This window comes from Nesoenas mayeri, assembly GCF_963082525.1.
Source record: "Nesoenas mayeri genome assembly, chromosome: 1".
NCBI classification, from domain to species: domain Eukaryota; kingdom Metazoa; phylum Chordata; class Aves; order Columbiformes; family Columbidae; genus Nesoenas; species Nesoenas mayeri.
The window spans coordinates 145,046,531-145,319,125 of record NC_137541.1 but is presented as its reverse complement, the minus strand read 5'-3'; the positions used below and the strand labels follow the sequence as shown (position 1 = coordinate 145,319,125).

The window sequence follows — 272,595 nt, the reverse complement described above, 5'->3', positions numbered from 1 at the left end:
CAGTTGGGGGAGAAAGTATGTAGATTGCCCTCTAACAACCGGAATTGTGCTGAAGAGCTTCAGCCATCAAATGTCATCAGAATGTGCTGTGGGAGGAAATAAGAGCTGAATAATGAGCTCCTGGTGTAAGTCTAAAAACAAGGCGGAGTAGTGTGTACTCGTCAGTCTTCACAATGCTGAAATGACCTTTCTGTGAGAAGATATTTTCTTGTGTTACTGCTAAAGCACTGATGCGCAAGTCCCAGATTTTCTCAAGTTGTGTTTGACATTTGCTTGAGAGTGGAGAAATAGAGACGACTCTAAGTCCTGTCTGGAAGTGTTTCTGCTCACTCATCCCCTTCAGTGGAGCCGAGCTGATGGGAGCAGTTAAAATTATTAGCAATTCCCTGCTTGTTCAGGGTGATGTGAACCGTGGCTGTTACTTCAAGATCTCTTCTGAAATCTTTAGTGATTTCCCCAGACACACGCTTTCTAAAGGAGCCGTGAACCACAGTTTGAGCTATCAAATTTAGAAGTTTTTAGAGTGTTTGCTGTGCAGGGACCTGACTGCAGGGTAAACTAAGCTTAGAGTGATCCTCGTGCAAAAACTCAGTAAAACTGCATGCTTGAGCCTTGGGGTGAGAAAAATGGTTCTAACTTAAATATAAAGTGATTGGGGAATATCTTGATGCAATCACATCTAATACCTGTAATTCAGACTGTTCCAGACAGTCAAGGGAGGAAAACCAACCCAAACCTCAACTGGCCAGTACAGAAGCCTTCTGAAAGAGCTTTGGTGCTTCAGCAGAGATCTGTGAGTGGACATCTACTACTGTAGTTACCTGCCTAATAGTTGAGGGGGATTCTCTAGTTCCTTCCACTTAACAGAAGAATCTTTTTTTCTTCCTCCAGTAAATAATTCTTCTGTGCTTAGTGTTCTTTAGTCATAGATACAGCTAATATGATCTTGGATTTAAATACACCATGATGAAAAAGTGCATGAGCTGGCGCCTCTTCTTGTTGGTCGCCTGTTGTGTGTGCTCCTGCAATCCGGCGGTGCCCGTGCCCGTCTATCAGCACCGAGAACTGGCTTTTGCAGGTCACCTTCCCTGCCACGGCTCGGCTATGGTATAAGGGGAAGGAGTAGTTGTGAAGTATGAGAAGAGGGTAGAACCAGGCTGTATTTCAGTTGATGGATGAATTGGCAAGAAACGTTTAATATGCAAATGTAAACAGCATGGAGACAAGGATTCATCTGCTTTGGGGGAGGAGAACTGCGGTGTTGAAACAAATTATGGTTTCCTTTTGTTTTCTTGCTTGCTTGTTTTTAAGGACTATAGAAAAGAGACTTGATATTACTGCGCTGAAGAGTGGGTGCAATGCAGGGAAGAGAGGCTCTGTCATGAATATACATTTGGTGGAAGAAGTATTTTAAACAGCTTAGGAACCGCAGATTTGCTGGAAGACTGAAGGATTTCTCCAGCTTGACTCTAATAGAGGTGCTTTTGGACCCTTCTGGAGTTGTAAGACTATTTGTACAGCATTAGCTTCTGTGTGTGACCAGCCAGCTGACCAAGGGAGGTGTTTTGTGAATGTATAGTAACGGACAACCACGGAATTAAAAAAATCACCAAATCATTCTGAACCATGAGGCTGCTTTGGATATTTGCAGTGGCAGTACACACAAGCACTGAAGCATAAACAGCTTTAAATGTCATCCTGCACATGAAATGAAGCTGGTTACAGCATCAGCAAAGAACTATGATTAATGTATGGTAGGGTATGTCATGACCGTGCCAGTCACAGTGAGGGTGATGGAGGAGAAGGTGGCTCCTGTCCTGTCCCAGGGCTGGGTAAATGAACCACAAATACTCCCTTGGAGACAATGTGAGCTTTTGACAGGCTCCAAGAGGTACAGGACACTACTCGTTTACTTACCAACAGTGTGAAAATAACCATGTTCGCTTGGTGAGGGACCAATCCATGCCTGAGCCTGCGCTTGATCCTCGGGCTGGGAAACCTGGACAGAAGAACTTGCTGGTACATCTGCCAGGCCAAAATCTGCCATCAGCTGAGCAGCAAAGAGAAAGCGCTGGGAGCTCGCAAAGGCTTAAAGAAAAAAGCACACACTGGCAGCTGTGCTGATTGACTTCTCCATTTTGCAAAGCTGCGCTACGACCCTGTTGCTTTATCTCTGCCTGTAGGAGATCAGAGAGATCTGTAGAAAACAGATTGTGAGGATGGATGTTGCTATTGTGAGGGCTAGACCTGCAGGCAAAGCTGCCTGTCAAGATGGGACAGACATGACCACAGCTCAAGGTAGAGCATGTGAGAAAGGATACAGTGCAGGGACTGAAACTCAGTTTCATAGAAGGGAAAACAAACAAACAAACAAAAACAAAAAACAAGCCCCAAACCACAACAACAATAGAAACAAGAAACAAACCTTGGGATAAGCAAGATGTGCATTTGACTGGAAGAAGACTGGGGACTTGATGACTCATGTGTGAGGCCAACTAGGGTTCTGGCTCATGAGAGATCATGAGGACACTGGAAGCCATGAAAATAATTTCCATGAGGTGTATCTGCACCTAGTTATTGCTTTAGTTTGTAGCGGCTCTCTTTTTTGGGGGGAACAGCCTGCAAGGCTCACAAAAAGAGATGCAAATCCCTATTTTTCCCAGGGAATACCTCTGAAAATGTGTATGTCCTGTACCAGAAAGGCACACGGCGTCCTCCTGTGAGGAGAAAGATGGCCAGCATTAGATTTTATAGACTGGTCCATGTGCTTTGGAGAGCGGGGCCCATCTTGCTTCCAGAAGCTGTTTGAGGATAATGCTCTTCAAACTGGTGGGGGTTCTCTTATGGATGAGATTATATCTGCTAAAGCAAAGCTAAAAGAGAGCAATTGGGGAAATATGTCGTGATTATTCATAAAGGCCAATTAAAAAATGTTTTCAGTGGCTTAACTCTCTTTTAGTGAGTGTGGTTGTTGGATCCACGCTTTGTTTTGGTTCAGATGGTATCTACAGCAGTGTGAATCACTTGAACTCAAGCTCTGAGCTTTTGAAATACCACGTTTTCTTTAGGGAAAGAGAAAAATAGAGCTGGAATTTAAATTCAGCTGATTTAAATAAGCAGTTTAAAAATGCCTGCTTAAAAACTCTGGTGTATTTTAACTTCACAACTTCTTAAAGTGAAGAAAAAACAGCTTTTGGACAGGCTGTTTCAACAAATATGCAGGTCCTTAAACTGCTTTGAAACCTTATGATGTTGCCAAATGTAGACTTTGGAGTTGGCAGGGTGGGATAGGAAGGTTAGCAGAAGGAAATGTGTGCTGTTCTTGAAGTGTATTTTTTGGGGTTTTACAGACGAAAAAAAGTATTTTGAAGACTTTTAGGTACTGCTTTGGCCCAATGAAATACAAACCTGGTACGACTGAGCACCACAACAGTCTTTGGCATCACACCCAGCTTTCTCAAACCTACAAGGGGCCATGGTCTAGGAAAACCTTAATCTTCCTTCTCTGGGGGCAAGGGATGCTGGCGGCATTTTGCCTGCTGGTGTGCTACTGACAAAAAATAATATTACTAAAAGACTGTTTTTCCCACATCCAGCAGTGTAACACACTGAAATAATAGAATAATAGAATAGTTTGGGTTGGAAGGGACCTTCAAAGGCCATCTAGTCCAAACTCCTGCAATGATCAGGGACATCTGCAACCAGATCAGGTTGCTCAGAGCCCCGTCCAGCCTGGCCTGGAATGTCTCCAGGGATGGGGCATCTCCCACCTCTCTGGGCAACCTGGGCCAGTGTTTCACCACCCTTACTGTAAAAAATTTATTCTTCATGTCTGACCTGAATGTCCCCTCCTTTAGTTTAAAACCATCACCCCTTGTCCTGTCATAACAGGCCCTGCTAAAAAGTCTGTCCCCATCTTTCTTACAGGCCCCTTTTAAGCACTGAAAGGCCGCAATAAGGTCTCCCTGGCGCCTCCTCTTCTCCAGGCTGAACAGCCCCAGCTCTCTCAGCCTGTCCTCACAGCAGAGCTGTTCCAGCCCTCTGGTCATTTTTGTGGCCTCCTCTGGCCCCTCTCCAACAGGTCCGTGTCTTTCCTGTACTGTGGGCTCCAGAGCTGGACACAGGACTCCAGGTGGGGTCTCACCAGAGCAGAGCAGCGCAGCGGGGCAGAATCACCTCCCTCGACCTGCTGGCCACGCTCCTTTTGGTGCAGCCCAGGATACAGTTGGTTTTCTGGGCTCCAAGTGCAAATTGCTGGCTCATGTCCAGCTTTTCATCCACCAGCATCCAAAAGTCCTTCTTGACAGGGCTGCTCTCAATCCCTTCATCCCTCAGCCTGCATTGATACTGGGGGTTGCAGGACTTTGCACTTGGCGTTCTTGAACCTCATGAGGTTCACATGGGCCCACTTTTTGAGCTTGTCCAGGTCCCTCTGAATGGCATCCCTTCCCTTAGGTGTGTCAGCTGCACCACTCAGCTTGGTGTCATCCACAAATAAGCCCCGTTCACTCACCTGAGAGCTGAGTTGCAGGAAACACAGTGACATCTCTTAGTCAGCACTATTATTAGGGTACAACAGGTAGAAAGCTGGCCTTGGGATACTTCTTGAGGCTGCTTCGAGCCCTCTCCCTGTGCTGTGATTTTCACTCGTTCATGACATGCAAAGCAGTGAAACATGGGCTGGCATTGCTGGTAGGCAATGGAGCCGAGGGCACACCATGGCTGCCCTGTCCCATCCCAGCTGCACAGGGCTCGAGCTGGAGGATTCAAAGCTACTTTTCTCTTTTATTTGTCTTTATCAATGCATGGGCAGTGGTGTGGCCCCTATTGCAGCTGTAATTCTGCAGACACAAGGAGCCCAGTATATATTTCTGATCTGTATGGTAACCAGTAGTTACCCCAGTATAAGGAAATAAGGGACTTTTACCACTGTACTGTGGTATATGAGGTAAGTTATTAGATATACGTACATACATACGCATATAAATACATATATGTGTATGGTACGTACATTATAATATACCGTGAGTGTACCATATCCTATTAATATAGGCAATGGTGGCCTTATTTTGCAACCAGTGATGGTACAGCAGCTTGGAAAACAGGGAAAGAGAAGAGCAGATCTTTTCCTTTTCACTGTACATTGGCTTCGTTCCAATAGCTTGCCGTCTTTATTAATAGATTTTATTAAAAGCCTAATCCTTTGGTCCACTCAGCTAGAGGCTGAGAAGCCCTTAATGCATCATCCCAAAGGGAAACCTTCAGCAGAAACCGAGAAAGCAAACTCAACAGTCCAACTGGATATTTTAAGAGTCAAAACCATGTTTTCCCTCCCAGGAGAGCTTCTGCAACACCTACAACAAGGCACACACAGAGCTGTCCTTGGCCATCACGGGGAGGTGGAAAGGCCTCCTCCAGCAGCGGCCAGGCTCCTCGCTGGCAGGGCGAGGGGCTTGCGGGTGGGGAGGCATGACCTGGCATCACCCCAAAAACAGTGGCAGACATGGGTTTGGGCTCCCCAACCTCAGGCGTGAGCCCGAGGAGCGATGCCCACTCGGGACGTGCGCAGCAGCCGTGCTGCCCTGCAAAGGCTTGGGCAAGGGAAAAGCAGCTGCACCGCCACCACAGCTGTAGCTGCTCCTCATTAACCTTAAAAATTACGCTATAAGGAACAAGCAGTTAGTCAAAAAGACGATAAATTAAAAGCGTATCATCTTCAGATGTACATTGTATTTTTTTCCAGTCCGAATATTGCAACAGCTATGTCATGTTTGGTAAGGCGCAAGGAAGGTACGCAGATGTTTTGATGGTGTCCAGCGAATTGTGAACCCTGTAGAATAACACCGGCTTTTCTAAGAGTGAAAGCATCATGTCTCAGAAGGAGAGCACAGAGCAAGCAGGTATTTGTAAAGGTAGGCAGCGGAAAGGAAGAAGCACAGGCTTGGGGCTGGCCAGCAGCCAAGAACTACAAAAGGAAATAATTCAGTAAATTTGCAAGGGTAGAAGAGGGGAATTAAGGCATAAAAACTATGGCCATATCCTGTAATGTCTCCCAAATGAAGGACAAATCAGTGATGCCACAGAAGCAACTGAAATCAAGCTGAAGGTATTTATGGAAAACCCTGTGCCCTGGAAGTTTGTAAGTGATATAATTCCATCCTGAAAAATTACAGGTAACAAATCAGTTTCCAATGGCTCCCACACCCCATCCTTGCACATATTCACCGCCAAGCCGGTGCTCGACCAGAGAAGCAGTCCAGATAAACCTTTTTGATCTTTTGAATGGAATCTATGAGTGCTCTTCTTTTCCTCCATTTTTCCTAGATAGGCGCATCACCACGGTGTGTCATTTTTTCCTAAATGGCAAACTATAGTTGCTTTTCAGCTAGCTTGTAGAAGGGGGAGTATTTTATCTGAGTCATCAGAGCCATCTGTTTTACACAAATATTTTAGTGAATGATCTCTCTTACAGTTGGGCAATTTCTTTATTCTCCTGTTTAAGGATCAATTACATGAAGAAAAAGGTGGGGTGGCCTCTCACTGGCTCGCTAACCCTCCCTCTTGCTGGAATTAAACTGGGAGCCTCACCCAGCTTCAGCACCACCAAATATTAAAATGGTCTATGGAGAGATTATCAAGATGGCTTAGAACTAAGGTTTAAAGTTTAAAAATAAACACTTTGGGCTTCCTGGGCAGTTGCAAACAACTTCTCTTCAGTTCCCTGCAGATTGCTCAGGACATAGGAACACCATGTGGAGGTGGAGGTTCCTCAAAACATTGACCTGTGCCTGACCTGTGGCACTCGGACATCGTTGAAGGTTCATAACCAACTTTTCCTTGGTACAGCAAGTTCTTCCCCTCCTTGCAAGGGGTTTGGACAGCTTCAGCCTCAACTCCTTCCCTTGGTTCCTGCTATTGATGGCGTTCACTTCACCTTCTCCTTTCTGATCACAGTATCACAGTATGTTTGGGATTGGAAGGGACCTCAAAAGATCATCTAGTCCAATCCCCCTGCTGGAGCAGGAACGCCTGGGTGAGGTTGCTCAGGAACATGTCCAGGTGGGTTTTGAATGTCTCCAGAGAAGGAGACTCCACAACCCCCCTGGGCAGCCTGTTCCAGTGCTCTGTCATCCGTACTGATCCTCCATCAAACCCCCAGTGAATACGCAGCATCTCCCCAGGCTTGCAGTGATTTAAACTGATTGTGATGAAAGTCTGTTCAGCCAGGTGGGAAGGACACTTCCCCTACCAGTGCTCTGGGTGGTTTACCTTCAGTGGCTGGTTATAAAAAAGTAAAAAAACTAAAGGAAAAGCTGGGCAAAGAGAAGCCATTGTAGTCACTCTCAGAGCTGAACATTTTGGGGAGCAGGAGTCAACTGCAGGGACAGAGCCAGGGCCCCAGGGTGAACCTCTGCAATAAGATACACCCGCACATGGGACAGCAGCTCGGTGCCACAAGGCCTGGCACCATGGAGAAACTTGGTTTGGGTAGTCTTGAACTTATTTCAGCTTGTGTTTTGCTCTAAGAGCAGATTGCCTGCCGGGTGCCTAATGTGCTTTTAGCTTTAGCTTTGCTTTGTGCAAGGAAATGATAGCAAGGGTTTGTCAGACCTTCACCACCCAAGTGATCATCGTGTAACTAAACCTGCAGAAAATTTTTAAAAAATTAAAAAAAAGGAGACTGCTCAACAAGACTGTTTAAAATGTGCAAATAATAGCCTCAAATGGGCTCTGGACCAAGGAGGAAAAAATCCAGCTCTTTATGTCCTTCTCCTGGCAGTGAAACAGGGACACAGAGCCCATGCCATATCTACACATGAAAAGGGTAAAATAATACTGGAGAAAGATATTGCAAAGTCTGTGCACATGATGTGCCAGAAATTAGCATTAATTAGACAATTAGGATTATGAATTTCAGTAACATGGCAACTGAATTAATAGAACCTGTTGGGTTTTATTTAGATTAGACTGGCAAGGCTTTGTTAGCCAATGAATATATTCATTGCCCCATGTAGCAGATGTGGTTCCTCAGCCCGTGTAAATCTCATTAAAGTTGTGTAGTGTAGCAAAGCAGCAGAAGAGCTTTCCATCAGAGTATTCACAGCATGTTTTTATGACCAGGCCTAGGAGAAAAATCATGGGGCCAAGCGCATTGGCCAGCGAGCAGGGAAGAGCAAGGAGCAGTGTCTTTCATATCCTTCTGTTAAGTGAGTTGACCAGATTAGTCCTGATCTACATGATGATGAACCTTGCCAGGCCCAACACCCAGAAAATGGGAACACGTGGTGGGGCTGGGGGCTGGCAGGAGAGGTGGTGGCCTATGGTGGAGCTGGGCATTCACGCCCATTGCAACTCATCAGTCCCAGCCTTTGAGGGCATAAACCTTCCGGCAGGGTCACTCAGCTCCCACAGAGGATTTTCCTCTTTTCCTTTTTTTGCCCCCAAGCAGACATCCCAGCTGTGCTGCAGGGGGATCTCCCTCTCCCTTCAACTTTAATCTTCAAATCATCTTCACGACTGGTGCTTTTCCAGGGTCGCTGAACCCAGCCCCGATGATTTTGGCAGGGGAAGAAAGCACGTTGGAAATGGGTGGCAGAAGTGGCTGTGTGCCCTGGGGGGAGCAGCAACAGTGGGGCATCTGCTGACTGCAAGCCTTGGTGTGCCTGTGCTCTGCATGCTTATTTAAGGAAAATATTAAAGTTGGGACTCTTTTCAAACACATTAGAGGGATAAGCATGCCTCATTCCCATTAAAATCAACAGGAACTAGACATCCAGCCAGTTGGGGGAAAAAGAAAAGAAAAAAGACATTAAGCACCTGGCTCAAGCTCTAGTGATGAATCAACCATATTCCAGCCCCCAAAGGATGAATCAAGTATACCGATAATCCAGACAACTAAAATTTGCCTTAAAGTTCATGTGTTATGAACACACCACTTTCTTCAGTAACAGGTAAAACAAATGAATAATTATATTACACATAAATACATCTGAATATTTTCCATTATCCTTTAAAGGATTTAGTTTTAAAAAGATTTTTGCTAGCTGTCACTCAATTATACAAATAATCCAGAGATTTAGAAACCAAAACAGGGGAGCCAGGCCAGGCCAATTTCTCGTGTAGCAAAACTCCACTGACTGCAAGCACATTTAGGGCATGGCAGCAAAAGCATCCCTCCCAGGAACATAAAGGAATGAGAAAACACCAGGGAAAACTAAATCTCCTCCAACAGATGCCTGGTGTGCTGCTTTCCTGATGGGTGGCTGCAGCTTTGACATCAAACCCGCTCCCACTGTTATCACAGAATCTCAGAATCACAGAATCACAGAATGTTAGGGATTGGAAGGGACCTCAAAAGATGATCTAGTCCAATCCTCCTGCTGGAGCAGGAACACCTGGATGAGGTTACACAAGAAGGTGTCCAGATGGGTTTTGAATGTCTCCAGAGGAGACTCCACAACCCCCCTGGGCAGCCTGTTCCAGTGCTCTGTCACCCTCACTGAGAAGAAGTTCCTCCTCAAATTTAAATGGAACCTCCTGTGTTCCAGTTTGTACCCATTGCCCCTTGTCCTACCACTGGTTGTCACCGAGAAGAGCCTGGCTTCATCCTTGTGACACTCACCCTTCATATATTTATAAACATTAATGAGGCCACCCCTCAGTCTCCTCTTCTCCAAGCTAAAGAGACCCAGCTCCCTCAGCCTTTCCTCATAAGGGAGACGCTCCCTTAAGATGCTCCACTCCCTTATCAGTGCCTATTGAAAAGACCAATGGTTAATGAAGCGACCAGCAACACGCTGATGGACAACGAAACGTGTGGGCAATAAACATGGGCTATTGGCAGAGGTCTGGGGTTCTGTAGCTCTGCTTTCACAGGGAGAGCTCCAGAATCCCTGTCAAAGTGATTTAGGGGCTCCGGATGGAAGGCAGCACCGCCCTGCATGCCCTGTGCAAATTGCAGATCAAAGGCAACCATCTCTGGGGTAGACGATGGCAAACATGGTGTGGTGCAAAACTGGCTTGTGAGCAACACAGAAACCAGAAAAGGTGACCGGAGAGATGAGCAGTGCTCTTGCTGCTCTGCTGTGATATAGTTTTAACCAGGGCTGCTGAGATGCCAGTGTACAGTGCAGCAGTTCCTCATCTTGAATTCAGATGAGAAGTGATGGGAGGCTGCTTGTTTGCTAAAATGCCCAAACTCCAGGTTAGGAGGGACAAACAGAGAAGCTACCAAGGTTTGGTGGCCTGACAAATCAAACAACTCATGGGAAGGAGCTGAAAAGAGACAACGTTTCTATGAAACAATGCATCTGGTAAAAATGCTCCATAGAGATGCTAAAGATAACTTGATCCATGCACTGGAGCTGGCTAGAGGGGATGCCACGATCCACCCAGAGATGGTCCCATCTGCCCTTCTCCAATCCCTTCTTGGCGTGGCCCTCACGGGAGGGGATGCTTTCAGCTCTGCAGTCATTGCTCCAACATGTCGGGTACACCGCCTGCCCAGAGGCACAGCCTCAGCCACCCCCAAACCTCCATACATCCTACTGTGGTGGGTGCCAGCTGTCCACAACCACAGGTTGGGAATGTGCTTTAAATGATATAAAGGGTGAGTGCCATGAGGCCGGAGCCAGGCTCTTCTCAGTGGCAAACAATGATAGGACAAGGGGTAATTGGATCAAGCTGGAACACAAGAGGTTCCACTTAAATTTGAGGAGGAACTTCTTCTTAGTAAGGGTGACAGACACTGGAACAGGCTGCCCAGGGGGGTTGTGGAGTCTCCTACTCTGGAGACATTCAAAACCCACCTGGACATGTTCCTGTGCGACCTCACCTAGGTGTTCCTGCTCCAGCAGGGGGATTGGACTGGATGATCTTTTGAGGTCCCTTCCAATCCCAAACATACTGTGATACTGTGATAACATCCATGTCACAGGCACTGGGGTTCGGCATCCCTTTGGCCAGGCTAACCTGTGGTCCTGCTGGCCATGGCCAGGCAGCCGTGCCCAAAGCTCTCTCAGCAGCTGCAGACTTTCTCCATTCGGGCACTAGACCATGCACCACCAGCTGCAACACTCCACAGTGTACCACCACCAACAGAGAGACGCACACCGTGAGGACAGGTGATAGGGCTTTTCAGTTCGCTTTGAATCCTGTGTCTTGCAGGCTGTGCTCTCCTTGCAGCTCTCCCAAAACCAACCCCTGAAAGAAATGGCACTGTAATGGAGTTACCTTCACCTCTTCATTTTAGCGCTACAAATGATTAATGCCAAGGAGGCGAACTGTAGGAAGAAATAGGGCTTGTGTCCTCTGAAGGAAGAGGCCATGCTGGACATTTCCACCCATTGAGCTGTTCCCTGCCGGGAAGGGCACTGGGTGCTCCCAGATCCCATCTGGAGCAGCAGCAGCCTTGGCAAAAACGCAGCCTGCCCGGCTCCAGGGGAAAAGCCTGCCAGCTATTTGTGGGTTTTTTGAGAGAGGTGGAGGCAGGAAGCCCTGAGATGAAGCTCCTTAGATGGAGACCCACTAGTGCTGAGAGAAGGCATGAAATCCCTTATGGCTCTGGATGAGGAGGCTGGGAAAGGAGGGAGCACATCCACAAGTGGTAGATGGGATCGCTGCTGGGAGCTGGGGCAGCAATACCAGGCTCTGTGTGTGTGTACACATGTGTGTATGTGCACAGTTCATGGGGAGGGTTGGCTTGTAGCTGCCTGCCACGAAAAATGCAAACACTAAAGACCAAGCCTCTGCACTTGCCATTCTCTGGAGAGGAGCAGTTACTGAGACCAGGGGTAATTCGGACTCTGCTCTGAGCAGCTGCACTTCCTTTGACTACATCCTAAAAAAATAACCAGCCCTGTGTCAACCAAGGTCTGCCACTGACAGCTGAAGCTTTATTACCAATATTGAAAATGGCTTCGGTGGGTTACTGTGGGCCTCTCTTTGCTTTGCTTCCCAGCCCACAGCTCTTTTGGAAAGCTCATTTTGGGAGAATCCTCTTCCGACACCTCCCTTTGCCTCCGGCCCTGGTGACACCCCTTTTTCTGAGCTCTTTGCTGCCTCTTGGGGCTGCACAGCCCTACAGTGATGCGCCTGTGCCACAGGGAAAACCGGCCTTTCAGGTGTCTAGCGGCAACTCTTCCTAACCATTGCTTTGCAGAGAAGGAATTAAGTGTTTGTCATCATGAGCTACTCAGAAACAGATTATTTTTCGCACAGTTTCCAGCCCAAGCAACTCAGCTTACATAGATCTACTTCTTTCCTTATTCCCTCTGCAATATGGGGAAAATAAAGGATATAATCAGAGGCCCAAGTGCCATGTTTGCTTCCTCGTGCTCCACACCTTGTGTTTGCCTTATGTTCCTCTTCATCACATGTTCTAGGAGTTGAATCTCACCTAACAGCTAAAAGCAGCAAGTTTGCAGAGCCCCCCACCCCTCTTGCTGCTCATAACTGCTGAAGACTCGGAGAAAACTCCTCTTTCCAGGCTGGTACAATTAGAGATTTCCCTTCCAAATGGCTGGCTGGCACTGAGAATATTTGTGTTTGGTTTCCTCTTCCCTGATTCTATTTGATTAAAAAAAGAATTTCTGAAAGTTTCCTGGCAAATTTCCGTTCCCGAGTGTCCAAGGTATTTTAAATCTTACGGTGTGCCATCAGGAGAGAAGCAGACTAGATACTAACCATGTATAGCACAGAAAGTTCAAGGAAGTTTAAGGAGTGAGATATACCACTGAAAAAAAATCCATTTCTATTTAGCTAGGGAGAAATTAAAACCAGGCAAGGTGGAGCACTTTGATTAAGATTTTATTGTGCTGCTACTTAGGATTCCTCTCCATGCCTTTGATATCAGGCTTTTAATTAAAGACCTAGATCCTTAAGACAAGCAATTAAGTGCCAGCCCAAGCGTGCCCTCAAATCTATCTAAATGAACAATAGGAAGCTGATGAGATGCAGTAAGGGGGAGGAGGAGGTGGATGATTTCTGCCCCAAGCGGCTTGCAGTGCCTTGCTTTACATTGTTTTTTAATTTAATTTTTAAACCGGTGGTTATCAGCACTGCTCAGCGACCCACAGCCAAAGCTTCCCTTTGGTTATCAGACGGTGAGGAAGTCATTTGCTTCTCACAGGACAAGTCCAACACACGATATCACTATCACCCCAGGCGCATGGGCTGCCCTGTCCTGCTCTTGCAGTCAGCCTGCCCCAAAAGTCCCAGGGGTGCCAGGGTGGCATAGGGAGGCTGGTAGATGCCCCATTTCTGGAGACATTCCAGGCCAGGCTGGACAGGGCTCTGAGCAACCTGATCTAGTTGCAGATGTCCCTGCTCATTGCAGGGGATTGGACTAGGTGAGCTTTGAAGGTCCCTTCCAAACTATTCTATGATGCCCACACAGCTGAGCCCCAGGGCTTGGAGGCTGAAACAGTGTCCATTTTTTGCCCTAAACCGGTTGGTTTCATTAAAGATACTTCCCCATAATCCTGCCAGACACCTGTCCTGAGACCACTGAGCCCATCACCAACACTACTCCCAAACCCACCGATTACATTCTGATGCACTCCGATTTCACCCAAAACAAGCATGTCTGCACAGACTTTTGTCAGACTTCAAATCAGCTTGAAAGCGCTCCTTAGTTCACAGGGGTGCAAGTCCTTCATTTTGGTGAGCGGGTTTGAAGCGTTCACCAAATGGTGAACCACTTAAATCACAGAAGTGCGTCAATCTGTGGCTGAACACCCGGAGTTTGCCAAACCACAGCTTCTGGAGGAGCCTGGAGTGCACCCAAGCCTTCCCTCCACAGACCTGGGAGCATCCCCTGCCCTGGGGTTTCCTCTGAGGACATAAGGCCCGACACAAACACCAGACTCATTTTATTTGTACAAATGTTCCCTGTGACTGCCAGGTGGATTAGTCGGGAGAGGAAGACATTAACCTCCCAAATCATCTGCAGCAACCCATATTTTCTTCTATCTATTTCATGTGAGCAAAAAGCCCCTGTCAGATCCAATTTGTGCTATGGAAAAAAAAAAAAATAGAAATCCCATTAATCATAAATATGCCATAATAAGCAATTTGAAAGAGGAAAAAACAAACAGACACATGCATATAAATTATGCTTCATAACTGTGGTTTTTATTCCAGCACTCACTAGTCGCTGAATATATTATAGATGTTGTGGGCTGTTGTACCCACTCAGAGCCACCAGCTTTGCTGCTGCCTACATTACCAACTGATTTCTCCGGGTGGGATGTGCAAGCAGGGCCAAGTCTTGGCACAGGCACCTGAGGATGTAAGAGCCACGTTTTAGGTCCAAGGGAGAACCACCACTGCTTAGAAAGGGGAACCCACTTTTATTCCTGTTTCTCCCCCCGATGCAGCAACCACAGCGAGAGGAAGCCAGGCATTTCCCAGAGGTGAGTCTCTGTTGATGTCAAAACAAATGAAATAATCCTCCACGTACCTTTATTAACACAAAAAAAAGCACTTTTTTTTTTCCCAGGAAGAGGTGCGCTGATGGTAGAGGGCTGAACTGAAGGTGCTGTTCAAGGGCTCGTGTTGTATTCCTGCTTCTAAATGAGGAAAGGGCTGCTCAAAAATGAGCAGAATTTTTTTGTGTCTTGCTGCGCCCTTTGATTATGACTGTATAAAAAAAGTCTCCCCATCACCCCTTCATCCTCAGCAGCCATAGGGCACCCCTCACTATGGGTTTGGCTGCCTCGTGTCCTTGGGTGATGGCACGGGCATCTTTGGGGCCCTTTTTTACCCCCACCCAGGGTGCTCTGTCTGTCCTTGAAGGGCAGTAGCTCCTTGCCCCATGGTGTGCACATGGGCCCCTTCACAGCCTCCTGGCTGGGCATGGGGGTTGAGGGGGGTGCAGCAGCCTGTGTCTGTCCCCCCAAAAAACACCCTACCTTGTGGTGCAGGGACCAGGGCGGTGCTCAGGCATAAGGACTAAGGCTTTTTGGCTGTCCCTCCTCGCATAGGTGCATGCAGGATGCACACCTGCGCCCACACAAAAACTAGCAAAATAGGTGAATGTCAGTACTGAAGCAAAAGAAGCCCCTTTGACTTATGAATGAGGGTTATTTTTTTCCCTGCTTGTTGGGAAGCTTTGCTGCACAGGCAGCGCCACCATTTCAACCTTTGCTTTGGGGTGGAATGGGGGAAAATAAACAGCAGAAAATCATGTTGACAGACAAAAAGGCTGAGTTTTTTAGCAGCTTCATCTCCCCGGACACCAAAGCTGTTTATTTGTTAGGAGATTTAGCAGGAAGCAGCTTTGCCCTCTCGCAGCCCGAGCTGCGGCAGAGAAGCAGGGCCGCACACCCACCCCTGGCTCCTGGGCAAGGACCAGCTCTGCCAGGTGAAGGACCTGGTTGCAGCCCCCCCTGCTGCCCCAAGGCTGCCCCCCGTGCTGAGAGGAGAGCAAAGCGGGGGTGACGCTGTGTGTCCCCTCGGCGGGGGTGACAGATGAACTCTGAGCAGTGATGGCTGAGGAAGGAAGGCGGGGAGAGGACACACTCCTGCAAATGCAGCACCTGGCATGTTCCCACTAGTTGCTTTAGGGAGCGAAATTTTTGAGACACGGCAAAAAACGCCACAGGTGTCAGGAGGGAGAGGAATTGCCATGCAGAACTTGACTCCCCCTTAAAAACAAACCAAAGCAAAGCAATAAAAACCCAAACAAGCGGACCAGGTGAGTTTGAGATGTGCAGGAGCACGCTCCTGGGAGCAGCGTTTCGGCAGACACTGCCCGCGTGTGCAGCTGCTGAGCATGAAGTGATGCACCACCTCATGTGCAGCAAAGCACTGGGTGTCCCTGTCATGGCCACGGACCTGAGCCTGCCCATCTCTGTACCTCGAGGTGTGGAGGGGTTTCTGTTAGATGGAGATTTGTAGTTGAACCAGCCAGGCTCAAAGGAATTTCAAGGCCAACTTAGAAAGCTGAAAACAGGACCTGCCGTGGGAGAGAGGCAGTTCTACAATAACACGGCCTCAACATGACATAAATCAATGGACCTACCAGCAGTGAGACTCCAGTGCATGGACAGCTCATGAACATACATGATATCCATTCAGTGAATGCATGCTTGGAGCATGGACACGTGATCAGAGAATAGCTGCATATATAAGGAGGCTTGTTTCTGTAATAAATGGCTCTAGCGTGATTCACATTGAATCAGAGTGCAGAGTCCTTTATTCGCTCCAACATCGAGGTAAAAACCCGGCATCGCCAGGGCAGCAGGCTGCTGAGAGCCAGAGCTGCCAGTGCCAGTGATGGCACCTGCCACTGCCACCGCTGTCTGTGCTGGAGAAGTACAAAAGGGTCATTGTGTGGGACTGGAAGACACGCAGTAATTCACCTGGTGTCCGCACGCTCTCCTCATGTCCTGAGGAAGCAAGGCTATGACTGCTCCCAGCTGCAGCTCCTTCTTTTCCACCAGGAAACACCATGGTTTTTGTCCTGGGCGTTTGCCTGGGCCCTGCCTTGCCCAAAAGCTGCATGGGTGAGGTGCCCACCCCACGCTGCAGAGATGTCCTCCTGCCAGGGAGCAGCCGCCGCGCTGCCGTCCGGCCTCTGCCGGCACTGGCTCCCCCTCAATGGACAATTAAGAAGCACACTGCTTGGCTTCAAAACATACAATATACTTTATTGCCTGCTAGATAATCAAAGTGAGGAGTAAACACCATAGCTGGAAAAAGCAGAAAAGGACCAGGAGAAGGAAAAGAATATCCAGTCACCAAACAAGTTATCAGGCAATAAACCATACACAATATAAATAATCTGTTTCCCAAACAACTAAATCTTTATTTTGCTAATGGTCATCATATGGTTAATTATCAGTAGTAAAATCTCTGGATTTCCTTTTCTACACAGCATTAGTAGTAAGAAATATATAAGGGACTCTGCAGAAAGCAATACAAAGGAGTTATATACACAGGCACCTTCTGTGGAGCAAGAACAGAACCTCATCTAATAAGGAAGGGCTATCTACAAACCAGGAGACCATGGTAATACAATATTAGCTCAGACTTAGTTTAGCTGCAGCCTTTCCACAAGGTAGGCTAGCCAACTTACGTATACATATATATTTTAATATAGATATATATAGATTTATTATTTTTAAAAATAATGTGAACTACCTGTAGTTCCTAGACTAATTTTAAAGAGGCAGTGTACCTTTCCAAAGCTTCATTTCAGGAAGTATATTAAAAATGGTATATAAAAGACTAGCAGACCCAAGCTCGCATATCAATTTCCAATATCTTCCCTCCAATTTTTTTCTAACGCTATAGCTGCCGTGTGCACTGACAGCAATGCCTTTAGTCATCTGGATTGCTATTTATGTTGCTGTAATTGCTACCACTAAGTTTACTGGATTATAGTGTTAGTAATCGTTGATTATAAATAGCAATAATGCTGCAGTACACTGTCAAAGCCTGGCCGCGTTATGAAGATCTAGTCTGTATGTGCATGCAGAGTTTTGTTGTTTAATCTAAAAGAATATTTCTCAGTCAAAGTGCTTCCCCTGCCAACCCCCTTGTGTTGTTCAAGCCATGTCGCAAGGGCTCCTCTCTCTAAGGGAGATGCGATGCCTCTCGCCCCACACCAAATTCTCAGCAGTCCTCCACGCAGCATCCATCCTCCATTTGCTTTTATTTTTAGGGCCTAACCATTCCCCCTCCCACAGCCAGTGTCCTGAGGGCTACTAAACATGACTTATTAAAATTAAAACTGACTATTTGAGGAAATGCTTTTAACACATTTTGGTCCAGATCTCCCGCTGGGCGATTTTGGCCCCGCGCTCCCCGTGGCAGGCAGGCAGGCAGGCAGCAGAGCACAGAGACAAGCCCAAGCCACCAAGCAGGGGACAGGGAAGGGAGAGACATTTGCTGGGGACACCGAAAAGACCCAGCAAGACCAAGGGGGACATCTGTGCCACCCGTTTCCCATCTGCTCCCTGTTTGTGTCTTGGGGTCCACTTGCAAAGGCGAAACGGGAGCATGCATGTGCAGACGGGCAGCAGCTCTTCCAATGGGATTTTCTACCAAAAACGGGGATCGAAGGAGAAGGCCACTTTCGTAAGAGATGTCACTTTGCTCTCAGCCCAACCCTCCCCAGGCTTTGCTGCTCACAAGGTGCTACATCACTTTTGTTCAGGATGCAGACGTCAACACATTCCTTGCTATCAGGGTTTCTAGAAGCCCCTTCCCAAATCAGCGATCGCACCCTGATACGCAGTCACCCTATTTCAGGTACCACCCCAGCGGTGAGAAGCCGGGTTTGCATGTGGTCAGTGGCTCAGACCCAGGAAAGACCTGAAACACAGCAGAGCAAGCACAGGGTCTCCCACCCAGGCAGAAAACCCGCTGGAGGGAGATGGCTGGCGGGGCGGGAGGGATGTTTTCAGGCTTTGGCTTTGCTTTCACACGTGCCCAGGTATCCCCTGCGGCCTGCGAGGTTTCTTTGCAACCTGCCAAGCCAGGATCAGGCCCGTGGGACCCCACATGGGACCCCCAGCCTGGCACAGGCCACCGGGCAGAAACAACCTCCAGTACAAGCACCCACATCTGACCCAAAGCGTACAACGCACCTTCAACAGAAGCCGTCTTTGGAGTACAGCAGAAAATGCACGTCAAGAAACGAGCGGCAACAAAAGAACTTGTTTCCCATAACAAGCCTGGCATTTTGAGAGGGCAGCTTAAAACTGGGTACGTTTAAAGGACGTCCTGAAGGAGCAGGATGCATTTGTGGTATCACAGAGTGAAGGATGGACTCTATTTAAAAGCATACCTGTCATTAGCACTTTGCCAGGCAAACGCTGAAATCATTATCCTCTGCATCTTTGCTTACAAAACAGTAAAGCTAGAAAATTCCTGACCGATATTTCATGACTTCAGAAGCAATCATAGCTATCCAAGCAGCAGGTATCCTTCTCTACCTCATCCAGGTGCCCATCTGGAGCAGGCGGGTAAGTACTGTAAGAAGAAAAGCATACACAAAAGCTGGAAGCTAACCTGACTAATGTAAATTGTTCTGCATATATTGGGAAGGCCACCGTGTATGGATGCTGTTTAAAACTCAGTCACCTCAGTACCCACATCACCACAGAGTTTTACTTCATCTTATTTATGTATCTGGACCTTCTTTGACCCTTGGTGTTACGCAGAAGGACATGCAGGCACAGCAGAAGGGAAATGCTCATTTTTTGTGTGTTTTGGCAAGAATCTTGTGCCTGCAAGGGCTGCAGGATTAGTGCTATTTTTCAGTTCTGTTAGTAATTCCTGTTCAGCTCTACTGGATCAAAGCACAGGCTGATACTCAACAGCACGGAAAATATGAGGAGCACCTCACTATTCTGGGAATGAAAAAAAAAACCCACAAACTTCAAGAGAAGAGCTCTTACATTGGATATAAAATCAACTAAAGATTCATCTTTACTGGCTGCTCTTGTGTTTTTTTGACTCCTGAGGAAAAGGGCGTCATTTGGAAGTCATGCTCCGGTGGTTCTGCTGCAAAGTGCAGCCTTTTTCTGTTGCTTTTGACTCCACCACAACCTATTTTTGCTTATGCTGGGTAGGGTTGCTAGGGCAGAGCAAAGGTGAGGAAATCAGGGAGAGCATGAGGGATTAAGAGTTTATCAGAACGGGAGAGAAACTGTGAAACACAGAGAAAAACACTTTTACTTCTCCAGGCATCTCTGAAAATTATATTGATCACGAAAGCTGGGAACTGCTGAACATACTAATTTGCAACTGAAGTGCAATTTGATAGGCATCCACTGTATTTCTTGGTTTGTGTGTGAAACCAGGAGCCAAAACCTCCTAGCACTAGGCCATCCTTGCCAGGGTGATAACTGGGTTTGTGGAAAATCAGTTCCCACGCTTTGTTTCCCCTTTTATAAAAGTGCCATTTCCTCCACTTACACGGTAGTTGAAGAAATAGCGTTTTCTGAACTGCTCTGTTGCACTCACTTCCTTTTTAGCCATTAAAAGCTTTTTCTCTCCACACTCTGAGATTGCCAGCTACTGCAGGAGGTTGGTTGTGGAGATACTGCCCTTAAAACATCAGTCTCTGGTTGGTACACAGTTGCTCTCGGTTTCATCAAAAGCTCTTTCTGGAAATAAACAGCCTTGGGTCTCTCAACCATCCATGCTCCTCACAATACCCATGCCCATAACCAGGCCAGGTGTCCCCTCAAGCAAGCACCCGTAGGAGACCAGTGTTTCTGGGATCTCTGCTTCATGCCTTGCCTAGGGTATCACTTATTTCAGCTCTTCAATACAGCACCCAGCCCCTGCTTTTCTCTGTGGCACCTCCCTGGTGTCAGTGCCTGGCTCTGTACCACCACGTGGGCTGGTGCTCAGCAGCACACCAGCACTCTGTGCAGCCCTCGGGGGTGACACTGGCCCCTGCCACGGATGGCAAGGGGTTGCCATGTGCTGCAGAAGGTGCTAATGCCGCTCGCCGCAGGAGCCAGGGGACTTTGCTGCAGCCTCCACCACCTCTGAGCTGTGTGGGGCTGCACAGAAGAAGAGCAGAGCTGGTGGGACGTGGGAGTAGGTCCCAGCTGCATGCTGGCACGGCTGGGGTGACCTTTGCCTGGTGCCTGGACCATTAGTGCGGAAGAGGTTTGCCAACCTGTTCCTGTAAGCCTGCAACTTCTGCTAAGCTCAGCAAAACCCTGTCCTGGTGCCAGGCACAGCAGCCAGAGCACAGGCAAGGAGCTCCTCAAGGCAGGCAGAAAATGAAGGCAACTGCACCCCTTGCTTGAGGGATGTGCTCTCCCTTTTCCTTCCCCATTGGATGCCTGTTCTCTGTAATGGGTATTCTGCATGGGGAAAGGTACGGTCTGTCCCTCCAAGACTCCTCGGCTAACCCTGACATTGCCCTGGGTACATCAGCGCACCTCCTCAAGGGAGTACACCGCTTTTGCTAACACACTGGACTTGCTCCATTAGTCTTCTAACTGTTTCAAAATTACTCCACTAGTCCCGGTTTTGGAGCTGCAGAGAGTATCACAGCTACAGCTGCAGGTCACCTGTCCCAAAGCGGAGACCCAGGGATGTCCTGTCCAACACCATAATGGGCAGCTTTTCCCACATCTCCTGGGCAGAGGCTGGACTGGACACCAGGAGGGGACCTCGCCAGCAGCATCCCACCAGAGGACAGCCAGGAAAACGCCACTTCCAAGGCCAGAAGCTGCTGAGAGAGGACGGCGGCAGAGCGAGGGCAGGCTCCAGTGCCTGCCGGCTCCACAGCCGCTCGGCGTGGCTGTCACAAGCACTGCCTAATGAAATGGATGCTGTTCTTTGCCTTCCTCCTCGCAATATGGCTTTAATGATGGACTCATAGTGTCTGAAAAGAGTATCGAGGAAAAAGCTGTTAGAACTCTGTAAAAAAAATTAAAGGCAACTGCTAGATAGAAAACACAGCGCGAGGAGAAAGGTCTGTTGGAACCTTTCTGGTATGGCTATTAACAATCAACCCGACACACCATTCGAAGGAAGAGATTTTCAAAGGCATGGAGGAGTCCTGTGGCTATCAATGAAAGTGGGCTGGCGCTCCTTGATCCTTATTTCTAAGGCTCCTGATCATTATTTCTAAGGTTGCATTTATAGAAACAGCTAAAATGCTTCTCTTACTAACACCTTTTGAGGACACTGTCTTTTTCTCCTATACCCTAAAATTTTGTACTTAAGACACTGGGGGAATAAACCACCCTCAAAAGGTAAAGATAGTCAAGCACTGGAAAAAACAGCGTGGGGAAATGGTTTGGTCTCCACTGTTAAAGGCTTTTAAGGACAGGTTCAACAGCCACCCGTCAGGTATGTGATATAGTATAGCTTAACCTGCCTTAGGGCAGAGGAACTCTCTAGCTGACGTCTCCAACTCCCTTTTGACACTGTGACTCTGTGCCAAGTAAATACTGCCAAGACTTCATCCTGCCACGACCCGGGATGTGTTTAATATCCTGACTGGCCGCTTAGTTTTCCTCCTTGGCTTGCTGTTTGTCCAGGAACACACACAAACTCTTCAGACATCCCATGAAGAGTCAGCTTACATCTTCCTCACAAACCGCAAAAAGCCTGTCTACTTTTACAGTCCCCTGAAAAAAAATGGAGGAGCAGCAAACCAAGAAGAACACAGAGAAATGTTCGCCCTAACATTTCAAAAGCTGCCACAGAAAGCTTTCTGTCACCTTGAAAAATGTTGACCAAATGTTGGCAAGTTGATAATGAGCAAGAAAACCCCACACTGATAAGAATCACTGACACTTTCGAATATTCTTCTGTCGGTTCTAGCTGATAGCTTATACATGCTGGGCATTCAAAGAAAAAAAGGAAAAAAGGCTAAGCTAGGAGCTGAGGACATTTAACAGGCACTCCCAAACATCAATATGAAACATCATTAGGACATAGCGACAGTACTGCGAAGATGATCTGCGACACTGCATTGAATGTAGTATGATTGCCCAAAGCTGATCTCACACACCCAGCTCCTATCAGCTGCCTTACGGTGCACAATTAGCGTGACAACAGGAATAGCAATCAGCTTAGAAAGAACCGAAGGAAGCAAATAAACAGCAGCAGTGGCAGGACTGGTCTGCCCTGCTCACCTACGGATGGCCACAGGAATCCATCTGCTTAGCATTTCTGCAGTGCACAGTTATTTCAGCAGCTTGCTAACCTGCTCTCACATAGACATGCAAGTGGAAAATGCACAAGTTGATGCTGGCCTTTCCTATAGGTTTGTCTGTGTTGTGATATTCCCAATTTATAAATTCCATGTGGGTTAAAAAAGACCATCTAGTGACACATTCAATTATGGAAGTCAGTGGCATCCCTCCTGAATTCATGGTTCATGGCAATATGAGGATAAATATGTCTTTGTATCAGCAACAACTCTGTGTGCACAGGGCTGTGAAACAACCACCACCACAGTATTTCAAGGAGATGGCTGCAGATTACAATGACAAGTATCTGGTGCTGCTACAGCCAGCGTGAAATCTTCGACCGTAACAACTCAACATCACAGGGAACTGCTCACCCGACACGAGCTCTGTCACACAAAGTGCCGAGGACAGCTTTGCAACAGGAGGAGGTAAAAGATACAGAAACTAAAAGCAACCTTTTACTGTTTGACAAGACATATGGAGCAACAGCCCTTAAACTTTGCGAGGTGAATCCCACAGGTGCAGCTCCTACTGCAGCTCTCTGCAGCAGGTGGCAAGGGGTGCTTTTGCACCCACCAATCTAAACTACCATCTTTGTATACGGTCAGTAATTAATAAATTAGCCCTCAATATCAGCTGTAACATTGAACTCCGATTCCTTTCTCAAGCTAGCACAAACCAGACCAGGAGTTTACTCAGACTTTCTAAAGCAAAATGCCAACTTCTCCTATGCTATCTGGGTAACTCATGAAGTTTTGGATGTTTTAACTTAGAATAAGAACTGGCATAAATTACATTGATAAGGTACTTTTTGTTTTTCTGTGCATCAGTTGAATTTCCTTGTATGAAAGGAATTTCTTGCTGATTATCTTCCCTGTTCAATAACTATACCTGATGTCTTTAAAGTACTTGAAAAGTACCTACATTGAGAATATACACTGTTGACTTTGTTGGTTGAATACATTCAGCCTTTTTTTTCCTGCTATATCCCCCTCCCACCCATTTGGATGCAGTGGGGCTGCTCCCTCGACCTCCCCAGCACCCGAGGAGCTCCACAGTGAAACCAATGATGCTTCATGTCTATGTGGTCCTGATCCCCACGTGTACCTGTTGGCTCAGGCAAGGTAACTGGAAAAGCCCCATATTACGTTTATTTGTTCTGAAGGTTTCTTCATTAATTGCGGAGAAAGAAAACCTAATTGTCTGCAGACTTCTTGTCTACTCCAAGAAAGAAATTTAGAAACATTGCAAGAGTTTTACTTCGCAAGTTAAGGGTTAGTATGAGCTAACGCAAACGTTGCAGGTCTAACATGCGGTGTGCTGAAGTGGGTTTTGGTTTGCTGCTTAAAAAAACGCTTGCAGCTTCAAGGTACATTAGTTGCTATAACAAGCCATGCACTAAAAAATGAACCATGCCAAATTCTCATAAAGTGTAAAACTACTCTCAACAGTAAACTGTTAAGAGAAGGAAATAATTTATCCTGTTTCAAAAGCCTGCCAGATTCCCAGCTCTTGGGCTTTCCTACAGAGAGCCAGGGTGTGAGAAGGGCCCGGGCAGCCCAGCTGTGCGGCTGCACCGCGCTGCTGGAGGATCCCACCCCCCTGTGCCCATCTTTCTGCAGATGCTGTGTTTGATGCACAGCCACAGCTGGGGAGAAGTGTTGTTAACATATCACTAATTAAAAAAATGTGGGTTTTTCAGAGCTGTGCAGTAGCTTGGGAACGTGTGGGACATGGCCCATCCTACCAACAATCAGTGAGATGTTTTGCTACTGATGTCAGTCAAATTTTTAGCTGTGTGAGCAAAGAAAGGAGAGGAAAGGCAAGATGGCTAAAAAGGTGAGAAATCTGTAAGCGAAGCTTGACATTAGCAACATGAACGTAATCATATAGCAAAGAGATTTGTCTCTATCAAATTAAAAGCATTTTCAATCGGACAGCAGATTTGACAAAAGTGACAAAACCCAACCACTTCTTATTTTTGAACGGCTTTTATGCCGCTTATGCCCCTTCTACCTCGGCAGCAACGCATTTCCAATGGCTGAGGTTTTTAGGACGGTGGTTTGATGCCAAAGGCAGCTGCACATTCCAGACATGCCGCCACATCCTCCTGCAAGCACCGCCAAGTGTGATGGGCTGCTGCAGCCAAGGGGGGCCCCTCTAGGTCTGAGGCAACGTATGGCATCTAAAAAATGACATCCACCATTTTCTGTTTATTCGAGGATTGTTAAACTAACTGTACTTGTGGTTTTATTAATCAGAAGTAGGAAAACGTTAGTCATTGTGCAAAGCACATGGAGTATTTTCTGAATGGACTAAAAGCCCAGAAATTTGTATTTTGTTATTAAAGATGCTTTTAAACCCTTGCTGGTAACCCTTGGCTGTCAATTATACAATTGCTTTGCCAAGGTGGAATACCCCTAGGTTTTTTGAACTGTAGATTAATAGAGTCTGTGTACATGAAACTACTGCTTTTATATGAACATTCTTATGTATTATGGTGTTTTCATGGTTCTCACACATGAAACATGTATCCTACATACAACACTCAAAAATTAATTATTTTTAAAATGCATCTGTTTGAAAATGCTAAAATAAGGACCAAGGCCTACAGCTAATCTGGAGATTATTGTTCTTCTAACCACCCGGTGACTAAGGTATGTCAGGCATATTTTTCCATCAGTAAGAAATAAATATTCTTTCCCCTCACTCATTTATAAATAACCAAGTGCACAGTGCACACTGCATGAGTGGTGCAGCTGTCAGGGCTTGTGGCAGCAAACATCGTATACTCCAGGCAGCTTCTGTATAAAAGCCTGAATGGATCCTGTCATTACGTATGTATGGATGCCGCTGAGTAAAATTCTGCTTCACTTTTTATAATTACTTTTTATGAACATCCTCTGTTTCTGCTGTTCACAGAGCCTGCTCCAAGCTCCGCTTGCCCCCGGTGCCACCGCACAGCCGCAGCCCGGCCTCCCCTGCAGCCAGGACCTGACTCGGCAACCCTGGGGGTGCTTGGGATCCGCTGGGCACCACTTTCCCACCTTAAATCTGCAGTGGGGCCGCTGCACCTATCAGTGCACGACACTACTGCACCAAATATCACTGCACTACAGCTGCGATTGATCTAGGAACCTGTGACCATCTTCATTCCCAGCTGCAAGTTAAAACTGCTGAGTTTCGTCAAGGCAGCGAACAGCATGGGCTCCAGTCAAGCAACAATGGAGCCTCCCGCCGCAATGACCCTCAAACTCCCTCTTGGCAAGAGCCCACAGCGTCGATGACAAAAGGTTGGAGTTAGTGCATCAAATCAGTTTGAAATACAGCTGCCCTGACGGTGAAACCATAGGCTCTTTTGATCTTACCCTCATGCAAGTCAGCACAATTGACACTGTGAACCTGTGCTGCCAGCTGCCTGGCTCCTGGCTCTGCAATCACACCTCTTGCATGTCACACGTCTAATGAGATCTAGCATCTGCATATGGCATCCTTCAGCAACCCTTTGCTAAGAGATTCCCTTGTTCATATGCATTTCTGCATGAGAATTAAGTACTTATCTTCACTTCAAAAGATACCAGAGCTGAATTAACTATATCCTAAATAAACTATACTAGTTAATAGTAACGATGTTTTCAAAAAAAAAAAGTACCAAGACTAAACAGTCACATAGTGAATGCTTCCAAACATTCCTTTCCAGGATAACACTATGCCCTGTGCCAGCCAAGCACAATATATTTTCCAGAAACACAGCAGGAAGAATTTTCTTAAGCACCAATTAAAATGATTGATGAACACTCAGTATTATTTATGACATACATACATAGAAGCACTTAGCAACACTCATGCCACGTGCCAAATACATCTGTCATCAAGAAGCGAATGGGATGGTTTAGAACCGCATCACACCTCAAGCAGCTCACATATTACTTCTGTCTGAAAAACTATCGCTACAGTCACTGGAGCAAAACACAGCATCCACTCCAAGCCACAGACTAGAACTGCAATAGAACTGCAATTACTTTTTCTTTTTTTTAGACTGGCTGGCAAACCTTGCTTTTGAAATTGGAACCTCTTGAAGGTTGATGGAAAGATGGAAATAGTCCATCTGCTGTGATGGTAATTTCCCTGTCACCTTACTTCCATTAGAAAACACTGCTCTCCAAAATAAAAGGAAACCCAGTTTTGTTGCCACAACCTGTCAATCTCTGCACACAATTTACACGGCTGCTCTAACTGGAGACACATTACATCCCTCACTTCCAAGCTATTGCCTAATAAAACCTGGAAGCTCAAGAAGGTCTGACTTCTCTGTCGAGTTTCCAGCTACGTTTATTTTATTTTGTTGTATGAAATTGGATCTGAGCAGCTATGGGCAAAAAGAGATCCCAGCTACATGGATGAGTTGTGGCATTGGAATACTTTGCTGTCCTGAAGGGAGGCTTGTGGGGAAAGAGCCTTCCTCAGTCAGAGCCCCCTGACAAACACCACAACTGGGAGTCCCAGTAGGGTTCACCCATGGGCAAGAATGAGTGTTTGACTGAGCCAGAAAGGACCAAACCAGATGGAACATCTCAGCCAGTATTACTAGACACCAACATAAAAACCAGATCTTCAAGTACTACACAGATTCGGGCTTCCAAATCCTCCCTAACTCCTGAAAGACAACAAGATGATTTAATAAACCACAGTGATAAGACAGCAGCATTTAGAGGGCCCCAATTAGAACAGAAATCCCATTGCGGTAAATGTTTTGAGGTTGGTATCTGAGATAATAGACCTTGAAGCTTTTGGCAACATGCTGCTGAGTTCTAAGACCGCCAGCAGCAATACCATTTTAAGAATATCACTTGTAAAAACATCCAGGAATCAAGATCCTTCATACTTGGCAAGCCTGAAAATAAATAACTTTAGGTGTCGACTGGGTATTCAAGGAACCCACCCAGACCTTGGAAGGAAAGGAATTGATGCTCAAATTGATCTGACTGGGGCCTGATGGTCTGCCATGACTGGGAAGCTTTTGGTGGGCCACATATACTTATGACGTTCTCCAAATACTTCTTTTGGATGAGAAGGACATCTCCTGAGAGCTCAATTTATTTCTCTTTTTTTTTTTTTTTCTCCTTAAACTGGATGTTGCTTGGTGGCAACACCGTCCTTCTCTTGAGTGTGCAAACTGTAATAAACGCACCTGATACTCTGAATGTTACTTCTTTATAGCCAAGCACTAAGGTAACAAAAGTAATAAACAAAATGCTACAGAGTAAAGTATTGGGTGTTTGCATTGAAAAATTACACTTTGGTGCTAAGCCTAACACTTGAACTCAAGTGGTTTGATTTTTGGGCCTATTTCAACTAGTTTCTCCTGTTTTATGGGCTGACCAATAGGTTGAAGTGCTGCTCTGTATGGAATAAACTTTTTGTATCGCTTTGTATAGGCTGGATTTTCAACTGGAGTTTCAGCTGGAGCTGAGACAGCTACATCTTGTGCTAGCTTAATTCTACTGAAGATGTCATGTTACCTTCTCCTGTCAGAAAGTAACTAATGAAGCCTAGCTGAAACCTAGAGTACACATTAAATACAACTATTAGAGCTCAATTTCTTACTGTTTCTGTGCCAAGAACAGTCCACAAAAAAAGCTGACAATGAAGAGATGGTAGGCGTTACATCTGACAGGTTTTATTTCTGAAAACAAAACAAAATAGAACTTTGCAGCAGATATAGGAATGCATCTCATATTTTGTTATAAAGTGCTAGTGTCCTACTGAAGAATCAACACCTTCACCAGCTATAGCGTAGTTATGTGTCTCATTTAATATTATGCTGTAGGAAAAGAAAAAAAGTGTTTGAAAGCAGGGTTAGCTACACGTTAAAAAACCCTCGGATGAACAATGAGAAGAATCCAACAAAAGATATCAAGGGGAGAAATGGCAGTGTTTGAGGAGAATGAAGCCTTTCTGCCCTGTGTTCTTCCAAAAGTATTATTGGAAATTTATCTTACCTGACAGTGAAAAGAGTGTCAGTGTAATGCCATGCAGCTGCAAGAAGCAACGTAACAAACCAGATCTAGATGCACCCAGAGTTAGCTGGATTCAGCAGGTGTTTTGTTGAAAGAACAAAATGAGAGCAGGTGAAAAAAGATGGGAATCCGAGGAACGCAGATGACTGTTTTAAGGTGATTTGGTAATCAAAAAAACAGAATAGTGACTTCAGTGTTCCTGACTGGGCATATTTTACTGAGGGAATTACGTACTTTGTAAGAAGATTTCATCCAGCTTTTTATGCTCATTGAATCAGAGCTTTTATCCCCCCGCCTCAGGTATGACCTTTACATGGCCTTTAATGCCGAAGCTCTTCCAGTCCTGGTGTTTCTTTGCAGACATACTGATGCATACTCAGTAACGGCAGTCCAAGATTGTGTACATTTCTTCTTCCCTGAGTAAATGGCACATAGTTTAAAAATAAATAAACCTGAAGGCTGCTTTTGACCTTCTGCTGCTTTTGATTCAGAGACAGGAGTTCTGCTCCCATGTGAAAAACTGGTGTCTACTGGCTTCATGAAGCCTGTACTTGGGTCTTCTGGGATCAGAAAAGTACATTGCAATCAAGGAGGCTTCAGGCATCCAAGGACAGGAAAATACAAGATCCCCAGCAGTTTAATTTTCAAGCCTCAAGAGGGTAAGGTAATTGGGCAGAACACAGTCCTGGTTTAAATAAGTTTCCAAAGTAGTGGGGACATTTAAACATCGATGACAATGGCTACTTATTTCTAAAAGATAATCAATTTCTGAGTAAGTTCTCTTAGTGTCCAAAGACCGAAAACATGGCAAGGGCTTCTTCACGTGAGATGACTTCTCTTATACTTGGATGGACTATAGATAAGCTTCCCAATTGTGCAACGAAGAGAAAACCCAGAAACACAAAGCGGATACGTGGAAAGCTCAGGAGAAAAGGCCAACTCTTCTGACACGGCCCAACTGCACTGAGTCCTGGCTCTCTCTGGCCCACAATCTCCAGCTTTATGACGATACAAATCCATCGAATTCTGGGGCACTTGCATGGGTCTACGGATCTTTCCAACAATGTCAACAGCGCTGAACCAGACTCAAAAGTTTTTATTTATTTATTTTTAATGGAAGCTCCTCTTCTCTTATAGATGTGCGTAAACAAGAACAAATGGGCAGAAGTTATTTGCAAAATATGTGACATCTTTGTAGTCAATGTGCAGAAGTTGAATGGATGATCTGACAGGAAACCACAGTTCACAGTTCTGAGGATTTGTCTCTGGGGTTTTGGCATCTTCCATTTTCAGGTGGAAAACAAGCTTGTTTCTTTTAAGTATTAAAAAGCCAATGAATTCATACTGTAGCTAAAAACAAATTCTGCAAATACTGCTAACTCAGCCATATGTTAAAGTAAACAATCATTTGATAGTAAAACAGGTGAAGTATCAAAGAAGCTCTGTTTGAATAGTATTTATTTGCAATCATTAGGTTTAAATGGGAAACTGTTTACAGGCACACACTAGATAACCAAAATAGAATGAACATAAAGAAATCTATTTGAAGGTCCTTTTCAAATATTTCAAATATTTTATTAAATATTTTATTCAGTTTCATTATCACAGTTTAATGTACTTTAGCATGTTATACACATGACTTAACATGTGCACTTAAAAATATCAAATTAGAGGTTTTTGAAGAAAGTATGACATTCTGTAAATGTGCTTACTGACTTTTAACTACACACATCTAAGAAGGCAGTAGCTCTGTTATACCAATGACGGAGATGAACTATTGTAAGGCATGTTTACACCAAGCTTTGGAGAGAATAAAGACAAATACTGGGTCAAAATTCAGTGGACTTATATGTGAGAACAAAAGCTGAAGGACTGGGCCCTAGCAAGAAAGATGATAGCAAATCAGTTGTGTTGAAACTGTCAACAGATACTGGTTATTAAAAGCAAGCACTGCTGAGAAAGAAGGTTTTCGTAGCATCCAGGTCAGCAGGATCTGTGGGGTTTTTTTTCAGATGTGATTTTTGAAAATCACACCGTATGGTGTAATATGAAGGAAAGAGACTGAAATCTAGCAAGAAAGTTGGAAAACTATCGTCTAAGAAACCTCAAGTTGTTTTATGACCTAACACAGGAACACTTTTGTACAGAGAACATGCTGCAAGTCACTGCCCTCCGATGTGTATATGGGTATCTATGCATACATGCAGACACATGCACATATACGCCTCTCTCATTTTTGTCACCTTCAAGGCCCCAACCACTGACTGAAGTGTGTGGGAGAACATAAGGTTTCAGTTGCAGGGGTGAAAAGATTAGACCATTACATTGGGAAGCCTAGTTAGTTAGTTAGCCTGTACAGTTGTGGTTCTTTCCAGTAGAGTACAGTGTGGGTCTGCTGGAATATGCTAACAGTTAAGATCCAGAAACTACAATACAATTCTTTGTAAGAACTCAATAGATGTCAAGCTACTTGCAGTAATTTTTTAAACTGCAGGTCAATGAAGGTCCTAGGCCACAATGACTTGCCCCCCACCAGGAACATCACTCAAGCCCAAGCTTAACTCCAAGCGCGTAGTGGTCTGTAACCAGGGCTCCTGCACTCTCACAGCGCAAACCACAACGCTGCCCCGTAAGTACAAATGGTTTTCAGCTTAAGTTTGGGTGTGTTGCTGAGGGGAGAACTTGTGTCAAGTCTTCCTAGATTTCTGCCGTAGAAGAACCAGTGAGGGAACATAAAATACACATCCATCTCATAACCTTCTTCAAAGCTGTCAATTCAGTAGAAAATTCTGAGTATATAAATGACTATAATAGTACTTAGGTGAGAGCATAAACCTCACTGTGCCTTTTAATTGAGGAATTCAGGGGAGGAGGCAAGTAACTCACAGACTGAACTGAACTCATTCACGGTGTTCAGTGTCCTGAAGTGCCTCAGCATCCTGGCAGCTGTAGGTGACAGTTCCACAATATGTACAAGGTCAGGAGAATGCCACAAGTATTACAAAACATGGCAAAGATACCTAGGAGCTCTACAGTCATCAAATAAGCACGGCAAACAAACGGCACCTAATGGATAATGTATGGTATACAACACACAAGTTGCACAGTTACGTTTCCTTGAGAAATCAAGATTGCAAACATAAACTCCAGAACAAGTTTCAAGAGCAGCATTTGGCTTCCTGCCTCACCTCTGGCAACACCTGAAGTCCACCCACCACCCCACGAGAGCTGCATTTTCTGCTGTTTCAAAAACCGATCTCCCCGAACTAACCAGAGCTACCGGTCCCATGTCTTGCAGCCCATATGACTACGGCAGAGGTTAAAAAACAACACGCTCCAGCAACAGAGTTTGGCTACCACTGTATATTCAGCCTTTACGTTGTCTGCACTATATAAACGTTGCTCTTGGAAAGTAAAGCACACAAGGATATACAAATGGGATCAATGGCTGAAAAGATTACACAATCATGCCTGAAAGCAAATGGAAGTTAATGAAAGTAGTCTTTTAGGAGAGGTAGCCATATTAGACTCAGCATTCAAAAAAAAGGGAGTGCACTCAAAGGGTCAACACACATTGTAGTCTCTTGTAGACCCATCATGTTTTTGTTTTTCCTACTTTTTTTTCAGCATGTACACACCCAGGCGCACACACACACACACATATATACACACATCTATTCTGCTAATTCCCCTTGGTTGCCATAACTTTGCCACACTGAGAACAAAGGCCAGCTTTCCTTTCAACCTCTCTTTGTTGTCCCACTGTTGCCTTCAGTCTGTTCAGGATCTGTACAGTAGCTAAACAGGCAGTGGAAATTAAAATTGCTTCAATTTAATATCCTGTTCCAAAAGATAGCATCCAAACTATAAGGCATTCCCTTGTTACAATGCGAGCTACTACTCTCTTGGGTTTCTACTTGATACAAACTGCAGAGAGCTCTTCAGCCTTGTGCTCCAAAAGCAGCTCTCACCCAAACAATAAAGACCAAAGCTGGAATTCAAACACCGCAATTTCACACGCTTCTACCCGTCCCCTGTTCCTGTGCCCCCTTCCAACAACGCTTATCACTTTAATTTCAAAAGTCATGCACCAATGCTATAAAATAGAAACCCAAACTACCAAGAAGTCTCTTGCTCATGACTTTGGGATATTGTATTAGTATAAAAGAGCATTCAGTCATCTTAAATAAATATATTCTATTCTGAAATCACAGCACATTCAAGGGGTAGTTACTGCCATAAGCAGAGCATTAAGTAATCTCCATAGATGTTTTTAGAACCATAGAATCATTTAGGTTGTGAAAGACCTTTAAGATCATCGAGTTTTGATTGATTTGTTCTAATATCTGGAAAATAACCTACTGTGGGGATAAGAATCTGCATCTCAAATGTTCTGCAGAACATTTTTCCCATATTTGTATACAGTACTAGAACAATTAAGAAGACATTACAGTAATTTTCTCCCAGCTGCTTAGATTTGTAGCGTCGGCTACGATAATGTATTTTGTATACCCCAAAACTACATATGAAATATCAAAGATCACTAAATAAATAAAAGCCAAGGAAAACTGGGACAGTACTGCATTTTGCACTTGAGACAAGATTCCCCCCTCCCATGGATAAGTCACAGAGTACGACTACGGTAAATGCTGATCTTTTTTTTAAAAGAAAGATTTATACACAGGTTCAGATCCAGAAAATAATGTGAAATGCATAAATATTGATAGCTTTAGCTAAGTTAAAATGGGTTCAGTAAAGTATGATACAACATATTCAGAATAAACAAAGCAGAAAAGCATCATATTTTGGTTTGCTTGAGATATACATAAGGTGCAACAATTTCTTCTCTAGAGGCATTTGTGGACAATGTGTTAACGGTAACAGTGTTTGCTGGTATACTGAAGTACACACAATAGCAATAAGATTTTCCAAAACAAAAGCAGCTGAAATTAATAAAACTTAAACCAAAACAAACAAGGAAAAAATCCAACCCAAATACAGTAAGATATTGGTCTGAAATTTTTGTTGTGCTAACAGACTTTGTTACCTGAAAATACTGATACCCCTTCTAGTAGATTCAGGGAAAATTCTAGCTACTGAAATCAAGACATCACTCAGAGAACCAACAAAGGCAAATGCCTAGTGAACTATAAAGCTTTGCAGGATTTCTGCTACTCTCAGTGCCTAATCGCTTAAAAATTAAGCATATCTACAAAAAGGTTTATAAGTATCTGAAAACAGTCATATCCAGTAAACTGACCCAACCCTACCCCCTCTCTAAGGGAAAGTCAAGGAAAAGCAGATCAAGTAAGATATTAATTCATATAGAAAAAAGTAATTTTCTGTTTCTTTTAAAAAAGGTACCATTAATATACAGAAATATCTTCAGGAACAATATTGAAATTTAAATCGAGGAAGGATGGGGTACTTTGACAAAAATATATCTACTCTAAAGGTTTCTAGAGAAATAAGTTAGTACCATTGTCAACGTGAACGGCCTGCACTGTAAGATATTTGGATTTCAGCTAATTATAAAGTGGTCCAAAACTCCAACAGCCACCTTACTGTGACCCAACAGCTTTAAGTCTTTTAAGTTTCTCCTGTCTTGTTAAAATAACTTATAAAACTTTAATAAAATCTTATTAAAAATACCGCCATAGGCTGCAATGGCATTCCAGGGGCTCTTAGTCATGTATTCACCTGAATTTTTAAAAAGCCTTTTCACTGACTCATTGGCTCATAAATTTTGTTGTTCTTTTGTTGTTGTTCCCTTCTTCCAACACATGCAATCTTGATGGTGCTGTTTCAGTGACACTTCCCCATCTCCCTGCCTTTCGTTAGACTTTCAATCCGCTGTTACAACTCGTCGTGTGGTGTGTTGTATGTTGTTTCCCGACACTGAACCAGAGACTTTCACTTAACTACAACAATGAAAGGCTAAACCTCGCAAGCATTAATAGAGTTACTGTCCATATGGCTATTACATCAAATTAGTTACAAAATAACCCCAAAACACATTATCAATTCAGTCAAGTATAAATAAGAATGCCTGATAGAATGATGTAAACTCGCATCATTTAAAGACTTAATTCAAAGAACTTCAAACTCAATCTAATACTATCAAAAATTCAGCCGGTATGACGAAGACTAATAGAAAATTATTGCTGGAGTCCAATTTGGTAAATTGTTGTGCTACAATGCAAAAAGTAGGGAAACATCTTGTGCTATAGAAGAAGTACCCTGTTGAATTTGTAGCTTTAGATCAATTACTAGTGATCATTTTGCATCTGTTGGTAGGAATCAATGCTTGGTTGTACAATAGTGTAAGTCAAGATAGCGAAGGTAACGGGCCAAGTGATGCACTCGGCCTGCTTTTGGGATGTATTTATGAGAGCAAAACAAAAATTCAACGTAAGCAAAGACAGAAACTGGCAGATGGATCTGTTTGGTAGTCTGAATTCAGTCAAACGTTACTCTTGGTTGTAATTTATCAGTATACAACTTGCTGATTTACCAACACAAACTATAATTGGCCTTTTATGGAAACTCTGAAGCCGATTTGGACTGTGCATAGTAACTACAACAATGCCAGTGTCTGTAGAATGTAAAAGGTATGTGTATCAGTGTACATGTATATCGAGAAGTCACGGTTTCAGGTTTCTCAGAACGGTGAAATAATACTAAGGTCACTTTTGAAAAACACATTTGCAGTACTTTTTGTTTACAGGAAAGTTTCAACACGTCGCTCAGATATCTATGCAAAAATAAAGGAACCCTCCAAGGCATAAAAGACAAGTCAATTATCTGTAGTATTTTCTTTTCCATACACCACTCCTTTTTCTAATGCACATCATCCTGGTTATTCAAAGCTAAATTAAAAAGAAACAAACCCAAAAATAGCCTGTCAGAATTTTTGCCAGTAAACTCTACCACTCTGGTGGCAAATATAAAAGTGCAGAACATCTGGACCACATGGCTGCCCAAACACCGCTAACAATGGTACATCTGTCCAGGCTGCCTTGAGTTCTCTGGAACAGGTTTTAAATTCATTCTACAATATAAACGTAGGCATAACCTATTAATATAAACCATCTTAGAACTTAAATCTTCATGTACAAAAATGACTAAGAATATCTAATAATAACTAGTGCAGTGCGTCAGTGTTTTTGTTGTTGTTGTAGGTTTTTTTTTTTCATTTAGAATAACTAGGTATTATACGAAACTAGTTGCCGTACTCTCTGGTTGGTAAAAGAGATGCTGTGTGAGCTAACAGTAAAGGCAGCCATTTTCACACCAACCACCTATTTACTGTTTAAAAGTCTTCAATAGAAAGCAAGCTCTAGGATCATTCCATTTCTGTTCATTAATAGACAATTAATATCTCCCTCCTACATACTGGGTTCCGATTTGAGGACCTGGCCCAAGTTGCTAACGTCTGGCTTCCAGTGAATTCTGGGCCACTCAGAGCAATAAGCACTTGCTTGCAGTCTATAAGTTTCCATCATATGGACTGACTAGCTTCCCTTGGTAAAGACAAGGCTAGGATATTAGGTAAAGCACAATGTTTTACAATAAAGTGGAGCTTCACTGGTCAGCGCAGGAAATAAGCACTGGAGCCTGAGACATTTCATTTGGCTGTCCGTCATGTGGGAGAGGTGTGGCCCTCTGACTTCTGCAAAAGAAGAAAAGAAAAGCCACCCGTCATTATTTTGAGCACAGGAGGTGCTCTTATCAGACCAGAAATTATAGAAAGCGGTACGTGATATGGTTTAATATCCGACATTACAGCTCTGTAACTCCTTGCTGATACAGATGCCCACACACCGCTGTGACACACTCCTTTTAGTAGTATTCCCGCAACAGTAACACAGCATCCTGAGGATAACTCGCAACACCACGCAAAGTCTGGCAAAATCAAGTAGTGATGGTTATTTGACCACACAAAACAAAATGCAGAGCTCAAGAGTAAGCTAAGAGTGCACAAGTGGCCCCACTCATTTTGTCAGGGAGCAGCTCCAGCTCTCGGAAGCAGAGAGTACAGCTCGTGTGTGGCAAAGGAAGGTAAATGCACAGAGGCACATATCACGTTAATGCGAGTCAATAGCAAGCTTTTAAGCAATATGGAAATATACTCAGCAGCAGAGTTGCGCTTTGGGATTACTCCAAGCTTCATGACTTAACACTTCATCAGCCTTAACACAACATCTCTTTCATTACTACAGCAGTGTTAATTTACAAACGATCCCCTGGCACAGGGGATCATAAAAATAAACTGCGCCAGAATTATGTGCTGGAAATCAACATCAATCATTGTAGCAGATGGACTCAGGAGAGGTCCTTTGCAGCTTGCCTTTTAAAATACATACACAAACCACGTCACTGCCTGTTATCTAATCTCACAAGTCAGGTTCTATTTTTGTTACAGTATGTGTCATTCGCAGCAATTAAAATCTGGAGCCCACTTCTTATTTACACAAGGGCCATTTTACCTCCCCCTGGCACAGCTAAGAACCCAGCAGAAACGGGGGTACCAATATGCACTTTGCACAACCAGTGTGCAAGGAAGCGGCCTTGGCGCAAAACGCAGCTCAGGCTCACACCATTTAACTGGGGCATGCACAAGGTAAACAAAGCTAAACAGAAGCCTCCGGATGAAAACTATGCTGCCACTTCCAGACAAGCTCTAACTACCGTTAAAAAGGAGTTTGGCTTCCGTGGCCCAAGGCTCTGTGAAATCATTTAATAATTTAATTCAAACGCTGAAGAAACACAACAAGCAAACCTCTAATGCCGTTCTTCACATTTCTGGCTATTTGCAAATGAAGAAGTGAGTTGCAAAAGGTAACAAAGAGTCAACAGACTAGAAAATAGAGAAGCATCTAGCCCAACAGATTTAGGTTTCTGTTTTGACTTCCATTTGCCAAGTCTGTGAGAGACATGGTGAAGTTTCTACTGGGAAAGAGTCCTCCCGTGTTGTAATTTTCCCCCAGGGTGATTACAGGCTGGAATTTGCAGCAGTTGCTGGACATTTGTGGTGTTTTTCAGGCCCCATGGAAGGTGCTGCATTGTTCCAGCCACATGATGACATGACAGAAGGTGGCAGTAATAAAGAAAGATCCAAATAGAATGTCATGTAGAACATGAGCTCACTTCAGCAGGGACCAGAGGAGGACAAGAACTCTTAGAGGGACAAAGAGGGAAAAACCACAGCAAAGCAAATCCTGTTGCTTTTGTTCAATTCTGGTCAGTGTTAATGGAAATCAATGAAACCACAAGGGTCTGAATGAGAGCAGAGCTTAGCACAGCACTTTTCCAAGTCTCACTTTGTGGCTTCTGACCACAGAAGACGACAGAAATTAGTTTAGACTTTTGCAGTCTTGATAGCAGACGCTGGTTTTGCAATGCCAGGAGGAAAGGCCAGGCTGACTGCAGCGTGAAAACACTTCTCACCCAAAACAATGTTGCTTAAGCAAGACAAGAGCTTCTACAGAGAAGAGCTAGCAGGCTGGGTTCAGCTGACTTTGTTTCTTGCAGGGCCTCTGAGCTTCTGAAAAGCCTGTCAATGTTTGATGTGCAGCCTGAGCACACAGGACTGGGTTGGCGGACAGGGACCATGAGATCAGCAGTAAATCGAGGTTTTAAATTGTTTAATCAGCCACTGCCTTGTGGAGTTTCTTAGGCAGCCAGAAACCTGTCAAACGCCATTTACAGAGGCTGTGATGGTTTCAAACTGGCCCAGCACTTCCTCACTGATGTTCCACTGCAGGAAAGGATGGGTTTTCATCTCCAATAAGCTACAGCGTCAAAGAACAACACTAGATAATTAGAAGCCCAGGAGGACATGCTGCCATTGGTTTCCTCCCTCATGCAGGATCTGCCCACACAGAACTGATCCAACAGCCCTAAGTAGCCTGCACATTCTCCACCTTATCTGTGTGGATGGTCTGCCCAGTAACTGGGAGGACCAACCCAAACTAACATGGCTTTCTGTCACCAAGAGTTCTGCCCCATGCCATTCTAAGATGCTTTGCCTCTTTACAAGAGTAAAAATAACAAGTTAGCTTCCTTCAGCCATGTTCAGCATAAAAACTTCAGCTGAAGTTATATGAAATTCCACAGCCTTAGGCCGCTGAAAAAATAGAAATCAGCATGCAATAGCTATTTAAATCTGATATTATCTTGCAAATAGCATATGATAATTAGAACTTCTCAACTGTTAGGATCTCAAGGAGCCTATGAACCTGTTTATATAAAAAAAATCTGGCAGGCATCTTACCAGGGAGAACCATTTAACTGACTACTGAAATACATTACATTGTCATTTAGGTGAAGACTTAACACTACTAAGCAAGTGGTGTAAAACATACGTTCATAGAAAGCTCTGGAAGAGGAAGCACAGAGGAAGCCAAATTAAACAGTCTGCCATTCACATGCTTTCTGAACAAGCTGGCAGCCATATACTATTCACTAAGACAACAAGGGAAAAAGAAAACCATACCTGTGTACGTTTTCCATGGCTGCTACTTCTGCCAGAGCAGCTAAGCTAAAAAATGCAGACACCGCTGGCATATCTGATGTAATACTATGACTTTCTTCCGTCTCTGCATTTCTGGAGCATTCACTGTTACAATCTGTTTCTGCACTCGATGTTTTCTGAAGAGTACTTTGTGGCAGCTCTTTTGGCTTCTCCTCTGCAATAAAAGAAAGTTATGCTTGCAAATCTAACCCTTAAAGTCACAGCAGCCCGTCGAAAAACTGACTAGTCTGGTCTTAACAGAATCTTTACCCTGAGGACTTGGATTTTGCAAGTGCAATGCAATTCATGTTGCAACCTCTTCTGACCCAAGCTATTGGCAGAAGCACAGCACTAAGGTTTATGAAGCAGTTTACTGATTTTGCGTTCAACTGAGTTTGATCTTTTAGGTCAGGCAAAAGAGCTTTTGTGTATGTTTAAGACACAGAAGTCCTGAAAGATTATCTTAACTGCAGAGGACTCCTGCAAGGACTGTGGCATTGACTGTCATATTATGGAATTAATTTTTACATCCTATCACTAGGTGCAGTGTAATTTCTTTGCTGGACTCAAAACAAATTATGAAAGGTAACTGTTTCCTACTTCTCTATATATCAGCTGTCAGTTCACAGTATGAAATATCCAGGGAGAGAAGAGAGATTTGGACATTCAAACAAAAGAAGTTGGCCATTATGGACTCAGAGATTTCCCAGTTGATTGATACCTGTATTTTGAAGAATGACCTTTCTAAGCAGGTAGGAAAACAAGCTAACTGAATCGTACTTCCCTGATCAGCTGCTCATACTTCCAAACCTTCTACAACGATTCGATTTTAATAAAATTTAAACTCCAATTTCCTTACCCAGTGTCCCTCCTGCTGGTGACACTCGACCATCTGCTGTTCGGACAAGATGTGTGATCTTAGTTTTCCTTGCTTTCCTTTTCTGGCTGCCAACTAAAGGCTCATGCATCATTGCTGGCTCTGGAGTGTTTAGGGCAGATATAGAAATTTTATTCTTCCAGGCAGACTCACTGGAAATTCTGTCTTCTGAGAATATGGCTGAAAGAGGAAAAATATGCAGTTTTACATGTAGAATAATACAGCTACTAGCTATGCTCATTTACCATTTTGCATCTAGCTGCATAAAGCCTTCCCTCACAGGTACTCAGAGCATAACCTATGGCAAGATATCATCCAAATGCTGCAGATGTTTGCAGGGGAATAGTAGCATCAGCTCTTAAAAAATATCTTGGAAGGTTCACGTTTCTAATATTTGCAAAGAAAACTGTGAGATGGGCAGCAGCACTTCAGCGGGAGGAGGGTATCAAACAGTCTGTATAAAACACACTGCAACGGAAGATGCCAGCAAGTAACTAAGAGACAAAATGTATTTAAGGAACAATAATGGTCCTCACATAAGCTTATCTTAGCTCACAGACAGAAGCAGAATTCAGGAATTCCTGACTAACCCCCAGTCTACCTCTGCAGTCATTCTACATCGCCTCCTCCAAGCAGAGGGAAATACTGCCTTTTAAAAAACAACAAACCTAACAAACATCCGAAAGGCAACAAATACAAAAGCAGAGCTGGATCACAGTTAAAGACAAGAACGCTAAAAAAAAACCAGCCAAGGCATGGGATAAAATGCCATGATGGAAATACTGCCTACATAAAGTCAAAATGAGAAAGGAACAGTTTGAATCGTTCTCAGCAGTACCAGTGCAGGCATTTCGAAGTGGCCTCCTGCGCTGAACTGGAACATAATAACACATTTTTACTGAACTAAAGTCTCTTTAATCTTGTTCATGAAGGAACTGGTCAGACAGCAATCACAAAATGTATTTAAGCTTCCAAAGTCTGAGATGAGTGCGCAGTCATCAACCATTTGTTTGATTTAATAAACCATGCTGCTGATACCACAGTGGATCAATCTGTGGCATCTTTTTTCCTCCTGTGATACAAGTATTATGAATCCTACTCCATCTGCGATCACTGTTAAGCTAGGGTTAGAAAGAGCCTACAGGTAGCAAAGGGAATGTCTATATCACTTCTTACAGCTGTCTTGTCTAACCTGTTTTGAAATTGAGAGCACTCATGGTGTCTGCACCAAATCCTTGGGGTTTTTTCTCCCAGTGCATGGTATCCTGAGTCATTTTATATTTTTTCCTAATGCCTGCACCTCATCTCCCTTGACGCATTTCCAGTCCACTATTTTCTTTACTTCCCGTCAGGTTATACCCCATTTCTTGGCAACAGTCCTTTATGTACTTAGCAGCTGTTTCTGTGTCAATAGCTATCATTCTCTTCCCTACTACTTCTTTCAATCTTTCTTCTCGTTTTAAAGTTCTGGTTAAGATCCACTTGTTCACTTTCTGGGTGGTAGGACCAACAAAGTTACACACACAAAACTCAAGCCAGAGTGCAAACAACTGCTCTTTCAGAAGGGCCAAGCACTGAACAAAACCAGCCTCCTGCACTGAGACTGGCTGTGTCAGGCAGGAGCACTTGACCTCTGCACAGTAGCCTAGCAGTCTGCATGGACTTTGCCCTCTTTCACTTCAGTGTGTATTTACTGTTTATTTATTGTTTGCTTTGTAGATTTAATGAGCTGCCTATACAAAGATACGGCTAATAGAAGTTCTATCTTTTGCTAGTTTCTTTAACTGTTAACTGTGCAATGATGCGGACTGGGTGAAGAGAACATCTGTAATGCATTTTATCTTGTTAGCTGTTGCCCTTTGCTCTTTTAAGTGGGAAAGGACCTTTTAATGTTTTATGGTGTAAGAACACAATCAGATCTAGTACAGACGTGTAAAAATATTTGGAAATGTTCCAAACGTTAATTCGTTTGCGTCCTTAATGCACCTTCGTATCTTCTTCTGCAAAACATTTTCGAACTTGTACATGTTATTTATTTTGGAAAAAAGCACACAGCTTCAGCTAGCTTTCCTCAGTGTTTAGCTAAAGCTGCTAACCTTTCCATAGCAGCGCTATGCTGGAAAACTTATTTTTTTGTAAAGAGACCAAGACAAATCACAAGAAAAGATCTGTCCCATAACAGTGCCGTTAAGTAGGAGCGCCAATGAATGTAAATGTGACTCTCAAGTCACGCGACTGGGCTAATATTGAGATGTTCAGATAACTGCGCTGAGACCAAAATCTCAATTGGAATGTATCATTAAATGGGCAGCTTTCTCTCTAGATTTCTTATTTGGGAATTCATAGGCGTTGATTTTATATTAATGCAATGGTTTGGTTGTAGTTCAACACTGTTAATTCTGATTTGGGGATTTGCTCTAATTAGGTAGTACTTCAACAGTGCAGTTTAATTCCAGTTTGAGTTTATAATGGCTTTAATCTTAGTAATACAAGTCACTTCTGTTTTTACATTTAAGAAAAATATTAAGACATGATTTCAAACAAAAAACATCGTATTGAAAGAAACCTGATTTGGTGTGTTTTTAATTAGATGCATTGTATATTACAAGCCATGTCAGGTCATTAGAAATTAACCTGATTGGTCAAGACAGTAGACAGACCCCTTTTACATTTGTTTTCTTTCTCATACAATATCCATCAAAAAGCTCAAGAAATTCAAGATGAGAAAAAACCTTGAAAGGTAAAATAAAAAGAGGTGATAGTCATTAAAGACATAAGGAGTATATGGTCTTGGTGTGTTTGACTAAGAGATGGTAGAAGGTGCCTCAGAAACTCAGGATGTAGCAAGTACATTCCCTCTTCATATTTTAAAGTTTTTAAATCCTTGAAATGAGACTTGAGAGTCCTCTACTTCTTTATCCTTTTCTAGCTCTAAAAGTAAGCTCTTTATCACTTCATCATAACATTGCTGCCATACAGTTTTGAAGGACGGATTAAAGGTGAACAACGAGTATTTTCTGGTATGTGCACTGAAGGGAAGAGCTGCTTTTTTCTTCTCTAACAGTCTCAGTGAACACTGGGATAACAAATCTTCTCATTTACTTCTTTACAGATTATTTTTAAGCAGACACAGAACATAACTTGAAAGAAATCGCACAAAGACTTCACTCGGAAGACCCTTTGCACTGAACTCCAGAGGAGAAAGGGGTCTGTGCTTCAATGACCACATAGCTTGGCTAAGTGCTTAACAGGGGTCCTCCTGCAAGAGGAACAGCACCTCATGGCTTCAACTGACAAAGGTATATCCGATGCTGATCAACATACTGATCCTCCAAACCAGGACTTGGTTTTGCTGTGCAGAAAGGACAAGGCTGAACAAGTTTAATTCCCTCTATTTTTCTTTAATCCATTTCACATCCCTTCTCTTTCCACACAGGCCTGTGTTCAAGAGCTGCCCCAAGTAGAGCTCCGCTAATTTTCAGGAGAACCCTGGCTAGAAATGCAATGAGGTTCTGCAGCTATTGTGCAGCCCTGCAAACACGTATTTACATAGTTAGCTTTCCGCATGACAGCAGCACATGCAGAACCACCAGGCTATTTTTGCAAGCAGACCTGAGCACATGATAGGAAGATGTGGGCCTTTTGGCATGCTTATACCACACTGACAAAAATGACTTTGAGAGAAAAAACATCCAGAGCCAGATTTGTTATAAGTTAGCATGGACAGCTTACCCTATTCTGCAGTCATGCAGACTACATGCAGTCTTATTTTGCCCATCTTTGTGAACAAGAAAAATGAAGTTGATCAAACTGATTCAACACACCACACAAGACAAGCTTTTCAGACTGCACCCCAGAAAGACAGACATATTTCAAAGAATTTCTTCAGTGATGCCTGTCTGTTATGAGAGAGAGCTGCAGGAGTTTAAACACATTTGGTGGAGAATGAATGCTCTGTGGGTCTAAGTACACTGCCATCAGGAAGGAAAGGTGGGTTGTAATGCTTTAATGGTCTTTATGAAGTTAAAAAGGGGAAGACTGGCAGAGCAGAGCAAAGCTTCAAGTCACCAGTGCCTGGAGAACCACTTCACCAAGGAAGAGATGCCAAGCACACTCTGACCTATACCCAGTGGAAATTCCAGCTCTTCTGACAATGGGATGCTGCTGCAACACTGTTTCCTGAGGCCAGGCACCACAGAGAGCTGCGGCACGGACTGGGGACTATGAAGCAGAGAGGCACTAGCTGATAAAGCAGCAGATGGTCAAGCCAGATGTGTGGATGGAACAGCTGCCTGGATGGGCAGCTCTGCTGTATGATCTTGTGCTGACCCAGTCCTCTTCCAGCCCAGATGGATGTCAAAGGCACAGAGCTGCTGGCCCCCTCTGGGCTGCAGCCCTGTACAACATGGCTTTCTCAGCAGAAAAAACAAACCAAACCAAACCAAAAGGTCATTCTGTTAATTTCCTGCACTTTGTTTGTGTATTTTTTTGGTGTTTTTTTTTTTTTTTTTTTTTTTTTTGTCCTCAAACATATTTGCTAAGGCTGTACAGACTGATGTGCATGTGGGAGAGCTGATGGAGGATCAGCAGAAGGCAGTGAGCTCTACAGGCTATGGGAGACAAGGCTCCCTCACATATTGTCTAGTGTTGCAGCTGGTACATAGGTTCATCTCCTTCCTTCCTGGTGTGAAGGCCAGCATTGCATCTGCTTGTTACACAACACATGCAAGAGCCCTCAGCACAGCTCACTACATGTACCTGCAAAGACTCATCAGTTGTGATTTACCCCTTGTTATTTAAAATATTGCTTTCCATCAGAAAGCCTTGATGGTGTTGCAGAAAATAAATCTCTCAGCTGACTGGTGTTCAACCTTCCCAAAGAGGGATGTGTCCCACTGTACTTCTGTCAGCCTTCCTAAGGAAGTGACACATCTCTTAACATATTCAGTTGCATTACTGTGTGTTTTCTGCCAGGAGAAGCAAGGGTTGTGGCATGTCCAACTGAGATTTTACTGGGCTGCATCCATCCCCGCAAACAACTGCAAACTTGTAATACGGTGATTTGTGCTGGTGATGCTGTGTAAGATATAGTCACATGGAGTCAAAATTCACTCAGATACTCAAATCAGAGACAGACTCAGACAACATGACCCAATCACATAAAAATTTACCCTTACTGCACTTTTCTTCATTCAAAACATGGATGCACACAGGCACACACACTTTTCAAGACTACAAAACATGAAACCAGCATGACCTCTGCTGACAGTAACCCTTCCAGCTATAAGAATATTCAAGCTCCTTCCTCCAGCAAAATTAACTCCATTATAACCAAACCCACACATTATTGACTTGTGACTCACCACAAGCATAGACTAACCACAAAAAGGAGTTGAAATTTTCATTTAGTATTTAATTCACTAAATTCTTGTACATGCAAATTGCAATGAAGATGCTGGGATTCCCAGCTTGAAAGCTGTAGAATATGGGACAGTGGAGTCCTATTTTAGAGCCCTGCTGCCCAGGAACTCCTGAAAGGGTGAAGTTACGTAGGCAGCACATGCTGGCGAGGCTCCACACTGCCTGCCAAGGCCATAACCCACACTGCACTTTGCTGATCAACACTTCACTTTCTGTGTCACTACATGGTACACTTAAGAGTAGGCAAGACCACAGATATTTTCCCCTTTGTAACTCTGAGAAAATGCAGTTCCCCACCTATATATATATATTTTTTTTTTCCATCTTTCCTTTGAGGATGTCTACGTGGGCTGCGCGGTAAGTTCCCCATATCTTTGGCTTCAGTCTTGGGAGGAACTTCACAAACTGGCCCTACTCCAGCAAATGCACAGACGCATCTTTAATGTTTAGACACGATGACATTATTCACATGCTTAACTTCCAAGGACATGCCTCTCTGTTGTGCTGGAATGAGGCCAGGGTACTCAACACTTGCCAGGTTTGAATCTTTGATCATAGTGCACACACTTTATATCAAAACAGGCTGGTTTCCTTTACTGAAATGGAGGTTTTGACATTTTGTTTAGTCACATTTTAGGTCTGCTGATTTTAAGATATTTATATTTTTTACTCTATGATGTATTAAAAGCTTTCTGTTTCTTTTCCCACAGGAGAATTTAAACACCATTTTTCTTCCTAATTTGTCAATGTGGTCTATTAATAATTCAGGAACAAAAATCTGAATGGCACCCAATAAAAGCTATGTTAATGTATGATGCCTTTTTCACACCATCATGGAAGTAAGATAGTTACTTCTCACAGGCGACTCTCACCACATGTTTGTTGTATAAATACAATGAAACAGAGCAAGTAATTTCAAAATATTTGCACCACTGAATGCAGCAGAGCTGGCAGAGCCTATGAGGGAAAATAGTGCACACGCACCACAGAGGACATAAAACAAAGCATCAGGAAAGGAGAGGAAATGACATGGTCAAGCCTTAGGGAAAGATGTTAAGGACAAAGGTAGCTGTGGGAACTGGAGATGGGGATAGTAATTTTATTATCTTAGAAACAGATATGGATGGGAAAAAAAAAAAAAAAAGAGAAAGAAATTAACGGAGCTACCCACGTACGCCGAACCAGAGAGGCTCTTTTGTACCACAGGGTTGATGTGTGAGCGAACTCAACTGTGGAAGGGCTGAGGAACAACCTGGATGTGACTTGGTTAGTGTGGGCAACATGACTACAGAAGGAAAAAAAAGAGGCCCAGGGAAGCAGTCTGAGCTGTAAACCCGTGCATATTGTACACTTGAAAATGCCCCTCAGAGGAGTATGTGTGTATGCAGGACCACAACACTGTCACAAGACTGGAAAATTACCAGCAGGACAGCAGGCAAAGCAAGCCCAGGACAAAACTTAAAGAAATGTCCAATTTATCTTCAGTCTGAGGAAAACAGAAAGCTGGTTAAGATTTCTACCGAGGGAGGGTTCGTTTAGGTTAGTATTTTTGAGATCTAGAGCAGAAACAAGCTCCGATATACTGACAAGCTTCAGTCTGCAACGTTCTAGACAGTGAGAGGAGATAGGGAGACAGATAAATGCTCTGGCAAAGGGATAAATAATATGGTCTGACATAGAAGGGAGGGAGATAAGAGCAACCCAAGGACTAAAGAGCTATGAGAGATAATGAGTTCAGGGCCAACTGCAGAATCGCCCTTGCTTTGTCAGCTCTGCTGCACTGTGTCTGGAGCAGGAAAACTGCAATTAAGGGAGATGCCAATTAAAAACAAAACAGCATCATGCTGGAGTAAGGTAATATGATCAACTGGAGCCAGGAGCTTATACAATCAAAGCAGACAGGGAAATAAGGGACCAAGGCAATCAAAGACTAGACAGCCAAGTAGCCTCTGTCTAGAAACATTTCCCCGAGACTGAATTGAGAGAGAAGGCAGCCCAAAACCTTAACTATGTAATGCACTAGTACCTGTGTCCGGAACATTAAGCTTCTGCTTTCTGTGCTTACATTTGGTGACAATTTTGTAGAAAAAGTTCTTTTTCTTAGACTGGCATGAACCTACAGACAACATTAATAATACATACTTTTAATTAGCAGTTTTAAAAAGATAACAATAGTCACAGTATGTACTATACAACCTCCTCTAATACAGAATGCCATTTAATGGGGAAGCACAAAACCCAACCTTCTGCCAGAATGGACTCTGGAGGCTTTCCACAGGCTGTACTTCAACCCATCAGCTCCCAATGCTTAAGTGCATACAAAGCATTTCAGAGACTGATGACATTAGGAAAGCTTAGTCATAAAAATCAGACAAGGGTTTTGCTTGTGTGTTTAAAGATACGCTCTCTTCTTGATGTGTACAGAGTTTGGCTGGAAAGAAGTAAGCCTGGATGGTGCTGCGTTTTAGACTGGTGCCCTAAAGAGTGCTGGTAACACACCAATGTTGTAGCTACTGCTGAACAGTGTCCACAGAACATCAGGATATCACTTTCTCACTCTGCCACCCCTGTCAGTAAACAAAGGGTGTGCACAAGGTTGAGAGGGGACATAATTGAGACAGCTGACCCACACTGACCAAGAGGTATTTCATACCATATAATGTCAGGCTCAGCAATAAAACGTGAGGGAGAGTTTTTTCCAAAGTAGTCATTTCTCAGGAACTTGTTGGACATCAGTTCGTTGGTGCTGGCTTTTGCATCACTTGTCCGTCCCCACTCCACCTTTGTCTATGAAACTGTCTTTATCTTGACCCATGAGGTTTTTTTCTTGCTTTTTGCCCTTCCATTTCTCTCCCCCATCCCACTGGTGGAGAGCGAGCAAGCAACAGGGTGGGGACTTACCTATGAGCCAGGGCAAAGCCACCACAGGGTACAAGACTTACCGTTGACTTTGATTACCAGAAATGAGCTTATACTAAAAGCAGAAGTAAAGGCCCCCAGGAGAGAAAAATGAGGATATGCCCAGCACATGGCATAATTCCTACTTTGATAGCAGAGTCATTACTAACAGTAGTCAGAAGACATCTTACCAGATCACAAATTATGCTACTAGCAGAGGTCATCAAGAAGCTATCCTTTGTCTCACTAATGGAGTAAAAAGTGATACAACAGAAACACAGACATAGCAGACCTCTGTGAAAAGCCAAATTACAGTCACTCTCATACACATACCAGTTGGCTAGTAACAGACTACCTGGTGGTTCTCTGAAAACGGCAACATCCCATCCTACCTTTAGATTAAGGCTTAAGGCAATGAACTGCCAAACACAGGATACATGGCACGTTCAGGCATGAAAGCCACAGCTTTTCTTTTAGTAGAGATTAACTAAACTAAACCAATATGGAGAAGGCAAAACACAGCCTGGACCGGAGAGGACATCTGCATGCAGGAATGGCTGAACGAGGGGGCACTCCTGAGATCAAGTGCTGGCTTTAGACAGGATAGAGTTAGTATATCCCATCTCAGGCTCTCACTAGCAGGTGCCCCCCGGGCACAGTTCAGGCACACTCACTCATGCAGGAGTTTACAGAAGGCCTGGCTGGGCTACACCTGTTTTCGGGGACAGCAGGCAAGTACTCCCAGACTTTGAACAAACGTCATGTGTCAACAGTTAATCCAGGGAAAATCCATGACTGAAAAAAATAACTAACCTAAAAGACTTGCTGTCAGGCAGTGGACCCGGCATGTGACTTCCTACAGAAAGCTGAAAAAAGCTTTTAATGTTAGTTTACTTGCCATTGTTATCCAGCCATCTGCAAGTAAAAAGTAAGTCCTTTTCTCCTGCTCATCGTTCCCTATTGGAAATATTTTACATGGTTCTTCCTTCCCTCAGCAGTTGTCACAGGATTTAACCACCTGCTAATCCCTGCCTTGTCCATTGTGCTCCCTGAGGGTGGCAGGGATTTCCTCCAGGAAAAAATCCCTATGGCCAAGGGCAGCTGCTTGGGGAAGCAGCAGGTAAGAAAATGAACCCGTCATACATAATGAATCATAACTGTATTTCTTCCGTATTTCTGGGCACATGCCCCCTTTGCTCTCAAAAAGCTCCCTATGCTAAAGGGCCTCATCAAACAGAGAATACTTCAACATGCTCTTAAGAAAACCAGGACAAACAGATTTGTCTGCTGATTTCTGTATCTCTCAGGAAGAAGATGCTGTATTTTTAGGTTGTGATCTTTGGAACTTTATGGCATGCAATCTTCAGGCATCTGAATACTTCGAACTGAGCCAAAAAAACCCCCGAGCTAAGACCGAGAGGAATGCCACAAAGAAGCATCCATTTTAAGCTGATGCTTTATTTCTAGTCCTAGAGGCCACAGACAAAAAAAAAAATTGTAGACAATCCTTTTCCCAAATAAAAGTCTACTACACATTCCTCTCCTTGCCTTCCCAAAATGAAAGCTTTAGTGAAGTGTTTAGTGTGTAAGTGAGCATTTCTTCACAGCACAAGGCAGAAATAATGACTATGCCTGTTGCTCATTTTTTCATACAAGCGGATTAATGACTCACTGCAGACTGCTGACTTCTGTGCGGTGGGATGTTTTGGCACATATGCCATTGGAAAGAAGAAAAAAAAGGAAATCACTCATAGCTCCAGCAAATGTCGGAGCAGGCCATCTGCACTGATTTACCATAGCTGCATTTTTCAGCCATTTTGTGACATTATTATTGTATATGCACACTCCCCATTCAAAATGCTCGAGGTAGAATTTGCAGAAGTGTTATGGCTTGTTCAATCCTGCTTCCACATTAATTTCAGTGAGAGCGGAATTCGGACAATTTAGAAAACTCTGGGGAAAAACTGCCTCTCATTTAAGAAAGTTCAAATTTTGCCTTACAAATGTGGATTTGAAACAGCTTTCATATTACAAGGTTCTTCAGGTGTTTTTATGTGAAAAGAACTGGCCAAAGTGAGGACTGACCTGACAAGCACAATTGAAGGAGTCAGTGGGCACTGACCCACTCATCTTCTGCTTAGGAAAGTAGGAAAACATCCTGACAATCCTGGTTGTTTGGGTTAGGTAGCAGATCAGGCCTCTGGTAGGTATAGGTTAATTGCATTTGACAGAAAATCAATCTGGCACCATTTACTCCAGAATAAAACATATTAAAGCATACAGACCTAGTTATAGGGGCAGAGAGGGCAGAACACCACCCCAAAAGCAAGAAACATTTCTCCATTTTTATTCACCTAACATCCTGGTGAAGTTTTAGTGTGCAGCACTCCAACCGATTTTCCAGATTTTAAATGTAATTTAGTAGGCACTGATCTGTACACTGCAAAAATTATGTATCTGAGAGCTGAAAATGCCTGGGAGGTTTATGATCCTGCACATGCTCATTCAAAAAAGCAATGAATGATTTTAAAAAGTGCTTACTATACCTATTCCCAGTGATTATTATCTGTTGTTTGGAAACATCCAGAGGCCCCAACCATGACTAGTCACTCTTGGTGCTGGACATCTAATTACCTTACAGACAGAGACAACCCCAAGGAAAAGCAAAGCAGCAGAAACTCCACAGAACATGGTAATGCAGAGCACAGCTAAATTAAGGTTTCCTACATCCCTACATCCCAGCACAGTCACACCTGTAAGACCCTTCACAGTTCATGCTCATCACACTGAAACGATGTCACCTTTGTTTAATTCTGATGGTGTAAAAAACCCCTTGTTAATTCAAAAAGCCCAGAACCATTCCAAACCAAGCTCCATCATTTTGCACAATATATGATTTTCATTTCCTGCAATACTTGCAGGACCCTATTACGCAGACCTGTGTGCTTAACACCTTTGGAAGTCAGTGTTCTCTAACCATCAGTTAGCTTGTCACAGTTCACAGGCAAGCCAACAGCATGATGAGGCTGAATGGTCTCAGTACACCAGAATTAAACTGAGGATTCAGATTAATGAATATCTGGCTCAGCTGGAACAGTTTCCCCACTAAGCTAGTAAGCTCACTTGGACACAATTTGGTTCAGATCGTTTCAAATCCACAACTTGAATCCTAATTTTAAGCATCCTAACGAAATAAAAAAAAAAATAAAAATTAATATTGACCCACTGCCATGGAATATTTACTTTTTAGTGATCTTTTCCAAAAGAGAGATGGTTTGTCGGAAAGTTTTTCAGCTACTTCTTTAGAGCTGAACTTCACTCTCCAGGGAGCTGGAATGACTGACACAAGCTGACAGCTTGTCCAGCTAACTTGAGTGAATTCAGCATTCGTTGAAATTAGGAGCAGATATCACTAGCACCATCTGGATTTAGTTCAGGGCTGCGGTTAGATGTTCACTACAGAAACAGCAGCGTCAACTATCAGATATTCCTGCCCTGGGGCTGCTTGTTGCAACCCCACAGCTCAGTTGGTGGAAAAGTTCATGTGACTGTTCACCATCTGCTTCAGCGCAAAGTCAGCTGGCTGAGTTTAAAGAGCCCTTACTGCCTGCCAGAGGCAAGTGCTCCATGGGCGCCTCTGCAGGGCTGTGCCAAAACTACTTGTATCAGGCTCGTAACCTGCCGCCTGCAGCTACGTGTCTCACCTTCCCTCGAGTCATGGCCAAATATATTCCAAAGCTTTTTAAGTGATGCAAACAAGTATAAAAAAATTAAGCTCTCGAGTATGATTCTATGAACCTAGCCAAAAGCAGAACACAGTTCTGGGATACCTGACCTGAGGTAGGATTCTAGCGTGCCATTCCCACACAACGTAGGACCTGCAAAATTTTTAGACATACAGACACTTGTACACATATAAATACTGCAGGGAGAAATCCAAGGAGCTGCTATTACAGCTTCAACTGCCAAATCACAGTAGATGAGGAGATCTTGTTCCCAACATATGTTGTTTAATTAACTGCTGCATTATCATCCTGTAAAGCAATTCATTCATGCTCATTCAAGAAGTTCTGCCAAATACATACCATGAAAAAATGAAAAGCATTTGAAGTCAGAACTCACTTGGTATTAGCACAAGTCTAATTTTGCAAAAGTGACTGTTCCACATCTAATTATATAAAGACAAAAATCAATACCAAAATTGGCATGCACTAGAAAAGAACAGCTGCTCAATCCTGCATACTGTAACGCGATTATTTGTGAAGCATTCAAAATGCATAGATCTAATCCAGGGTCACCTGGCTAAAATAGGTTTTCAGATCTAATACAGCTGTCAGTCAGTGGAACTACCATAGCAGCAGCAAAGGAAAACAGCTTCACATTGTGAACTGTGTATAATGAGGATTCTTTTGAGCCTCCTTTTGTCTTGTAAAATTACTGTCACATCATTCCTTCATTTTGTGATGCTTCTGTACTGTATGTATGCATCAGTGTTCCTGTCACAGTCTAACACTAGTTTTCCCTACCATATTCTCACTTCTCTACTGCATCTGTGTCACGGGTTGTCTGTATATAAAGCAGCCAAATGTGTCAAGAGTTTCTTCCTCCAAAAGCCTCAGCAAAGGAGCTGCGTACAGAAATGGTTTTCCTGTTCACTGACCTTTTTTTATCATGTCAGGATATTTCTGCTCCAAACTTACAACAGAGAATGAAAATCTTGATGAAAAAATACCCAAATTTTTAATTCAGACATCTCTGGTGTCTTATGTTTTAATTTATAGAGCCTAAAGTTACAGTGAAATGCAAACTGGCCCAAAACTACCTTTTGAAAAATGTCAAAACGTAACCTGTCAATGATCTGCCATTTTTTCCTCATTTTTCCTGGGAAAACTTGTCTAATTCACTTACCTCACAAATATTCATGTTTTTGATAAATTTGATTGCTATGAGGAACATATTTCATGTACAAACACTAACCAGTTCTACTCAGCATGAATATCAGGAGTCAAGAGCACAGCCTGAAAACTAACCCAGGTGAGAACCAACTGATTTCAGTTCTAGAAAAATGTTTTCTTTGATATCACACTTTTCACATATAACAGTAAAGAACACAAATCCCAGAACTTGTTATAGCATTGCTGCTGCTTAAGAATGTACTGCACGTGGTAATTTACCTTTGTTGGATTTTGGTTGTTCAGATGACCCGCTTCCAACCTTTCTCTTCTTCCGTGGCACAGCTGAATTTTTCCTGTCAAAGGTAATAGGACTGTATTGAGGAAGGCTGTTGAATTTCTTTTCAAATTCTTCTTCCAATTTTGCTAAGCTAAAGGGGAAACAAAACCGATCAAATTAAATGTAACTCTGTTTCTGTAGAAAAAAATATATTGTTTAGGAGCATGCGTGCATATATACATACCCGTTTACATAGAGGGGGGGAAAGTGCACACACACTGTACCCATCAAACTAGTATATGTTAATCCAACTCAGAATCAGAATGTACACTCCAGCTTCTGCAACTCAGTACAAACTGACTACACTAGTTGCATATATTAAAACTAGAAAAAAAATAAATCAATGTCACATTGGTGACATTTAGCTCTGTTTGCTGCACAGATTTGTACAGGAGATTTGTCTGTTCTGTGAGGGGAATGAAAAAAGACAATAAAACCAATAAAGTAACTTCACATAAAGGCCCTTACATCAGAATGAAAACAACAATTCAAACCAGAAGAAAAATGTCAAACTACTCAATCTTCTGGGGATATTCTAAAACATGATGCTTTGCGGTGGGAGTGGGCTTTGTATTTGGTCTGGGTGATTATTTCTCCCCTCATATGCTATTTGCAACTAGCTCATGCCTTCATGAAACCGAACATCCCTCATACTTCAGCCCAACCTGAATGACTAACCACACTACCTACAACTCAAGAAATCCAAAGACATGGTATTGTTGTTCCTAATAAGCAGCTGAAAACAAACCACTTGAACAGGCTGGTACAGCATAGTATTTCTTGCTGTAACGGCTATGTTGGATTGCTAAGAACTCTGTTCCAGTAAATTTCTGCAGCCGGAAAGGAGCAAAGAAAGGAACTGTATTTTAATAAAAGGCAGTGCACACGTCTAGGCAGATTATAAATAGCACCGTCAATGACATGGCCACAGCGACATTTTCTACTCTTTTTTAATTCTGTTTGCTATGGAAAACTTGAACTTGACGAAAGTTGGCATCAATGTTGGCAGGATGGCCCTTACCCACTGCACGCTTGGAAGCATCACAAAAAACATGGCATTTTGCTCTCTGAAGCAGCACTTAAAACAAATTGTATTCTGAAAGCTTTGGTACACAGAGTGATACTTCATTTTATGTTTGTAATCACTGCTTCTTTCAGTAAGCAATCTTCCATCTTAAAATATAGCCTTGGCTCTTGGCAGACCGCGTGCATGGTGGGGCTTCTTTGTTTGGCTGGGTTTTTTGTGTGTGTGTGTGTGTGCATGTTTGTTTTTAAATCACAAAGACATCTGACATGAGCGGTGCTCAGTACTGCTACCTCTCTCTTCCACATGGATGTTCCCTGACAAGCACAAAACAAGCTGATTTTCTGCTTGGACAACTGTCACATATTTCCATTCCTCTGCCCCAGCTCCTCTTGTTGCAACCTGCCTTGTCTCCTGCCCCTAGGGCACAGGAGGGGCTGACGCTCTCATTAGGTAGGCCCAACCCTGAAAGCAGCCAAGCCGCCATCTTGGCTGCCAATTTATAGCTCGTGTGACATGGAGGCAGTGGAGACTGCTGCTATCCCTATGTCACCAATTAATTATTTAAAAAAAATATAAAAATCACAGTGCTATGAATTTTCAGAGTATCTCACAGGCCTGGTTAGACAGGTCTTCATGCCGTTGGGCCTAGTTCTGCCAGGAGCAGGCTGCGCATGGACAAAGCCCACCTGACAGGGACTGTGGGGGACATGTGGGTGACTGGTGATGGAGGAGGTCAGAGGACATGGGGAGAAAGGTGTAATTCCAAAGGGGTCAGGACCCTCCCTGCTACACACACAGAAAAAGGCTGAAAGGTGATGCTGAAGGGAGCAGAAAGTGTTAAGAGAGGAGCAGGCACAGGTAAAACCAGGTCTTCAAGTAGCCAGAAGATCAGGTAGTGCAGTGGACAGGGTAATGGATACTTTCTCCAGCATTTACACTCCACACATTAACGACTCTGCCTTTACAGAGCTCACTAAATAGTATTAGTTAATGGCATGACTGAATTCAGAAGCAAGATTGGCAAATATGTATTTTCCCCATGCAGCCAGCTAATGATGGTAGAACAGTATTTGTCAAATTAATTATTTACACAGTTCTCCTAGCTACTTTGAATAAATCATTTGTAAGTTTTTTTTTTTTTTGGCACCATTAGGTGCAAAAAGTTTTCAAACTTTCAATTTAAATTTAAAAAATACTTACAGAACTTATAAACAATGCACTACAAGAAGTGTTCCATTTTTTTTTAACTATTCCAAGCAAACAATACTTGGAGATTTTAATCAATTTCATATCATTGCTGTAAACTGAGCTGCAGCTAAATTTCACATAGACTAGGTTATACAAAAAGACCACCACACAAAAAACCATTTTACAATTTAAAATACAAAATGTGGAAAATCTACTCCTTTTTATTCATTTTCACCTTCTGAATTCAGTTAATTGGAAGTCTTCAGGAATTTGCAAGTGAGTATGAATGGCTAAGGAGACTTAATAATTATGCCTGCAGTTCAATAAATCTGTAATACTCTGAGAAAAATTGTTACTCATATACTAGAAAAGTAATTCTGTGTGGCCTTGCTAAATTTTAATGAGTTTGTAATCATCATTCTTCTATTTAATTTCCTCATACTATACATGAACAGTTTAAGCATCTTGTCTCTACAATAGAAAAAATGATATCTTTATCGTAATTATTTGCCAGTCTTAGAACATTCTTTACTTTTCCTCTGCAAGCAATCTCTCCAAGCAGGTAAAGATATCTACTCTTTCTAGTCTAATTATGTTTATGATGATTGAGCACTTACACAGAAATCTACATACTGCTTGCAAAGTGCTCTGAAAATGTAAGTAACCCTCTTCACCACCTCTTGAGCCAGTAAATATTGCATGTTTTTTTCAGAAGTGAGTAAATAATGTATTTGTTTACAGTAGTGTAAAGCAGGAAATATCTCAAAGGAATTACACTGGTATATAAACAACAGGTATCTTCTAGAGCATGACTGAGCTCAGTGGGGTTTGCAATTTTCAGGCATCTTGTGTGATTTTGATTATTTGGGTGTTGAATGTAGTTAATTTAGGTGCAATGAGGAGGACTCACTCTTAAGTTATCAGGCTGATCTAACTAAAACTTTGAACAGTGTTAAGCTGCAACTTACCCAAAACCAAACTCTTCCTTTGGCTTAGTCCTTTTCAGTTTTTTGTTCCCACTTGTCCCACTTTGGGAAAAAGCCCAGTTTTCTTCATTCCAGCATCCTTCATGATCTGAGGAGTTTCCTTTTCCTGAGCTTCTTTTTCCTGGGATGAAGGCAGAAAATTGTTTCTCATCTTTAGAAAAATGTGCCAAAACAAACTGGGCTCAGAAGGAACTTGTGTGCTTATTCAGTACTGCAACCTGTGATGCTTGACCTTCTTGAGGTCATTACAAAACATTTTTTTATTTATTGTAACCTGGATAATGATGATATTGGCAAATACTTCCTCTCCCCCACCCCTGACTTCTTTCATACTATCTGTGAAATCAGGATCTTTCGAGGTATAAAGGAAGAGAAAGAGATTAGTAGATTTAAAGTAATAACTTCACTAAATTACAAACTTCTTTTTCTTTTCTGCCTGATCTAATTACACGTATAGATCTACTAACTGGAAAAATACATTTCAAGACATGTCACTAAAAGCTTCCAGAAATGATGTCATATTTACCCTTCCACGAGGTAAAAGGTTCTTGCTCACCACCTACAGCAAACCTAACAGCCAAAGCAAAAGCACAACACATTTGCCTCTTGTAGGGACTGAGAACTATGCTCACAAACACAACAGTTGCTTATACAGAAACAAGCTAATTGTTCAGGGTAACAGAAGTCCTGCATACATCTATCAGCAGGCTGACAAATTAACCAACAAAGCCTTTGGTCAAAAAGCTGAATCTCAGATCATGAGAGACAAAGAGGGAGAGGTTAAGGGTTTGTGAGGTAAGTAGGAACACAGATGGCAGGACTCCAAAAGATCTGCCCTGGACATGAAGCCCATCCCTTCCACCCGGCCCCAGCATCTTGGGTGACCAGATACAGCTTTCCCATTGCAAGCTCCTGCTTAAACACAGACTTCTGCTTTTCCTCCCACTCCAGGAAGGCTTTTGTGGTTCATGCTGTAAATGAAACACTCAGAGCCACCCACCTCTGTCCACGTTAGCGCGCAGAGATGTGAGCATGCCCTCTGACACCAGAGTTTTATAAAGAGCACCTTTGCAAGATCTCTCTGATTTCCTGGAGCCACAGGTTTCTATCTTTTTAACACAGTCACTGTCCTCAGTTTTGACCTGTTCTGGTAAGCTTTGGGGTACCACCTCCTCTGTTGGGGTCAGTGGTTCCACTTTAATGTTATCAGAAGCCTCGCACGGTACTTCCTTGCTGGCTGCAATACTAAGGAAATCGGGAGGCTTTGATTCTTTGGTGGTCTCTGCGGGTTTCTCCTTCGATGTTTTCTTCTCTTTCGATTTCACTTTTTTCTTTGGTGATTTTGTATCCAACACGCTTCCCTTCACATTTGAGACAGGGCGGGTTTTTTTGCGAGGAGTTTCCAAGAGTCTCTCGGCACCCCAGTCCCCTTTTGCAACAGCTTCAATTGTATACATTACGCTTTCAATGTCCGACTCAGAGGACTGCCTCTTTTTACAAGGTTTCTTGGGGGTGGATTTTTCATTTGTGTGCCGGTCCAACTTATTTTTTTTCTTTTTCTTCTTTATCTTTTCTGGCTTTAGCCCGAGGATATTCATGTCACCCACTGAAAGCTCTGGAGAACAGCACATGTGATCTTTTGTGCTATCATTTCTCTCAAAAGGACTGTTCCCCATTGCAAGACTAGTAAAATCTCTGCATTTTGTAGGTTCTGATTCCTCAGCTTTTGTCTCATCCCAGTTTTGCATTTTCTCTATCTCTGATTGTTCTACTTGTCCTTTACAGGAGTCTTTTATTATTGTTTTCTCCAGTTCTTCTACTTCCATTTCCTCTGGAGCTTCATCTCCCACATCTTGTGGTGCTTCCGCTTTTGTTTTCCCAGGTTCTTTCACTTTCACTCCTTCTGAAGCAAGGCACATCTAAAACGAGTTTAAAAGTAGTACCATGAAACAAACACCAACTGATAACATTACTTACCTATGTTAACAGGAGCATTACACAGGGAAACCCTCTAGCATCTTAGCTCAGGTAACCAAATTATGCTGAAGGCCAGCATGCTGAAGCCCTATCAAAACTGATGCGACATGACAATGGCTACGTGCTAGAGGAAGGCTGGTGGGTTCTACTGCTCTAATAGAAAAATGCTCCGAGTTATCTCAGTAGTGTTTCCATGATCCCTGCAGTGCCTTTTATATAACCTGGAAACCCACTGCTAGGTTGATTTTCAGAACACCCTAAATGCAACGGAACAATACAGCGTCTCTATTGCCACACACAAGTTACTTAAAATCTCACATCTGCACCCCCTTCAACTCCCAGTTGTCCCTATATACAATTCTTTCCTCTGTCTCCCAAATGACTCTGGATGAGAAGGGGGAAAAGATGTTAACTGAAATTCAGCAACTGAGATCTTCTTTTACCTGAATGTGCAAAATAATTTGGAAGGTAGTCAAAAAGCCTTCCAAATCTTTCTTCTCATGTCACAGACTTATTTTGCAAAGAACTGAAAAGCAGCAGTGGTTGCCATGGTGATCTCCTCTTGGTGATAACATTAATGGAAACCAAACCCCTCACACTGTCTGAGGAACAGCAATATTCAAAAGAAGAGCTGTAAATAGTCCCTAAAATTGCCATGTTCCTGCAGCACTGACTCGGGAGATCCTCTTGGTTTTGGATCACCTGTAAGCTCCGCTGACACTGCTACAGAGGGCAGTCCTTCACAGCATCAAGCAGCTGCCATAGGGAAGACATGCTTGCTTTTTCTTACTCTCCCTCTCAAAGCCCCCAAGCTGAACTCCCAATGCTATTAATGCCTTTTTTTTTTTTTTGGTTTCTCAAATCAGCAAGATATTTTTTCCTTGCAGACTAAAAATAACTCTTACACCAAAATATATATGAGCACAATACCAACAAAAGAACACTTTGCAGTAAGTTTCCAATATTCATGCTGCATGGGGTAGATCAAGCTCGGTTGAGCACTGGAAACATCGGAACTCTGGCAGCACAGTGTCTATTAGGAAGCAGCTTAAATTATGCAGAGGAGAACCTCACACCTATGCTGAGGTGGATTCTCAGTACCAAGGTACTTCTGTGACTCTTTTTTCTGTACTGCAATGTAAACACAGCCTATGATTTTCAAAAGCTAAAGACCAGTTTTTAAAATGCAACTCATTGGACAGTAATATTTCATCACTTCAACACACACACACGCTCCTTGCTAATGGATTTGTTCTTTATACTCTTGGTTCTTCTACAGTAGCCAATAGCACAGAGGGCTACGGATACAGCTACAAAAAAGTGACTTCTGTTTTGTGAGCTCTAAATAAACTTGCAATTCACAGTCTTTAAGATTGGAAAAGTACCTTTTTTTAAGAAAAAAAAAAAAAGCTTAGAAACAAACGAAACACAACATTTCAATAAGAGGCCATTCATTTTAACTGTTCCCAGAAGAAAGATCTACTGAGAGTACCATAGCAGAGTTTCTATAGAAGTTATTGACCTGTTTATTCCTCACTTCAAAAAACACTACAGATGAAAAGCAAAAATAAATGCAAGCAACTAATGACTTTAAAAAGAAATTTGTAATGGCAATGCCCTAACCTGAGTAACAGACTAATCCAGCCGTCTATATCAACCCCTTGCGTCTCCAGCCAAACCAGTCAAATCCCCAAAACCTAAAACAAGGAACTGAAACTACTTCAATGCTGACTGGAAAGTCCCTTTGCCATCAGGGACTGGTACTTCTCAACTGCAGCACAGACTCTTAGAAACCTCCAAGCTGATGGCTGGTCTGGGTAAATCTTGATTTTTGGCACCCAAGCCGTGATAATTTATGCTTCTATAAGCAACAGTGTAATTATAACTGCAGCACTGTTCTGCCTTCCAGACTTCAGCAATCAACATCATTAACTTCTCCGCCCCACTGCACCTGTGGTAATTAGTCACCAGTGTTTTAATATTACCTCTGCCAGCTGAAATAATGCTGATGTTCCACACTGTTTTGTTAAATCAGAAGAACCTGAATGTGATGTACTTGAAGAAATCTAAAGAAAAAACAGAGAAAAAAGAAAAACATTCTTTTATCCGCACAATTCTTTTATGTTTACCACACAACTTTTGAACAGATTGTTTCTTCCCTCTCTCAAAATTCATTCATAAGGTCATATTTTAAAAAAGAAGTGCATGCTGTTGTAAGTAACACCATGTTCCACGATTGCTCCAGTGGATAATACCACTGGACAATAAACGATATTTGCAGACTTGGGGATCTTCTTGCCAGGATTCCTTTTGAAGAGTTGCATGAACTGAAGCCCATGCTTTCTCACACATGAACAGACTCCAGTTGCTCAGCACCAGCCTACACCAGCGTGCAACCCAGTGCTGACGGTGTTTTTGAAGGCTTAAGTTAGACATTTAATAGCAAAATAATTTCATTATCCCAGCTTAAGAAGGTTACTCCTGTCAGGCTATGGCACCACCTGTTGGTGTCCTACAGGATTCATATAAAAGAGATGCTATGAAACCAAAGCAAAGTAGGAGCCCTCAAGCCTTTGGTAACCTTTACTACTCCCCTCAGAGTAGAGGAGGCTGTCTGGCAAGCAGGTAGATTATTATTCTCCAGAACATTTCTCCTGTATGAGGCTGGGATCCTCTTCAATACTTTAGAGTGTTTTGTATCAGTTTTGAGCTTGCTGCAAAGAAATTATCTTCTTCTAAACAAATTAACATCAGTCTCAGGGTTGGCCATTCGTATGAAGACGAAAATGTTTTATTTTTAAGCTATTTTAAGGACATATCCTGTAATGTCTGATCAGGCTTGTATGTTTCTTATACTTGCTTCCTTAGAAAGAGGTGGAGGTCTATAGACTGGGCACCTAAACTGTTTACAAACTTTTAGCTCCCCCTATCCCCCCAAACTCAGTTTTCATTGCTCTCCACCAATATGGGCCCAAAAACTTGATTTTGCAGAAATCAACCCATCATTGCCACAAAGGAAATAAACAAAAAACGTGTTCACAGTGCTAACTCTTATGTGTCCTGGAGGCTGCAGCTCCTCACAGCATCTCCCAAGCTCTGACCATTACAGCTCAAGTCTCCAACTGCCGCTTATGGCCAAGCCTTGTTAGAGCTGTTAGCTCCCCATGGCAGAAGTGGCCTCCTTGCCTTCTGGAGGTGACATGTGCCCCCCAATCTCCCCCCCCACTGCCTCCCTTTACTCTCATGCCTCCCCACCCATGGCTAAAGACAAAAAACCATGCATTTAGGCCTAGCAAGAGGCTCCGCAAGCTGATCAGCATCAGCCTCCCAGGCTTCAGGCTGCACAGAGGCTGCTCCGATCGTTTTTAGAAACTTAGAAATTCTCAGAATATTTCAGAAAATAATTTAACCCACTTCTGCATTTTATCACCATCTGTGAAATACCAACAAGGAAGGCATAGGGAAGGCAGCTGGGGGTGGGAAGAGATGATAAAATTGGTTAATCCACACAGCAGAGAGATGAAGGAGGAGGAGAGCAGCGTGTTGTGCTGAAGCAGACAGGCTTCCACGCACCAGAACCCTGCCACGCCAGCAGCTTGCAAACAGCTGCCCAGTCCCCTCCAGTGCACAGCATCTGCAGTGTGGAGTCGCAGCGGTGTGGCACAGCTGCCTGCCAAATGAACCTGCAAGCCTCAGACACCACTGAGGTAACAACGGACACAATTCGGGATGCTCTGAAGCAGGTCCTGAACTGCTAAGAACTTCAATTGAATCTCTCACATTTTATTTATCCGATTTATCTCCAAAAAAAGGGAAAAAAAAGAAATAAATATCAATAGCACTAATGTCCTACAAGAGGCAGAGACAAGGAGGATGTGCTCAGCACAACTGCCATGCTTTTCTCAGTATGAATCAGAGCCTTTAACATTTATTCTGTCTATTAAATTAGGCTTGTAGGAATCCATCTGAGCAATCACTGAGAGAGCTCATGGAAAACTGTCCAACATACAAACGTGAGGCTGTCAGGCTTAGCTTCGCTTCAGCTTTTTCTGCCAACTGCAGTACAAACTCTGCACTCCTGTGGACAAGCACCTGTCCTTCCCCCAAATTAGGGCTTCACAGTCAGGCTGCGTTCAAGCAACAGCCTTGCTCCAGACCAGCATGACTATAAGCTGGCTGCTGTCCTGTATGAGGACATTCAAAATCTTCGGTGTCCTTGACTAAACGTTACCAGCCTTTCTGCCGCTTTAGAGTTGCAACAGGCAAACGCCCTTATGGTCATAGTTAGGTGTCCTTGCACAGAACAGTGTGGGTTGCAAGGGACCTTCTAAGGTCATCTACTCCAACACCCCTGCAGTGAGCAGGGACATCTTCAACTATAGGTACTGCACAGGTACGGCTAACAATATAGTACATATCCACAAACTCTACTATGGCCAGAGACTGCCTGTAGGGTAAGGCAGGTTTCTCTCCACTCAGTAGAAAAGTTCCTATGAAGTCAGATAATAGCATTACTATCCATGGAACAGGATGTGAAACAAATTGGATGCACTGGAATAAAAGTATCTTTTTTTCCCCTGAGAGGGATTAACCTCACCAGCAAGAAAATATGGCTGGAGGCCAGTAGATGGGATCCACAGAATCATTTTCCTCACTGAAACGGGACATGATTTTGAGGGAAAAAAAAAAAAAAAGTGTATGCAGAAGGTGCTAGCATCCTTCCTTATTTGCCCGGAATACAGCATGTGTCTTCATCTTTCAGTCATCAAGAAGAACAGTATTTGCACACCAAGCATCAAAGGCTTTTGAGTGACTCCTGTATATCAAAGAGAAGACCTCTACAAGGTTATATTTAAGACTCACAGAAAATTTCTATGACTATTGGGAAACTTGACCTGGTACTATTGATTAGGGCTGACAGCTGCCCATTTCAGAACTTAATACACAGCTTCAACTTCCAGCTCTTCCTAGAGATTCCTGATGATCTCAACGTCTACTTTCCTCTTCTTATTCTTGGTCCTCAAGTCAGCAATGTACCTTCCAGTCCTTACAACCAAAGCTTTACTTTTTCAATCCTGGTATCCAGCTCCTCATTAAGAAGAATGCCGTTGTCTCTTGTCTTTGCTGTTGTCCTGAGCATTGTTTTTATTACAGTTATAAAGCTGATTTTTTAAAGAAACGATGCACATTAATGAGAAAAGAAAAAAAAAAGGAAAAGCTAGGTCCCTGGGGCCACTGCCACTGCCTAATTCTCTTGCTATTCCATTATTTACTCATTTATGCTTCTGGAAATACTAAATTTGATACCAGAGCAAACCTTACACAACTCATACTTTCTGAGGGAAAAGACAGATACACACATATTCCCACTGTGGCGCTAATGGGTATAACTTCATTTCTGCCAACTGGAAGAGTCCCGACTTCCCACAGTGCTTTACTGGCTCAGGACTTGACAACTGCGAAGTATTTTATGAGATCTAGGTTTTAAATGAGCTGAGGAGAAAAATATACCAGTAGCACACACGAAAGATCGAAAGGAAGGGAGAAAAAGAACAAAAAATTTAAGGTTAGTCAAATCAGGTTTTTTTGCATCTTCCTGGCAGAAGGCTCCACTTCATATAGACATTCCCATCCAGGAAGCAGTTAATGGGCACTTAGAATTCACCAGGATGCAAGTAAATACAGAATTTCTTCCTTAGATAAGGCTCATAGATTCTCGTCTATGTTTGTATTGTCCACAGCTAATATTCTATCATGCCATGTGTGTTTTATGTGACTAAATGAACAAGACATAGCAGTTGCTTAAAAACAGGAACTGTGGTGATCAAGGTTAAATAAAATTTTCCCAGAAAGCCTGAGCAATATTTCCCATTTGGTTATATACAGAAGCAGACCATTTGTCCTCACAGACACTGCTTGTTTCACTTTCATCAGTCAGAATAAAGAAATAAAGCCTTACCTTCATCTAGCCTTCTAAACAGGTGTTGGTGTACCAGCACCAGCACCTTGAAAAGCCCTAACATTAGGGGCAAGATCACACATGTTTCCATGGCATCTGCCTCATCACAAACATCACACTTATAACAATAAACGTTAGATGCAAATATTATCAGCTTAGCCTTTCTCTTTCTATTTAATGTCTCTCTCTTGAGCTAGATTATTTGAAAAGTTTATTTTTCAGTTGTCAAGGAGATTCATTACAACCACCCCTCCAATCCAGAACACCCATTTTACTGCAAAGTTATTTAAAATATGATGAATGTGCATTAGCAATAATTTTTAATATTAAACTAAAATAATTCAAAATCCTGGTTTTGCTTTGAGACAGTTCAGTGAACCTGCTCAGGACCCCAGGGGAATAAGGGATCTGGTACACTGCATTTTGCAGGAAGAAGGCCTCAGCTTTCTATCTTTCTACCATAATAAATTCTCAGCTCTTAATGATGTACTACAACCACAAATAGGCCATTCTTATGTAGAAGTTTAACTTGGGGATCACTAGGATCAAGTTGTTGTATTTTATTACAATGCCAGTCAGCATTTTAGCTACTCTATTACATACTAGTTTGCATAAGAAGCATGTGCCATGGTACCACTTTCTCATTTCCCTCCTAGAATAGGCATTTCACTTCAACACAGATATTTAATAATTTCTGTATACAGGCAAACAGCAAATGTATTTGTCTGTTTTACATTATAGCTTTACCTGGGAAGATTACAGCTTTACTTAAGGGAAGGCTGGCAGAGAAGATACTGACTAGCTCTCACACTCCCAATTTCAAGGCATTTTGACCAAAAGTTTTTGATTCAACCCTTCTGTTCAGCATAAACAGAAAGGGTTGCCTGCAAGCCCACTCAAAGTGAGTATGTAGGAGGGACAAAAATCATTCTCAAGCATGCATTTTTCTGAAATGATAGTAACCTGGGGGAATAGCAAAGAAAATTTCACCTTGTTGCATACTGCATGTGATTGTTGCTTTAATTAAAACACCTAGAGAAAAACTTCAGAAAAGCAGCTGAAAGTGAATAGTTTGTGGGTTTTGGCTTCGTTTTGTTTTTGAGATGGGTAAACTAGCAATTTTATCACTTCCAATCTCAGGAAGCATTTTCTTTGTTTAATAACAGATGAGAGTTTAGCTCAGTAAATCTAAGAGGTGATTGCGTTTCTACTCTGTGAAGCAGTCATCACCATCTGCTTGCATTTGCCAAACACGCATCCAAGTAAGACCAAGAGAGCAAGGGGTCCCATCTGCTCTGCTTCCCTCGCATGGCAAGGAGGATGACAGCACCAGCACGTGTGAGCAGACGGCTTGCCAACAGCCACCGTGCTACGGAACACAGCCCACTGCGCTGAAAACACTGGCCTAGATAATGGCTTTCCAGAAAAGGTGTACACGAGAAGGACAAAAGTTGGGCCAAGAACTTCCAAGATCAGAGCGGAATGAGAATGCCAAGAGCGTAACTTGGCAACACTCCAAATTTCTTAAAAAAAACAACTTACGAGGACATCACACCATCTTTGAAGACCTCCAAAGCACTTGCCTGCGCACCCGCAGGATCCAACCAAGTCTCACTCCTGGGATATTCATTATCTGTTGCGGCAAGGCACCGGGCAGGCCTCACTAGCCACATACTCAGCAGCTTTAATTTGAAGACTACAGCACTTGGGGCAGACAGACAGATGAAAGGCTAACCGAGGCTGTAAAGTAGAAAAACTCCCATGCTACGTCTACATATAACGAGCTGTTTCTGAGTGACAGGGGACTTGTACTCCTGGGGTAAAGGTGCCCATTTTAAATGACAAGTCTACTCAATGGGATTGCTGTCTTCACAAAGAGGCACTCTTACTCACCCTGCCACACAGGCGGCAAAGAGAAAGGGAACATATGAAGAACACCCAGCCAGAACCAAAACTGAGCTGGGATGTCTGCCAAAAGTCTCCGGGCACATCAGACCACAGCACACTTCACATTTCTTCACAGGTCTGCTTGGCTACTGGCTAAATAACTACTTTCTCTCCCCCTCTCTTTTCTTTTGTACATTGCTGACAGCAGCCTACTGCAAATTGCTTACCATAATTCAGCTTACTAAATGCAATAATGGGCTCATATAGACAGGACCCAGTAAGAGGTGGCACAGTAAAGAACGGGATTTTTGCCAAACTTGACAAAGACACCCTGTGCAAATTGAAAGCCCTTATATTTGAAAGAGCACCAGCAGCTTTAATAGCTGAGGGAGAAAGCTTAAAGAGGTTCTGTAGTCGGCTCAACACTTTCCTCTGGAACAACTGAAACGAAATCAGGCTGCAATCTTAGAATAATGCCATTTTAATCACTGCCATTAAGGTTTCACAACAATAGTGTAACACAGGAGGAATAACCATGGCCAACAAGATTTTCTTTTCCAGATTTCTATTCCTTATTTCTAGACATTGAAAAAAATATAAAAAGAAAATACAACCCCCTCCAACTGCACACACATTTCAATATTTTCACAAGAAAATGAGATTAACTTTGACTTTAAAACTGTCCTCTCCAGTTTCTAATTAACTTTCTAAGCACCTCTACCTATCATTTGATGATTCATACATGCGCTCCATTGTGCCAAATGAGTTGGCTTGGCATACTGGTATGCAACTCAATGCACTCTCACGTCTCTATGACAGTTTTCAGGTTTGTTATTTTGTTGTTTGTTCAATTAGGGAGGACATAATTTCAGGATCTGTGAAAGCCTGAAAGCATGGCTAAGTCAGGTGCTACATGACAATTTGAAAATGCTGTACTAAAGACAGTTCAGATCCGCAGATATCTAAAATTACTGTTCAATTAAAATGTAAGATGGCTAAGATTTTTGAAACTAAGTTAACAGATTCACTTGTGCAATATTTTGCAATAAAATTAACAAGAAATGTTCTCCAGCCTGTATCTTTTACTTGGTTTAAAAGGTTGCCTTCAGCACACAGCTTTATCCTGCTCAATTCCACTAAGTTTTTCAAAATAACTTTCCAAATTAACTCTTACCTTTAAAAAAAGGTGGCACATAAAAAAACATATTAATTATTATAGATATTTACTGTATCTTTTATAGGGATGTCTGTAGTCAGGCACCTGGATTAGTAAATTGTTTTTTCTTAACTGAGCCTCCTAAGAAAGACATCAAGAAATACATCCTAATCAAGCTAAAACCACAAAGTACACAATTAGTTCAACATTTAACAGAAAGAAGCATGTATGCTGTATGTAGTCACACCTCTGTAAGCACAAATAATAACAAATAGGCTCCTTCACAACAGCACCAGCTTCAATCTGTCTTTTCAGACACACCCTGAATATACCTGTAGCACCACTGATTCTGCAAGCAGTACGAGACTCCCCCAAATGGGCAAGAAGAGTATATATGTGGAAAGTCAATTCACAGAGGCACATTAAACACATGGGAGGAATACTTAAAAGTGATTTTCGGTTCAATATATGGAAGAAGGAGGATAGTTTACATACTGATGGGTAATTTCTAGGCTTATAAGTCACCACCTAACGATGTTGTTACATATCCTTGTAGCTGTTGAGATAAGCTTCCTTTGACCTGCAATATTATTTTTCAAAGGACTCCTGCCTCCAAGAGAGTTGTCATTTTACACTGATGCAGCCTCTTCCATAGGCAGTGCACAGTGTCATTTCAGAATGTATTTTATTTTCTGTTTTCCTAGATGTAAATTAAAAGGCCATTTGGAAAATATGCCTGCAGTGGTCCTTTGGTATGGCAGGCCAGGTAACATTCACAAGCTCAGTAACTTTTGTGTACACTACAGCTGGTAGAACTGGCCAACATCTCACCCAATTGATGTTTATTCCCCCCGCTATATTGTATTTCACAGTTCAGTGAAAGACCTGAGACAGCAGAACCGTGGTGCTGACAGGGCGCAAACTGCTATTTAGCAAAGAAGGTAAGCGCGGACACGGACATGATGCCTGCAGGTACTCTAAGATATCAAATCTATCCTAGACAGTAAGGTAACTGCATTTTATACTGTCTAACCTGTGTCAATTTTTGTTCCAAACAAAATCAGGCATCTCTGATTAATGTCAGACCTTGGTACAACTACCAGTTTTGCCACTGACACATATACCACCGTGCACTGTTTCAGTGCAGCTTTGCTATAGGCTGTTTAACATCCTTGAGAAGTAAAACTAGCTAATATGGATTTCTAATTACTGATCGTCAGTGAGCTACTTCTAAGCTGCATGAATGAGCGGTGCAGATGATCTTGTTTCCTGGCACCCACTGAAGTTCTTCTCTGGACGGTAAGGAAAAGCCAGGTGTCACAAACCCTTAGCAAGAGCTTATCTTGCAGCCCACAGCAGACTCCTGCCTGCTCCCATACGGCTCTAGCACTGCCCTGCTTGGGCACTGTAAAATGAACTGAAACATTTAAGTGAGCTGGTATTTGTCTTGCTCTTTGAAAGACTTAGCAGTGAAATTCAAGACACAGTTATCAAGAGGAACTATACGAATTATGACATTGCTCAACTGACAGTATAAGTATGCAAAAGCATCTTAGAAATACTGGAAGATGGATGATGAATTATTACCATACAAGTATGATAAGTGACACTGGAATTAACCAATTTTAAGAAGATTTAAGTACTGCTCTTCATTGTTGGCATGCCAGGCATTTCCTCTTCCTCACAAGTGAGAAGGTTAAGAGCCTAATTACAGGTTATGTACTTCACTGTGGCCATCACCTTTAATCAGAAATAAAGGATCAGTGCTTTATTTCTAATACATTTTGAAAGCCTCAGATCTTATGTTAGAACTCAAGGTCTCATGAGTTGATGTTAAAGAGAAAAAAAAAACAAATCACATTTTCTGTGTGCTAGGATTTCAATGCATCTGTTCCATAAGTGATGACATTTAGGGAGAAGGATGAAGGTACACATAGCAATGAGTATTAAAGACACAGGAGTCAGATTAACAGCTGGTGTGAAAAGCAGCTGGTAACAAAGCCCCTGCTATGACAAAGTTTCTTTCCACTTGCACTTACTCAAACACCACCCAGTGTCCTGTATAATCAATATTTATACAGCTAAAATTTTATATGTCACTTGATTGCAATTATTTCAAAAGCTGGAAAGATATAAACAAGGACCAGGATTCTCTGCAACCTGTCATGTTAGTTATGCCAATGAAATTCACACGAACCTGGATGAAATAGTATATACTTCTAAAAAGCACAGAATACCACAGCTGCCCTTCTAGCAATAACTGGAAATATGTTGACAAAAATGTTGTGCATTGCAAAACTAAAGCATAGTTGCTTAGAGCTATTTGGTGGTTACAGAATAGAAGAATATTATGGAAATTCCAGAACTACAGTTGTCAATGACTAAAGAAGCCACAATAGATAAAGGACATAGTGTAACATCCAAATATACACGTTAAAACTTTAGTTAGGAAGATTGTAGTTTAAAAGTAAGTGCAGGAACAACATATCTCTAAATTACTGTTTAAACCACTGCTCCATTATTGCTCTAGGGTTTCCAGCATGTTCCTGAACACACTCCCACTCTGAGCTATTTACCTGATAAATGATCCAGTATCATAAATCCAAAAAGAAGGAAGAAATAAAAGCATGAATTTTATGATTTTTTTTTTAAATTTCCTTTTTCAGGTGAATATCAGATGCTTCTCAAAAGGAAGACACCGGGGAAGACAACCCTTTTAAAAGAAACTCACCTCTGCAAACTGAAACAATGATGACTTCTGACAGGTTTCCATAGAATTAGTTGCATCAGATTGACAAGTACTCGAGGAAACCTGAAACAAGAAGCGTGCAGAGTAAGACCTCAAAGGCGCTGCTTTGAAGCCAAGAACAACAGTGAGCAAAACAAACTACCAGGCGGCAGTAACAAGAAGCAGCATTTAGGAGAAAATGGGCACTCTGATGTTTCAGCCCTGGACAGGTTAAATCAAATTTATGGGTGAAAACATAGTTTAGCTCCCATTTTAATGCATTTGAAAATCACCTAAGAAGAAGATGACCCCCAAAATACCTGGGATTTTTTTTTCTCTTTTATCATTCCAAACTTTGCAAGAGAGTTTTATGCAACAGAATACCAAACTGATCATATTGGGCTACACACACAATTATCTCGTATTGGTGATGCTATCAACACTGCTATATCTATAATTTGTACTGCATTTCTGAATAAGGAAATTACTTAGAAGCTAAAACAAAAAAATTTGAAGACACTAAAGGTTGCTAAGTGACAGAAAAAACTTATTAGAAAAACAAGCCCCAACTACCTGACAGCATAAAAATAAGTAGTTACAGGTACCACAAGCTTAAAATTATTCAAGTAATGTACCTAAACATCCATTTAGGGATGCTTACGAAAAACAGTGCAAGAAAGTGTTGTAACTTCTGGAATCAAAATACAAAGAAATGACTGTTCAGAAACAACAGCCTTATCTGAATTAACACAAAGCTTATCCATACTACTCTTATTAGCCAGAAATGTATTAATCAAGCATCATTCTGTAAAGGAATTGTATCAGCTAAGATACATTCATTTAATGTCACACTTGAGTGTAAAAAGATTTACATGCATAATTCCTAGAAGCATAAGGTACTGTTATTATAAAATAAAGTATGTAACATGGCTTATAGGAAACAGAAGGAGGCTTTGTAGAATTTTTAGGAAAAATGACAGGATGGATTTTTTTTTTCCTTAACCATTTTAAATTTTTCATGAAATTTCAGTTTATTTAAAACATTTTGATGCAAATGTGTTTTTTCTCTTATTCATTACCAAGACAAGTATGTTAATAGCATTTATTAGTGAATGCACACATGAGATTTAGCTAGCAACTGCATCTGTTGCCAGCAAGAACAGAGCACCACAGAATAAGCAGGCCTACAGCACATGCAGTTTGTACTGCTGTTCCTGCTGCTGCTGCTTATCCAAGATGCTTAAGTGCTGCAATAGCAGCAGTGGCATTTTGTTTCAGGAATCTGCTACCCATACTCCCCCAAAAACACTAAATCCAAGCGTAAGAACCAACAGGCCAAGGGGAACTATACCACAAGACAACTTGCTTACATATACAGTCAAACTTGTTTCTTCCCTGCCATAAAACCATGTAGTAACAGTGCCTCCTCTGATCTATGATTCCATTATATTTATTAAACACCAAGCAGGATGTTTTAATTGGTGTACTATGGGAGCACACCAATCTGAAGGGTTACAAAGAAAGAATTTGTAATGCCTGTCTTTTGCTTTCTCAGTGGTCTGTGTTACTGTTTTCACAGATATAGCGTTTATTACTGCTTTTCTCATGTATCTGTATGATCTATTTAAGATGTCTGTGCCTCAGCCGTGGTATGGATTGCACCAGGGATGCATACAAAACTTGCTGCTGTTGAGTGACTTGTCTCTGAAGATCTGAGTCTCTGCATTGGTGTGAATTACATAAGGATGCTGCTTGCATGTTTGAACACTTATTTGGTTATCTCATGTCACTTCACTGGTGGGATTCTCCCAGGAATAACCAAATTTGGGCTTTGGCTTCCCATACAACTTACATTTTCTGCAGTTAGACCAGCTGCCTTATGTAGCTTAATTTGTCATGTCTATTGAAGCAGCTTGTTTGCAGGTGAAGCCTATTCATTGCACTGTTCGAAAGGGCACTATTTTGCTCAGGAGAAGTGACATGAAGGAGGAAGCTGCAGCACAAGCTAGCTCTGGTTTGGGAGCCATTGCCCTGTGGCACACCAGGAGCACCATGGTGGAGCAGAGGAGCCCTCAAGAGGATTGGTAAAACACTGGCTCAGGTTGCCCAGAGAGGTGGGAGATGCCCCATCCCTGGAGACATTCCAGGCCAGGCTGGACGGGGCTCTGAGCAACCTGATCTAGTTGGAGATGTCCTGCTCTTTGCAGGGGGACTGGACTAGGTGAGCTTTCAAGGTCCCTTCCAACCCAAACTATTCCATGATTCTATGATTCTAATAGCAGTGCCATAAGGTGTTTGCTACCTGGGCAGGCACAGAGAGGGAGAACAAGCCTTCTCACTGCCTCCGAGGCCAAGTTCACCTTGCAGTACAGGAACCACAAGCCCTGGAAGGTGTGAAGCCCAGTTTCCCACAGCTTTGTATGTAAAGGACAGATTGCTGGTGCCCAGTAACTCAGAAATTATTTTGTAGTTAGAACTATGCTCTTCCTATCAACTTCCATTATTTTTAAAAAGTTAATGCTCTTGCCTTAGCTTGACAGAAGCACTAATTTGAGCTTTTTTCTTCTACCCTGCTGCTCCCCACACACTCCTGACTTGTGGGAAACTTATTATCTCCAGGACTTCTAATCTCTGCCAGGCTGAACCTGATCAAAGCGTTAGAGAAATTTCCAGAGGGAAGGGATACACAGATAGTGCCACTGCATATGTTTCATTTCCTGATGCAAGCAAACATCCTCAACATCTCATTTCTTCCCTTTTGCTCTTTCCAGTTTGTCCTCAGCTACACTGAGAGACTTTTCACTTCTGATTTACACCCTGAGCAATACCACTCTGTGCAATCCCGGCATTGCATGCAAGGTGACATTTTGATCTTGAAGAGAAGCAATCCACAAGTATAACGCCTCCATAACCTCCCTTTCCCTTCAGGTTACTGTAACCTGCTCTAAAAGGGTTCTCGCAAAACAAAGGCGAAGGACAGCCCCTGCTCACCTTTAACGCTGTTCTGATATGCCGGGTAGTGGCAAGGGGGAAAACCGGTAGGAGAGCCAGGTTTTGGGCTACATGACAAATCCCGGGATTTCTGGGCAGTAACCTACAGAAAGGCCACTAGGTGCTGCTGTAGGGCAAGCAAAGGGCCTGACAGGCGAGGGAGGAAGGTTCGGGCAAGCATGTAGTGCTCCTCACCCATCCTTATGAGCCTTTCTGCTCGAAGACCTGCTGTGAGAACCAGGCTTTGCGTAGCACAACAACAGCAGCTGGAGCAGACTCTTGGGGCATTTCTGCTCGGGTGTTCAACAAGGTATTCTCATATAAACACCACAGTCTGACATAACTGATGAAAAAGACCCAGAAGTCAGGTGGAAACTCACTGCATATCCAAATCCTTTGCTTACTGCTGCTAAGGTCTGTAGTTCTCCTGCCTATCTGCTTAGTAACTCCAACCACTGCTCGGAGATCAGTCATGTACCGACACTGAATTCTGTTATCAGAAGAAAAACCCTATAGTATTTTGAAAAAAACTACAAAAATAGGAACATAACTAGCAACATACAGATATGGCAACTGAAACCTCAAAGCAATTTTGTAAATATTGCTGTGATGCCTCTTTGCATCCTTCCGCTGACATGTGTTGACTGTTACCTGACATCCAGGCTTCTGACAGCTTGAAGGTTAAACACCTGACTTGAAGAGTCCCTATACATCCATTTAAAATACACTTGACAGAAAAATCAGCAGACACTAAATGCATTTATGTGGGATTAGCAGACCTGTAAGTATAATTTCCCTCATTTTCTTCTGAGTTCTGAGCAAACTATGCCAGTGCTGCCCCTCCTTTCTATTAACAATGTTTAAGACGATAATAGTATCTAAGGCCTATGCTTAAAAGGCCACCCAAGTCTGTATAGTCATACAAATGCACAAGCAGCCAAACTGCATGTTGACAGGTAATCTTACGTCTGGCAGTCCCTCAGTTTAAGAACCATATATATGCAGGTGTATCTTACATGCACACACACACACATAAACTTTAATGATAATGAAGATGTGATATCATTTAGAGCTCGTGGTACGGGAAAGAAGAGAGTTCCTTACCTCTTGTGCAGTCAGGGCATGTTCCCCTGCTAGAAGCAGCATACTCAGGCCTCCCATTTGTGTAGGATCTGTTAAAACAGTAAAACCAAGTCTTAAGTTTATTCATTTGCTTGTTTAAAGAACCTACCATTTGGGGCATTAAACCCCCAGAAGACTACTTGTCACAGACACTCTAAGCAAGCTGCCATAAAAGGCAGTTCAAGAGAATCACAAATAACCATTTCTGTACCCTCTGGGAGAGGCTTTCAAAGCTGTTTGAAGGATTTAATTGGATTTGTATGCTTAACACCTCATTGCATGGATTTACAATTTTACTGCCAAAGGTTTTATGTACTACAGAGATGGATATCTTTAAAACAGCAACTGTAATGATCTCATACATAAATATACACAAAGATCCTCTAATACTGCACACATTTATAACTCAATGAATGCTCCTATCAAGGGAGTGGTTCTCTTCCTTAGCCACTGAACAAGTAAAAGGATAGAACAAAGTGACTTGATCAAGCTCTGAAGCAAAATTTCTATTTTCATTTAGCTCTAACTTAGAGCTGCATTTACTGGTGAAAACTGCCAGCCTGACAGCTCTGAAGCATGAAGCGCTTAATACTCTGTGCCAGAACAGCGCAGGCACTGGCCAGGCAAGCTGCCTGCCTACTTGTTGCCCTGCCAATACAATACATAATTGAGGAAAATAAAGTGGAGATATAAATGTTCTTTCTCCAAGTATTTGATGCTGACAGCTTCTTGCCTCCAGTCTTCCTGCATCTCTGGAGCTCAGAAAATGGCAACAAGAAGTGAAAGCAATGAAATGAACACTGCTGCTGCATTACTCCTGGAGTGGCTTTTCCACTCAGAACAGTGGTCGCTCTTCATTATTATGAAGACTAATTGTCTGGTTTTCTGGGAGTGCCTTGGAAGCCATGCAGAGGCCTGACTTAGAGTGTCAAATAGAGAGAGGGAGATGGTCTGTGGCCCAGATGTCTCATGCAACAGCCACAACGTGAGAGAAAGGAAAGCTTTATCCTTACTGTATTGCTGAGACAACTTCAGTAACGATGAGACACCACAGATGCGTAACTTTCCCCAGGTTTCACTAAGCATGCATCGACATCTTCCCACTTCCTTTCACTAAACTATACAAAAGCTCTCTCTACCACAATAAATTACAAGTGCCTGGGACCATTCTCTAGAATAGAGGCCAACTGGCACAATTAACTCTTGTCTGTTTGGATGCATTTTTTAATGCAAAATTTGGATGCTGAATAGCTGCATCCACAATGCCCACTAGGAAATCCCCTGGCCCATTCCCACTCATGGGCGGTGCTGAGAAATTCATTGAGCTTTTCAGCTGATATGGGCCAAACCTGTACCTGTAAACTTCCAAACAATTTAGTGCTATAGATGATCTAAGTCCAGTTCATGAGAATACTCACTGCTGCTGTTCAATTCGATACCACAGATGTTGCCAAAAGTTCTCACACTGACATTGACAGTTTAAGATTTTTCAATACTCTCTTAAAACATCAGTAAATGAAAGCAGAGGAAAGCCAAGTGAATAAACCAGGCTCATCCACTATATCTCAAGGATACAGCCTGAACAGCACATGGCTTCAAACCCAGTGTTCAACTGAAATTATTTTTTTTCCTTTATGATAACAAACAGGTAGAAGCTATGTGGAGTTTTTGTATCTTTTTTTTTTTAATTTTGACTTTTATTAAAAGAGGGACCAAAGAGATAAAGTTTCTACAAAGAGTCAAGGCACTATCAAAAGTGTAAGATCTAGTAACAAGAAATAGTTGAAGAAATGGAGACAGGAAAAGGGAAGGGCCAGCAAGTACCTAAGCACAATTTGTAAGCGAACCTATGCTGCCAGTGCAGAACTTTTTGCCATGAAAATACCTGATCAGGAATAGTTCAGTCCCTCAAACAAGAGGACATCAGAGCAATTAAGAAGTGACAAGTAAACATGTATGTTGAAAGATAATTCCTTAGCAGGAAGGAGAGATGGGAAGAGATCTCCAGGTCCATCATAAACTTACTGAGTTCCATATAAAATAGCAAAGGCTTGGCTAGTTGCCTTCTACTTTCTTTATGCCCATTGGAAAGGGCTGTTGCAGAACCCAAATCTAAGCATTAAGAGTTTTCTTCTAGTTTTCAGCTTAAATATATTCAGGGCCACATGGTACACATTTTTTCTGATGCCTGCATCTTTAAGATTAAATAACTGTTCTCCCTAAATGGTGCTTCCCCTCTTCAGTTTTTAGAGGAGGCACTCTCCTCTTCTTCCACTTGCTTTCCTAGCCTGAGCAAATCAAGACCTCCTGATGTCATCACTCATGTCCATTTCCCAGTCCCAGGATCCCTGTAGCTCCCCTCTCCAGTTATGCCAGGTGGAGCTGATCTCTCTTGTAGATGAAGGATGGGCAGGGCAACCACACCAGATGAGCTGAGCTCTGTCCAGTGGTGGTAACTCTGCTCTGCAGCTCCTGGAAACACTTTGCCTGACACGCTGCTGGGCTGGACCTTCTTGTGCCCAGGTCACACTGCTGGCTCCCAGCTGCTCTCTTGGGCTTCACTTCAGTTACCTGTGCGTCTTCTTCCCCCTCCTCAGTTTTGGCCAGCTGAAGAACACTCAGCTTATGGCTCTAAAATACTTCCCCGTTTCCTAAACGTCTCCTTGGTGCCCTTCAAATAAGTAGCTTATCATAACAGGACAGGGATAGGGCTGTTTTTCCCCAAGTAAGTAAATACTTAAACTGTTTATTGAAGTATAAAAATTAAGAGGAAGGGAAAAAAACTGAAAGCTAAGTGGAAAGTGCAAGTTTAATTAGGTGTTTAACAACTTGAATCCTTATGCTGCAGCTGTAGCAGAGGGCTGGCGGTTACATGTCTGATCATGGTAAAACCAAAAATCCTTCTACTATGGTTTCAAATTACAAAATAACTTACTCTAAGGGAATACAAAATGTACATATGCAAACACTGCCATATGTTTGTAGTGCCTTCTCAGCACAACATTTCTCTTATGGTACTAAGAACTAAAAATTCTTAATTTTTCATACAAGTTAAGTGCTATTTTAAAGCATTTTATAGTTAAATCAACAGTAGTGAGAAAATAGCAGAATGACTTGCAGAATGGGAGGCAATTCATGACTTTCTCAGTAACTTTTAACACTGATGAAACTTAAAACCACCTCACTATTTGGGAACAACACATTTGTTAGTATTGGTCTGGTTAGAAATTCCACAGGCTGGCTTGTTCATCATTGCAATTTTTCAGTCAGAGGAAAGAAAGAACTGAGGAAGAACTAGGCAGAAAGAAGGCCAGCAGATACCAACTTCAATTAACTTTTACCTGGGTGCAGAATTAAGCTTCTTTCTAAAAACAACAACAACAACAACAACACACACACACACACACACACACACACAAATGAAACCAACCAACGAACCAAAAAACAAACCAAAAAACCACAACCAAAACAACCCAACCAACCCCCAAACCAACCAACTAAAAACAAAACAACAAAACAAGCAAACAAAACAAAAAAGAAAAAAAAACCAACAACCCAAAATTGCATCTCTATCAGGATACTGCCTACTCTAGCAAGTGTCTTTTTTCCACCCTTTGTTTCACTAAAAAGCTTTTGGAATCCCTGTCCTAAGGAAGCTATCTGCCTTGAAAGTGCAAGACAGTCAGTGGCATTTCAAAGGTAAAAGCATTTCTGAGGTGGTTCAGCTACATTTTAGTTCATCAGCTAGTATACAGCGTGGATTTTGAAAGAGGTTGTGCTGGACAGAAGAGTCAGAGTTGAACTGCCCTATCACATGTAGCCAAGGAGGAAAGAACACGGCAAAACATATTTACCACAAAATGGTATATAGTTATAGCTGACAAAACAGTAACCCATTTGGTATGGCAGACTTGTCATGACTTGGATGCTGCTAACATCTCTGTCAGAAGCTGTCGTTATTTTATGAGCTATTCCTATAAATAAGAAACAGCCAGCCTTCATTGGCACGAGGACTGGAGTGAGACCTCTGTGAATTAGTACGCTCATTGACTCAGTCTGCAGTAAAGAAAAAAAAATTAAATCACACCTAGCACCTAAGGGCCTTCTTCAGAAATGAATGGCTTTATAGATAAAACAATGGATTAGATTAGTTTCTAATTAATTCTTAAGTTCTCTGTCCTCTGCTCTGACAGGTGTTGATTCAAGATGTCTCTGTACTGAAACTCTACATTTCGATAGCCCAGCAGGAGTGGTGGGGGATGGCAGACAGCTAGACCAAGACTCACTACTTGTTCTGTGTGTTATAGAATCACAGAATGTTAGGGGTTTGAAGGGACCTCAAAAGATCATCTAGTCCAATCCCCCTGCCGCAGCAGGAACACCCAGATGAGGTTACACAGGAAGGTGTTCAGGCAGGTTTTGAATGTCTACAGAGGAGACTCCACAACTTCCCTGGGCAACCTGCTCCAGTGTTCTGTTACCCTTACTGAGCAGAAGCTTATTCTCATATTTAAGTGGAACCTCCTGTGTTCCAGTTTGTACCCATTGCGCCTTGTCCTATCATTGGTTGTCACTGAGAAGAGCCTGGCTCCATCCTCCTGACACTCACCCTTTACATATTTATAAACATTAATAAGGTCACCCCTCAGTCTCCTCCAAGCTAAAGAGACGCAGCTCCCTCAGCCTTTCCTCATAAGGGAGATGCTCCACTCCCTTAAGTCAATAAACCTTTAAGGAACATAAAAGTTACTCCCTTGATGGAAAAAGCAGAACAGAATGAAGGGGTTTGTGATTTTTAGAACTGGTGTCCCATATATCATGGTTATGTAGCACAAAAAACTTTTATTTTGATCACATTTCATAGATATTCCATAACCAGAAGGAATTTAGTTATAGGAATTTTCATAACATTATACTGGCAAAAGGTATACATGCCTTTTTATCCCTTTATATCCTTTTACATTTGTTCCGTGAAACCATTTTCCACTCTCCAGCTCATGACATCTCTAAGTAGAGAAGTCCTATCTGCCACACACTTGTCATAAATGATATAAACAAATACGATAAAGTTTCAAATGAATTTCAAATGTATTTATAAAGTTAGAAACTTTAAACAACAACAACAACAACAAAAGGAAGAAAGAGTGGTGGGGAAAAACTACTTTATCCCTTGACTGTTAGGTTCTTAAGCTGCCAGTATTTAATGTCTCTGTATTTCAGGGTCATGATCACAACAGTTCTGCTTTCTGTGGATATCAGCAAGAGATTATCTGCCTTTCACCAGTTTAGGCGCTCCACCTACACTTATTCACAGATTTTTATTTATTTTTTTTTTTAATGGTTAGACAGAATCCGCTCCCCAAGGTATAATGGGCAAAACAGCATACTTTAAGTCAAATTAAAGTACTCTTCATTTAAATACAAAAAGTTAGCTCCAGCAGTACATTCCTCCACAAGAACATTAGCACCTCCAACTTCATAGAGATTCGTATATTAGTTTTGTAACAGCAAATTATTAAACACAGTACAACACTCAGTGAAACAGAAAACAAATTGACACAATCACCATTTTCCTTTTTGACTAGAAAATTAAAGTCTCTAACAGCAGATAAGCTAGAATTAAAAATCAACCAAATTTGGAGCCCAAATGGGTTATGATGCCCCGTATCTGGACTCTTGAAAGCAATCATGCACCAAGGAAATTTTAAGAAAGACGGTTTAACAAGAGTCTTGGCAACCTAATTTGGGACATGAAAATTATTTGCACCATAGTACCATGTGCAGTAAATAAAACTGCTACTGCAGTTCAATTTCAAGGCCACGTCCTCAAACAAAATGAGGATATTGCATCTGAGTAACACAAATGAAAATCTCACCTGCCATCGCGAAGTTAAGCTGTGGCATTTCTTCACTTTTTGTTACTCTTCTTGGGCTTGGCAAATCTTTTGCGGAGTCTGATGCAAAGGCCCATAGCTTTTTCCTGTTTGTGACGGTGGATGACTGGGTTTTCACAGGTTTGTTTGTTGTGGGGCACCACTTGTACCCTGGATTTGCTTTCATAAATGCATCCTTGTACTAGAAAAGAAAAGGAAGATTACCAGTCATGCCAGTCATGACATTACACTATCCACAGGGCAGCAGAGTGCACTGAGTGCAAGAGGATTTCATACAGTAAATAATCCTTAAATATCTTGATTTTTTAACAGTTTAATTACATGCTTAGAATCTGATCACTAACACAATCTATTAAGAAGAAATATTAAGACAAGCAGAACTGTATTTTAAAAAGTGGGCTTTCTCTTTCCTTTCCTGAGGTTTATCAACCAGAGCAGGCTGAAGTTCCAATCCTGTAAACTGCTCCCCAGTGCCTGTATGCTCACTCTCTGGGAAACAAAGACATTCATTTGAATTCTTCTGCAGGTACAATGTTTCTTTACTTTCTAGCTTGAATGAAATGAAAAGATGCATTTAGCAATAAATGCAGCATGATGCTCCTTACTTGCACTCATTTTTATCTACTAGTTCTGTATTTTAGAATATTTGAGCGTATGCTTTCCCAAGCCAGCCACGGAAAATAAACCACTATCAGTATCATCTCATTTTCAGTAACTTCCAATACACCATCCCACCGTACCTGTGAAAATGTACCATGCTGCATGGCTGCATAAAATAAATTTAGGGCCATTTAAAACTTTCTTTGGCCTTGAGCACACAGCACACATCTCAGTTGTTTGCTATATTCTTAATATGAGGCAGCAAAAGGAACTAAGCCAGACTATGCATGATTGGTGTGGGGAAAAGGTCTGGATCCTACACAGTTTGGGGGGTAGGGGAAGGATGGGGACCCATTTTATTCACAAAATGCAACAGTGAAGTTTTCGAAGTATCTTGCTGACCAGACCAAAAAAAAGATTTTGGAATGTTAACAGCAATAAAAAGAGCACATTTCAGTATCTTAAATGTGCTGCTCCGCAAGATAGAGAACGGGCGAACCAGAGAGACATGCCACGCATTCCCGCTGCAAATGTTTGCTCAACAACTGATAGGGGGTAGAGCCCTGGCTGCTGTGGGAGCCTCCCCAGTAAGTACCAGCGTTGAGCGCAGGGAGAAGGAACCCAATACCTCCTCATGCCCTTGGTAGCTCTCGATGGCAGCAAACAACCAAAAGAGGTTTTACCCTGAAGTATGTGGTAGGGCAGCTGCAGGAAGTTTCTTTTGCAATTACACATGTTCCCACCCACCCAGCTGTCATCAGTCCTGGTTATGGTACAGAGAGGCACCCGTGTTTCATGCACATGCCTGCACAGAACCACACACAGAGGGGAAAAAATATCCCTTGGGTATCAAATATAGAAATAGGACTGAAAACCTTGTCCTCTGATAGAGTCACTGCAGCGTTCTCCCAGATTACTAAACGGCATGCCTCATGGCAGCATCACCATTGCATGTGCATCGCTTACTTTCATTTCCATGTTAATCCATTGGCTGGTGCTTGCTACCTCCAGACTATAGCAAGGATAAAAACAATTCAGTTTACAAGAATCATAGTACTGTGTGAACCTGCTGTGTGAAGTCCTATATTTATAGAAATAGCTATAAATAATAAAAATCCGCAGGGACTGCTGACCCACATACAAACTGTATTTTCTGAACAGAGTGTATGTATTACATCTGCAAACTAAGGACTGCAACACCTCTCTTTTCCCTTTCCCTCAGTTTGGTTTGGGAGTTCAGTACATCACAAAAATAGCCTGGCAGAGGGAAGGAAAGGGGGTAAGGGAAGAGGTGGAAAGGAAATACAGAGAGCAGCAGCTTTGCTTTCCATTGTTAAAGTCACAGCCCACTCACAAATCACATTTCCAGCCTGCAGAGAGGAAAGCACAGAATTGCTCGCAATGAGGTGCATAAGCTCTTCATATCAGCACTGCTGCTTGGAGTAATTGAATTATTCTAAGGAGTAATTTAACAAGCTGACAGGCTGCCCATCAAATGAGAGCCAGGATACATGCCATTTGCAAAATGAGGCAGCAATAAGCTTTTAATCAGTTTCCAACAAGAGCAATTCAAGTGAGCTGGTGTATTAAGGGATTTTTCCCTCTGCAATGCCAAGAAGTGAACATTAACTGCATTCTCCAAATAGAAGGGAGGAAACAGACAGGACACCTCATTAGTCCCTTTCAGAGTTTCAACACTCAAATGAAAAAGGAACTGTAAAAAGTTAAACAGTAGCCAAGAAGTAGTTTTATAAAATACATACAGAAGCCTGATCTAAATCTCAGAAGGACGTCCAGTATTGATTTTTGTTGACTATTAGACCAAGGCCTAAAATAAAACGATAAGTTCTGCTTGCCAGGTCATGAGAAGATAACTTAAATGAACTATACAGTAACAAGAAAATGCCAAAGGCACTAGTGGAGCTTACTGTTTTTCTACATTTGATGAACTGTGCAGTAAACCAACTTAACACAGCCAGTCTAAGGATATCTCTAAAGTCACTTAAAGAAAAAAAAAGGTAAGTCCTTAATCTGAAATGCAAAGACACCACCTTGGTTCCCACACATGAGTGGCAGGGATGGCGTGGCAGGGTTATGTCCTGAAGTTCCAGGTAAGACTGAAAAAGCACGGGAAATGTTTGTGGCATCAGTCTGATGTACCATTTCTGTTTTGTGAAAGCCTGGGGAAGGATGCGTTACGCAGTGGGACTGGTGCCACTTTAGAGCTGAAGTTAAAAAAGGTACTGTGCTTCGGTGCAACTCCGTAAGTTGCTTTCATCACCAAATAAAAACAGACTTGCTTTCTCCAGTGTGGTGGGAACAGGAGCTCACAAGTGGATTCCAGCTGCACCTCAAGGTAGCAGTTAGCACGTGCTTAACTTTAAAATGTATGCTTAAATCCCACCAACTGGCTAATAAAGGTCACATGCATCCCAGAGATCTAACACCACCAAAAAATCCCCAGAAAATAACTACACTCCATTTTTCACTCCTGAGGGATGCGGGGTTCACATTACACATTATGGCCCCTACGTCACCCAGTGAATTTGTCAGACTACAGCCAGGAAGCAGAATGTTCGTCCCCTCCTACCCCGTGGCAGCTGCCAAGGCAGCGGCACAGCCAGGGCAGCAGCTCCCAGCCAGGCTGAGGGACCCGCGAAACCCCCAGCTGAAGCATCCAACTCTGACACGGAATCGCAACAGCCTGGATTTATCAGACTGCTCCCTAATAGAAACAATCCCGACTGCCTGGATCTTGCTGACACAAAGACGTATTTAAAAACTAAGCGTTTTCTAGTAAAGGAAGCAGGGCTTGAACAACAATAATCTCACTGGATAACTTCCAAGGCAGCTGAACATTCCCAGTAAGCCCTGTAAGAGTTAAGAGAACACTACCTCTATTATCACAGTAACTAAAAATACTAGAGTGTATTTAGGAGTGACCAGAATTCATTTTCCTCTCAGTGAAGGGAAATGCTAACAAACGGCAGGAATACCTGTGGTTCCACTTGCGAGTATTTATCAGCTACTTGGCCTAAATCCTCTAGGATGAAACTTTGAAAGTTAAGTTGATCTACAAAGCCTGTAGAATATGAATAGAAAGCCTGCTCCTGAAGAAAATGCCAGCAGAAGCTGACAGGGAGCTCTGCAAGCACAGTGTGAGGTCTCTGGGGCACGTGTTGTTACAAGAGACCATAAAGCAGAGAACTGAAAATAGAGAGATCATGGGAACAGTTTTTCTAGGAAATTAAGGCACCCCAAGGTACAGACAGGTACATAAAGGATTTTCCAAAAGCACCTCAACAAACCATTATCCTCTCAGTGGGAATCACAGATAGATGTCCAATCCAATATAAAACTTCTCATAATTCTACTTGGCAAAACATTTGGGTGCCTCACTATCTCCCAAAATCCAAGATCTTGCATATAGCTAGATACATGTAAGTAAATATGCCAATGCCTTGATTTGCACGATGCTGAGATACTATCAGTCGCTGATACTAAGCAGGCGAGAAACAGAAAGCTGCTTGCTTGAAGCTTGACCTGAGCCAACTGGCTTTGTTAACTCTGGATTTAAGAACTAAAAACATTCTCGAGGCTGTAAAACAACAGGGGTTGTAGCCACTACAGTAAATATCACTTCTGTCAGGCCCATTCATATCTCTGGAAGAGGGATTCAGATGCTCAGGGTACACAAGATACATTGTGGGGGTAGCAGATATGACACAGGGTCCTTTGGGAGATGTGTGTCCTGCCCGGGCAGCAGCCAGAGGCTATGTGGTGAGAACTGGAAGTCGAAGGGCACTGAAAAGCTACATCAAAGTAACAGAAGCTCATCCACTATATTTTAAACCTCAATGAGCTTATACATATCGGCAGTCAAACAGAAGGTTATTGGTATAAAGGTAATTTTATGTCCTTCCAAAGGCATTCACCTTCTCGACTTTTAAATGAGCTCTCCTTAGCAAAAATACCAATAAGTGGTTTGCACTAGAGCTGACATTAACATCTTTTTGACAGTCTCAGCAGTAAGCCTAACTACAAACCTGATGGTTACAACCACCAATCCATACATGCAGAACAGGCCCGTTGGTGAAGCAGCCTCAAATGTATTCAACAGCACATTATAGCTGCTAATTATCGTTGTAACATACAACTGTTAAAAGAATAAAAATTATTACGATCTCTTCTACACATTCTTGGAACGAGTTGTAATGAGGTAAACTACTGAGATTTATTGTTTTGCTTTGACACTGAACATGCAATTTGTTCTTCGTGCCAAGAAAAATAAAAAAATCACTACAGGAACAATGGCTTCCACAACAATATGATTAATAAGTTTCAGATCTTTCACTTCATACAGAAGTTTTGCAATTATTTTCCTTCTTAATGAATGAGTTTCCTTCATAAAGGAAAAAGGCCATGAAAAACAGTCACATCAGGTTTGTTTCTTCCAAAAATTATTTCTTCATTTTCATCTTTCCTTCCTCTGTATCTGTAACTGGACCTCCTAAATGCCCTCCTCCCACGTTTCAAGAAGCATCACTAATTTGTAAGTGGGAATGCGGAACAAATCAGGAATGGTTGGACAAAGCTGAGACTCAAGTATTTCAACACTGTGCCACAGATGCGGAACTACAGAGGTACTACAGACCCTCCTTCAAGGAGGACCTGCCATGCAGAACACTTTGTTTTTCCTGTGGCCCCTTCCATGCTCACACAAACTACTGAACAGCCAGACCTTATATACATGTGATAACAGCAGCAGTAAACTTTGGCTGACAGGGCAGGTTATGGATAATAGTTTCTGCCATCATTTCACAGCTACCTGTACTTCTTGTAGTGCCACAGCATTACTCAACAAATGGGAGAGATGTTCTTCCTCTATTATTTTTTCTGAGATTGAATTCAATGGCTACCCACAATGGACATCACACAGGTAATTAGAAGGATCTGTTGTGGGATGACGTTATCAGCCTAAGTAACCAGCTGTGTTTGTCTCACTCTGCTACTGATACCTGCAGCCTTCTTGGGGCCAGCTTAACAAGTAAGCTATTTCTTTAAAAGTGCCATTAACATTTTAAGTTGACGTAAAGATACTTTGTGAAATACAGGGATAATTATCTTTTCTTTGCTCCCAGTTAAAGGACTCTGACTACGTACTGTTCTCTGATTCGGGTACTAAACTCTGCCTCACCAAAAGTTGCTCTATCAAAAACTGCTTAACAATACACAGGGAGAGTACTTCATGAAACACTACTAATTTCTAAATTCTTTGGCATCGGAGGTAAAACGGGACTACATTTGTTGACTGTGCTTTTGGTTTGGTCCACCTCTATTATAATAGCAACCTGTATTATCAATAGAGAATGCGCAGCTTGATCTAAGTATCACCAGTCAGCTGACACCGAACTGTATGTAACTGTTTTCAATGGCCACTATTCACACACTATCTACATGTTAATGCTTGTACTGCAGGAATTATCAGGTGATATCTATCACAACCTGCATATATTTGTACTAATGACTACTAGAGCCAGGCTAGTTTGTTTACATAGACCAATTTCTTTTCATGCTGGTCCGGAGGACCAAGGCAATCAAAGCAAAACCAGCTGCTGCTCCAGGCATCATAATTGCACTGGGGAAGCCGAGAAACTCAGGGAAGCGAAAGACCCAACAGAAAAAGTTTTGCAGTACAAAGACAAATATGTGATGAATTCCCTTTACATCCACGATTTAGACAGAACATACCTCCTTGGCCATGTCAGTGTACTTCTGCTTTTCTTTTGGATCTAGAACCGCCCACCAATCTGCCAGGATTTTGGTTGCGCCACGATTATCGAGGCGAGGGTGTTCTTTTCGTACGAGAGAACGATGGCGTTTGCAGAACAAGAGAAATGCATTCATTGGTCGGCGAGCTCGTTGCTCTGAGGACTCGTCATCTTCGGTATCATCTGCATCCTGCTCTAAACCATCAGCACCAAGGAGCGGCACCTAGCAAAGCCGAAGAGGTGTAAACTCAGTTATCCACACTCCTCACAGAGACTGAGAATCTGTGTACAAATGAGGGAGACACACATGGATACACACAGCTGTCTCCAAAGGCCATCCGTTCCATCCAGAAGACCTGGAACTCTACATCAAACCTCCTCACCTGAGGGTTCCAAGGTTCATTCATGCCCTCTACAAGTCTTGATCTGAACTTGCAAAGGGAGCAGATGTTTAAGCTGAGGACTGTTCTTTAGTAACAGTCCTAACGCATCTGGAGGGAGGAGATCCTTCCTACTCTCTTCTTACAAGCTAGAAGTCATCTCGGTGGGATGAGGTAAGTAGAGCTACCTTGGACCTCAGTTACTTGTGTCTGCAACTACAGAGTGTGTGGGAAGGACAGTGAACAGGTAACAGTTGTTCCCCCATCTCCGTCTGTTCATCACCCAGCCTGTGCGTGGTGCTGCAGTGCAGCCACTGCACAACTGCCCAGTCAGAGCCAGAGGACAAATCTCAACAGAATACACTGCCAAAATATGCCCTCTCCACTCACGGACCAGCCTGTCATTCCTGCAAGGGATGCACCACAGAAGACTAGTTCTGACTGGATGAAACTTATTACTGTAAGAGACAGAAAACCACCTCCTACCTAACCACAAAGCAGCTGTTTTACGCCACATTGCAGCAAGTGACCCATAAGGTCAATAGAAAGCACTGCCAGAGCATCAGGCTCCTCCTTTTTGCTCCTTATCCTTGTCAAGGTCACTCTTCCTTATCAGTGTGTGACTCAAGGCAGCCTCCTCAGCACTGACCTCTCCCTTCCTGCCTGAGAAAAGCATAAGGGAGAAGCAGATATGAACAGTATCCAGATGATGGAAATGTCACATCTCCAAAACCCATCACCTTTCATTGCAGCGTCTTGTTACACAGGATGAACCTAACTGTACATTTGTGAGGTGCCACATTGTGGGGTCCTTCCAAAAAAAAGGGTAAAGCCAGCATCATCGACCAATTTCAAAATAACAAGCAAACAAGAGATTATTTCACCTGTGCTCTCAGTATTCTGGGGGATAAGTTTAATTTCACATGCAAAGACAGTAAAAATTGTTGACAGCTTTTTCTCTTGTAATCTTTGTATTCTTTTAAGCATTAGAAAAAGAAAGAAAAGTATTAGCTTGGCATGTCCTCAAAGCCAGTAGAAGCAGCTATTACCACAAGCTAACTTAATGTCTAAAATTAACAATTGAAGAAACCCATGTCAAAAACCCACCTTAGCAATCAAGACCAAGATTTGTAACATGTTATCAAAACAACCTTGTCAAAACTCTTACAGTCTAACTCTAAAAACCAGAGTCTTGTCCGAGATTTTAAAAACATGGTTGACAGCTTACTTTTTTTGTGTTATTTTTGTGCTATTTACCTTTGTAGCCTTACGGGCATAGAATCACTTCTTTTAATTGGCTGTGTTTGTTCACAAAAGAGAACAGCAAGAAGCAAATAAAACAAAAACACAGTCAGGGAGAATCTGACCACCATTAACCTTTTACAGTCAAATAATCCCATGAAGTCTACCTTATCAATATCTTCCTCCTCCTCTTCTTCCTCTTCCTCTTCAGAGAAGTCAAGGAGTTTCTTGGCAAGTAGGGGATGCCACTGAAGACACTTTCTTTTTGGTCGCTTCCCAGTTCCTTCTCCTTCTGTCGAATGATCCTTATTCCTACTACTGCCTTTCATTACTGTGACCTGTCATGCAAAAATAGTTGTAAGTTCACAACAAACCCTGAAGTATAAGAGACCATCATACAGATGCTTAAACCAGTGACAAATACATGGGGCACTAATGCAAGACTCTCAGAAGTTTTTTTTGGCAAGGTAATAGGGTTTTTTTCCAAATATCAACAACAGCATTGAGTATCTTTTTTCAATCTTAACACTTCCACCTAATTCTCAGATTAACTAACAATATACAATTTAAGAGCATGAAGCAAGGACATCAGCCAGTGCAGCTCTCAAATGTGCTCTGTCTGAAGGACAGCAGAGAAGCCCTCACACTTCGCTGGTCAAGTGAGTGAGAGACTCCACAGCTCTTCCATGCTTGTGTCCGCTGTAGTTTTTCATATTTTGCCACTGAAAAATGCCAGGATATCTCTCTTTTTAGCAGTGGAGCGTATCTCCAGGCACTCATCTGTTCATCATGTACTTACATATAGCAGTGACACTATGAGCTAGGATTTCCCAAGTGCTCTTAAAAGGTGCAATTATGAAATCCAACTCCTTGCTTAAGAGAAATTTTAATAAATCCATTTGAAGCAAACAAACAGAAGTAGTTAACCTGACACTTCAAGTACAAGAGCCCCCACACAGCAAACAAAACAAACCATCTGCTGAACCAAGCAATTGCAGGAAATACTTACACATCTGTCTTGCAAGTGTGTGTGTGTCCTCATCTAAAACTACCTCAGAACTACCTCTCTCTCAGTAAAAATACATGCTAACTATCAATGTAAGGGATGGCTTAAAGATCTGCTACCCAAGTAAGGGGCAAATAAATATAAAAACAATAAATAAAACCAGCACATCACATCGAGGTACCAAAGTGCAGAGGAAGCAAGCACTGCTGGCACACAGTCTGGTGCCTTTTAGCCTTCTGTTTACACTGTGTAATGCCAATGGATAATCCTGACAGGAGCATGGCCGCCTTGCCAAGAAAACAACACAAACATAAAAACAAACAAACTAGAGAGCGGTTAGCCAGCTAGATCTTTATAAAGCCAAGAAAAATCGCAGAAGTCTCACAAGGACTTCTCACCAGCAGGATGAAGAAGCTGGTCTAAGTCCTGGTCCTGCAGGTGAAGCCAGCAGCAGCTCTGGTGTTGACTCATGAGGAAGGCATGAAAAAGTGGTCAAGCCTCGTGATTGCAAGGCCACACTGCATTTTAGGATGCTGCTTTCTAGGAGACATCTGCTAGAGCACTAATGTTCCAGCCTACAGCAGCAGAAGTGAAAGGTGTGACATTTATACCAGTTGTCCAAGTCCTGGTGCCACCATCAGAGTGAATGCCTCACCAGAACCAGCTCACAGATCAGCTACAGCCCGTACAACTGCGGCCATGTCCCTAAGTATCCCATCCATTTAGCAATCACTAATTCTGCTTTTGGCTGATCTCTTCCATGTGTGTTTCTTGTTGGTTAACTCACTGGCAGTTTGGAAATATGCCCTTGTTTGCACCAGAAATGTGTGGTTAGCTCAGCTGCTTTCCCTGCAGACTCTAACAGTGTGGAAAGCTGAAGGACCTTCAGATGCTGCTTGCTGGAGGAAACAACTCGACCCTGAAGGAAGCAGGCTCAGAAATATTTACATACATTTTTAAATGGCATTTTCCTGGATGTATATTTGATTTTGTTAGTCTCTTCCCACTCATCAACAGTACCTGGCCCCCACGAGCTGAGGGATGGCTTGTAACTTCGTAGCAGCTTGCCATTAAGCTCCACACTTTGCTGTCCCCATCACACCCCTTCTACCTGGAGCATATTTAAACTTTGATTTCATGGCACCCACTCCTCTGTTAATTTTCTGTAACCAACTCCTCTCTTTTCAGTGAGTGATAAATGGCACATCATCACACACCATTTCAGCTAAATCTCTGTCCGTGACTTGCAAAGTGCATCCATATATACAGAAACAAACAGGTTTGGCTTTAAAAGACTATTAATGAAGTATGGGAAATCAAGCCACAGGCCAGTATCACAAAATGCAAGTCTGACATTGTGTGCCACCGTGACGTCTGCCATGTACCACACTGCACCGTGCTCCCTATCTGTCCCTCTTCCTAAAGTGCTGAACCACCATTTGCTTTTGTTTGGGGTATTTTCAGACACAAATCAACAAAGTAGCTGAGTTCTTGTTCGAGCAGAAACTCCAGCTCCCGTGGGCAGCAGAGATTTGTTCAGTCTCGGAGCTTGCTAAATGACAGACATCTGCCTACTACTGTAGCCATGGAAGTATGTGGCCTGTTTTGGGGCAAGATAAATGCACTAAAAGTATGATGGGGAGTCAGCTACTTCAGCCTATACCACTGACTTATCTAGGCAAGCTAATTTTATGGCTTCTGCCTATAGTCAGTCCCAAGTAAGATAAGCATTAGTGGTAGCCTTCTAGCTCATTAGTGTGAAAATAAATTAACATTTGAAGGATACTCCACAATCCTCCCTTACAAAGCTCAGCTGAAGTCTCAGTGTTATTTCAACAACAGCATCCCCTTCAGCTGGCACCTCTCTGCCTGCTGCCTTTCAAAAGATGAGCAAGAGAGAACTTCACAGGAGTTCAGTGATCCCATGGTGTACTTTACACGTGTTCTCCATCCCCTGAGTACCTGCCTATGCTCTATGCTGAGCTTGGTAAGGCAGCACAGACCCTAAGCACCGGTCACCTTGCAAACCCCAAAGGGGGTCTCAGTACGTTATGTCTCTTTACTACCACACAGCTCACAAATAACTTTTGTTCTCCATGCATGAAGGGAAGGTATGAGTGCACATTAGTGCTGAAACAGAAACATATACTCAGCTCCAGGAATTCAAGAGATGCTCATTACGTTGTCTTCTTAAATTGTGAACCGTCTCACTCTAGTCCTCACCCTGAAGCAACAGTTCTAGTATAAAGAGTCTTTTTAGCAAGATTGTTTGTTACCTTACCAGCTCAACAAGAATTTAGGAGATTCAAGACATCAGAATACGTCAGATTCTGGCTGTTACACAGGCACCTTTTGCTACAGAAAGACACACAGTCGCTCTTCCCTTCCACTTGGGAGTGAATCTCTGCAACAGCCAACTACAGAAATCCTCCTGATTTAACCACACTGATGGATGGCCTCAGGCCACAGACTGACTTCAAACTTTACTTTTCCAGCATAACCTGGAAGCCTCCTGCTCCTTATGTCAAGCTGCATACTCTATCTGTACCCTCTCTTCTTTCCTACAAAATAGGGAGTCATTCATAACATGGACAGAAAAAAGATTTCTGCTCTTATTTTTTAATACTTTGGTCTTTCCAAATCCTTTTTCCCCATTTTGTCTTATTCAAATTCTCATAAGTTTTGTCCTACATTTCAGAGACTTTTTCGGTGCTCGCTTTTTGCTGATGCCTCTCTCAGTCAAATGTAGTATTGGCATAATGAAAAATGTTCTAATTCTCTATTACATCATATGGGACTTTTCCTCTTAAAAATGGATGCTGATATAGTGTTTTGAACTTATTTTCCTTTGGATCGCTTAATCCTCCATATTACCACACCATGCTTCATGGGCATTTCTCTTGTAATTGTTGATATATTCATATAAAATTCTATAATTATGAGAGAAGCTGACCCATTAAAAAAATCCAGTCAATTAAACAATCCCATAGAAAAGCACAGAACAAGTCACAGGTGGTCTTTGTAGGCTTTGGGGCTTAAGAATACAGAAGATACACAGCACCCAAAGTGCAAAGTTTGCAATAACTGGAATTTGTGAACCCCATCACAAAAAAAGTTATTTCTTCCACGGTATCAGTAAAAATATGCTGTGTCTTTTTTAAGGCAGATATAATGCCTTTTACAAGTTAACAAGAGGAAAAACACAGCTACCTAACAAGATTTTACAAGACATTTCTCGGCTTAAGGATGACAAAAAAGTGACAGACACCAGGGAGAAAGTAGGAATACTTCAACAAGACAAGACAAAAGTATGGACAGCTTTGCTTAAAAAAAGCCACATATGCTTTATAACATCACCAGAGGATACCTGTCATAGCTGACATTCACAATCTGCTGACAGCAAGAGATACCTTCAGGGTGATGTTCTACACCTACCTTCAGTGCAGATACAGATCAAATATTACAGAGATATTAAACCAGTAATTAACTTTTCTTATTATTTTGTGTGTGTGCTGGCTGTATTATTTCCTTTCTGGTCCTGGAAACATTAATCAAAGAATGAGAGCTTTCTTGGAGGTCTTATAAATATGTATACTTAATATGGCTTCAAAGAAAAAAAAATGATTTGCTAAGAAAACAGATGGGAGTGGGGGGAGCTGAGGAGAAGAATTATTGTTTAGCTTTTTATGACATATATTTCTATTTCAATTACACAACTGTAGGCAAGCTTTTGTTAAGTGCTCATTAACAACAAGTGTTTGATTACCTTCATTAAGTTTTGTTTTCCTCCTGTCTTCCTCTGCTATTTACAAAACCTGACACAGACAGGCGATCAACTTCCACAGTCCTAATTTTGGAACTATCTCACCCCACGGCTGATGTGCCACCAAGAATGCCGCTACTGCTTGTGCTGAACAAGCTGCATTCACCAGGTGTTCCCCAAACACCACAGTCCTTAAAAAGGTGTTTAGAAGTAACGAAGCCCTGTAAGGCACGTGTTGTAATACAGGCTACAAAGAAACCCACGACCTGCAAAAGCAGAACCCCAGAGATGTGAACTGTGACTATGGTGTAGTCCCTGTCCTCCAAAGAAGAATGGCTGAACTTTAGCAATGCTCATCTTATTTCTGTGAGGACAGTGGATATAAATTTCTGTTTTCTTGTCCCCTTAAAACCACATTTCCTGGAGCCCAGCTGGGCCCTCAGCTGCCTCCATGCCCATTACTGGTGCAAAGGAGCAAAGGGAAAATTTCAAGTGGATTTTCTGCATTTCTGCTCTGTTTTACACTATCTAAATTCTCTACTACTTCATAAAAACAAATACCCAACAGGGAACAGAGGACCAAACTATGACACTAATGGCTTGGTGTTTTGGGGGCTCCCAAGTCAGTGAACTGAGCTGTTTCAACAAAGAAGCCGGAGACTGGGAAATGAGTTCATGTTCTCAGGGGTCTAGGGGGCTGAACATGTATTTGAATTTTCAAATATAAGCAAAAAGAGATTGCTGGCAGTAAAATATACCTACGCAAATACAAAAGGTTTTCTAAACATTTTTTTAAGCTCTGGAATAACTGAACCAGAATACTTCTACAATGCAGGACAAAATCTAGTTGACACTAATTACTGACCAGTCAGTGAATATATTCTTTATTGTTTCACAGTGGAAAGCCATTAATGAGCTTTCTAACTTCCAGAGATGTGGTGGTTTAATGGGGGACATGCTGAGACTCGATGAGTCCTATTTACTAGCAGAGGTTTGGGATAGACTGTCACCACATGGAACTCTTAGCAACACAGCAACAAGTCTTGCTCTCCTAATGGCATGCTCTTCCAACTTCATAAATTATTTTAAACCATTCCTTACTCTTTCTTAAGCTCAGATCTGAGTTGCTTGGTTTATTCTCTAATAGATAACATTAAACCTCAAGATCATCACAAGAATGTCAACAGGATGTTTTTGAGTTATTTTTAAGTGAATCTTTCATGCCTACCAAAGAGAAATAAATGCAACATATAATAAAAGTCGATAGATTTCGAACTTCAGTTATACTCTTTCTCTGCTCATTCACAAATGCACAAAAATTAAGATGTGCTTTGAGATTTTTTAATGCAAATAAATCAACTTGGTTTTCTCTACTACATAAAGAATTTATGTTGAACAACTGTACTCTACTGTTAGCATGATATCAGAATGCGCTCAATTTAAAAAAAAATAAAGGGTGAGAAAATGAATTTGTTACTAGTGTTCACTTGCCTTTTTATGTGCCTATCATTTAGTTTTGCCTTTGGTTAATACTGTCGTAGTTAATTCTTCAGACCTCTTGATCAGAATGGTTGTAAGGGCACTTCAAGTGCTCGCCCTCTCCAAATCCGCTTTTAAAATGGAAACCACAGACTGCAAGTGCACAAGAAAACCTCACACTGAATAAGAAAACATCACATATATAATGCAGAGAAAAAAACTTCTCTTCTGTGCTAGGAATACTCTGCCCAGATGTGCCTGTGTCATCATTTCAGGCAACTGTGTTTTAAAAGGTACTTAAATGAACATAAATCCTTCAGTGAGACCTGAGCATAACATAAGCAATAAAGCTTGCAAAGTCATGAGGAGATACACAATCTACTGCAAAGAGTTTTAATGATGGCTGAGTTTAAAGAATTATTTCTCATTTTTCTTTCTAGTATTTTTTTTTCTCTTCATTTATAGAAGACAACATGAAGAAATATAATAATATTTTACTTTGTAGGGAGTTCTTTAGGAGTATCCTCATTAAAATAAGTGAAACACAGGCAGACCCTGCCTGCTACAAAACTGCCCTCAGAAGACATACTTAGGAACCAGATCCTATTGCTACACCCCATGAATAAACTGATTAAGAAATTAAAAAGACAAAACTTAGCATAGACCTTGACCCCTGAGTTTTCTTTAAGCCCTTGCCAGAGAACAACACAGCTGAGTGGATCTTCCTCGGCTAAGTGAGTATTTCAACCTATTGAAATTAGCTATGGTACTGGAAAACCAAGTTAAGAGCGTATCATGGTTAGGCTGCCAGCAAGTGCCTGTTGCCAGAAGGGAAACTACTTGTTTACTAGGAAAAAAAAACAAACAAAAAACCCACAAAAAACAAACCAACAAACAACAAAACAAAAAAACCCACCAACCACAAACAAACAACAAAAAACCCCAAACCTAAACCAATAAAACAACACCAACAGTAAAAAGACAGGGAGAGATGAAGATGAAGAAAAATGGCAAATAAAAATAAAGGAAAAGCTCAGTGGAACCAGCATAGTTAAGTTTGACAAGGACAAAATAACGGGCTTTGAATACATAACAGACGTCAGCAAATGATCAATTTTGCACATCCACAATGTGGGGCACAAGTGGGTGGCATCTGCTGACAGGAAGGGAAACAGGGAGGTCAAGTCCTGGGGGTTGGCCCCTGGCAGCAGCAGTGCAGGAGCAGCACAAGGGACGTTAATGTCAGACTGGGGGATAGCGGGGTGTCATCCAGCACCCGTGGACCCCCGGGGGCTGCAGCATGCAGGGCAACCACACTGCTGAACAAACGGACCAAGCTGTCATGTGTCATTCCCATCACCCCATATACTAAACATAACAAAAATCTAATTATGAAAACTAAGTGGTGCATGATATTTCAAATGTAACAAAAATGCAAAGTATTTTAAAACATACTCAAAATGCACAGAATGCAAGTAGGATGGCTGGATAGGAGTTAGGACAATCTTTATAAAAATGACACCCCCCTAGTTCTCTAAAGTCTTTCATTATGTTGTTATTGTTTTTTTGATTGCTGTTTGTTTGTTTCTCCCCTCCTGCATTTGTATGTTTGTTCTCCAGTCTGAATGCCAGGCAACAGCCACTTGTTAGGTAAAACCAAATCAGTGCATTTATCTTTAAATTTATCAGTGCTGGAAGGTACCAACTTGTGGGAATCATCTCCCAGATCTGCAAAAACAACCTTTATTAAGTGAGAAACTGTTTAAGACATGGTCACACTTTTATTTTCTACTATGCTTTACCCTAAATAAACCTACTTCCTGGGAAAACTCAGGACTTCAAATACTAATTTTAAATTTTTAAAAAAAACCAAAGTGACAAACACTGTTCAAACGGACTTGCTGAGGTGGGGTGCAGCAGGCTCAGCTGTATTTTGCACCAAGCTTTTAATGAAACCGGTGGATGAAACGACAAACCCACGACTCCACAGGAAACATTTGCTCTTTTCTGGCCACAGTGTTTCTGTTCGGCAGAAACATACCGCTTACACGCCAAAACGAAGAGCAACGCCACTCAAAACCAACGCACGGCCAGAAACGCAACACCTACGAACATGAACTCCAGAAGGAGGAGGGGGTACGGGAGACACGCCTGCCCGAACGGCACAGCCATTTGGGAGGGGGACGTGTCAAGGAAAACGAGGAGGCGCCAGAAATGCGAAAACCACCCAGCGCCTACAGCGACCCGTGCTGGGGCTGTGACAGAACAGCCGGTAACCGCATCACGGCACTGGTACCGGCGCAGGATAAGGGGGGCTGGGAAAGAGCATCTGGGGGGCTGAAAAAGAGCATTTATGGGGGGCTGGATCCCGCAGCTGTGCTGTGCCCAGGCAGCCAGGGAGGGGTGTGGGTGGGCAGGGCCTGGGTGCAGCCTGGGGCAGGGCGACCTCCCATCCGGCTGCCCGCGGGCAGGCAGCACTGCTGGGGTACAGCGAGGGGTACGGGTTTGCCCCTGTGGCTGCTGCTGGGGCGCAGGGGGGGACACAGGTCCCACCAGCCGGGCAGGCACCGCTCCCACCGCGCCGACCCTGCGGGCAAGGGACCGGGCACGTCGGCTCTCTTAGGGCTCCAACCCTCCGGTCACACCGTGTCACCAACCCAGTGTTCTGGGAAGGGGGAAACAGCAGTAAGTACCTGCGGCGGGGAAGAGGAGAAGCCACGCAGGCATCCGGCAGCTCTGCGGAGCGATGCCCTGGGCAGGAGACAGATCTCCGCGGGCACAGGGCAAAGCCGCCGAGGTGCTCGGGGCTCTCCCGGCGCCGGCAGCCGGCGAGCTGGGGTCTGGGGGAGAGGGAGGACGCGGAGCAGCAGCCGAGCGCAGGCAGCAGGTGAAGGGGTTGGAGGTGTTTGCTTCCAAACCGGCCGCTGCCCCGGGGTTCTAAACCGCCCGGGGAGCGGGGGGGCGGCCAGGGCAGGCGGGGAGGGGTAGGGAAGCTCGCACCTAAAGCTCATCCTTTAAAAAGCAAACTTTAAAAAAAAACCCCAAACAAATAAAAACCCACAAAAGCCAACAAACAGAATCCAAACCCAACCAAAACAAAAACTCAAAACCAAACCAAAACAACCCCCCCACACACACACACAACAAGAAGCAGGATGCACCATGGAAATGAACCACCAGCCAGTCCACCCACACAACTCGTGTGCAATTGTCTCTGTGAAGCGGCTCGCCTGGTGCCGTGGAGGGGAAAGCTGCTGGGCTCCCCTGTGCCACTGGGCACGCGTCATCGATGGAAGAGTTCGCCTTATAGAAGTATGTCTGTGGGTGGAAATCACGAACATCTTAATTCAAATGTATTAATGCCTCCAAACAGGAGCCTCCACAGAAGGAAGCAATTTAAACAGTCTGAAGTAGTCAGCCATAGACCTTTTGTATTAACATTATTTTTTCAGATGGGGTGGCTTTCTTTCAGAGTCAGTTGAAAAAAAGCAGCTGTCTGAAGACTCAGATCTTAACCAAAACAGCCCTTTTTTGGCCTTGAATTTAAGTTAGAGCAGGACATTTGCTACTGCAGGACTAATTTCAGCCTTCAGTAGCTGCAGAAACAACAGAACAAGAAACCCCAGGTCACAGCTACACTTATTTCATCAGAACATTAAGGACGCTCCAGTGACACTCCCCTAGCCAAAACTTCCTTTGCAAATGCAAAGGAGCCATGCATTGGGAAACAGCGCCAGGCTTCCCACATATGTAGGTGAGGTGGGTCACCCAGGGGATGGAGACACTGGGACACTTGCACAACTAAACCTGGCCCTACTCCTGGCACTGAAGGAGACAGGACCCATCCAGTCAGAAGTTTTAGCATCCTTTTGCTCCAAAGCAGCATTTCTTTTTGCTCCTCCATCTGCTGCCACAACAGGAGAGCGAACCAACAAACGCAGCAAGGTGAGCGAAATAAATGCCTGAAATTCAAAACACAGAGGAGGCAGAGCCCAACCTACTTCACAAGGCTTCCTCCCACGGAGACGGGGATAATAACAATGCGCTACAAAAGGTTTCTGCTGACGCCAGAGCAATTTATCAATAGCTCACTTTTCCTCCAGGAACACAGAGTAGACTCTGAAATGCAACCACCTCTCAGACAGGAGACGAGTGCTTGTCTGCAGGGCATCATAGACCATAGCAACAGCACAATCCAAAAAACCACCAACTTCTAGCAAGCTAAAGCAGGGCACAAATTTTGATAGAGAGAATAGTTGTCTGACAGCAATGACAACAAGGCTGCAGAACTGAGAGAGCATTCACATACATACCCTGAAAAATTCTGCTCCTGTGTGACTGGGACTACTGGAGCCTGCATGAAGAGCAGCTTTTCTATAAAGACCGCTGTCATTCCTGTGTTCTGCAGTTATTTTAATATTGCTCTAAGATGAAAATTTTTGTGATTCGTTAACTGGATCACCAGGGGTTCCCCTCTAGCTTTTTCAAGTCACAAAATGGTTGATCTCAGTGTAAAAGGCCTCAGGGCCAGTGAGAACCCAGGTAACATGGCCACAGGAAATACTTAATGAATTTCAGGGTGTGGGTACACCCATCAGCTCATTCCCACCAGGGCACCTGCAGTTCAGCAATAGCTTCCTTCCTGAAAGGCCTATCTGGTGAGAACTCACACAGAAATTTTACGTCAAAAAGAGGGATGGCCTGCAGTTCTGCTCACAGCCTTCTGAGGATGAGACCTTCTAAATGGAAAAACAAAACCAACAACACCCCGAGACAAAACAAAAACAAACAAATACAACCCACTAAAAACCCCAATGTTTTTCGACTTGCTGCTCCCAAAGCTTCATATTTATCTTTGATTAATAGGCATACAAACTGCAGTAGGGTCCCGTCACGGCAAGCAGCACAAGCCAAGCGCTTCTGCGCAGCTCGGAGCAACACAAAAGAGGAGCCGTTCCTGCAGCAGACAGCGCAGGGGCAGCGCGCCTGAATGGGAAAATTGTTCAGCTCTCCTTTTCACCTCTTGTTGATTGTGCCTGAGCGTCTTCTGCAAAACTGGGACAATGCGGCTGTGTCCATCGCTACTGTAACCCATTCTAAGGTTTACCATGTGCGTAACGAAGCTTTCATAATAAAATTCAGTCGTAATTACTAGCAGTGTCAGGGGAACCATATACAGCTGTGTGAGCAAATGAAAGAATTAGTCCCCTAATACATATTTAATAGGCCATAAAATATCCTTGCACAAGCAAGTATTATAGTTTGTCCACTTTCACTCTCTTCAACTTAAGTACAATAGGCTGAGACAGCTGTCCGAACAACCCCTTGCAAACAGCTACTACCCACTGCTCCTACGGACGAAGAATCAAATTGATGGCTACAGACAGCATTTACTCAGCTTTGCCCATCTTCAATATTATTAGCTTGGAAATCATATTTATGCAGCTCTCATACATCTCAGAAACAACAATAAAGAGTCTACATGAAAATTTCAAGTAAAACAGGCTTGTGCAATGTTCACTGACAGAAACAGCACAAGATTGACCTGATAAATTCCTAGCTGCTATCATATTTTCTGCAGAATCAAATTGCCACAATCTCCTTCCATCCTTTCCCCCTACCAAGAGATAAAGTGGGTAAAACAAAAAATTACTGAAAAATGAACACCTGGAGTCTCTTCCCTGCCTGAATCCTCTCCTACCAGACTCTGAGTTCATTTCCAAGCTACCGAACTGAAGTAATATCAAATATTGAACCAGCGACACCTTGTCAAAATGTTGTATCTCAAGTCTGACATAAGCCAAGAAAGTAAACAGAATGCCAGGACAGAGCAGAATTTTGTTAAAAAGCTGGATATAAATAAGTGGAAAACAAATAAATTTGCACACAATTATCCATTATACATGTATTTCTCTCCTTTCTAAAGGTAGCATTTTAAGCATCAGGAACAAGCTTTTAATGCAGACTAGATTCCTTAGTGCAGTGGTTTATTCTGATCACAGAAGGAGATACGACTAAAGGAACTTTGACTGTATTTTTGGAAACACAACCATCTCTCAGAACTATGTAGATCCACACAAAATCTTTTGGGGCCTATCAACATTTGTAATAATTTTGAAAGTAGGTGTACTATCTTAATACACAATTTTCAAGTGCCATCTAGTGGTTATTTTCATTTTTATTTCAATTTGGTATTTAAAAATAAATATCCCCACTTTTTAAATGTAAAAAAAAAAAAAGTTTGTTATTTCTATCACTCACTGTTATTTTATTATGTGACGCTTGGTCCTGCAGTGGTAAGTAGATGTTTAAATCAAGTCTAAGTTTAAGCATTCTGACAGACTCAATTGGTCCAGAAAACAGCTGATTTCAGGACTAAGGAATTAAAAGGGAAAAACCCCAACTTATCCATCTAATCCACAGAAACAAAAAACAAGGTATAATTGTCAGTTCATTATTTAGATCTTTTTCAGTACCACTCTAATGATTTATCATGAGAAAATTCTGACATGTTGAAGACTCTGAGTAATTAGGGCCTCAACTAAACGTATGAGAAAATCCTGGAAAATAAAGCATGTCCTAAGCATTCCTCACACCAGATAAAGCCAAAAATCCACAGTGGCATATCAAGAGGATTCTGTTTTACAATCAACCCAAACTGTGATCTTACACAGGCCCAAAACTTTGGTACTCATTATGTCTGCTGACTTATTAGCCTCACACTGTGAAAAATTAATTCAGGTCTTCTGTCTCCCACCTCAAATATCCTCTTATTCACCACATATAGGGAATTAGGCTGACTAGGTAGCCCAAAAAATAGCTAAATGTGGACATGCAATAGAGTGTACCCAAGAAAGCATTAAACTTGTGGTGCACGCCATGCGGACAACCTGTACAGAACACACAGAGCACAGCAAATCCTGAAATCAGCATGCATGCAAAGACACCTATTTGCTTGTATCTTCATCTGGAAATCCCCAGACACAAATATAGAAGTCAGTGTCAGGTAGCCAACCAACCAATGAAAATACCTAGGCTTCTTTACAATGGACCCCTGAGACCCTAAAAGGAAGATGCTATTGCACTTCTGTAACATAATTTGATAGAGCAACAGTAATATATTAATACATATAATTTTGTGTCTATCTCTGTAGAGAAAGTATTAGAACACAGAGTTTGAGACAGACCCTTTAAAGTTAAAAACATACTGTTACCAAATACCATCTTCTGTTATTTCTTTACTGAAAGACTTGTTAGCTACCTTGCTGTGGCAGAATCAAATTCACTGAATAAAAGCTTAGCTGCTCTTCAGTCTGTCTTGATTCCAGATTTCAAAGAACTTCAATAAAAAGTGATTTTTCCAGTTCAGAGGAAAAAAAAAAAAAAAAAGAAAAAAAAGAGCCTGAGAGAGATGAAATCTTGAAAAAAAGAAAAAAGGTCAGAAACAAACTAACAAATTCATGGTCAAACTGGAAAGAGAGCTGCTAAACCTGACTGCAGCCCCTGCTCCCTTCTGCCCTTCCGTCTGGAAGACACAAGATGAAGAAACTGAATAGAAAACTTCTACATTCAGCAATCTTTCTGTGTGCCAGTTACATGGGTAATTACAGAGACGTCATTAAACATCAGAACTGAGATGATGAAGAGCATACGCACGTACCACCTGCTGGTGTACGGTGCTGCCTGAGTGCTCAGGGCCCCTGCCCACCCACCCACCCCCATGCGGGTGGTCGTGGCAGTGTGGACTTTGCTGGGCAACCCCAATGGGCTCATGCTGACAAAACACTCAGTGGACAGTCCTGTGAGCATTTTGCTTTAGACTTGAGCACTGTTGCCCTTTTGTAATGCATACAAACCCTTAAACACACTGTGGAATACACACAGCACAATAATCCATGTACAGGTCCTGGAAAATTTATAGGATAGTCCAGCTACCTCTAGGTGATTAGGTCAAAAGCAATGCAAAGATTTGTAGGTGTAGGAAATCACAAAGCTGCCCCTGAATACAAGAACAGGGCATACAAAAGGCCAGAAAGAGTAATAAAATTTCATAGTGCACATATTAAATAAAAAAAAAAGGAATAAACTATGCTACTTAAAAAACCCTCAGAAGGAAGAGTACGTCTAGCCTCAAAAAGGCAGCCTCAGCTACTCAGCACATTAAACTCCCCTTTAAACACCTATCAAAATAATAAAATTATTTCAAGTCCCACAGTTACATTCTCATTGCCTAAATTGTTGTACTTCACTATTTAATTCATCTATTAAATAAAAATGTGCATTTAATTTGGAAGGCACAAGAGTTTTGGTCTACACAGCTGCTAGTCCTTTTTAGGACAAGACTGTTTTGTGTATTCTCTCAGGTGTGTGCCCACATGCCAGAATGATGTGAAACAAGTGAGCAAAGAACTTCCCCCAGGATGCTGTGCAACACCAAGCATAAGTTTGCTGCTTTTTCGCAGGTGATATGTAGATGTAGGCGAAACATAAGCTAAAATTCTGCATGGTCCTAAACTACTTCATTTGATGGAAGAAGTCTAAAGGTCATACTCATACAGCTTAAGCAAATTAAGAAGAAAAAAAAGACTATTTTTACTGTCTTTCATACAATAATTTTCAAAAATAGTTTAATTGAGAGTTAGATTAATACTAGTACAAATTAGAAAATCCTGTATAGTGGTAAACAATATTCACAAAGATCAGAAGTGTGTAACTTAACACACCCATACTTAAAATGGTTGGCATTTCACTGTAGCATTAGAGCCACATCTCCTGAAGCTCAACAGATGTTGGGCACAAATGACTTCAAATTCCTGGAAGCAAGGAAATCTGTTCTTTGCCAGGGAGGTAGCGTTATGCTGTAAGACATAGATTTCAGTGTTTTTCCCTAGAAATGTCTCTCCTCAAATAAGCTTCAAACTAAACCATCATAAGTAAGCAGGGCTGCGGACAATGCTCCCATTCAAACCATATGCACGCTCACTAATGTTGCAAAAATGCATCACCACCTCGAGTTCTGCTGAACATAACAGTCTCTTTTAAGGAGAAAGAGACTTGGCTTATTTTTCATTCATGGAAAGACAATCACATGATTCAGCAATGTCCACTTCAAAGCTAGATCTAAAGCTAGGAATCTGACATGAGCTGCATGCAAAGGATTTAAGGCAAATTTTTTTGCATTGTTGCCCTTAAGAGTAGACAATTATTAATTTTCACGCACTAACAAACCACTATTTCAAGAAAAGGGAAATACTAAAGACTGCATTCATAGTACCTGGAGGTCTCCAGTCCTGCCCAAGGCAGGCCCAGCTTCACAGCTGGATCATGCTGCTCAGGAGCCCACACAGGGACAGCACATCCACCACCACTTTTGGCACCTGCTCCACCACCCTCATAATGGAGGATACTTTTCCTTATGCTTAAACAGGATTTCCCCTGCTGCAGCTTGTGACCACTGCCTCTTGCCTGGCCTTTCACTGTGCATCTCTAATGAGTCTAGCTCCATCTTCTTCATACTTGTATAGATAGTTGAAGTCAACTGGAGCCTCCCTCAGCCTTCTCAGCTGACACACAACCCGCTTTCACAGCCTTTCCTGGTAAGACATGCTGCAAATCCAAATGCCTTGGTGGTCCCTCGACTGTGGTCACTCCAGTTCTTTGGTCTCCTTTGTATGGGCATTCACAGTCACAGAAGCGCAGAGCAGGAAAACCCCTTCTCTCAGTCTGCTATGTTCTTGCTCACACAGCCCAGCCTGCACCTTGCTTTTGTGGCTTCAAGGTCATGCTGTTGAGTCCTATTCAATTTACTGCCCATTTGGATCCCCAGGTCTTCTCTGCAAAGCTGTCTTCTGCTGCTCTTTTCGTTGAACTTCACAGAGTTCTTGTTAGTCCACTCCAGCTTTCTGAAGTCACCTTGAATGACAGCTCTGTCCTCTGGCATATACACTACGTCCACCAATTTGGTGTCAACTTTGACTTGCTGAGGCTGCACTCCAACCCAGCCTTTGTAATACTAACGAAAATATTAAACTACATTTGCACCAGTATCAGCCCCCAAAGAATATCACCAGTAAATCTCTGCCAGTTCATTGCTGAACCACTGGTTCAGACAGTTTTTCCACACACTCTATAACCCATCCAACCATCCATCCAGTCTGTATCCAGTTTGACTCCAGGAATGCTAAGTGTCAAAAATCCTGGTACCATCGAAGTAAGCAAGGCCCTCTGATCGTCCCTTGCCCACAAGACATTGTCTCCATCACTTCATCTCACTGATCAGGCGCAATTTGCCCATTTAAAAATCCATGCCTGGCTGTTCCCAGTCACCTTCTTGTCCTTTGTGTGCCTGGAAGTGGCTTCCACAAGGACCAGCGCCACAATCCTGGCAGGGACTGAGCTGAGGTGAGCCAGCCTGCTATCTCCCAGATGTTTCTTTGTGCCTTAGAACACTATTAAACACCTCAGGGTCTGATTTCTTCCTCTTGCATGACCCAAGAGAATGAAGACAGTTTCATTTGACCTGTAGCAGCCTGAGATTACAACCATGTTACCATATTCGCCTGCAATTCTAAAAGCAGAAGAGCTGGAAATTCCAGTAGCTGGAGAACAGGTAGCACAGCTTGTTCGGCTCAGCCCTTCCTGTAATTTTTCAGAAAGCTGCCCAATACTACGAATCCAAGTTTGCAAACACCTTTCCCCCACTCAAAAAAAAAAACCAAAAAAACCCCCAAACCAAACTCATTAGATTTAAACATAGAAGGGTATTTTAATTGTGTCTGGAAAAGCTGAGTCCAATTTAATCCAAGCTTTCCTTCAGACTTTATTTTTAAAAAAGGTTGTTTTTCTGTAGGGAGAAGAGCATGAAGTTACCATGATTTGGAGGAAAGCCCTACCAAAAAAAATCTCAAGAGAGGGAGCAACAGAGAAAAAGCAAGCAAGTAAGCTTCCTGGTCAAGTAATGTGTGTAATTTAAGAATTAACAGTGCCCAGCACTCTTACCTTACTCTTACTACTTCTGAACAAATTCTTTCTAAAATCCAGATGTTTACCATCCCCAGAGATCTGCTGTGGGCAACCCAGTTTAGAAATCTGTTGCTCTGCACTCAAGGGCCTAAACATAAGCAAGTCTTTCCTGAAAGTTGAAGTCCCTGATGAGCTGGTAAGCAACTGGACAGACAAACATACAAATTGTTGATCAAAAGCTTACCAGAAACAGTGAAAATGCCCAAGGACATCAGTAAGTGTGGACAAGGCTTTCCAATCCACATTTCAAAAATAACTTGTATACTTGCCACGGTTTGGAGTTTGGTAGGACACAGGTGAAAGGTCTTTTGAATATTCTAGGATTGCTGTGGGATGCATTAATTTGGCAGCAATCTCTGTGATCCATGGGTCTGTCACAAGCCTTAAGTGGTGACACAGGATCTCATTGCAAGAGAATGAAGTCAGCCCACTGATGAATCAAACAAAATCAGCTGAGACAGTTCCTTCTACGAGTAGTCCAGGTTTACACTCCAGGTTTACTCAGGAAGCACAGAAAGGGGTTTTATTTTCTTTTTAAAAGATTTAAGTGGAGGGGCATTCTGAAACACAAAAAAAGCCTCTCAAACCTGGCTGTGGATCCTTGCTTATTAAAGCCCAGGCTCTTACAAAGCCCTCTCAGAATGGGTGGATTTCATGCGTATGTGACTGCAAACACATACCATTCATCATGCAGTAACTCAGAAACCTCCATCTTTGACATACTGAGTGGACCTTTGTCTTTATCTTCTGATGCCCATTCACAATGCGATACAACCATTTAATAAATCACAGTCTTAAAAAAACCCAAAACCTCAGTTAAAAAGCTCTTAACATACCAGCCAACAAGCAACAACTTACTTAGTCTCTCATCACTCTCAAAAAATTATCCCCATGTGTACCCAAAATTTTCTAAAGCTGGGAAACAGATGGCTTTCTCTTGAACACTTTGGGTATCAATAATGACAGGCTACTGTGGACAAGAAAATACTCATTAGGCAGCTTACTGTTCCTTGTTCTCCCGTACACAGTACATCCTACAACCTATGCTATGTTCATTGTCTATGACCTGAGTTCCTTCACTGATTAAAACTGTGACATGATGGTAAGGGAAAGATGCAGACTTAACTGTGGATGTGCCAGGTTATTTCATCAGTCCTACCTTCTTCATGTTACTATATGAACTCAGTAGGGGGACTCCTTTGCTTCAGTGGACTCCAAGGACTTTTTTCCGCGTCAACAGTAAGAGAGTCCTGAATTCCTGCTCCTTGGAAAACACCACAGCATCCTCATGAAGTTATGCTGCAGACAGCTTAAAAATTTCCTCCTGACTGGAAAGATTTTCTCTGGAATGTGAGAAGTGGAAGATGAACTAACACCTCTGTGCTTCAATGTCTTTCCTGCTTTTCTGTTTTCACTGCGTCAGATTAAATAACTCATCTTAGTCTTAAAAGACTAAAACTGGATTGTGAAAACTGGCTTTTGCTAACTCTTTCTGACACTGGCATTAAATACTCCAGTTTGCCTTATATCACGGTTAAATTATGACAAGTCAAACATTTGGCTGAAGCTTAGGAAGAGCAAATGAGTTCTCCTCATTGTAAATATTCTCAGTACAAGGGCAAAGTCACCTCAGATGAAAAAGTATGCCACTTCCAAAGTCAATTATCTTTAATTCATATTTGCACTGCACAGAGATAGCATGAAAAAAATCCAAGAATGTGAAGGCTAAGTACTCGGTACTCATTTACATGTTGAATATTTTCTTGTAAAGAAGGACAACTCAAGACCACCCACAGCAGCAATAACAACTTGCAGTAACAACACAACCAGCCAGAAAGCTGATTTAAAGAAAAAAGGCAAAGGAAAAAAAAATGTAGGAAAACATTTGACGTAGGCACTTCTAATGAACACTGAGGTCTGGAAGGAGAGCACTAACACATAAAACACAGGTTCCCTCTGCTGCCAAGTCCCATGGCCCGGGATTCAGCTCTTTGTGCTCATTATGAATATAAAAAGCGTGGAAAACAGCTGCCTTTTCATTTGGGGTTTTGTTGTTGTCAGCTATTCTTTTTTAATAAAGCCTTTTACACCACAATAATGTGAAGTAAAGTTGTAAACTGGAAGAGCTGCAGTCAAAAACTGTGGTGCCACAAGCAGAGGATCTCAGCCTGCACTGTTTCATTATATCTTCTTTTGGCAAGGTTTTCTGGAGAACCACAAAGCACCAGAGGCCCATAAGAACTGAAAGGAGAAGTCCTTTTAGTAATATAGATTATTTTAACTTTGGGTTCTCATTTTCCTTCCATTAGCACCTATTTAAAACTCACGTTTCTTAACCAAGACTCAAAGAAGAAGTGGCTTCATGAAAAAATCTCCAACAGTCTGGCTCCAGCTGGGTGGTGAAAACTGCTTCTGTAGTTCTCCACTGGAAAAAACAAAACAATAAACCTCCAGCCAACATAAAAAAAGCCATTTCACAAGTAAGCCACACCTCAAACAAGATTGGATAGCTAAGATTACAGGTAGGCATTATAGGTTTTATCTTCATATCTTTATGACCACAGAGAAACAAAGAGAGGAATATTGTTTTTCCCAGTTCTTTTGATCACTACTGAGGATATTTGCTGATCGTTTAATGCACGAAAAATTGAGTTTTTATGAATGCCTAAAAAGTTTTTTAATGAGCTTTATAAAAATGTATTATTATGCCTATGCAGGGATTTCTAGATGGAAATACAGATACATATTTAGGCAAGATATATCTGCCTCTAACTATGTATACATGTTAGGTCATAAACTGAAGGTTTTACTCTGCCACCGGCTAAGGAGAAACTGCAGCTGTGCCTGCGGATAAGTCAAAATATAGTTTACTGAAATGAAACTATCAATACAAAACTATTCCTGTAAAAAGAACAACAGCATATGGAAGCCCCTTCCTCTAGGCTTAAGGACTAGATCTCTTAGAGTGGAGGAGAATTTCCTGTTTTCTCTGTTGAATGGCACAGCAATGACATGAAGCTTTGCCATCTTAACAACCATTTGCTGAGCAGTCAATTATCAATGTCAGAGTAATTGTAAATGATACAATAAAGTCATAGTTTGTGGAATATTTCCTATTTACTCTCATTTTGGTTTACTTGAGTATGGTAAATCTGCCTTTAGTTTTTCTCCTCCAAAGCCAAGTAAACTCTCCCTTCTGTTTGCATCAGGAACCAAAGCAGGTTTTAACTACAGGGCAGAAAAGTAGCAGCCACCCTCCACTTTTTCACCTTCCTGCAGGGAACTCACTTGTTGCCGCAGGAAAATTATTTGCCCATCAACCCTCCCCCAAACTTTGCCTTCCTGTGTAACCTCACCTAGGTGTTCCTGCTCTGGCAGGGGGATTGGACTAGATGATCTTTCGAGGTCCCTTCCAATCCCTAACATTCTGTGATTCTGTGATTTCACCCATCCCCTACAACCGAGAGGAGCAGAAGCTGAAAGGACAGGACACCAACCGTCCTCTGCCAATGAGAGAAGAAGTAATGAACACCCCACACTGCACCCAAACAACAACCAACAAGTCTTCCTTGCTCCTGCTGTGTCCTTATGAACACAGCTTTATTTGAAAACGGCCAGGTCAATGCAGAATTCACCACCTCAGAGCGTTTCTTCAATCACACTACCTCCTGGCCAGTGAGCGGCTTTAGCCACCTGCATTGCTGCCTGTAGCCTCTGTAGGGCAACACGCTGTGTTAGACATACCAGGGAGCTGAGCAGCACTTCAGGCCCTTCTCGAGGGACGTGAGGGGCCGCAGGAAGGTCAACATGGGTGCCCTTCCCATGTCCAAGGATGACACCTGGCCCAAAACCACTAGGAGAGATGTTGCTATTTAAGTGTTTCCTCTATAGCTGATAAAAGAGTATGTGTGTGGAGAGGGGGGATGGATTTATTAGACAGCACACCTTGGAGATCATATTTTTTTGTAATAAAAGCTGCCACCACTTATTGTTGTGCAAGTAACAGTACACTAAATATGTTAAGTGTCTGCTAGTACTCAGAGGATGTCTCCTGAAGTACCAACATTATGTTAGGTCTTTGTCTTACAGAGAATTGTAGACTTGAATGTACTCTGTTCAGCTTCAAAAACTTCTTCAGAAAGCAGTATAATGCCCATCTCTTTTTAATAAAAAGACTGTACATTTAAGTAATTAATTTTTTTTCCTTGACATTCATGAAAAGAGAACAATATTCTTACACACAAAACTATAAACAAGCAATGCCTGCAAAAACCACCGCACACAAAATAAACCAACCTCACAAAGACATCTCTCTGGAGAAGAGATAAAGGATCCAAACAAATAAAAAGTCCTAAAGTCTCGATTATGTTATCAGAGAAACCCCATAAAAATATACAAGGTTACACCAAGTTTAGACTCAGAAGTAATTTAAATCAGCATTCAGGAGAGATGGGAATACAGACAGACCATTACTGAACTACTGACACGTTTGTATTCAAAGAGTTTTCTTATTCAGACAATTTCAGATGGTGCCTTCAGTGCTGCATGGAAAAGCAGCTTTTACAATTCAGATATCAACCCACAATATCTGCACCTGGCTGTGGAAATGAAATCCTACAAAACAGAAAGATCCAAAAGGAGTGAAAAGCTTATATGATGCCTGAAGAGCTCTCCTGAACTGCTCTATCACATTATTCTGGAGCGTCTCTTCAACATACAGAGTCCCCAGCAAAGCCAAAGACAAATAAGATAGGATAAAGAAGATAAGTGCATTGAGGTTTATAATTTCATATTTTGTAGACTCTACAATATAACTGATCATCCTGGATGCATTATTATTGCCTTGAATAGGTATTTAGTGAAGAAAAACTGACTTCTGCTGATTTTTTAACTCCTGCCTGATAAAGTTCAAATGCAGTTTTTATTGCTTTGCACAATAAAATCATATGGGAATGCAGACGGTGTTTTTAAATTGTCTGACCAGAGAAAGTAAACAATAAGTAAATAGTCAGAAATCAAACTTTTCATTCTGTTTTATTATATATATATATAGCGAAATAATGTCTAAATTGAAACAGTTGAGATACAGTTTAACATGTACAACTTTTGGATTTTGTGGCTCTATCAAGCTTGTTTATTTTGCTAGTATACACATATTTACAAGAATTGGGAAAGGGAATTTTTACCCTCATGAAGAGAGAGAGAGATATACTCTTCTGAATTATTGTTTTATGACATGAATACCTAGCTAGATCCATCTCAGAAGACCATTTATGCTGCAGCCTGCTAGAGCTCAGTGACAAGACACACTGTATGCAAGCTCTACATCAAATTAGAGGCCAGTTACATCACTCAGTGAGTGTTCAGTATTTGACATTTTACTTTCTCCAGGTTCCACATAATGTTTCATAGGCCATTACAGAAATTCAAATTATCAAACAGACTTCTAAAATTTCCTACTTGTTTAAGCTGTGGAAGTTCCTTTACATATACAAGAATAAGCCCTTACTTACATAGGAACTCGCATTAGTAAATTTAAACCAACTCTGATGATTCCAGTCCTTATTTCAGTCTAAGAGTTGTTTATTCTCAGCTTAGGCTGGTTCCTCAACAGCACGAAGCTCAGAGGATGCCAGGGGAATAAAGCTGTTCCAAACACTGGAATTTACATCCATGACACGCACATTGTGTCACAAACCCCAGACTGATTTCTGATGAAAGAAGCCACAAAGCTGAAGTACCACAAGATGAGTCATTTAGAGAGTTCACCACTTTGATTTAGATTAAACGGATTTATGAGCTTAGAAACAGTACTAAGTTACTGCAATTTGAGTAGCTGAGCTGTGTAGCTGATCATACACGTGCACTTTAGCCTACATCAAAAGCCAGCTAGGTCAAGCAGATTTTTTGGCTTAAGAAAGTCAAATGATAGGAAATTTGAATGGAGGATGAAATATGAAAGGATATTTGTAGAGTCTACCTACTTTACCTCACCACTCGGACAAGAGAATTCCAGTGGAAGCAGACAGTTACCAAACTTTCTGCTGAAACACATCCTTGACCAGGTCTGCAAGGTCCATCCCACCAAAGCAACAGGCTGGTGTTCATACCACAACACCCACCATGTACCCACGCTCCAGAGACCACTGTGACCATACAGAATTCTCCATGTGTAGGGGGGGAAAAAAACCCCAAAACCAACATGCACAGTGTGTCCTACCACAGATCTGGCCACGCACCCAACATGTAATGGCCACCACTTAATGCATCTCTGACGATACAAGGGGGACACAGCAGCAGCCAGCAAGCGACTGCAGTAGGCTGGCACCACTATAGTAATGGAAAGCTATCCTACTACAGCCAAATTTTAAGACACAGGTTTTTTAAGAGACAGGTTTGCAGATGAGTGGCATTACCTAATCCATGACTGAACGTGCTGTTAAAAGGCTCAGACACAGAATCAGTTGCTGGCCAGATACTGGTCATCCAGCTCACCATAACTCAACCAAGCTGCTGTCCAGAGTCAAAAGCAAACAAGGATGGTCTGAAGCTTGACATGTGCCCTACACTCCTCAACTTCTGCACAAAGGAAACAGCACAACACTGGAGGCTAAATTTAAGACAATATTAAATAATAATAAATAAATAAATGTAAGTTGGAAGAAAATGGGGAAGCAGGCATCTTCCTGAACAGTGAGATAGTATCAGATGCCACAACTAACCACCACACTGATGAGTCTTGTTACCTGTTTTAAGTCACAGGTCACAACCTCAGCAAGGTCCCCTTCTCCAGCTGACTACACCGTTTCACAGTACATAAACGATCTGCCCCATGTTATGGATGAACTCCTTGTGCCCCTTAAGCTTTACAAACTGTTACCTCTGGCTTGACAGGAGTAAAATTTACTCACCTTCCCATCACAATTCCTGGATGAATGGTAACTACTGCTAAAACCAACACTAACTAGAATAAAAAAATAAAGTATTCACCTAATCTCTAGCAAATATATTATTCCCAGCAAAGTTGTTATAGTTTGGAAGCACTGCAGGCCAGAGGTGCCTGCCCAAGCCTGGGGACAACATGTGCTCCAGAGTCCCCCAGACTCAGGTGGCCACTGTCTCCACGGGAAACAGAAGCACCACAGAGACGCAAGTAACCATACATGGAATGGCCACTCCAGGACGCTGCTTACCTGTGTGCTTAGCATGGAAACAATTAATGTGTTAAATACTCTCTACTTTTGATGGGATAAAGTATGGGAAATGTCACCGAGCCAGCGAGAGCTGCAAGCCAACCCGCAGGTGTGTCCCTACAGCCCACAACCTTCAGCCTCACAGCAGCGGCTCAGTCCCATCTACCAGCTCACTAAGAGCTGCTGATCTGACAAACATCATCCCCTATGACAAAGCCTTTTTGGAGTGAGCTGTACAATACCAAAACTTTCAATGTTTCACATATGCTCTTTTCCAAACACTCAAGCAACATAACCCTTGGCTAACAACCTCACAGCTCAGAGTATCTGACACTTGTGTGTCTGATACAGAAAGCTATACAAATAGTAACCAACCTCTGAACTGGAAAAGGCTCACAAAGAAGCTAAAGATATGAGAACTATCCCAGCTAATCACATTATATGTTATGATCCTGGGCATATTTCAGGTTTACACAAACCAGAAAACATAATTCCTCCCAATCTGTCAGTGGCTTATCCACATGGACCTTCTCTGAAAATCAAACAAGAGGGTGATACAAGTGTGGAAAGTGTCCTTCACCATCACCTCCCAATGGATCCCAAGTTTTGCCTGGTAACTCCTAAGAGACTCTTAATTTTATGAGACTGAGGGAAAACAAACCAAACCAAACAACTAAACTCAAAACCAAACACACAAACAAAAAACAAAACAAAACCCACTAGAAAACAAAACAACAAAAAAAACCCCACAACACAGAAGCATCCACACATCCGCCAGAATTACAGCAGGTTGTTGCTGGCTGAAGAGGGAGACAGGGAGATAGGACTGAAGATAATGGGTTTATCCTGAGTTTCAAAATACATTTTCCTTCTTTCTTCACAGGTTTCCCTTTGAGGGGAACAGGGAGAGTGATAAAAGGGCTGATCTGATGATACCCAATTGATAACCAATTTCAAAAGGAAAAACGTAACTTTCATAGGTTAATTCCGCTTACACCCCCAAATCAAGTCACGCAACAGAATTTCCAGTTAAGACAAAGCTTGGCATAAGGCATAATGATTCCTAACATTATCCATATGAGCAGAAGTTACTTTCACTTGAATGTTTATGTATCTTGGACAAGTTTGTAAACATGGCTGTGAAAAGACAGTTGAAAAAATAGTGGTATATCTTTACATGTGCTCCTGGGCTCTTTCAGACTACTCTGAACTACTGGAGATCAACCTCATTTTTTTAAGCCAACATATGAGACCTGCTCCCAGAGACACAATGCAACGGAAAGGGGTGGTTGATAGTGCATGTGTTTGCCTGTGAACTGGACACAGCAGAGCCACATAATTGCTATAAATGCTGGTACTGTTATGGAACAACTTCTGAGAGCAAACAGCAAGAGCTCCCCAGTTTCCCATGGGGGAACACATTAACCATGAAACGAGTACCTGCACACTGGCAATGAAGTTAGTGAGAGACCAGGGAGATGCCTGTGCATGAACACCTGAAGCATGGAAAGACAGGTCCTGAAGAAGTATCAGTCCCTGTAATTTCAACACACTTAGCATGTTCATTTTCTTGTCCTCCCCAGTGTAAAATATCTCTATAATCTTGTACAGTACCTGATATTTATTTAGTACCACATATACATTACTGTCCAGTGAAAAGCTTCTGGGAACTGTAAACAGATAACTGTCAACCAGAATAAGGCCAATTTTAATTCCATTTAACCAATTTATTTTAAGTCTCCAAGTGTTCCCAAAAAGGCAACCCTCACAAGCAGCTGTAGATCATCAGCATAATCTATAGTCTAACACATTTTGCACTGAAAAAATGTTTACCTAGAGTATGAAAAATTTAGTGCAAATGAAAGTTTATCATTTGATGATACCAGAATACCTGAATGTAATGATATTGTTCGTTCTCCTGAGCAGTCCTGATTCACCCAAGTTTCATAATTACCTAGAAATATTTCGGAAAACTAGAAAAAGAAATTAGCAAAATATTAAAGTCAAGTCTTCAGTAAGGAGGGGAGAAACACACATCCAGCTTCTTATAGCTACACAGAGGACAGTCAGAGCGAGGCAAGAGAACACAACCACGTGAAAAGCAAGAGCTGAGCGGTCCAGGGAACCACAAAACAGAGGAAAAAAAAAAGAGGAAAACAGGAGGGCAGAGGTAGAAAGGATGACAAGAAGGATCCAGAAAAGACAAGCTGAAATACAAGTGTCAATTTCGTCTTCAAAAGCCTTTGTAACTTCAAGTGTTTACTCAAATGATGGTGTCTTCATGATATATCTCGCAACAGACAATCTCTTCAACAAACATCTTCTGAACACTGCCGTGGCAGCTCCTATCAGCCAAGCACAACACAGCCGTCTAGCATCACCTTCAAGTATCATAATTTTGATCTAAGTATGCTCTACCTGCCATTGTTCAGGCAACTGGTAACACGCTTATAAGTGAGAGGAGGTGGGAAAATAGCTGCCATTTGCATATATTATTCTTAACAGTTACTCATCTCACATTTTAGCCTTTATCAATGAGCCACACAAATTTAGTGTCCATTCACCCAAGCTGCGGGAATTACTCAGCTGAGAAACAAAGACAGAAAACAGAGGATGTTAAACGAGTTCTTTGTACTAAAATGAAGAAATCCTACCGCACTTGAAATCTTATGTGCCAACAATGTGCATGTCCTTTGCTTGGGCTTTGTCACACATTGCAACCCACAACAGGTCTTTGCCAAACCAAGAGGTGCGCTTGCGGCACTGCTCTTTCCCCAGGGCCCGTGCTGCAGGATGTTCACATCTTTGCACTAGAACAGCTGAAAATGGAAATGCACCGATAGAGTGTGAGCTCAGGGAAAAAGAGAGGTAAGAAAAGGCCTTTTTGGTGCTGTTGCTCTCATCTATCAAGATACTTGTACTATTAATAAGGTAAGTAGAAGATGCATGTCTTATGGAGAGAACGTCGTAAGACCAGAGGAGATTCCAGGTAAACGGGACTGAGTCGACAACTGTATGATTTCAAATAGAAGTCATTACGAACTCTATAGTTTGGTATCTAACTCTGAAGCTTCAAGGACTCACACTTGGGAGATTTTTTTCTTAACAGAATCATTAGGAGTTACTTTAAAGTCTGGAATTTTAAAGTCAAGAACTTAAATGAACATAATTTTAAGAGCTGAACCTTTAAAACAGTCATGAGATACCACGAAACCCATGAAAGGAGGAGCTGTTAATAGCAACATCCCTTTGAAGACTATTTTTGTGAATTCCTGTGTATGAAAAGGAATTTTATCACAAATAGCTAATAATCTCCTCCACCCGGCATTCTTATGCCAAGTAGCAGCACACTTAATGTCTCTATCAACTAATCAAACTGCTAACACCATTGCTAAATAAACCTCTTACTAAAATATAGGTACATCCCAGATGTTCTCTTGCTGTTTTTGAAATCAGAGATAACAAGCAATAAAACAGTTATGTTTATGATCCACAAGACAATGTTGAGTAAATTATTTCTGTTACTGTATTTTATTAACATACCTGCCACTGGAGGATAAAAAAGGAAGGTGCAGCCAACACAAGGAAGTGGGCATGGAATTCTAAGGCTGGGAGAACGTTGCTTTTTATTAATCTCAATGTCATTTAAAAGAAAAATACTAAAGCCATTAATTGTAAGGTATTTCCTACGTTGAATCTTAAAAACAAGAAGTCTGGTTTTATTCTCTGTTGGTACTATGCCACCTCCTATACCAGGGTAAAATGCTTCCTACCTGCATGGTAGACCAGTCTTCAAACTTCATACTGGGAAAAGAATTAGAGATCTAATGCCATAATGGTGATTTTGGCTCCAAATATAATTTCTATCTGCAATATTCTTGTGTTGGTTCACTGAAAGGGGAATTTAGTGGACCCAGTAGACGTTCAGCACAAAACATATGCAAATGCACAATTTCTATGAGGTAATGTACACACAAAGTGCGAGATGGAAGGGAATAAAGCTTGCCTACTGATCTCGTCAATGTTATTTCAAATAAATCAGAGCAAGCAAATTTCAGAGTACTGCAGCAATTCAGAAAACGCAGCAACAATGAAATCCTTAATGAAGTTTCTTTAAAATTTAAACAGTAATTTTTCTATTTGCTTTATTAAAAAAAGAATGCATCAAAAATGTTTCTTTTCATTAGGCAACTATTTCTACTTCTTTGGATCTAATTAACTATTACTTTGCAGCTACTGATTTATTCAGAGAAGTACAAGTCTGCCCTCTAGTGACTACAATAGCCAAATTAAGTCCCACAAAAGAAATATCTTCCCCCTGCCCCAGCCTTTAAGCTTTAAACATTTGAATCCTGACATGTTCCGTCAGTAAGATAAGGTGGGACAGACAAAAAAAAGCATGTAAGAAATGCATGTAAAACATGTAAAGATAAGTTTATTATTTGTTCTCATCAAGAAAAAAACTAAGCAAGTCCGATTGGTTTTTTTCTTTGGTACCAGGGAACCCACATGGTTTGCTAGAGGAAGGCGAGGAAGGCAACAAACAAAAAACTGAATCTTACAAGAAGGTGTTGGGCTGCATGGAATGCCTAACACATGCAAACTGCTCTAAGCAAGAGAGAGACAGTAAAAGACACAAAATCAAACAAGCAGAAAACCCCAAACATACACACAAAACCCACAAAAAAACCCTGATCAACCTGCAAGTGGGATTTGCTCTTTTTTTAGAATCCAAAAGGAAACACACAAATTCAAACACCAGAAAAGGAGAAGAGAAAAAATGGCTTTTCAAAGGGAGTATGTGTTTGATTTGAGGTTGAATCAACTGGGGAAAAGGAAATTCTCTCTTCCCAAATTATAACTATGTATTGCAAAAGCAAACATTTGGCATCCCTAAGTTACAGGTTAAGGCCAAGAATGTTAAAGCACTATTGGATGAGCCATTTCTTCAGGTGTCCTGCAGGAGATTACTGAGGAAACAATTATTGAACCCCAACCCTCTTAAAGGTCCTCCTCATGCAATGCAATGCACTTGGAAGGCTGAAAAGCCACCCTGCAAATGGAAACAGACACACCTCCACTCGGGCGGTCAAATCAGACAGCTCTATAGCTTGCTGTGTGGTATTTGGGAAAGTGGCTTTTCATACCCCCTAATATTCTACATTCAACTCAGACACACAGACTTGGAAAGCTGGATGGATGATTATCCCCTCAGCATATCACAAATTCTTGAAATCCAGTGGTTTCTGCTTTCCTTCAGAGGAAAAATGACAAAACTCACAGATGCAGAGGAATGTTTAAAAACATAAGTTGCACACATGGAAATGAAAAACCATGACGTTGAAAAAACATCCTTGCCCAACTTCATTGAAAACAACACAGTGGTAAGCAACCTCTGTTCTGGCATGCCTGTTTCTTTCTTAAACGATTGGGATTGGCCCTGTGCTGGAATGAGAAGGTTCAGCTGCCCGCTGTACTGCTTGACATTCAAGAGTTTAAGATGAAGCTGTAATACACCTTACAAGCCATATTCATTATTGCACCCCAAGCCATTTGTAACATAACTATCTAGGCAGTTGAAAATGTCTTCCTCATCTGCTGAGGAAGGACCAGCGTGTATCAAAGGCTGATATGGAAACTCTTGACCTACTACTCTAGTAAAGTGACCGGCACAAAGCAAACTCCCTGGCCAGATTTTGATGGAACCATGAAGATATTTAGAGAAAAACACCGGGAAGTGCTCAGATTTAACTTTTATAACCTCAGCACCTGGAGAGGCAATTTCAAGCCTCCTATTCAGTGTGCAAATACAAAAATATAAGTTACTTACTATAAACATGTTTGTATTTTATAAATATATACACACATATACAGCCTGAACAAACAAGAAACTGTAAAGTAAGGAAATTTAAGCTGTCTGTGAAATTTGTTATACTTCTACTTCATACTTTACAAGACACTTTTTTTTTGTTAAATTGTCCAGTACTCCTGTGCACAACAGCAACCTACATGTCATTTAATCAATCAATCAATACACTGATGTCGCATTAATTCTGCAAACAGTACTAACGAGGGACATTTCAACTCCAGTACAGCCACATACATACTCCTTCATTACTCTGAACAATACTCATTTCAATATCTCAGCTGGATTTCTTTATCTGCTTGCACTTCAACTGGATCGTCCAAAATTAAGAACTTTGGACTGCCAGATTGCCATTTACTATACAAAATGGAGAAAGTATAAATGCACAATACTGCACTAGGAGTAAATATCCTTTCCCTACGTACGTGCTCCTAAAAGCAGTGATGTAAAACTGGTATTTTTTTTCTGACTCAGCACATGACCTCCCTGTCAGTGCTCACTTTAAGGACAGTTTTATTAGTTCTTAGCCCCACTGCCACCGCCGAGCCAAGAGAACGAGGAGGGGATGAGGAGCTGGCAGCCGCAGCTCTGCGCCACTGCCCACTGGGTTCTGTGTGCACCACCAGCTTCAGTGCGCAGGAGCCGCTTCCCCTTCTCAGCCCCACAGGACACAGCAGAGCTGCCAGGCAAGGCAGAATCCGGGCCTAAAATTAACTGCATCGAGCACGGTAAAAACCCAGGAAGAACCCAATTAACTCCGCTACCCCAGGCTGCGCGGAGCAGGACAAACAATGCGCATTCCTGTCGTTCTTCCAGCTTTTGCACTCGGCAGATTTGTCACAGAAACCCCATAACTCGCCTGCGGCCTGACAAGCCTTTTTCATGAGATAACGCTGAATTTACCGGGAATTCCTGAGCCACGTCTTCCTCCCGCTGGTGTGCTTCCTGAGTCAGTCCACACACCGGCCACCTTCAAGTCACACTTGTAGATTTGCAGAAGCGTTTCAGTGGAATAGACAGACAGACAGGTGTGCAAAATCGCAGCAGCACTCCTACATCTCGAACTACAACCACGCCATTTAATAAGCTGAAGTAACAGTGGCTCTACATGTTTAGTGCTTGGGAGTACAATTTATCTTTCAGGGCTCCTTTGTGCTACATTAGGCTCAACAGGATCCTTACCTTTATTCAACTCTCTTTTAATACTGAAAACAAATTGGAAAAGCAAGTATATGCCCTCAGAACAGAAAGAAAATAATTAATTATTAAATCTTCTGCATTGTTTTGGTTTTATATCATCTGACAGACTTTAGTATTAAGAAATTAGAGACTGGAAAACACTGAAAAGAAAAATTATGACTATTAATTCTTCTTAATCCTACAGAACACTTAAATACTGAATGATGATGCATGAGGGGGGAAAAAAAGGAAGTATAAAAAAAGGTTAAATTCCCTCAGTCAACACAACCTTGAAGGAAAACAAACCAAAACACTAAACCAAAAAAGCCCAGCCCACCCCATAAACCACAGTGCAGCAAAACACTCAACACTAAAATACCTTTTCCTACATTGCAGCTGTCAAGTTTCAAAAAATCATCTGCAGTAGCTACTTCTATTTTCACACCTTGTGATCAAACAGATTAGAAAAGACAGTCTAAATAAGGGGCCTGGATATTATCAAATATATATATACACCTGGCATTTAATATTAGGAAATTATTTTGTCCCCAATATGCTATTCCAGTATCAGCCAACAGCTTTGTAGTCTCTTATTTCCTAATGTACAAAAATAAATACAATCTCAGAAGTGCTGCCCCAACAGTTATCTTCAAGTTTTATTGGACAGACTTCCCACAGAAGCCCTGAAGTAGAAAAAGAAAGTCAACAACTTAGAGGCTTATGCACTCCAAGAATCTGGAAGTCACAGAAATATGTACCAAACAATCTGCAGGAAAAAAATATTCTTCCTAGTTAGTTTAGACAAGACTTGTTTTACATGAGCTCTACATTTATGCACATCACTGTGGATATTTCAAAGACTGTGTGTGTACCCTGTGACAGGCTTTCTATTAAAGCCAGTAGCTATACACACTGACCAGCAGAATTAATTCACATACGAAAAGGGTTACGAACAAAGTAAACTCCAGGAAAATAAAATTATCCTTTTACAAACCTATCTAGTGTGTTTGTATCCACATTTTCAGTATATCAGCTCCGATAGGGCAAATGGTCTCACTGAAGAACAACACCCAAGTAAGATTTCTGATCCAAACTAATGTGAAGGAAAATAGGGGCCCTCACAGTGAGGCTGCCTTCTTCACAACCCCTCTTCCGTCAGATTTTGTCTCAAAATGGGAGGCAATGCATTTAATTTAAGGAAATAAATATATTCTATGTATGATTACAAGTCCACAAAGGTGTATTTAAAACCAGACGTAAGCGTTTTAGAACAACACTGTTTTTTCAAGGTAAAAAACAACCCCAGTTGTTTTTCGTGTTTCATCCCAAGAACACAACATTAAAACTATACCACAGTACCAAGTTTTACGCACAAATTGCATAAACTTGCTAGAACGTATAGATTTGCAATGCTCTGTGATCTTTGATAATTTTCACCCAAGTGTGCCTTCAGTTACATTTTCAGTCCTTTCCTTCCTCTTCAGGTCCATGGAAGTTACACAGAAGAGGTAATAGCTCAATTTTGAAGGCAGCCCTCGCACAAATTTGGGTGCAGCAAAAAGGTGGTGCACTGTGATGGCAGCATCAGCTTATTGGGAAGAAACCAGGTAGCCCTTGTGTCTATGTAGGGTCTCATGGTTTTCTCAAGTGTTCTTCTATTTAAATACAGGAAAATGGACCTGTTTGGATGCTGGTCAGTGATGGTGCCCACCCCTTGTGGAGCCACTGGCATGAGGAGAGAAATCTTGAAGGAAATATATTCTCTTAGCAGGCTCCACACCACAGTTTTCCCAAATGGTGGCTCTTAATTAAGGAAGTTTTTTTATGTTTAGTGCTGCAGGTCATAAGTGGCTTTTCCTGCAAAAATCAGGAGGCTGTGCAAAACTACACAGTGCTGAAGGTCATGAGAGGGCTCTATTCCAAAATCTAGTCATCACCACAGCACCTGCAGCCCATTCTGACTTTCTGGAAAATAAGGGACAACACCAGTAAACTCCTCTGTGAAGAGTCCCAGTAATGCAGCAATAAAGAACATTAGGTGTCAGCTAGGGATTACTATTCACATTTTTGTTTCAGTACTATACAATAGAAAGTGGTCCTAGATTTACTGCAGGAGTAGCTATTTATGATGTAAATAATTTAAATAGTGATTAGTTATCCAAAGAATAGTTTCACCATAACAGACAGTGGTCAGTTACAAATCGCTTGGAAAAACAATTCATACTTACAAAGGATGGAAAAAAAAAAAAAGAAATCCACAAAATTTTTTTAAGAAATGAAGAAACGTTGATGTCTTAGTTTCTTCATCATTTTGTGCACTAAGCGAGACAAGTATTTATTTTAATATGTAATTACATATAGCATGTATATAGGTACTTTCTTCTCGCCTCATAAAAGGCATTTAGAGATACCACAGAGGTGTTTCTTAAACAACATTATTAACGAAATGGAAGGCTGACAAAACTGAAGGATCCTGAGTAGGCTGAAGGACAATGCTTTTTTTTCTTCCATCAGTACCACACAGAGCAACTCAACCCCTGTCATCCATCAGTCCTGCATCTCTTCCTCAGCAAGTCTTTGAACACCATGAGGAACCCCATGTTATTAACAAGAGAACCACCAAGGATGATCATAGAATTGTTTTGGTTGGAAAAGACCTTTAAGACCATGGAGTCCAATCATTAACCTAGCACTGACAAGTCCACCTCCAAACCATGTCCCTAAAAGCCTCATCTATAAATCTTTTAAACACCTCCAAGCATGGTGACTCAATCACTTGTGAAACTGATGCAGCGGCTGGTCACGACCCTGACACCACTTGCAGTAATTATTGCATTCTTATTAAGAGTTGTTTCAGAAAAGCTACTTCTTAAGTCTATGAGGCAGTAACTTCATCTCAATTTCTCCTGATCAATAAAGATTTTGTTACCCTGGAACGGAATCGAGCTACTCAGGATGGGATGCTGTCGCCTACAACCAGGTCTCTGGTGCCTGTGAGCAGGTGAGGAGCGCTGGAGTACCCGAGACCTCCCCAGGAGCCACCACACATGGCAGTGGACCCCCAGAGGATGCCCAGTCTCCTGGAGCAGTAGCTGAAGGCCAGGTAGACCCACCTGGATGGTCAACTGATACCCTGGGGCAGGAAAATGAATTCCAGCTTTTGCAGCATTGCATTTACACCCTGCCTCCCCCTCCTGTGGTCACCAACTTGCAAGCGCTTGCATTTGGGCTCCATTTCAAATAAACAAGTAGCCCCTGAGATCAACAAGAGGGAGCTCTGGTGGAGAGGCTATGCCTAGAGTGTAAAAATTCTCAAGATCAAGACTTAATAGCACGGCCTTTGAGCCTTCACTCGTTGCAGCACTCCTACTGACCTTGTGAAACTCTGGTGAGACAGGCTACACACAGAAGTTCCTGTCATGCAAGCTACAATTCTTTTGCAGAATCTGACTTCCAGCAGAAGGTCCAAACCAATAATAATAAAAATTATTAGTACTATTAGGAAAAGGATAAAGACTATGGGATGAAGAACAAATGCATTTTGTCTTGGAAAAAAAAATAATAACAAGGAGAGCCAATTCTTTGCTCTGCCACAGCCTTTTACTTGAGGGCAGAAAGACAGGGAAAACTGCTTATAAAAATCCTGATTTCATAGAGGCTGCCACAGAAGAAAAGGAGAGTCATAGGGGAGCACAGTACACTCTTAAATATCATATCTTGGTGCTTAGCCAAGAGATCTGCAGAAGCCAAAACACAGCAACTCAAACAGGGATTAGCTCCCAAGGAGCTCCAAAAATGCATCAGGAAAACCTCTTTGCTCCAATGTGCTGCTCCAGGGTGAAGCACAGGCAGGAAAATGCATAACTGGACAAGTCGTTAGCAGTGGAGTTAAAGTGGGAACGGATTAATTTTTCTTTAGAGGTAGGTATGTATATACATATATATACATACATACACACATACATATATATGTATATATGTCAAACTTGCACTGAAAGAGATGAGCCTGCATATTAACACCAGACTTAGTCATGAAAGTTCTTTTGTGATTTTCTACTGAAGAATGGTATTTCTGTCTTAAGATGATGTGGTAATACTTAAATCCTTGTCTTAAGAACACATTTTGAAGTTACAGTGTGTTCTGAGGACATCGCATGGCAATGCAGTTGTATCATCTCATAATTAACTGTAATTACTACACAATCATTTCCAGACTTAAATGTAGTTAACCATTAACCTGTATTTGTAGACTGTATTTGCTGAACAGCATGGTATGTTCCTTCATTCCCCAGCGCTATGTAATCACACAGTTATACACCTTATCAGAGTGGTCAGCTGAAACAGTTTTTGTGGGGGTGGGAGGAAAGGCCACAGACACCTAGCTATTATTTGAACATTTTTTAACAAAAAGTGCCAGTTTTCTATAAAACTTTGTCAGGAAACAAAACAAATGAACATGCGGACTGCTGATTTTCATGCTTTCTGGACAAAACCCTCAAATCTCCACCTCCAGTCCTTGTGCATGTAAGAAGTAAGTAAGAAAGAAGTAAGGAGTAAGAAAAGCTGGCACTGAGACAGTTCTTCGAGCTTCCAGATGGATTTCCTTACTATTCTTCATCTGTATATGTACATGACTATTAGACAGAGAGCATACTTGAGTCTCCAGCAACTTATAAATGTAATTTAGTTGTTTCTTCCATAACAATGAATGTATTGTTAACGGATTTGTAAATGATTTGCAGCAAGATTCAGCTGCTGTGAAAAATATAATACAACAATATAGAGTAAAGAACACTGTATTCAGTACTTATTAAGCAATCTTGCAGTGCAGATAGTCAACGGCAGAATGCAGAGCATGACTACAGAACTCTTGTAAACACAAAATTATGCATACTGAAGCTAGGGTTGTTTGTTTTGGTTGGTGGGGTTTTTTGTGTTTTATTGTTGTTGCTGTTTGTTTGTTTTCTTAAGGGGTAATAATTAGGTTTGTGCAATCACATCTTTGGAACTTGCTCTGTATTCTGTCCCAAACTGAGGTGTTGCAGACCCCTCTTAACTTGAAAGAAAGTGCTTGATGCGGAAATACACCACAAGGTAAACTGAGATAGCCTATCAATCACGCAGATATAATGGCTGTTAAATTCAAATAAATATAAATTAGTGCATTTCAAGTCTGTTTTGCTGCTTCTTTACATTTCAGAGGGAGTAACAAAAGCAATTTAGAAATTCAGAACATACGCCAACTAATTACCAGCAGGACTCCACTTCCACGCAGGATCCACTGCAGCCCATCTCAGGCTGTAAAAGCCCAGCTACAAACTCTGTGTCTTTGGAAACTCAACCTACAACTTTTGGCTGCTTGAGAAAGACTGGGCTGCTGGATTGGCCAGCCTGAAGTGTCTCTTGGAGGTCTCCAATACCACCTTATGCTGCGTTTCTGCTGCAGTCCCAGTTAGGGAATCAAGCTTTATTTAATAAACACAGATTCTTTATCCTCCTTACTACATAAGCAAAAGTGAATGTATTACCCTGTTCAGCACGATGCAGTGGCACAACTCAAACAGATCGTTTAGTTGCAAATCACCTGGAAAGACTATGCTGGAAAGAAGCCAAACTGAGATTACAAATGACTTCAAAGTATTCTCAATAAACCAGCATCAATATCATTCTAAAATGACGTCTTAGTGCTACCAACTATTAAGGCATTTCAGCACTCTTCTCCTGTAGGTTTCCTGTTCCGAAGGCCAGGAAGGGTAAAGACAACAGCAGAAGTTTGGTGTCCCTGGCTGGGGAGGACTTCTCATGCGCCGTGGGGTGGCCTCGGCAGTTGCTGCACAATGCACTGGAACAGGCTTTTACGCCAAATCCAATTCTCAGCAGTACAAAAAGCATTCATCTTAAAGCAGCTTTGGGAGGATAAGGAAATCTAATCCTAGAGGGAACCCCTGTGCCCATGTACAATGGAAATTCCACCCACACCAAAACAATTTTCTGGATGCACATCAAAGAACATACCCTCTTCAGAACGAACGCTAAATACACCCGTCTCAGAACTGTGTCAATATTGGCGCTAGGAAACGAAATCTGACTTCTAAAACTGATGCTGGGAAAGACTCCAGTTGTCAGAAACTTAATGAAAGCTCTAGCACAATGTTACCTGCACTTCAGTCAATAATAATACTGGTACAGATCTTTGCAAAACACAAGGTTAAGGCATGAAAATATCCCAGGGTTTTTGCAGGACCAATTAAAAGTTTTAGGAACTCTTGTTTTAAGATACATTCAGCGTACAGTTACCTAACTCAATACATACACAAAAACGGCAAACTTCTTCAAAGACATTTCCAAACAGCCCTCAACAGGATTTCAAGTCTACAAAATTAAATCTTCATAATCAAATGCTTGTATTTCAGGGGAAAACTGCTGGACATGGATTAAGAAGTAAAGCTTCAGATATTTCTTACCCTAAATCTAGTAACTTGTGTAAGACTGCTGTACAATCTTTTCTCAAAGCAAACTCTCCCCTTCATTCAAAAAAGTTTCTCAGACTCTGAAAGTTTTTGTTTGTGTGCTGTTTGTTTGTTTTTTAAATAAACATAATGCAACCCTCATTACCTTCCTCAGCCCGACCATTCTCAGTACTCCCTTCCCTGGGTGTTTGCACAAGATGACATAATGTCGCAAATGACACCAACTGACCATCCTGAAAATTTACTACTCTAAGGGTTGGAACAAAGAAGTATCAAAGGCACTGGCTATTCTATCACCACACCACAGTTGACAAGGAAGAAGCAGAGAAGCACACGGAGTCCTGCGAGCTGGAGGTCTGCAGAGAGACGGCGGCACCTTGCTCAGCCTGTTCCCTGCTGTTGTCAGTACCGCTGCGCCATTCAATTCAGCTGCTCCAGAGGGAGAGCTGAACATTAAATACAATCCCACTCGCGCTCCCGACTGCTGCAGCAGCCCAGCTCACTCCTGAAATGCCAGATGCCCTCAGAGCTGATAACCTGTGCACATCCCAGCACCTCACTCAAGGCCCGGGAGAAGAAGAGGGACCTGGCAGAGGCTGGGGGAGACAGGACCAGCAGACATGCGCACACACGAATGCCTCTCCCTTTGCATCCTTATAAATAAAATTAAGCCGCTCATGTCATTTCCACTGCCAGATTAGCTCAAGCACGGTACATTTCCAATTCAGCTCATTCACCTCACTCTGATCCTTGCTGCGTGCTGTCTTCTATTCATATCTACAACCATCACTGACAGCAGCAGGAAAAGTACCATAAATCCAACAATAAAACACTTTTAAGAGTGAGAAGTTAATGAGAAATACAGGATTAGGTTTTTTTTTTCCTTTCCTTCACTGTTTTTTAAAATTTTACTAGCCTGATATTAACATGCTGCAGGCACAGTTACTACTAATAACTTTATTTCTCTTGCTGCGCATAAGATTAAAGCACTGAATTCACCCAAATGAAGTAACCTTAAATAAACGGTGATCACCTTCTTCACTGCCTTGCCCTGAATCTTCCTCCTTGACCTTTCAATTAAGCCAACCAAGGGATCTCCTTAGAACTACAGCTTTTAAATAAATCACAGAAATCTAAGGAAGCAAGTCAACAGAATATGAAGTGTAACAAATAATGAAGTAGCAGCAAGAAGGATGGAAATTATTTTAGAAAGTTTCAAAAACCAGTTTCCTTATTTCATTTTTTTCTCATCATTTTTATCATACTTCATTTACAAATCATTACGATCAGTTGAAACTGCTATAGCACAGCTCTAAACTTAAAAATCTTGAAGTATGGAATCTCAGTGCAGAAAATAAGGTGTAAGGGAAGGATCTTATGCATGTCTGTCAGGGTCTGCGCATTTTGAAAGTGAATGAGAGACAGGGGATGTTTCCATATATATGAAGAATTGCATGTACTGCACACACATCCTAGATGCATAAATAGGAAGTAACTGAAAATCCCATGTAACAGCTGCTTTTATATCATGTCTTTGTGACACATTTGAAGAACTAAAATCAACATGCCACTGGGTAAACATAATCCTCAAAATAGATGTAGGTTTGAGTCAAGAAAATTCTTGTCCTGGTTTGCAAAGATTCAATCCAGAATTGTGTTTTTGGAACCTAATTCAGAAGGGGTTTTGGACTTATCAACAGGTCTTACGTATTTAAGAGAGAAAAGGGAAAACTTTAGCTGAAGAAAACCTCCAAACATGATAGAAGCGGAAAGGCTGGTATGCCTGACCCTTACTTAAAAGTAGATATACATTCTTAATGTGTATTAAGTTTAAAAATAGGACTAGCAGCATGCTTACAATGAACACGGAAGTACTCTAACATTACAACTTCAAGGAATAATGTAAAATCTTCACAGATTAAGCCACAGTTCAGGGCCAAGTCTAATCTCTATGGGATTCTTGGTTGACCAAAACAATTTCGAAAAAAGAAATATTATTAGACATGTGCACTATTGTTTTATCCAGCACATACTTTGCACCACGAACTAGTAATATTTAATGGCAGCTCACTGATTCATTATTACACCTCAGAAATAAAAATGGATGTCAGAGAAACACACAGAATGACAGCAGTACCACATCATCATCTAATTACCTTGATAAAGTGACTGTATGCTTAGTACAGACATTAGCAAACATATGTTTATGAAACTGAAGCATCATTTACACTGGCAGGTAGATTATTTAATCCTGAGCACTGTAGGGTGAGTGGACCCTCTGAATATGCAGTGAAATCTGTAAGGTGTTTCTGGAAATTCTGCCTGGGCCTTAATACAGTCCGTTCAGATTTTTTCCAAAGGGAAAGATGCAAAGAAGAAGCATAGATAGCATTATGTTGCTGCTGGTTTGGGTGGGGTTTTTTTGGTGGGTTTTATTTTTTTGAAAGTGTGCAAAATAAGAGTTGCAACAGCAGAGCTTGACATAAAACCACTTGTAACCTAGTCAACAAGTAGTACAACTTGTAAAATCAGCTTCTTCACATGTTCACTGCGTCAATAAATCCACCCTGACCTTAAGAAGGTCTGGACCTTTGTTTTGAAAATGCCTGAACATACGTATGAACAAACTTGACAAATCTGTGATTCCTAGAGGTCTACTATCCTGTAACTACTTCAACTCAAACTAAAAACCATGTTAACACTTCCTTCAGTTGCAAGATACATAACCTCTTTATTTCAGTGCATTTTATTCAGTATGGACCAAGAACAGACCCCTCCTGTACCAGCTCACCATCTCCCCAGCCTTTTTTCAGCTCCAAGTTTACCTACCAGCAGGCTGAAGGAGTCATCTAGTGGCCACAGATAACTCCTGCAGCCTCACAAGTTTCTGCAGTCTGGCTGTCAGGGCAAGACACAAGATTTTTGAACCCTTAACGCACATGCAGAACTGAAGAGAGTGCGCTGGTGGAACTTCAGCTGAAGGCCCAGTATCTGAACTGGGATACAGTCCTAGCAGCCACGTTCATGATGTTCTCTGTTCACATTCCCTATCATGCCTTAAGTGTTAAGTTTCCCACTTCCAACCCACAACAAGGCCAAATTCAAGTTCTGTCTTTCTTAAACATGCTTGGGAGTAGACATGACTGTGGTGTTTCTAAACCACATATAGTTCACTGTCCCTATTCAGGAATGGGCAAAGAGATTTTCTGAATAATGTCACTACACATGCAAAGCAGCAGCTCAAGTGACAGCCTTGCCCACCAATTAAAGAGCAAAGCATCAGCACAGCAAGCTGGCCCATCATACTCTGTTCCCATCCCTCCTCCACCACAAACTTGCTGTGTCTGTTTGGACAAAGCACCTAAATATTTAGGCAAGGTATCTCAGTCATGGAAGAACCATCTGTCTAATAACATGCAAAACTCAGGAAAAACTGTAATATGTTAAACAGGTACTTGAAGTATGACTTAGTAATACTGTTTATCAAAGTGGTTTTTTATCTATAAAAATCTTAAGCTTCATAAAAATTTGTAATGGTTCATCAGTTTTGTTCAACACCTCCAGTCAGGTAAGCTCCAGAAATTTATGGCAGTGTAACTTTATTTGAAGACTTCATATATTCATCCCTCAGATGAATTATCATTTCAACTATATTTGAAATAAAAAAGGGAAATATCCATACAAACACCTTAGTTTCAAACAAACTTGGATCCTGATCCATTTTTGTTACTCTGTGTTAACTTGTGTCAGGTGTTGAGTGACTGAAGTGCAGGCACCTGACCCAAAAGCAAGATAGTCCTAAGTTTCTTTTTGTTTCTGGAAATCACTTTGCTGCAACACTAATGTCAGGCTCTGGAAGGACATGTTGCTACTCTTCCTTCACAAAGTAGAGGTTGATATATAACTATTTTCTTTTAAAATGCTTGCAGTGTTGCTCAGAGGTACCTCTAATGCAGTGAGCATCAGGTGTTAAATATCCCCTGCCCCCAGCTATTTTCTAACACACACAATCTATGCTGTTTAATATCTTATAATTTCATCTCATCAGCAGTAGTACCCTCCTAGAAATCAGTAACTACAGGTTCTTCAGATGCCTCATGGATGAGCCAAAAGACTTCCTTAAATTCATATTCAACCTCTCTGTGACTCAGAGCCTCCATCTGCCTCTATCACCTCAGTCAGAAAGGTGTCACCTAGCTTTCTTCATCAATCCTATCAATCACTTGGGTAATTCAAGTGAAAAGTGCTATAAAAGTGCAAATTATTGCTAAGGTATTGTTAAGGAGCTCTGACTTATTTCAAGCTGCAGTTGAAGGTGGAAAACGGTACAACCACACCAACAGGTGAAAGAAAGAAAGAAAGAAAGGTAAACCTTGCAAGCCTTAATGTCAGAGTTAAATAGAAAAGGTTCCTTCAGAATGGTGTGGCATGAGCAGCAGATAAGTGATGCTTGAAGCTTCTATTTAGCCCAACCACCCTCTGGTCTCAGCTGGCAACACCTCCCCCTTGCTTCAAAGGTCTAGCAAATCAGGCGTTGGTCAGATCTGCCTTACATGTGGGACCTGGAGAAGGACTGCCTCTAATGGCTCCAAAGCACATTTATTTCTGGAAGGAGGGGAACATCTTACCCTTTTAGGTCAGTACATCACCAAGAGCTGTTTTCTTGCCACTCACTGCCCATGGCCCCAGTCATGGAGGTGTTGAAGTTAGCAAACAGTTCTGCAGCACTCCAAGGTCTGCATAAGGAAACCATAGATCTATTTTTTTAGTTTTAAACAGGCTAATTTGTATTCTCAATAAAAATAATACTGATATTCTGCAGCCTTAACTGGCCAACAACATATGAAGGGTAAAAACACTCCTCTCTTAAGACTCCCGCACAAATTTAACCCATTCCAATTTTATTTCTTAGTTTATGTACTTTACATTTAAGATCCTCTTTGGAAAAAGCAATGAGAAAGGACGTTCACTGCTGGTCTAAAACAGCACGCAAAAAAAATTCACTGATGAAATGAGTAGTAGACGCCTACTGATTTATACCATGCTAGGGCAAACCACATTGCCCTGTCTCACACCATGCTTTCAGTGAACCGCAAACACCAAATGAGGAGCAGTAACAAGTCACTCAAGCCCACTTTGTCCTGCTACTACAAGAAAGACACACACGCTTTTTATACTACATGCATATACATACACACGAAGACATATGCGTGTACGTGTCTATGTATCTACACACACTTTTTTTGCAGGTTCAAAACAAAGAGCACACAGCAGGCTGCTTTGTGAAGTAGCCATGCTGAAGAAAAATAGTGGCAGAGTGGAATAAAAAGACAAGAAATTGCAAAATACCACAGCCACTCTTAAAATATCTACCCACCTTTGTGCACTGAAATTAAAACGTCAAGCTCCTTCTGGAGCTTCTACTACTTCTTAATATGCAGATCAGCCAAAGCATGGCTACACTTAGTGCTGCAAATACCTGACAGACTTCCTTTTGACAAAAGGTTTATTATATTCATCAGGCTTTTATGACCCTAAAAGACAGACGTAATTTGTCCTTCCTCAAGGTCTTACCAGCAACTGCCTAGAAAATCTGGTTCGCTGGGCAGATGCTCCCCTCTACCAGAGATGTTTCACAAAGACGGCGTATTATACCCATCTTTCAGAGATGGCACAATTTTATAGAATTATTTCCAGGCATAATTTAAAGAGGCTGACCATCTTAAACACATTACTGACTGACGCCTAAGCATCTCAAGACAACCCCTCTTTGCACCTTAATTGCTCAGCAGAAATCAGCTAAAAAGTATTAGTCAACTGCTTTTCTCTGAGGGCCCTGCCCTCCTATCATTCCTCAGCTTGCTGACCTGCAGGACAAGCTGAAATACCTCTGAGAACTGCCATTAGCAAAGGATTTATCTGCTTTTATGTACATTTGTCAACCCACACAGCAGGATATTTAATGAAAAGCAAGAGTGCAAATTGCTGATAATTTTTAAAATATATTCACTTATTCTGAAAGCCCAGTTGGAAAGTACCTCTTTTTCCTCTGCCTAACCATCACTTCGCCAACGCAGCACTTTGGATTCCTTGTCTCACTAGAGGTCCACCAGAGACCAGGTGTCCATACCCGCAGCAAACACTTCCATGTGGAGCAGAACCTGCCAGAGACTCCAAGTCAGACATTCAGTGAAAGGTCTGATTCAGAAAGCCTCTACCACAGTCTTATTCCTGTGATCATTTTGAATAAACCATAAACAATAACATAGATGGGAAGGCCTCAGTTGTGGTGTTAGAATATATCAGAGGCTTTTTCAAACGGGGCCTGGCTAGCTGGCTGCCTTCTTGCAGCCGTGAAGGGGGAAGAAATAGCTTCAATCTAGTAACTTTTTATGGGCCCTGATTAACAACCACCTGTTTCTTGAGTGAGTTCCACCAACACAGGAGGTACTACCACTGACTGAGATTTTTGTCCGCACACACAGGCCCACGTGGAATTTGCTTGCAGTTTTACCTAGGAAACTTCCAAGTGTTTACAAACCAAATTGCTATTTCTGAGTTACTCTATACACTAACAAGCTTCAAGGGGTACCAACAGCCACAAAAATAAAGTAATTTAGCCAACTATGGAACACTTACAGCTATATTACTATCATTTTAAACTTAAAAAGCCTACATTCCTGTAGCCAGCTTGGTACAGGAAAACTTAGTTAAATTATTTTCACTTCTCTTACAGTTTCACTTTTGAATTAATTGGGGAAACAAACATTTTACTCAAACATCTACATAAAAATAGCCCTTCAATTCAAAAATATTTTAACTTTGTAATATAACAAACACTTTTACCTTACAGTAGTGATCTAACAGATGAAAGGGGAAGGATCCATTTTGAGCAGCTCTACTTCGCAGTGAATCCTGCTCATCTTTAGTTGAAATACACAGGTTTTTCCAGTGGCATCTTTTGGTACTGCTTTTTGAAAAAAAATGTCCTCTTTGTAGCATTAGCCCTCATTACAAAAAACACATCCCGTCATGCTCAAGCTTTGCATCTGAAAAATCTCAGATGCTGCCCAGGTTTCTGCTCAGGTTAGCTGGCCATCAGGGAAGACTACGTCCCGTGGGAGCACACCACACCAGCTCTCTGCACCACCCTCCACAGCTGTGACAGTGCTTCCCAGTGAGGCTCTCCCAGCATCATCCCAGACAGAAGCCCGTGGAGAACGCTGCTGCCGTGACACCATCTCCATGTGGAGCGGACACAACGCTGTTAGAAGGTGCTGCAACAAGGGCAGTAACTCCATGTCCTCACCTGCAAAAGTTGTGTACTTGTAGAACCACAGTCATGGCCCAGCTGCATCAGCTCTGGAGGTGTTAGGCTCCTTGTATTCTAATTTGCCTAATAAAGAAAGCATTATTCTTGTGATTTACTCTCATTAACTAGCTTCTCCAATTACAGAATTTCCCTCCAAAAAAAAGATACCATCACACCAAACTGTCTTTTTTTTTTTTTTTAATGCTTGGGAGTCCAGGTAGTTCTTTCAATCCTTCTGGCTATATAAAAGCCAACTGAATTTCATGCTGTGCAAGCCTGATAGCAACATTTAAATATGTTTTCCTTCTCATCCTGAAACTATAATTCTTCCCACAAATACAATTTTTGTTTTGTATAAAGTTTTAATCAGACAGCATCTTTTTTGTAGCTTAAGGTACTCTAAAGTATCACTCAAAAATCTGAAGAGTTAATGTGCCACATTTTGCTATGGGTTTTCAGTTTACTTTGGTATGGCAAGGGAAGGAGTAGAGATGCTATTTTCAAATCTTAACTCTACTGTCTGAACAACCTCCAAGCAAAGCAAACATCGATCCTTTAATCCCTCATCAAAATCCACTAGCACAAACTTCTGTACTTGCACAGAGTCTCACAGAGGGTAACAAAGCCCTGAACAAATGCACGGGTCTACACTAGCAAGTCTCAAGATTGGATCTTTATCTTGGGATGTAACATCTGGCTACCCTAGTCAAAACACAGCCCCAGGGAACTCATGTAGAAATATTTATTGCTGCTTTTTGCCAGCACGTAACACACATAACAAAAGCTTGAAAACCACTAACAAAAACTTCCTTAACTCCATAAATCACAGGCAAGCAACAACCATCACCTTGCTATTTAAAACAAACAAAACATATTATAGTACTGACCACACATATGTACTCTTCTTACAGGCCACTGGAGGAGAAGCTAACGCATTTAACCAGCACCCTGAATCTGTAGTAAACCAGTATTCTGCATCCACATGAAGCTACCTTGCTAAAATCACTTACCAAACACACTCACTGAAAGTCTCATGTAACTTTTAAGCACAGCCCGACACGTAGTGTGCTATGCTGGGTCACAAGAAGGAAAACCATGCAAGGCAGCACCTACTTCAGGAAGGATCACGGGAGAAAGATAAAAGCAACATCACAATTAAGACATGTTATCTTCAGCATCAGTAACTAACTGATGCTATCTGGGCTGGAAACTATCCAGACTGCAAAATCCTATTTAGAAGATGCATATGTCCCCAGTAGAAGAAATATTGACAACAGTGATACATCATAGAGATACATCCTCCTTCCCTTGCATTTTACTTAGCCTGCCCTTAAGGCTCTAGCCTGACAAACAGTTAAGGTAGCATAGGTCAGCTCTGAAATCAAAAGCAGTCCTGTCCCCTGTCCCACTTACATTGCCCACACTCCTGGAGACCCCTGTCTTGGGGCAACAGAGGTGTAGAGTTCTCCAGTCTAATTCATGACACAATATATGACCCACCCAATGGCGGTCAAGTATATCTTTAGTAGACAGAAAATGTTAAGCTAATAAAACCCATTAATTTTAGCTATGATCAGTCCTCCAATCCAGCTCATTACACAACTGCAAAAACACTATTATGGCCCCATGGGGTAGGACGCAAGTGTCTGAGGCTGGGATTGTTTCTTTCAGTGACAGTGTCACCATTTAAACATGGCGCTTCACTACTACCTCTGTCAATTAAGTCTTATTTGCTTCTTTGTCAGGGAGCTGTAGTTCAACTAATGTATTGTATCTTTTAGCTATGTTCAAGATGTGGTCAGCATTACATGTGTAGTGAACTGAAGGTGAAACAAACCTCTGGGCGCGATACCTTTCACTCTTCCTGCCTACAAATAGAGAGCGCTCATTAATATCCTTGTGGTCTCTCCAACAGGGAAGAATCCAACTTGCAGACAGAACTTGCCATTCCCCTTCAGTGCACTCCAAAATAAATTAACAAGTTTCCACAAGTCAACAGAAGACCAGGTTGCCAAAATGTGATAGAGAAGTAGCAAATGACAGCCCTAGCTGTCAGCAAGGCCAGAAAATCACTTATAAGCACAAAATTTAGTCACTGATAGGAACCCTTGGCCCTACTGATACAGGTTGGATTTTTTTTACAGCAGCCTCTTATCAATCAGTCTGAACTTGTGAAAAATAAGTACAAAATCAGTAAAACAGCAAAGAAGTCCAGCAGCTGTTGGGCTTGATGCGTAACATCATGCTTGTGTTCTCAGAGCTGCAGAGTTTCTCTACCAGCAGAGTGCAAGTAAAAAGGCAATAACTTTGGCAAGTAAGAGTTGGGTATCTGGGTCCACATGGGATATAAATTTCCATTTATAGAATAAGCACATTTCTCACACATTTATTGTGGAAAAATCAGCATTTAAAATCATCTTTAGAATCAGCACACTGAGGCAAATGGGCATGCATCACCCATCTAACATACTGATACAAACAGCACGTCAAAGGTCTTTGACCACAGTTTTATCCCTCATAACACAACATAGGGTTAATTTATTGAACACAAGTCTAGAGAAAAAAGTAGATTTAGCAGCAATGAACACAAATTGCATGGAGGCAAAAATCGCAGAGTGTAATATACACAGCACCTGACACCAAATACAAAAAATGGAGGGCCATACTTGGCTGAAAGTTTTATTATTACTTCCTATACAATGCTCTTCCACCACTACCACAGACAGCCACAGACTGGGCAATAAAAGTGGTCTGTTGTTTTCTCCTTTTGACCTTACACATATACCTACAAAGCTGTTCAATTACAAGTGGTAACTGTGGCCTAGTAATACAACACACTCTTAACAAAATACGCTCCGACTTGACCTGCAACTGAAAGAAGTGCTAATTTCCACCACGGGAAAAACAAAAGAAAGTCAGTTATGCCCCCAAATACTATCACAAATCAAACTCCAGTTTCTAATTTACCATACCTCTTCCATCAACATGCATCAAACTTTGAAACTGAAGTCTCCTCAGAACTGATTTCGGCACAGATACTGAGGAACTTCACTGTCAGAGAAGTATCCCCCACTCCCACAATTAATCAAAGACTAAATTTGTTCCATTTTATAGCGGAACCAAGAATTCAAGTTGGCATCATAAAAAAACAGTGCTCCATCGTCTGGATTAAGAGCACAAGCAATTGCAGTCAGGCCTCAAGCTTGGGACACATCACACCTCCCACTACCCTGAACAACATCCTTCACTTCTTCCTATTGTCCACTGTCACCTAGGGAGCAGTTCAGACCTGCAGCCGTGCCCTGTAGCTGCTACGGCACCATTCAAAACCCAGCTGGCCGACCACAGGTAGGCTTTTTGAACAGCTTCTTATGAAGAGTCCTCTGCAAAATCACGCAGGGCACCACAGTCAGAACAGAGTTGTCCCATTAATCTGATTGTTAACAGGCAGTAATGAGAAGGCAGCAAAAGAAGGGTACCGCAACACACAACACAAAGTAAGTAGTAACCTGACACTAGTTACAGATTAATTATTTTGGAAGTCCATTAGAACCTACACCATGAACGATGCTTGCCTGTTTAAAAAGCTGAAAGTTAGTTAATGAACCTGTGGTATTTACATCCTTCACTCCATAAAGAAAAAAAGTTTTAAAAAATTAAATTAAAAAAAAAAAATAAATCACAACAACATAGGAATAAGCATTTCTATGCAAGTTGCCTGTTTGATGCAACTGAGATATTCTTCCAAGCAACCCGCTTTATCTCAGTCAACCTGTTTTCCATCCTGAGGGATGGTCGGCAACTGTATTTTTTTTTTTTTCTTTTCCTGTGTATAATTTTCTTTCCACACATTATAAAATTGTGTTATTCCCATGTATACATCATACTATTCTAGATTGACATTTATTACTAAATCACTGTAAAGTCTCTTTCTGGCATTATTCAGTCCATCTAAAAGTTCTGAAACTACCTGAGTGGGGTTTTTTTGTTGTAAGTTGTTTGAACCCTACCTTTATGATCTGTCCTTTATGGTTAGATTTGTGCCATATCTATCCACAGGTTTCAGTAAAAGAAAATCAAATTTACACACTATAAACTTTCATTGACTACAGTTCTTTGCTACAGCAGAATCCATCATTTCCTGCGTATACTCCATTACAGTATTAGCAGGAGCAAAAGCATCTAATCAGAGAGCGTAACAACACAATTGCTCATTTCTTGTTATTGAGCCGGGGTAGGTTGTGACTCGCGGTTCCACCTCCAGCAACTCCCTGGACCTACTCGATGTAAGAGCGGCACTCACCTCCTTCGCCTTCCAGGGTCACAGAGCTGGCACAGAAATGTTTTCGGTGCAGCAGGCTACCATTCTGCCTACAGCTCCGGCTCGCCGCGACAGAAGAAAAATCACCATCACACCGCTTTTTCCCGCTTGGTGTGTTAGCCTGTCAGAAAAAGAGCCCGCAGCCACCCATAAAAATTAACTCCAGACCGATGAAAATAACTCTTTCAGGGGAGGAGTAACCGCGTCGTGAGGAAAATGAAAAGCAGGAAGCTGATCTCAGCGGCGCGGGGAGCGCGGGCGGGGCGGAGCGGAGCCGCGGGGCGAGGAGAAGCGGAGCCGGGACTCGCCGTTCCACGGCTCGGCGGCGGCGCGGCCGGACCCCGCCGCATTACTGAAATGCCAGCCTCACGGCTCGCTTCCCGCCCGCAGGACCCCCTCCCCGCACACACGGGCACCCCCAGCACCCCGTACACCCCCGCCCCCGGGGGCCGACGTCAGCGCGCAGGTAGCCGGGCCCTGCGCAAGCGGCCGCCCCGCCGGCACCGCCGTGCCCTCCCCGGCCGCTTCCCCGCCGGCCCCGGCCCGGGCCGGGGCTGCCCGTGGGTGCCGCCGCTGAGCCCGTTTTTCACGCGTGAGCCGGTTCGAAAGAGCACGTCCTGCGGGAGCGAACCCAAGTCTCCTGCGGCTGGAGGAAACTCGTTCTGCGCGTTAAAAACAAGGTGGTGGTATCTTCTTAAAGATCGGACTGCCATGTTTTTTGTGCCTAACTAACTTCCTTTAATGAAGTTATCACAAAAACAAAACAAAAAAGAGGGAGTGGGGGTGTGTATTCTTTAGGAAAACAGCTTAAAGAACCGAGACGCTTTTCAGGCTAAAATTGAAACCGACACCAAGCTGGGCTTTAACTCAGTAGCAGCATCTCCCTGCTCTGCACAAACCTTCTCTCCCAAAGGCATCCACCAGCCCCACCGAGGCTCCACCCCAGCAGGGGCAAGGCAGGACACTGACTCTCCTGCCTGCCCTCCTGCCCCCCGCAAGAGTCAGGGTGCACCCACTACTTTGCCACAGTGTCCCCACGTTCCTCAAGAGTGAGCTTTATTCGCATAATTAGGACGGCACTACAAAATCCCACGTTAAACAGAATGATATATAACATTCTAAATAAATATGAGCTTGGAAAACATGACGAGGTAAACCCAAAAAGATATAGGGCAAAGGTGGACTGACCACCACAGGAGCTATCAGCCATTGGTTCAAAAGAAGAATTAAAAGCCACAATGGAGAACAGCACATAAACAGATCTTAACACTCACACAGCCAGGATCTGATCTGTGCCTCTCAACCAAAAGCAGACAGTCCCTATGTGTTCAGTTTTTCTAAATGAGACCACGGAGATAACCACAGAGAGTGTTCCTACTTAGACACCTGTCTCGCTCTCTTTCAGATCTAAATGTTTTGCCTCATGAGCTCTGCACCGCAATATCTGCAGGTATTTTGCACCGGTGGTACAGAGGAGACACAGGAACAAAACAAAACAGTGTATCAGTTTAAGTGAAGTTCATACACTTTGGAAATTCCTGTCTGGTGTCTTCCACACCAATACTGACAGGGAAAGAGAAAAGAGAAGCAACTGTATCTTTACCACTTCTTTCATACATTCTCTTGTCTGCTCAATATAGGAACCTGTAGTATGTCTTTAACTCACATTTGAAGATCCCATTCCAGAAGATTATGAAACCCTGGACCTTTTAACAAAGCATTTAATGCCTCCTTTGAAATTCGCTGCATCTTGTCCACTTTTTTACATGTTTCAAACTATGTCCTATACTCAGTCTGCAGTCAGATCCAGACTGAGCTGGAGACATAATCACGCCCCTCGCTCCACCTCTCTGCAGAGCCCGATGGCCTTCACTTTCAAGAATGGACAGACAGGACCTGTGCCTTCATCTTCAGCCTTCCCCATTCACAGCCAGCCTCTGGTGACTGCAGTTACATGAACTCCTCAGACTGTAAGTTGAAGGTCACTGATGCAGACATACATCTCTATCTACAGCTACTCTGACGGAGTAGTCAGCTCCGACTGAGTGGATGCAAAGCCTCAGTCGCAGCAGTATCTGCAGGTGCAGCAGCAACATCAGCAGAGCCACAAGGAAACTAAAGGCAGCCTAAATCTCAGCATGCAGGCTGGGCCAAGCCAGCATACAAGCCACAACACGCCACATCCTATCCAACTTCATCTCAATGCCCTTTCTGCACTAGTGTCCATGTAGTTGGGCAGCTCTATCCCTTTTTATTCATATAGTGAGGAATGCCAGTTTCTCAGGAAAGCTTACTCCTTTTTTGGGGAAACTATTAGCACTGAAGTGACATACAGCTGCTTCCTTACTAACGAAACATATAAAGCCAGAACTATACCAGAACTGGGAATGTAGTTTATAGACTCAGCTGAAAAGACCCAGTGAGTATTAAAACCAAGAATCCACAAAACCTGCATGGGATACTGTGCTGGCAGTGATGCGTGAACAGTAGACAAGGTTAAAATACAGGAAGAGCCCAACTTAAAAGAAACAGCAAAGATATTCCCAAAACATTTTTTATATAGTTACTGTTACATAAATGCTAGGCTTCTCTTCAAATCAAAGCCAACACTTGTACAGCATCACTCACAGCTCTGCGAGTCCACCATACCAGAGATAAATGAGCTCACAAGCCCATCTCCAGTCCCAGGATTACTGTGTGTATATCGGAAAAGCTGTTTCCTACCTGCTTTATAGAAGAGAGACTGTACAGCACTGAGTATTGGTCTTCCCCTGCTATTCAAATTGATACTGAGTTTTGAAAGGGCACTTCTCAGCTCTCATAAATACCTTCCAGGTACGTTGTTGCTACACTGTATTAGCCTGTACACACCAGCCAGAGTATTTCATTAGATGCAGAAGAGCAATCTCTGGAACTCCTGACATGACACTCAAAGACAATTTTTTCCAGCAACCTAGAGAATACCAGAAGCACTTTAAAAATAAAAAAGGTATTTTTAGTTAATAAAAATTATTAACCCATTTATTAGGTTGACTTACACATGTTTAACTTCAGCAATGTACATCTTTAACAACAAAGGCACATCTTCAGTCTATCTTGACTTAGTAATAAACTAAATGTTTAAGCAAATTGCTATTATTTATTTTGCAAACAATTTTTTATAAGTGTCCTGGAAGACCCTGCTCTATCAGCCCACTTCAGCCTTTTACTGTTGAAAGCACCTCATCCTTAAGATGACAGTTCATACAAAGAAAGAGTTGGAGAGACACCCGTTAAAGTATTGCATTGTTTTCAGTACAAAAAGCTCGAATTTCTTTAACCCTGCCTTTCTACGCAAGCAACTTCCTTGAGAAATTAGAGTAGCATCTGCTTGTACTTCAGATAATTATTGTCTGCTGCTTCGCCCCTCCCAAGTTTCCTTGACTGAGGTCATCAAAATAACAAGTACATTATAAAAATCAAAGTTTACCATTTTTAGGATTTCAGGGGCAGGACTATGAAAGTAATTATTAGGCAACCATTCATCTCAAAGCAAACAGTTTGTGCTTAACGCTACCAAACAGTAAGACTTCTGTCATTATCTTTGCTGGCTAATGTTATTACCCTGTCCAGGGGTCTCCAACTTCAGTATAGATACAGCACCGGATCAGCAATTTTTACACTGTAGTCCTATGGGTCTGAAAAAGTAACTAAGAAGATTAGTCCATTGTTGGTAGGCTTACCTTCATTTTTCAGGCATCTGTATCATCTACAGGACACTTTTTTAGTGTTTTTAAAGTAACAATAATTTTTAGAAAAAGTTTGAAAACCCACTACTTTAAATTGTGTCAGCTTTTTTTCCTCACAGGGTGAATACAAATTTTTTGGAAGCTTGAAAATGGTCATGAAAATGGATCATCTAACATATAATCATCCTTCAGGTACTAAACAAGATAAAAACCTACCTCAGAAAGAAGGCATGAAGTAGGAAGTAGTAAGCACCTACAAGTATAAGCACTTCTATGCTTCAAACTCATTCACACACACTTAAAAGTCCAGGCACTTTCAGTCAAGTAGTTATTCTGTACTGTTTTATCATGAACTCGAAATCTTTGTATTGTTTAAGCTACAGTTGTCAAAATTAATTTTTATGTGACAATTTCTGATCTCTCATCCCTTACATTAAAGGCAGGTGGAAATTAGGCACCAAGTTGTCTCTATATTTATTTAAAACAAGTCAACCCAGAGATAGTTTGATTATGAATTTACTCACTCCATCAGTACATCTATCTTCTCTTGAACTGACATGACAGGATGACTTCTCCTGGCTTGTTACTCTGGTACTTTATGACCATTAAAATTACTTAGAAAGTGACCAAGATGGGGAACACCTGATGAAAGAAGATACAAAGGGAAAAAAGTAACACTGATGTATGGTTGCATGGTTGAAAGCTTCCTCCTGCTAACCAGAAAGGAAATACACCAGCAAATAATCAAGGAAACAAACAAACATTTTGAGAGCATATTTAAAACACTCCAAAGCCTAACCTGGAAGTGACTGTCAGTGAAGACATCCAAACAATTCCCCAATCAATCAAATTTGCAATAGCAGTCTGCTATTGTAATCTTGCCTTCTGCAAAATTCACAAAAAATGTGTGCTCACATACACAGAGTTTGCAGCAGTATCAATAAATTGTAATCCTCACTGAAGCTCCATATTTTAATCTCCATATATTATGAAGAAATACAATATTAATCACTAAACCAAGTCACTACTCAGCTCAAAATGGATACAAACTCCCAATTCAACACTTTTATAACTCTGCAATACCACATAGTTAATATAACACTAAGCAAATTAATTCATCAAACAGTCCAGAAAACACTATCAATGAACTGTGTATTCAGGAACAGCAGAATTGACATTTTAATGATTCCCAGATCTCAGCACTTCTTAGAAGTTGTATCAAATATTTTCATATATGCACATGTGCACACAAAAGCTTTCTGAGCTATGTAGTACATTAACAGTGTACAGGCAACAACAGATTTCCATCACCAGAAAGCTACTGCACAAACCCACACATCAAAAGTGTTGGAACAACTTCAGGTACAAATGTCATACACAAATAATGCATAAAATATCCAAGCCAGAAATCCTATCACACGCAGCATGCTGTCCCATCTTACCCCTTCCACTGTTAACCTGGTAAGTTAAAACCCAGCTCTCCTCTGCTATAGGTGAAAGGCACTCAGATGTAGCAGAATAAGATCCTAACTCTCCCTTCTTAGCTTTATTACCAGAACAAGACCCTGGCAAGTTTACAGATGGAGTTTACTTTTCACAATGTAAGATCACCTATTACCTGTAGCACAAAAACCCCACCATATTTCTGATATCAGAATTAGAAGAGTTCTGTCTAGTTTTTGCTTTAAGAATAATGAGAGCTGGTCTTCATGAGATTAAAATGCAAAACAGAGTTTTAAAAATAAAACTGCTTAAGTATAATCTCCTCTATTTTCTAGTTCTCCTATCACAAACAATTTTTTGGAAATAAATAGATTTCTGGTCTTTTAAAACAACCCACCAGTTTTCTTCCTAGATGTAGTGCTGCAACATTCTGTAAGCATATTCTTAAAAGAGATGCAAACCTTCAAAGAGCAGTTGCAAAGAAAACTATTTCACTCTGCTAATTTGCGTCAAGTTTGATGGTTCCTATCCTCCCTCCTAAATGGAAAACTAACTGTGATAAAATATCAAGCCCAATTAGAAACAGCCACTACACACAACTACTTATTTGAATGATTTCCTTTAGAATCCATGTAATTGTTTTCACAGAATCCTTTAGGGTTTGGGCCAAATATTGTCATTTTCAGGAAAAAAACTTCCTCCAGCTTCACATCTCATTCACTAAGTACTTCATCGAATTCAAATCTCGATACATATGAAAATAAATGTTTAATGCTGGAAAACCTCTACAGTAGCCTGAATTCTACATTCAGGATACACTTGTGATTTTCATCTTGTTAGAATATTAGCTTGCACATTAGAAAACCCACATTTGGCACTTATTTCAATATTAATTATTAAGACAGTAATAGAGTGCCATGTAAGATTTCAACACCAGAACTAGAGCTCACATTTTTGGACCTGTGTCCCACTGGTATCACATTTGCCAAAATCCCAAAGCTTAGCTTCGTTCTGGGCTGTAATCTATGATCTGTTTTAAGGGCCAAAAACCTGACGGACTTCTGTAGGCACGTGAAGAAGTTGGGGAACAAAGCGGGCAAGATTTAAAAAACAGGCAAGTGACTTAGAGAAACATGTTTTGTCCACATCTGTGGACAGCTGGCAGCTGTGCCAGCCAAAGCCAGAGGTGAGACGAGTCCCTGAGGCAGCACTATGCGAAAGAAGGAGTGAGCACTGAGGAGGGGTCAGGTCACTGCAGGTGAGCTGCCATCCCTTCTTGGTACACCCAGGATATATTTTCCTCTGCAAATGTGCTTTCTGGAAAAGAGAGCAGTGCCTGGGAAGCAGAGCTGTGGGGAGGACGGCTGGCCCCAGCCAAGGCCATCGCAGCTGTGAGCAAGGACAGAGGATTCCCCTCTGGAAACACATGGGGGGAGTTATGCCAGTAAGGAAATGCTCTGTAAATACAGTACCCAACATGTAAATCCAGCAGATAAAGTGAAATTTTCAGCCATCCCTGTGGATTTTTAAGACATCATCCAATCTTTAGCTGTTCTTTTGTTTTACCAACAGCTGCCTCATCTGAATGACTGCAAACAAACTGAACTCAAGGTGCTTCTGCAAACCCATTAACTAGCTTTGGATACTTGCAAGCTCACTTAAACAACAACAACCACCACCACAAAAAAACCAAAAACACTGTATCATTTCATTTCCACTAATAAGTGCTGCTTAAGATTTCATACATCAGGGTAAAACGCTTGCTGGAGCATCTCTAGTGATTAAGTCCACTCTTATCTGAAGACCTGACTCCAAAGCTGGACATGTGAATCAGTGGCTATCACATGGTCTTCTCTAGCTAATAGTTTCTCTGTGTTTTGTCAGCATACTATCTAAACCAAAAGGAGTCATTTTTCTCATTCAATTTTAAAAAAAAGAAAAAAAAAAAAAGTGATGCTTTTTCTTCTCTGGTCTGTGGTTTACTCCCCAGTGTTTCTGTGGGATTCTAAATCTAAAAAAAGTTTCAATTATGCAACACTTCACTTTACTATAAGAGAACACAAACCAGATTATCAACATTCAAAACTGCCGTTTTATATCAAACATGCAACTTCTCCCCCTCCAAAACCCCAAACTTAAGCACTTTACATTCTTGGTTCAGCCACCAAAAGTCAACGCACTATGTAAAGCATTGATGGATGCATATATAAATACAGCAAACCTCTTCATCACGGAAAATCATTCAAGTATCTTGCATTCAGGCCTAAAACACATCTGTAGGACACCACAGAGCAGGGTGGGGTCTCTTCCTGCAACTCCAGCATGAATGCAGGGAACACAGGTGCCAGCGTACACATTAGCTACCTGCTTGTATACACACAGTAATAGCATTAATATATTGTCCCTTCTGTAATATGCAAGCAGGTTTTTAGTTAGTTTGGTTTGTTTTGAATTGATAGGAAAAAAGGTTTAAGCTAGGCCACTTGTCACCAAAGGATGCCATGCTTTATAGATCGAAACTATGTCCTTGGTCTATGCAGAAAAGCAAGACTCTAGCTGTTAGGGTACAACGCTGGCTTGCCAATGACACAAATTCTCCTATTTCAGCATCTCTCCTGTACTCTTTAAGTTCCAAACACAGGTTAACAACAACAGCTATATAACAAATAACAAAAAAACCTCACACTGTGAAATGCGGTGACTGAAGAGCTGACCCACTGTTACTTTTGCTACCAATGCATTTTACACTGCCACAGAAAGGTACAACAGCTCATGGGAAACAGTAAAACTCCCAGCTGATGCTGTTAAACTTTAGAGAGGTCATCAGCTGCATCCCTGTATCTCTCACCTGGCCGACCACCACTGCTGCTCTTTGGGACTCTGCCTGGGACAGCCCAGAAGGAAGGGGGGCGAAAGCCACTGGTAGCTTTGGTGCTGAAGAGACCCAAGAAAGGGCCAGTGCACTCCTCTAGGAGAAAGAGACAGCTGTAACAAGCAACCTGGAGAAGTTCAACATCTTCTCCAACATCCATGCTTTTGTCAAAACGATTCCACTACTACAACTTGATCTTCTGACCTGGGTGTATATGTGGGTTGCAAACTTAACTGCATCACTTGTAGACCAATGCACCACACAAACCATACAGATATAATAATTCCCTGTCAACAGACACTTATTTAATTCTACAGCACACTAGATGCTGTACTTTTTTTCAATTTTATTTTTTCTATAAGAGAGTGGAGGGAGGATGAGGTAAAATGTTAAATATGACCTTGAAGGATTATGATGGTATAGGAACACATGGCTTGGCCCAAAAATTAGTCAGTCATCACATTTACAGTTTCTTTTAATTTGGACATACCTAACTTCCTTGAAGTCACTAAAGGACCAGTTTTATCTATTTAAGCAATGGGTACTAAATAGTTACTAAACTGACAGTTACACACTAGATACTTCAGACAAACACAGGTAACTTGGCCTTAGTGTTGACTTATGTCTGTATTTCGCATACGTTCTCAAGGACTCGTTTTCAGTTACAGCTTCTTTAAGGAAAGGCAGAAAAGCAGGGCAAAAATTCTACCCTAAGTACTGAAGACAATACGCTCATCCTCCCGCATCCCCCCACTCCTATAAACCCAAGAACAAGCCCTCTAATAAGCAAATCTTAACCAGTTTTCACTTTCAACAAAAACAAAACTTAATATAAAAATAAATACCAAGTTAATTGAATAATAATTTCCCAAGAGAAAGCACTGTTTTCAATATCCAGTGCTATAAAAGAAATCTATAAACAGGATTTGTGACTTGCCGGTGTAGGAAGAGCTGTTGTTGCAGTGTAACCAGATTTTGCATCTTGAAGGGATGTCTAGGACATGCCCTCATCCCGTATGACACCAACCCTCAACAACTGGCCCCAAAGACTCCAGATGCTTTCAGCAGCCCTGTGCTGCTGGACACAGAAACCTGATTTAAACCAACTAAGTAAGTCTAAGAAACTCCAGCTACAGCAGCCCAGCCCAGCCCTGCATGAACTAACTTACCCCTACTCAATGCAAGTTAAATTAGTATGCACAGAGCTCCATGCTATCACTGCCAAACCACTTCTGATACTTGTTCTACCTTGTTGAATGCATATCCAAGTAACTACAAAACTCAGTGGTCTACAACGCAGACCTGCATACCCTTAAGGTTTGAGATTATGCCAGGTTTTATCAACAGGTTGGATTTGAAAATGCTACATTTTAACAAGCTGCTTCTAAAAAGTTGGTAATAAAGAATCTTTTGAGGGTTTTTTGTCACTTTTGTTTTGTTTTGAAGAGACCCTGCATACTACACTCTCAAAATCCATCAAATCCAACTGCAAACCAGACTTGGAAAGGATGCATAAAACTCATAGCTTTGTTGGTAAACAGGCAGTATATCTGCCTGCCACTCTGGCTGAACTCCTTAGCTGTGTTGGGTATTCACCACAGACCAGTGAGGCTCTGCATTTTCAAGGTCACAGAGAAAAGCAAGCACTCAGCACCTCAGTAGGGGATCTGGTGGATGGATGACTCCAATTGTCCCTGAATTAACTAAAATCAACAGAATAGTTGAGACATTAAAGACAAGAGTTTGACAGATATGGAGGGAAGACCCTGGGTTTCCTGGAAGAAAATATTTATACTGAAAAGGCACACGTCCTGTGCAGTCATCTCCACCTCCCATCTCTATTTCCCCTAGTAATATTGTGATTAATTTGGAGTCATGCAGCAATCGCCATAATTTGCCAAACTATTCAGTAATCTTTAGCAGGCCTCCCAGTTCACTGTCATAATTTTAAGTGCACCACAAAGTAGAAATCTCCCATGATCATTTATTTATCACTGCTGAGAAACACATAGTGTCCCCCACTGTTCTCTGGAATGCTACCACTCTGCCCACTAAGACATATGTCACTAGACACTCTGGAGCCTTTTTCTGTATTGACTCTGTGGTCCAATTAAAGCCAGTTGCTTGCATTACTCTTTCTGCTCTTGGTATCATCACAATCACTGACTTTTGTAATAAACTTAAGGATCAAACTTTACCTTGTTATTTTATCCTGAATGTGCAGTGGTAGCAAACTCTGAGAGCCATGTGAAGGTTTACATGTTTGTAGCAGACAGGGACTACATTTAAAGAACACTAGTAAACAGATACCTTGGTAATACAGGATCTCCCACCTTCAAGTTTAAAACTGATTTCTTTTATCATATGTACATATGGGGGAGCGGGGTGAGTATTTCAAGTCAACATAAGTGACCTGTTGCTTCTCACTGAGTTGCAATGGGAATGAGGCACCTACCTCGCTCATGCGACTGAAAATTTCAAACAGAGGTAATGACAGATACAGCTAAGTTTGCTTCAATAAACACCAACTGCTTAATTTAGAGCTGATAGTAATTTAATTTAAATTCTAACTGATAGTCAGTTCAATCCTATTGGTACATAACTGTGTAAATCTTGTGCCTTTACAACCACATATAACAGACTTCAGTAGCGTGCTCATCAAATCCTAAATCCTTGCTTAATTATTCCCTTCTGTAATAATTATTTTAGGTTGTTTATGTAAGAACTAAAATTCTTTTCAAATTACAGGCAAGTGAAAGGTGTAACCATTGGAAATCACAAAATTTTCAGTATCAAAATTTAAGTATAATCTGACTGCATCCGCTAAAATTATTCAGCTCTGCCCTAACAACAAAGATATTCTTAAATTTCATGCATTCCTGCAAACAGGGATATAAAAAGAAATTCTTCTGAAGCTTCCATATTTTGGCAAGTCAATGGTATATGCTGCTCCTCTACAGCAGCTGCTAAAAAGGTTCATCTGTACATCTTCTCTTGTCACTCCTGTCAGTAAAACGAGGTGTAGGTATTTTACTGGACGAGGCACACTAGTGCAACAGGTCTGTAAGTCACTACAGAACTAACTTTAAATGTTCTTAAGTTGCTTTGACCACTGCTAGAAAAAGAAACAGCACTCTTTCACATACAGGCATGGAAGAATTTTCGTTCAGTTTACCTCATATGGCTATTCCAGATATCCCCATCATAAATGCTTATTCTTTCCTATGGCATAATAACATGCAACTGACACTGAGTGGGATGGGAGAAACATAAATTTTTTGTCAGAGTTATTTTTACTCCTAATATCTGTCTGCTGGTTAAGCAAGCTACCCATTCTCAATTTCACCTTAGTCCTACTGAATTGCACTGTCTGTCCACATAAACAAGGTTGTCCAAATTGCCAAAGATATCTGGCTAATATACAGATCTGCCCTCTCTTTCAAAGAATGAAAAAGGACATTTACTGACTTAAAATATCTTAACACAAATCAAGACATTTGTAAGTCTCAAAACCAACAACTTGCAGTCCACTGGATCAGGGCAAAGAATTTCATCTTACCACTGTTTGGTTCAGTGCTACTTCTGCCAACTAAAACCCTGAAGTCCGCAGATTTCTCCTAAGGCAGGCCAGAGAGATTTTTAAAAATGAGAGACTTCTAACTCAAAGTGCAAAGTTAAGCATGCATAAGTATATAACCACAGGTCTCAAATCACTTCTTCGATGAAACACACTTGATTAACCCCCTTGATCTTTTGCAGTGCTTTACATCTTGATCACAAAATGTTTCAGGAAAGCGCTGACCATCAACAGGCAAGTGGAAACAAAAGCAAGGAAAAGTGAAACAAGAATTCCAGCAGCCTAAAGAAATATCAGGGCACTACGAATAGAAAGGAAAAAAAAATTCAGCCTTATGCATTATATACTAGCCAACACAGTATTACTAGTTAGGATGAGCTATTCAGATTACTTCCAATAATCCCCAAACTCAGACACTTTTAATGCTGTTTTGATTCTTCAGAGTTCCTAAAAAAGCCATCCGTATGGCCTCGCAGAAGCAGCAGAGAATTCCTTTAATCCCAGAGTCCCTCAGCCCCGGCTGCTGTGTCCCACCTCATGATTGCCGTTCCCACGACGTCAAGGTGAGTTCGCAAGTTAGAGATGCTCACTGCCCATTTGTTAAACTGTGACCCCCATATGCCAGCAAGTTCCTGCACAACCTCATTCCTGCTCTCCATTCACAGCCATGACGCACATTACAAGTGAATTACCACCACCGAGTGAAAATGAAGGTCCTTTTTGTTGGCAAAGTAAGAATTGCTGAACTTCCTCTTTCGAAGAAAGATTCTTGAAGATAGAATCTCGTTCATTTGACCAAATTAATCAAAAGTCAAAGAAACACCTACACAAGGTGTTGGTTTTTTTTTTAAATTTCAGTCTAATTTGCTCGTGATTTGAATGCATGCAACTAGCAAAATCAGTTTATTACCTTCACTTTCCTCCAGACCACAGCTTCAGTACAGAACAGTTAGCTCCTGCCACCTTGTGGGACTCCACAGATTTCCCTCAAAGCTTCTTAGAGCAGCAAGCTAGTTAGTTAGGACAAATAAACATTCAGGAGTTACTTTCCTTGTGTTCCACCATGGTGGATGTTAAAATAAGAGAGAAATATTTATGGAGAGGGTATGCCATTTTGAGTATTTTCTGGCTCATTATTCCTGGCATTGTTTATATAGCTGAACTGCTGGATTTAGTAATCTCATGGAGGGTGTTTTAAATATTTAAATATCTGTCAAGAATCCTAAGTTTTGGAAGCTGATGCATCTAAGTTTAAAATAACACTGTGATCAAATACTTGTCACCACCAGTAGAAGCGACATATTTGAAAGAGATTCCACATAGAAATAATATGAATTTAGGCTGAAAATCCATGCAGTCAGGTACAATTTTGAAACCAAATAATCATCTCAGTCTTATAAGGAATTATGCATATGCTTAACGTTTAATACATTGACAACCCATGTCCAGTTTTCCCAAAAGATCTGACTCCATATGATTACTTTGTAACTGCAATTTGACTTCCTATTTAATGGGGTTTTTTTCTTCATCTCCCTCCGGCCCATCATACATGGCCGACTTAACGAATGAATGAAGTTCTCCAAAGAAGAATGAGACAAGTGGAATGGAAGTAGTTTTTTCCAACACAGTAAAACTTCAGCAGGTGAAGACCCATGGATCTCCATCCTCATGTCTTACGTGTTGTCCATTAACCCCTGGACAGGTAACTCGTCACACCTACTTTGTGGAGGTGCAAAACACAACAGCAGCTGCAAACACCAGGAAAGAGATGAGGTCATCTTTTTATTTAAGCGAAACCTCTGCTGCTCCAGATCTCAAAAATGAAAAAGCACAGAGAAGCATGGATGATGTGACTCCATGAACCTGATCAACAGCCTCAGTGAACCTGCTCCTTTCTGTTCTCGGAACTAAATGATTTGTTACAGAGGCATAGAAATGCAAGAAGAGCTAGGGAGCATTTCTTCCCCCAAATCATCCTGCAACTGCTTCACTGAACCCAATGGAGATTTACCGTGCTGTGTACTTGATGCCAATTGTAAGCAAACTTAACTCCTGGGAACCTCTTTCTGGTAAAGGAAAAACTGTCAGACTCAAAACAGGAATAGCTCTTCCTGATGTCACAAGCAAGTCTTCTCTAGTAAAGGCCTTAGTAGTTCATAAATACACTCAAAACCAATAATTACAGATCCGCATCCAAAGGAAATATAGCAGGAACGTCCTCGTTCATGCATAAGCAGAATTCAATTTTGCTGAAGACTGAAACAGTGGCAAAACATCAGGCAATTAATCAAGCTGGCGCAGTGTACCTGAGGGACAAAAATTCTGTCTTTGTGAATAAAGTTTTATAATCTCACAAGCTCCTCTGGTAACTTCAGAAGTGGATTGTCTCTGATAGCCATTATATTCCTTCCCCCCCAACACCTTATCTCCTTCTTAAAGGCCTGATCACTATACAATTTAGAAGCCAAAGTTCAGATGTGTTCGTGACAATCTCTGACCACACCTCAGCTCCAGCACTGTGAATCTCTCCCAAACTGAGCTGTGTCTGTGTCCTGACTGTCTGAAAGACACCAAAATGTTCCTTACAGTTGTCCTTACCCATCTCAATCTCCACTACAGGAAACCCAGACAGACAAACAGGCAGGGAGCTCTAGAAGAATTCTCAATCTGGATGATCAGAACTGCACCCTGCCCGCTTCAGACACAGCCAACACCTCGCAAGTATGGTCCAGGCACCACTGTACTCTTACCTCGCTCTGGGTATTAGGAATACAGACATCTCCTCATCACGAGCTATTTGGTTCAGCCTTTTCCCTGCTCTGGAGCACCATGACGTTAAGTCAGTCTTACTGTAACTGCAGACATGCATCTAAGAGCCACCTTCAGTCCCTGGCTAGAGAGAAGAAGAAACAGCATGCTCTAGCACCAGAATGGATCAGATCCAACACCCACTACAGGTCTCAATAACACCATAAAGCATGAGAGGAAAATACTAGGACCCTACAAGAAATTCCACTTTGATGCAAGTGAACCATATCCTGCCATATCCTCTTATTCCCATTTTATTTCTCTACTAGTCCCATATCCTGCAGTAATACCAATGCAGTGGTAAAATCCCTGGGCTAACTTTCTGCTTGCCTACGTGCTCATGGCAGTCTACCTGAAGTACCAGGTAGCCAAGCTACTACCTTATTCTTCAGGATGGTCTTCAGAGAGAATCAGTGGCAGCATAAACACACTTCCCACATCCGACTGGAAATCCCCTTCTCTGTGAGTGTCACCGAGTTGGACCTGATAGTAACAGCACTCCCAAGCAACAGCAGACTGTAAAGTACCTGATGGTTTTCAGTTCTCCCTGTCGTCCACAGCATTCTGAACACCAGCAGCAAAAACTGACCAGCATTAACTTTGCTTAAAGTTGTGGGTTTTCTAAGGAGCCAAAAGCATCTGGTCCAGGTCAAGGAAGTGTCACAGCACAGTTTCAGTCTGGTTCTCATCTGAAACACTACTCCTTGGCTGTCAGGGTAAGATTTGCTTTGTTTTTTCTCAGAATGTCTTTTCTGCAAAAACATTACTTGACTTTTGCAAAATTTTGTTGAGTGAACATTCCAAGCAGTTACATAAACTTATTGCTTTAGTCGTGTATTAACTGGGAGAAGGAAGTATTAAAAAATACCCAAAGAAACAAAAAAACCCCCACACACTATTGGACCACCTATTCCTTCTGTTTGTATTTTATCTATATTCTTATTGATCTCCTTTCACTGTCAACTATTTAGCATCACATTTTAAAGAGAATAAAAAGGAAATTTCTGAATGTAATTGTCTCTATTTCTTGAGAAGCACCTCTAAAAAAAAAAAATCACTCATTGTACACAATTTGCAAAGTTCTGTATGTAACAAGCCTTATCAGATTTCCAAGAGGAACCTCACTGCTTCAAAAACCGGAATCCACAATCAGATCCATCTTCACCAATTGTTTCATTGATGCCAAGCCACAACAGCTTACTCAGAACTGTGCACGTGCCCAGGGATCTGTGCCAAAATGTCTCAGAGCAGGATCAGGTCCCTGTAAGATTAGCTGCATGCAGGGCTTCAATCCTGCAACTGCAGTTGCTCAGGGTGACTGCTGTGACAGAGGCATTGCAGGACTGGGCCCTAAAATAATCAAGTATATAAAGATCTTTGTCCTCTCCACAACTGAGACACAATTCTTAAAAGCCAACCCAACAAAAAACTTTTGTATTTGTGAAATAAAAATCAATTATTTGGACAGCAAGCAGGACCAGTATTCTTCAGACCAAGCTCCTTGAGATCTATAGGCTGCTTTCCCATTTTTTGTTGTTTTTTTTATAAGTTGTTTTTCAGTTTGTTTTTTTTTTCTTTAATAGAAATATTTTTTCTAGTAATTCTTTCATAGCTCCCTCAGATGAGGACCCTCGCATGGCCCTTGTTTTAAAGATAAACTCAACACAGGAAAAACTCAGTCCAAAAGATGCAAGTTTAGCAGCCTTATAAAAAAGATCAGCAGTTAAAAAACCCTGATAGTGCTGGCTGGAACTGTGGAGCAAAGATGGGGAATAACTCCCTTGGGATCTACCAATTTTTACTGATTATCTTCTTAGATTTCTATCATTGTATTTCACAGTATAGCACATGGATTTGAAATCAGAAGGAGAACAAGAAATTAAGAATCTTCTGTGAAATCAAGTTCTAGCATGCTCAAGACTGTGACAACTAAGAAAGCGGAACATGCTTAAGACCCCAGGTTGGCACTAAAGTCCACAGCTCTAAACAGTAGTAGCCAACAAGCAAAAGCACAAGGTCCATGGATTCTCAGTCTAATCTGCTTTAAAAGACAGTCATTAGGCTTCTTTGCTACTGACCTACTATGAAACTACAAGTTTAAACTTGGGACCTGAACTACAGAGTGTCCCACAAAACCCCACAGTGCCACAATGCTGACTTCCTTCCAGACCACTTGTGCCAATCCCTACAAGAAGCTCAGGCTATAGAGTTCAACTGAACACTCAAGCATAAATATGTTTCTATCACCTTCGCACACCTTGAACCACAAACAGAACATGCTCGTGCATCTTTGCAAAAGTCACATTCAGAGAAGTAGGAAGAATGGACGGCAATATTCACACAGCACAGAGTAAAGATGACACCCTGGGTTGGAAGAACAAAACAACACGTCCAAAAGCTCTGACCTACAAGGTTATGTTTCTATCACACAGCACGAGCTCTTAAATGCAGCAGAAGAATTCTGCACTGAACTTAGATGCTAACAGATTGGTAAATTCACAAATACTTAATCAGTAAGCCCGAAATCGACAGAAGACAGTTCACTATCATTTTCTTCACCTACCAATATGGAAAAGTAACATATGCACATACACAGGGCAGATGTTTCAGTAACAAAGAGGTAGCTGATATAATGGATTTAACAGCGATATAAAAACTTGCAGGAAGTTCAGGAGTTCTGTACTTGGTTTTGCCACCAGCCATCTGGTCTTACCTGAACATCCCTGGGTCTACTCTGCAATCTGCAAAACGGGGCTGGTAACACTGGTTCTGAAATGTTTATAAAATGTAGTTAGTTGATGCCTGTAAAAGTACACAATAGGAGAGCACAGTGTTATTATACCCTAATAATGTGCTGTTTAACAAAACATGCAACACATACGAATGACAACACCATCTGTGTTCTACAGTACACACTCTTAAAGACTTCATTTATATACATGTTTAGAAAGTGAATTGTTTTGACTCTCTGGTACAATGAAAAGGCTAAAAGTCAACCTGAAGTCCATCTCTCTAGAAAAAGCAGTACGCATCTTTTCTAGATCTTCACAAACATTAAATGAAACTGAGCCCCTGTGTAAAACTTTCCCCAAGTATTATAACAGCACCACAATTAATGCAACTGCTATTTTACCCTATAATAGAGCCAACACATGGTAATAAAAAAGTAAAAAAAAATCTGGCCAAGTTTTCTCAGCTTTCTCCCCACCACTCAGTACCAAGTTTTTCTTCCAGAAGTTGCTCGACACTTTACAAAGGAAGAAGCCACCACCACCCTGAGTTTGTAAAAGGAGAAACAGAATAAAAAGAAAGAGGAAGCAATCTGCGCAAGATCATTGAGCAAATTAATGGTAAAAACTGCAGCACCAGCCAGTGTTGGCTTTTTGTGTTTTTGTAGTTTTGGTTTGTTTGTTTGTTGGAGTGTTTTGTTTTGTTTTTTCCTGCTCCAGACAGCACAATTTTCACCCTTTGCCGGAATCCTAGAAGGAAGTGCTAACCTTTCATTTGCTTGCTAAAATGTAAGTGCAGAGTTGGAATGCATTTTCACCCATCCCTCTGAATATATTTGTGCTTAAATCGTAAACTGCACTGGATACAGCATTGCATATGCCCCAGGGTATATTTCAAGAAGTTCATTCAGTGTCTGAGACACACTTTACTAGAAACTCACTCCAAGATCACTCTTCTTTGGTTCTAGCACCATCAGAGTACAATTTATATGTTATTCTATGAATTCGTCTACCTTAGAAAACAGCCTTGTTTCAACTATACCAGAATACAACCAGAAGAAGTACTATGGCAACAGGATACTAGTCTACAGTTAAGGAATTTTCTGTGTATGTGCACCTCACTTCTGTACCAGTTATTATATTGGCATACCTCAAAGGGCAAAAAACCCCACCTTACAGAAATGCAAGCACATCCTTGTGAAAGGGGTTTTACTGTTTTTTGGTCTCCATAGCTGAAAAAGTTGTAGTGGTATGCTGTACCTTTATTCTAAGGTTACTGCATCCACGCTCGTACTTTTACCTGCGTTTGTGCAACAGTAAAATTCACACTAATCACCAGCGTAATTCTGCTGGTACAGATGATCCTTAAAAAGAATCCTCAATGAGAGTCACGAAGGTTTTCTTACAAGTTAGAATTTATTTTGACTGAAGTCAATAGTGAAGTTCTCACTAAACCCAGCACGATAGCGACCAGACCTCCCGGGGCACAGCTCCCAGGCATCAGTGCAGCTCCTTTTTGGTCAGGAGGTCGGGGAACCACACATATGGTTAGCTGCCTCTGTCGCTTTTGAGGGCATGGGGGGAGAAGTACCTGGGAGAATGACAGAATCTGTTCTGCAGACAGTGACTAATACATATGATCCTTTGCAAAGGATACTCCTCTGCAGCTCACCTTATACAAACTTGGAGCACTTGGGCTGGGGCCACACACCTGCCTTTCCACTCATAGAACAAGACAAGAACCTCAGAATCATCCAGCCCAACCAACTCCCTCTGTGCTGGGCTGGAGCTGCCATGAAGGCAAACCGCTCAGCGGCAATACTAGTTTGCTTCAGCACTAGCAGAAATACTTGTCGTAGTGAAAATACAATTTTCTGGAAGTTCCCGAATATAAAATCATTTCAAGAAAAAGACGTGCCTGTAATCTAAATACAGAATGTTGGAGGGGTTATTTCACTAAGTTGATCCACTTGACTAACTCTACAAAGCAAAAAAAAAAAAACCAAACAGAAACAATCAAACAAGCTTTAACTGCAGTGATGGAATCAAATCCCCTTCCCCACAAATAAAAAACAAAAAGGAGCAAGCGTGTCTCATTCTTCCAATCAAGAATTACCGATGTAGTTACAGCAGTATTCTAAACACACAGGGCTCCTAGCTGGTTTTGCTACAATCTCCATGACTAACGCAGCCAAATTCTGTTCAGCAGCATCGGTGGAATTGCACAAGCTCACACCAACTCTGAATTCAGACCAACGTGAATTTTATATCCAAATTTTTTATCCTGACCAGTAGCCCATTTCAGTGTAACCCAGTAGGAAAATACTGCTAAGCACATGCTGAGTAACTGGCTTCTCTGAGACATCTCAGACAGAACACCCTCAAAGATATCAATTCTGAGAAAATCTTGGCTCGAATACTTCTTTTCTGAACATGAAGAAAGCTTCAACATTTCACATGTCTAAGTGTGTGTGGAGAGGGCAGCAGGGAGGAAAAGCGAGTTAGAACAAGCATAGTTCAATCCTATAGAAATGCAATAACTATAAAATCAGCTGCATTAGTAAAGCATTCTCTTTAAACACTTAGGCTAAATAAAGAGCTAATTGTTTTCGGGCAGCTTCATAAAACATGGATGCTTCAGCAATAAACAACTTCCATCAGAAAAGTTGCCTAAATATGCAACGACTTTATTTTCTTACCGATCTTGTACCAAATGTATGTGAAAATTAAAATGACAACCCCTTCAAGATGAGTGATTCGTCTTACTTTGGCTTGCTCTCTTCTTAAGAAAAAGAGTAGGTAATACTTAGTAATTTTCCCATTTCAATATTTTAAGGGAGGTTTTCTTTAAAAAAAAGAAAGAAAAATTACTCTTTTAAACATTTGTGACCTACAACAGCATTTTGACCTTTGCTTCAATTTTCTTCTAATATCTGTTTAGCTTTCTAATCTTATCTTTTTATATTTAGTTATACAAGACCACAATAACTGTTGAGACTTTGAATACCCTATACATTGATATGAAATGATACAGAAAAAGACGACAAAGAGAGGATCATGAAACCTATGTTTGCGCTGGGGAGAGAGGCCATAAAAACATTTCTTGAAGCATGTAACTCCTCTTTTTGAGGGGGAAGAGTAAAACTGCAATGTATGAGTAGTTTGTGTAACTGTGCCACCAGACCTCAGGCACACTCCACATTTCTGAGCACAACTCTTCTACTACCTGACGTCTAACTCCGCATTCCTTAATAGTCACAGATACTACTACAAGGTTCCCCCGATGCAGAAAAAACTGTGTGGAGCAGCCGAGTCAATACAAGTTATCAAGCTCTTTGCCTCTGCCCAGATGCTATTAATATTTTGGCAGGGTGGGGGTTAGAGTTATTTACCTGTGTTAGGCTACAGAGTTGCTATGACATATTTACCAAATTTTTTTTCTCTTTACTCTTTCTTCATCTAATACACTAATAATAAGTTCAGCATCCAGTAACCAATTTGGTTTCACTTTTTTGTTTTCTAGACACCAGTGGTGCTAGATTCATTCCTGGAAGTTATAAACTCCCTGCCCAGCCATTAAAGTCTCATATGTCACATAATGTAAAGAAAAGCTTACAACAGCAATTTTAAAATAATCACTTCATTTTTTTTTTTATGTGAACTACATGTCTATGTAAACGGACGGGTATCTGCTGATCTACATCTGCTAGAAGCTACGGAGGGGTCTAGCTCCCACAAAAAAGGTTAATAAGGTGACAGTGTCACCTAGTGAGCTACACTGCATTCCTTAATGGTGGAAGATACTGCCTAAGGCACCTGTTATTACAGAGAGAAACTTGGGATAATGGATACTGAAGCCATCTGAGAAAACATATTCAGCTTCACAGAAACTGATACAGTTACAAACTAATCCCTTCTGAAATCAGACTCAAATTTCAATCACATGTTACTGATGCTAAATGTATTTTAATAAGAAATATCAAATTGTAACTTACCTTTAAATTATGAAAAACTAATGTTAAATTATACTATAATATTATGTAATTCAGTTTCTATTAAATTAAACTAAATTACAGAAGTTTGAAGTCAAAACTGTAAACAAAGCTCAAACAGTTAACAGGTAAGTCTTCATTGAAGGACCAAGAAAAAGCATTAAGTTTAGAACTAAGTTGCCTGAAAGTAGTAACTTCCACTGCATTTCCAGAGAAAACACCATTGCCTCATGAGTCACTTAATGGAGTCTGGTGTAAAGCTGGGAAACTAAATGGGTATTTAAAAAGCAAGATAAACTTGTTTCCCTCCTCATGTGAAAAAGAGAGATTTGAGTTCCACTAGTTCTAAAAGCTTGCATTTGGTTACAGCGGAATCAGTTACCTTATTAGGGATAACACTTTACTTACATTTTAGGTGGAAAATCTATTTGCGTTAATTTGTGTGCACGAGTGTAGCTTTATTAAATAGGACATTTGTAAAGGCCACAACTTAAAAAAAGGCATAATTTGTTATGTTCTAAATCAAAACTTTTAACAGTTGCAATGAAAAGAAATGCATGTAAGTCATGTAATCACTTAGAAAGTGTGCAGGCATACAGAGCATCCTCTGAACTAACAAAAAAGTAGTACCAAGTTTAGTGTAAAGGCTATATTTAGCGACATATTTTAACGGTCGTCTATCAATAGATATTGCTTCTGAGAAAACAAATACAAAAATACCAAAGCAAAACGAGACTAAAAGCACCAATTTAAACCAAGTAATTATTGACCAAAATAATTATTTAAATCGGTTCAAAAGGCATAACGGGAATGTCAGAGCACCAGAGGTGTAAGCACACGTACAGAGGTGTTCACAAGGACCAGGGATACGAGGTATAAAAGCCTCCCTGCTTTCACCATGCCTGCCCGCACTCTTTCCTTCAGCCCTGCTCAATCTCTGCAAAGCCTGTTAGTGCTCCACAAAACACCATCCCCCGCTCACAAAGATTTTAATTTTTTTTGTCCCCTCTAGGATCCTTGAATAAGAACACATACTGTCCTCGCTGGAAGACCTGCACTGTGCCCTTCTCTCCTGCAACCAATCGCATGGGGATGTCTGTGTCGACCGCCTCGCCTCCTGGTTTGATTTCTCTCTTTTTGTCTCTATAAGTGAAGAACAACAGCAAACTTCAAATGCAGCTCCTCTGTGGGTCCATCCAGGAAAGCAAGACTGCATACAGAAACTAGATCACCCATGGCACAGAAAGCAGCATGACAATTCTTAGATGAAACTCAGTATCTGGCCAGTTTTCTCAGGTGCTTCCCTTCTCGCAGCCCAGCATCCTCTCGCTCACTTCGGCCCCCTCGCCGCTCCATGCAACAAAACAGAAAGCTCGGCAGTGACATCCTCAAGAGTCCACTTCTCTTTATAAATAAATAATCTGCTTCCTCTAGGCATGTCTCTCAGGAGGGCAGGATCTTCCTTTGCTGATTAAAAACCAGGAAGACTTTGCAGGCACGCAGGCCCTGAGCTTTGTTTGGAGCTCCCACCTGAACAGCAAGGCCAGCCCCAAGTAAAAGCAAACTCAGGACAAGATTTCGAAACCTGTGGCTGAGCATCCAGATCCTTTTGGCAGTGGCCTCCGAGGGAAACCGATGGTCCAGACCATGGCAATGGCCCTCACGGCATCAGAAGTTGTGTGGGTGACTTCTAACCATAGACTTTATTTACCTTCTGCTGCTTTAGTACACAATGCTGAGGTGACACAGATGAGCACAACCATGTACAAGAGATGAGGGAAAATACTGATTTACTAACAAGGGAAACAAATTGTAATTTTTCCCTCACATATACATGGGCAGTTTTCTGTCATATTAACAGGAAATGGACACATTCAACCAAACAGTTACACTTAGCTATCCATAACTTACTTCACCTATTGAAGGTTTTCTATGCTAAGAAATAAAATCAAAATGAAAATCTTCTCCCCTTGCTCTAGTTCTGACACTTGCGCTATTTACTTAGTCCAACAGTTTTCAAAGAATGTCACTGGAGATTCTGCTTACTCTTTCAGCACTGGAATCCATTTTTAATCAACAAAAAAGAAGTAGTAAACTGTGAATAGCTACTTCCATTAATATATTTGCTACCAGTTTTGTCATTCTTCATTTTGCAGACATCAAATTTCCCCCTATAAACACCTCTGTTTCTCCAAAAGCAGCTGGAAATTAATGATGCTATTTTTATTTTCTTATTAATTCGTATGCCATAGCTCCATAATCAGTGCTGGAGCATGCTGCAATTTTGTGTACTCGTTTCAAAATATATTATGAGCACTTGATGACTGATGTTTAACACAATGTACGAAAGAGTATCTCAAACAAATTAGAGGGAAGAAATACAAATAAAGACATTTTACTTAAATAAGAAAAAAAAATTACAGACATATTCAAACAAGAGCTAAACCCTGAAACTCACAAGTTTGTGGCACGGAGCACTCGCTGATTAGAACTAAGCCAGGCAGGAAGTTTGCACTGCACAACATGAAATTTGGGTATGAAGAAATCTTTTGCAAAGAGAAAGAACATCTGAAGCCAGACTCACCAAGAAGTAGAGATGACAATGCTACTTCTTCCCAAATCCATAATCTTCAACCACTGACAAGCAGTACATCAGATGCTTTCTTTGCCCAGCCATACAACCAACTTGGGAAGCAAATACACTCGAACAAAACAGCATACATGCCAAAAGACATATCAGCTACCAAATAGCATTCTCACGCTTCATGCTCTTCCACCCTCTTCTCATTTATGTGAACTCCATGTATTTCAGCCTTGTCTCTATTCCGAGCCCTTCCTGCACTGCTCATCATCACGTCAGGGACTGCCCATAAGCTTGTGCACTGATCACTGCATACAAAATGGGTGCATGACCCTGGCAGGACTATCTGCATATCAACAATCAAAAATAATGTGAAATCTGCAGCTTTCCTGAGGAATTACAGCCACCAGCAACTTCAAGCAGCAGATCTGCAAAGGGGTGCATGCTGGTGATGCAGCTCTGGTTCTGGATTTTTTTCAGGAAGCCAATAGCACAGCTGTAGCTGCAGGACTGAGCTCTTCAGTAGTTAAGACAACATACATTCATGTTCCTGTACTTCACCCCATAAGGAAAAAAAAAAGAAAAAAAAAAAAATCAGCATGTTGCTAACTATATTATCACTGTAGGCATGATGTGGCTCAAAGACCACTTGTGGAAAGCAAATCAAACAGGGCCAACCACAAAAATGCCTTTTTCATCAACCTGGCAAAAAAAGAGCAACTTCCTCTCAACTTTCAGAGACAGATTTTAATGCAGAACATCAATATGTTTCAGCTCCACTGAATTCCATGAAGTTACTTCACACCGAAGTGGCCAAAATAAAATAAGAAATAAAGTTCTCCCTCACTCCTTCTATTCTCTCTCAAGGTTGTCTTTATCCAAATCCATCTCCAGATCTCTCATTATGTTGTTCTCTTAACTATTGCTTTGATAACCACAAAATAATGCATTCTCTCAAATACATAAATAAAAAACCAGGATTATTTGGTTCATAAAAGAACACACAGGCCAAAGACTGAAGACTTAACTATTCTACAGCAAGAGACATAATCCTCAGTATTACTGTCTGATGTGCCTTACCCATTGCCAGATAACTCCTGATTGTGTATGACCCTGCTACAAACGTAAAACAAACAAAAACACAAGAAAAAGACAACTTCTGACAAGGTATATCTTTAAAAGTCATAGAATCATCTTGGCTGGAAGAGACCGTCATGATCATCGAGTCCACCCATAACCTAAGCTAACTCTAGTACTAAAACATGTCCCTAAGAACCTCGTCTAAACACCTCCAGGGATGGTGACTCCACCACTTCCCTGGGCAGCCTGTTCCAATGCCCGACAACCTTTTCTGTGATGACTTCTTTCCTAATATCCAATCTAAACCTCCCCTGGCGCAACTTGAGGCTATTACACAGTCCTTACGTAGCTGGAAGAAAAAGTGTATCGGAGAAAGAACTGACAGGTGGGGTTCAGAGACAGCAACCCCGCAGCAGTAGAATATTGCCCAGCACACTCAGCAGTACGGTGTGGTCACCAGTCCATGACCCACCAGAGGCCCAGGAGAAGGTTTAAGTTTTCCTCACCTGAATCCTGCCACAGGCCAGTTCATGTCCCATTAATAGTATCAAAGAGCAGGTCTTTAATGTGGGCACCCAGCCCTGCCACGGGGAGCTATGGGTTTTGGAAGAGCAGGACTAAGCCCCTCCTGAGAGTGCAGATGGCCCAATCTTCCTGTTGCTACAACCTACTCAAGAGGAGAGCAACCCCACAGCCAGGTGTGCCGTTAGTGGGGTTTCACAGCATCTCAAAGCAGACTCCTCAACAACTTGCTACATACATGTTGCCTTTCAGAAAGAAAAAAATAATAAAAACAAACAAAAAAAAGCAAATAGGCAGAGGGAAGACACACTTTCCCACTTCCTCTCAGCAAGGAAAGGTGTAGACAGGACTTGTTAAGATTCTTGTCAAGAGAGCTTCCACTTGAATTAAGTTCCAGAGATCCCATGTTGTGCGAGTCCACTGAATTATTTTTATCCTTGCTGAATGAGGCTCTCTGTGACATGAATGGTCAATAAAATGCTGTTTCTTCTTTTCAGCAATTGCTACATTTTATAAAATCTCTTATATCGAAACACCCATGTGGAAGATTTCTTACAATAAAAATTCCATGCTTCCTAAGCAACTGATTTTCTTAGCGTAGTCTCATAAAATCCTGTTAACTTTCCTTCCCCTTGCTAAAAATTGAAATTTTGGTGTACTAGCTTTCTTTGTACTCAAATGTGCCTGAAGCTAGTTTATTGTCACATACTGAATTGTCCATGCTCATAAGGACTTGCTATTACATTATGCATTTGTGTGCTATAAGGGAAAAGGCATGAACACTGGAAAGTGTCAAAGCCCTGCTTTTCCTCCTTGTTGATTCATATTTTATGTAATCAAATTTATAAATACTAAAAATAATAAAATGCTGCTATCATTCTGAGAATACTACAATTAGGTCTATGGTCAGGCACTAAAAGTACGCTTTCATCCTCAAATACAACTCCTACTGTGAAAATCAAAGCCAACCCATATTGTCAGTAACAAAACACTAGTAACCAGCAAATCTGAAAATCTTACAGGATAAAATATATTTAGAAGGTTTATAAATAAAAGTTTAATTACTAAGTTACCCTATTTATCACAATACTGCCAGTGTCAAAGTAACTGCTTCCATCAATTCCGTGTTTCATAAGAAAGTTAGTTGTGATTTTGCATTAGATTATTAGTATGAAAAATAATTTAATTGTAAAGAACTATTTCAGATCAACACATTTTAAAAACTTCACTGTGAAAACCAATGTCGTACTTCAAAAAGTTATTACAAGAAAGTTAGTATCAAATAGTTTAATATAATAAATAGTGCAGTATACACAGCAGCTTATATACCACATTTAGTGGCAAAAACTCTTAAGTAAGCTCTCCTCCTACTTCAGCCTCTGCTGTCAATAAATGTAACTGAACTGAAAGTCAGTAACTTCACACTACCCTGAAGGATTTTTTTTTTTTTAAGTAACATAATGAATGAAAGTGGAGAAATAGCAAAAGATGCCCACCTGGCACAGAATTCAGTGAGACTACTCACATGTCCAGGTAGACATTTACCAGGAAGGCTTCAGAGTGGTAGGATACATCAAGGGAAAGAACACAAAACTAAAGACACAGATATGAATTTTATTCCATTCCCTGCTAATGCTAACCTGCTAAGTGACTGCAGACAAGCCTACATTCCTTCATTGCTTTATATCTCAGATGCCAAAACCAGGGATAAACATGATCGTTCCTTGTTTCGAGGTGTGCGATTACAGCTTGTGTACTACGCCAGACAGGACATAACACATAACACATAAATAAGGCAATGCCTACAACTGCCAATTATTAATAATATCACTATTATTGAGAGAGTAATGTGTTTGGTTTTTTTTTTTCCTTTTCCAAGCAAAGTAATCTAACAGCAGCCCATCAAGCCATTCTTAAAGTCAGAGCAATCCTTACGCTGATTTAGGTCTTACCCCTCCTGAAACTGTCCCAAAGGGTGACAGCTGCAAGAGTCTTTTGTGAAATTCGCAGTCCAATAGTAGCAGGTTCATCACCACACCGCTCTCAGACAGAAACACTGCATCAGCACTGATCTTAAAAAAATAAACTAATAAAAAGGAAGTAAGTCTTAATAATCTTTTGGTATAAAACAGAATGGAAAAGCTGCTCACAAGGATACCCTAGGAAGGAGGGGAAACATGGTAGAAGGAAGAGAAATAAAGTTAATACTAGAGAAGTCACAAAGTGACTTTTTCCAGTCTCCTCTCAAGAATATTTTGAAACACATACAAATATTATTTCAATCCAGCTTTACAGACTCCTAACTAACAAATAAAACATAAATTGTTAAGTAAGACAGAACAGTACCCATACTACTTCAAAATCAACTTAATTCACCTAGGAAAACTGTCCCAACATACAGGTACCGGATCATTCAATGACACAGGGAAGTACCTTCAGCCTCCATTAGCAGGTGGCAAAGGGACACACAGCTGTGCTTCCAAGAGCAAACTCTGACCCTGGAAACCACCAGCGGGCCATGGCAGTGCCGCTGACTCTGCCGGCTGCTGCAGTGGCCGCCCCCCTGGCATGGGATGTTCAACTTGGGTCCAAAATTTGGAAAGTGGCCTCTGGTTTCAGCTACATCACCTGCCAGAGCTCACAGAGATAGCCTGTGGCAGGCTCAGAAATTAAAATCGGAGTTTCATTTCAGTTCCAAATGTCATTTATTGTACCTTGCTCCACCAAGAAGCCACCTTCAAATAAACAGGCAGGCCTGAACACTTAATATGCCACATACCATTGAAAGAGAAGCAGCGCTTCACCTCCCGGGCACACAGATTTCGCTGCTGGTACATTTACAGCTTTCACACGACAGCAGAACTTTGCACACTGCAGGTCTCATCTATCTGACCTGCACCTTCCCCATCACTACGCACAGTGGAAAGGTAACTCTCCCCAGACCACTTGGTCAAAGCCTCCATTCTTCATACCACACTGCCACCAGAAATCTGCCCTGCCTAACACCACACTGACTGAGCTTCAGAGACTTTGTGCATCCTCAGCCTGCAGACCACGAGCAGCATCAACCTGGAACAACTTTAAGCTTTGAACGCGAACAGTCGTATCAGTGAATTTAACAAGACTTGTCATCTGCTTAACGATACTCACATGCTTACAGTATCACAAGCTATGGAACTAGTAATTTACGAATAAAGTATATTAAGAACATTCTGGATGAAAAGGAAAAATGTTAGCTATGAAATTACTGCACGATTACCTCTGATATTTTATGTGGAAAACTGACATTTAATATATTTAATTATTCACACAACAACTATGAAAGAGACAGGTTTTCTTCCTTGAATAGAAAAATAAACATGGACAAATTCCTCTCACCATCACTCCTACACTCCTTTCCTAAACAAACCTCCTGTTGAAACTAACAGAAGTTTTACAGGTGAAATGTTTATGGCAAGCAGCCCCCAAAAAACTCAAATGCATTGAAGGCAAGCTTCTTCAATATTTGAGTTTACCTCAACACTGAAACCAATTATGTTTCTGCTAAATTACGCGTCTGCTTGAAATGGTTTATCAGCTTGCTGTGCAAAGAGGGACAGAAGTATGCAACAAACTTTTGAGACCATGGGTCAGTTTTTGAAGCATTCACAAGACCCCTTGCTAAGCGGCTCACCCCCTTTCAGTATGTCACACACCATCATTACACCCAGCCCTTATTAACCGAGATCAGAATGCAGGTGTCTCTCCTGTATGTCAAGACCAAATTGCTAAACTCCATTAATGAACGGTCACTTTACTGAGAACTGTATAATAAGAGAAACCTTCCCTTTTACCAAAATAAAAGGTCCCTAAAGTAAATGGAGGTTTCTAAGCACAGAAAATCTAATGAAATATCTATTCTCCCCTTAACTAGACACATTATTTTTATTACCTTTTTTTTTTTTTTAAGCTATGAGGAAATGTATTGCTCTGCTTCTGCTAAAGCTTCTATTATGCCTTTTTCACCAAAAAGATACCCTACCCCTCTTTTCTTTTTAAGAACTAGATTTAGCACTATGCACAAAATCGACATCCGCTCCTCTTACAGCTGTGGGCAGATTATGATCACCACTTCATTTCTAGGAGCAAAATTCCATGCATCCAAAAGCCTTCATCACATAAAACCAAAACCAGATAATGACTGAAGATAATACCTGAAGCAGGGTCCCTGACCTATTCTTGTTCAGTACCCTTTGCCATTACTCCAAATGAAGAAAAAAGTCCATGGCACTTACATCACTCTAATCTGAATCTTACCTGAAAACACAGAAAATTAAGTTCAGAAATCAGTGCTGAACAACAGTTTGAAACCTGTCTGCCAGTTTTTAAATTTCCCAACGCGTTTTTACTTTGTAAAAATTGTTGCACCAATTATTCTACATAGAACATGATCCTTGTCAGCAATGCCACAAAACTGAAAGCAATATTCTCCTGTGCAACTGGTCTGTCATAAAGAACTTCAGGAATTTCATTTGGTGTTTATACTCTCAGACCTACACATACCAACCTCACTGCCCACAAAATCTGAAAAACTGAAATTTAGGTGTAATTCTACAGGAACTGGCAGAATCCTCCCTCTGAACTATCTCCTCACAGTGGTTATTCCAGCCTTAAGACTAGTTTTGTGGTACTAATATCACACCAGAACAGCTGCTCCCAACAGCCCCCTTTGAGCCAGTGTGTTTGTTTGGGCCATCACTTATCCTATGTCTGCTATACACTGCCTGAAAAAGGTCAAGAGTATGTTATTAATCATTCCCATTTATGAGTACTAAGCTTACCCCAAATACATGTCTTGTCTTGTTTTCAATTATGTACACAATAGTACCATAAAAAAAAATATTACCTCCCACTTCCCCATTTCGGGCCAAATGCAGTTCAGTGCCACCATGGGCAATTGTATGAGAAGCGCTTCAAGTGCCATTCACTTTATGTCATCTGTGAATGTGACCCCACACATTTAGAACATCATCTTTAAACTACCACTTCTGCTTCAGCTTAAAAGATGTCAAACCCTTCAAAAAGCATCAAAACTTTTCCCAGCATACATATTAAAAGAAAACAAAAGTTGTGTACCTGAAAACTTAGGAATACTAGTAAATTAGTCACTAAGATTCGTCTTTCAAATTGATAGGTACCTGCATTAATCAATGCCAAAAGAAAACACAGTAATACGGAAAGAGCATGGATGGACTTCTAATTAGTTCTCAGTTTTACATGTTAAAACTGAACCAACTCCTGTTGCCGTAGTATTACAATTCTGCTAAACTTCTCACTGATTCTTGACCTCCAGAGATTTCTAATTACCTGTTCTGTCTATATTTTCATATTTTTCCTACCACTGAATTTTAAAAGGATTTTACATTCTCATTAAGTTCTCGACCTGTGTGTTACACATTCTGATGTTACTTTGGTTTAAAACTTTTGCCCTAAATCAATCAGCTGATTATCTTCACAAAACAAGGTTTAAGAAAAAAGAAAAGAAGTGAAGAGAGACTTGAATACACACAGCTTTTTAATTCTCAGGTTATTCAGACCCACCGCTACATACAAACTTCGTAATCTAGCAGTTGCTGTGAGTACCCAGAGAAGACGTTTTCTGAGGCGCTAAAACCTGAACAAGCATCTTCCATGTAAAAAGTGGCAGCACGAGGACCTCTATCTTATCAACAACAACCAAGTTATTTTTCCGTGTGTAGAGTTTACATACTTACCCAGGAAGGCAACTGGAAATTACAGACAGACGAAGATGAAGCTGTCTCAAAGCCTTTGTCATGTGATAGTGACCTATAAAGTATCAAATAAAGGCACATCATCAGCACACCATGATTTTACAATATTGCAACTCACCACAACGCCAGCGAGAGGAGAGATCCCACAACTAGAAACTTGCTTCCTCCTCACCCCCACCCCAGATAAGTTGTCATTAAAACAAGATGACAGTCGCAGGAAACTGTAAGGAGCAAACAAAAGATGCACCGTGTCTTTAAAGGGCACCAGGACTGGGCAAATGGAGCAAATCATCTAAGTGTGCATCAGCAGGGTGGGTTATTTTTCCTCTGTGCCTCTCGTACACACGGATGGATGTTTATGCGTGCAGACAGACATATATACGTACACATAGGGATGCATCACGTAATTATTTACATGCACACACGAAGAAACACGCATGCATTAACAAAATAAGAGGCAGAAAGTTGACCACCATCTGCAAGGAGGCATACATAACAATAACCCCCGGGAACTTACACAAGTGAGCCATCAATCCCCGCGCGTGGATAAGCCAAACAACGCAAAATTAACGAGAAGAATAAGCCGCCAGACTGCAGGTACGAGATCCACCCGGGGAGAGAGACAGACAGACAAACAGACAGACAGAGGGACGGACTGAGGGAAGGCTGCAACGCTGTAACACAGTTTCAGGTAATGCCCGTTCGCCCCCGGCAGAGTCCAGCCGAGCCGCCCGGAGTCCTGCGACCGCCCAGCGGGCCCCTCCACCACCGCGGCCCGCGGGGAGAGCGGCGAGACCCCCGGCCGCCGCGGGGGGAGCAGCGTTCGCAGCCGCCGCCCGCTCGCCGCCCACCCGCGCCCGTGCAAAGTGTAGGGCCACCGGAATCCGGGCTCCGGGGTGGGGTGGAAAGAAAAGGTATCAAATATGGAGAAAGACCGCCGTGCCCCAGGGTTTCCCCCGTCTCCCCCCCGCGACCCCCCGCCCTCGGTCATCATCAAGTTTGCATCTTAGTTACAAAATGTCGATCTTGAAGGCTGACAAGACACAGGGAGACGGGGGGAGAAAGAGAGAGAGTGTGTGAGTGAGAGAGAGAGAGAAGAGAGAGTCCATCTTGCTTTGAGGGGGGAGGAGAGGAGCAATAATGCAGCGCATAAATCTCACCCTCCCGGGGGAAAAGTCTGCACAACACCTTTGGGGGCGGGCGAGCGGGCAGGGAAGGGGCGGCGGCGCGGGTAGGGGGCGCGGGGGGCTCCCCGGCCCTCCCAGCTGCCCTCCCCGGCGGGATCTGGCGAGGCAGGCTGGCAGCAAACACCTCCCTGCTGCTCCCCTCCTCCTCCCCGCGGGCCCGGGCGATGATCCCGCTGCTGCCGCCGCCGCTGCCACCGGGGAGGAGGTGCCGCCGCCGCCGCCGGGAGAACCACATGGAGACCGGCACCCCGTCCCTGCCCCGGCGGCCGGGCCGGGCCCCTCCGCCGCTCCGCCGGGCAGCGGGACCTGGACGTGTCACCAGCAGGACGGGCAATGGTTTCGGCGCCCCAGGCCCGAGTGACCACCGCCGGCCTGCCGGCGCCCCGGCCTCCCCACTCACACTCACCTCCAGAAAAAAACTTTTAACCGCGGGCCTCCCCCGGAAAAAGTGGCGAATCCGCCCCGCACACGGTTAAAGCCCCGCGGCCCCCCGGCTCGGCTGGCGGCGAGCGGGGGAGACCCGGGCACGGTCCTTCCCCGCCCCGGCGGGGAGGGAGGGAGGAGGCAGGCAGGCAGGCAGGCAGGGAGGGGGCGGGCAGCCGCCTGCCGGTGCCTCTCGCCCCGCCGCCGTACATGTCGCCTCGGCGGCTCTCGCATCGCTTCGTTTTACCTTCCTCATTCAGCAGCGGCGGCGGGCTGCCACCGATATTTCTAACGCAAACCTGCTGCCGTGCGGCGCCCGGGATTAACGCGATTGCCTCCCTTCCCCTGCCTCCAACCCTTCCTTCCCCCCTCCTCCTCGCAAACCTACACTGGATCGGCTCTCCTCTCACAGCCATGCAAGTTTCATACATTGCAAATAAACCCGAGAGGAGGAAGAGCGAAGCGGCTGGCGGGGGGGGGGGAGGAGGAGGAGGGCTGCTTTCTGTAATTTACCAGCGACCCGATCTCGCAGCAGCAAATAACAGCTGAGCACCCATCCGGCTCCCGGCGGCGGAGAGAGCCCTCCCCGAGGCGGCCGCCCCCTCCCCGGGGCGCCCCCCGCCAAGTTTTCTGTCATCGCGACCACCCAATGTCACAACTTACCTTCAGAAATAGGACTTCGGGCGGCCGAGGCCTGCCGCCGCCTCCCCACCCCGGCCCCCGCCCGCCTCCCTTTCTCCCTCTCCACCTTAAACTTATTGACACAACATAATCCCACATCCACGCGAAACCCCGGCAAGGCCGCCCGCCCCGGTCCCCCCCACCCCCCGCCACTGCCCACCGGGGCCGCTGCTGTCGCCGCCCCGGGTGCATCGCCGATGACTACCGGAAAACGCACAGCCCAACTCTCCGGCCGAGCCCGGCCGCTGTTGTTGTCGGGGTCGGCGCCGGGATTTTTCCTCCCACTCCCCCCCCTACCCGCCCCGTGCGGCTGCCGGATCGGCTCCCTCTCCTTCTCCGGTTTTATATCCCCCCCCGCTCCTCTTCCCCGGCGGCGGCGCGGAGCCCCTCCAGGCCGGCGGCAGCCGATACCGATCCGCGCACTCTCCCCCGCGCCTCGCCCTCGCCGCCCCTCGGGATGAAGTTTCGTTTCTGCCTGCCGCGATTTCCCTGTCAAGTCCACCCCGGAGGCACACACCGAGCGGCGGCCGATGGCTATCCCTCCTCCTCGCCCTCCTTCCCCTTCCTCCGCCGCCGCTGCTCTTGCCTCTCTCTCTCTCTGTGGCGGCGAGAGGTGCCTGGTTTCAAACGCAGCCTGGCACTGGCTGGCCTACCCCTGCCGCCTGCTTCTTCTGGGTGCTTTATTATTATTATTTTTAAATGCACTGCTCCGCATTGCAATTCACCTCGCCCCCCAGCCCCGGTGAAACACTCCGGGTCACCCCTGCCCTCCCGGCCGGGCAGAGGGCTGGCGGCACCGACCCACCCGTTCTCCCCTGCCCAAACTTTCAAACGAAGGCAGGGCTGATGAGAGGGAGGAAAAGTGACTGCGAGCCGCGGCAGCCGCCGCGCAGGTCAGGGGAAGCTCCGCGCCTCCCTCCCCACCACCCCCGCCGCCACGCTAGGGGGCCCGGGGGGGCTGCTCCGCCGCTGGGGCACGCAGGAGAAAGTGTGGGGCGAGGGCACCCCTCTCCCTGCCTGCCGCTGCCCGTCTCCGTCCGTCTCCCTGCCGCCCGGTGAGGGGCGGCGGGCGGCGCGCACTCACCTCGGCGGGGCCGGCGGGCGAGCGGGCAGCGCGCCGCTGGGCCGGAGCGAGGCGCGGCGCGCAGCGGAGCCCCTCCGCCTCGGCGCCCGCGGAACGCGGCTCTACACAGAGCCATGCAACCCGGGCAGCGCCACAACACTCCCCGGGATATAAGCCGGCCCGCCATTGGCCGGCGCGCTGAGGGACGGGCACGCCAGCCACTCAGGGGCGCCGTTACACCCGCGGCCCGCGAGGGAGCCGCTGGCGCACACACTCCCCGCACACACTCACACAAAGATCGTCGCGCTGCTCTCCACAGTGTTAGAGGAGCCGGCGGTGGCGGAGCGGGGCAGGTAGCGAGGGCGCTGGCCACCGGCCTCCGGCGCCGAGGGAAGCGCGGAGCCACGTCGGCCACAGCGCCGGCAGCCGCTGTCCATTGGCCGCCCGGAGAGGGCTGCGAGAGTAAACTACGCCTGCCCTGGGCAGCGCCGCGGGGTAACGGCCGCGGCGGGGTAGGGGCGGCGGGCACGGCCCCGCTGGGCCCCAGCCCCGTCGCTCCACGCGCTGCTCCCCGCTAACTTACTCTGTCCAGTTGGGCGGGTTTCATTCAGAGGCCAAACCACGGCGAGCGGAGAAGTTGAGGGAGGCAGCGGTGCATCCGCACAGCCCCTGCTCGGGCAGTAAACACGGGAAGCCAGCCCTGCGGCCCGGGGGGAGCCGGGCCCAGGCCGGCGGTCACCCCCTGACCTGGCCAGAGGCTTTCAGGCAGCGAGGCTGCAGGGCGATGCGGCGGAGCTCCGGTGGTGCCTGCTGCCGTAGTAATCCTCGCCCAAACGTGGCGGAGAGGCCCTCGCCGGCCCAGCATCGGCAGCACGGCAGTCTTCACATCAGCTTTCCATAGAGACAGCAGGCACTTGGTGTGGCAGAGCTAGTAAAGTGTACCGCTGGCGTCTGTGCCGTGCTCCGTGTCATGTCCCGTTCTCTGCCATGCACCTCGCATACGTTACCAGCCACATGGATGTGAAATTCATCTGAGAATTTGTGTGACTGGCGGGCTGACACGGACAAAGCGACAGTGTGAGGCCAGCAGCTTTTGGGTGGCTGCGTGGCGATTGTGCTGACGGGTGTTGGAAAAGCCCTGCGGAAATGTGGTCTAACTTTTTTGGAAAAGCTCCTTTCTCCTGCGGGAATCTAACACAACGTGAAAGCATACTGTGTACACTGACCCAACCTATTAGCGTTCACAAGCGTTGAGCATACACAACTTGAGACCTCTATGTTTTTGAGGAGAAAACACATGGTATTTAATCTTAGTTATGAAGCATTAATTTTTGTGCGGCACTATCTGCAGGTGAGACTGACTTCAGTCAGCAGTTGGCATATTTAAAAAATCAGTAATAATAACAATGGAACCTGAAGTGCACTTATTTTTTTGCAATAAAAGAGCAATGTTTATGCTTCACAACAGCTTCAAATATACAACACTCCCAAGGATGCTGCAGAGTTTATTCCATATGCTCTCTGTCCTGGGCTTTTTTCTGTTGAGGTGTGGTTGATTTCAGCATCTTCACTCTGCTTGCTTACTCTTCTTTATTTTTTTCCCTTCATTTTTCTTTACAGTGGAATTATGTAACTGTGAAACAATACTTCTTATGTATGAATTAAACAGTGAGGTAAAGTAAAAGCTGATTTTACAAAATCAAAGTGTATCCATGTTTCTGAGAAGTCATTTTAAATTAGCCCACACATTTTTTGTTGAGATGTGAGAAAAGTATTCTAAACGCCCTGTTATCTTGCTTGTTGTAAGCAGGGCTTGGTTAGTCCATGCCTGGATAATATAAAAAAAAGATCAGGATAAACTTCTTCTGTAATTAATGCATTCTACCTCATTTTTTCATTTTCAGTCCTAGGAAAGCAGAGCTGACCATCCACCCTCTGGATGTCAGGTGCATCTCAGGTGTTACAGGTTGGGACACTGGCAAGCGAAAGCACATAGATTTTGTTAGTCACATTTGAAAAGGTTGGCCTAATTTTTAGGCAGAGCCTCCTCCTATCGTTTGCAGATTGTGAGGTGCTTAGCAATTGTAGGTAAGCAGCATCTTTTCAGTATGCATAAGCAGTTGCCAGTAAGAGGCCTAAGCCAAGCAGTTAAAACTTTTATGGTATAGTTTCTTACTTTTCTGTATTAGTGCCTTGTTTCATGGATTATTTTACCCATATTAATAATAGTACATCATGGAGCCTCTTGTACCTCTTCATTGCAAAAATCCTGCCAAAACAGGTAATTACTGAGCAATATAAGTGATGTAGATGCTTGATAGTCTACATGAAGTTCATTTTAAAGGGTGCTTCGTTTTGTTGTTAACAGGACTCTCTATTACACTTGATGCCTTTACTGACTATTTCAGAAAAGGTGTCAATGTAGGGACAGCTTGCATGTAATGTAGTTGTTTACAGCTATGCAAAATGGTTATACAGTGCTACTAATTAGAACAATCACGTTTTGTGTCCACTTTGTGTAGTTACAAATGAGTTGCAAGGCAGCCACCTATTAGGCCCATAGAAGCAGAAGTATTTTGTCACCCTTTAAGAGAGAGGTATGCTAAGGTGCACTGGTATGGCTGCAAAATAAAATACTTGAGTTTCCACTGCCTTTCATTTATTGTGTCCATAGTGAAAGAGAGGATTATTTCTTGGGCTATCAATTCCATACCTTCTGCAAACACTGAGGTCATGAAGGGGAGAAGAGGAAGATGCTAAATATTTCTGGTTTTCCATTTCTTTAGATATGATTTTAAGCAAATTAATCCCTTTGCATGCTCACTTGGAGATATTTCTGGCTTTAGTCAGTCAGTGTTATCAAGAGTTATAAGGTGCTAGCCAGAGTCTGTGAGGAATTTTTCAAGGGACACTTGAGTGCTGACATTTTTAAAATTGCTTGCTGATTATTAGTAGTTTTAAAACTCCACGCAAGTTGCATTTCCAGATTTTTCTGCAGAAACTTGGCTCATCGGATGGCACTTTTCTGTCACTTCTGTGTAATTTGTGTTTGTTTTCAAAAGAATGATGCCCTGACCCTACGTCGTGGACTGCTCACAGGTACTCCTGTGTGCAGCCAGCGCTCCACTGGAGTAGATGCAGTTCAGCACAGATAAAGCAGTCTGCTCAGATGCAGGTACAGCAGGATTTGGGACTTCGAGGTTGTATGTTTGTCACTTTTTTTTTTTGAGTTAACCTGTTTTGTACTAAACTGACAGTGGAGCATCTCCTGCAAACTGTGGGTCTTCTCCTGAATAATATGTGGCACAAACTAAAAGACACAAATAGCCATGTGTCTATGATCTATCAAAAGGGAAAAAATATTTCTTAAGAAAACTTTTTTGTTATTTATTAATAAAAGAAAAAATAACAGTGTCAATACAAATAATAGTAATGAGGATTTGCTCTGTTCTCTTCCTTTGGGGCTTTCTGTGGAGCTCAGTAATGCTGGGGGGAGGCTGAGTTTGGTCCTTGATTTCCGTTTTCTGTCCTTCTCCTGCCCATGACAGAAGCTACTTGCAGCCTGTGGAACCGAGCTGGCCGCTGGTCACTCTTTTGGGCTGAGACAGACATGGGCTTCCATGGCGGTTTAAAATGTATTCAGATAATAAAAAGGAAGCTTGGACTAGCCAGCTGCAGCCTGAGCCTGCAGGCCCTGCATCCCTTTGAGCTGCTACCATGGCTGACTACAAGTGACGGTTGTCATGTGAGCAGGGACGGAAGGCCATAAGGCAACTCTGGGAGCATATGCTTTATCTGCGTTAAGCTTTGCACACAGCCTGGGGAGAAGCATGGGGAAAAAAGGGTGAGGCAGATGCAGCCTTATGGAGCCTGTCCCACCTCTGTTGCTTCTTTTTTTTTTCCTGTGGCTTGTGCCCAGCCACAGTCCATGGAATAGTGTGGCATCCTCCAGGTTAAAAAACACTGGAGCAGGACAATGCGTTAGTGGGCCTATTTTCCTCCCCAATGCACTTGTATAACATGGGTAACATTAATAGCAATTTATGTGCAAGCACTGAAGGGAGGGGGCATTTTGTCTGAACTAGAGCTGAAGAATATCCACTTTAGAGTAGGAACAGAGCCGCAGGATCGGTGCAGGACAATCATTCTTCAAGAACCAGACTTTTAGGAAGTTATTGTTCCCACCTCAGCCCCTTTTAGGAACACTTCCAGTTTCTTGAGAACTCAACAGAAGTGTGCAAAAGAAGGGCCAACTTGTTCTGTTGGTTTCTCAGTAGGAGGGCTCTGTGTTTGCTCCAATTCCAAACTCCTATTCTTTCACAGCATTAAAAATAATCCAGATATTTTCTTCTTCGTATGAATAATTTTGAGATGCTGCTTCTGAACGTTCGATACTTGCACATCTAATTCCCACTGTTTCCTACTAAGTGTTTTTCTTATTTTTATGTGTCTTTTTAGTAGCGGAACATTAACAACTGCAACCCTCTGACAGAACCAGGCACTGAGAGCGTTAGATTCTACAAGCAACTTCTGTTAGCAGTTAGCAACAATTGTTAGCAGTTCCATTTGACAAGTTACACGGGAGAGCATGGAGGGAAACAGACAGGTGAATTGACTTGCCAGTAGTCTCACAGTATAGAAACAGTGAAGTGAGGAATCAGATCTGGGCTTCTGACTTGCAGTGCATTGCTCCATACATTTCTTTCTCTGTTACTCTAAGATTTCTCTTTTATAGCACCTCGCTTTTCCAGGAAAATCTTACTACACCTTGAGGAGCTGTTTACCATTTTTTCCTGTTTAGGAAGAACTGACTTAGCCAGAGCATCCAGATCCGTTTGAGACTATCACCTCTGTAAAAAACTCCTGCTGATTCTGCAAGACATTTAGGTATATATTAAACTAATATATATTAACTACTTAACTTACTAGTGTATGTTAAATATGCAATGTCTGCAATAATGATTCAATTGCCTGCTAAGCTCTAAACTAAGTAGGTTTTCCTTGTCTTTATACAAGCATACTGCATTACAAAAAATAGGTAGATCAGGTCCAATGCGCTCACCTGAGGTTTTGTATCCTATTGAGTTACTCTAGTGCAAGGAAATCCGTTTCCATAGCCAGTAACATACAAGAGAGCAGTGGATCTACTGTTCACATGCTGTAACTTGGATTCCTTCAGACTTAAGTCCCCATTAAAAGCTGGACCAAAGGAGAGCAGATTTCCTGCAGCCTCATGCTTTTGATTTTTACAGTTACTGGTTTAACTGTTATGTAAGCTCCAATAATATTAAACTGCTTTAAGCATAAAATGAAATTGGAACTGATATTTCAATTTTAGATTGTTCGCCCCTTGCTGCATTTCAGTGCTATCAAGTAATTCTCTCCCTCCTCCACCAAAGTGCCTCTTTTTCCTAGCTTTGTTTCTGGTATTATTCAGACATTTATTTGTTTGTTTGCTTTTTCTCCCCTTTTTATAAATGTTCATGGTCTTTTAAAGAAACTACAACTCTGATCTAGTGTCCTCCTCCAACCTCCAATATACCACCAGAGACTTCAGAGCTACCTCACAAAAATGTAATTGCTTCCATCTAGAGGAACAAGAACAAACAAGGAGGAAAAAGTTTTTAGCCTGCTAAGTCTACTGCTTAACTGAAGAGGATGTCATTGAGTCTGTGCTTGACAAGTGGCAAGTCCCTGCAGTGACTCAAGTGAAAGAGCAGCACACACGACATCTGAGCGTGAATTCTTTCTTCTTGGTAAGCTTCCCAGATGCACATCTCATTGCCCCACTGCCATCCCTGTAGTTATGTCCACTTTGAGACCACAGCACACTTCTTTGGCCGCACAGTGCTGCTACCATTAGTAGAGTAAACAAAACAAGTAACCATTTGACCCTAAATAACAAGAACATGCATTAGTCACTGAACTACTCAAAGACATGGTATTTGACTCTTAACTTGTTATATCCAGGGAACTACAGAGCACTGCAGATTTAATATGAAAGATCTTGTTTGTCTCTGCAAGGGAGAGGCTTCAAAGAGGCAGAGTTCAGAATTTTATTCCTTCAGGTGGTAGTCATGTGGGGACTCAGTGAAGGAGTCCTGGCTCAGCTCCTGGCAAAGAGGGGAGAAGCATCCAATCCAGTGGAGCCCAGAGGCAGAGGACTACATCTAGCCTTCCCTTTTCAAGGAATTGCTTCTGGAATTAAAATTATCAGCTTTGAAGAATGATGTAGGATGGGGAGCAAAACTGGATGGATCTTGAGGCCTTCCAGAAGGAAAAAAGAAAAAGAAAGGAAGAAAAAAACAATTAGTGTCTTGGACTAGTGCAACTTACTATAAATATTCTTGCAGGAGCAAGGCTATGCGCTCCCTCAGTGCATCCAGATGAGAGGCCTCATGAGAGGAAATTAAATTAGAACATTGCATTGTTTCTGGGTTCAAATGGAGAAAAAGGTGAAACTTAAGAAGGGCACTTTCTCCTGCTCCTCCCTGCCCCAACGTGAGAACTGTTGGCAGGCCAGCCTGTAAGAACTAGCCCTTTTAAAAACATACAGTGTGCCTTCCTGCATGCCCTCTTAATGTGCCTTTTCCCTGAAGTTGGCAGGTTCTCATAGCTTTCCCCAGTGTCAGTGCTGTAGCAAGGAAGATATTTTACTCCATAAAGTAGGCAAATTCCACACTGGAGTCTGCCTGCCAACCCTGCTTGGTTTAGCCCTCAAACACCCGTGGTAGTTGTGCATTTCCCTCGTTCTGACTGTCTGCAGCTCTAGCTGAAGCATTTGTTTGTCCTGAGATCTCTGCATAACTAGGAGTTACAGCCTTCCCTGGCTGTAAAGCTGTCTCTTCTTATAATTTTGTGAAAGGTAAGTGGCAGAGTTGATCTGTATTTTAACTTCATTGGCAAAAAAAAATCAGTTTGATAATACTGGGCCATTTTTTTCAAGTGATGAGTTTTGTCAGTTGCAGGTTTGGGGCATTATGTTTATGTATGTGGAGGGAAGACGAGATATAAATACCTGTATGTGCATGCAAAAGTTTAAATATTCAAATGCTTTCTAAATTAAACATTTTCATGTTTCAATTTTTAAAAAATCCTTAGAAATACTCAAACCTGAAACATAGCATTTTTATTGCACTTTCCTGGCCTTCAGTGTCCATTAGCTTCCATGGAAGTTTTTGAAAAATAATTGATCGAGGCTAATACAACTGCTCTGTTGTCCCTTCTCCCCCCCCCCCTTTTTTTTTAACTTCCAGCAATTTGAAAAATTGGTGGTTTGCATAGCCCTGTCTGCATTTTTTTTCAAGTGGAAGTTGTGGAAGGCATGCAGAGATCTACAGTGAGATTTATGCCCTGTGATGAACTGGGTGTTCACAAAGAAACCTTAAATCTGTGACTCTGTTGAAGTCCTACCAAGCAGAACTCAAATTGTGCATGTTCAGCAGTGATCAGATTAAGTTAATAATTATTTCCTCTTCATTCTTAAAATTTCCAGGCTGACTTGTTGCATCAGCTCCACTTTTCCTGCCCACATAAAAACCTTATTTTGGAGCGTACTGGAGCACCTTACATCCAAACCTAGGTCCCAATCAAAGGGAGGGTTAAATAGTCATCTATTGACTTTGAGGGAACTGTTTATGCACGTAAGTTTAATCCTTGCATGATCTTGGTTCTTCCAAGAAGATCTGCCTAGAAACAAGTGACTATGGCTTCAAAGGTCTCGATTCTCTGTCTTCTCTGTGAAGCTGGAGCTTTGTGTTGAGATGCATTTCTTACTCTGAAACTTTACAATCGATGAGTGACATCCTGACAGCATGAAAGGCAGTGACAGAGCTCTTGTTGACTACAGTGAGATATTCTTTTGCTATCATCAGTTTATAAGTACTTGTCAGGATGTCCCATTTTGCAACACAGATTGCAATGGCTAGACTGAAAAGCCAGTCTGAGATTTCTGAGTCAACTAGTGCTGCATTCCAAATTTTTTTTCCTGGAAAGAATTGGGGGAATTGGTTGGCATAATCACATTTGCTTGTATAGCTTTTAAGTCTATGATTTTTTTTTTCGTTGTGTTTCTGAGTGGGTATGCAAAGTACCGACAGCCAAACAAAAATTGCCTTTCACTGGCACGTCTACATCAAAGCCAGTCTCCACATACTTCACTAACAAGAAAATACTCCTGGTATTCATACTTTTGAGGTACAAAACCTTTTTTGTCTGAGGACGAAATATTGTGTATGATGTTTGCTAATGATGGGTGGAGCTAATATTTCCTTAGGGACAAAGCCATCACACCAGTGCTGATGGAAAACTCATTACAAGGTGGGGAATGACACTGGCCACCAAGCAGGGTGGTGTGTGAAGGTTCATACATGGACTCATCAGCTCTAGAGCAGGACAAGCCACTGTGCTCATGCAGCAACTCTTCTCTGCCTGCTGCTACACCGGAGGTCTGTTGCATTAAATAGGGGTTATAAAAGCAGATGAGAAAGCAGACAAATTAACCTGGGTGCTCACCCTCCAAGTGTATGAAGCCAACAGAATTTGGAGGAAAATCTGGCAGATGCCATGGTGGAACAGGGGAAAGCTGCTGAGGTGGTACATAACAGTAGTATCTTGGCATGCTGACAGCTACAACGGTGCGCACATGTATGTACTAGGCTTTCTATAGAAAATTGCTGACACAAAGGGCTCATGGCAACCTTGCAGAGGGATTCGATGTTAGCTTCACTGGGCTGTGAGGGAACCTAAAGGTCTCAACAAGCCTACGCAAGCTTGAGTCACTGAAAAGATAGGAGTGTGCAACTTTACTTAAGTTGCCTTCTGGTCCAGTAGCAACTGAGGTTCATGACCAGAGTCCAGTCCTATATTCATCTTTACCAATGGTGCTTACATGTAGATTACTGTACTGCTTCTGAACTGGAGGCATTGTATGTTGACCTCATTTAAAAATGGTAAGAAAAATAACAAAATAAACTCACGGGAAAAACAATGGGAGCAATACCCATCTGCGTGTGAGCAGAGTGACATACCAACAGAGAGAGAAAATAGAGAAGTGAAGGAGGTGGAGAAAATACATCAAACAGAATGGGCCCCATATTCCTACCTGAATGTGTCTTGGAGGACAAGGGGCGTTCTAGCCTTTCCCATCGTGACAGAACCACTTGGCAGAAAACACAACACAGGAACAGTCAGCAAGAGTTTTTCCCTCGGGGGGCAATGCTTATAACCAGAAATCAAACCAAGTTAATATAGAGGCAACACTGACAAAAAAAGTACTACTAAAAATCCATGGCATAGGACCACCTACTTCAGTAATAAAGTTTCCATGTGTGGTAGCATCCTTGTGCTCTCATTTTCTTAGAAGATGCCTTCCCATAGCACTACAGACAGATTAGACCTGACCTGAACGTTGAAGGAGAGGTGCTTATTCTCTAGCCATTGTGCTAGTAAGAGCCATGCAAGATCGTAGCCTCCCAGGCACACGCTGTGTCTAGCTGTTGAATGATTTAGAGGCACTGATGTTCAAAGCAGCTCAGTCAGGCACCTGTGAAACTCAGCTCTTCTATCTAGCACCATTTTGAGGCAAATGCTGCTAGTTCATTTGGATTGGCAATACTTCATTCAGATAATTCATTATTGTAAAACATATCTAATTACTGAACTAGCAGATAGCTGAAGTGATTCTTGTCCTAACTCTCAGTAATTTTTTTCCCAATCACAATTGGTATCAAGTAGTTTCAGTCCACCTTTCATGTTTGTGCACACCATATCTTAATGGTGTCTTTAATTTGTTTTCCCTGTCCCATTTCAGAAACAAGAGAAAGCATTCTAGAAATAGGCTCGCCAATGAAATGTTCAAATCCATAGAGATATGTGTTATATTACCCATGCAGTTTCCTATGTTGAAAGGCACTAATTTAGGAAAAATTGTTGTATTTTGGGCATGTTCATCCCTGCATGCATGAGATGAACCTCACAAACCTACTGGTTGAATGTACATTTCTTGTAACTGAAATTATCGCTGGCAATAACCTGTATCCAGACTTGTATGCTTAACCCATTTCCATGCATTTAGCTGTTTCTGCTTATAAACTCATGTGTATAATGAAGCCCAGCCCAGTATTCACTCTATAAGTATACTGACAGACAGGTGGAACTGTGATGACCTTGTTCATGTTGGTGGGCATTGACTTAGGTCATTATAGCTGCTGAGAAAGTGCTTGCCAACATGTATTACAGCTCTACAGTCTAGCCTCACATAATCAGGTTCTGCTTGTATGCAGTTGGAGGCATCCACAGTGAAGCATTTCCATTCCCTGAAAAGCAGAGCTGCATGGGGAATCAAGCAAGCAGATATTTTTACTCATACAATTTTCGCTTTGCCAGAGAGCTCATTGGGTTTTATTTGGTTTTTGTTTGTTTGCTTGTTTGTTTGTTTTTTATGAGAATGTCTGTAGGGAAAAGTCATTTCCACTTAAACTTTTTTTTTTTTTTTCCCCCCTCCAGATTTTGGTAGTAAATGCAAACAATTCAATGAAGATAAAGGTTCTGCTTTGTATATGTTGCACAAGAAATATGAAAAATTTCTATTAAAACATATTCATTTGAAATTGGAAGGTGAAGGGGTTCCTGTCAACTATAATGTGAAAGACTAGGAGGATTTGTCCTTAAGGAAGTAACACTTCCCCCATCAGTTAACACTCTATGTGATAAGGAAAGGAAACAGAAGAGGGTGCATGGTCACAGCTTCTCCTCCACTCATCCACGCACGCCTATTACACCTGCATGTGTGGATGCAGAGATGTCAAGCTCTAAATTATGCCCATCCCATCAGAACAGCCGAGCTTTGAGAACCACCCCACACTGATTGTCGTGAATGTGATCCTTTCTTATAACCTTGACAGGGTTTGATACAAGACCCTTCTTAGGATGAGTACGCACAGCGTTGCTAACTTTGAATATCGCTTTGGGAGGGCAGACAGGGAGAGACTTCACTTTTTTTTGATAAGTCAGTATCTTATTTCATTATTATTAATGAACTAATGCATTCACAGTGTGTCTTAAATGTATGTTTAAAAATTCTCCTCAGCTGCTTGTAGCTGACTACTGAGGATTTGAACAGGTGCAGGAAAAACCATGAGTGTGAACATACAGGACTGAGTGCCATTTTGAGCACAGATTCAGATGTATGACAACAGTGAGAACAGGCCAGAAAATTGAAAGCCGTGTGAACATTAAAAAGCCAGTCATGATGACTGGCTTTGGGGGATCCCTGAGCTGGTTCACAGGGTACCCATAGGCACAGGGATGGTTCTGGGTAGATATCTATAAGCGCATGCTGCAGAAAATGCAGTTTGATCTCCTATTTGGCCACCAACTTCCACTGTAGCTTGGAAAGAGACGTTGTTCCTTGATGTGCATCATTTTTTTACCTGTAAGACCATTCAGCATCTTGCCCAAGAAAAGACCCAGCTGGTGAAACGTTGGCACTCTTTTTGTAGAATACCAACTATTTTTTAAAACATTGTTTTGACCTCTTTTGTCCTCCAGCTTTTTTCAGAGCTTTTACAGTGACACTGAAGTAAGTGCGGGGTGTGATTTTGTCAGGTTGTTGTCCCCGCTCTGAGGTTTGTAGGGGCAGCCTGCTTTCTTGTGGCAGTATGCTTTGCCACTGGAACTCATTGCTTTCTTTTGCAAAACTTCTGTGTTCTTGGAGAAATTTTGTGGATTGCTAGCTAGTCAGTTTTTACTCTGAACAGGTATGCGCATGTGTGAAACAAAGAGGGGAATAATATCCTACAAAATTCAAAGGTTTCAGTATGACAATTGTCCTAGTCCACTTTGACACTCCTTTATGTGTGGTGAAGTACTATTTTAGCATAACGATAAGATGAAGGTCAATTCACTTCAGGTGAATTCACTTTTAGAAGCCTTCATTTTCTCACTAGCTATGGATGCAGACATAATACAACAAGGATGCTAGCGACAGGCTATTTCAGCATTTACTCTTTCCCAGCACATGGCTCATCCTGTTCATCTTTGTCCTCTGTATTAAGCTCTGTGAAAGACTGTTAGAAAACAGTTGTGGTGCTGGGGACTGATGAAGTCACAGGATGCTGCTGTATCTTCATTTAAACCAGAGATTTTATGAAAATATTAAAGAGTTGTTTCTTATCTCTGACTAAATCCAAGGTTTCATTCTCCAGCACCATCAAACCAACATCTTTCTTTAGTATAATGTATATGTGCCTTTACAAATATTTTAAAAACATTAATCCCTCATGTGTTGTAACAGAAAACTAACCATTAAGAAGCAAACTTCCTTGCTTGTTCTCCAAGGGTGGAATTCAATTATGCAGAGGAACAAAACAAGGTTTATGTACCATCCAAGTCCTTCACAGTCCTATTTGTGCTGACTCTTTACAAAGGGGTAAACCCTACCACAAAGAAATAATTTCTGGGTGATGTCTGAGTGCCACAATCAATTAAATTTTGTCTGTAGGACCCCTGTCAGTATTGTATGGGGAAGATGGAAGATATGCCAAGTGGAGTTTTATGCCCAGTGGGCCTGGCTCCTGCCCAGCTGAAGTCAGTGGAACTTTTGCCACTCCTTCCAAAATCAACAGGATGGCTCCTCCACTTGCTCCCTATTTCTCTTGCTAAAGCACAGTTTTCTGATATTTTCAGGCACTTGTGCTCATCAGCTTGGAATCCACACAAGGTTGGGCTTCATAACAAAAGGCAGCCCTCATTCTTTTAAATTTGAGTAGACAGAAGAGAGCAAGGTGAGTCATTTTTTTTTCCTTGCTAATCTTGATGGGATGCTACAGGTTTGCCAAAGATTACTTGAGTTTTCCTTGGCTAAGGTGTGAGTGAACACTGCAGCAGTTTGAAGCAAACCCGGGTGGTGTTTTTGTAGGTTTTCATCTTAATTCACTGGAAAGGACAAAATGCACATGCCTCACTATCCCAGCGCCGCTCCCTCAGCTGTTTGCATTTTAGCAGTGTCACCTACTTAAAAATACTTTGTATGACCCTCAGTAAATGATTTCTCTTAGTCCAAAGCAATCCGTTGTTCCAGAAAGGTTCCTGTCTCCTCGTAGAGAGCTTACAGCACCTTGCAGACCTGACACAGAGACTTCGAAGTAAATAGAAAGTCTCTTAATGGCCTCAAGGGTTTAGATAGTGAGCCCTGTGGACTGCACAAGACAGGTAACACCATCAAAAGCACCTAATAACTACTGTCGGTCCATGGGTCTTAGTCTCCAAATCACTTGGATGACTCTGAAAATATTTATCCCAGGGCTGGTTATGCATTTTCAGCAGTACAGAGCACACAAATGGTGCTCAATGAATAATATAAAGATTATTCTAAGTACAAAAATCTCTCTGTTCGGGAAAATGATCATTTTATGCTTTGCTATTTCTTTTGTGTCAATCTCTTTGTAAGCATCCCTTTGGCTATAGTATTTGCTTAGAGTATGAATATGTACTATGTGTCAAAATAAAATATTTATTGAATACTTTCCTTTGTGCCTGTTGAGTTATGAGTGGATTCTGAAGTGCTTCTTTGCTGCACCTGTTGGGGCCATTTTGCATTCTCCCTTGGCTGAAGACAATGAAAACTCGATGCCTCACAATTCTGCAAAGAGAAATGGTTGAAGAGAATTCATATTGAAATTTAGCACAAGCGTTCACTGTTGCTGGCACTCCAGGACCAAACAGAGGATCAAACACTTAAATCCTTGGGGTAGGGATAGTTGTCTCTACCAGAGCCAGTCCTGCTTTGTATGTGAGCTAAAACTAAGCAGTACTATGGACTGATGGGTACAACTTGTCCAAGGATGCTTGAGATGAACTATAGCTTTCCTGATGTCCCTGGAGGGGGTAAAGCCCAAGGCTTGGTTTGTTTTCTTCTCTCTGTCTTGCAATAATCCAAGGAGAAATGTGAGCCAGCAGAGGACTGAGTCTCTCACACCACGGCCTGTGTCACCCAGATGCTAAAATATTTTTTTATATGACCTTGACATTACTGAAGGAATGTACCACTGTGACCTCTGAGAAGAAAAGGGGGTGTACCTTTCCCAGCCTCCAGGGAGTCTGCATGGTAGCTAAGAAATTGAAGAAATTTCTGGCACTAGCCCAAACTCAAAAAAACAGCTTTGGGTGCAGACAGGTGGTCCTTGTCAGAGAAATTTACTCCTAGCCAGAGTAGCAAGCTGCTATTCAGATACTGACAACAGCAGATACTCATATAGGCTTTACCTGATGGAAAGTGATGGGGCCGATGACACCTCATCAGTAAACAGGAGGGCACCTTCTCAGGACCTTATTGTTCATGCAAGCATCTCTGAGGTGGGCACTGGAGGCTCAGGCCTTAGCTTTGTGTGAGACTCCGCTTTGAGATGTCAGGCACTGCAGCTGCTGCCCTCTTCTGTGGTTCCTTCACAAGGTGTTCTGCAGCCCTCACTCCATTTTTTTCCCTGAGTATCTGTTAGAAGACACAGCCTTGAGGCATCTTAAAACTCTTCTAAGAGGTGAAGAACAAACAAAGCCATTGTTATTCAGATATGTGCTTTAATTTGGAGACAAAAGCAAAACTTTGGTCATGTTTTTCATGGAGAATCTATGAATGACTAACTTAGCCTGTGCACAGGCTCATAAGCAAAGGGTTTGTGAATGGGGAGATTAAGTTCTATTGTAGCTGTCTCTTTGTTAAATGATCGGGTCCTTTGAATATGTAAGCAATAGATTATGAGGCCTGGAATAAGTAAAATTAAGTGGGGATTCAGTTTAGGCTAGATCTCCTTAGGCTTTTCCTGTAAGTGGTGAAGAGACATGCAGGCTGCCCTTGGACCTAGGCTCACTCTGGATTTCTTTTGGTGGTTGCTCAGCTCCCCTCACTGACTATAAACAGAATCTGAGGAGTCTGTCTTTCAGCAGAGGAACTTAAGTGCTTGAAGTTAGGTGGTGTCACAATTCCACTTAGCTTTCCTATACAAAGATTTAGAAGAACAGAAAACCTAAAAATTGCCAATTTCCTATGCACTGGGTTTAAATTAAACATCCAGGGATCCCTGCCTCAAATAATCAAGTTTGTACGGTTCAAACACATTCTTCAACCTGAACAAAACACCCTATTCAACAACTATTTTATTTCTTCATCTCATTACAATCATTACAACCATCAATATGATGCCATTATTTTTAATCCAACACAGGAGACCAATTATTTTTACTGATTAACTCTTTACCTCCAGTGGGATATTTACTGCTAGAGAATGGGAATAAAGGTCTATCAAACCGAAGAGACCAAATGATGACTGGTCCTTCAAATGGTAACTCAAATTTGTTACAAAGCAAAGAGATATCAACCCCTTCTTTTATCTTTGTGTCCTGTATCATACAGAAAGAGGTCTCGACTCTCCTTGAAAGCAACTCAGAAGCTTCCACAGGAGGTGTGCATAAAGAGCTGCAGCCAACACCTAAGAAGTCTTTAAAAACAATTCTGCAACTGTGGCTAGATCCACCGGGATTGAATAAGGTAGTCTTTAATTATACCTCCCCTGGAAAGCTATGCACATGCAGAATGTTTCCAGAGTTTGGCTATACCTTGAGAGCTGTTTGTGAAGACAACCCTGGCACATGTTGTACGTGGGATTTAGCCAAGTTACAGGGATGAGTTTATGCAGCTGCCTATGTGATCAGAACCAAAGACCCTGATTTTGAAAAGACTTAACGTACGTGCTTACTTTGCAGGCAGAGACCTAACCTACTGAAAAAGCTACACCTCTGTGAAAAGTTAAGCATGTCCATAAGCTTTTGCAAGATGGGTCTGAGTTTGTGAAAATGTACCAGGATATCTCTGTAGTACTTCCTCAGTTTACTTCAATACGAAAACGTGTTAAAACCCTATCTGTATTGCTGTAGAATTACACAGTTAGCTATGTTAAAAATAACATTTTCTTGCAAAAAGTTCTGGTTGTTTTAGCAGATTTTGTTCTTTGACAGAAAATGTATTGATCTGATCCTGGGAAAGTGACTGTAGTGCTCAACAGAACAGTTCCTGCCATATAATTTTGATGTTCATAAGGTTGTGTAATATTTCATATGAAAAGCCTCTGTCAGCTTCCACTGACTGTTGAATCTTAAAATGATTCATGCACACAAATATATTTTTCAGGAAAGCTTCTGAAGCAGGAGGCTGACCTCATTGCAAAATACAATTTAATTGAACATATGTTGATTTTAAAAGTATGTACATATCTATATATGTTTCTTTTCTCTTTTCTGATTTATTTTTGTGACTCATATGGAAATCTAATGTTTAAAAATAAATGAAAAGGAAATTCATTAAAAGTAATACATTTTGAAGAACAAACTTGCAAAAGCATGTCTTTCTATTTTGTGACTTTTTATGTTTACATATAGCTAGAGAATTAATGAAAATTAATATGTGGAATAGTTAAAATTATCAAAATTTCTCAGTTCTGAACTAAGCAAGCTTTATAGTTCCAATAATCTCTGTCCAGTTTTGTATCTCCTGATTTTCATCTCAATATATCTGAATGTTGTTGTCAGTCAGATTTCCTGTGTATCAGTGGAAAATCTGATTTTTTATTCCTGCTTTTTACAGTTCTTCTTTCTCCTAATTTCATGGCAAGAACCATCCATAATAAACTAAGAGGGGAGAGACTGCTTCCACTGACAGCAAATTAAGCTTTTCCAGTTAGTTCACTGAAGTTAGGGGTATCAGTCTCAAGATGTTTACAGGTAAGGATGGACAGGTTGAGGTTGGTGGTTAGCCATTGGCACATTTCATCCTCAAATATTTTGTGTGACTCGATGTATACAAACACACAAAGGTTCTTCCCACTTATGTTTAATATGTGAGAAAACATGATAGGCTCAAAGTGAAAGTGCACAAAGGTTTGCGGGGTTTTGTTTATTTGTTAAATAGAGAAATAACTTGCAATTAAATTTTCTCCTTTTTGCTCTCACTCAGATGAAAAATACTTTTTTTTGATGAAAGAAAGAGTTTCATCAGCTTGTCTCTGACTGTGTTGTCAGGACCACTGCCTCACTCATGTATGATATTATGTTTGTCCATAAACCTTTGATAGGAACTTTAATTCATTTCAGTCCTACAGCAGTTAGTATTTTACAAACTTTGGACCAAATTTCATAGTAAGCATTACAAGGTCATTGTGTTGCATAAAGCCACAATTTCTCAAGCGTAGGTATATTAGTATTTAAAATTTTCCAACCTTTAAGCTAAGCTTACGATTTTGTGACTTGTTGCACATTCGTGTTGCAGTACTCAGCTTGAAAGCTGAGCAGGCTGGAGGTGAGTGCAATCCAAACGTGCCGATCCAAGTGAGGCCAATTTAGGAAGTTGTATCTAAAAAAAAAAAAAAACAACCCAAAAAGTCCTAGAATCATAGAGTAAGCCAGGTTGGAAGAGACCTCAAAAATGTAGGTGCTTTTTTATATCTCCTCTCAAAGAACAAAAGAAGGCCTAACACAAATATTGCACGTCACTAAAATCTCTCAAAACGATTAAATTGGATTTGAAGTGGTGTAGAGGCCTTGATATGGTCTGATTGACTTCACCTTTGCTGACACTAGGGACTGAGCCATGGATCTTCAAAGTGAAACACCATAAACCTCTGCAAACCACCAAGACCTGAGAATTTTAACAGACATTTTCCATGAAATGGCTGTGGATGAAGACAAGAAAAACACCCTGATACCAATCAAAGCTTTGCTGGTATACAGTTAGTTTAACACTTCTGCAGTAGCTGGATGAAACCCAAATTACCACATTGGTATAGATTTTAAGCAATAATCAGATGGAGAAGATAAACATATCCCAATACTGACTGAGCCCTTCACTGCATAATTTTCATTGCCATTTAGAGCCCCTGATAAAGAATTTCAGTTCACAGATGCAAAACCCTTTCAAGAGAGATGCTAGAAATTAGAGACCTCAGAAGCACTGACCTAGATAAAAGCTACTCCTTCCCTAAATGCAACTTTTGAGGTTTTTTTCTGATTTAAGGGCTGTTTCCCCCTCTCCCCATTATAATTAGTGCCAAGGAAAAGTGCTGAGCTGCCCAAGAGGAAGGCTGTAGCTTTTTGCTGAGTCCAGTTGTTCCACTCAAGTAGCAGTCTTTGGACATCTACCGGTCCTGTTAAGTAGTTGTGTGTTGTCTCCATAGAATTACTTGGTCATTGATGCTGTTTTCCTGTTTTCTTTTCAATTGTTAAACCACTTAAAAGAAGAAACAGTATAACACTGTCCTAAGATGACAGGTGAGCAACTGCTGTAGTTGCCATAGGGATACTGAATGAATGCAGGCGAGGTGGGAGACATCCAGAAGGATCCAAGAGCACGTTTCTCTTCAGCAGCCTAGTGAAACCAGAAGAAGGGATATTTCTGCACCTCCATAATGCTGGGCCGCAGCTGCTGCGAGGCCTACGCTGAAATGGCCGCCTGGCTGCCTGCGCGCTGCTTTGAACGGAGACGTGGCCAACTCGCTCACCATTGAAAGTGGAACTTGAGCTCATAGGTCATTTTTGAAAATGTTACCACAAGTTTCCTAGGAGTGATTCTTAGAAACAGCCACTTGCTGCAAAGGCTAAAATACCACTAATACTGCATTTGTAATGAATCCACCAAGGAACACTGTAGAAACTGCATACAGATGAGACCAAGGGGTATATTGGGGGGGCTATAGAAGCCAATTAAAGCCAACTAATATTTGAAGAGGAATGGCTCCTCCACAGAGAAAGGAGCTATTATATAGAAGGTATTCGACACTATGACAGAAACAAACAATCTTTCCATGAAGAGGACTGGTTAAGTGAGCTGTCTCTCAAGAATATTTTGGTTCTAGCATTATTTAACTTATTGATGACATGGGGTGAAAGTGATCAACTGCATAGGGCATGATCATCATTTTTAGTTTAGCTATGTATTTGCAAGTGTTCCAGACAGAACTAATGCTAGGCTTTATTAATTATAGGTATAACCTGTAAATACAATGACATAATTGCCTTAACATCCTCAGAAAACACTAACAAACTTAAATGATAACTTGGCAATGCATGGAAAGAGATGGATCTTGTAGCCTAAAGGTCCTCAGGTTTGTGCTTTCCACTGGAAGCTACAGAGAAAGACCAATGACATTTATGACAGCAAGAATCAACTTTGCCCTCAGGTGCTTATTTGCAATTGTACACGAGGGCTGAGTTTAACATTAAATTATTTGGTTAAAAATACACAAAAAAGTACTGATTCATATTGTACGTTTTTGCACACTGACACAGCTCTTAATTATGATGGCAGGGCTAGAGCCTCAGCTACCGTGGATTGATGTATTTCAGTTGTCTTCAGAGAAATTGTAGTGATTTATTTCAGGTCACTTAGACTATCAGCTCAGGTTTTCAGCCCCTGAAATGCAAATTTGTGCTGGAAGAAAAACCATGCTGGCTGGGAGTAGGCTGCAAATCTAATGCTCTTTTTGGGCAAGGCAATATGATCCCAAGCACTGTGTGTTGGATATATTAACAGTCTAAGATACTCTTGAAAGGATTAACTCTAGAAGGTATACCAAAGTTTGAGGCAGGCTAATTAATTTGAAATAGTGAGAGGTATAAATGGGATTTTATGAGAACAGATGCAAACATTACCTAACTAGATAGAATGAATTAGCAGCCAAGGAGGAATTAGAAGACATGTTTTACTGCTAAATAAATACGCAAAATCTAACTTATCTTGCTCAAGAATTGACTGGACGGCTCAGTTGTTTCTCTATTCCCACTCAAAAAAATGCTGTGTGTCCTTCCTATTTACACTGCCTTTAAACTTAAAGCTTTGCAATTTTTTCTAAAATGCCCTCGCCCCTCCTCATTTTTAGGGTTATTATAGTATTATTAACACTATGCAGTAGTACCTTTCAAAGTTGTCTGATGGAGGTTAATTAATCCCTTTTAAACCACTCAAGACTTAATTGAAATAAACAAACATCATACCCAACTTCCAGCTGAAGGAGATGAATCACAGAAAAGTTAAGTTGTTTCTAAAGTCATAAAACAAGTCAGTAGGCAAATCAGGGGTAGAAGTAAACAGCCGTGGACTTCTAGACTCCTCTTGTAATGACTGCATTAGCTTGACTTCCTAGAACCAGTATGTCTGAATGAGATAATTTTATTCAAAAGAGTTCTCAGCTATGTTCACATTTAGGCTTTATTCCAGTATTACTGTAGCCCATGGGAAAACAGCAGCAGAAGATTTTGGTGCTAATATATCCTTTTCAGTGAAAGGAAAGACAACTGCGAGATGGGGTGGGTGAAATAATTTTCCTAATGGGGTATTTTTTTAATGTTAGCAGGTGTCAGTATTAGAGACTTGCAAGAAGGGCCAGGTGCTGTGTTCCAGTATAATCTCACCTTCCTTTGTAAATGAGCATTTAATACGTGTCTAATTTCCTTGGTCAGGCACACCTCCCTCAGCCTGCTCTCCTGGGCTGTTCAGCCTAACTGTGTCCACAGACAATGACAACAACGGGATTGTGGGGGTAATACCTAAGGTGAAAGGAAGGTCACTTGACCAGCCATTGCTGTTGCTGTGGTCCCTCCCCTGCTTTCCGGTGCTTGACAACAGAGCAAACAGAAGACAGGAAGGAGGATGAGCATGGAGGTGGGTTGCTCTCACTAGTGGGTGGTGATGCAGCCCATGCCTGGGGCTTGCTGTAAAGGGAGAAGACTCCCGCGATCTGGTGTTTGTTGCAAGGGGGTGCAACTGCTGGGAAGCAGGGTACACTGTGGGTTCTTTGGGGACAGTAGCCTCTGACCCTTGGGGCTCCACAATATACCGAAATAATGTGAGCAGCAGCTTTCTGAGAGGTGCTGGACATACCCTCCATCACCCTGAGGAGCAAAGCCATACTGGGACAGGTCTACCAGGCCTTCCTCCTGCTCCCTCCCCGAGGCAATAGGATGATAACCATCTGTATACCACTCTGATATGTCAGCACTAAACCCCAGCTTGTACATGACACGCTTTATCTACTATTCTGTACACAGCCTATTGACACATGACAGCGGTAGCAGGGCCTCAGCGATTTTCCTGATTTCTCCTGTTTATTCCTATTTCCACTGGCTCAAGAGAAATGGATTGTTCCTAGGCAGCTTTTTACAGAGTAACTGGACCAACAGTGGGAGGAGAAAGAGCTCACATTTAATTTCTGCTTGAAAAATATCAATGATGAAAAGGCCTTGTGATAAACTTCTGCAATGGCAGACTTTCTCCCTGCTGGCAGTAGTTTAGACCAGACAATTGAATAACTCTTACTATTAAGAGTATCTTAAACAATGCAATCATACACACAAAAATTTAAGTGTAGCTGTAAACCTCATTAGCACATGACACTATCCTCAATTTCACATGCAATTACCTGGATAGACCATGTAATTACGCCACATAATTACTCATGCATTTTACAAATGAAGTTGCATGTCTGCAGCTTAAGATGATGTAGCTCTTTCATGTCAACCGAAGTCCTGTGGCACATTTTTCCACCATACACAACTCCTCTTTTTCAAAAGCAAGGGCTAGAAGTTGAAACAAGTCCACTAAGAGCACAAGAAAAAAATAAACATTGTGTTTAGGCAGTGAATTTTGCTTTAGGACATTAGGACCACTTGATGGAATTTGTTGGCAGAAGCTTGTTTAGAACCTGAAAACTATTATAAATGGAACCTGTTATTGCTGGTATCTATTAAGTCTCTTATTATGCCCTGGGCTCTCTCTGAGGGCATAAAAGAGACAAACAAATAGGAAATTCTCAGGCAGGAAATAATGCCAGACCTTTTTCTTGGTTGTAATCTGAACCTACTCAGTGCAGCAAATAACAGGAGTTACACTGATGTTGGTTATAATTCCTAAATACTCTGTGATAATCTATTTCAGTCTTGGCATAAGTTTAACCATATAGACCTTATCATAGTGTACGGAAAAGCAAGACTACCTCTAGAGGCCAGCTGTGTCAACTCTGGCTGCTGGACTCCTGCTGAGATTGTACAGGCAGTGCACAGATATCACCCTTAAAGACAAAAACCCTGATATACCATAGCCTTGTATCTTACTTTGTCCTTTAATTGTATTTGTTCAAACAGAGGCAGGTACAAAATGCCACAAGTCTGGCTGCATCGGTCTGCAGAGAGCGGGAGAAGAGTCTTAGGACTGGCTGCTGCTGGATTCATAATTCAAAAGAAAACATAAAAACCAAAAAAAACCCCAAACCAAAACAAAAAAAACCAAACTCAAAGAGAACTATATTAAACATATATTTCATATGAACTCGCTGAAAACTTTTTATTCTGGGTCTGAGAATTTCTTTTAGTCATTTTATTGTTTCTTCAACAAAAAGGAAGCAGCTTTACAACAAAAGCCGTTTGGAGGAAAGAATTTGGTTGAAATAAAACCTACCAAAAAGAAATGCTGTCATTCAGTAGTGCATTGAAACAAAGTCAAACTCACACCTTATTTCCCTCATTGCAAAAGCTAAACCAAATTTTGGTGCTTAATATGCTCACCAGTAGTTCCAGGTCAGCTTTATTTTTAGGAAGTAATGTAGCCCTTGTGCTCCTACTGAAAAAGGCCCATTGCAGTGAGTGCAGTCTCAGTCCTAAACATATGGGAAAAAAAGGTAAGCTAAATCTTAAGGTACGCCTTATGAAGAGCAATAAGCCCAGCCACCACCACGTCCTTTACAAAATTAGGCTGTTTTAATTTGTTCTCCTTTCCCTGGGAACTGTGAGTAGCCTCAGTTGTTCTCTGTGTATCTTCCAACTCTGGCAGGGAGCTACACCTTGCTCTCAGTCTTGGGTAGGGTATTTGGACTGGAGTAAGAGAAAATGTACAAAGGAAGTGCCCATAGATAGAAATTGTAGTACATTGTCTATATAATGTGACACTTCATGTCAGCCTAGAAATCTTAACATTTGGCTTTGTGTTTAGCTGTGTGTTCTTGGTAGCCCATTAAAGAAAAACGAAGTAAGGTGAACTGCCATCATGAGTTTTCTCTTGGGTGACACATCAGGTCAGAGTCAACTCAAAATAAAGCTTATTTTATTCAGAGGACATTAGGGGCTCTTGCACCCACTGCTGGCCAGCACATCCTCAAAGCCATTTGTAGCAAATTTGTAGTGACCTAAATGGCTAATACAAACTATTTTTCCATTTTTCTGTGAACATCTATATACACTTAAAATTCAGAATTCCTGAGCAAGTATGCTCTAATTTAGATTACAATTTATTTTTTTAAATAGTTAAGGCTGATATTTTAAAAGGTGTTTTAAGCACTTACTTCCTAAACACTTCTAAAAAACATACCCCAAGGTCCTGTTGCCCATGTAGAAATAAGAGTATACACTATCACACTGGATAAAGTTTACAATGAAATCTCCTGTCACTAAATCTGTGTCAAAGTAATAATATATGTTTCATACAGTAATTTAAATGTGTGGACCTCAAAGCCTTTGAGGAAAGGGTTTGCAGTCATCAACACTGCCAATCACTGCTTATGGGGAACCTCAGGAGATAAAGGGATTTGGCAAAGTTTGTTGGGCATACCAAGACCAGAGCTGCACCCTGCTCTCCTTGGAGCTGAGCCAGCACTCAGTCCCATGGGCCATACTGCCTCTTTAATAGGTTGATATTTGTTTTTGCTTCAGGTGGTTTGGAGCTAAGAGTGCAGCATGCAGTAAGAGTGCGTGCACATGTTTCCCCCTCATGCTGTCTTTTCCTCTCCTCCCACATTTAATATGTGTGAGCTTTTGTTTTGTTTTGTTTTAACAAGGATTTGCTGGAAGTGGTGATAGATAATGGTAAAGTACTCCAAAGGCTGTAATATACAAAAGCCATAATTCAGATTTAACTAATGTATTCGTCACCTTGCTTTGTGTAAAAATCCTTGTGTCCAGCTGTCTTCTATCACAGGCAACAGGCCATACCATCTCTTTTATAAATGTTGTCGCTTTAGTGGATAGATTTCTTTCCCCTCACCTTCCTCCTAGAAGGTTGCTCCAGAGCCTTTCTGATGCAGGAGGTAAAAACTGTCATCAGCTTCTTCATAGCTACTTTTGGCCATCTGTTTCCATGCCAGCATTGTCCTTTGGGTTAAACATGCTCCTAAGTTTCATGTATCTCTGAGTGTATACCACTCACAAGCCTACATTTGCTGTACTGAGTAAGAGAAGCTATATAATACACTAATCTAATGAACATGACGGGAATAAAAAACTTCTTTCTACTACCCTCATCTCTAGGTAAATGCTATTTAGATGGCTTAAGTAACACAATAAACTCACATAGAGACTCTTGGCAAAATTTAGATTTATTCAAGTTTGTTTCACAGTTATAAAAAAACTCTCCTAGTTAGACCTGTTTGAATATTTTTTTAATAAAATATATTTTTTTGTTGTTTTAAACAAACTTTCATAGAAATTATATCCTGTCTTTTAATGTTTTGTTGTGAAAATATATTTTGAAACAACTTTTTGTTTAAAAAAATACCAAATATGGAGCAATTGTTATGGAATTTTGAATGACACCCTCCCTTCCACCCAGTAACATTCCCTCCCTGTGAATTTCTGCTCTTGCAGAAAATGTCAAGTTCCTTTCAGTTCATTCTGATTTGTCCTGAATAGTCCTTGGAATCCTGAATGCTTTCATGCACAAGAAATTCTGTTCCCTCACAGTTCCGCTCCTGATTTTCTCCCTTACCATAGATCAAGTGTAGATCTGTGGTAGTGAATGAGATCGCACATGTGCTTGGCCATAGGTTTTAGCCTGTGCTAATTATTTAAAAATTGCTGAGAGGTCTTAACTTATGATTAATATTGGCAGTGTTAACAATGTTTATTATTGGCAGTACTCCTGAGAGCAGGAGTGGTGAGGGAGAGAAAGACCATGGAGAAGTGACTTCACAACAGAACTTCAAAGAAGACTGAGGACAATGCACAGAAAATTTGATAAGAAGAAAAGAAGACAGAAAAACACTGAATGTAGGACCATGCAGTCTTAGTCTTCCACAACAGCTTTTTACAAGGTGCCCTGGCAGCTCTGTTATGCTTCTTAGATATCCATGGGAGGCTCCAAAAGGGAAATGATGCAGGAGTTTGGAATTACCATGATTGTCATCCTGTTATCTGATTATAATTTTCAGGTTGACTCAGTGTCCTCCCTCTACCATCATGACGGAAGTATGGATCCATAATCCCTGTCTGCCCTGGGTTGCCCTCTGTGTGTTCTCGTAGTGGTTAAATACCACACTTTCCTTTATGTTGTGTTTGATGTAGGGCTTCTGCAGCTAACTTGGAGATCCTGCTGCCTTTAGAGATGATCCAGGTTCATTCTGAATGCACTGACCAGATATTTCCCTCTCCCTTCTCTCTGGGCGACATAAAAGCCTGTGGAGCTCTCTGCTATGCCATTTGTTAGAAATTCCATGTATCTAATACATAGTATTTTCTCTGATAAATTTGCTTTTGAAGGTATTTGATCTCTGTCTATGCCTTTGGTGGATTTCTGGCTTTCCCTATAATGTGTTGAGACAGAGGTTAACTTTTGCATTGTGTATCTGTAGTTTTCCATTGGAAATCTGTAGACCTTTTTTGACCAAATCCTGTTTAAGCAGACGAATATATCTCCCTTATTTCTTATTCCTCTGGACATTTCCTTGGCATTACAATGCCAATTATTTGATTTACTTCTTGTATTCCTTCTGCCTTCTAATAGCAAGCCTGAGTCACAAGGGAGGGAGTCTCCAACCTGCTGTTTGGAATAACTGGCTATTCACCTCATCCTGTTGCTGAGCTCTCTTCCCATGTTCTTTGCAGGCTCTTCAGTGCATCATCAGTGCAGTTTACATACTGTAAAATGCAAGTATTGAACTACAGCCATGACTAGATGAACTAGATGACTAGATGAACTCTGCTCCAACAAGCAAACTGTTATGAGGCTACAGGTAGAGAGAACATTTTGCTACATTAGGATGTGCCTCATCATAATGAGAAGTCCAGAATTCAGAAAATGGTGAACTGCAGGAAAACATGGACAGCTCTGCCCTCTTGTTCTTGAGAAGCTAGGAATTATTAAAGAACAATTGTGTTTTAGAATAGAAAACCAACACTACAGCATAACTTCCTTACACCTAATATACAATACCAAGCCAGAAGCTCTCTGACTAACCTATCATCAGATCCTTGGTAGAAGATGAAGATTTGCTTTTGCTCTTCCTTTTCAATTCAGTATCCATTATCAGCACCATTGCTAAGAGTAAGAATGGAAAAGGAGGAAAATAAAAGCACAAGTCAGAAGCAATTTCACCTAAAACCAAACCAAACCAAACCCAACCAACCAACCAAAAATGCCCCAAACATGAAAAGATACAGTCACCTTTCTTTTAACAGTGAAGAATATTTAGGGATGAATACCAAAGAAAACCAAATTCAATGTAATTAATGGTTTCACCAAATATTAAGTGTTATGTTTCTGGAAAGCTAAGCTCCTGTCACTCCAAGACCGTCAATCAAAGGTAGGATGCATCTGACAGATGGATCTGACAGATATCCACAGTTGAACAAGTCAGTCTGGACTTCCTCTGAGTTCATGGAAGGAAAAACAGAGACATCTAAGGCTGTGATTGATTCCATCTAAAGTAGGTCTAAAATAGGTCATCTGAATCATGTCCTGTAAGTGCCTGATTCCCTCCAGTGACTGTGAAGAAGAACTAGCCTAGATATAGATATCTTTACCTTGTAAGCTTCTGAAGATACACAAAATGAATGTCAGTTCAGACTGACACTGTTCTGATACAGAAAATTTCAGAGAGACATTATGTGGGCAAGAGAAGCAATCAAATATAGCCAAGAGAGATGTTAGGACAGGTACATGAAGACACTAACAAGTTGGTCAGAACTCAGTCAGCAAAAAATGCACAAATTGCAAGACATTAGAGCTTACACCGTATGCCTGTACTAAATGAATGTGATGGATGTAGTAAAGAGTTAGAAGATCAGTGTTAGTAAAAGATCACAAAGCAGGCATCTCCCTGATTTAATACATATCCATACATTCCTTCATACCTGAAGCCGTATTTTTACCTTGTTATTAGTGGTTTTGGCAAAGATTGACTCAAGTCCAAATCTGATCTTTCTGATCAAACTTTTTCAGCTCCACTGAATCCAAAGTGTTTTCAGCTGATTCAACACAAGTTAAACCACCCCAGATCTAGATGGATGTAAAATGTCTCAGTGTCAGTGGAGGTACAGTTTTTCCCCTGTGTGAAGCCCCCATGGTCAGTTTTTCCCTGGTCATTGGTTCTCTTGTTGTTTATTCTTCAGAAGGGTTCTAATTCTCCGAGGGTGGTGACATCAGAGAGCTACCCCCATAAGGGAGACCCAAGTGAAGCTGTTGATCTGCATGTTACATGACCACAGAGTTCACTGTGGGGGACTACGGTGGGTCCGTGGATTCTCTGACGGAGGGCACGGGAACAGAAATTGGCCTTGAAGATATGAAGGCCTACCCATGAGAAAGGTGGGAGTAAAGGAGTATCCGGAGATGTTAAGGATGTACCCATGAGAGAGAAGGGAGTAGAAGAGTAACATTGATGATAGCAAAAACAGCCAATGAGATGTTACTGCTGTAACTTGTAACCAATAGTGAAGAGACACATGAATTGGTAAAACTGTATAAAAATGCACTTGTGGCAGTAAATGGCATCTACTACTTTCATCCTGGAAGAACCTGGTCTATGTTGTTTGTCCGTCTCAACCACGACAGTTCACCACTGAATTTGGCCCAGAGTCTGCAAAAAGAAACGGGCTATTTATTAGGGAGCTGTTGTACAATTTACTGTCTTGTAGAAAATAACCTTAGCAGGATTTTGAAAATATTAACACAAGCTACTGAATTGTTTTTTTAAATGCCTTCAGACAATCTGCACAGATGCCATGTAACACACACATACAGGGGAGCTTGAATTTATCTTCTGAGACTTAACTCATTTTTCCCCAAGAAGTAAATGTTCTCACACTAGATTTTCTTTCAGAAAATAATTAACTCAGTTTTAACTTGTGTTTCTGTTCAGACTAATGGTTGTGTTTACTCTGTGTCCCTTTCTACAAAACCACTCAGAGAATTTCATATTTCCAGAACAGCTTTTTTTAAATTGAGACCCATTTGCTCAGAATACAGTTTTCGGCATGCTTTAGCTACTTTTTATATAATTTATTTTCATTGACAGTCCATTTGGTTGACTTTCTCATACATTAAGTATCTATAACTTTCATTTAGATTGCCAAGTTTTCCTCAATTACACATGAAATAATCCCATTCATCTCTCTAGAAAAACGCAAGCCACACCTGGCATTTCTTGCTTTCAAAGATAGAAAGAGGAGAAATAGTAGCACCACTTCATTGGCATTCCTCTTTCTCATTTACAGCTGTCACTTCTAGGGACTCATGGAAGACAGGCAAGGGCGGCCACCCTCCATGTTATCCTCCCAAAAATCTTACAAAAAATGATGCTGTACTGATCAAAATTATTTCTTATTTCTTATTGGCGCTTTCTCTGATTCACCAGTGAACTCTAGCAGAACACTTTCAGACTTTGAGTATCTTCTAGAGCACTTGTGAATCAAAGATTTCCAATAACAAGATGGAAAAGCCAGGTGTACGGAGGATGTGGGATAAGCAGGCAGTGACAACAGCCGTGTGGTTGCCTGTGATTGCAATGGATGATATTTGATGTCCACAGTGGTTTTCCATTCTCTGTTTCTCAGCCTCAAATCTACCTGGAAGTCAGAAAATTGTGCCTGATTCTTCAGGGAAGGAAGAAGAATAGCTTTAGAAGAAAAGACTGAATAACAGTGATTTTTAAGAATATTTTTTGATGCCCAGTTCGTGAAGCCACCACAAGCTCTTATTAGGCACAGACCAATGGGTACAGGACAGTTAGTTAAGAGTATTGGAAAGTTCGCTTCACCTCATTTGATGACCACTCTAATCACCTCACATAGCCTTCTCCAGAGGAAAGGCTGCAAATTATTAAAAGTGAAAGAAACAGTTGAGTTATGAGATTTTACCACTAGGAATTAGATTGCTATTTTTCAAGGATGCATTTTTCTTTAGTTAAAAGTTCCTGGAAATAATAATTGGTTTTGTGTTGCTCAGAGACTTCTATCAAGAGAATTATTTCTTGCAGATAAGGCATCAATTACTCCATGACTTCTGCCCCTTTTTAAATCAGCAAATGTTAAGCACTATTAAATGCTGAATCAGAGAGAGCCTTAAAGATATGATCTAGATCCTATGCACCTGTGACTGAGCCAAACTGGGAAAACCAGAAGAAAAGAATCTACACGGTTAGAAATAAGATAGGGATTTTAGTCTTTTTTTCATGTTCTCTCTTGCATTTTCTGTACTTCTTCTCTACTCTCCATCTGAGAAGGATACACTGGAAATGCAGGGCTGGACCAACATTTCTTCTAAATTAATATAGCTCCACTGAAATCAACAGAGCTACAATGCTAAGGATCTTTCCTGTATCTTATTTATATACTTTTAGAACCGACATAATATCTTAGTCCGTATTAAAGTGTAGAGTTCATCACAGCAGTAATCTCTAAGACACAGGCCTGCCTATCTCTTACAATAAAAGTATTACATTTTTTCTAGTTGTGATGATAAAAATCTACTATTCCTCAGAAGATTACTTGCTGGAATCTGGATAATTTGAGCGTATCCTGCTCTATGCTAGGTGTTGAAGAGATGTGATTGCTGACCTAAGCAGTGAAAGAGGTCTCTGATGATAATGAAGTTAAGCTAGCAAGACTGTGTTGGTGTCACTCAGGGGTAGATAGTTTTTTTTTTTCCTGTGCTGATTAAAAATAAATACGAGTTTGTTACTATTATTGTGGCCACGCAAACTGCATGGGTCCAGTACGGAGTATAAATTGCCACAGTATATATTATAAAAAGTGTAATAATTTCCAGTGGGCAGAGTTCAGACCTGTCAGAAGATTTAATCCAGTCCACTGGCTGCTCCTTGTTTTCCCTGAAGCCTGTCAAACATGGAGAGAGAGCAGATAATGTTCTCAGCTCAGAAATTTGGTATCTCCCAGCTTGCTTCCTGCTGTCCTCTTTCTTAGGCACCTCACGCTGCCTGACTGCACCAACAAGACATGTACATGTTAAGTGGCCAAAATAGAGCTGTCCCTTTATTCATGTGGTCACCTGTGGAGGTGTGTCAAGTTGTTTGATGGAGCTCTGTGACGCATTCTTGAAGTGTTGGTAAAGCATGGGATCAGGAACACAAATTTCTGCTCATTTGATGGAGGAGGTGGGTACATTCTATTGCAGCCAAAGGGTTGGACAATGTTGGTGCAAAGAAGTCGTTCTCAGGCAATGGCTGGCAGGCAGCATCATGCTGTAAAACTGGGGCTTAGAGCAAAGTATAAATTGCCTGCAGCACATCACCTACTCAGCAGCTTTGCCTATGGCTCAGCCAAGTCATGGGTTTCTGGCTTAACCAGTAAACATTCAGCCTCTTTTGAAGACCCTGTGAACATAATTTATTCAATTATAAATTTTCAAATAAATGTTTATTTATTTTTAGACTCCTGAGTGCACTTTCTCTTTTTATTGACGTTCCTCCACACTACTAAATGCCTGAAATATTTTCAGTTGTAATTATGCAGCGGAACATTTCTTTGTTGTTTCTATTTGAGTTTTATGGTCTGGATAACATTTAGTCATAGTGAATGCCTGCCATTTCTATTCATTATTTACAGTTTGTATTACAACAGGGGGGTATGAGAACTGGACAGATAATATATCAGACGACTTCGCCAAATGTGCAAGCACAAAGCCTTGCTCCAGATGACTCTTGAGGACTCCTCTGAGTCGATAGCGGCAGGAGTAAAGCCAGGATCCCTGTGTGCACAGTGTATGCCACCATAGATAGATCCACACTATTGGACAGGGAGGTGGAAGCCCCAGCATCGGGATGGATGCTGTCCTGCTGCTGTGTGGTGTGACCCAGTACATATGAGCTCACACGTGTGACCACAAGGGAAAGGAAGAGTGGATCTAAAACAATTTAGGGCTTTCTGGATTACCCATTTTGTGAGAAACATGGAGTTAGAAGTGTTGCTTTGCCTTGCAGGGCAGTCCTGAGGGGCACCCATGGAGAAGGCAGCATAGGTAGAATGGTTTATCTGGCATGAACCTTTCGTTGCCATTGAAAGTGGGAATAAAACGAGCTGTTCCCAGCTCAGCATCATGACTACTCAACAACAATCTGTCCTATTTGCTCAGCTCTCCAAAATGGCTGTGCGCACCCCACCATCCCCCACCCCCAAAAGAAGTAGTAAGCCACCTACAATCTTTTTTCTGCCCTAGTTTACTTAAAAAAAATAGAAGTCACAACACCGCCAACCCCTTTTGCACAGCAGTCTCAATTGTCTTTCACTACACTGGTCCATCCAGCCTGTTATTTAAGTTCCTCCTGAAAAAAACCCCACCACTTTCTTCCACAGTGCCCACACAAAGTGAGTCAATGTTCTTTTCCATTCATCTCAAAGAGACCAGGATTGCCTCCAACGTGTTTTCTTAAAAAAAAGAAAAAAAGGAAGAAGCATAGATAAAATCACCAGGACATTCATACAAATCAGCTGAATAGTTGCATGACTGTGTTTTTACAACCCTTAATCTTCCTCATTCACACTCTCCCTACTATCAAACATACCATGTGGACCGAGCTGGTTAACTATTAATGTACTTTGTGCATAACAGAATATTAAAAAAAACCCAACATATTGGCAACTTTTTTTTTTTCCTTTTTTCATGTGATCATGCTTGTCTTCCTGAGATAGATTACCAATTAGATATTTTGGGTAAGAAGGTTCCCCCTCCACTCCTACAGAAATCTAAGTCCAGGGTGATGGTTATATCCTTGCAAAGTACTGACCTCATGGATTCAGAGGGCAACATAAAATGTTTAATTTCCATGAGACTGATCTTGCTTGTTTCTGTATTGTGCTCAGCTTCACCCTTGTTGTCTCGAAGGCTTGTTTCACTTGGTCATGGTACTCCATAGTGATGAGTTCAAGGAACAGTGTGGTCCCCTGCCATAGCCACTGGTGCTTGGTGTTAACTGGTTTGAGGCAAAGTCTGATAGGTGGGGAGTGAGAAATTGCCAGTGGGTTCAAAAGGTAGTATCAGATATGCTTAAGAGTTTTTTTCTGGATTTTTTCCTGGATTTCACCTGGACTCAGTGTGGAGAGCTTTATTTCCTATTGCTGAGGTCAGTGATGGCAGGTTAGCTTACCAAGGCAGTGAGACTGCTTTGGATTTGGTCCAGTGCTGGGATGCTCAGTCATGGCCTGTCAATCAGTTACAGACTGTGCAGACACGTCAGGCCTTCAGCTGCCTTCTAGTAGCCGTGTGGAACTACACCCTGTTAACTTTGGGTACCATGAACAGCTTCGCTACTGGCAGAATCTTGCAGCAGTAGGGTAACAAGGACAGAGCAAGGATGTCTGCTGCTGCTGGAAAAGCACCATTGCTTGCTGAGACAAGAAAGGTTAGGCATTACTCTTCTGGTGTTTTGCCGAATAGGTTTGTTTAGCATTGATTAGTATTGACAAAATAGCGAAGTATCTTTATATGTGGAGAAGGATACTTCACAGAGAGGTTCATCGTGCTTTTGTACTGATACATGTCTGGGTTTCAAGTACTGCCTTAAAATGTAAATTTTTGTGTGGTTGTATTGGTAACTGACAAGGTGTGACAGTAAAGACAAGGTTTCAGGATACAGTTCTTTCCTTTTCTTCTAAAGAACCATCTTTAAATGCCACTAAGACAAATTAAAGGTCCACACTTTCTCGACCTGCTTTACTTTAATCACAACAGTTATTGAGATGGAATAACTGAACAAATGATACAGAAAAGGCTTTCACACATGTAACCTGAAGTCTTTTTTCCTAAACTATAATTTAGTAGTTTTTTTATTAAAAAAAAGACAGATTTATTTTCCTAGGTGAAACCTATCAAAAAACGTGAGAGACCCATGGTCCTGCATGCCATCTTTTTCTTTTGTCAGGAGATGCACAGGGGTCAGGAGAGGAGCAACCAAGGCATTTCTGGATGCTGCACATCAGTGAGTTTTGAACATCAGCCGGACTTCAACAGCCCTGGTGCACCTTCATTGGGTTTCTTTAAGGTCAAAGCTGTGCATTATTCCCATCTTACATCTAAGACATCAGAATGCTAAGCAGCTCTGTTCTCTGCACCTGTTCCTTCAGGAAACCAGAAGAAGAGAAAGACTTGTTTTGAAGCCTGGGACAGGAAGACTGGGGGGGTCGTTTCTGCGAGGTGCAGGGGTAGTGCTTGGTGGCTGGAGGTGGGATACAGCTGGGGTGGTTGTGACCGGTTCAGCAGCTTCAGTTTATATTCAAAATACATTCAGATAAAAAAGAATGTAGATTTAAACATGGAGACATCAAAGCAGGTTGCTTTCCATCAAGATTTTTCAGAAACCTTACATTCAGATAAATTCTGCAAAACCCAGACAAAAAGTTCTGTAAGAAGACCCTGTGAAGGCAGTGCACCCAGTTTCTGAGTAATTATGGTTAGTAATACATTTTTTGGCTTCCCTGAAACAAAATTAAATTGTACAACTGATTTCAATGTGACTGGGATGTCATTCATAGTCTGCAAGGCAGCATCCTTGGTTTTGACAGACTTAACTTTCCTGGTATTCCAAGAACAGTGTAATTGTTGAGAGTTTTCACAATTGAGAATAATATAATGCCAATTGCATTCCAAAATCAATAGGAAGGTTTAAAGCTGAAAATAATTTGATATTTTTAAAACAAATACACTCACCACTTACCTCCACAATTATGAAATAAATGTGAACCATTCTAGGTCTTCTGCTGTCAGGAATTAGAGCAACTGTATGCAGGCATGCTTGAGGTTGTATCAGAGTACAGGCATGCACATGAAAACAGAATCAGGACCACTGAATGCAAAAATGTTATGTTAACTGTTCATTTATGAATAAGGAGAATAGACTGCTGGATTTTCAGAGACAACACATATGTATTAAAGGAATCAGTGTGCCACTGCTCCGTAAAATTCACCTCTGTGTAGAGGGCCCTGTGCAACACTTCTAAAGTGTGTTTTAAGGATGAAGTTTTGCAGATGTCTTCTACTGAGCTGGAGTGAGGATTTAATCCCCTCCAAGCAGACACTTCAGCAGCAATCATCAATCAAAGGGTCAGAAAGCTCCCTTTACATTGTCTCTAGCTCTACAGCAAGCCCGGAAAGACAAGACTTGATTTTAAAAGTGAACAGGTCAGAGTTTTAGCTCCTCTGAATTGCCACTTGGCTTCACTGAAGTACCTCACTGGAGCCTTCTGACTGTGTTTAAGATTTGCACTGGATCTGCACCTTGGTTTAGCACTGAAGTGTGAGTGAATCACAGGGAGGTGATAGGCCACAACTTAGAAACAGAAGGAAGGAGTCCTGCCGAACAGGAATAATTGGCTGCAGACATGAGCTTTCCCCAGTCTCCAGCCCATTCATTTCTGCAAAACGGCTCTACAAAAGCGTCAACATAAATTCGACATTCTTATGGAAAACCACCTCTAGGTGGAAGTATTGACCCTGCAGACAGAGATGAGATCATAAATATCTATGTGGCAGAAGTGATGGCAACGTTTTTTTAAAACTACTTCCTCCAATATTTTGCTCTTGAAACTGTAATCAGATGAGGTGCCTTGAGATTTATATACCTGAGAGCAGGTTGCAAAGCTCATTGGAGCCAGGAATTTCCTCTCTCTTGGCCCAGATCCAGTGACCATGGTTCAAAGAAGCACTTTAAAGGTGCTGGACATTCACCTTCACTGAATGTAGCAGCAAAGAGTGCATTCTTGGTTTTAAAGCTGTGCTTATGTGCCCTCTCCAGATACCAGGCTTGCTGTCTTGACCGTATTTTGGTCAACATCACAGCCTGCACTTATGGTTCTTGGCTTATTCAGTGTAATGGAAAGTTTTCATTTTAACTGGACAAAACAATGACATTGCTGCTACTTTCCTTTCCCTCTTTTGATATCAAATTGTGAACTCCTGACTCTGTATTTGAGTAGGTCATTCAAAGGATTAGTCCAGCACTTTGTAAAGTACTTGGAATGCTACGGATTATAAGCGACATGTTAGACTAGGTAGTGTCTCTATTACTGCCTTGTAGAGTGAAGGTGTGACTCACAAGGGATCAGAAACCGGCCATCTCAGCCTGATTTCTGCAGAGGTGCTGGTGTAAGAAGAACCATTCAGTTCACTTAACCAGATGATAGTGACACTTCCTCCTTTCTCATCACCTAGGCTCTTCATTAGCAATCGTGAGGGAAATTTTCAAAAGGCCCTGGAATGCTGACTTCCACTGAAAATCAACAAGAGTCAGATGCCCCACCTGCCCTTTCCACTTTAAAAGTAAACAATAAATCATTATGCTCTTGGAAAGGTTTTATTTTATTTTATTTTATTTTACTTTATTTTATTATTTTACTTTACTTTATTTTTTCCTGTTTTGTACTGGAGCCTGGTGAGGTTTTCTGTTCAGTTAGGCCAATTTTTTCAGAAATGGCTAATTGATACAGCAGTAGAGCTGAGTAATTTTTTATTTCACAGGTAGGTTTTATTTACTGTCAAAAGCATTGTTAATATTACTCAGCATCTCTCATTGACCATTTGTCAAGCAGGGGAGAGGCTGGAAGAGAGGTGGTAGAGCTGCTGGTACATCTTTGAGCTCTGTGATTGCAGCTCGTACCTGCCTACAAGGGTGGTGGTTCAACTCTGCTTTCCACCTGGGTGACTTGTGTCTCCCACCCATCTGATGAATGCCATAAATGCAATGCACCTGGTAGTGTAAGATGCAGCCTTGCTGATAACTACTGATAGCTCTGTTTCTCGCTGCCTGTAATACTCCTCTGAATTAGAAGCTGAAAGTGAGGTACCAATAGAATGGCTTTGGATTTGAATTCATGGCCAGGTAGAAAAGCTTGTGCCTAATGCTTTGTACGTCCCCCGAGTCTCCAGCAAGGGCTTTGCAGTCTGTGCAACACAGGGGTGATTTTTCCACCAGCACAACTACTCTTCACTGGCTTCTGCTGAGCAATGGTTTAGTTTTCTCACCATCACCATCAGCTCGTGCTTTAATTTGAGTTTCCTGGCTGCTGTTGAATTACATCCTGGAAAGGTGTGTGTGCATGTGAGAAGCCAGGTCAATGAGAGAATTGATTTCCACCCACAACTGGAATGAAACATTAATTAATTCAGGCATAAAGTGGTATAAGCCATTTGTTCCTTGGAGGGCAGTGGCCAAAAGAGAAGGAGAGAGAGGGCTAACCCAAGATGCAGAGGCCAGCAGAGACTGGTCAGCTCTCCAAAGGAAGATGGGAATTGCTGGAGACAAAAAATACTTTGCAGCACATCTGCGAAGAAGGATATATCGTATTTCTATGTATTTAATATCTCTATATCTATATCTATATATCTATATCTTATGTATATTTATCTCTCACTATGTATCTCTATATATGATTTACACATACTTAAAGCTAGTTTCCTCGGTCAAGATAAAATCAGATCCAGTATACAGACTCAAGCCACATCATGAACACCTTTAGACTTTCCACCATGATGCACCCAGTCATGGTGGTGTTTGAACTGGACCAACAGTTTGAGAGGGGCAGGGAGACAGTGTTACTCAGCTGAGTTTAACACCCTCTGCATGAGGATGCCAGGGATATTGACTGTTTAGTGGACTCCAAATGCCAACTTTTCCTAGTGCATTTCTCACTGAGACTGACCACTGGTCCTGTTAGAGCCAAATATGGGCACCTTGTGGAAGACTGCAGCTGGGAAATAATTTTTATCACCCACATCAGTTGCAAAACCAACAGAGTGTTTTCAAGATGCTCTTATTTTTAAGTAAAGAACTAGATGACCAGGAGAAAAATAGGGTTCTTATTAACGATGGGTTGTGAATGTAACCTTTCCTTCAAGTTACAGTGGCACAAGCCTATACACTACGTTTAATACAAAACATAACATTTTCTTATAATCTCTTCAAGTACCAAGTACAAGAAAATGGCTTTTTGTTCACGAGGTAGCTCACTAATTGATTATATGCTCATACAGGGTCAAAGTTTGATATTATTTATACCACTGTAAACTGCATTAATTGCTACATTCTTTATAGAGGAATATCACTTCAATGTTAGTCTTCATTACCATTAAAATATGTGGACCAGTCACTACTGATTGCTTGGAGTTAGTCTGGGAATTTGAACCTTGCATTCAGCCTTTTTTATCTGGTTATCTGAATGATCAAGAAAGAAGCTCAAAGATGCAGTTGCACCCTTGGGTTTGTGCTTTGGATTCTGGCATCTTTTTTGCACCCTTTCTTTATTAGGGGAAAAAAAAATCTAAATGGCAGAGCATATATCCTCCAAGCATTTCATTCCACCCACACAGTTCTTTTTCTTTAAAACAGTGGCTTATTCCCAACTGGAAAGGCAGCAGTCTAGCTAGAAGACAGGTTATGTTCAAGAGAGAAAGGAAGGAGGTAGCTGAATCATAGCAATTTAACTCCGGCTGTGTGGATGTAAATCCAGCCACTGGTTGCTGCTATCACAAGCGTAGTGTGATTTCAGATACAGGGAATGGCATATTGTTCTGGGTAATGAAGGCTGGAGGTCAGCATAGGCCATGCATTTGCCTTTATTGCTTGCACTCCAGCAGGTGCAATATTCATTGCCTCTTCTCTGTGCACAGCCATCTCTAGCATTATTAATGAAATGTCAAATCATATTTTTATTTACTCCCTTCCTTCATCACCTGCAAATAACCACTCTGACAACCCCCAAACTGATCATTTGGGCATTTCTAAGAATGCCATCAGTAAAAGTCAGTCATCAGTAAAGAGCACTGCTTTCTGGAAATAAACTAAAAGGGTTCATTTGGGGCTTTTCATAAAACAAATGTTGCAACCAAATTAATTTGTCCAGCATTAGTCATCACCCTTTCAGCATGCTAATACCACTTCTTCTGGAAGAAACTGGATTATTATTATTTTTCTTTTTTAAATATCCTCTGTTACACTTAGCTCTCACAAAAGGCAGAAAAAGCACACATCTGGGTGTGCCATATTAACATGCTCCACTGTCCTGCATGGCCAAGTCACACAGGCTGTTTTTGGTCACAGGTCAGTTGATATCATTTTCCTGCGCATAGCTGCTTATACCTGCTGTCTTGCCAAAATTTTGGCTGCAACAGGCCAGAGGATGGCTCTTTTTTGTGCTCATTGATCTGGTGGCTTCTGAGGAACATAAGCATATAAGAACAGCTTCCAGGAACATGGCAGAGTCCTCGTTGCTGGAGGTTTTCGAGATGCAATAGCATAGGGTGCTAGATAATCTTATGCAGGCTTCCTTTCCCTTGAAAGATTGGACCAGATGATCCTTCAAGGTCCCTTCCAAACTGGGTTGTTCTGAGATTTTGTGATTCTGTGATTTGGTCAGATTGTACCTTTGCACCAAAAACCTTCCAAGGGAAGCAGGATTTGGCGAGTTTCATTCCCAGAGTAAGTTTCTTCTGCGCTGCATGCTGTGCTAATGCAGGTGTGGAAATGGGTGTGCAGAGGAATCTCCTCTAGACTCATCACCTCAGCCTCTTTCCATTGGTTCCTTTCTTCTGGAGTTTGGCTTTTGTGTTTAATGTTGATGGGCTTTTAGGGAAGGGAGTGTTTTGATTGCGGAGGGTTGCTCAGGAGGCAGAAACTGCTGTTGTAAGACTCTCGGTTATTTCTGGGGAGTTCTAGATTTGTGCTACACACAGACAGCAGGGAACTCACCAGGATTCATCTGCAAGAGCTCGGACATGAATCTCTTCTCCACATCCAAATGGCCCCATGTCTACTCATGGCTGGCAACAGAGAAGGGGATTGGAGTTTACTCAGAGCTCTTGGGTAGGACATGTCGCTACCGTACACATTGTTTAGCCCTTGAATGTAAATTTTCCAACAGACTGATGACAAAGTGTGGTGTTTTGGAGCCCTTGTTTCATTTACAGGTACTGGACATGAGAAAGGCAATGTTTTCTCTAAGGAGGTAAGCAATCTGTCTGTACCTGCAGATCTCTCTTTGATTACAATTAATTAATCACATGTTAGAAATGTGCACACTCTGATCAGAGAAGCTCCCAGCAAGAAGGACAGGCATGTACAGAGAATTTAGAGGAAAGCCAGGTAATGTGTTGTCCTTTGTGGAGAAGCTGCTGCCAGAGCAAATGTGTAGTATTTTGATCTTTTTTTGGGGAAATATTTTAGGAAACCTACAGACCAATGTACACTAGGATTACAAAAGTACTTCATAGTTTCTGATTAAGAGGATGTTTGGTTTCCCATCTTTTTCTTCAACACTTGTTGCTTTTCCAACCTATGCCAATCCAGCTCCTGCTCGGAATTAATGTGGTCGGTAAGTGGGAAGTAACAACTTTCTCTCAAAGTGTGCTGAGGATAGTTCACCTGAGCTACACTTCAAAGCACCTCAGGCATTTGAATCACATACTGGTTTCTTAGAGGGTTTTAGACATGTCTGTGACTTTTTTATTCTGTCTGAGATCTTGCAGAACATAGAAGATGTTGGACACTTAATGTTCCTCTGGTCTTTCAGTTTCTCTGCCCTGGAAATAGCCTTTTGTTAGACGGACACTTGAGGAAGGGGAAGAAAAGCTTTGATTAGTGACCCACTCCCTTGTGACTGCCTAAAAAGAGATGATTTGAGGCTTGCCTATAGCTTCTGCTTAGAAGCTATGTGTTCTCTTCTTTCAGAGGAAAGCATTAGTCTGATATTGGATCATTTTAGATTTAATCTTCTGAGGACTTTAAAGGTTTATATAGATTATCTGTATGTCCTTTTGGGTGCAGAATTTCATAATCATTGACCTAAACTGCCTTCACAATCACTGCACTATTCCTCAGCATTACAGAGACGTTTCATCAGCTCTGACTTGTCCTCTGATTGGCATATCACGGGTTTACTTAGGATGAGACTTAACTACGGGAGAGACTGAAGTACTTATGCCTAAATACAGACTCATAACTGCCCACCATCGGTGCTGAGCACCTGCTCTGGAAAGTTACTAGCAATAGCAAAATTCTGTGGGATTCTTGCTTCTAAACATGGAAAGTCTTCCTAGAAGAAGGATGGAAAAAGATCATGGTGTGCTTTTTAGAGAGAAAGGGGTGTCAATAATGTGATACTCAGCAAGCTGAAATTTCTGTGGAAACATGACACTAAAGTACCTTCCGTGGTGCTTTAAGATGCTTCCAATGATCTTAGTCTTCATTGGAGAGCTAAATAATTTTCAGGTTTTGGATCCTATCACATCGCTGAATTAGTGTTATTAAGGAGGAATGTAACACGAAAGAGTAACATAACTGTGAAACTATTATTTACTGTGGAAGCTCCTGCCTATGTGTGCTCAGATTAATCCAAAACGAGGATCCTCTTTGTATGGACCTCAAGGCTTTATTAATTGACTGCAGATGACCTATTAGCTCACAGTGACAGTCAGCATCAATGTCTACAACGTGCTTGCTTCCCTTTGAAAGGTGTCTTGCCTAAAGCACAAAACTGAACTCGTGACCTTAAATGATCGTAATTTCTCCAAATTAGAAGTTTTGTGTCCTACATGTCCCACATATGGTAAATTAAATAGGATGATAAAGTATTAGTGATCACATTTTTGTGACAGAAATACCTTTTTCCCCCATAATCAGAGGACTAGAATGAATTTCAAAATCCCAGCTTAAAGAGAACATCAGTGTTTGAAACCAGACTTAACAAAAAAGCTGACTTTCGGGTGATCTCAGAAAGATAAAAAATGAAGTTTGCTTCTCCTCCAAGTTCTTGAATGCAGTTGAATTCCTAATGTGTGAGTATACCAAATTTCAACAGCCTAGCATCATGAGAATGTGGAAATCAATTGTGTCAGTCATTCACCCTGTTGCATACATCAATCTTAGACTGCATTTTTTCAGTGTCCAAACTCAAAAACTTTCTTGCTATATGGGAGACATCATGAAAATTGATATTGCAGTCATAATTCAATGCATTATTTGATATTAAGGACTCCATTACACAAGGTCCCTCTCCCAGGGGCAAAAAAAAAGGCAAAGAAAAAAGTGCAAGCTTTTCTTTTGTGCTTTCCCTCAGGAGAGTCAGTTTGGTGGGAACAGCTGCAAAAATTGTTACTCCACCAACTGACTGGTCATATGACTGCGCAGATACCCCCTGTTATTCCTATGCAATGTGCTTTTGTTCTTTTTCTCCATGCTCTGGGTTAGGCACATCTGACATCAGTACTGCAACTGTATTATACTGATTACTTTCTCTTCTGAGGCCTCACTTCTAATTACTGAAGAAGAAAAGAGATCTCTGCCACATATATTGGAGAGGGAGAAAGACTGCAGTTCTACACCAGCTTCACCGAGGTTATAAAAAAACTCAGTTACCTTCCATTCAGGCTCCTATTAAGGCCAACAGCAGGCTGCCCACATGTTACACACAGTATTTTGTTGCCTATTAAATCAGCACAACCCTTCATTCCTAAGGCCCAAGGATCTCAGGTCTTTCCATAGACTAGCCATGACTGGATACATCAACGCTATAATTGCCTATCTTGGATGGACCTGAGATGTTAATGTCTTCAGTAGTTCGATAGACAGAGACTCTATAGGAAAGGCCGAGGTAAACAACTGTGGATGTGTGGTGTCTGGAGATGGTTGTATCTCTTCCTCGAGAGCGATGAAGTACCGTAACACTGGGTCTGTCAGGATATGTGAGGCAGGCAAGGTGTTAACTGCCCCAAGAAGAGGGGCAAACAGTTTGCCAGGGCACTGAGGGGCGTCAGGAGTATGTTACATTGGCAATGCAACCTGGCATGAGGATTTTGGTGCTTTGGGCTAGTGTTACTGGCAAATTTCAGAAGCAGGCTTGGTCTGTGCAAAGGTGCAGATCTGGATAGTACAGAAAGGAAGAAGACTGATATTTGCTAGTACCATTTTTATTCTGGTCCTTACAAGGTTCATTAATCCTCTTTCTGGGCATGAGTGACAGAAGAGTTCAGAAATGCATAGCTTGTCCTGTAGGATAATATTGACCACCTGACTGGTTGAATTATGGGGGAATGTCTGCCGTTTCCTCTGGAGCTCACTGCGGGCGATGAGCCCCAGGCTCGATGCATCACGGGGCTGTTATACACAGGCAGCTGTGGTGTCCCTCTGGAAGGCAGTGTGCCCTGTGCACGTGCTCTGCCATTCGATATCCCTTCCTTCTCTCTTCTGGAAACAGCTTCACAGCCTGTCATAAGGGTGGCCAAGGGAAAACCAGATGAATCACTAAAAAGACCTCTGGCTTCTTGAAAAAGAAGTTGGTTTTAAAAATACAGAGCCACTAAGCAGCACCCTATGCATCAAAGCAGAATTCAACTATTAACAGTCCAAGATACCCCTGCAAGGCAAACACACCACTATTTCCTCCATACTTCACAAGTAAGGAAACTGCAGCATAAGTGACATAGCTGAAGTTTCAAGCTAGGTGAATATCCGAGGAGGAATTAGCATTTGTGCTCCTTAACTACCAACAGTGTTGTTTGCTCTTCAAGGCAACAATGCCCCCAAGGTCTTGTGTTGCAGATTGAACAAAACTATTGCAACTTTAATAATGTGCATGCATATTTTATGCCTCCACCATAAGGACATGGATTCCTTAGGCTATATGATTTTGACATGAAGTTGAGCGTGGTGTAGATGTAGTGCAAGGAGATGGTCATGTCGTAAAAGCTGTAACAGAAGAGATTTTTCCTCACTGTGTGTCTGATTTCTTTCTTAGCATGAAGTCTCTGGTTTTGGGGTGGGAACATGAGGTTTTCTAATTTACCTGGATCTGAGTTCCTTGAGCTTAAAACAAACGTTGATTTTCCTGCCATGCTGGTTTACTCCCATTTTTATATCAGAGGTCATCTCTCCTGAACAGTTTACATTTTTTTTGTCTGAAACATGCCGGTCCTTCCTGCTCTCTAACTGTAAGTAAATGTGTTTACAATGGGCTGCTTTTTTCCTGTTCTGACTGTAGCACAAAGAGGAACTTACATATCTTATTTTTATCTTCACAGATTAATGTAGCTTGAGATTCATTGGGGGACAGGGCGTGTGTGTGTGTGTGTGTGTGTGTGTGTGTGTATTTTTTTCCTTTTCCATGTGGGGAAGGAGTTGGATACGTAAGAGTGTGTGTAGATAAATATAAAAGAGGATGCACCCTGCTTTCTGTTGCCAGCGTCAGACCTGCTTAACACTGCATAAATGCCTCTGTGCAGCTGCAAGAGGAATAGCAATGTGCGGGTGAAACATCCACGTGCTGTGAAAACAGGGGAGTTGCCTTTAAATCCAGGATACGAGTTTCCGAACACCGTTTTCTGGAAAAACACCATCAGAATTGGCAGTGGTTCTCCGGTGAATAGCTGTATGTGAAATGGCACGCATTGTAGGGCTCAGGAGCTGTGTCTCTCTACCTAGATACAGAGGATGGGATTTCCAAAACAGAGCCCTCGGCGATGCCAGGGGCAGGGCAGCAGGGGGGAGGTTTTCCTCCCTCCAGGCTGTCAGCCCACAGAGACTGCTTGCTGGCCTGGGATGGCTCAGTGGAGCAGAAATACATGCAGGGAAGAAATCTTCCTCTCCCTGGCTGATGGGTAGAGATATGGGCCATCTAGTGGAGAGAGAAATTAACAGCTGAGGAAAGCTCCCATTTCTGGACTCTGGCCCGCTGCCTCGTACAGCGTCTGTGTATGGTGACAGCACAGGTGTTACAGGTGAGTAATTCTTCTCGAATTCAGGAAGGAACGGCAAAAGTAAAGTTGGTGTAAAACATTCAGTGGTACTAGTGTTAATGGCACAGTTAGTGGTAACGGCACAGTTTAGACTGTGCTAGTATCAGGGGACCTTTGCAGAAATAATGAATTGGTTTTGTTCCTTTGCTTCAAATGAAGTGCCCTGCCTATGTGAAAATGAAGCCAGAATATTATGTGCACCCTCTTGACATCTCTGAGTCACATTACTTCGATAAACTATTCAATTGCATTTAGTCCATGTCGTGTAGTGTCAGCTTAGCTTATAAGAGCTGTTTCATAAATTCTTACGGTTGCTTTACACTAAGTTATCTTACTGGGCCATGGAGGACAGACACACATCACATAGAGATTTGCATTTGTTTTTATCAAAGCCTGATTTTTTTTTTAAGTCTGAAATTGCCTGTAAGACTGCTCTATGCTAAATATCATGAGTTGATTTTCAATTCCTAAAATAACTTGTCCCCACGCTGCCCACTCCCCCTGCCCCCCTGCCCCCCCCCCCCAATTTGATCAGTGCTCTTATAATAAACTCATTGAAATGTTGTTCCAAAAGGCAGTGTTTTCACAGGAATAGTACTCAATGTCACGTAACAAAGATCTATATTAAGATTCATAGATTGAATCTAGATAAAATGCAGTCACCGCAACTGCTGACAGGCAGAAGATACCCCCTGCCTCGCTGTGCTGAGACACCCATTGCGTATGAATCTGCAACCCAACTGCATCACCTTGAGTGCAGCTGTACAGGAGAAATACCGCTGCTGTGAGGGAGGGAAGGAAGATGCTCCTGTTTTGAATGTTACATGGAAAAAAAAAACCTACCAAAATTTATTTCCATTAATAATTGTTCTAATTCTTTCCCCTCCACTTGCTGTGATCATGAAGGTGCTTCATCAGCCTTTATGACTGGATTCTGCTGTTGGAGTTCAGGGCTGGCTTTGGACACTGGCTGTTCCTAAGACAGCAGGCAGATGGAGTTGGTGCCTTAAAAAGGGGCAGCTGTGGCTTTGCTGCCAGTGTCAAACCAGTCCCACAATGTGCATCCCTCTATCTACATCACCCTTCTTCCTCCTGCTCCTGTGCAGGAGGCTGGGCAGCACCTCTGGACTGGCTTCTGCAAGTGCAGGAGCCTTGTGCATGATGCAAAAGGAGTTATCTGGCTCAACAAAAGTTGGTGTCACCTGTAGCTGGAAAGGACCTGTCATCCAGAGAAGGCAAAGTCCTGGCAATCTGGGTGTTGGGCCTGATTGGGCCAAGGAGGAGCTTTCCTTGCACTGCTAGGAGAATAACATCACTCACACAGAGTGGTGGTAGACATCAGAGTTGGTGTTGTCATCCCTGGAAGAGTGAAATTGGTTTGGCTGGCACTGCTGACACTCTGCTAGGGTGTGTGAGCTTCCCACACGATGGGGCAGCCTCCTGTGGGCGGATCTGCCACTCCTGTGGGTGATGGATGCTCCCTGCAGCAAGACAGGGACCGATCACCTTGGAGAAACAGAGCAGGATGACAGGGGATGTTTACTGACAGCAGAATGCATGAATGCATTTGGGAGGGTGATCCCATTTCTAAGATAAAGTCTTTCCCAACTCTTGTTTTCAACAAACGCTGAAGCCATACAATATTTGAATCTGCCCCTTAAGCATTACCCCACTGGCATTATCTCACCACTGCTCTGGGGTAGGAGCAAAATCTATCATGAGCCATCAGGTGGTCTGTTTTGATGGAAGACTTCATTAAGCCTACCTAACACCCCAACAAACCTAACTGCAAATATTTCTTAGTGATTGCAAAGTTTTCCTCACCCAGTGGTTGAATTCTTAGGGCAATTAATGCTGGCAATTAGATGGCAATTATTTGATGCAAATATATGCTCGAAAGTACCAGCCTTTAAGGTAATGTTTCCTTTTTCACATTACTGTTTATGAGGGGGGTGGAATGTAGTGAGAACTAGGGAAGCTGTGTTCGCTGCTCTGCTGTTATTGCAGTCTTTCACAGTTTTGACGACAGAGCCTTGGACCACTTAATTGGTGAGCTCTGCTGTGTGGGGATTTCCCTGTGAATTGGTTCCCTCCCAGCCTCTTTCACATTCATGGCTCACCATGATCCCAGAGGACATAAGCCCTGGCTAACAAGGTCATACATTTGAAAACTTTCTGAGTGAGTTCCTGCAAAGTGTGTGGTAGATGTGCGATACTTATCTGTGTAATAGACTTGACCTTAGTGCTTGTTTCTGACTTCACAATATATACAGAAAATCAAATCATGCAAAGTGCTGGAAGTGAAAGCAAACTACAGTCCCTGGTTTCACAAATGCCTTAAACACCTGCATAATTCAAAATGTATGTGTCATCCCATCAGCTGCAATGCATTTGCTTAGATTTCAGCTCATTTTTTATGTGTCTCTGGGAGCTAAGAATCCCACCAAGTACCTGACGCAGTGATTTTCTGCTGCAGTGAGATTCCTGTAGTACTGACCACACAGGCTTTATACGCATCACTTGCATCGCTGCTGCCACCATGAGACTCACACCTCGGACAGACTAACATCTCTTTTAGAAGCCGAATAGCGTGTCAGAGTTACTCATGTTGGAGTTCCTCTGAGAAACTAACACCTTTTCCCTCCTGGCTGCGTTGACAATGTTTACGATTTGGACAGGCACTTGTGGTTTGTTACAATTCTGTGCATCCCTCCCCTGCTGTCACCTCTGTGGGGGTGAGCAGCAGATGGGTGTGGGGCTCATGGGAGCCCCCTGCATGGCAGGGATGCTCTGGGGATGCTCTCCCTTGCTCTTGTCCTTGGGGACAGCTTGCTGGGAGCAGAGCCAGCCACTAGCAGGGAGCAGACACAGCTCCTCCATTGGAAACATCAGCTGCCAGGCCCTGGGGAGGCTTTTGACAGACAAAGCATCCTCCAAAGCAGCAGGAAGGAGGCAGGAAGACGCTCTTTCACCTTCAGCTGTTCCCACAGCCATGTAATACAGCTGTAGCCAGTGCAGTGTGGCTTCCCAGGATGGGGACAGAGCGACAGTCTCATGGCCACAGCTAATGCTGAGACTCATGGGCAGGATCTGGCTGCAGGACAGGTGCTGCTGAGGGATGCTGGCGAGTGGCTCCATGTCTTGCCGAGGTTCGGCGGACATCTTGCCTCCTATGAAGGCCCTGTGGTAGGGACATGGACCATCCAGAGCCACTGATCTGACCCCCTCCAGCTGCATTCGTCTTCCTACCTGGCTTTCCGAAAGTCCCTGCCACCTGCCTCAGCTGCCCCGCCTGGGGTCTTTGGCAGCCACTGCCCCCTGACGTGCACCATGTCCATTCCATGGCCTAACAACCTCAATACTTCGTTTGTGTTGAAGGGCTTGAACGCTGTGATTGTTTTCACTGTGCAGAGGCATCCATTTAACAAGGAAGGCCTGGCCTTTAGTTTTTATAACTCCAGTTCCTTTTTTTTTTTTTTTTTTTCTTTTAACAAGCATTTATTATAACGCTCAGAGAGGCAGGAAAGCCATCTCTGGGATTCGCCTAAAACCCAAACCTCCCTCCTCAGGATTTACTCAATAAGTTTTCTTTTTTTTCCAGTCTTCCAGCCTGCATACTTTAACTGGTACAAAAGTGAAATCAATGTTTTTACCAAGCTGCTGAGATGCCATGTTAAAATACCAGCCCGATAAACTCATGGGGGGATCCTGATTATGCTGGCACAAGCATAATTTAATTCAGATTGCTATAACAACAACCAGTGTCCATGCTCCCTGTAATCACGTTAAGGCCTCTATACGAAATAATTAGCATCTTTATATTTGGTAAATAGAGGTCCGCTCCAGGTCAGCCTCAATGAGGACACGGCATTGTTAGAAGCTGAGGCCTTTTAAAGCTTGTGCAGAATGGGCATTTGCAAATAAAACTCCTCTGAAAAGGACAAAAGGAGGGCTTGATTATCAAGGAAGAACCTCCACTTGCCTCTTACCCAGCTTTTGTTCCTTCTTCTGAAGAAAAATAATAATTCATTTATTCAAGCACAAGGAATCAAAGGAAACTGCATATAATAGATGCAGTATTTGCTCAGTTTGCTTTGCAAAGCTGAGCGTGGCCTGACAGACTTCTCAAAAGCTGAGGGTCTTTTCCTGCAGTCCCAAATCTGACAAAACGCAGGGGGAGGGTTGTTTATTTATTAGACAATTCTACGGTCATTTGGCCTGGACAGATTGAAAATTTTTGGGCAGCTCAGAGAATTCGTAGGACACTTCCAAAAATAAGCTAGGAGCTTATGGGCCTTTGCTTCAAAGTGTCCCAGTCATTTCTACAGAAGTATTTGTCACTTACATTTGCACAAATAACATCCTAATAATTTGAAACTCATAGAGATTTTTAGTTTAGCTGAACAAAATAGGGTACGACAAAGGTAGGTATGCTACCAAGTGATATGGAGAAAGTGTGTGTAGAGTGTATTCTACTTATTCTGAGGCCATTGATGCTTTCCAGTGAAAAATGACCCTGCTTCATACGTGCAGAACTTTTCACAAAAATAAGTCACTGCTTTTGACTTTTTCAGTAATAGTGCCACAAAAATCCTTATCCTTCTAGACTGATTCTCAAATTGAGATAGCATCTCAAACATTCTTATCTTGCAGTTTTGATAAGCAGAAAATATTGGTTAATAGTTTTAATAAAGTGTCATTTATTGAATTGCTTGAAATTCTCTGGAAACTCTCACAGAATCCTACATTAAGTTCCACTAGGCATGATATTGAAATTTCGGCTGTTTCTCGTGAGATCGCTATGCACGTCTATTTCAGTGCAACAAGGTGGGTCTGCTCCATCAAATTAAGAGACAGCTCATTCACTCAGAGGGAATCATCTTATATATTAATGTCAGCAACCTGTAGATCAGCCTGGCATGTGGATATTGTTGAGTCCAGAGCTCAGGATATTTCAACAGCATTTATTATGTGTTTCTCTGGATCATGGAAAAAGCTCTTTTCCTTTAGGAAGGGCAAGTACACTTCTCCCCACAGAGGTCCTCTTCCTTTCCAGTGCCGTGCTTTTGAGGCACCTAAGTTTCTCAGGAAATTTCAAGCACATTCCCCTTATCCTTAGGTCTTCATACCCCACTTTTATTTTCTTTTTTACTTGATTTAGTTAATCTGCAATCTATTATTCTTGGTAATTTCACTTCAGATGTAATATGGAATGATATCAGAGACAGAGTATGATGGTGAGGCAGAGCCTCTGGGGAGGTTTCATGCTATAGAACAACATTAATAAACTGCCCTATGAAACTCTGCGTGCCTAACCAACACTTTTTTATTTAAAGTACGTTTTCTGGGCTGTTTTCTGAAAGCTGGTGAAAGCTTTTGGACAAAAGAGAATTTTTGAAAGTGTATGTAACAGAATCATTTAAGGCATTGCCAGTCAAGAGCAGAAAATTGTTCCTCAACAAGAAAACCAGAAAAAGCTCAAATTTTCATTTCAAATAACTACCCATACATTTTTAAAACAAATTGAGGTAACATCAAAAACAAAACAAAACAAAAACCCCTCAATTTTTCGGAACCCTTCGGGTTTTCTGTAATTCCGCCCTGCTGCCACCAGAGGTCAGAAGATCCACAATGTACGTACATACGGGCGGTGGAGGGGGCGGGGGGGGCGCGACGGGGTGGGGATATGGTGGTGGCAGTTTTGGCAGGATGGTGCCTTTCGACACACCCGTCCAGAAAACTCCCTCTGTGAATTATATCAAGCTCCAAGTTCTAAGTGTGTGATGGACACTTTCTCAAATCCCGCTCCGAAGTGGACGTGCTTAAACAGCAGCCTGTATTTTATGGAATTTCAGTAAAACCCTCATACAAAAAGCACGGCGTGGGACCGAGTGGGTTACCTGCTGGGGCACCTCCACAGCTACAGAAGTCAGGTTTGGAAATTTGGGCTCTATGAACAGGTCTCTGGAGAGATCTAGGATGGTGGAATATATTTATCACTAGCAAATCTTATGTGGTTGGTGCTATTTTCCTCAATTGTGCTTGTAGTTGCGGTGATTCTGTACAATTTACACTGCAAAACTAAGGAGGACATAGACTTTTAGCTTTATTTCAGTCTTTATCCTATTTACATCACATTTCAGGGTCCACTTCTCTTCCTGGTCTACTGCCCTGCAGAGATGTCCCTGCACCCTTGGGGCTGCTGACAGCAGACAGGGTGAGTGATAAAAATGCTGCACCAAGACCTTGGGGTCCCCGCAGATCTGCTGTAACACCTGCAGGGTCTTGCAGATCAAATGAGCTTGGAAGAATCGGGCTAGAACTAAATTCACCTCTGCCCAAACCCATTGCTTACCGCTTGCTGCAAAAACCCCACTCTGCATACCTGCTGATTTACAAACTTTGTCCAAAGGTTGGGAATGAGCCAGATATGAAAAGCAGGTGTTACGGAAGAGATGCTGTCCCAAGAGAATTACTATGAAGCTTCCTATAAGCATCACTTTGCGATTTTTCAGGAATGCAATCAAATCTGCTCATTGGGCACTCTGTGGCGTGGTCAGGACTCATGTTATTAACTCATAAATTCTAGCTGTCCTTTCAATTCTCTGTCATACAATAATCAGACATGCTGTTGTTCTTCTTATTTGTACTGTACCATGCCTGAAGGTCACACCTCAGTTCAGGATTACAGCTAGTTAGGACTTTTTCAGTGAAAGGCAAACATGCCACAGTTAACAAGTTTATTGAAACCAAAGTCTTTTGTCAGTGCAGCATGTTGTGGTGTTGTCCAGGTTTCAGCTGAAGGGGTGTACCATGCATGAGGCTTTCCTGGACAGGACTGCCTGAGGCAACAGGAGGTTTTGTGAGACATGGCATCCAGCATTTCAGCTGCAAAACTGGGGTGTTTGTTCTGAAAACAACTGTAGTGAAAAATATCCATTTCACAAATAAATGCTTGAGAGATTTGATTCTGCTCCAAGTGAGAATGCGAGCAAGTCTGGAGAGCTGTTGTGTCCTTATTCTGTCCCCATCACTCTCTGGAGCCCATCACACCAGGTGTGGTGCAAAGGGCAAGCCTGCCTTCCCTGCAGTGCCAGCGACTTGAGGCGGCATGACAACAGGGTGGGAGAGCAGCACTATTATTCCCATCAAATATCGCATTGCTTTTCTCTTACTCAGCAAAACAGTACAATTTCTGCTGCTGAGCTGCACTGGCTGTTGTGAAAAACTATTTGCACAAGAACTGGAAAGAAACCTATGGGAGGCTCCCCTTCACCTTCCAACACAAAAACCATATTTTTCCCTTCCTGTAACCCTCAAAACTGCATGCAGCAGTGGCCAAAGTAGTTCACCACACTTCTGCAAAAGGCAGGAACACAAACAACACATACGTGCCGTGTCAGAAAACAGCCCAGCAGCCTGGCTTATACCTCAGTGATTGTGTTTTGAACCATTCATTGATGATCTCCTTTCAGAAATGTCTGAGATAGTGCGATCATCATACTGACTCTTACTGCCTCTCTATGGTGCTTTTCCCTGAATGACTAGAATAAGCATTTCAGAAAAAGGTATCAAAAATCTTTTGTGGAGATTTGCTCCTTTTGCTTAAGTCGCCATTTCAAGAAGTTTCTTTTCAATGTCTCCAGGCATGGGGCATCTCCCACCTCTCTAGGCAACCTGGGCCAGTGTTTCACCACCCTCAGTGTAAAAAATTTCTTCCTCATGTCTAGCCTTTCTAAAGCACTACTGAAATGTTTTATTTCATCATGTCTCTAGCTCTCGTGATGTTGCACAGGCAACTCAAGAAAAACCAGGAAAGAAAACTGTGCCAGGCTCATTTCACAGAAGCCCTTTTGTTTCTCTGTTACAAGAATTAAAGACAAAACTGCTCACCCTCCTCACAATCATTTACTATTTTCCGCAGCTGTCACATTGCCTCCAGCTCAACAGCCCTATTACCACCAGGATCTCCATGCAGGAAATTCATCACGATCCTCTCCTGATTTTCACGGCTTGCCTTTATACTCCACCCATAGGAAGGGCAGGGGACTGTGCAGTGCTCACAGAGGCAGATGCACATGTGCCACACGATTTGTCCCCAGTGCAGGATGCAGCGGTGCTGGAGCCCCGGGCGGTGCGGGAGCACAGGCTGCCGGGAAGCGCAGGGTCCCTGGCTTGTCTCTCCCTTGCTCACATAGGTGGAGCTTATCCTTTTTTGAAAATTTTATTTATTTATTCATTTATTTATTTAAGTGAAGACGGATTTTTTTTTTAATTAATCCTGCACAAATCATTTGTGAGGACACCGTTGTGCACTCTCCCCCACTTCCTCGCCTGCCACGGTTTTGAGGTGTCTCCTCCTCTGTAATTAGGTTAAGTAGCTCCTGCAGAACGAGCTAAGGGGAGAGACAGAGCTGGAGCATGGAGACACCTAAGGTCGGTTAAGGTTGTTAGGCTCCCGCAGCATTGCTGCAGGAAGAATGCTGCCCTCCCAGTTTTACCCTTTTAGCAAGTCCTTGTGAGGAACAGCTTGTCTTTAAAGACAGAAAATTTTGTGTTAGTAGAGAAAGAGCAAGAGAGCTGCTTTCAGCAATCAGCAGATTCTCTTTCTTACTCAAATGACAGACCGATGTTTCCCTGCAGGTCTCCGTTCTGGCTCTCCTGCCTAATATAGCTCTTTGCCCTTAATTTATGTGCTGGCAAACGTGCCTTACTACTGTTTCAAAACAAAATCTCTTTACGATGCATGTATATGTGAATGCATATGTGCACATACACACATGAACTTCAGTAACTCATTGCTTGCTCCTAGTGTTTGTATATGTGGAATAGTTCCGAAGGACAGGTATTCCTCTCTCTGCAAAAGACCTGTTCAAAAGCTAATTTTACCTGGTCCTGATCTCAGTTTTCAATTGAGAAGACAATGGAGAGCTCTGAGCAGAAATTGCTGCTAATGTGGCACTCACTGATGTGCCAAGATGGAGATCGCCTCAGCATCAGGATGCTTGTTCACAGCTGATCATGGAAACTCTAAAATGACAGGGGTGGGCAGATCAGGCTCCAGAAGTACAGTTCCCAGTGATTTCTTTCACTTGTAGTGGGATGAACGCTTTACCTTTCTTGCAGAAACCCACTTCAGGCTTTGGCTCACTTATTTGACTGAGAAGTTGGTGCCCAGTGGCAGCCAGGGCAGTGTGAGAGAAGGGCTTACAGAACTGTGCAATCAGAATAAAATGATGGCCAACGATTTCAACCCCTTCTTCATCCCTCAGCCCACTTCCAAGCAGAGTATTCACACAGAGCCTTGCAGCTGTCTGAGGGGGGATTTGTTTGCTTTGGGTGGAAGTATATTTCCAAAAGTCAGCATGGTGCAAGAGGCTGCCTCCATGCGTTAATCTGAGATCTTACTCGGATGTTGGTGACTACAACCATAGGCTCCTACAATAAAGCCAGCAAAAAGACTCAATCCTAGCACCTGAACTGGAAGCACAGCCTCAGCTGGACCAGAAATTCAGCAGCTTACTGAGGGCACAATCCTAGGGCAGAGAGGGCTTAGGGGTATCTCATTAAATACCCTCATGCTTTCTACAACTGAGCAATGAGCTGCAATAGCATTGTACCAGGACTCGAGAATTTCTATGCTGGCACATCTGCCCTCCCATTTTCACCATTAAATGAGATTGGAAGTTCACTCATGAATTTCAGTGATAAAGCCAACCACCTTGTTTTGCAGATGTTGCAGTGAATTAGATTAGCAAAGGGACAAGGTAATAGGAAAAGGGACGCATACAGTTAATTAAGTGAACAAGGAACTTCCAGAAGGAAGGTCATGGGAGGTTGGTGTCTAAATGGAAATAGGTCATGACTACTGATGCAGCACCACACTTAAGGCTTTACATTCAGAAGAGCCAACCTCAGCTGACGTCTTTTGAGTCAACACACTGAGACTACCTGCTTGTCCAAAACTTGAAAGTGGCTGGCCAAGAACCTTTTATAGTAGACATGCAATGGAGTCGTGTGATGGGGAGGCTTGGGTGGTGGCTTTGCAAAATCTGACAGTGTGCAAGCAGTTGCCGCAGGAAGGTGATTTTTTTCTGTGTGAGCATGTGTTTATCAGTAAAGCACTCGGAGGAGAGAATGTTTGCAACAGGTTGCCCCACAGAAAGTGAAGTATCTGCATTTCATTTAAAGTCACAGTCTGTAAATGCAGAGGTTGCTTTCATATTCAAGGCTTTCAAAAAATAGTATCCTTAAGCTTTCTGAATGTCTTAGAAATGAACTTAATGTGAAAAACCCCTGCAAACTTGAATTAAAACTCATAAGAGTGAAAGCATATAGGCAAGCAAGAGGATAAACAGTGAAAAGCGGGCAATGCAAGTGAAAGGGATGGAGCAAAAAGACAGGTCAACCATTGGAGCTGGTTCCATAACAAAACTCCAGTTTCTGGAATAACCAGCTTATATTGAGGTCTTCATTCCTTAGGAGCTTCCATTCCTCTCTGTTTGGAAACATTTAGATAGCTGTGGCATAGTAATGAAAATGTTTATAAATCCAAAGCTTCATAAATCTGCAGGAGATGTAAATCATTTGTCATCTGCTATTTGTTAGTCTCTTGTAAAAATGTCAATCATCCAAACAGGGTTTGGCTAGGGTAGCCAAATTCAAATAGAAAATACTGAATAGGAGCTAAATCAGGAGCTGACAGCCAAGACAATCTGCTTTCCCTGAACACATGCTTTTTCTTGAGACCAGAGTGACCTAATGTCTGGGCATTATAGGTGTCAATTATATGGGCAAGAGGAGTCCATTCACTTAAAATGGGTTTACCATACCTTGCAGTCTGTCTGGCGCTGATGGCTTGCCTCGCTGCTGCTTCGACCCCCTTCCTTGAAGTGCACTTGAGCAATGGTAAAATATTTTTCTAGGGAGAAAAAGGCAAACCAGCAGTTCCTTAATCTCATGGGTGGAAGCAGTGATACAACACAGTCCTCTCTCCTTCCCTGCCTTCATCTCTTGCATCACGCTTTTTGCAGCAATTCTGCTTTGAAAAGAGAAAACTTGTAGGGTGTTTTCCTCCATGATGGTGTGTTTGAAGCCAGTGACAAAGCCAGGGTACCCTTCTGCATGGAGCACATCGAGCTCGGCCAGCCCCATCCCTGCACAGGGCAGGGGCACATGGTGCCAGCCTTGCACCTCTGGCCGTCTGTGGAGCTTGGCCAGCCCTCGTGTTTGTCCTTGTCACCAGCCTCCTGGCAGGGCCAGGGTGGGCAGAGCAGTCACATTCCACACTGCAGCTTGACAGATATGGCCAGAGTGTGCTTGTTCACATCTCGCATCACTCAGGGCCCTTGCAGTCCCAGGACAGGGTATGGGGAGGCCACCAGGGTGGGAAAAAGAAAATATTGAGTTGTGAGAAGAAATAGCATAAAAGATACTTTTAAATTTTTTTATTATTTTATTTTATTTTATTTTATTTTATTTTATTTTATTTTCAGAGCTGTGCTTGGCTTCGTTAGTCTGCAAACATCCTAAACTGACAGGAGGTCAGCACAGCACTTGCTGGATTGCAGTACTTTCTTTCTACTTTATACATCAGATCTTTTTGTCAAAAGTGTAAGTGTTGCCTCCAATGGTCCTGCCACTGCTTGGGATCAAAAATCCCATTTTTGACCAATTCAGTTACACATTGTGGCTCACCTAGCTTTTATGAGGCTGGGCATGGCTGGGGAATAAGGTGGAAGTTCTCAGGAGCCCATTTGCTTTATTATAGACAAAGTGTAGGATCTTACTGCCACAGCTTAATGTGGATTCCCACAGCAATACTTTTAGAAAATCCCTGCATCATCATGCGGCCAAGCTAAATTTACATTACAATATTAAGCTGTGGAAATATATTAGTGGTAATTGCCATTAAATGAGGCAGGAACACTTTAAGATAATGATTTTTTTTTTTTTTTGGGGGGGGGGTGGGGAACAACCCCAAAAAATAAAACCTTAATGGCTTAAGAACTTATAAAGTATGGAGAAATGCTCTTGATAATAAGAGGACAGGTTCATCTGTGACAGCTATCCTTAGTTCCCCTGTTGCAAGTCCCCATGTATTTAGGACTCTCAGATGCAGCATTAGTTACCAATGACCAGCTGATGCTCTCTGTGCAGATACACCATTGATAGACTTCTGTGAATTATTGTGATAAAACATACAGTAGACTAAAAAAATAACTGAACACTTCCTAACCTCCTATCTTCCTACTTCCTCCAGTGGATACTTTTGAGAACTGTTACTGAAAAGAATATTGCAAACAAAGGCGCTCTGCACTCCCCCCCCTCCCTGCCCTCATTCTGCATTGATTTTTTTTTTCTCTGCTTATTTGGAAAAATGCAACAAGTTAATCTTATTTCAAGATCATTATTAGCTGTTTTTGGCATCACACAGTTGCACTTATACATCGGGACCATAGCATATTAGGTCTGCAGTGATTTCACTCCAAGAGTGTGTTCCAAGCCACAAAAAGCAAGAGACTATGCTGGGGGGGACACATATGGTAAGAGTTTTTTAGAAGCTAACTTGCCTCATCTATACCAGCTTGGAGGAAAAGTCCAGAATATTCTGGCTGACCAATATGGGAAGGACAATGACTACCATTCTTTTTCTCTTGGATGGCCAACACACACCTTTAGGAATGACCAAAACCAACCAACCAAAAAACCCCAACAAAATGGTAGTTTTCCTTTCCTCAGTATCACTGCCTGAATTGTCCTAGCCTGGCAATTTCCTGCTGGCAGTCCTGGAAGCACTCATGGAGCAATGAGATGATACACACCAATATTCCTCAATGATTACTTTCTTCTAGTGCTATTTAATACTGTCAAAGAACACCTTTGAATTCTTCTTATATAAGGTATAATGAAATAAATGTGACATTATTTGAAAACCAAATTTTGAAGGCATTTTTTCATCCTAAAAGCAGAACTATCCATTTGTGGATGTTCATAAACATGAACGTAGAGCCCTTTCATTTGCCATTTTTGAACGATCAGACCTGTGGTAGCTGGAGTGTTAGAAACACAGCAGTCTAAGTCACGTGGTCATAGGAAACAGGATCACTTAAACTATTCCCCTGTCTCTCCCAGGTTACAACCTGGCAGATGGTTCATTCACAGATCCTTAAAAACCCTGAGGCTGAGACTTCATGGAGGTTTCAGGCAACCTCTTCAAATACTTCATGATCCCCACAGCTGCTCCACCAGTCAGAGAGAACAAGAGATGATTTTCTTGTGCCACAAATGTTTTGGGGGTGTGGTGGGTTGGTCCCAGCCAGCAGCCAAACCCACACCTAGCCACTCGCTCACCTGCTCCAGCGGGGAGAGAATAGGAAGAACTAGAGAAGAGAAAACATGTGGGTTGAGGTAAAGCCAGGTAGCGCACTTACTGCTGCCCACAATTACTGTTGTGGGCAAAACAGACTGAAAGATTTTAATTTATTGCCGATTAACATAAACATTTAATTCCTGATTTAGATATTGGGAAACAAAGAAGACAAAGATTTAACTACTTAGGGAAATCACTTCTCCTCTGCTCAGCCTTACTCCAGACACCTCTCCTCTTCCTTTCTGGTCTTCGCTCCCCACGTTACTGCTACAGGTAGCATTCCCTTTGATGAGGTGATGGGCAGGTCAGGGCACAGTGATTTTTTTTCTACCACTTGTTATTCCTTGCTCTTCTGCTGCTCCTTCCTTCTTGTTCTTTTTCTGTCCTCTGGCACGGGTCATCCCTGGGCTGCAGTCTCTTCGGGGGAGTAGCTGCTCTGGCATGTGTTATCCGTGTGCCAAATTCCCTCTGGGGTGTGTTATCAGCTCTGCCATGCAGTGCCTCCTGCTCCTCTGGCCCTGCTCTTCCCTCTCTCTCAGCTTTTGCCATCCTTTATTAAATATGTTTCCACAGAAGAACCACTAACTCCTCTGGTCATTTCAGAGGCACCACCATCTCGGCTGAGGGGCTCAGCTGTGCCCTGTGGTGAATCAGTTTGAGCCACCTGGTACCAGGGGCAGCCCCTGGCCTCCCCTTGACAGAGGCTGCCCCTGCAGCCCCCCGCTGCCAACAGCCTGCCATGCACACCCAAGGCAGGAGATTCCAGCCATTTTCCACTCCATGACTGGATGAAGTAGACTTTAATGTTTTCGTACTCAAGAAATCAGAAAGTGAGACTCATTCACACCCAAATGGCCGAAAGCAGGCTGGCAACTCTCACAGAGCAGAGATGCTCACCTGAGTGTCTCAATTCTCAAAACGTGTCTTAACTTGCAAACTACCTAAGCTTGGGTTGTTGGGGTGGAAAAAGATGGTGGAGACAGGAATGGTTTTCTTCTTTTTATTGAGGGTCACCAGATACAAAAATATCAACATTTTCCAAAGGCAAACAGCTCTGTTGAAAAATCCTCATCCATTTTCCAAACAAGAATGTTTTTGGAGGAATACGCATAGCAGTTCCCATAGGTGAAAGTTGCTGATCTACCTCCACCACTGCAGGACAGGGCAAGTGAACACCATCATGAAACAAGAGTGCCTCTTCGATCTCAGGGTCTGCCTACAAGGAACAGGAATTAAGGCAGTCATTTTGTTATGGTGATGACTGAATGATTTTGATTTGCATTTCTTTGCTGGAAGGGTGAAGAACAGTCCTTACCCTATGAAAGCATGTTCTTGCTGACATATTCCACTCAAGGACATTTTGGCAGTGTTAAACACACATATTCTGGTCCTTAACAAGTGTAAATTGGTGTAGGTCTACTGCAGCCAACACATCACTATGAAAAGATGAAGTGTGGACCAATGTGTGAAGTAAAGAGTAGGAATAATATTACAATAAAATTGTTTTAATGGCTCTGATTCTCACCTAAACCCATGTGGACTTTGTGTGACATAAGCAGTCTGATGCCATTGGAGTTGCTACACTAAGGGGACCTCAGAGTCCAGCATTTTGTACTTGTAGGTAGAAATGGCAGTAGATTACATGTATTGTAACTATGGATGCAGCAAATACACACCCATTTCAGCCCCCAGTGTAATATATTTCTCTTGGGAAAGCAATGCAATATTAGGAAAGTATGATTTTTATATGCTTATAATTACATTTTTGCACAGTTTTATTTCCCCAGGGTTGAATTCACATTTATTGGATTACTGAAGTAATCTGGAGCAATGCCACTCTGTTACAGGATACATTTCAGGTGGCCAAGGCTACTCCAGTGGAGGGAACTGCTTGATCATCTGCTTTTTTTGAATTGCTGCAACCTTTAGAGAGTCTCCAAAGTCAAAGTACCAACTTTTCTCTTTTCCTCTACTAGAATGTGTCCTCACTGTGACACTGTAAGCAGACGGTACAAAAAGTTTGCCATTTTGTGAAAAGAAATCTCCAAAGCATCAGAACTTTGACAGTGGCTTTATGGCTTAAAAATCTTCACAGTTTCATGGCAAAATTCTAGGAAATATGGGATCAGTATTTTTATGTTTTCCCTCTAAGTCCTGTAAGGCTTGTGTGAATTGGTTTCAACTTCTGATATGCTCTACTTTGTTTTTCTTATATCAAGTCTCTTCCTTATCTGGGTCTGTGGTTTAATATCAATATAGATAATTAAATCCAAGGGACACATTTTAAAAACTCACAAAATGTCAAATATCCACAATATTCCAACATCATATCTGTGAAACAGCATCTTATGAGCTGGAAAGCTGCATCACTCAGCAGCTCACCCTGAGATACTCAAGATGCTGTACAGAAACAAACACGCATCTCTAGAGTGCTTAAACCACAACTGTACCCTTACTATCACACATTTCTTTGAAATTTAAGTTATAGTCATCCAGAGACTACCACACTGATTCAAATTAATTTTGGTATAGATTGGTGGTAGGATCGCAGCAGGGATGGTCTAAAATTGTAAGCAAGAACAAGTGTGCAGGCTTGTGGAGAAGGAAGATGTGCTCGCATGCCTGACTGCTTGCCAATTTTTACCTCATTTGCATTAGTGTCAAAAAAAGAGATAGATTTACATACAATCTACACACAGTCCTTATCTTGTTGCATGCATAAAGTGTGTCTTTTACCAGGACCTGAGAGCCTGCTGATCCTTTTTAACACCAATCCTTGCCTCACCTTCATGAGGATGGAGATTATTATAACTGTATTTACGTCAATATCTTACTGCTGTAGGAATCAATGGGAATCACACCCTCTCCCCCCCAGTGGTGGGGCCTGCCCTGGCCAGGTCCCTGAGCGTGGCCCAGTGCTGCCCTCGGCCCCACGCCCCATGGGGAGGCTGTGGCAGGGCCAGGAGCAGCTGCTGGTGGACCTTGCAGGGCTGCGCTCTGGTGCTCACCACCCTGACAAGGGTCAGGGTCTGCGTGGAGAGAATCATAGAATCACAGAATATCTCAAGTTGGAAGGGACCCATAAGGATCCTCAAGTCCAACTCCCTGTTCCTCACAAGACTATCTAAAACTAAACTGTATAACTAAGACCATTGTCCAGATGCTTCTTGAACTCTGACAGGCTTGGTGCTATGACCACTTCTCTGGGGAGCCTGTTCCGGTGACTGAACACCCTCTCAGAGAAGAACCTTTTTCTAATGTCCAATCTGAACTTCCCCTGATGCAGATTTGGAGGCAAGCAAAGCTAATACTACCAAAACGAGTGACAGAGTACCTGTCACCATCCATTTCTCTGCTGAGTGGTTCATGCATGTGCAATCAACAAGATCAGTTTAAATTACAGATTAACTGGACTCAGTTTGCCTGCAGCAGATTAGCCAGCACACAAATGACTCTCTTTTTTAAAAGAATTTTTTGGCAGAAAAGCTTCTTCCAGTAGGTGAGCAAAGATTATTCTGAATAGTAACAAAACTGAAGAGCTGCAGATCAGATTTTCAGTAGTGCAGAGCCTACCTATTTCAAGCCAAACTCCACAGGGGGCTGGGTATACCCAGCTGAAATAAGAAACCTAATCCAGATGTTTGAGGGGGGAGTACAGACCTAAAACATATGTAACCTAAAAACATGCAGATGCAGGAGACATCAGCATCAAGATGCAAGTACAGACAAGATGATAGTATGTTGTTCATAAGCACTGCATACCACCTATTTTCTTTTTCAGCTACACAGAGATAACTAACTGTACCAGATATAGGCTAGGAGAGAATCAAATCCTCTGCAGCAAGAGGAGAACCAGTTCCCAAGTTATATTTGTCTTCCAAGGAGACGTAGTGTATTTAGCAGCGACAATGAAATATCAGACTTAAAACTGGATTTTTAAATTTAAAACAAAAGTTTCTTTTAAGTATTTAGAATACAATAATCTCTTACATTATTGAGTTGTCTGCCAGTCCAAGCTACGAAAGGAAAAAAAAAAGAGAGAAAGGTGAAAAATAGTGGCCATCACAGATTTAAAGACAATCTGTGACAGAAAGTTGTTTCAGGGCAAAAGCCAACAACAAGAAAGTGAGGGAAGGCAGGAGAAGGAGAGGGAAGAGGTAGCATGTGAATGATTCATGGGCAGTCATTTGGCATCATGCAAATACTGCAGATGTGGCTCTGCAGCTTGGGTGTGAGACTCTCACAAGAGAGGCAATGGAAGCAAATGGAAGCAGTGGACTTGGGTGGGCAGACTGGGCCAGCTGCTCTTCAGACCAGGATAACTGGTGAGGGTGGAGGTCCTGTGGAGATGAACCAACTGCTGAGGGCTTCAAAGTACCAAGAACCCATGCAAAATCCAGAGTGAAACCGGGAAAATGCAACTGGCCATCTATATGGGTAATGGTGTATGAGAGTCTGTCATTTGGTGTGTTGGATTTGTTTAAATATTAGTGTCTCATCATATGTGAGAGCATGGGGGCTTGCTTCGTTTGCTGCCTGTGCTGCCTTCAGATACTTGGTAATGATGAGAAGCTAACTCAATTGATGAGAAGCTAACACATCATTGGTCTGCACTGGCCCACAGGATAAAACTCACATCAGCCTTCTCCTGCAGGAGGCCCTTTTAATGCTCTACCACCTCTGTTTTTCAAAGGAGAACTTTTGGTTTCATCTGACAGCCTAAGTGAGGGTGGGGTGGTGGGATAGAAGGAGAAGTAATAAAGAGAGGGATGTTCTGCAGGCGTTCTTCAGATGTTCTTCCTTCTTCCTTTTGTCACTGTCTCCGAAAGACAAAAGAAATTGAATTGTGCTTTACAGAAGTTAAATTTTACACAAGTCTGATAAAAATGAAATGAATGCGATAACAGGAAGATGTATTTCTCTGCTGTAGTCAGAAGGATATGGAATAAAACAGGTGTGGTAGTTAAAAGTGTTTTCTGTTATTTCCTGTATTCTACAAACTGCATGTGGGCAAAAAATTATCAACATTAACCTGCTTTATTTTCAATAAGAAAAGTATTGGAAGTATTGAATTAGATCATCGGACTGAAGATGAATATGGCCTTTCTTAGACATTTGTTAGGCCACTACTTGAGAGCAAACAAAAAGCATAACTGAGGCACCTCAGGTGGATTGTGACCACATGAAGCAAAGCCAGAAGCTGTGGGCTCTGTCACTGCCCTGCCCGGACCTTGGGGAATGCTGCTTTTGGAGGACATCTACCAGTTTGCATCTCTGAGGCCTCAGTGCATACTAACATGGGGGAGAGGCCACTTTCAAATTGCAAACTGTGCTCTGGGCTGTAGTGGTTCCCCGAGGTGGGGCAGCTTCTCTGGCCCCCTTGTTTCCTGCCTCTGCTGTTGAGTTGGGAAGTGCTGATGAGCTGAAAGACAGACTTTCACCTGGGCCATGGCATGGGGATGGCTGACAACACTTTGGTGCTGCCATCCTGGTGTACCTGCCTGACTCCTCTTCCCTGAAGCCTCCAGAGACATGGATAAAGTGTCCTGCAGTGTATTTTATGTCCCCAACTGCACAGGCAGCATTGGCCAGTAGAACAGAGCATTTCTGTCACTGAGAATGTGGCATCAGTGCTCGACGAGGTTCAGCACACAAAATGAGATGCCCTGGAGAGGCTTCAGATCAAAATAAAAAGGAAGTAGATGAGAAGCTGGAAAGACTGAATGTTTTACTCTCTCCCCCCTGCACCCCCCACCCCCCCTTTTTTTTAAAAAAAAACCCCTTATAATATTAACTTGCTTCTTGAAGGAATCACAGCAAGGATGCAAAGGACTGGGAATGGCACAGTGGAGACGATCAGATGGGGGGTGAACAGGGAGGGAGGAGCAAAGGATGCAGGAGGCAATGTCAACTGAAGTGTCCTGAGGACTGCCTTTCCAGCAGAGTATTGCAGAAGAGATTAAATGATGGGGAATAATATGCATCAGTTATGGTCTTTTCCCAGAATGGATGTGCAACAGGGCACATTGCAAAGAACACAGGCTGTGCTACAGATCCCAGAAGGGCTCCCTGCTGCCCCTGAGGTTGGTTGCAGGTGCAGGTGGAGAGCAGGGTGAGCAGCCTGCAGCTGGGATGCTTGCAGGTGCCTGGAGGGACACACTGCACTGGGCCCACTAGTGACAGTGTCCCCTGTCCCTATGAAAGCTGAGCATGCAATCAGAGGAAGGAGTTTGTTTACAGCAGCCATCAGTCCACAGTGAAAGGCAGGGAGGGTGAGCGTGGTGATGGCACAAGGAGAAGAAAGCACAGAGGGTGTACCAGCCCATGCTAACTATGTGTGGCCGCTAGCAGTGCTACAACACTCACATAGCTGAGTACCTTCATGGTAAGTGACATGTTGTGATTTTCTGCAAATTTTTGCTTTACAAGAAGGAGAACAAAACCCAACTTCTTACATCAAAACTATCCAGAATATGTCAAGCACAGTCATAGTGAGCGATAAGCACAATTTGACCTTGAAAGTGCCACATTCTCTGACTACACTGTACTCCTGGCAATTAGCTGAAGTGGGACCTGAACATTGGCTGAGGTGGGACCAAAGTCTTAAGGATGCTGTAAGTGCTCACATAACACATTGATAAGGTGCATCCAATTATCACTGAAGTGCTAAGAGTAGATGCGTATGTTCCTGGTGCCAAAAGGATGTTCTGCTGCATTTCTTAGCACTCATTTGTATGACTGCAGTTTATTCTAAGATACAAACCTGGTGTCAGGTTGTAAAAAGTCAGCTGCCTTTAGAATAAAAGGATAGTGACAGTTCACATTACTGTCATTATTATATTAGAGATAAAAGCAAAACAGCTGACTTGAAGGGCAGCTAAGCCCTCTCCTAAAGCAGCAGTAAATGGCCTTGGAGACAGATAAAATAAATCTTACAAAATGTTCCTGTGAGCCTGTGCTTGTACACAGCAGAAGAGGAAAACTGATACAGATCCAGACTCATGATGAAACACTATCCCCATGAAGGAGTCATCTCAAAATCTCTGGTTCAATTGGTGCAAAGCTGTGTGCAAAGTACTCTATAATGCAAACTATGTTTGGTGAGAGCTTCCCTTTTCAGCCAGGGATGTCAAAGCTGAATGAATCATGAACAAAACCTGGAAATTCCCCAAGTACATGCATCATCACCAGGCCCAGTCACAAACCATCTGGATACTGTTGACGATTAACTGTCTCTGGTCAGGAAGCACTCTCCCCAAGTCAGCTGCAGGTGCACCTTTTATAAAACTTTCTGGCTCTAAACTCGAGAATCTTAGGAAAGATGAAGCCAAAATACAATTTGCGGCCATGTCTCAGAGAAGAACAATGATACCGATTTTACAGGTATGAAGGAGGATGGAAGGATTTGGCTGCTTTACCAAAGAGAAGGTGGAGAACATGATTGCTGTATGTAACACATAGAGGAAGAGAAAGGGAAAGGGAAAAGAGCCATTTAAGCTGAAGAGCAATGCTGGCATGAGGACAAGCAGATATCTGTGATCCATAGCTATGCACAGACAAGGAACTGGAACATAACCTAGCTTTCTTTGCTCTCTTCTGCCAGCTACTGTGAAGATACAATGTGATACTCTGGGAACGGCAGTACAGGGTTTGCTGCCCTTAACTGCAAGGGGCTGTGCTGCACATCTTGAGCCTTTTGCTACTAATTCTCCGTAGTGTGTCAAAACATTACCACATCTACATTTGAAAAAGCTGAGGAGTGAAAAAATGACACAGACTTCTGAGCTCCTACAAGAAAACTGGGACTTCCTGAGGTATGGCCAGGCTTGTAGCATGGAGAGGCAGGGTGGTGGTGAGAGAAGTGCTAGTTTGGAGCCCTGCATGTATTTCCCTATGAGATCATTCTCATTTTGTCCACACGCTGCTGAGGTCTTAACAGTAGGTGCCAAGACAGAAGCAAAATGACTATCTGCCCTTCCTGGGAATCTACACTTAGAGGAATGGCAAAATGGTTAAAGAAAGTGAAAGAAGATGTTGAGCAATGATACCCCAAAGCATGGTCAGCACATGGGTTTGAATAACATCTCATGGGATAGTTGCACAAATGTCTGTCTTCTTAGTCAGACAGCAGCTGTTGGGTCTTGCTCCTATGTGAGTTTTGAGCAAGGACACTCAATAGCTCAAAATATCACCTTGACAGGTAAAGGGAAGCCCAAGAATTTAAGCCGAGGAAACCTGAGTAAAATTGTTTCTGAGCTACGACTGACTGAAAATGAGGAGTTGTTTCAGCTCTTGTTTCTTTGTCTGAAAGTGTCTGTAACCTGCTCCAGGATTATAGCAAGGCTGCAAAAACACCGTGGCAACAATCAGGAGCCATTTTAGGGGAAAGCATTTTAATGAGACAAGTTTGAACAATTTTGTTCAGCAAACACTTGCTGACTGATGAACAGCAAGTGTGCAGCAACAGGCACTGGTGCCATGACCACAACCTTCTCCTCCATTGCCTCCCGCTGACACACTGAGCTGTAAATGTCACCCCTGCACTTGCTAGTTGTTCTTACCAGCCTGTGCTAAGGAACCTAAGGAACACCACCACTATTCACCTATGCAGAGTCTCACAAGCAAAACATCAGCTTGCCCACAGGTGCCATTTCCCACCCGTGTCCTTGCCCAATAACCATGTGTGTGCAGCGAGTGAGGGAGATTGGCTGTGTGACACCCCATCATAATCACTGGCAGGCTCAGAAGGCTTCAGAAGCAGTGTGTTCTCACAGGAAACTCTATTTTGCTTTCCACAGGCTGTTTGGACAAAAATAGAAGCAACTTATGGCCTCTGATTTTTTCCCACAGCTAGGAGAAGTAGCGGCAGGCTTCCTGCAGGAGCTAGCTGTTTGCATGTGCAGCCTCCAAATGTCACAACTCTGAGCAAGGACTTTGCTTTCTTCTTTTCCCATGTACCTTTGTTAATGTGAAGAGGACATACATTCAGCATGTGAGCCTGGAAGAGAGGAGTCCCTAACCTGGACTACACTAACGTGTGGAGCTTCTTTTTAAAAGGCTGTACAGCCATAGAGTTTGATTCCAAGTACACTGTTGACTTCGAAGACCACTGAGCAGGGACCATAGAAGAATAAATATATGAATTCTTCAAATAAAAATATCCGTTTGTCCTCTTTGAGTACTGGATGGTGTCTAAGTGCCTCCCCTCCCTTTTCTCTCTTAATGAATCTGCCAAAAATAGGTTTGTGCATTGATGTGCAAAAAGCAAAACCAACTTTCTGGTAACATAAATCCAAATCCAAATGGAAGGCAATGTTGTAGCTGTAAAAATTTAACAGAGAATATTTATAAAAGCCTAAAGCCAGGAAGGCATAACTGCAGCTCTCAGTCCAGCATGAGAACCCAAGCTGGACGCAAGCATTGGAGCATGAATGGCCTTCAGGCCTTGTTACAAGCAATGCTGGTTCAAGGGGAAGAGCCTGTAGTATGTTTGACAGTTTTAGGAGGTGCACGTGTCCACACTGAGGTGGGCAAAGTGTGCAGTTGGCTAAACCCACCTTCAGAAACATCTCTAGTAAGTTGGAGTAAGCTGAGACCTCCCACTTTCCACTGCAGTGGGACTCCATGCAAGTTGTACCAATAGTAGCTGGGATGTTGCAGCATTAATGGCACAGAAAACAAACTCCTTTCCAAAGTATGTGGTCCATACATGACACCTGCCATAGTAAAAGTAAAGGAAATGTATGCTTATAGACTCTCTGTATGGAGTCAAAGTATGCGTCAGCCCAAAACGTTGTTCAGTTGTATGAGTTAATCTAATAAAGTGCGTTACCTCTCCCTACCAGCCTTGCCTTTTTTGTATCATCAGACTATTATCAGAGCTAAAGCAAAACTTTTACTGGCTACCTTTAAGCAACATAGGTCTGTAATGGCTTATGCTCTCTCTTTTTCTGTGCTACCAATAACACGTGTCATTCAGCAGAGCCTAATTTCCTTTTTCAATCATCTAGTCAGGAAGTAAGAACAATAACAAGTGATGTATGTGATAAATATGATTTTCCATGTCCTTGAAGTAAACAATGTGTAAACGTCTAATAAATGGGGAATTATTCTCTCTCCTCAGTACTGAAGTCTGGAAAGGACCAGGATAGTGCCCTCCCCTCTTGTCCTTATTTTCCTAAACTTTTCCCCATATTCCCTGCATATTAATTTCCTAAATGAAGATGCATAAGAAAATGGGATGCCTGTGAAAATTCCAGTTTACAAACACAAACAAAGCAAGATTCTGCCTTGCAAAACAAGATTTTTGTTCTGTTTCCCTTCATAAATTTTCTCTATTAAGGAGAAGGTAAAAAGTCTTGAAAGAGAATATGTTGTTGAAAATTCTTGCTAGGAAAAAAACATTAGAGGCTTTTTAAGCTAAACCACAAACAGGTAACTAAAAAAAGGCAACAGTACAGTAATTTACAGAATGGAAATAAAGTCTCACTAGTGGAGAGATGGGCTATACTTTCGTGGAAGGTGTATTGCAGTAATTTTAAAAAGATCAGCTTCATAATGAACTTTTGAAGAGTTTTATTAACATGATCTCTACTGCTCAGCTGATTCTACCAGCAAACAGCCTGAGCATGGGTAATTCACTTAGGGGCTGATTCTTCTGCTTTTGGAAGGAAACGGGAGCATCTACAGTCTTAAAATCATGCCTACACCGAAGGGCTTTCCCCTATGTAGCAAGGCTGCAAGAGCTGACAAAGATCAGAACACCCAGTATTATATTCCCAACAGCGACTTCAGCTTTCAAGCGCAGCTCCCGAAAGCCTGAATGACAAAACAACAACATGGAGAACAGCCAGGCAGGGAGGCAAACTGCATGAAAAGGAGTAAAAGAGGAGGATCCCTGCTCCCCAACCCCAATCATAGAATAGTTTGGGTTGGAAGGGATCTTCCAAGGTCACCTAGTCCAAGCCCCTGCAATGATCAGGGACATCTTAAACTAGATCAGGTTTCTCAGAGCCCCGTCCAGCCTGGCCTGGAATGTCTCCAGGGATGGGGCACCCACCCCCTCGCCCTCAGTATCTCCCGCTGTTCCACCCGTCCTCCTCTCCACTGCCCGTGCTCGCTCTCCCCGGCGGAGGCGCCGCTCCCCGGCTCACACGGCGCCGTACGCGCTCCGCTTACCGCCAGCCCCGGCAGCCGCAGGGCGGACAACCCGCGGAGGGGCGGGACGAGGCTTAGGGGGCGTGGCTTGGGGCGGGGCGGGCGTGGCTTGGGGCGGGGCGGCAGCCGCGGGGGAGGTGCCGCCGGCCCCGCCCAGCCCCGGCCGCTCCCGGTGCCCCGGCTCCCCGAGCGCATTTTTGGTGCGCTCTTGCCCCCTGCTGTCCGACTACCGGCGTCGAGCCCTGCGCCGGGACCAGCCCTCCTGCCAGCCCCCTGCCGCTTAGGGAGAGGAGTCCCCGAACGCCTCACCGGCAAAGCGGTCGGTTCAAAACGCCCCTAAAATACCCATTGATAAAGGTAACTAAGTGTCCTTAGACCAGCCGGGCCCAAACCTTTAGGATTTGAGATTAACTGACAACAAGTGGCAGGTTCTGCATGGTGGTGGGTGATGCACCTAGCCTTCTACAAATGTAATGCGACGTCTTTATTGCAGAAATCTACCTTTTATTTTTTTTTTTTTGTAAGAGGTTTCCAGATGTAACACCTTATCAGGAATGGCTGTGTGGCACCAGTATTATGACTTACTTTTGAGAGGAAGATGTGTTAACTTTGCAAATACCTTATAAAGGGAATAATTAGGCTCATCTCACCTGTCAAAAAAAAAAAAAATCGAAGTCGGGGAAAGTAAAACAAAAATCTGCTGACATCTTCACTTCATTCTTGTTATATACAGAAACATATTTATTCACTGGATAGCAGGTGTTTGGAGATTCAGTGTTTCACCCACCTTCACCTTTGCTAATGTGACTGGCTTTTATTGTGGGTGCTTGCCTGCTTTCTGCAAGCACCCTCCAGGGCTCTGCTGTGGTGCAGACAAGGGCACATGTGGGGACCAGCACTATTGCTCTTGCAAAGACACATCAAGCCCCAATTGTCCCAGGCGTTTTCTCGGTATGTGTTAGGGGACAAATTATTAGACAGCTTTGCTTTCCTAGCTGAATTTGATTTTTATTTAAAAGTGGTGTGTCTAGCTGACATATTTTTCCTTACAAGCCTCTCCAAAAGCAAACATTTTGTTTCTCCAGTTTGTTCACCGGATTGCTCAGTGCTGTTTCAAGCCTTGTATTTCTGCCTGACCTTGATGAAAAGAATTTCACCCCACACTTCCAGAAAACATCATCCGATCTTTGAGAGATTTAAGCTCCTTCTCTGTTTTCCACTCAGCTTTCCAACCATCATCGAGTTGTTTAAAAATTACGCACCCTGAATTTTAAAGGCTTTTCATCCACCCTCTCAGATGGTTTGTGGTGCTTTATTACAATAGCCTGTCCTTGCAAACTTTGCCTCTTTTACATCGAACCTCAGTGCCTTGTACAGCCTTGCCTTGCCAATGGAGAATCCCTCAGTACGAGTTTGCCCCCTTGCCATGAACACTCCCTCAGTGGCCCAGGCAGGGACGTGTCATTGATTCTCAGGGGGTTTATAATTTCCTTTCCAAAGCAAAGCAGAAGTCACCCACTTCTCACCTTGCACCAAACCCTACGCCCTGCCTCTGTGGGGCAAGGGGCTTCCTGAGACCCCCTGGAAATGAGGAGGAGGAACGGCCATGGGGTGCAGTGCTCTGGACAGGCAGTTGAGCCTGCCACCCCTCCTACCTGCTGGGACTCCTTCCAAAAATGAACTGCACCTACCCCTCTGCAGCCTCAGGGCCACAGCAAGTGCCTGGGATGGACTGGGGGGATTGGATCTATGGCAAGCTGGTTTTGTAACCCGACTGGAAAACTGATAAATGTTAAAGCCGGGAAGGGTACAGTGAACCAGAAAGGAAACGAGAAGCCATTATCTGGTGAGCCAAACATGTTGAAGAGCTATGAGATGATCCAGCCAGCAGGACCAGGGAAGTGATTATCTCCCTGCACCTGGCGCTGCTGAGGCCCCACCTTGAATAGTGTTTTAAGTTTTGGGCCCCTGACTACAAGAAAAATATTGAGGCACTGGATAGAGTTCAGAGAAGGGCAATGAAGCTGATGAGGGGTCTGGAGCACAAGTCTGATGAGGAGCAGCTGAGGGAACTGGGGCTGTTTAGCCTGGAGAAAAGGAGGCTGAGGGGAGATCTTATCACTCTCTGCAACCACCTGAAAGGAGGTTGTAGCATGGAGGGGGTTGGTCTCTTCTCCCAGGTAACAAGTGATAGTACAAGAGGAAATGGCCTCAAGTTGCACCAGGGAAGGTTTAGATTTGATATTGGGAAAAATTTCTTCCTGGAAAGGGTTGTCAGGCATTGGAACAGGCTGCCCAGGGAAGTGGTGGAGTCATCATCTCAGAAAGGTGTTTAAAAGACATATAGACGAGGTTTTCAGGGCCATGGTTTAGTGCCAGAGCTAGGTTAACTGTTGGATTTGACCTCGGGGGTCTTTTCCAACGGAAATGGTACTATGATTCATGCACAGTCCAGACAGCACATGGGATATGTGGGATGCTAGTGTGGCAGCAGCCCTGAGCTTAGGGTGACAGGGCTTTGGTCCTTGCCAGCTCAACCATGCATTCCCATGCAACTCACCTCATTAGTCTGCATTAATATTTCTCTGCCTATAAATGAGGTTGCTACTGTATGGAAAGACTAGATTGGAAAAAAAAAATGCAAAAGAAGATATGCAGCTGTATCTGCCGCCTGGAATAGAGTGAATGTGGGAGAAAATAACCTCAGAGGAGTGTGAGGGAGGGTTATCTGCCTCATTGGGAGCTGAAAGGGGGATAGTGGCATAAGGGGCAAGTACAGTACCTGGTGTTCATGCATTTGTCATTTGATTTTAAAAGTGCAGATTTTTTTAAAGAACTTGGGGAGGAAATGGAAGAGCTTTAGACTCCACTGAAATACTGTTTGAACTTTAGGTGTTTAGAAAATAATGAGTTTAGGGTAGAAACAAAGAAAATGAACTTTTTCTTATTGACAGACTTGTAATGCTTTACTGTAAGGCTGAAGGAAAATTGTTCTGAAGCAATCTGGCTGGTTTTTTTGTAACTAAATAAGTTTAACAGACACTTTGGCCATTTTTTCTCCTCATTTCATAGTTGATTTGTGTGGACACTGAGAGCTTAGTGTGTTGAGAATTAAAAAGTTGCGAGTTTAAATCTGCTTTACAATACACAGTCTGAGCTTTAAGAAAATGAATGTATGAGTGCTAAGAGGATGAACATAAAATTGTGCTGAATCATCTCTGAGCAAGCAACTCTTGTCGAGTTTCCCTGAAGATGACCAAGTCCCTAAGGCTGGATGCATTGCATACATGTGGCCTGGATACACACCACATCATTCCTGAGATCCCCTGAATCCCCAAATTGTACAGATAATTTGGGCATCTGGAGGCTTTGGCTGTACTGCAAAATGCATGAAGAAACCGGTGCAGGGAAGATCAAAGAAAGGGAGGGACTGGTGTGTACATGGAGCAGGGGAACAATTGCCCAATGCGATTGCCTTCGCAGGGAGAGGCGTGGAAGGACTGGAGAGCCAGAAAATTATCATTTTAGAAAAAAAAAAAAATCTCTGAGGCTTTTACATGCACAAAGAAGGAAAACAGCAGCAACAGAAACATTGGTGTCAAAAAATGAAAAGGTATGTACAATGCCACTTCCACTAATGGTGTCTTTTAATTGCTATAATTCCTAAATACCAGTAAAAGAGGCTGTTCTACTGGAGCGTGCAAAAAGATCAGAGGGACTCTACTGAAGAGCGAATCTAATGGGAAAAGTGCAGTGCCAGTCCTTCATCACACCCTTAAATGTGGCAAACATTCAAGGAAGAAAAGCCACAAATGTAGTGTCTATTAAAATAAAAAAAAAGAAATAAAAAAAAAGAAAAGAAGAAAAAAAAAGTAAAAAGAAAGAAGAGAAAAGAAAGAAAAGAAAGAAGAAAAAAGAAAAAAGGAAAGAAGAAAAAGGAAAAAAGAAATAAAGAAAATAGAAGAGAAGAAGAAAAGAAAATAGAAAAGAAATAAGGATAAAAGAAAAAAGAAAAAGAGAGAAAGAAAGAAAAAATAAATAAAAAGAAAAAAGAAGAAAAGAAAAAAGGAAAAAGGAAAAAAGAAAGAAAAAAGAGAAGAAGAAAAGAAAAAGGCAAAAAGAAAAAGGAAAAAAGAAAAAAGAGAGAAGGAAAGAAAAAAGAAATAAAAAGAAAAAAGAAAAAAGAAGAAAAGAAGAAAGGGAAAAAGAAATAAAGAAAAAAGAGAAGAAGAAAAGAAAAAGGAAAAATAAAAAATAAAAAAGAAAAAGAGAGAAAGAAAGAAAGAAAAAAGAAATAAAAAGAAAAAAAGAAAAAGAAGAAAAGAAAAAAAAAAGGGACTCATGCACTGGGATTTCTTTTCTCCAAATCTGTGATACCAGTCTTCAGCACTGCAGAGAAGTCAGAATATGCAGGAAGCAGAGACATAACCAAATCAGCTGAGAAGCAGCACTAAGAATGAGACTCGGTTGCTCTGGAAACTAAAATAAATTGGAAACATGGACCCAGGAACCCAAATGGTGCTGAAACTATCCGGGATGAACGAATGAGCAAAGGCAGCTGCTCAGATGCATCAGACACTTTCCTATCACAGGCATCATCACCAAACTCGGGATGAAGCAGAGAGAGCAGGACGCTCCAGCTCAGCTTCTGCACAGACTCAGCAGCGAGTGTGCACTGGAAACCACAGGTGTGGGGAGTGAGAGTTGCATGGGACTGGGAGCTGATGGGGAGGGTTGGAAAGTGAAATTCAAACCTCACCTTGGTCTTTGCAGACATCCCTGGATAAATAAAAGCTCTATGTGGAAAAGCACTGTTCTTGAGGTGTAGTCATTAGTAGTTCTTCATTTATTTTTCCTGCATCAATGTCACAAATATTCTCCTGGATTTAAACAATAATACTTTTTGTCTTGGATCCTGTTTCTGATGGTGGTCAACACTAGCTAAAAGGGAGAGAAAACCCTGAGAAGATAATGGTGAGAGTATATTACTTCTAATGCTAAGAAATGGAACCTGGCCACAGAAATTATGATCAGCCCGTCTGAAAAATGTGCCACAGCATCAGAAACTGGCATCAACAAATAACTGCAGAGTCTGTTCTGCATCTTCACATGCACAGATGGAGACAGAGTAGATGGTCTTCTTTTCCTCCTTAAATTGCTTATTTCAACTAAGGAAGCCGAGTCAACCTGTCCAGAAACACGACAGAGACTGATCACGTCAAACCACTGCTAGTAAAGACAGGCTGAAATAAGCGACTAGGAAAACTGAAAAGCTTTTTTAGACGATTAATGGACTACGTACATAATATTTCGTCTAAAGAACCAGTTTTACTTCCAACGTCCCTGTCACCTAAACAAACAAAAATGTTCCTCCCCCCAAATACTGAGAGATTCTTCTCATGTTTACTGAATGAGGTCTTGACAGACATGGGTAAAACAGAAACCAGTTATTCAGGTCTGGTAGTGAATATCTGGTTTAAAAGAATCACTTGTGTCTGAACTGCCCAATACCTTATGGAAAACAACCATCTGGGAGATGGAATAACTGGTGAGAGACACTACTGTGCTGTCTAGGAGCTGCTCCATGTGTCCTGAAGGGATCCTTGTTCATTTCCTCACGATGTTATTTCCTTCAGGAGAAAAGAATAAAATGTTTCCTGTGCCAGAGCCAGAACTTGTATTCATCCACGTAAGTGCCGCTGTGTGTTTTGTTTTTGTTTGCAAGCTGTGCTGCTTCTTCCCGGCAGGCAGCTGTGGAGGTGGTGACATGAAAGCTGCACCCGTGGCGTGCATTAGCTTGGAGGCTCTTAGAGGAGTGACTCAAACCTTGGTGCCTGGTCCCAAGTATGAGGTTAAACAGGCCATGACGTGAATGCCTGAAGGACCTGGTAAAGTAGATGTGGGCTCTGTGGATCGTACATCAGTGTGTGAGCACTCCCTGTACTGGCCAAAATGTCCAGCAGTGACTGGAGCTTGTTGATCCCTGGGAGGCCCAGTGTCGTGGTGATGAGATGCCAGTTTGTCATAACGCACTGTTTTTTTCAGGAGGTGGTTATAAGGGCCTTTTCTATGGATACAACTCTAAGTTTGGAAGTTCTCTTTCCCCACAAACCATTACATCTTTATAAGCAGACAAGGTAGGTAGGTAACTTATAATTTAAAATAAATAAATAAATAAATAATCCAAAGAAAATTTAAAAAAATGAGATTGACATCTTGTAAACTTACAGTTTCCTTATTCCTGGCTGTTTCTCTCACACCCAGCCCTTCCAGAAAACACTCTAACCTCAGATAATGCCCCTGCTAGTTCGTGATGCTACGTCTTTTCAGAGGAGAAATGGGAAGAAGGAACTTAGAAGAGGGACTGAAGAGTGCTCTTGTGTTTGGAAACCCGTTCCCACCTCATCTGTGACACAGGTAAAGATGCTGCCTCTGTGGCCTTGTTTTGACAGCAGTACTGCTTATTCCTACAACATGCTTCATTTGTGTAAGTCATACAAGGCACCTTATATTCTTCCTTGCTTTTTAGTAGGAAACCTTTTCCTCTTCCATAGCATGGCACAAAAGCTCTTCCAGTTTTCACTTGGAGTTGTGAAGCAGAAAGAACCATTTCATAAGCGTTGCAGCCAAAGAAATGGAAGGTTTAGGCTCAGTTTTTCTGTGTATTTTGTCTCTACACTCAGAGTATCTGTTTCTAGGTTGCAAATCACCCCTTTTAAAATATGCAATAGACAGCAGGCAAACAGTCTGCAGCCATGGCCTCTGTAGAGCTGGGAACTGTGAGTGAGCAGTTGTTTATTAATTTGTTTTCTTTTATGCTTGCCTTTCACTAAGCTGAACAATACTTTCGCTTTTATTAGGATAGCTCATATGTTAAACGTACTTTCATGAAAATATTTACATTTCTAGGTGTAAAATGTCAAGTAGAAACTTGTGTGTTCTTATTTCTGGAAGAAATCTTTTACTGAATGTTTTTGATAAAGGGCACACAGGGTGTTTCAAAATGATGGATCCAGTTTGAAATCACTTATATATGAAATTGGGTTCACCTTTTTGAAACAGCCTGTCTTTCTCCCGCTGGAGAGGGGACCAGTAAAGAGCAATCCCTGTTACTTTTTTCCTCTTGCATGTCTTCAAAATCTTTTGTCCTACCTTTATTAGCTAAAGCCCTTCCTTTTCAGAGAGATCGTTAAACCAGCTGAAGCCATTTAGCCAGTACTGCACACAGATAAGACTTTTGTGATGGCATCAAGGTCTGCGGAGGCTCAATGGGTTATTTTGATACAGCAACCGCCATTGGTATAGGCAAGCAATTTTCTTTATATTCTGCAGCAGCTTTCCCATCCTAGTGAGAGAAGTTAGAGTCAGGTGGCTGATACAATTACTGCCGGTGGCTGTGACCTGCTAAGTCTGTGTTATCCTCCCACGTCGTCTGAAACGGCACTTTTGCCCTCCTTCCCTGCAAAAGGGAGAGCTCTCGTTCAATAAATGGGAGGCTGGATCTTTTGAGGGAAGATACATCTCCCATCTCTTGTTTAACATTAGGCCTGGCAAGCAGGTCTGGGTGCTGAAGGAAGCGCACCCAGATTCCGCTTCATTGCTGGATTTGAAGGGGGACATGCAGAACTACAAAAGGTAAACCTATAAATGGGACTTGAGATCAGAGGGCAAAAAATAATCAAGACCTTTCGTTCTTCTTTAAGGTGCCATTAGGTGCATTTAGAAGGGACCAACTATATATTTTTAATGATGTAGAATATAATAAGATGGTAACATTATAGCAGAATGAAGCTAGTTCAGTCGCTAGTGACATGTAAGGTAAAAAAGACAGCCTCAATAGCTTTTTAAATCAGAAGTACCATCTGTAGGCAGTTTTGTATTTCACAGAAAGGAGATGGTGTTGTGCAATGAGTCAGATGAGCTGGAGATTTCAGTTTGACAGGTAGAGTGGCCACTTAAACTAAGGGAGGATAGGAAATCCCTAGACTCGGGAACCCAGAGGCAGCCCTCCTGTGTGGCCCATTTTTGGAGCAGCAGAGATGCAGACAGCCTCTTCCCACTCCCATTGTTTGCTTATAATGTCAAGCCTCTTGTCTGTTTAAGGATCCCTTTCCCCAGTTTATTATTTCTGCTCTGAAGTTATATTCCATAAGCACTAACCTATTGCACAATCACTAGTTCCCTCAGACACATTATTTTAACTACCTGAAAGCTTTCAAGGAGAAACGAAAGGAAAAGCCTGAATTATTTTTTGCTATGTTTTACTGTATCTTTACCCCATCTCAGGAAGCACCCCTAACTATCATCACTCCTTTTATACTAACTTTTACCAGCATTACCTGGGGCAACCCAGTTTGGCTTCTGCCTTGATTGAGTGGTGTGACTGCTGGGTTAACTCATTTCCTAATCAAGCTTGATAGACCAGATCCTCCCCTTGAAGCTTTTTCTTGATAAATCAGGCTGTTAAAGAAAAATAAGCAAGTCTGTTTAAGAGGTCAGCATGTGAGTTTGGGGCTGTCAGGTCATGGGCAACTGGAATGACATGAGACTCCCTTTCAAGTGGCAGCTATGAAGAGAGTAGTGGAAGATGCATGGGTCCAACTGTGTAGGAAGAGTCCAAGGTTTATGGGAGGAAGCCCAAGGAGGACTGTGATGTTTTGCTCTCTTGACAGTTGTGTGACCCAGGCTCCAGAAATGGCTTCTGCATTTATTCAAGACTTGTGCAAACTACAGAGACTGTTTTGGGAGCAAAAAGAAGCAAGCAGTCATCTCCCTGCTCATCTGAATATCCTAACTGCTAGGTTGGAAAGTCACATTTCCCTTTGTGCTGCTTTTTTCTGCCTCTGCTCAGGATGCTCTGGGGTACAGACAGGATCCTATTTAACATCACAGTGAAGCAACAAGCTATTTCACATCATTTTTGCATCAGCATGTTAACCAGAAAAAGACTACTATGAGTTCTAAATAACCTTAAAAGTGTGATTTTAAAAAAAAAGGATATCTCAGCATCTGATGATGCAGATCATCGATCTGTTCTCCACTTAGCTGCATTTTTTTCATACCTTGATTGGTTCTGCTGCAGTATGTACCATGCAATATGGAAAAAAAAGATGCAGTGGAAAAGCCAAGGGCTAGATGCATGTTGCATTTGAGATGCTTTTCAACTTTATCCCCCACAATCATATTGTCTGTATGTGCACAGTGCTGTCTAGCTCTCTAAGGGACACTGTTATGGCTATCTTCATGGTAGTACTTGCAGATAATGGATCTGGCCTTGAAGATACATAGAGGCTGTTCCACAGCTGCCTCAGAGTTTCAGGCCACCTGAGTGACTAATGGGGTGGGTGCCTAGCTCCTGTGGATCTCTTTGGATGTATGTACATGAAGGATTTTGAACACATGCAGCAATGAGGGTGCACAGACAGAAATGAGGTGAAGTAGGAGAAAGAGAGGCAGGTGTGTTTGAGTTTGTGTCATGGCTTGCAATTCATTAAAGCAGAATGGCTCAGAGGAAAAAAAAAAGTGCCCCAAAAGCCTAGTGCTTGGTGAGTTTACCCTGCTAGTGAGCCTAACTAGTGTGCTCTTTTCATCCACAGAGATTTGCTGCCATTGACGCCAGCAAGAAGCAGGTGATTTCTTAAATTTCTTATCCTTGAAGACTGCCAACTACGTTGACAAATTGTCCTGGCAAAAAGGTTTCCAAAAACCAGCAGAATGTTTGCTTCTCAATATCATCATTTTAAGGGGTCTGTCGTGATGACCAACTTCTATCACCCTCCGGTGCTATTTCCTAGCTGCTAACCACCATCAAGGCATGGGATGGGAGAAGAGAGACAAGGAGCTGAGGACCAAAGTCAACAGCACCCATGTCTCCCCAAGGCCCCTCAGAGCACAAGGACACATGCAGCTTCCTCCTCACCAGCACCGCTCATCGCTGCCTTGGTGAAACCGCTGTGGTCTCTTCATGTCCTGCCTCACACTATTATGGTAGAAAGGATGGCAAGCAGTCTTGGTTGGGTATGTATGGTGACGGTAGATAGGGGACCCTGCCGTGAATCACTGTCCTTCAAGCATAACAATGGATGCTGCCTCCTCTGCCTGATTGTTCAGGGAAGATGCTGTGCTCGGAGACAGAAAGGTCATTGCCACCTGAAGAGTTGTGACAGCCCTTCTGAAGGGATGACTAAGAGCAATGCCTGGGATCTGTGGCTTGGCACCACAGGGCTCTGTCACAACCAAGTTGAAGTTAACCTCAAGAGCATTTTGTAAAAAAACGCACAAATTGAGTGACTGTTTGAGCTAATGAACCAGCTTGGCACTGAGATCACAAAGGTGGTTATTTCCATGGGGCTGTGGTCCTCTTCCTTTCCCCGGCCCCAAATTTGCAACCAATCCCATTGATGCAGTAGGGTGAAGTGGTGAGTGATGGAAATAAAACTGGTCCTTCCTGCATCTTGTGCCAGCTTGGGATGGGGATTTGGGACAATGTTGATTACAGGGAGTCAGAGCCTCACAATTTTAACATCCCGTATGGATGTCTGTATTTGCATGTGCTGATCTGATGCAGCACATCAACAGCTGAACTGTGTGGCTATGACTCACACCTGAGGTAAATATAGGATGTGCATACCAAATACCTGCATACCTCTACCTTTGAAAATTCGTACAACTAGCTTTTAAAGCATTTACAGGACCTGTCTCAAAGTGTATTTGTAAATTTTTTTTTTTTTTTTAAGAGATTCTTCTTAACCTCAGTGCCCTGAAAACATAGCAGCACAAGTGGTTTCTGGGACTGTTGTTTTCTCTTCATTGTCCCCAGGGTACATGAAAGAACCTGGGTGTTATTTTCCCCCAAGTTAGTGGCAGACATTAGAAAATTCAATGTAATGTTCCAAGGTGCCAGGCATAAATATGCTTTGCATATCTCACAGCAAACCTAAATGAAAGGAAGTTCTGAGAAGGCAGATAGCCATTTTTCAATTATATGTGACAAATATGCCATTACTGATAGCCTTGTCAGTAAACAGCAAGAGCTGGAAATGCCAAGCTTTTTAGCAAAGCAGGATCAACATTCCTAATACTTCATGGGATCACTAATAGCTTCTGCATCTTCTGAGACAATCAGCCTTGATTGTTCCTCTGGATGCATTCCTCCAAACTGCATCCTACTAATTGCAATATTTCAGTGCTGACACATGTAAATACTAATGAGGACTGTAAGTGTGGGGGCTTTGAAAAGAATGTCCCATTACCTGGATGTTGTCAGATTGTTTGTGGCGGAGCTGTTTACAAAGTATACAAGCTATAAATCAAAGGAATGTGATGTGCTCTTGTTTTTTTCAGGCAACTAAGCACAGAAAAGATGAAATGATGTTTGTGAACTTTATTATTCAAGCTGACGAGTTAATGTGTGGGTGATGGTGAATCTTCTATAGACAATTCATTGCATCTATAAAAGTAAAATTTTGAAACATGCAAGTTTTCAGAGGCCTAAGAGTCATATTCCTTTTTCAAAAATTTATAAGCCACTGTACCTGAAATAAAAGCAGAGGTTTTCTGTTGCAGATATTCCTTAGGATGCTGTGTACACAGATATTTCTTCCTGTATTTAACTTTCCCCTCTGTGATTTAACATTGCAAATAAAGCCAGTTAAAGTCCTTCCACAAGCACAGTCAGTGTTCTCATATAAAAGAACCAGCACTACAATGAAGTGATCTCTCCAAAGAATTGAACAGCAAGAATACTCGCTTAAAATTTTCAAAAGATTCTTCTGTTTGCATATACTTCATTTAAGACAGCTGGGAAGTGTGATAATCTAAAGAAGTGTACTCAATTCTTCAAAAAAGCATGTTGCTACTCAAGTGTGTTGAACTTAAGTACTTGAGACCTGAGACATTAAGTCCTCAAATTATGCAGGATAGCTTGTATTTTATTCCTCTTGGGAAGGGATGGAGTTTCTTAAATCATGATTGTTCTTTACTTAGCAGCACAATGAATAAACTATAGAAATGACAAGAACGATAAAGCATGCAATTGTATTTCTGCCTCAGTTTTATGACCACCTTGCTCCAGTCTCTGGGCTGAAGGTTAATTATTATGAGAAGGTCCAGGACCCTTCTGGGGTGATCAGAGTCTATTCCTGAGCTCTGGAGGCCTTCCAGCCCAGCTGTGGCCAGGACTGAGTTTAAGCCAGTAGCATCTCTGTTGCTCTGGCATGGTAAAGTCCAGAGTATCCTTGCTAGTGTCTTTTTCCTTCCTCCTGCCACATGTTTCCTTGTTCTTCGTGTGAAGCCACATATCACCATCTCAACACCTTTGTTTCTTGCCAGATCTCTAATCTCTAGGCTGAAAACTGTAAAATATTTTTGCCACAACTGTGCTATTGGAATACAATGGCAAAGACAAATGGTTTTGCACCTGGGTAAGACATGACACATTTTTGTTAGCATCTACATTAAAAAGATATGGCTATTTCCTAATTTACCAGCCACAATCTGTGCATTATACTTCCACAGATTTGCAAAGACTTCCAGCAGACACCTTCTGCTGAAAGCTCCTACTCCAAACATGTTTAACATGAAACATTTTTACACCATCTGACTAAAGTGTTAGAAGGAATAGGTTAGTGCATGCAGTGTATGTTTTGATGGTTTCATTAAGAAAAAAATAAGCCCTGCACAATATGTTTAAAGTTTTGGACAACAAAAGCTTTGCCTCTGCGGAGGGCCTTTGAATATGGATCTCAGGTATCTTATTAATACTGAGTTTCACAACCTTTTGTAAAACTGAGAAAGGAAGCAGAGAAGTGAGAAAGCTGTGTGGCAAGCTAGCGAGTGAAGGACGAGACCTGGCAATCAGTCAAATGCAGTAACCACTAGACAATATGCTGATCAGACGGAAAAAGTATACTAGAAGATTAACTTTCCCAGTGTCACTTGTCTCTGGAGATACATCACTGTAGGCTGCACTGATTGAAAGCTGTAGCAAAACTCCTGTTGACTTCTGCGTGTTGCAGACGGGTCTTTGCAAAGTGTGTGTGGGGAACCTGTGTCTCGTGAAGACGCAGCCCACTGGCAAACATACCTAACCTTCCCTGGGAACCCACCACTCTTCCAGCCAGCCTAACCTGCCCCTCATAACCACTCACATGGTCCACCGAGGCTCCGTGTTCCCTGTTACCTTACTGAATTTTGTTATTACCTGGTCCTGGTGTGTCATGTGGCTTGCTGAGCCACCGCAACAACATGGCCCTTCAAAATCATTAGGTTAACTTAAAGAAGAGTGATTTTTCCCAGTGATAAAGTTAATCTTCATAGTCTTTGTGAAAACAGAGTCATGACTAAAATAAACAGTGCTCCATGTCAGCTTTTTTTTTATGGTAAGCTTCAATTGCTTCATATTCCTCCTTGGTATCTGAACAACAGCTAGAATCACTGTCTCTCCTTAACTTACTCCCACAGAAAATGTTAGCAGATCTAATTATCTGAATGAAATGCACTTTCACTGATGTGTGCTTTCTTATCTACACAATAGTTGAGCTAGGCATTCTTATTATTGTAGTTATGAGTTTGCACATTTAATTCTCTTCCTGGAAAAGGTGTTCAGACATATACATGTACCCCATGTATGACTAAGCTGAAGCAAATCAAGCCTTGGGTAAAAAGGCTGAGAAATGGTGTGACACTGGGTGAAGGATTTCTTGCAGTTCCTCAATTGGTTTTAAGGATTTCTCCTTCCTGTGACATTTGGCAAGTTCTTGTTCTGCAACTCTGACCAGGAACCCAGCATCCTTACATGCTGCAGTTTGTCTTCTGCACTTCTGCAGGGATCTGCTTAGTGTTTTTCGTCTGAAAGAAATGTGGTTGTGTGATTGTGCTGCGAAGTCTTGTGGGATACAGGGTGCTACAAAACCAAGAAACACACAGTTCGTTTTCCTACCCATGGGCAGGGTCAGCTCTCTACCAGAAAGGTCCAGAAGATATGCAGTAACTTTTAAATGTCCTCTGCTAATGGCAGTGCTGAGCAATGAGTCTGATCAGCAACTGTAGGAAAGCTATCTACAAAGAGCTTGAAGAAGTTACTGAAGTAAAGACAACCAGAGAACCAAAGAGTAAGCAGGAAAGAAAATGTTAGAAGAGTGGTAACGAGGTGTTGGTGAAGTGCCTTTGTGCCATAACCAATTACAATGGGATTAATCAGGCATGTACTTCTAGGCAGCAGCATGGCCTAGAAGCTCTTCTTGCCCTTCTGCCTGATGGGATTTTTAGCCCTTTGGTCTGCACTGCGCTCAGAGATTTTAAACTGGCGACAAATGTACACTGTGATGGTTTGTTCTTTGTAACTCAGACTGGAGAGCCTCCCCGCTACAATGTGCTGGCCCCCATGAGCAGCAATGCTAAGGAGCTTGGATGTGACTGTGCTGATTCAGACTGGGAAATGGAATGAAAAAGACGCCTTTTCTGATTCTCTTAGACTTTTGGTCGAACGAGAAGTATCTCTTCCTTCTCTAGCCCTTAGGTTAGAGAGTATTCATAACCTCCTTCCCAGCAGCAGACAGCTCATGATGGACAGGAAGACCAGCCTTGTATTCTGGGTTATATCACAGAAGGAGGGAACCAGCCTCATGTCACCTACCCCAGTTTTTCATTAGTGTCACTTGTTCCTCTCTATGGGTATGTCCTGGCACAGACTGGAGAACAAGACATGAGTCTTCCAAACACCCTCGTGTTTTTAACTCTCTTTGGTTCATATATGCATGTTGAGGGTGATGGTCTGTGATCTATCTGTATCTCAATCCTAGATGAAAGTGACAAATATAGAAGTTGAGTTAGTGCAAAAAATGCCCTGGAAAAAATAAAATCAACACAACAAACCCGAATAGTACTTGCAAAAGAGCAAGGTACATAAATAGCCTGACAATTCAGGTGTCCATTTCCTCTAAATAAATCTGTATCTGCCATGGAAATACATCTCACTCTGAATCAACAAATCGATGAAAACACAAATCTTGCGGGGTTTAGTTAGATAGCAGCACTGAAGATCATTGCCTTGTTTTTAGTTTTTTTTTTTTTTTTTTAGTTTTAGCATTCATAGCAAATGCACAGAAGATGCCGATTTTGAATATTGTGGCTTTATTCTGAAGATTCACATTGAGTGGACTATCAGCAATGGTATAAGCATATGTAAGTGCCTGGAGTCTGGAATTTAGACAGCAGCTATACTGTGTAGTGTAGTTATATTATTTTATTAGAGTTCTTTCTCTAGCATTTCATTCAGATAGAGAATTACTGACTGATCCTTTCTACCTAATGTTCCTTTGGACAGAAAAGGATGCTTCAGAAAATCTAACAATTCCTATGGTACTCTAAATATCAAAGATCAAGGACTTATGTGTTATATCAAGTGATTAAATAATGCAGATGGGAGAGAAAGTTAAATATTAATTTCTGCACCACTCCTTGATTGCCTGTGACCTCCTTCAGCTGGTATTACTCTTTGAATAGGCTGTAGTTTTTTCCTCAGCACCAGCACCACTGTTTTATATCCAATATTAAACTACTTAATGTAATGTACAGTCCTTGAGCTTTGATACTTGTTCTGAGAAGTACCAATGCATGTGCTAGTGATTTTGATGAGGTGAGATATATGGCAGTTGATTCACAAGAAGGATTGTTTGTCAAAGCAGTTTTGGTGCACAAAAGTATAAGCCAGTTAACTGAAATGTATTGAGTTGCTGTGCACACTACTTATGAGCTTAAAGTTACTTTTAAATTTTTCTTCCAGCTATAAAAATGCTGAGCATTGCTGTATTGCTCTTCCTCACCCAGCAATTGGGAGACATTACAAAATTGTCATTTGTTCCAGCTAGCAATTACCCTCTGTCATTTTTAAATTCCAATTGGAAACAGAAAATGTGTTAAATGTTTATCTCAATTTTTCCTAAGTCTAGAACACTTCAAACAAAACCCCAGCTCCTGCTGTGGACAGCACAGCGAGCAGTACAGTGTGTTTAAGCACCAGTAACTCATGCTGGTGTGCCCATTTGCACCGGCCCTGGCCCAGAGAGAGCACTCAAGCACCTGCTAAGCTTTAAGCACATGCTAAGTCTTCCTCCCTTTGACTACATGCCTCTCTAAGCCAGCACCCTGTCCCTGGGTGGGCTTGGTGTGCTGTAAGGTGGTTTGGAAACCCCTTGCCTCGGTGCCACCGGCCACTTCCCCGGCACATCTCTGCAGAGAGTGCTGGCAGCTTGTGAAGTCTCCACATGGCTGGGGTGGGTGCGCTGAAGGCACTCGCTGTCCCCAGCTGCCCATGACCCCTTGTACAGGTGGCCAGAGATGTAGCCAAAGCCTTAGGGATGGACATAGCAGTGACTAGATTGGTTTTGCTGTTTGATTTTAATTAAGATGGTGTTATAGCATTTCCTTTGCTCATAAAAAAGAATGTGACTGGGCAGGGGAGATGGTGACGGGCAGCCCCTTTGCGGATAAGGACCAAATAGAAGCATGAGGGATGTGGACTTGGCTCTTTTTCCTACCAGGGATGCCCCCAGCAGGGACGACCACCTTGAGCCCTGCAGCCTATTGCTCCCCAGTAAGCCTCCAGCAGATACCTCCTGGCCTTCAAGGCCGGCTGTCGGTCCTACCAGCCGACACTCCGACACTACAGCTGGGATCGATGTCCCCAGTGCGTGGCCATCGCAGGGTGACCGGTGGGGACGGAGCCGCCTGTCCGTGCTCCGGCAGAGGCACTGGCGACAGCCAGGGCTGCTGGGGGCCGACCGGCCGCTCCGAAAGCCGCTGGGATTTTTCCCGGCTCTGCTGTATTTCTCCCCGAGTCCAGTAGATGGTAACATTATCTTACATATGGGCTCGGCTCTCGCTAAGCGAGCCTGCAAGGAGAGAGCTTTCCCTCATTCAAATGTCCTGCGCACAGTTAAAAGAAAATGTCAAGGAAATAATTCTGGCTTTTGGTACTGCATAACTACCCCGAATCTGATCAGGGTTGATTTGAGGCTGCGTGGAGCAGCTTTCTTTTGAATGTGTCATATGTTAGTTTATCAGTTGTGGAGGTATTTAGTCCCTGGTCTGAATTATAGCTTTAGTTTTCAACCAAAAAGTCTTGCATTACGTAAAGATCATGACCATTTTAAGCCATGCATGATTCTCATTCCCACAAATGGCTACGAGGGGAGTAAGCAGGACAGGAGAGTGGTTTGGCGGGAAGTGCTTCCTTAGTCCCTTACCCCCTCACTCTCCTTCATTTTCCCAAAATTTCCTGAAACTGCCTCTGCACCTTTAGCATTTTTATGTGTTTATTTATTCATTATCTCCCTCAAATTCCAGGGTTTTTTCAAGGGTTCAAAATTTTCTGATGCGAACTAGTCCTTCCTAGAATGAGAGGTAGGGAGTCAGGAAAATCATTACAAAACGAGGAGAGAAACCTGATGCTTTTCTTCTCTCAGTTCTGCTCATCTTTATTTAATCACCTTAGAGCAGAGCTGAGAGAGCTCCCTGGGGACAGCATGACAACATGCTAAGTGGGGGACCCACAGCTGTGGAGCACAGACTGAAGACTTTTTCCCCAGACTGTTTTCTAAATGAAGATTTGTAGCAACAAAGTACCGCCCAGCCATCCGTTCTTTCATCTCAAAGAAAAATTCTGGGGCAAGTGTACAGGCACTGCAAAACCGAGTGTGAACCAGCCACCGAAGCAGCATTTCAGGCAGCATAAAGCAAAGCATGCGAAAAGGAAAAGCCTGAGAAAGCACAATGAAGACTTGCAGGACAGTGCAAGAGCTGGAGGCAGAGTGTCCCAGCAGGCTCACAGCAGAAGGTTGAGGCTAACAGGGTGACCACAAGGTGCCAAGATGTGGGAGGTACAGGCAGGTGACTTAAGTTGTGGGCCAGACTGACTTGAAGGCTCTCGAGTACCTACCTGGTTTTACCTGAAACAGTTACCCACTGGGTATGTGACTTGAAAGAATTAGTAGCAGAACTGTAGGATGCGTACTTACTTTTAATATAAGGCTTCTTTACTAGGCATTGAAAGATCTCTCAGTCAAAACTCCGTTCTAGGGAATGCACACCTGTGACTGAGAAGTGTATGTGTGCATACCTCACATGCAAGAAATGATGCAAAGTGATCCACCATTTTAGTTCTTGTCATCTGTGTGCTATGCACCAAGGAGCTAATTTTGTTAGAATAGCCATTTTTTGCCTAGAAGAAATGAATTAACAAGTTTGATTAGTTGTAGTTGATAAAAATTTAAACTGTATTTGTTAAATCCTGGGATTTAATTCTATTAGGATAATGTAACTCACTCTCTTTTTATTTTTTTTTAATTTTACTTTCCATAGCATCTTATCTTTCAGTGTAATTTACTTAATAAAGCTTATAAGTTCAGCAGCAATATCAGCTTTGTCTTTAGCTAAATAAGAAGGAATCCAGTAGAAATATGATGAATGTGATACAATTAATTTTTAGTCTTTTAGTCTGCTTTGCCTTTGCTTTTTTTTTTTTTTTTTTTTTGAGAAATGCCCTGTAGTAGCGTGAGTTTAATTTTGTTTTCTGACACCACACATACCACAGCTTGCACTATGACCTTTAAGGGAGGACCAGAGACTTCACTGCCATTTGGCTGGGCAAGGTCACTTTACCCTTTGAACAGAAGTAGATGGTTTTTAGTCCCTTGGGATTTCCTGGCCTACCACAAACAAGTCTGCAGTTGGCTGTGGATGGTGCCTCACTCACGGGTTCTCTTCTGAGCTCCTCAAGACGCGCTGGCTGAGGTTCACAGCAGCTACACCGGCTTTGCATTATGTTGCCACTCAGGAAAACTCAAAAAAGGTAAAGTAAATAGCAGTGAATGCAACAGTGACATACTTATATCCTGATAACAATAATTTAAAATATATTCCAGGTGCTGGTAGCAAGGATGAAAGCAAACTCTATTCGGGTGTGTGAAAGAGCTGCTGGTGTTGACTGCTGGCACGAAGAATGCATTCCTATATAAACGTTTGATCTTGCAAACGTTTATAATGGTGTGAACAAATTTTTCCTGATGAATGATGAGTCAGAACAGAGCTTTTCACTTGGCATTTGTTAATTCATTTCAATTGCAGCAGAAAATAATTGTTCTATTCAAGCATACCAGGATGTACTTATTCTGCCCCTAATGAGTACATTAGAACAGGCAACTCATCCCTGTCTGATTTTAGCACAGACCACAAACTTTATGACTGACTCATTGTTCAGTCACCTCTTAGTCCTAAATAATAAAACTCCAATGAGTTGCTATGGTTTAGTAACAGTGTTTTCCCCTTTTATAAATAACTCAGTTATTCACTGATTTGTTGGACAAATCTGGGAAATTTTGGGAATACTATTGGTGATCCTCATGTTATGCTCTATTTTCCTTGAAAGGCTTAAAAATGGAGCAATAAGATTTTGATTGTGGAACAGACAGACTAAAGAAAAATAAATTAGTTTACATTTTGTCTACAGTTAGGATGCATCCTAGATAAATAGTTCAAATGTAGGCAGAGTTTTCAAAGAAAAGTAGATGACTCAGAAAAACATGTTGTCCCAGCACTGGGTGAGATTGTATTGCCTATGAGACTGCTTAAAAGCATTGCTTTCAAGGAGGTCTGAGTCACCAACGATGTCAAAAGACGTGTATCACTTGGGTAAGAAATTGCTCTGCTGCACTGGTGACCTTCATCTCACTCAGAGAACGCAAGAAGTGTTTGCTTTCCCGAGTGTCCTTCTCAGTTTTGCTTCCACCAGGAAAGTCATAACCAGACTCTTCACATTACCCAGCTTGCTGGTGGCATGAAGGTGTAGTGAAGGTGCAGATGAGCCCTTGCAAAAACTGTCAGGTTTCAGAAAATGATTTGGTCTGTTTCTAAATCCTGCAAAGTAGCAGGGGAAAATCTGGTAGGTGTAACTTAAAGTGTGGAACATTTGTGTACTTAATTCTCACCATGGAAGTCTTGTTGTCTTCAGGGAAGGTGAATGAACATACCAAAATGTCTCTACAGTAATGAAAGAAAACTCATTGTGCCACTGGAGATTGAAGCTGCATGGCCCCGTGGGTAATAAATTGGTACTATTCAGGCTCATGAGAGCATCAAGAAAAGCTGATGCAGAGTACTCTAATGACCATTATAGCTGACTGCAGTGAAAAAGACGGTTATTTAAGTACATTTCAAAATGTACTATAAATTGGGCAAAGGTACAGCTGTGCTTATGCGCCGAGACAGCCTCCGGTTTTATTCAGTCTGACAGACTTTACTCTTTGAATTTAGGTTTTATCTATGTGAGCTGAATGCCCTTCATATTTATGGCCCCTGTTTGTAAGGGAAGCAAAGCCAGGGAGAAATGATCGTGTTAACAGAGGCTCCAGTCAGACAGCACAGGCTTTGAGTGAAGTCAAGGCAGTGGAGGGGAGGGTCCAGCCACCAGTCAGTATCATGCTTCCCCAGAAACACCTTCTTGTACGTCACACCAAATATGACCCCTATAAAGACAGCGTTTCTGAGTAAACCCAATAAAGATCGTTGACACCAAGCAACAATATTTCACAATTACCTTGCCATGGAGAACCAAGATTTTTCCTTTATATGACCTGGACCACACAGTCCAGATGTCCCTCCCCATTGCACATAAGCCAGGTTTGTTTGACTGATGTATATTCCTACCCCACTTTATAAGCTACTTAGTTTACAGAACCATTTGAGTGCTCATGTATACTTATTTGCTTGAAAATAGGGGAGGGCAAGCACAAAGTTTCTTTGTTGTGCCATATGGGCAGTGAAATTTATGGCATGCTGTTGGTCAGCATGATACCTCCCTGCCTTGGGATTTCCAGCTTGAGGTAGGACAACAGCTTTCATCTTATGCTTTTTTTTTCGCTGGGTCCTTCATGGTGGACTTTGCCTTTTGGCTGTTTGGGTCTTTTGGGTCTTTTTCTTGAGGGTGAGAGGTGGTGTGCTCTGTATTCATTTTTTTTCTGGAGAGAGTCTGGCAGATATTGCAGAGTCATGCAATATGCCCATTTAAATCAGTTTATCACCTGGCAGGTACATTGAGATCAAATAACTGATAGAAACAACCCACAGTAAGCAAGCTGCCAGCAACATTTGGGCAGCCGACAGTGCAAAGAATCATCTATGTGAGCCTCATGTTCAGCACACGGGGTCAGACCTGTGCTACCCAGGAACCAACTAATCCCCAGTTTGTTTGAAGTGTAGTAAATAAAGGTGGGCATCTTAGCTAATGAATTAGTCAGGGAGAAAATAAAGCAAATAAATTATAGTCAACTGCTTATAATAGTGACCTTCCTAGAGAGTAAAATCACCGAGTTAGGATCAAAGAACTATTGCATGGGTTTACTGACATAATTTTGTTGCTGAATAAATTTCCAGTAATTGATGGTAGTCAATCCAGCCTTTATCAGGCAAAATGGAGATTTTTCCTTGAGTGAAGCCCACGAAAGCTAGCAGAAAGACATGTCAAAAAAGATAGAACAGTTTTCTAAGGAGAGGCTCTATTGTTTGCATGAAGTTTGGGGTGAGGACATCATCCAAATACTGACTCTGTCCAGAGCATTGCCAAATAACTGTAAAAAGAAAGGAATGAACTAAAAGTTTTTTGTCCCAATTGCTTCTGAGTTTCCAAAGATCATTAAGAAACTGCAGAGAAGTAGCTCATTAACTCTCAACCTCTTGCTTTTTCTTTTTCGTGTTTGTGAATAACAAGGTCACTTAAGTCACCAGTCAGATGATTAAAGTTGATTGGCGTTTATCAATAGGTCAATTTCCTTATTAATTTTGAAGCTGGTGTAAACAATTCTACAAAGTGGTGTTTTTGTTGTTGTTGTTGTTGTTGTTGTTTTTCACATGCCTCCAAACCTTCTTAGCTATTTACTTCTCAGGGTATCATTATCTTTGCACCACTCCTGAATCCACACAAAATTTAAGGAAGCAGCTGATGTTACATTGGGCCTGCAGCATGTAAAAAAGGGGATCATGACCAAGCGTTTCTCTTTCTGTGTTAGCATTCTGCTGCATTTGTTCAATTCTTTGTCTCTTTATGACCATTTTTGAAACTACTCCAAAGCATGAGAGTGGAATGTCTTGAACCACCTGAGAGCACTTCTCTGTAGGCATGAAGTTAAAGATCAGAAGTTTTGATGAGTGACAGCTGTAGAGGAAATAGGTGCTGAACACTGTCAGCCTGCCCAGATTAGGCTCCTTCAGCTAGGCAGCTAGCTGGAAATAGTAGCGCACCCATATGAAACAGTTGTTTGCACTGAACAAAAATCGCTTTTGTTTTAACTCATTTCCAGCTTACAAAAGCAAAAAAACCACCCTAAACTAACAAACAAAATGGCCACCTCCATTACCATTTAATAAAATCTTTGTTAGCTGGAGACTTTACCTGTATGGATTTGGAGTGTTTGGTCCATGTGTTAGCCAGCTTGCAAAATGGTCACTGATTTTTCTCAAGTCTTTTTTTATTTTCCCATACTGCTCAAAATACCTAATGCTCCCACTCCGTCCATCAGTTTCAGGTGGGCCACAATCAATTTGTACTGTGTTTTGACATTTCTTTGGACAACTCCCAGCTTGTGAATACATTCAGTGACTATGCTGAGAGTGTAGAAGCTTGATTAGGTAAAAAGAAAGTCACAAGTGAATGGAAGGATTAATTATAGTTAAAAGTATTGCCAATATTCAGTGGCATTAAGATTTCAGAGCTGTGAGAAGTTTATGTCAATGGATATTATTTTATAAAATGTATGGTTTTAACTTACTCTGTGATCTGATTCTGAAAGAAATATCTTAATTAACTTCCTATGCATTTGACAATGAAGTTCAAAGGAATCAAGAAGTACTTAAAACGTAGAATTACAAATAACTCAATTTCTGAAATATCTGATATTGCTTAAATATACATCTTCTAGATATATTTAATTACATTTCTTTTTAAAAATATCCCCTGGTTTCAAGAATTAGGTCAGTTACTACAAATACCTTGGCTCATTTAAACACTTCTGAATATTGCTGTTATGAAAACTGACTTATATAATATTAATAATTTCACCCATTTTTGGTTTTCGTTTAAATAAAAAATTTGTTTTGCCTCTAAAATGGTGATAATAAAATAAAGAAACCTTATTTGTGGTTTCAAGACAACCAGACGCAGTTGGCTGTAACATTAAGGCAGAGAAGTGGTCATTGTCTGCAATGTGATCTCCATCAGGAGTACAGGCTGCTGTTCATCCCTCCCTATGAAAGTGGCCTCCTTTGAAGAGTCTTTTTCCTTAAGACTCTCAGACCCATGAAGGACTCAGAATTTAAATGGATCCAATTTAGTTGTGCTTGTTTTAAGAAAGGAGCTCAACCTTTGTGTTTGAATAATTCTGCTGAAGCCAATGAGACTCTCTGAGGGTTTTGGCTTGCTGCAGCTGAAACAACTGAAATTTTGATCTGAGACTGAAGGATTAGAGACTTGGGCATCACTAACACTGAGTGAAAGCTGAAAAGCTTTAAATGTGGAAATCTTGAAGGAACATTTGTGCTATCTACCAAAGAGTGCTTTGGGCATTTCGCTTTGATGTTCCACACTGGAAGTGAACACTTTCTTCCCTTGATTATGTAATGAACTGGACCACCAGAACTTGGGTTAAATATCTAAACATACCTAATGCCAATAGTGTTAATAAACCTCCACTTCTTACACAAACCTCTAATGTTTTCCGTGTTCATCCTAGGAGAAATAAAGCATGCAGCTAGGAAAAAGACAGCTTTTTGAAGAGGACAGATGAACTGAGCTGGATCCCCAGTTAGGAGAAATGACACAGTGATGCTTCCATCTTCAGCTGGAGCCATCTGGACAGCCTCTGAAACCAGACAGGCTCCCCAGGCATGCAGAAGTACATTGGCACAAGTCTGACTTCCAGATCAGGGTCTGAGCATAGGAGACAAATACAACCACCACTGGCTTCGAATGCTGGTGGACTGAAAGGTTCAGGAGACTAAGACGACAGTCACACAGGATCATTCAGTCCAGGCAGGGCCACGTGTTGGTTTAAAACAAATACATTACATGCCAAGACTATTTATGTCATTTTTCTAAGCATGGAAAACTGCAAAAATCTGAAAAACAAAATACCAGTTGGCAGATGATAGACATGAAAGTGAGACACAGTTTGGGATGAGGTAGAATATTCCTGAGTTTGTCGCTGCACATGAGTTGACAGCGTTACAAAGAAAATAATTTGCCCACTTTTGAAATATGTATTCAAACGTCTGTTCCATTAAATACACATCAGCATGTTGCCACCTGTTCCAGTCATGCTTGATAACGAATGATATGCAGAGATAATACACCTGCCTGGCCTTGTAAATGTTCTGGAGGGGAAAAAAATCAAAATTGGGTAACGTAAGTCAAATTTGGATGGATAGTCCTGTTACAGTCAATGTTAAATCCAGTGCCCTTAATTACTTCGTTGCCTGAATTGGAAACCCTTCAAATAATGAGGGAGGGAAATAAAGTTTCTTGACAGTTAAGAGCCCAGCAATATAATTTTGTTGCAGGGTTCATCAGTTACCCACAGATGACAGCAAATCCCCATGTAGATCAATCAGAGAGGTAGTAGAAAATGAAACTAAGGGCTGGCACACACACTGTTTAAAGATATTAAAGGTAATGTTGGCATGACTAAAGATAAAGCAAGCGAGGCTGCCATTGAGATCCCACTGAAATCAGTAGGGGTCTTCCATTTACCTTGGCGGACTGTGGAGAAGGCCTTGATGTAACTATAAAAAAAATTATGAAGGAAAAGGCACCAATTAGGGCCAGGAAAGGGGTTAACTTTAAGCATATACTAATGCCTTTGATGTATGTGCTTAAGTACTTTGAACACCAGCTTATTTCCTGGCTAAAAGCTGCAGTGCTTTTAATAGCTTCCAAAAACCTTTGTCTGAGGGAACCTCACTCTTGTACCCATGTGGAGCAGATGTGGGCTTATGATGTGCTTTAAACCTTGAGGTGGAAATTTCTGCCTAGGAAGTTTTCCTACCTAAATCTTTAAGAAATTGAAGCTGTGTGTGCCTCTGCTAGAATGACTGTGAAGTGCTGTAGACCAGCAAGAAAGGAGGGGGTGCACTGATTTCTGCCTGTTTGGCTCTTTCACAGTGTCTACTCAGCGAAGAATGACTGCCAAATGAGTTCGTTCCAAACAAGCTTTTAGACTGTTGTCCCACCATGGCATTTCATTACCCATCATGTTAAAAGAGAGATCAATCATTGTAAGGGCTCATTATGCTTCCAGATTTCCCAGTGTATCAAGCTTACACATGGCTTTCCAGGTAGGAGCCATGTGAAATTCAGAAACACTTTTTCTTTCTTTGATTCCTTTCTTTTGAGAAACAATTATTTACAGCCATGCAGTCTGCAAGTCAGTTGGCCATCCATTGTTCTTTAATCATCTTGAAGTTACATAGAGTACCTATTCATTGCAAACCAGGTGCATGCTATATAGCAGGTAGCTCAAACACTTTGTATGTCTCATTTATATATCACATAACCCAGGCATATGAGAAACAGTGAATGCAAGTGAATCAAGGCTGGCAAGAATCAGATTTTACAACTGGTTAATATTCCTTTTGCAACTTTCTCCCATTAATTAGCTGTCACTGGGCTCTAAGATAGTAGGATCATGCTTCTAGATATTTCAGCTATGAGCCACACTGATCTGACCAGAAACTGGTTGTGAGCCACCTCACTGAAATCCAGATGCTTGATGTAATTTTCTCTGAAGTTCAAGGATCATCAATTTTGGATTCAGTAAATTATTGCTCATCAGTTGGGATGTTAAGCATAGTATTGCAGAAAAATACTGGGATAATTACATGGGGCAGTTCTCATACCATAATAACTTAGGAGCTAATTTAGGTACCCAGGTCACTTAGAAAGTCTGCAAAGAAACACCAGTTTCCTCAGAGGAGAAACCAAAGCTTCAAAATTAAATATCTAGGAGAGTTTGAAATGTCTGATGTGAACATAACAACTGTTCTCCATGGTTTGTAACTCCCCTTGTACTTTAACTGGTCTTGACATTTCTCACAACCTCCTTGGATAAAGCTGTTGTGTGATCTTGTAAAAGTGTCCTAAATTTCCATTGCACCCCACAGTATGGGAGGCTGCTTTTGCCTGATCACCCTAGGTCATCCTTTGCTAACAGAGGAACTCTACTAATGCATATAATAGGGTATTTATAAAATACGATTGCATGTTTGAGCCCTGATGATCCCAATTGAAGATATGGTACTGGGTTCATATAAAATGCCTCTGTCGTCAAGTGCTTAAGTTGTTGCAAACTCCGGAGGTGCTTGACACATTATTAATTTGCTTTCTTATTTCAGGCTCTGGTTTGTGAGGCTACTATACACAGTGTGTGTACTACACATCACTCACCCACAGTATAATCCTGTGAGTTTAAATTGAAGCACATGAAGAATAAAAAAAACATTCAGCAATATTAATCCCTGTATTGTATTCAGTTCTTGAAAACCTTATTGTCCAAATCCCTTTCTGACAGATGCCAACAACAGAATTGTCATTAAGTGCAATGCTGAGAGAGAGGAGGCTTTCTATCACATAAACAGTCTTCATAAATACATGTAAAATGCAGAATCATAGAGAAGACATCTGGAAAGGACCATAAAATGTCACCCATAGCAGGCCAGACAACCTGATGGTTATTTCTTTAGTCTCTTCTACAAGAACCCTGCAGATAGGCCTTCTCCAAGTGAGCTATTCCCCAGCTTACTGCCTTTAATTGAGCCAATGTTCTTCCTGGTGTTCTGCCAGAATCTTTTGTTGCTGCAGTTAAAGCCTGTTGTTTTTTGTCTTGTGCATCATGGATGCAGAAAACGGAAGGCTCCCTTCTTTGCAGCAGCCTTTTATGTATTTAAAAACTATTACCATGTCTGCTTCATTTTCTCTTCCGCAGATTGCACAGAACCAATTAGTTCAATCTTTCATCGCAGGTTATGTTTTCTAGTTCTCTGATCATTCTCATACTGAATAATAAGAGCTTTGTGAAAGGAAAAAGAAATAAAAATTATTGTACTGGTTATTATTATTATTAAAATTAATGATTCAATTACAATGCATTTTATTTGGGTTATTGCTAATCTAACTTTACCTTTAATGCTTAATAATGTGTACACAGATATATCCCTATGGATTGTGCCTCTGTGTTATGTTGACTCACAGTCTCTGTGAGATGTATTTCAGAAAATATCTACAAGCCAAATAGGCATGCTTTCAGGGTTAAGAAATACAGCCATCCTCTCTTTCTCACTATGTGGTAGCTAATGCTCCACTGATAAGAACAGATACTTCTCTGAAATTGCGTATTGGCTACCAATGCACAAGTCCACAGCAGTGGCATAAACAGCTTTAGCTGGATTGTCTTTCCTTGTTCTGGGGCTTCTGCAGCTTCTGACACAAATCCCTAATAACCCAGTTACTCCTCCAGTCCCTGCTCATTCCCTCAGCCCTGTGGGTGACCGTGGACTCAGTCACCGTAGTGTAATGGATGGAAGGGTAGAATTTAGCTTGCACCACTGGCCTTAGCACAAGCCTTCCCTGTCTGATGAAGCTGCCATCCCAATAGCCTTCCTCTGGGCAGAGGCAGGAGGAGGGAGTTTTCATGCACTGCACATGATATGAAAGTCCACCCTGAGCAACACTTCTGAAGTGTTCCTGTACATAGCGCTTCTGATTTGGCAGAAGCTTGCTTTGGTTGGAGGGTTAAGTGACAGTCTCACACAGTTTACCAAATGCAAACACAAGGGCAGTCCCACGGGGCTGTTATCAGAAAGAAGTGTCAGTTATTGTCTCTCCTCGTTGAGCAGCATCTAGCAATAAAGCTACTGATCTCCTGTATAATTATATATGATCCGTACATAAAGACTGATTGCAATACTTCCATGGATGTGTCGTTTGGAAAATACTCTGTTTGCAATGAACGCAAGAAGAAGCTTTGAAGCGTGTCTACCAAAGTAAATGGTCCTCAGTAAAGGTGAACAGAATTTGTGATTTCTGTTACCCCAAGGGCTGTATAGATGGATATCTGACAATCAAAGAGTTAATCCAATTGCAAAATCCAATGCAACCTGCTCCCTTAAGAGGTGCATTCTTCATTTTCACTCAAAATCTGTAAGAAAAAGAGAAAGGGAGGATAAAAGCTGTTAGAAAGCTGCACAATTTAGGGCAGAAAGGAGAGGAACAAAACCAGAGGGGAAAAAAAAGAGGAACAAAAGCAATTCACTCAAAAAGAAAAGAGCAAAGAATATCCACTAGAGATGAGAGAAAGGCTGGCATCAAAAGAGGTTTTCAGCCTCAGAAAGCATCCAGCAGCTAGGCACTGCAGGTGATATCACCACCAAATCTCCTCTGCAGAGAGAGATACTCTTGGAGGACATGCTACTGGTGTAGGGGTTAGAAGAGAATGTGTGATTTTACCAGGATGAACTTCAGAGGGATTCTTTGAGCACCAGGTCTCAAGCTGTTTTCCAGTTACTGAGTGAAGCCAAGTGGCCTGTTTGCCTTTTGGGTTTCTCTTTTTTGTTTTACCTGTTATTTTTGGACTTTTGCTTCAGTGAGCTATAATAATAAAAAAGACTTAGCTGTTAATTTAAGGTACAATGACTTTGGATTTTGCTCACAGAGAAAAATGTTCCCTGTAGAATGCTGATATCTTTATATAACAATATAATACTTCCACTGAAATACCACTTTGAGGGAAACACAACAAAAGAAATGGGATATGATCAGAATTTTATGGACTTGCTCGAGTTTCTTATTTTCCCTGTAAAATAAATTATGCATTAATATCTTTGTGTTCCCTGGGTCATCTAACTCCTAATATACCCCAAAGGATGCTCAGACCCCTAATGCACCCAAGAATGATGTCACATCTGTGAATCGCTGTCACCAGAATCAATAATTAATGATTCATAATTTGCTAGGCACGTGCTTTCTGTTGCTATGCAGTGGCCTTTCCCCTGCAAAGGCACTGTTCAGAGGGCTGATCATTCCCCTAAGGAAAGCATGCACCTTCAGCTTTGCAGACCCTCAGGCCTGCACTTGCAATGGTTGAGGGACCCAAAAGCAACCCCCCTGTCTGGTAGCGTCCCCAGGAGCTGAGCAGGGCAGGATGCAGCGAGCCCAGCCTGGCCCCTGGGTGCCTGCCAGGTTTGGACACTAGCACCTGCCCTCCGGTGCCAATCTGCCCGCCAGCTAAGGCACAGAGCAAAAACACGGAGGAGGAGACTTCATTTTCCTGAAGCCATTCACGGGGCAGGAGTTTTCTGCTTCCAAGTTCCATTCTCCAGGATGCTTAAGATGCCATTGTTAGCTTGGTGTGCTAAAAAAGCCAAAGAGCTCTGCGAGCTGCAGAAGTAATGAAACCGACTTTCCAGCAGATTTGTTTCTGTTGCTTGAGCGACTTTTTAAACTGAACTATAAGACAGTAGTTCCCCTTGAGCTATTAATTGCTCCTTTAGTTATAACCAACCCCATTAGTTATGAAACGAGCCCCGTTCTCACTCGCAGCCCCCCCTCCCAGAGAGGGTTTAGTGGTAAGGAGCAGGGTGCTGTGCACAATTTAAAAGTTAGAGCTAAGAGCATAGTGAGTTGGGAAAACAACACAATTGCTGGAGCCTGATCCCATGTCTCTGCCGGTAGCTATTTTATGAGAAGGGGAGAAATGAATTCATTTAGAAAACCTCCACCCCTCGCTCAGGTATGACCAAAGTCTGCTGAATGGTTTGAAAATCATGAAAAGGGGAATGGCAAAGCAAACAGACATGCACAGACTGGCTTGTTTTCATAAGAAACCAAGCTAGAAAATGTGCTTAGAGTGTCTTCAGGTACTACATTGACCTTGAGTTCTCTCACTTCATTAATTTTGTGATTTTTATCACCACATTTTCCAATTAAAAAGAATTCTCTTCCCCCTTCCTGTCTAAAAATTCTTGTCCCTCCCTCTCCCACCCACCACTGATCTCCCCATTTCTTTCAACTCTCATAATCCTTGGTGTGATAATGGGTAAGGAAATGTTTTCAGACAAAAGCCTGATATTTTAATTTTGATAACCTCCCTGAGCAGTGAAGTTTGTGTGGGATGGAGATTAATGAAAGCAATGCACCCCTGTCACCAGGTAGAGTTAAGAAGCAGATAACCCTCAGGGAAGGAAGTGGTTCAAAAGAGGAATAAGTAATAACACATTTTAATTTTTCATGCGTCCCTACCCACTGAATCCTCTCTTTCATGGAAAGAGAACCCAAATTGCGAGCAAAGACAAGATGAAAAAGAAGCAGCAGTCTTAGTCTCTGGGTGGGCACGTACAGGAGGGGGATCCTGGAGGGGCCCTGCCAGCAGCAGTAATTGGGACTGACCCAGGGCGTGCTGGAGCATGAGGATGTTTTTCCACACATTTTTATCACCTGTCCTAAAGACACCCAGTAAACTACACAGCCCCACAGTCCCAAAATCCATGTGATGCCCACAGTGGTGTCTAGCTGAGGCAGAGTGCGATGGCAGAATGGTGTTGGGGCAGAGCCCTGAGCAGCCCTGCCAGGGCACCATAAGGCACCGGGGCTACAAATCTGGGCCCAGAAACTGCCCAGCCAGTGCTGCAGGTGCTTGGCCGTGGCTTGGCAATGCTCCTGCCCCTCAGAAGGAGATCCCCTGCTTCCTAGGGATGCCTTTGCTCATCGTGTAGCACTCAGCTGAAGGTGGTAAGGAACCTACTAACTCTCTTCTAAGCCCCAGGGCTCAGCAGGAGGCATCAAACCCATGTCACTATTTGGTCCTTCAGCAGAAAGCCCCTCCTGAAGACTTGCACAGCCAGAGCCTTTCCTGAGGCATGGAGGTATCCACCTGCTGCTGTTTAGCACTGCACTTCCCAGTGAAATCTACGTCAGGAGTCCAGCCCTGGCAAAACACATCCCAGGTACTTGTCCCCAAACAGAGCATGGCAGGAGATGTGTAGGAAGGACTGCAACCCAAAACCCCATCCCCTTCCTCACACACTTTCTGCATTTCACCAGTGGCCACCACCAAGAGATGGTGTAGACATGAACAGAGAGATGAAGATTCACCACCTTTCCAGTGTTTTAACCTTAAAGCCTGGTCTCTCTCTTAATAGCTGCCATTGCCCCTATATTGTGATCAGATTTGGATATACCTATAATACAGTCTACTACTTAGATTATTTTTTAACTCCTTGAGTACAGCTGGTGGCCTTCACTAATTTCCTCCCATCACATCACTCAAATTGAATTTTAGTGAGAAATGACTAAAATGACTGAAGGAGTCATGGAT

The 272,595-nt window shown here is 42.2% G+C and overlaps 1 protein-coding gene across 9 annotated transcripts; it reads right to left on the bottom strand.

Annotated features, from left to right (window-relative positions):
- Positions 1-30,202: 30,202 nt before the first annotated feature.
- Positions 30,203-172,752, bottom strand: BBX (BBX high mobility group box domain containing). Of its 9 annotated transcripts, XM_080364105.1 has the most exons (17): positions 172,641-172,752; positions 169,248-169,320; positions 155,304-155,392; positions 142,415-142,532; positions 88,719-88,889; positions 86,910-87,152; positions 80,541-80,739; positions 74,647-74,714; positions 70,555-70,635; positions 60,807-60,887; positions 57,845-58,763; positions 56,827-56,965; positions 53,586-53,734; positions 40,075-40,272; positions 39,198-39,390; positions 36,270-36,371; positions 30,203-35,568 (listed from the first exon to the last, which is right to left on the bottom strand). In XM_080364105.1, the coding sequence occupies exons 5-16, from the start codon at positions 88,878-88,880 to the stop codon at positions 36,284-36,286; spliced, it is 2,520 nt and encodes an 839-aa protein (XP_080220231.1). In that variant the 5' UTR covers positions 88,881-88,889; positions 142,415-142,532; positions 155,304-155,392; positions 169,248-169,320; positions 172,641-172,752; the 3' UTR covers positions 30,203-35,568; positions 36,270-36,283. The 9 variants fall into 9 exon arrangements, with proteins under 9 accessions (XP_080220231.1, XP_080220224.1, XP_080220232.1 ...); XM_080364098.1 differs by having other exon boundaries at positions 30,203-36,371; XM_080364106.1 differs by having other exon boundaries at positions 30,203-36,371; positions 53,586-53,659.
- Between the last annotated feature and the right edge of the window lie 99,843 nt (positions 172,753-272,595).

Bases quoted from the DNA above. Each gene is read 5' to 3' on its own strand.
- BBX (XM_080364098.1), bottom strand. From the start codon at position 88,880: ATGAAAGGCAGTAGTAGGAATAAGGATCATTCGACAGAAGGAGAAGGA. The intron at 70,636-74,646 runs GTAAGGAACTCT...TTCTTGTTTCAG, and splicing joins ATGCCCTGACTGCACAAGAG to GTTTCCTCGAGTACTTGTCA. The intron at 60,888-70,554 runs GTGAGTTTCTTT...TTTTTTCTTTAG, and splicing joins CATTGTTTCAGTTTGCAGAG to ATTTCTTCAAGTACATCACA.